Source organism: Ictidomys tridecemlineatus, chromosome 7 (genome assembly GCF_052094955.1).
Source record: "Ictidomys tridecemlineatus isolate mIctTri1 chromosome 7, mIctTri1.hap1, whole genome shotgun sequence".
Lineage (NCBI taxonomy): Eukaryota > Metazoa > Chordata > Mammalia > Rodentia > Sciuridae > Ictidomys > Ictidomys tridecemlineatus.
The window spans coordinates 146,643,661-146,862,801 of NC_135483.1; the positions used below are offsets into that span (position 1 = coordinate 146,643,661).

Below are 219,141 nucleotides of genomic sequence, written 5' to 3' on the forward strand. Positions count from 1 at the left end.
ATTATGGTACCTATTTATCATCAAATGTTTGACAATCATTGACTTCCACTGAAGGAAATTTTAATAAAGGAAAATTTTTGATATAACTACTAACTGTAAAAGGTAGTAAATAAAGTTGAATGGTAGTATAATCTTCTTACATAAAAAAGAGGAAATGCACCATATATTAATTGTAAGCTCCCCACACTGATGAACTATGCAAAGTTTTTACTTTTTGAACTTTATTACCAAAGGTACGTTTTTACAACAGGAAGTACTTAGTACTCTCATACATAAGCAGAATTGTAAAGCATAAAGGAATAAATTTTCTCCGGTTGACCACAGCCATCAGTCAAGTCATGTGATAATAGTAGAAAATGCCATTTCAGGCTTTACTGTGTTTTTAATTTGATAAAATTTACCATGTGTGGGATGTGTTTATCTTACAGAACTTGATAATTTCATAGCTATGTTTAATTTCTGAGGTCCTTAGGAATACTTCCCAAAATGCCTCTTCTGCTTTTTTCTTTGAACATGGGCACAGGGAAATTAGTTTAGAAGAAGATGCTCAGGCTGGGTGTAGCTCTGCAGTGGAGCACTTGCCTTACATGGAGGAGGTCCTGGATTCAATCCCCAGCACTGGAAAAAAAAAATCAGATAATGTCTTTGAAAAGTCCATATATCAATTTTTATAAAGAATTCCCTAGAAGCTTGCAATAGTGTGTCCTGCAGACTGGCAGCATCAGCAACACCAAGAACCTTGTTGATAATGCAGAACCTCAGGTCCCACCCCAGACTTACTGAATCAAAAACCTGCACTTTAGTAGATCAACTGGAGAGTTGATTCACAGGCACATTGAGGTTGGACATCATTAATGTAGAATACATGTTCTACATAGAGCTACAAGTGAACTATGTTGGTCCTTGGAAACCAATCTATGTTCATGTCTTAAGAACCAGAGATCTGTGTATCTATGGGCTCTAAACATTTGCTTAGGAACCAAGCAGCAATAAATGGGAACAATGGATGGGAAATATTCTAAAACTCTATTGGAAGGTCCCTAGTACACAACTTGCAACACAGTACCATTGTCAATGCTGGCTAGATTTCTAGGTCATCCTAAGAAGCTGGCTTAATCCGTAAAGTAGCTGAAGAAATCAATTGTATTTTAATAATTATTTTTTATTCTAAGAGAAGATTCTGGAAAGCCTGGTTCTGCTATTAAGAATAGGATGTCCCCATGGATGCAACTGTTTGTGTGTGTAGACAATCAGTAGAATAGTACTTCTATTCTGAGAATGTTCTAAATATAAGAACAACATGGATTAGAAAGATGGAAAAACTGAGAGTTGCTATTGACTTGTTCACATTTTCCCCCAATCTTTGTTTTAACTAATGTCTAAAGGTCAAATGTATAATAGGAAATCGAGAAATGTGCTGGACATTGTAACTAACATGAAAATAAAAATAAAAGACAGATTATTTTTATATACATATTTTGCTTGTGTTAAATTACCACACAAATGTACTTAACTTTTTATGCTAACTTAACAAAAATTCAGCAACTCAAAATTCCTCATAGCCATTCTGAAGCTACCACTTTTTATAGAATATGATGAACTTGTTATTTTAGATATAGCTAACTTTGTTCTAATATGCTTTTTCCATACCCAAATATACACACACAATTTTATGTCTTAAAAACTAACTTCTTGGACTGAGGATGTAGCTCAGGGGTAGATTACCTGCTTATCAGACATGAGGTTCTAAGTTCTATCACCAGCACAGGGCTGGGGCGGGGGTTGGATAGGAACAGAGAAAATATTTAAGCACTACTTATTGTGACAACCTACCTATTCTTGACAATGCAGGACTTGAAGAAAGCACTGAATTTCTGTGTCAAGCCTGAGGGAAGGTGGGTTTGGGGCTGTTGGAGATGGAAGGGGAAGCTTCCATCTTCTGAAATTCCAAATTATCTCACAATAAATGTTACAGTTTCTAGTCTAAGATTTTAGAAAACACTGTTAGAAAAAAATTTAGTTTTGCAAGAAATAATTTGAATAGATTCAAAAAAGCATAATTCATCAGAATGTTGCAGAGACCAGGGTGATTTAATTTTCCCTAGATATTATGAACAATCTTTATTAACAGCAACCAAACTTATTGTTTAGAGTGACAACGTATCAAGGAAATACATATCAAAATCCACTGCCATTATAGTTCTTAACATTTTATTGCATATTTACAATGTGTGGAGCATTATAAGGATTTACAGTAGAAGCCAAAATTCCCAGCCTTTACAAATCTAATAGGAAAGATCAGATAAACCATACACAAATATCTTTGAACATGGGCACTGGAAACATACATATGATTATAATTTTACAGGCTAATACAGGTAAATGCTCTATGTAATAGAACAGGCAGGAAAGATAAAACACAGTGGATAAGAAAGTCACCAGAGTATGAAATAACCACAGCTGGGTAGTACTGAATATAAACACAATATTGAAAATATGGTTTTAAAGGCTAAAATGTCCTGCAAAAGCATAGCTATCCCTTATGCAAAACTGTGAGGTAGAATTCTTCCCATCCCGTTTTCTGCTTTCCTGACTACCACTGGGTAACTTCTGTCACAGGGAGTTCCGGGGGCTCTCTCATATTGCTGGACCTGAGACTGACCGAGTAGTACACATATATTTTACTACCCACTCCACCATCACCACAAAATGGTCTTTTCTGTTCAATGATGAGAGTCATATTTTACTTACTGAAAACGGGTGGCAAAAGTTAGTAACACACACACAAAAAAACCAATGCTCTTTCTTGTAGCTAATATATCACTATTTTTGGGGTTTAACCTTTCAAAGAATGAAATTAATGCTAAAGTTTCAGGTGTAGGAACCTCTCAAGGAGTTGTTTTGGGCAGATAGGTCTTTGCTTCCTGTCAAATTTAACAATGAACAATGTCATTTCTACCCCCAAACCTACATCTCCTAATATTCAATGTGGATCATAAAAATAGTTTACCTTTCTACACACCTAAAATATAAAATCCAGAGCACAGAACAATTGCATTGGAAAAAGGTAGAGTTTCTTTTTAAACTACCCTATGATCCAGCAGTTCTATTCCTAGGTATCTACACAAGAGAAAATGAAAACCTATGTTCACATAGACATACATAAGAATGTTCATAGCAGCTTATTTATAATTGACAACCCTGGAAATAGCCCAGGTAGCCAATAGGAAACTGGATAAACCAACTGCAATATACAATGAATGGAATACTACTCAGCAACTAAAAGGAATGAACTAGAAATACCCAGACATATTGAGAAATCTCCCAAACATTATGGTGAAGAAGCCTTGTAGAAAAGAGTACATGTGTGATTTTATTTACAAAAACAGGAAATCTGGTAGAAAAAAGAACAGTGGTTGCCTTTAAGGGTCAGGTGAGGGGACAGGGATTGACTAGAAAAAGACCATCTGGGAACTTTCTAGGATGGTGATAATTCTATATCTTGATAGCACAGTATGCATTTGCCAAAACCCAGGCGATGCAAATATAAGTCTTTTGCATATCACTGTATGCTAATTTTACATCAAAAGAAAAATGGGAGCAAATACTGAATCCTAATGATATGTATGCTAAAGTATTTAGAAGTGTTCAGATGTCTGCAATTTAAAATGCATCAAAAAAATAACATGGATTGATGAACTGAGGTACGGATAATTCTGTGATAAAACAAAGAGAGTTAATGCAAATTAGCATTCGGGAGCTAAGAACACCATAAAATTATTTTAACATTTTTGTTACACAGTTGAAAATTTTTATTTAAAATGTTATGAAACATAGGGTGCAATTTTTTAAAACCAAAAGATGCTGGTGAGAACTTCATTATTGATCTCATGACAGTATGATTATATAAATTCTTCTATTAAATGTAAATTTAGAATCAAGTTCCTCCTAAGTGCTTGAGAAAGGACATCCAGAGCATGAGGTCAGTGATCGCTTCTCAAATTTACTCTGGTTCAAAATTGCCTAAGTGATATTTCGATCCTCACACACGTTCGGAAAAAACACATCTTGATGGCACACTGTGAGCAAATCTGTTGGCTGTGAAGACTGATGCCAAAAACCAAGATGAAGAAACATTCTTGTTTTTACCCTACCTTAAAAACTAAAGAATTGGGGTAACTATAATAAAAAAAAGGTGTTATGCGCCAGGCACCATCTCATTTCTGCACATGCCTGTAATCCCAACAGCTGGGAGGCTGGGGCAGGAGGATTTTAAGTTCAAAGCCAGCCCCAGCCACATAAAAGGCCCTAAGAAACTTACTGAGACACTGTCTCAAAACAAAAAACCACAAAAATGGGCCAGGGATGGGGCTCCATGTTTAAGTGCCCCTGGGTTCAATCCCCAGCATCAAATAGTGAATGGGCCACTATATTCTCAGTGGAGGGACACCTTGATCACCCTTCTATATCCAAGTGAAACACACATTTGGACACCCTGAAGACGTGGCATTCAACCTGTAAATACTTTAAAGGTATATCCTTAAGATTTACTTAGAAGTGGCTTCCAGAGTTCAAGAGCCCTTTTGTCAGAAATAGTTTTCCACATGCCTGACTTAAAATCCCTCAAATATATATGGACTTCACAACTATTTTTAGTTCTATGTTAAGAACTAAGAATTCCTATATTATGACATATAGGAATTATATGTTTCATATGGCCTCATAGAGTTCTCACAAAAATAATCTGATTCTTCAAAAAGTGCACTCACTGGCTGTCATAATATTTAGTTAAGAGTTCTGGCTTTCTTTTGATCTCAAAGTTCTTCACGTCCTAGTACAGGTTCTGCTTTTACTTGATGTATAGGACTAGTGTTTATTCTCAGACTTTCAAGTTTGCTTTAAACTACTGCTGTGATATTGAGTCATATTTGGCATCATATCCATGAATCATTTTCCATCTTAAAGCCTCCGCGGTATTTATGTATGCTAAGTCATACAACACCCTCAGTTCTAAATCTCTGGTAGAAGAACCATCTTTTTCTGTTTATCATCACAACCTGCATTTGCTGAGAAAGCTCTTCTCCAACCATAACCACCAATAACACTGGTCTCAAATTGTGTTTTCTTAACTCATTATTGTAATACTTTATAAATATCCCAACAGATTTATGTTCTACTAGTTTCTACAGGTGGGTGATTTATTAAGAGACAATCCAAGTGTGGCTTTCTTTTCCTTGGGTTTATTAATACAGTTGTGTCATGCCCTGTCAACCTCAAAATAAACAATACTCATCACTAGTCTTCCATCTTATTGTGACATCATCTTCCCCCTCAACAGTGAGTTGGTCAGTTTAAAGCCTTACCATGTACTCACCAACTTCACCGTAATATTTCACAGATACAATTCTGAATGCATATTTTCCTTGCACAATAGTGAAACAGGGATGGAGCTAAGGGGGTAAACATGAACAGCATGCTGTTGCCCCCGCCATCTCATGCTTATCATCTGAGACAGAACAAGATTAAAGGATACTCTATTTTCTCTTCTGAAGAGATAATTAAAGCAATAACAATTTCCATTTTGTGTAACTTTCACAGTTCCAAAGAAATTCACTGATTTAATACTAAGGTCACAGTACATGGCAATGCCAGGTGTTGAAGCCAACTTTTCAAACTCCAAACTCTTTCCATTATAGGCACTATAATTCTTAGTTTAGCTTTTATGATAATTCCTCTACAGTTCTTCCATTATCTTTGTTTCTTAGCTAAACCTAGATTTTTCTGGGGCACACACTAAAGCCAAGTAATATCAATTGTTAAATTTAGTCTTATTTTGTCTCATCAAGGTATTCATTGGCATCAAACAAGCAGAATATTTTCTACTCCCAACCGAGACGTGTTTATTTCTAGAACTGAAAGTTAACATTGCTAAGTTTAACAATTCGATTAACTGTTCAGTCATGTTCAGCCCATCTTTTTGATCCTAGAGAACTTTCATTTAAGGGCTTAAGTGAAGATACCATAATCATACAAATCTTGTCACTGGTTACAATATACTTATTGGTGTTTGTTTTCGCCTGTGCTGTTCTCTATAGACTAGACATGGAGGGCTTTAGCAGCCATAAGTATATTCAGTTTTTAGTAACGAGGTTACTCTTAGGCTTCTGTGCACTTTGGGTAGATGGGAGGATGGGAGAAGTGTACACCAGCAGCCAATCTCTACTGGCAGGTAACTTAGGTATAGTAGAAAACACTGAATTAGCTCTTCAGATGTACACTGCACAGTCGACAGACTCAACTCACCTCACTATCAAACCAATCATACCACTGATTATAAAGGTTTTCGATCAGAAAATGTGGTTTGCTTAGCACTGTAGTAAAAGTAACCCACTGTCAAACTCACATTAAAGGAGTGTGACCCTAGTAACAACAATGATAAACTGAATAGCACACCATACAGCAACTGACAAGGTAATGAAGCAAAAAACACACTCAGACTAAATAACATCAGATGCAATAGCCAGTATAAATCCCTTTAAGTGAGAGACCTACCCAGTCTTCTATCTGGTCATGAAGCCTAGATCTACCATTAGTTTCCCAGCTGGCAAGACTACACACGCAGTTTCACCAATACCATCAATGAGCCACCCTAGAAGAATAAGGTCACCAACAACAAGGACTAGGAACAAAGCAAAGTGGATCAGAAATGAAGGTGTCATCTTTATCTGATAACCCTGCTGGGTTAGACATGAATAAAGAATAGGTATTAAAATGTCTTTATATATTGAGTTCACGCAGCAGCAAATATACAATCAGAAAGCAAGAGAAAAAAAAATAAATCCTTCAAACCCAAAGACAAAATACATAACAAAACTAGCCCAACCAACATTATAGCAATTCCCTGAGCAGGGCTAAAGTAACATGGGAAGTTGTGGCATGTACCATGAGAAATAATTGGTTCTTTTTCGGTTACATTTGCAGGCAATGTTCATCTACAACACACAAAGGGCTTGTGATTCCAGTCTGTAGCTGCTTCCTTCACATGCGCTGTAAGTGAACTATGACCACATGAAAAAAAATCATATCTGGGCACTGTTGGGCTTTCATTTGTAACTCTATGAGTATGTACAGAAACATATATAGAAAATAGCAGCAAATTTACAAATGAAGAGCAACAGTATTTATTTTTGCTAAAAGTATATCTAGCTTATGTGAAATATTCAAATTACAAATAACATTTCCAACTTTTGTCTTACTATACTCTTTTTGTGGGCAGGAGAGTTTAAAATATATAAAAAAATGAACTCATTTGGCAATTTTGAATCCGTGAGTTGATGGTCTAAATACTAACAAGTCAGTTCTTCTTTTAAGAAAGTCTTAATAAAAAAATTCTAACAACTCTGAAATTTAGTAGAAGATGATGAACCTTCTAAATATCTGAAGTAGCTACACAACTAAATATATAAAATACCAAATGACTTCCTTATAAGGTGATGTACTCCTCAGTCTTAACGTTAGGAAATGAGTATGCTGAAAACAAACTTCAGGTTGAAATATGAAAGGGATTATTTTCAGTGATTAAAACGGAACCCATGTAGGAGTAAACAACTATTCCATGTGACTCAAACCCTGGGAACTGAACTAGTAGGACAAGACCTTTCCTTCAAAAGAGCTTATAACATAGCAGAATATTACATAGAAGTGTAGATTGTGGCTAGCACCATCAGGAAGACCAAAAGAAGAATCACAAAAGTTCATACTCATAGGAGTAAAGCCCTAAAAAGCTGAGAGGATTATCAAGTACAGAAAGAACTTCCTTGATGTTCTCAGAAGCAGGGGTAGCATAAGACAAGAGGGAATAGTTGAATTTTGCCCCAGATTATCTGGCATGTTTGACTAGGATAAAGGGCTGCACCATTAACTAACAAAATTATGCCAGGAGGACAGGGTGAGCAGTAGGAGAAATCCTTCCCCTGGGCTGAAATGTTAAGCAGGCAGTTGAAAGAACAAGTCTAGTGTTTTGGACCAGATATGTGATGCACGATGCTGTGATAAAACAGAAACCCTAAGGAGGAGATACCTAAAGAAGAGCCACAAGCATTCTGAGGACAGAATCTAAGAGCACACATGGTTAGTACACATTTTAAAGATGAATTACGTGACTGTACTCACAGTTATGGCAGAGGATAGCATCTTCGAGGGAGGAGATGCTGCCTAGGAAAGGTTGCTCAATTTTATAAATGGAAGGGTTAGAGATGCCAGCTGAGAAAAAACAACACTCAGCTCAGTAGGTGGAAAACCATTCCTGATTTTCAAAAGGAAGAGTTTCATTAGAGTGCTGTGTGAAACCAGACTGCAAGATGAAATGATGATGTAGGGCAAGGGATATGGACTTCTTCAAGAAGTCTGGCAGTGAAGAAGGCTGGAGAAACCAGCAGGTTCAGAGGGAGGTTTTTTGCATCAGAGATACATGAACTTGTTTGTGGATCATGAAAAGGAACCAGCACATAATTCTTTGCATAATGTTGTACTGATCACAAGTCTAAAAAATTATTTTTCATCTTTAAGAAATCTTCTGGCATAAAAATTAACACAAAAATTAAATTATATGCATTTTACAATTTAAACTTAATACAAATGTAAAAACACTAGCATTTTGTGATAAATTTTATTTCTAAAGGAGTCATACAGTTTTTGTTATTAGACTACTTCAGAAATGATTTTGCCTCTAGTCTGTCATGAGAAATTAAATTTTATTAACAATTACTATTTTAGTTTCAGAAAGATTACTTTGATTGATATAAAGGATTACACTGAAGTTATTATGTATGCCTTCTTCCTCAGCCCTCCTCTCCCAAAGACAAAATTTCTTCAGGATAGTTAATAATTTGGATAAAATTTTTGAAGTTGAAGAAAAGAAAACACTGAAATAGTATCCCATTATTAATAAGTTCTTAAAGATCTAAATTATTCTTCACAATTATTTTTCATGATAAAACATGCTTATTTATTATATACACATGCATACATATGAATTTTCTGGCTAAAATACATGCAACAACCTTGAAAAAACAATTATTAAACCATCCTCACAGTCCTAAGAATGCCCTTTTTGATAAGGCACTCATGTTTGAAAATAGGATATAACTACCAAATTAAATAAGATGTTTAAAGAAGCATTTTATTAAGCACAAACAACTTTTAATACATTATCAATACAAATAGGAAAAATGTTTTTAATGAATATGATATATCAAAGATCTGAACGATGTTCTTCATATTGACACAATAAAAATAATCAATCTTAAAGAATAACAAAGTAAAATGTTGAGGATGCCAAAATCTACTGATGATAGTTTAACTACAGTCTAAATTTACTACACACCTGGGGAGGAAGGGCGACCATTTTTTATAAGGAGAATTCCTAAACTCTTATTAGCACCATTCAAAGCTTATTATCAGTTGTTCATCTACAAACTGACAGGTCATGTAAAGCTTGAAAGCAAGATTTCAGTGCAATGTTTACAGTTTCCTTCTTTTAAGATACCTGGAGTCTATGATCTCAAAGCATATTAAATAATTATGCCTTGGTAGTTGCGAGGTGTTAGCATGTAGAGAGAAACGTGTTGTGGGAAGAAATGAGGCTTATCCTGCTGTGAGATGTGTCTTAATGTACTGTGGCTAATGCTGCAGAATGCCGACGACATGCGGGAATGTGAACTGTAGGTCTGTGGGACGCTGGTAGCTATTAGCTCTCTGTGGTCACCATTTCAGGATGTCTCAGCTGCTGCCTTTTGAGACTAACTAATTTCATCCTGTCTCTGATGTGCTCTGCAGCAGAAGCCATGTCACTTGGACTCCCAAAATATTGTTCGGTTCTAAAATCAAAACACACAGAAAAATCCCGGATTAATACAAATTCATTTAAAGTACAGCACATGCAACAGGAAGGGGGGGAGGCCATTAAGTAGAGTCTATATAATATGACCTCTGAGTAGAAATTATTTCATTCACAGTCCAAAATGTTTATCTCTTGAGGGTAATGCTGTAGGAAAAATACTTTTTAAACAGCAAAAAAATATGTTAAGACATGATGAGTTAAATGTTAAATATAAATAAATGTTATATCATTTATACTTATGATAGTCAATAAAACAAATGAAGCAACACTGGCAATATTCTGCCTTTCAGTTCTGGGTCCATAAGCAAACACCAACGTAAAATCTGTACTTGCATGCTAAGAGCTGCACACAGCAATTATTGAATAAAGCAGGCAAGTAAAGAATTATTTTTGATATTAAAATATGGTTTGGAGCCAGGTAAGGTCAAACAGCTCCTTCGAGTAGCGGTAATCTCTGCTACTTAAAGGAGCTAAGGCAGGTGAATTGCAAGTTCAAGGCCAGCCTGGGCAACTTAGCAAGACCCTGTCACAAAATTTTAAAAGGGCTGGAAATGTAGCTCAATGGTAAAGCACTTGTCTAGCATGCACTAGCCCTAAATTCAATCTCTAGCACACATACACTCATACAAAAAAATATAAAGACATGGTTTGGTACATTAATAGACAAAAGTAATTTCATTTTCTATTATTTGCAAAGATACTACATTCAGAGTCAGAGCTTGAAGGGTTTTTGGAAATTCCTGGTTAACCTCTGTTTTTTAGATCAAAAAATTAAGGCTTAGGGCTGGGAGTCAAGTTCAGTGATAGAATGTATGCACAGGATATGTGAGGCCCTGGGTCTCATTCCCAGCACCATCAAATGAACAAAATTTAAAAAAGGCCTAGAATGATTTAACCAAGGTCACACAATGGGGGAAAAAATAAATCAGGATTTGGGGGGCAGTGGGGGAAATTCAGAAAGACCATTAATTACTTTTATTTTACCAGGACAATTTATTTAAAAGATAAATCTGAATAATCTGTCATATAAACTTTGCATAACAAAAGCAGATTATTATTATTGTATTAGTAATTATGGAAAACACAACTGAGATCATTTGAGAGACATATTTAGTGTAACAAAATACCATATGCCAATATATAAATGCATATATAAATGTATACACATATGCTTGGATATATATGAATATAAAATGGAATAAAATAACAACCACAAGTATTAAAAGTGAGTGCTTGTGAAATTTGAATATACAGTTCTTTTCTTTTATCTTAAGAAGAAATGACATCTGGGCTACCCATGGATCACAGGAAGAGTACTTCAAGTAAAATCACCAAGGGCAGATGCTCCTAACTGACCCAAGAAGTGTGATAACTGACTGTGACAACTGGGAACACAGGAGAGGGGTGAGGGTCCCTGGCACAGAAGAGCCAGAATCACCCCTACAATACTGTTACTAGCTGAATTTTGTTCTCTTTTATTACAGATGTGTAATATGACTTCAGATAGTGCAAGTTTAGTATGACTAGAGATTAAGTATACATCATGTATAATCTTCTTTCAAGGTAATGAAATAGTATCTTTTAAATATCAATCTCCAATTATTATCAGAAGTTCATGACACAGCAATAGCTTATATGTCTCATGTCTGTTTTGAATACATTCCACACATTTAATAGCAGAGAACACCACTGCTCCTATAATGTGAAGAAGCACAATTGTCCCATCCTGTTTTCAGATGAGGGAACTGAGGCACTAAGAAGTCAAGTACCTTGCCCAAGTTGTCACTGCTGGTAAGAGGTGGAGCCCAGGATCCCTGGTACCAGAGTCTGCACTCGCCTCCAACACACTCTTAACACAAAGTAAGGACACTTGAACTTTCATTTGATGGTTTGGTTTCTGTATCATTTGAATTAAATATCCTCTGGACTACCTCTAAATCACTTTGATTGAGAAAATCTAGATCACCAGGGTGGAAGTTCCTTCTGAGTCTTTTACTGGCCCATTTATTTTGCATCAGATTATTAATTACTCTTAATTATTCTGGACCATTTGAAATGAAACATGTCAGAATCAGGATACCATCATTTTACACACAAAAAAAATTAGGATGCCATATAGAACAGTGAAAAGAGAATGGGTTTGGAGTCCCACACACCTGAGAGCATATCCTAACTCGAACACACGGAAGCCTACTTAATCTTTTCTAAATCAGGAATAATGATACAGACCTTGGCATTGTCTGTGAATGTGAAGAGTTTAACTCAAGCTCACTAAACATCAGTCCTTTTCCCATGCCTCCCCTTTCCTAAATGAAGCCCAAAGTCACACTGCTCCTGTCCTCACAGCCAAGCTAAAACCATGGGCCTCAGTCTAGTCAGCGATGGTCTTTCTACAACAAGCTGTCAAGAAGAAACACATCTGATGTCAGCAAGCACCAACTGTGAGTTCTGCTAACAGCTAAGCTTGGAATTTTTTCAGTTTAAACCAATTGAAGATGTGAACCAAACTTAATTTTCTTTACTTTTTAAAGAATAGATTTTTCCAGGCTGGGGTTATAGCTCAGTGATAGAGCACTTGTCTATCAAGTATGAGGCACTGGGTTCAATCCTCAGCACCACATAAAAATAAATAAATAAAATAAAAATATTGTGTTCACCTACAACAACAACAAAAAAGAAAAGATAAAATTATATAAAAGCATGCACCATACCCATCAGGATAAACTACAGGAACAGTTAATCTATCCAAAAGTGATTTCCCAACTGCTTCAATTTCATCAAATTGCTCCTCATCATTAATAGCTTCAGGTTCTTCCGGACAGTCTTGTAAAATCTGCAAAAAACAAAAGGGCAACCTCAATCAAGAGACAAAAAAAGGAAATCAAGTTCATGCAAATGAAGTAAGTGGAAAAGGTGGTTTTTGTTTTATTCGTAGCATCTTCATGTACATCACTGTTCAAAGCTGAATTATTACTAGTAAAAGTGGCTCAAGAAATTCTAATAAAAAATGAAATACATAATCCCTACTAATAATATATAATTAGAGTACAAAATGGTCTATGGTGATTTCCAAGAAAAAAATAAGTAGACTACTATTTGGAAAATAAGTTTGACCTGTGCTTAAGAAGTATTTTCTCACTCAATAGGCAACCATTTCTTAAAAACTTTTACTGTATGTTTATTTAGCATCTTGGTATGTGACTGAATGAAACAATCTGTCCTTAGGAAGCTCATAGACTTCAGAAATTAAATATAAATTTTTTGGAGGGGCGGGTACCAGGGATTGAACTCAGGGGCACTCAGCCACTGAGTCACATCTCCAGCCCTATTTTGTATTTTATTTAGAGACAGGGTCTCACTGAGTTGCTTAGGGTCTCACTTTTGCTGAGGCTGGCTTTGAACCCATGATCCTTCTGTCTCAGCCTCCTGAGCCACTGGGATTACAGGTGTGTGCCGCTAAATAAGAATTTGAAACAACATATACTTAGAGTACAAACATGTAATTGATGAGAAGAGATAGGCAGGCACTTTAGTAACTCATCTGCTGAATTTACTGCTTATCACTCAAATTTAGGAAGCTTTAACACCCTTGAAGACATGCTATTCTTTTTTTTCTCCTCTGAGTTACACCATTTAAATTTAATTACAAGAAAAAAAAATACGAACTTTTGGGGGAGAGAAAAGAAAACAAAGATGGCTTAACTCTTGCAACAACTGTTCTGTTCTACAGACCAGGCTGCCACTTAGGCATCACAACTTAGGTTTTTCTAGTGTGGATTAAGGAAATTTAACTTGGACATCTAAGACAAGGTAGTTAGTATATGCAGACAAATGTCAATAATGGAATTCATACAAAATTTAACAAACAGATTAATGAGATAATTACATTATTAAAATTAACACATTTTTAAACATATACAGGGTATCTTAAAATATATTTAACATCCCTATAGATAAACTTTCAATGTTAAGAAATCAGAACAAAGTTAACTATAAAGCAAAGCTCCTCTTCAGAATGGAAATGTAAGGCTGGGTACAATATGTAAGAAAAAAATTCTATTAAAAATCTGCCCATCCCAAGTAAATGTGTCCAAATGAAACTATAAATTTTACTGTTGGTTTCTGGAATTCAATGAATAATAAATTAGGGAATGAAGTATAGAGATAACATATGGAAAAGGTTTTTTTCTTCTTTTAATTCCTATTCTCATTATTTTAGTTGAACAGTCTTTACCTTAAGTTATAAAATCACAAAGTGACTTTTTAAAAATTTGTGACAATTAGCCAGATGTGGTGGTGCAGGCCTATAATCCCAGCAACTCAGAAGGTTGAGACAAGAGGCAAGAGCACTGCAGTTGGACACCAGCCTCGGCAACTTGGCAAGATCCTGTTTCAAAATAAATTTTTTTAAAAAGGCAAAAGGCTGGGGATGTAGCTTAGTGGCAAAGTGCCCTGGGCTGAATCACCAGTTTAAAAAAAAAAAAAAAAGTGACAATTAGTACTTGTTGTCAAAGCCAAGTTTCCTTTCCTGGCATAAAGAAAGAGACTGATGTAATGACACTCTAGTGAACAGAGCACCTGTGGACATCAGCTCGGAGAGGAGAGGAGCAGAGCAAAGTGAGGAGAGGAGCAGAGCAAAGTGAGGTTCTGGGATTCTCCAACCATAGTCCTCCAACATTCGAGTGGATTAAGGAAATTTAATTTGGACATATAAGACCATGTAGTTCATATAAACCAATGTTAATAATGAAACTCATACAATTTTTAACCAATAGATTAATCTGAACATTACATTATTAATACATACATTTTAAACATATACAATAAATAATACTGAGATTACATTTCAAAAGGGGCAAACCTTTTCAGCATTTGAGTGAAATGCAATGGCCATTTCCAACCTATGTACTCTCTCTTCGGACGCTATCGTAAACTGTTTCCACACCCTGTTCAATCGAGGAAGTGTGTCCCCAGAAGACCGAGAAGTGCACCGTAAAGACTGGCACAACACAACTGTGGCCTGCAGCAACTGTCTACCATAATCATAAGTACTCTAAAAAAAAAAGGAAACAGAATTATAATAAAAGAATTCTGAAGAGGAGGGGAAAGGTTTTGGGAGACTGGTTGCAATTAAGTAAGGCCACTGGAAATTAATGCTGAATGAATCTAGTGTCGCTTATTACTATAAATGATCTACATGCATAAGTAAGGAAGGGGAAGTAATATTTTTAGTTTATAAGTTTCTTCTTCTTCTTTTTTTTAAGGTTTTCCCCATCACTGCTAAATTCCACTGGCAAAATTCCACAGCTCATTAATTACCAAAACAAGTGAGTGAAACTAGTCTCATGATAGTCCACATAGGAAGCTCTACCTATTACAATTGAATGAAATCAATAGGGAAAATACATTATGATACTTTTCAGCACAAAACCAACTTTGTATTATTGTGCTAACATAAGTCAAATACAAAAAGTGGGATTTCTAATTTAGTGCTATTAATATACATTTCATATTAGCTTCTATGAATGAATAATTGGATTGTCTTAAAAATACCATAACATGTAACATATATCAGAGGGAGCATACAGAACCTGTGTTTGCGGCAATTTAAACCCTCTCAAGTTTATGCAGGCTAGTTTTGATGCACCAGCTGACATTTTCTTAATTCTGTGATATTTCTGGAATAACAAAACTAACCTTCTTGGACTTGGAGGGTTAAGTTACATTATAATCATGCAGAAAGCTAGTCAAACACTGAGCTTGTAGAAAAGGAAGATAACCAGTTCTGCACCTGTGCAACATCAACAAATTTTCTATGCTTTTCCAGTAAAACTTTCGTTTCCTGAGCATCATCACCCAATCTGATGTGGGTCTTAAGTAGAGCATCCAGAAGTTCACTTAGCCATTCAACCGCCTAAATAAAAATACAAAACAGTGAAGTTGCATTCATAATTCTTTACTTCTTACATCAAAACATCACATATATAAAAATTGCTATACTATGGTTGGTTAGTCCATTAATTATAACTAGTTGTCAATGGCTCATTTGATCCAATGCCCCTCAGATTCTTCTCCTACTCTCAAATGTTCTTAAACTCTGAAGGCAAAGCCTACTACAGAAGCACTCTTAAAATACACATCACATAATAGAATAGCATGCATTTCTGTAGAACAGACTTACTAGGATCTCATTACAGATGCATATCACTGTTAGAAATCATAAATTCTTCTACATCAAGATGAAAGAATGTTCTAATATTAACTTCACAAAAATATCAAACTGTCTAGCATTGGAAGTTCACCTATGGGTTAGAAAGCAATGTGCTACAATTGCCTTTACTCTGGAATATAACTAACAAACTACGAGTCAATAATAATGTTAATAAATAATTCCAAACTCTAACACAATAGAGGATTTCATCAAGAGGATAAGCCAAATGAAATCAGTAAGCTAGCTAGAAGAACCAAATTTTATTCTTCAACAGGATAAGCTAGATTTGATTAAGAATTTACTTTCTTAGGAACATAAGAAGTACACTTTTGTTCACAGTTAGATGAAATTGTTCTTCTAAGAAATGATAGCCATATAATGTGGCCGTCTGGTCCTTACCTGAGCAGCATCTTCTTCACATTTAAACAGCTGCACCATCTGAAGCATCTTTAACCTTCGCACATCTACCATGTCTTCACATCTAATAAATCCAAACATACATTTAGTCTATTGTTTTGGTTTCCACAATAACATCATCATCTGGCATATATGTTTTATAATATACTAAAATATTTAGTCCTACACTATGGAAACTGCATGTGTTTCTTTGTAAGAGGTTTAAGGATATCTATTCTATGTTACATCAAAACCTCAAAATACCTGAAAGACAAACCCTTTTGAGGATAGCATAGATTCTGTAAAATATTGAAGCAAAGTATAAATGCAATAGTAACTACAACCCAAACAAACTGCCACTGACAATCAGCATCAAACAAGCTTCATTGATAAAAATATGAAGTTTCTCAGGGCTGGGGTTATAGCTCATCTGTAAAGCACTTGCCTCACACATGTGAGGCCCTGAGTTCGATCCTCAGCACCACATAAAAATAAATAAAATAAACATATTATGTCCATCTTTAAAAAAATATTTTAAAAACTGTGAAGTTTCTCAACTACTAGCTTTAGGGATAATGTTCCAAGGAAAATTTTTTAAATTAATACTTTTCACTGAATTATACTAGATGGAATAATATTTAAAACTGAATTCCTTTTTAAACTCTCCATTTACATTCTTAAAGGGGGGGAAAAGAACTCCATTGATGTTTGGGTGGAAGGAACACAATTAAGAGAATTTTCTATCTCTCTGCAGTGTGCTTGGATAATATATGGCTGAAACGATAAAAGTATCTTGATCTATCTCAACTCTGACCAATTTCCTTCACTCCCATGCAATTCAGGTGCTGCAGAAGATAAGGGGGACTCCTATTGCAGTCCCAAATATCAACAAGAAGTTACCCCACAGGCACTGGGCTCTCCTACAGTTGATGTCCTTAAAGAAAGTTTAATAACAACAAAGAATGGTCCTTCCAGAGGTATCACAGGCTATTAGGGAGATAGTATCAATAAAAATCATAGCATAATATTAAGAAGCAACTTGTGTAAAGTAATTCTTTAAGGTATTAAATAGAAGTGATGATAATTATTTTTAAAATCTGAAACTTATCATCAAGAAGATAAGCCAAATGAACTTAATGTAAGACACCTTAATGATAAAAATATCAAAATATATATTCAAGAGTTGTACCAGGTTATAGGGAAAATAAAACATTTTCTCTGCTATTAAAATAGTTCCAACTTAGAAGAAGCATGGAGATTCCTCAGAAAACTTGGACTGGAACCATCATTTGACCCAGTTATCCCAGTCCTCAGCATGTACTCAAAGGACTTAAAATCAGCATACTATAGTGACATGGCAAAATCAATGTTTATAGCATCTCAATTCACAATAGCTAAACTATGGAACCAACCTAGGTGCCCTCTGACAGATGATTGGAGAAGGAAAATGTGGTATATATATATATCCATATGGAATATTTTTCAGCCATAAAGAAAAATGACATTATGGCACTTGCCATTTATGGATGAAATTGGAGACTATCATGCTAAGTGAAAGAAGCCAGTCCCAAAAATCAGAGGCTGAATGTTCTCTCTGATATGCAGAAGATACTCATAATGGGGGGCATGTGTGTGTGAAGGTCTAAATTGGACAGGGCAGAGTGAGAATAAGGGGAGGGGGGATGGGAAAGACAGTAGAATGAATCAGACATAACTTTCATATGTTCATATGTGAACACACAACCTAGTGTAACTCCATATCATGTATGACCACAAAAATGGGAAGTTATCTCCATGTATATATGATATGTTGAAAGACTTTCTACTGTTATGTATAACTAAAAAAATTTTTTTTAAATTTTTTAAAAAGATAGTTCCAATTTGGGAGATGAACTTTATACAATGTGGCAAATGATATAATGGAGTCACAAAAAAGGTTTAATTGGAGTAAGTGACTCACCTGCCTTAGAAATCCTAAGACTTCCTAAGATAAGTCTATCTGAGTCTTGGAAGATAAGTAGAAATCTGCTAGATAGAAAATGAGAAAAGTAATACTCCCAGTGATGGATGAAACAACTTGATGTTCTCAAGGAAACTGAAAACAACCATACAATTTAGTGGGAAAGTCAGAAAAGCATGAGACTCTGCAGAAGTGGATAAGAAAAAGTCTCCGGCCATTCCAGTAAGACTGTACTTCATCTGAAAAAAGAGAAAGTCCCAGAAGGAGGTTTAACACCACTCTTGTACTCCATGCAGATTACTCCTGCATACCAGACTGAAGAAGAGCCAGACCAGCGGCACTTGAGATCTAAAATCTTGAACAAAAAATCATGGGATTCAGTAACAACAGCACTTGAATATTTGACTAGGTATAAGGAATGAGGAAGATGAAGGATTTTAGGATAAATTCCAAGTTTTGTAGCTGACAGTAATTTTACCCTGAATAAGAAATTAAAAGCAAGGAGCAAGTTTTGGAGGAAAATGTTTCTCGAATTGGGTGTCAACATACTTTATATACAAACATAGATATGAAAAATTGTGTTATATTTGTGTAATAAGAATTGTAATGCAAAAAAAAACCCCAAAGTACATGTATAAAGGCATGAATTGGCATTAACATAGTCTATATACAAAGATATGAAAAACTGTACTCTATATGTAATAAGAATTGTAATGCATTCTGCTGTTCTGAATTTAAAAAATAAAATCAATAAAACTAAAAAAAATAGAAAATTGTTCTAATCTGAAGATAACAGGCTTGGAGGAGCACACAGAGTATCCCACTGCAGACATGGAGCAGGCGACCGGAACTGAGTCTGGAGCACAGGAGAGGGCTTGGAAAGAGCTACAACTATTCAACCACATCATATTTTTAAAAATCATTAAAGTAGTGAGATTTGCAGAGAGAGCAAATCAAGAAGAGAATTTGGCCTCAGAACAAGCCCTGGAAGCAGTGTTTAGTTACAAAACAAGAAATCTGAGAAGAAATTACCAAGAAACAGCGCCAGGAGGAGGACCATGGTTTCAGGAAGACACAGCTGTCAGGGAGTCTTGAAGAGAACCTATAAGTCAGCTGTGTCCAGTGCCATTCATAATCAAGCAGACCGGACTAAAACATTCTCTGGATTTTGAACAAGATCAGTGTTCATCACATATGGTCTTGTTGGTAACACCAATGAGAACAAAAGGAGTGAAGTGGAGGTCAGAAGTCAGGCTCAAGAGGATGAAAAGTAAGGTGGAGTTAGTAAGGAATGCAGTTTAGACCTGCAAACAACTTAGCTGTGAGGAAGAGCTTAATGCCATAAGACAAAGGGAAGAAAGGAAGATGGACCTCTTCATTCAGTCATACCAGGAACATACTTCATTATATTCTAACTGGAGACATTTGAGCATTTAAGTGAGGGGCAGGACTCAGAATAGAGAAAGGGAGTTAATGAAGACGGCAAATCAGAACCTAAAAGGCAGGATCCTTTCTCAGAGGATGGCTCTCCCTTTGTGGGGAGGAATCCACAGATACAGGACAGGTGCAGAAGGAATTCCAGCCTCGTGACTGTCTACTTTTGTAGGGGAGAGTTTCTGTGAGGTTCTGTTGGTGACCTCAACATTTCTAAGTGTATAAGTTTTGGTACAACCATGCTAGGTTATGTACGCTTGCCTATGTGATTCTGATCTTTCACTTTGCAATGGCTGTTGCAAATTATGTTTTCAAAGAATCCCTTGAATTCCTAGTCCTATATCAAAGTGAGCATCAACATTAGTCCACTGTGTCTAATCCCTGTACAGCAAACATGAGCACAAACAAGTGTGACATTTTATAAGAAACAGACATGAAGAATTAGATCAATACAGATGGCAGATTTAACAGCAACTCTAAACTAAAATGGAAATGTAAGTTTCTCCAAAAAGATTTTCTTATAGCAAAGCAAAGCAGAGTCCTAAGGTACAGAATGTTAAGCACTTTAGTATAACTCAAAATTTCACTATTAAGTAAAAGAGGAAAAGATACCAGGTAATTGAACAAATTGTCATTAATTTGTTAGTACAATTATATATAATAACTATTATATTCATCAAAAGCCTATTACATGCCTACTATATAACAGGTAAGAACCTTTAGTTTGTATGTAAAATATAAATTATACAATTTTTCATTTTAGTTAGTATGTTGTCTTGGTAAAATTAACATTAACAGTCAAACTTTGCCTTTGTTTCCTAAGCTGCATGTCTTCCATCACTCCTTGTATGTGGTCCACGTTTTCTTTATTTTCAATGGTTACATCCTTTCCATAGGCCCAGGACGCCTGATTGGAGATCTGATCCAGCAGACCTTGACCTTTTTCACGCAAACCTTGCAATCCCACATCTAAAATAAAAGTTATTAGATTTAATCTCTTAACTAAGGTGTTTTTCCCTCCCTCAAATAAATCCTCTCAGCAGATACTGCACTTGGAATCCAAGCATAAAATCTTTATATATTAAACCACATTGGGATGGAGTCCTCTGAACATCTCAAGGAATAAAATCCTTTTAAACGGAGAGCTCTCATACCAAATTCTCCCTAAAGGGAATGTTTAAAACACAAATCTCCATAGATAATAATTTCTTTTAAAAACTGAAAGCAGGAAGAAAGTATGTTAATTTCTATTTTTACAAATAAATTTTACTATTTTTTTTCCTGTTTCTTGTGTTCCTATTTTTAGGACAACAATGTAAATATTTTGTTTAAAAACAGTGTAAAATTTGTGAGATTTCAAGACACTCACATGGTGTATTATCAGTGTAAAGGGATGCCGAAAGCTGTAAAGTCAAGTCCAACTTACGCACCACAGGAGCAACATTAGGATATATTTACAATATTCCAAGTCAGACATGTGTAGAGAAATTCTCTCCTTTTTTTTTTTAAGGAAAAGTATGACTTAAGGAAACTACTGATATTTTAAAATAAATTTCATTTGGTGTATTGAACATATACTATGCATGTCATCTGTTAAACTAACAATTAGGCTACAAGCAAATAAAGCGTCAATACAAAAAATGTTTTTCTGAAACCAAGTCCCTGAAGCTGTTTTCCACAATTAATTAATCTGATTTGATCACATGTCACCACTTTCTACACCTGCTTCCTCTGCTCCTTCCCTCAATGGACAGTCCCTTCCCATTTTCACATCTTGGCCTAGGAAAGTTCACTGCATTTCTTACTGTGGAAACATTTAAAAGGTCCCGATGACAAAAGTAACGGAGCTTTCATTAAGAGCTAGCTTAATGAAATGGGACCACTCCCTCCTCAGAAACTAGGTAACCCTGACCATATTCCCAGGCAGAGAAACAAATGCACAGAACCAAACCAACTATTTTTTCACAAGGTTAGGATATAGCAACAACAAAAATCATTGCATAAAACACAGTTCGGGGCATACAGAGTTTACCACAGAACACTTCACAACTAATTACAGTTTATGCATGCACTACAAATAACTTCACTGTTCCTAGGATATGCAAGATATAGCACCTGTAGTAAACAAAAAGGCCAAAGGCCCAATGAAGGGAGGAGTGCCTAATCACAATGAAAAGTAAAAATTTTTAGCAAAAATTAGACTCACTCAAGGGAATAAAACCCCTTTAATACTACTTTTTCCTGTGTTCCCTGCAAATAATAATTAGTTCAGTATAAGCTGACTTAATTGTGTAACCATGATAATGATATTTTTTTTTTAAAAAAGAACTCTTATGTTTCAGCATTTTTAAAATCTGCTTACCAACACTTTTCAGCTTCTCTTCAAGCAGTTTTAAAGTTTGCTGAATCGATGCTCCATCAGCTGGTGCTACATCTACGCACAACATCCCTAATAAGCCATCCAACTGCTGAGACAACTAAAGCAGAGGGACACCAAAGAGACAACCCTGATGTAATCAGAATCTAAAGTGTTTAATGATGAATGAGGTTTATCTAATGAGGTTATCACAATTACACTTGAAAACATTATGCTGTTAAGAGACAAGAACAAATAATCAGAGTACATGTTATCTAGAAGATGGAACACACAGATGCATGCACCAGAAAGACAAAGGAGAACATCCAGGTCAGCAGAGTGCAAAAAATTATGGACACTACCATTTCCATCTATGTTAAAAAGCATACATTTTGAAGAACAGTCAAAATGAAATATATCTATTGGTTTGGAATACTTTAGTTAGACAATCAAAGGTTTAATTGCATGCAGTATGACTTAGAATCATTTGTTAAATCAGAAAATTTTATCACGTTACCCCCACCAGTAAATTACATTATTGTTCAAGGAAAATAATTAGAGCAGACATGCAAACCTGCAAAAATTATGTGTGGATTGTTCAGATTATCTGAGGAAAAGAGAAGCGATCAGAGTAGACACTTACATCTTGTGCAACACCATGGAATTCAAGAGCTGCTTGTAAGAGATTTTGCCTGAATTCCAGCTGACTGGCCTGCCGATAACAAACATCACTAAGTTGTTGCTGTAGTGACTTTAGTTCCACAAGATCTTCCTCATCCCCAGCATTCAAGAGTGCGGCAATTTGCTGATTAAGTTCCACATATACTGCAAACCATTCCTGTAACAGAGGTATCACAAAGTATGTTAAGGATCAAATTAGCTCCTGGAGGACACATTTTATCATTTCTCCAGACAAACTAAGTAACATACACGTGAACACTTTTATAAAGCAACACTGTTTAAGAGAGAATGTAAAATCCCCATCCTTCCCCACATCCTTCCATCATGATCCCTGGAGCTTGCTGCTGCCTGCCAATGGTAGTCTCCTGTATCCTCAGTCTGGCTTCTAGATGTTCCCTTCCTTCATATGCTCTAAAACTTGTTCACCCTCATAGTGCACAGTTACCTTTGCAGCCCCCTAAACTGGTTGCTATCTTTATTTCCACACCAACATACACAAGCCCAGACTCATTACTATTTCAAACCATTTTTCCCCCCTCTTGTCTGGAAAACCTGTGAAATGCAGGATGCTGGATTACGCCCTTCCAGCCTTTCCTGTGGTATCCCCTCATCCCCCTGGGGGTTCCTCTCTGCATTTCTCTCTGTGCCAGCCTTCTTGGTGATGGCCTTCATGTACCCATGCACCAACACTCTGGACTCAGCTCCTCAACTGTTTCCCTCACTTCCACTACTGCATCCTCACCCCATCTCAGCTACCTACTCCACTGGCCCCAAAAGCCTGTCATCATGTACTGCTTACTAGGCAACTCTAAACTCTCACTTTTGTGAATTCCATTCTCTCATCAGATACTGACTCCAATGCCCTTTTTTTAGCTACACCCCCAGAGGTCCACTGATCTATTCTCCTTTCATGTCTGACACTGCAGCTCTTGGCAGCCTCTCACCCTTGGTCAGAAGCTACAGCCACCTCCCGGCATACAACCCTGGCCCACCACACCTGCCCTCCTTCCTTCCATCAAATTCACCTACTGAAACCTCAAACCTGGCTTCTCTGCCTACTGTGTGTCTGTACCAGAGTGGCTGAACACAGCTAGGTAAAAACCACCACAGACATGCCCTGCATATCAACCGTCAACGATGGACCACACATGTGATGGTGGTAAGACTACACAGCCTGGAGACATCATAGTTGTCCTAGTTCCTGTAAGTGCACTCTATGATGCTCACTCAGCAACAAAATCACCTAATGATGCATTTCTTAAAGTATGCTCCAATTAAGCGATACACGACAGTCTGTGCATATTTTTTTTAAGATATAGCTAAATAATTTCAAACAGAGGTTCAGTAATCCTTGCAGGTTTCTCTAAGCAATTCACTTTCCCATTCTCGTGATTTTTTTTTTTTCACTCCTTAAGTCTCCAACTCCCTTTTACAAACTCTTTACTCTAGAAGAACTTCTTAATTCTCTGGATGCAATTAAAAGAGAACAGTCTCATCTTCCCACCAACAAATCTACAACCTTCCCTCCTATAGCCCTGTGCTCTGCCTCCCCACTCTACAGAGGCCCTGCTCCTGAGGCCAACACTCCTCCAGAGCATGATACCCTCTCTTCTGCTGCCTGTGCACAACTCTGCTCTTGCAACTATCATCTCTTTCTCTCTGATCAATTCTTCTGTTTCAACTGGATTATTTCCATCAGCACATAAGCAAACTGTAACACCTATCCTGAACAAAATACATGCTTTAGGATCTATACATTTTAAAATTCTGTATATTAAACCTCTAAAAACAAAACTTTCCTTAAAAGATAACATTCTTCGTTTCATTCCCCATTCTTTTAAAATTCATTCTAAGTCAGGATTTAGTATTTTCCACTCTTCTAAAACTAATCTTGTCAAGTTACCAAAAAATTCTCAGAGCTTGAGTCTTCCACCAGCAAGACTTGCTGGTTCAACCTTGGGAGCCTAACACTTCCTACCACTTCTGCCACCTCCATTCCAAGAGCTCCAGTCTTCCATTTGCGCTGCTTATCCCCCCTCCCTATCTCCCTATCCTCCACCCGATAGCCAGTGATCTTTTCAAAACATAAATCAATTTTTGTCTCAAAAACCTCTCCACTGATCTCATGTAACATTTAAAATAAACTTTAAGCTCCTGTTCATGGGTTAAAAAGACATAACTTATTTTGGCCCCTAACTTCCTCTCATTTTCTGTGACCCTCTGTCTTGCTCCCAGTACTCCAGCGATGTCCACCTTCTCATTGTTCTTTAGTTATATTCCTGCCTTGGGGTGCTTCCATGCTATATCCTCTATCTAGAGGGCCCTTTGTTTGGATTACTCCATACCAACTTGAGGTTTCTGATTAAATGTCATTTCCTCAGAGGAGGCTTTCTTAAATGCCATACCTATAGTGCCTCTCTACTCCCTACCTCCCCAACATGATTATAATTCCATATGGTAATCCTGGGCGATAACCTAAGAGCCTAAAACAACCTGTGGCATATCATATGTGCTCGATTAATGTGCTAAATGGATGCATTAAGCACAGAAAACACTCTTGGCATTGAATCATAGAGGAAACAGTGTATTATTCTGCCTCACATGGAATGTTTGGTTACCACAAGTAAGGAGGAGGGATGCTGCTCCATCTAACAGATAAGACTAATGTTATGGATACATGTCCTGCAATGCATGGGCCAGCCCCTACAACAATTTTTTATCTGGACTTAAGTGTTAGTGGTACAGAATTTAAGAAACATGCTCCATCCAATGGTGATAGTAACACCTGCTATACTTACTTTATTAGTTGCTGTAAGAATTTCATCAAATAATATACATAAAATACTTGTAAAACTACAGTTATCACAATGATTAAGCAGACTGACAATTTAAAAAGTATAGAATATTACCTGAGAAAATTATCATTGTCATGGTCTCATATCTCATATCTTTAGTAATTAAAACTTAACTAAATGCTCTAAATAAAGATATCCAAATCTCTGAAGTAGTGGCAATGATTCTGAGAAAAGTAGTAAACTAAAAGATCAGAATTCCAGGATGGCACTTCTCAGTGAGAACTACTTACACTAGATCACCTGGGTGTTCATCAAAATACCCAAGTTCTTCCCTCAGCCTCTGAGTCTCTGGGGGTGGGGCCCTGGAAAATGCATTTTTAACAAGCACCTCTGACAATTCTTGACCATTAACGTTTAAGAACCACCACTGTGGAGCTGATTTTTGTCCTCGTTTGAAATCTTAAAATACATGTAAGTTCTAGCAACGTGACCAGGGATGTAAATACAATATAAAGACTAATATGTCTCAATAAATTAATGCCTAGAATTGGAGTTACTGATGTTACTGATTGAGTATGTCATAAATAAATGACAAACTCTATACCTCTGTGGGACTGAGGGTCAGGGGGTCTGGCTTACATATATGTATATGTTTAAAATTAGTCAAAATGTTTCTTCCTAAAAATAGAATGTATATAACCTTAGGTAAACAGCTGCATTCAGTTTATTATGGCCATTCTTGTACTCTGTTCATACACATTTACTGTGTTGAAATTTATTAATTTATAGCAAAATAAAAACTCAACACCAAGATTTGGGGTTTGGATTAAGATGATAAGTAGGGGGCTGAGGATGTGGCTCAAGCGGTAGCGCACTCGCCTGGCATACGCGGGCGCTGGGTTCGATCCTCAGCACCAATTAAAAATAAAATAAAGATGATATGTCCACCAAAAACTAAATATTAAAAAATTCTCTCTCTCTCTCTCTCTCTCTCTCTCTCTCTCTCTCAAAAAAAAAAAAAAAAAAAAAAGATGATAAGTAGGGAAAGCATTTGAATGTTAGAACGAACAGCCAGGACTGACACTATGATTGTGGTTGAGCCAGTGTCAATACATAGTTGGTGAAATGATCATTTGCACTTTGCACTTTAAACCAAGAACAGGAATCCCAGTCTGGGAGGAAAGAAATACTGCCAACCCAGGCTATGTTATACACTTAGGGCCCTTTGGAGGCAGAAGTCAGTACTGTGGAAGGTGGGACAGTGACAGAATGCAGAGGCAGCTTCAGAAATGCATGCTTCTACACTCTCCTGCTATGCATTTTTTTTTGTGTGTGTCAGGGATTGAACTCAGGGGCACTGTGACGTATCCCCAGCCCTATTTTGTATTTTATTTAGAGACAGGTTCTCACTGAGTTGCTTAGCACCTAGCTATTGTTGAGGCTGGCTTTGAACTTGTGATCCTTCTGTCTCAGCCTCTGAGATTACAGATGTGTACCACAGCACCAGCATGTGCTCTTCCCAACACACTCCTACCCTACCCAAAGGTAAAAGTATATTTACCATTGTAGTCAAATATTTTGAGATTTATAAACAGACTCTACAATCACTTCTATTCACTTTGATATTTTTTGTTGGGTTGTATTCAAAAACCAAGCAAACTTCTAATTCACGGTCCTTCACAAATAACTACAGATCAGGAGGATTTTCATTTTTCTCTATTAGTGCTGAATATCCTAATAAATTTGAGTTGATAGCTTTATTTCTGCATTACTCTTTCATGTGGAATGGAAAACATAATACTTGACATGGTACTTCAATACAAAATGGTCTATTAAAGTTTTCCAAATTCTACCCTTGCTAACTATCAATACTAGAAATTTTCTAAGACCTGAACAATTCCAGTAAATAATTGAAGCTGTTGTTTTACTAATAGAGAAAAGAAGTATTAGAATATCTTAAACATCATATACTAACATATTCATCCAGCACCAACCAACCTAGTCTTTTTTTTTTTTTTAATTTTTTTAAATTTACATATGACAGTGGAATGCATTACAATTCTAAGGTGACAATGAATGCAGTGCCACCTACTGGCTAAAACAATGCAATTATCTTTTCTTAAACCTTTTAAAGAATGGAAAATTTTTTAATCTATTCAAAAGTGGAAAAAATAGCATAATGAAGCCCCATGTGCAATCTAGCTTCAATAATTACCCACTTGTGGTCAATCCTGTTTCAACTATATTCCCATTCAATATGTCCCGACCCTCCAATTTTCCAATATCCCAAATATCACACATGATTTAAGGAAACAAAATCCACAATAAATCAAGAGTATATTTTTTCCTCTGGGGTCCAGATCTATCAATACAGATGTCAAAATATGTGCATGGGGCTGGGGTTGTGGCTCAGTGGTAGAGTTCTCACCCAACAAATGTGAAGCCCTGGGATCAACCCTTAGCATCACATAAAAATAAACAAATAAAATAAATGTATTGTGTCCAACTACAACGAAAAAATAAATATTTAAAAAAATGTGTATGTGTGTCCTCAAATAGCAAGAGAATATACATGCATACATACATACATACATACATACATACATACATTGTATCTTAAGCATATCCATGCAATTTAGTAGCTTTCCCTAAAAGAGAGAGTGAGGGGGTCCTATCTAGATATCAGGATGTCTATGTTTTTAACCTAATCTAGCAACTTATTGATTTTTTAAAAAAGTCTGTTTCTTCATCTATAAAATATAAAGGGATATTTTAATTTATAAGGTCCTTTCCAATATAAAAGTTATGTATATCTTTTCCACATTATAAGTAAGTGTAAGCACATGAAAAGAGATGCCATATGTAATTTATTTTTTAAGCTGATTTAAAAAATTCATATAAAAGTATATATAAACAAACATTTAAACACAGGGTTCTCTATGTATGTCAATGGTAATTTCACCCACACAACATACAATATAAAATGTAATTCCAATACTTTTTGTGAATTTATACATGATATATGTAGAATCCAATTTCTAACTATAACTCTCTTGGTAGCTTTTAAAAATAAAATATATATATATATATATATATATATATATATATATATATAAACCCTATCTTTGGGCTCCTCAAGTATCGTGTTTCCTTACTAAGAGGACTTTCGGAACACTTGGTGACTAAATTCTCTTAAATAAAACCTGATATTCTATGCAAATACTGCTTTCAAAAATTTACAGGGAAACAAATTATAGAAACCATCTATACTACAGTAACATGTTCCATCCAGAATAATCAAATAAATCATAATCCATATAAAAAATTTCAACAGTGTAATGGTATTTTAAAAGCCTAAGAGAGGGCTGGGGCTATAGCTCAATGGCAGAGCACTTGCCTAGTATATGTGAGGCACCGAGTTCAATCCTCAGTACCACATAAGAATAAATAAATAAAAGTATTATGTCCATACAATAAAAAAAATATTTTTTAAAGTATAAGATAATTAAAGATCATAACTTCAGGAACAGGGTTTATAAATTAAAAATAAATTATTCTAATTTTTTACCATAAAATGAAGAACCATATTGGAACCTGTGAAATGGATAAACTATATGGGATTTTTTTTTTAGTTATAAATGGACACACAATACCTTTATTTTATTTATTTATTTTATGTGGTGCTGAGGATCAAACTCAGTGCCTCACATGGGCTAGTCAAGTGTTCTACCACTGAGTCACCACCCCAGCCCCAGGATTTCATTTTTTCAAGTCTCTCACAAGCACTAATTAGAAATGTTAGACTACCTATGTACCATCTTTATATGATTTCCAAATCTTGTGATGGCTCTTTCTACATATTATTGTCTCAGCTAGACTACAACTCCTTTAGGCTATGTTATGTAGATTATCGGCCAGTGCCACCGACAGTTAAGCCTCACTCGGGGAGGAAAAAAAAAAAAAAAACCTAATTGGAGAAAGATTACTAAAAAAAGCAATATGAGGAAAGTAAACAGAATGTATCTCCTTAAAAATAAAATGATTATTTGATATTATTAAAATATAGCTCTAATAAAGATGAGATTTACTCAAATTTATTTGCAAAGAATATTATTTATTCTTTAACCATACTTAGTTAAAATATATATTTCTTAACTGTTCAACTTTTATTACCACTTCAAGTAGAGGAATTGATGGGTAAAGAAACACACTGTGAAAATATAATGTTCCAATGACCCTTCAAACTTACCTGTTCCAGAGTTTAACACTATTACTGATGGATTTTTGAAGATGGATAGACCAAGGAGATAGAATTTAATGGATCAAATTTTATATTTCCAATTTTGTATTCAATCTATTTAAAATTACCATAAAAAGTAATATGGCTTCAGGGAGGGGGGATAAACTACCTAATCTACAAACTATATGACTACTTTCTCCACATAGAGAACCAACTATAACCAAGCATGAGCTTAATAAACATCTGTTTCTTCCACATAGCAAGTTGTTGCATTTTAAATTCTCTTGAACAATTTTATCTATAATCTGAATAAGGATTGATTTATTTCCCAATCTATACCTGTGATCTGTCTAATTATCCCCTTCACAATTACAAATGTGACCCCTAAATGCACAGAGAATGAAAGATACTCTGCCTCCTCTGTACTCCCTCTCCATCAGCTGTGTGTAATGCCGCAGTCCTGGTGGTATTCCCAGCATTTAGTTGTACAGCATGCGCCCAAAGAAGTAGGGAAAGGCCTTCCTCTAGGATTTTAAGAACAAACTTTTCTATTGGAGGGACTAGTGATGAAGGCTCTATTTTTGTACTCTTTTTTTTTTTTCCATCACTATAGCTTTTAAAATTTCATCTACACTGTATTAGAGAAGTAACAATATAATGAAACTGCATTGCAGGTAAAACCTAAACCAACCTTTGAATTAACATACACTAAGTGGTCAAAATGAAAACTTATAACCTCTAAGGATTCAATAAACTGTATTCTAGGCCCCTATACAAAGTTAACAGCAGCTTAGCACTTAGTACCACCTATGCTAATTATGCACAAGAATAACTGCACTGTAACTTGCAGAGGAAAAAGCCTCTCACACTGTGCTGGCTCTCAATCTCTTCATGCTTCTGCTGTAGGGCCTGGGAAGCCCTAATAGAGTCACCAATCCCCCACTGGGCTCTCAGTTGTTCCGATCCAGGTCCTTCCAGCCAGTTTACAACCTGTAAATGAAAGTTGAGATGAAATTTTAGAATAATCAAAGGCTTTTCAAATTTTCAGTCTAACTGGTTTTCTCTCCCCCAAATTCCTTAAGTATTTTAAACTGAAATTCTTTAAGTTCTACTACATAAGTAGTAAACATTTCTTTCGGAATTACACAGTTATAATATGACATTTCCAAAATTTACACTTTGAAAGATGTACACTGTAGCCTTAAGCTTTCAGTTATCTCATCATGTGTCTAGCTAAAAAGAAATCAGGAACGGTTCTATAAAAGAGGATTAAAAATTAACTTATGATAAGACAATCAGAAAACTACAGAATTTAGAGTTGAAAGGGAAATCAGAAATGACATTGGTCAAGGTTATCTAACACTTAAGAAAATTGAGATTCAGGGAGACTAAATGACTTCCCCAAGGTAACATAATCCATTACTAAAAAAAAAAAAAAAAAAAAAAAAGAACTAAAACCTGTGTGATCTGGACTAATGTTCTTCCCTAAGCACTGAAAAAAAAAATTGGATGAACTAACAAAAGCTAAAATACTACTTTCTCATTTTGAAAAGAAAATTTAAAAACTAACTACAGAATTATAATACCTTTTAGGTGCTTTCTTAGGATCAACTAAACATTCAGACACATAAGAAATCCCACCAGCTCCAGTCCACCCAGGATAGAGGGGAAGGCATATAGCTATAGTTGATCCTGGTTGGCACTTTAGGAGTTCCTCTTCTCCCAAGTCCCTTTTCTATCCACATGGGAGAGACACAGGAGTCACTCCAGCATGAAAAGTTCACATCCCTCAGGGCCACACCCATTATGAATGTCAACTGAATTCATGGATGTCCCCAGTTCTGCCTTCCATCAAATAGTATAGTTCTCCCAGAACTGGGGTAATTTTTACTATAAGCAATACCACCTGATAACATAGGTGACATTTCAATTTTTATCAGGTTCTCAGGAGAGCAGAGGTAGACAGTTAGGCAAAGAACAAATACTCAGCAGACAGAGTGAAAGTTTTGTTAAGTCTTCACACACAATCATCCCATGAAGGAATTTTAACCAAAGAAAACACTACTGCCGAAATTTACCTGTTGCTACATTAGAATAAGAAATTCAAAATTATATGTAATGTTTAGATTTATGCCTTAAATCTAAACTTATGATAGCTCCCAAGGAGTGAAGGCAGTTTACTATGGTCTGCATGGACAAGCTTGCCTTAGAACTGTGTCAACACAGCCAGTAGCCCCACAGTGCACTCTGTCATATCACCAGCTTTACATTGTCTCGTTTTTAAACCTAACAGTACACACATCTTTATTTTTTATAATTATATAAAAGGACATCATAAAAAACAATCATGTGTATTTTCTTCCATTAATTTTTCACATAGTTTTCATATACTACTCCAGATTGGGTTGCTACAGTCAGTTCTCAGAGTGTAAGTTCTATCCTGTATTTTTCACTTATCATTAAACTATCATACTCTAATGAGTTTCCAAGTGGCTTCAGTTATTACAATTTTCAGTGATTTCAAGAGTCTCTTTTTTAAGAATATCAACCTATTTGCTTGTCTGCCTGCCTCTCTCCCATCTAATCAACCAGCCAGCCAGCCACTCAACCAACCAATATTAGGCACTAAGAAATATGGTACCTTAAATAACCATTATATCTGCTACATTCTTATTGTTGGACATTTAAAGTGGTTCCACTCTACATCAATTCTAAGCAATGTGATTAAAAAAAATAGATAGCAATTACATATGGTATTTTCTCTAATTCTGTATCATTTTCCTATGACAGGTTTCTGATATAGAACTTCTTGCATTCAATGACAACAAAATAATAATAAGTAAAAAACCCTCAAAAACAAGAGTCAAAGGATAAAACTGTTGACTCACTGGAATAGCCCTAAGTAGTGGAACTTTCTCTTGGTTAAACTATATTTTCAGAGTGCCAAATTCATAGGCAAGCTATCCGCAGATGCTCTTTAGAATGCAAAGGTTGGCTTGTCCTTCAACATCTCCATTTTTTCTTTTTTAACCTTTCGTGTGTGCTGTCTTCAGAAGGGCATAGTACTAACATCCTGTGTCTCTCTATTAGCCTGTCATATCACTCTTTCACAAAAGAGACAGATGAACAGTTTGGTATTAGAGAGGCACTACACATGAATCTAAATGCTGAATTCTGGCTCTGCTCCCACTAGTCCAAAAACTTTTGTTCCTCACCTTATAAATGATGTTAGTGATGCCCACCTTACAGGGTTATACCAGTCATCGTATGTAAGATACTCAGCACTCAGCGCAGTAGACACTAATAGCTGCCAGCCTCTGCTTTTCCCAGGTTTTCTGTAGCCTAGCTTCTTGTTTTTCTCACGTCTGCATTTTCCAATCAGATCCCTGGGTTCTCAAGGAAGTCCCTGAACTAACTACGGTATCCAACACTTTAAAATATGGAAATAAAAAAGAGTAAGCTTTAAAAAGGAAGCTTACATCAACATTTTTAAACAATTTTCCATTTTCCTTTTGATCATAAGTTATTTCTCGTTTATCACTACATGTTTGAGCATGGATATGGACACACTGAGATAAAATGAGATGAAGTGAATTTAGGTATTTTAAATAATTATTTCACTAGAAATATCTAAATTCTAAAAGTAATGAAGGCATTTAAGATTTTTAACTCATTAGTAATAAATTATTAACACTAAACATGTAAACTTTGATTTTAGAATACTCTAGAAACTAAAAAAGCAAGTTAATATAACTTGGGAAAAAATATATTAGGGAAAAAAATGATGTTAGGGATTGAATGTGTTGGAAACTTAGTCCCCAGTGAAATGGCGTTGAGAGGCAGGAACTTGAAGGAGTGGTTAGGTCATGAAGGTTCTGTCCTTATGAATGGATTCGTGTCATTATCCCGAGAGTAGGTGTGTTACAGGGGCAAGTGTGGCTGGCTGACTCCTGCACATGTGTTCTTTTTCTTTTTCATCCCACACTCACGCTCTGCTGCCTTTATACCTCCTACAGTAGGATGACGCATCAAAAAGACCCTGCCAGAAGCAACTCTCGACCTTGGACTTTCCAGCCTTCAGAAGTGTGAGAAATAAATCTGTTCTTTATAATGATTTAGTTTCAGGTATTGTTATAGCAGCACAAAAAGGACTTAAGACAGAATGAAAGTTTGAAGAAACACAAACTTAAAAGTAAATTTTATGTATACTTAACAAAGACATCTTGGCACAAAAACCCTGTTACATAGTCAAGTACCCATATAGTTTTAATGTATGCAGAAAATAATTTCCCTTAGTATGCATCATCAGTAATGTAGACCCAGTAAATGGGTGACTATTTCTAATAAAAATAATGCACATTGAGGTGGATGCCCCAGTAAACAAGTTTATTTAAATGCATTAATGATGGTAGCTTGCCAAACAACTATTATATAAAACTTAATTTCAAACACAACATCTTGCTCAATCTGAATATTAATTTACTGTAAAAAACAGTTCTGTATCCAATCCATAACAATATGACCCCTGGAATGGTTACATTTATATGCAAAGTATAACCTTGGAGATGTGTTCTTAAAATCCACCATGACAAATATTTGCACAGGCCAAAAATTTGACTATCCACTATTCTTTCATGGCCAGACTGATTTCTAAAGAGTGCATGAGAGAATATCTGGAAGTATGTAAGGTCAAACCAGCCAAAAGGATGTGTTAAGCAAATGTTAAGGATTTGTCCCACAAAAAGGGCAAGGGGTCTGAGAATACAGCCTCTAGCTACACACTTATGCAACTCAGAGTGTATCTAATTTTGCATCTACAGTTCCTCTCTACACAGAAGAAAAGCACATGAATGATTCTAGAAATAACATTTGCAGAGCTGGTGGTAATTACTGCCATAATAAATAATGGGAATAACAATATCACATTTCAGTGAAGTGGCATTGTCTTCCAGCCAAAAGCATGTGAAATATAATTTTTAACTGCCACAGCAGCAGCAGTATGAAAAACTCTTGCATACTACATGAAGTCTGATGCTGCCACTTTGAACTGTGGGAAATAAGTGCTGGTAACTATCACGTTACTACCTAACACCTAGTTTATCAGAGTTATGGTTTCCTCTTGAATAATGTTTTTAGCGATAAGCTACTGAACAAAGAAATCTGAAGTAATTCAATTTTTACGAATTTAACATAAACAAAGATATTCAATTTAATGGTGACCTTTATATAAACAAAAAATTTTTACATTTTCCCCAAATTTGCAAGCCAGGAGATGGTATAGCTCATACCATGTGATCAGCATATCATCAATTATACAGTTAAATTTTGGGGCTGGGTATGTGGCTCAAGTGGTAGTGCGCTCGCCTGGCATGCATGCGGCCAGAGTTCGATCCTCAGCACCACATACAAACAAAGATGTTGTGTCCACCGAAAACTAAGTAATAAATATTAAAATTTTCTCTCTCTCTCTCTCTCTTTCTCTCTCTCTCAAAAAAAAAATTAAGTAACCATTTTGGCGAGGGGGGAAAAAAATCTTTCCTTAAGTTGACATCTATGAAAACAAGAATATAGGAAAACACTGCATGGTGACCACTAATGTTCCAATTGATTGACTGGTGCAGCCAGTTTGGAAAGCAGTATGGAGATTCCTTGGAAATCTGGGAATGGAACCACCACTTAACCCAACAATTCCTCTTCTGGGACTATACCCAAAGGACCTAAAAACAGCATACTACAGTGACACAGCCACATCAATGTTTATAGTGGCACAATTCACAATAGCTAAACTATGGAGCCAACCTAGATGTCCTTCAGCGGATGAATTGATTAAAAAAAATGTGGCATTTATACACAATGGAATATGACTCAGCACTATAAAAGAACAAAATCATGGCATTTGCAGGTAAATGGATGGCATTGAGAAGATTATGCTAAGTTAGCCAATCCCCAAAAAACAAATGCCGAATGTTTTCTCTGATATAAGGGGGGTGACTCAAAGTGGGGTAGGGAGGGAGAGCATAGAAGGAAGATTATTTCTAGACAGGGAAGAGGGGTGGGAGGGAAAGGGAGGGAGAAGGGGAAATAGCAAGGATGGTGGGATGTGATGGTTATCATTATACAAAATACATGTATGAAGATTTGAATTTGGTGTCAATATACCTTATATACAGAGATATGAAAAATTGTGGTATATATGTATATTAAGAATTGTAATGCAAAAATAAAGAGAGTACATGTATAATGGCATAATTTAGCGTGAAATACTTTATATACATAGTCATGAAACATTGTGCTGTATATGAGTAATAATAAGTGTAATGCATTCCACTGTTGTCATGTATTTAAAAAATAAATTTAAGAAAATAAAAAGAAATTCATTCTTTAACAGAAGTTTAATTTTTTAAAATAATAATCTTGTTACCATTATTACTATTATCATAAATATCACCATCATTATTTCCCTTCTCCAATTGCTTTATCCAATTGAGCTGGCCCATCATTTCAAAAATGTGCTTGCTAACACATTAACTCCTGTGTCCTTGACTTTCTGTCATGGCCATTTGTTCCACTTTACCAAAGCACAAATGCTGGATGAGTCCTATCACCTGTGTTCTCTGCCTATAGCAATGTCTAGAATAAATATCCAGCAGTAAACACTTTACAAAGACTATCTTTTTTTAAATCCCACAACAGTCTTATTAAATAGCTATTATAGTCAATGATGATATTATTGTTTTTCTCTGTTGACTAAAGAGAAAACTAGGGCATGGAACATTCTTCCCAAGGTGAAGGTACTTAAAAGTAGAAGAGGGTGGACCCAGGTAACATGGGTTCAAAATCTGAGTTTTATACCATTATGCTATTTCTTCTATGTAGTTTTCAAAGATAATCTCAAACGAATTAGCCAAAGTTTACTTGAATTAATAGGAACCGTTCTTTAATTTACAAATGAGAACACTGAAAAAGTTGCATAAATTAAAGTATCCCCAGAAATCAAGTTTATATGTGGTTATCCATGGCCTCAAGCCTTAATTTTTGCCTGGAATTCAACATTTTCATGATCCTTCCTTCCTTTCAAAACTGTTTTTTCCTATGACATCCTGATACTCTAGTTCAGAGGTCGGCAAACTGTAGCCTGCAGGCCAATTCTGCCCCACCACCTGTTTTTGTACATAAAGTTTTGTTGGGGAAAGGACCTGTACCTTCATTTACACAATACTATGTCTATTCTTGCACGATGATGGCAGAGCTAAGTGGCTGTAACTACAGCAAAGACTTTCTGGTCACAAAGCCTAAATCTTAGTCCCTTTACAGAAAAAATCCACTAACAACTGCAGTAAATATCGAGAGTAGAAACTAGTTCAATAGAAATAAAAACAGCTACTATTAATTGAATACTGGATTCTTCCCCAAACACTAGACTTTTAAAAGAGCTGTTATTATCCGTATTTCAATTAGTGAAAAAAGGAAGAGAAGAAGGAGGTAAAGAAAGTAGACAGATAGAGCAAGTCTAAGGTATGGGATGGAGACTACCTTTCTGACCATGCTGTATGGTGAAAAGGCCATCAATCCCCTCTGTGCCAATTGCTTCCCTTTTTCCTAGCAAGGCTTAGGATTTCAAGCAGCTGTTTACTCATGCTATTCTTCATCCTCCACAGAATGCAAATCTTTTTTTTTTAGTTGTCAATGGACCTTTATTTATTTATGTGGTGCTGAGAATCGAACCCAGTGCCTCACACATGCTAAGCAAGTGCTCTACCACTGAGCTACAGCCCAAAATGCAGTTGTTCAAAGCCATCACTGCAGAAGAAAATCTTATGTATTCTTGGAGACAAGCTTAAGTTTTGTTTTCCCCACTAACTCTTCCCAGATTGCTCAGAGCCAGAGAAATAATCCCTTCTATAAATGCCCATGGCACGGCACTTCAGCCATGTCCTGTGACATTTCACATTTTTGCCCCTTAAACATTAACAGCAAAAACCAAGTCTACCTTCATGTCCTATATAATGTCTAGCACTATCCACTCTATTTAATAAGCACTTAATAAATATTTACCTAATTAATTTAGATAAAAACTGGGACATTTCTAATTTGCATTTTAAAGTTAAATATTTAAAGATTTTCTTAATTACAAAACAGACAAAAATCCAATGTAATCAAAAGAACATAAATGTCTTTCCTTAGTATTGAGTTTGAACATTCCTGCCTACATTTCTTATACAACTCAATTTTAAAGAGAACTAAAATTTCTTAGGAAATAAATACATTTAATATTTTCTGTATAAAACAATACATTTAATATTAGAATTACTTATATTACATTTATATTTTCTAAGAATAAAAAACTCATCATAATTATCAAATTAACAAAAAAAAACTAGTAAGTTATTGGAAATCGAAAATAAATCAGGGGACTGGACCTGAGGCTGTAGCTCAATGGCATAGCACTTGCCTAGCATGTGTGAGGCACTGGGTTTGATCCTCAGTACCACATAAAAATAAACAAAATAAAGGCATTCTGTCCATCCATCTACAACTACAAAAAAAGAAAAAAAAATGGTTTTTTTTGTTTTTTTTTTTTTAAGAGAACATGAGTATACAAATACTCATTTAAAAAAGAAGAAGAAGAAGAAGAAATCAGCTGAGCATAGTTAGGGCAGGATTGCAATTGCAAAGCCAGCCTCAGTAGCTTACCAAGGCCCTAAGCAACTTAGCAAGACCCTGTCTCAAAATAAAAAAAATAAAAAATGGGTTGGGAATGTGGCTTGATGATTAAGCATCCCTGGGTTCAATCTCTGGTACATCCCCCCCCCCCAAAAAAAAGAGAATAAATCAAATATCAATAATCAGATGTTATTTATTGCAAGAATTCTGAAAGCACTCATCATGTTTCCAACTACCTATTTTTAAAACTCATTGTGTTAGAGTAAGCTGAATGCTCAATGTCATCACTGAAGAAATAATATGACTTTAAATACTATATATAAAAAGATAAAATATTTTTAGAATTCCAGTTTGAAATGTCTATATATTTCTCTATATAATATAAATAATTCTTAGTAAAAGTCACAAAATAGAAATTATCAGGAAAAAAACATTTAGAATGAAAGAGTTAGATATAATCCAATCAGATACCTACCTGCATCACCTTCTGCTGAATCTCTTCTAATTGGGTGCGCTTACTACGCTGTCTACATACTTCCTGGTAGCGGGTGTACTGCTCTCGGAGTGAATCTAATAATTTCATAACCTGTGGCTGCGCAAGCAGTTCATCATCCATAGGAGACCACGAGACCCCGCCATCAGAGCCATTAAATCGACGCTGCTGTAATTCGGATAATAATTCATGCCCTTTACAAATAAAAGATACTTGTAATTAATACCCATAAGGAAATACAATTTGTTTTTAAAAACTATCCACCTATCTATCTTCTAGGTCATAAGCAGTAAAATACAAAGAAGAAAATTATAATCACAATAAATAGAAAAATTTCATATGTGCATATAAATACATATATATATATACACAAAAAAATTAATATTAAAGTGCCTTATCATATATCACAAATACATATGCTACAGATATATGCTATGTAACAGAAAATATAGTATTGCATATATATGGTGATATATAATTTCTATCTGTTTTATCTATCACATTCTTGTTTTTGGTGGATTTATTACTTAGAACACTATGCCAATCAATCATGTTTTCTGACAGGGCAGAATTATACTCTGGGATTTCTGTATGATGATATTAATCCAAGCTATATGAGATTTCAGTATTGATCCCTATTAATATCTCATCACAACACTTAAAAGTTGACAATGAAACAGATGTATGATTAGCATAAATAAAATTTTCATTACAAATAATCTCTGTAAAATCTCCAAACATATTAACTGTGAATCATAAAACATACTAGTATGAGAACTGCATTGAATGTGATTCAATTATAGCAAGCTCATGTAGGAAATCAACTCATTTACAACTAAATCCACTTATTTACAACAAAAGCTGTAAATATATGCACAATTTGAAAAGTAAAGATTATTTTTCCAGGATAAAATGATTCTGTTATTTTGGTACCAAACAATACATGATATTTAAATTCTTTTACTTTTAATTCAGTAAAATATGACTTTTTAAATGATTTTCAATATACAGAAAGAGAGCTATTTCCAATCTCTAAATAAATAAATAAGTAAACAAAATTTCCTAAACCTCTCCACATTATACTTTGTAATCTCTATCTTAAGAGTTAATAGCACATAAAAAAGACTTAGTGGCATATAAAATTAATTTTAAAATACAAATTTTAGAAGTTTCTTAATTCACCAGGTGCAGTGGTGCACACCTATAATCCCAGCGGCTCAGGAGACTGAGGCAGGAGATCATAAGTTCAAAGCCAGCCTCAGCAATTTAGTGAGGCCCTAAGAAACTCAGCAAGACCTTGTCTCTAAATAAAATATTAAAAGGACTAGGTATCTGTTTCAGTGGTTAAGTACCCCTGGGTTCAATCCCTGATACAAAAAAAAAAAAAATAGTTTCTTAATTCAATGTCTTAAAATAAGCAGTTTTCAAAATACCAAACATATACATGGAATTAAATTTTAAACATAGAGTAGAACTGGTAGTGGTAGTCTATTTTAACATTTAAGCATAATTCAGAGGGTACAGATATTTCTTTGTTCTCTAAGGAAGTAAGATCTATGACACATTGAACATTAGGACAACAGAGTTACAACAAAGATATTCAAAATTTATTACTCCTCATCACATCTTAAAACTGGAAAAACACCTGTTTAAAACACATCTAACTCTTTGCAAAAATCTCTGTATATAAAATCAAAAAGCATAATATCAGAACACATTTATTTTTTTCTACTTTGGCAACTGTTACCCTTAATGTTGGCCTTTTAGATACCACTTCCATTAGAGAAACAGCACGACATCATTATTTCAAAGAACATATTCTGAAAGCACACTGTCTGGGTTAAGATCCCAACTCTAGCATTTACTGGGTGAATAACTTGCAAAAATTACTTAACCTTCTTGTGCTTCCATTTCCTCCTCTTAATATTGGGATGATAACAGTATAGACTTCACAGGGTTGTAGTAAAGAATTAATGAGTTAACATAAATAAAGTGCTTAGAAGAGTGCCTGTCCCACAGTCAGACTAGAATTATGAGCTATTATTGGAAAAAGTGGATAGAAATAAAATTGTGGTATTTCCAATGGGAAGAATTCCAACTTTTTCTCCTGGAATGTGTGACATAACAACTATGGATCTATGGGTAGAACACACATGGCAAGCTCCACAGAGCATTCACTGTGCAAGGTCACTGCAGACAGCTAAGGGGTTATTGCCTCTGCATTTAGACCTGTTTTTTTTCTTAAATACATGACAATAGTGGAATGCATTACACTCATTATTACTCATATACAGCACAATTTTTCATAACTCTGCATATAAAGTATGTTTATGCCAAATTATGCCATTATACATGTACTCTTTTTTTTGCATTACAATTCTCAATGCACATATATACCCCAATTTTGAGCTATGGAGAGAATTTAAGCTTATTTGATCTTGTACAAGTTTTCTGTTTGTTTGTTTGTATCTCTAAGGCTTGGCTTCATCAAGTACAAAGTAGAGAGAATAGAACTATCTTAGAAGGTTGTCAGGAGAATGAAAGATGAAAACACAGTATCTGGTACAAGGTGAATATTCAATAATTCTCACAGCCATGTAATGAAACAGAAAGTTTCACCTCTGTATTGCAAAATAGGAAATAAATCTCAACATTTTGAGAGGAAGAAAAATTATCATTATCAATTTTTTAAATATTATACAGTATGTTAACATAGTATTATTAGGTTACACCAAAAAGCAGTTTAAAAGTATGTCCCAGCAAAAACTCCCATAAATCAAAGGCATTTCTATACATCAGTAACAAATCTTCTGAAAGAGAAATTAGGAAAATGACCCCATTCACAGTAGCCTCAAAAAAAAACATAAAATACTTGGGAATCAAATTAATGAAAGAGTTTTAGACCTCTACAATGAAAACTTACAGAATGCTAAAGAAAGAAATTTAAAAAGACGAAAAGATCTCCCATGTTCTTGGATAGGCAGAATTAATATTGTCACAATGACCATACTGCACTATACAGATTTAATGCAATTCCAATAAAAAAACCAATGACATTCCTCATAGAAAAAGCAATTATGAAATTCATTTAGAAAAATAAGAGACCCAGAACAATCAAAGAAATCTTTATGATATGACATAAATCTTCTTCCTTAGCAAAAAGAGTTCAGTAGGTGGCATCACAATACCAGACTTCAATTATACTATAAAGCAACCAACAAAAATGGCATGGTATTCACACCAAAACAGACTTGTAGACCAATGGTACAGAATAGAGAACACAGAGCAAACCCACATAAATACAGTTATCTCATACTAGACAAAGGTGCATACATTGGAGAAAAGATAGCCTCTTCAACAAATGATGCTGGGAAAACTGGAAATCCATATGCAGTAAAATAAAATTAAGCCCGTATCTCTCACCATGCACAAAACTCAACTCAAAGTGGATCAAGGACCTAAGAATTAGACTAGAAGAAAAAGGTAGGCCCAAATCTTCATCATGTTGGATTAGGCCCCTACTTCCTTAACAAGACTCCTAAAGTGCAAGAAATAAAATCAAGAATCAACAAATGGGATTGATTCACACTGAAAAGCTTTTTCTCAGCAAAAGAAACAATTAGTGAGGTGAACAGACAGACTACAGAATGGGAGCAAATTTTTACCATATGTACATCAGATAGAGCACTAATCTCCAGGATTTACAAAAATAAATCAAAAAATCAAATATCCCAATAAATAAGATAAAGAATTGAACAGACACTTCTCAGAAGATATACAATCAATGAACAAATATATGAAAAAAAGTTCAACATCTCTAGCAATTAGAAAAATGCAAATTAAAACTACACTGAGATTTCATCTCACTCTAGTCAGAATGGCAAATATCAAGAACACAAATAACAATAAGAGTTGGCAAGAATGTGGGGGAAAAAAAGCACACTCTTACGTTGCTGGTGGGACTGTAAATTAATGTAACCAATCTGGAAAGCAGTATGGAGATTCCTAAGAAAACCTGAAATGGAATCACCATTTGACCCAGCTATCCCACTCCTTGGTTTACACCCAAAGAACTTAAAAACAGCATACTACAGTGATGCAGCCACAACAATTAAATTATAAATTAAATTATAGCACCACAATTTAGCTATTTTGAATTCACAATAGCTAAATTGTGGAACCAACCTAGATGCCCTTCAATACATAAATGGATAAAGAAACTGTGGTATATATACACAATGGAATATTACTCAGCACTAAAAGAGAATAAAATCACAGCATTTGCAGGTAAATGGATAGAACTGGAGGGTATCATGCCAAGTTAAGTAAGCCAACCCCCCAAATCCCAAGGCCGAATGTTTTCTCTGATAAGTGGATGCTGATCCATAATGGGGGTGGGGGGAGCATGGGAAGAATGAAGGAGCTTTAGATAGGGTAAAGGGGAGGGAGGGAAGGGAGGTGATATGGGGGAAGGAAAAATGGTGGAATGAGATTGACATCAATACCCTAGGTACATGTATAAAGACATGAATGCTGTGACTATACTTTGTGTACAACCAGAGAAATGAAAAATTGTGCTCCATTTGTGTACTATGAATTGAAATGCATTCCACTGCCATGTATAACAAACTAGAATAAAAAAGACTTTCCCATCAAATTCCTACAATATGTACCACATAGATGCTGACAATGTCTACTTAATGAATAATTGGTTTATTGAATTAGTATCAGTAATACATATGTTTTCATCTTACCTGTCTGAAGAACTGTTTCAGGATCAACTGATGGAAGAAAGTTTAAATCCACAGATCTGGAAAACACCAAAAATGCAACTTTTTAAAAGTTATAGTATTTTCATATAACTTAAGAGATCCCTTTACATGTATTATTAAAATGGGTACACAAGTATTCCAATTCCACCATGTTTATCTCTTAAACACAGGGAAATATATTAGAAAAATAAATTAAATTCTAGCAGCCAGAGAAATACCAATGTGATAAACCATAAAATTTTAAGATCATAAAATTATACAAATTGGAAAATATAGTTAATTGTGCAATACAGCCCTATTTAAAATATACCAAAAGAATACATTATCATGTTAATCCACTGAACATTAGTTTCAAAATGAAGCTTCTAATTATATAGACACCCAGAACTGTAACATAAAAAATGTATGCAGATACAACATCTTTGCTTTTCCGCCATCTTTTCGTGCCATGAGGCCCAGCCAGACCAGAGGAGGAAAGACACCAGGCGCCCAGCCAGACCGGAGGAGGAAAGACACCAGGCGCCCAGCCAGACCGGAGGAGGAAGTCCAGCCCCGCCCCAAGTGCTAGTCTAGAGGAAGCCCATCAACCCTTAAAACCCATCAAAGGGGGTGTGGCTACCAGCATGGTTATGCAGCTGATCCAGAGGGATTTTGGAGCTATACAAGAACAATACTAATATATATATAAGGGAGAAAACATTAGCACAACAGTTTCACAAAGCTAGAAAGAATCATGAGCAGTATGAAAAGACAAGGAAAGAAAGGACCACAAACAATACAAGTCAATTCAACATTAGATGAGGTAATATCTGCAGCTGATGGAATGTCAGACAAAGAGTTCAGGATATACATGCTTCAGATGATCTGGAGTCTCAAGGAAGACATTATACATCAAATTCAGACAATGAAAAAATCACTTTGACAATGAATTACATAAACAAATCCAAGAAGCAAAAGATCAACTCTATAGGGAGATAGAGGATATAAAAAACAAACAAACAGAAATCCTGGAAATGCAGGAAACAATAAACCAAATTAAAAACTCAAATAAGAGTATTACCAGCAGAGTAGAACACTTAGAAGATAGAACTTCAGACAACGAAGACAAAGTTTTTCAACTTGAAAAGAACATAGACAGCTCAGCGAGAATGTTAAGAAATCATGAGCAGAACATCCAAGAATTATGGGATAACATCAAGAAACCAAACCTAAGAGTTATTGGGATACAAGAGGGTACAGAGGTCCAAACTAAGGGAATGAGCAATCTATTCAATGAAATAATACTAGAAAACTTCCCAGACTTAAAGAATGAAAAAGAAATCCAAATACTAGAAGCCTACAGGACACTGAATGTACAAAATCATAAGAGATCCACACCAAGACACATAATAATGAAGATGCCCAACGTACAGAATAAGGAGAGAATCTTAAAAGCCACAAGAGAGAGGAAGCAGATTACATTTAGGGGTAAACCAATCAGGAGAACTACTGATCTTTCAACACAGACTCTGAAAGCTAGAAGATCCTAGAACAACATATTTCAAACGCTGAAAGAAAAAGGGTTCCAACCAAGAATCATGTATCCAGCGAAATTAAGCTTCAGGATTGAAGATGAAATAAAAATCTTCCATGATAAACAAAAGTTAAAAGAATTTGCAGCTAGAAAACCAGCTCTTCAAAACATCCTTGGCAAAACATTACAGGAAGAGGAAATGAAAAATAACAATGAAAACCAACAGCAAGAGGTAGTACAGTAAAGGAAAAACTAAGCATAGAGGAAAAACAAATCATGTTAAGTAACATACATAACCAAATATGGCTGGATATACAAACCATATCTCAATAGTAACCCTAAATGTTAATGGCTTAAATGCACCAATCAAAAGACACAGGCCAGTAGAATGGATTAAAAAAAAAGATCCAACAATATGCTGCCTACAGGAGACTCATTTGATAGGAAAAGACATACACAGACTGAAGGTGAAAGATTGGGAAAAATCATATCACTCATACGAACCCTGGAAGCAAGCAGGGGTGTCCATACTTGTATCAAGTAAAATAGACTTCAAGCCAAAGTTAATCAAAAGGGATAAACAAGGACACTACATACTGCTCAAGGGAACCATACACCAACAAGACTTGACGATCATTAATATATATGCCCCAAACAGTGGTGCAGCTACGTTCATCAAACAAACTCTTCTCAAGTTCAAGAGTCTAACAGACCACAACACAATAATCATAGGAGATTTTAACACACCTCTCTCACCACTGGACAGATCTTCCAAACAAAAGTTGAATAAAGAAACCACAGAGCTCAATAATACAATTAATAATTTAGACTTAATTGATATAAACAGAATATACCACCCAACATCAAGCGGATACACTTTCTTCTCAGCAACACATGGATCCTTCTCAAAAATAGACCATATATTATGTCACAGGGCAAATCTTAGCAATTACAAAGGAGTTGAGATACTACCATGCATTTTATCTGATCATAATGGAATGAAATTGGAAATCAATAATAAAATGAGAAAGGAAAAATCCTACATCACATGGAGATTAAACAATATGCTACTGAATGAACAAAGGGTTACAAAAGACATCAAAGAGGAAATTAAAAAATTCTTAGAGGTAAATGAAAACTCAGACACAACATATCGAAATCTTTGGGACACTATGAAAGCAGTACTAAGAGGAAAATTCATTTCATGGAGTTCATTCCTTAAAAAAAGGAAAAGCCAACAAATAAATGACCTCATACAACACCTCGAAGCCTTAGAAAAAGATCAAATCAGCAGCAAATACAGTAGAAGGCAAGAAATAATTAAAATTAGAGCTGAAATCAATGAAATCGAAACAAAAGAAACAATCGAAAAACTTGACAAAACTAAAAGTTGGTTCTTTGAAAAAATAAATAAGATTGATAGACCACTAGCTACGCTAACAAAGAGAAGAAGAGAGAGAACCCAAATTACTAGCTTACGGGATGAAAAAGGCAACATCACAACAGACAATTCAGAAATACAGAAGATAATTAGAAATTATTCTGAAACCCTATACTCTAACAAAATAGAAGAGAGTGATGGCATTGATAAATTCCTTGAGACATATGAACTACCTAGATTGAGTCAGGAAGATATAAACAACCTAAACAGACCACTATCAAGTAAGGAAATAGAAGAAGCCATCAAAAGACTACCATCCAAGAAAAGCCCAGGACTGGATGGATATACAGCAGAGTTTTACAAGAACTTTAAAGAGAACTAATACCAATACTCCATAATCTATTTCAGGAGATAGAAAAAGAGGGAGAACTTCCAAATTCATTCTATGAGGCCAATATCACCCTGATTCCCAAACCAGATAAGGACACCTCAAAGAAAGAAAACTACAGACCAATATCCCTAATGAATTTAGATGCAAAAATCCTCAATAAAATTCTAGCAAATCGTATACAAAAATATATCAAATGATATATTTGTATATATGATCAAGTAGGATTCATCCCTGGGATGCAAGGCTGGTTCAATATACGGAAATCAATAAACGTTATTCACCACATCAATAGACTTAAAGATAAGAACCATATGATCATCTCGATAGACGCAGAAAAAGCATTCGACAAAGTACAGCATCCCTTTATGTTCAAAACTCTAGAAAAACTAGGGATAACAGAAACTTACCTCAAAATTGTAAAAGCTATATATTCAAAGCCTCAGGCTAGCATCATTCTAAATGGAAAAAAACTGAAGGCATTACCTCTAAAATCTGGAACAAGACAGGGATGCCCTCTCTCACCGCTTCTATTCAATATAGTTCTCGAAATACTGGCCAGAGCAATTAGACAGACAAAAGAAATTAAAAGCATTAAGATAGGAAAAGAAGAACTTAAATTATCACTATTTGCGGATGATATGATCCTATACCTAGAAGACACAAAAGGGTCTACAAAGAAACTACTAGAGCTAATAATGAATTCAGCAAAGTGGCAGGATATAAAATCAACTTGCATAAATCTAAGGCATTCCTGTATATCAGCGACAAATCTTCTGAACTGGAAATGAGGAAAACCACCCCATTCACAATATTCTCAAAAAAAATAAAATAAAATACTTGGGAATCAACCTAACAAAAGAGGTGAAAGACTTATACAAATGAAAACTACAGAACCCTAAAGAGAGAAGTAGAAGAAGATCTTAGAAGATGGAAAAATATACCCTGTTCAAGGATAGGCAGAACTAACATCATTAAAATGGCGATATTACCAAAAGTTCTCTATAGGTTCAATGCAATGCCAATCAAAATCCCAAAGGCATTTCTTGTAGAAATAGATAAAGCAATCATGAAATTCATATGGAAAAATAAAAGACCCAGAATAGCAAAAGCAATTCTAAGTAGGAAGTGTGAATCAGGAGGCATAGCTATACCAGATTTCAAACTGTACTACAGAGCAATAGTAACAAAAACAGCATGGTACTGGTACCAAAACAGGCGGGTGGACCAATGGTATAGAATAGAGGACACAGAAACCAATCCACAAAATTACAACTATCTTATATTCGATAAAGGGGCTAAAAGCATGCAATGGAGGAAGGATAGCATCTTCAACAAATGGTGCTGGGAAAACTGGAAATCCATATGTAACAAAATGAAACTGAATCCCCTCCTCTCGCCATGCACAAAAGTCAACTCAAAATGGATCAAGGACCTTGATATCAAATCAGAGACTCTGCGTCTGATAGAAGAAAAGGTTGGCTCCGATCTACATATTGTGGGGTCGGGCTCCAAATTCCTTAATAGGACACCCATAGCGCAAGAGTTAATAACAAGAATCAACAAATGGGACTTACTTAAACTAAAAAGTTTTTTTTTCAGCAAGAGAAACAATAAGAGAGGTAAACAGGGAGCCTACATCATGGGAACAAATTTTTACTCCTCACACTTCAGATAGAGCCCTAATATCCAGAGTATACAAAGATCTCAAAAAATTCAACAATAAGAAAACAAATAACCCAATCAACAAATGGGCCAAGGACCTGAACAGACACTTCTCAGAGGAGGACATACAATCAATCAACAAGTACATGAAAAAATGCTCACCATCTCTAGCAGTCAGAGAAATGCAAATCAAAATCACCCTAAGATACCATGTCACTCTAGTAAGATTGGCAGCCATTCTGAAGTCAAACAACAATAAGTGCTGGAGAGGATGTGGGGAAAAGGGTACTCTTGTACATTGCTGGTGGGACTGCAAATTGGTGCGGCCAATATGGAAAGCAATATGGAGATTCCTGGGAAAGTTGGGAATGGAGCCACCATTTGACCCAGCTATTGCCCTTCTCAGACTATTCCCTGAAGACCTTAAAAGAGTGTACTACAGGGATACTGCCACATCGATGTTCATAGCAGCACAATTCACAATAGCTAGACTATGGAACCAACCCCAATGCCCCTCAATAGATGAATGGATAAAAAAAAATGTGGCATTTATACACAATGGAGTACTACGCAGCACTAAGAAATGACAAAATCATGGAATTTGCAGGGAAATGGATGGCATTAGAGCAGATTATGCTAAGTGAAGCTAGCCAATCCCTAAAAAAAAAATGCCAAATGTCTTCTTTGATATAATGAGAGCAACTAAGAACAGAGCAGGGAGGAAGAGCAGGAGGAAAAGATTAAAAAAAATGTATGCAGCTATCCTCCAATCAAAAGCTTTCTTATCTAAGGGCTAAAATGTAGCTCAGTGGTAGAGCACTTGCCTAGCATGCTCAAGGCGCTGGGTTCAATCCCCAGTACTGGGGAAAACAAAAAGAAGTTTACTTATCACAACTTTTCATAGCTTCAAATATTTCTGATACTGTATGTATGTGTGTGTGTCCTGCCAATTATATTCTCTTTGCTATTCCAATTATGTTTCTTATACAGCTGGACTTCTGCCTTTATTTTCTTAAACACATATGAGAAAGAGATGCTTGAGGAAAGAAAGGGATCATGTTGCTGTATGCTCTAGCTGTTCAGTCTTGAGCTAAAACCCTGCCTTCCGCCAAATGATCTAGGCCCTCCCCTCTTGTGGAGGTAGAGGCTTCCTGAAGATTAACATAAAGGAGGTTGATGAAAATTTGCAAGAGAAGGACTTTATTATCTGGGTATAAAAGAAATAGCATTAACACTTGAGTGCATTGAGGAGGGGTTGGCAAATACAAGATTTTATTTAATACTTCATGTAGACATGTAAACCAGCATTTCCAAAGCGTTTCTCAAAACACTGACCAAGATGAGGTCAAGTAAAAGGCTTCCCATCACCACATGGAAAGTTTTAAGGAAGCAATGAACAGGTTTCTCTGCTACAGTGCTTCCTCAGAGCTTAGTCTGAAAAGTTTACAGTCATTCTCAGGGAGGGAAAATTAACTGACAGCACTAACCTCCCTGACCATGGACTCATTTTCTACAGACATCCTCTTCAAACGTCTTTTCTGGGGAAAATAACTAAAACATATTAAACTTCTTCTGGCCAACTAATTAAAAAGCAAGAATACTTGGTTAATGTTTAATCAAGTACCTTGTGTGACATTTTCAATTCATAAACTATATGTGACTGTGTAATAGTTACATACACCGTCATATACTTAAATATTTATGTTTTTATATGACATCTCAGGGTAGTAACTTCCTATGATAACTTTAATTAGGTTTATATTTAAGCTATTTGTATTCACATTTTGGCTGTTTTAATTGAGATTTGGTATTGATACTAAGATTCTCTTATCTCTCTCTGCCCTTATTATTTCAGGTAATTAACTACATCTGGATTCACAGAATAACATGATAGACTTTTATTAATGTTCCACTGTATATTCAAGGTTACAAGCAAAGGAGCTATCCAAGGATCTCTGCTGATTCCTTCAAATTTCCTAATAAAATAAATTTAATTCATCATATCAACAGAATTAAAGATAAAAATCATATGATTACCTTAATAGATGCAGAAAAAGCATTTGAGAAAATAGAGCATTCATTCATGTTCAAAACACTAGAAAAATTAGGGATAGTAGGAACATACCTCAACATTTTAAAAGCTACCTATGCTAAACCCCATTTCTAAATGGAGAAAATTTGAAAGTATTCCCTTTAAAAACTGGAACAAGAAAGGGATGCCCGCTTTCACTACTTCTATTCAACATAGTCCTTGCAACTCCAGCCAGAGCAACTGAACAGACAAAAGAAATTAAAGGGAAAAGAATAAGAAGAGCTCAAATTATCCCTATTTGCTGACTACATGATCCTATATTTAGAAGATTAAAAAACTCCACTAGAAAACTTCTAGAACTCATAAATAAATTCAGCAAAGTAGCAGGATATAAAATTAACACCCATAAATTAAGTGCATTCCTATACACCAATGATGAATCAGCTAAAAGAGAAATTAAGAAAACTATCCCATCCACAATAGCATCAAAAAAAGAAAATAAAATGCTTGGGAATCAATCTAACAAAAGAGGCAAAATACCTCTACAACAATGAAAACCACAGCAGAACACTAAAGAAAGAAAATGAAGATCTTAGAAGATGGAAAGATCTCCCATGTTCTTGGATAGGCAGAATTAATACAGTCAAAATGACCATACTACCCAAAGCACTATACAGACTCGATGGAATTCCTACTAAAATTCCAATGATTTTCTTCATAGAAAGAGAAAAAAGGAGTCATGAAATTCATTTGGAAAAATAAGAGACCCAGAATAGCCAAAGCAATCCTTAGTGAGAAAAGTGAAGCAGTAGGCATCATAATATCAGAACTTAAATTATGCTACAGAAGTATAGTAACAAAAACAGCATGGTTTTGGCACCAAAACAGACATGAAGGCCAATGGTACAGAATTGAAGACACAGAGACAAACTCACATAAATATATTTATCTCATACTAGACAAAGGCCCCATAAACATGCATGGGAGAAAAGATAGCCTCTTCAATAAATGGAACTAAGAAAACAAGAAACCCATAAGTAACAGAATGAAATTTAACACCTCTCTCTCATCACGAAACTCAAAGCAGATCAAAGACCCAGACATTAGACCAGAGATCCTGCCCCTGCTAGAAGAATATAGGCCAAAATTTCCATCACGTCAGCTTAGAAAGGGACTTTCTTAACAAGACTCCTAAAGCGCAAGAAGTAAAACCAAAAATCAACATGGAATAGTATGAAAAGAAAAGGCTTATTTTCAGCAAAGGAAACAATCAGTAATGTGAAGAGGGAGCCTACAGAATGGTAAAAATATCTTTGCCTCCTGCACCTCAGAAAAAGCATTAATCTCCAGTTCTTTAAAGAACTCAAAAAAACTTAACACCAAAAAACCAAATAACCCATCAATAAATGGGCAAAGGAACTGAACAGGCATTTCAAAGAAGAAGAAAAAGAATGGTCAACAAATATATGAAAAAATGTTCAATGTCTCTAGCAATTAGAGAAATGCAAATTAAAACTACACTGAAATTTTTCTCACTCCAGTCAGAATGGCAATTATGAAGAATACAAATAATAGTAAATATTGGTAAGGATGTGGGGAAAAAGGTACACTCATACATTGCTGGTGGGACTGCAAATTGGTGCGACCAATCTGGAAAGCAGTAGGGTGATTCCTTAGAAAAACCTGGAATATAACCACCATTTGACCCAGTTATCCCACTCCTAGGTTTATACCCAAAGGACTTAAAATCAGCATACTAAATAATGTAGCCACATCAATGTTTATAGTAACTCAATTCACAATAAGCTATGGAACCTTCCTAGGTGTCCTTCAACAGATGGATAAAGAAAATGACACAAACACATACACCCCCCCACACACACACCCCACACACTGGAATATTAGTCAGCCATAAAAAAGACTTTATGGCTTTTGCTGGCAAATGGATGGAGCTGGAGACTATCATGCCCAGTAAAATAAGCCAATCTCAAACAAACAAACAAACAAAAAGGCCAAATATCTCTCTGATATCCAGATGCTAACACACAATAAGTGAGGGACAGTGGCAGAAGTTCATTGGAAGAGGGAAGGGTATAGCAGTTCACTGGATTAGACAAAGGGAAATGAAGGGAACAGAAAGGAGATGGGAATAGTAAAGACAGCAGAATGAATCAGATACGTGAATATATGAATATACGATGAGTGAAACCCCACCTCCTGTACAACCACAATGGGATCCTAATTAGAGCAGTAATACTCCATGTAAGCATAATAAGCATAATATGTCAAAATACACTCCACTGTCATGTATATATAAAAACAACAAATTTTTAAAAAAGAATAAAAGTAAAAATGATTTCCTAATGAAAAATTATTATCCCAGTGACCAGTAATAATCAAGAGACTGGAAGCAGTTATTTGCTTCCTTAAGTGCTTTTTATCTAGGGAGAGAGGAACTCACCTATCAAAAGAAAAATGAATACTGGCAAGGTTGTAAAGTTCAATGATAAATCTGTTAAACCTGTTAAAATGATAAATCTAGGTACTTACATTTAAACAACAGAACTTAATTATGACTTCAACAAGTATCATAAAATACCAAGTTCCCTATATTAAATTCATGAATATTACATATTTTATAAGGCTGGAGGAAGTTCTTAAAAGTTAGGCATTTAAGCACAAATGTATTTAAATAAAATTATAATTTTATTTCAAGCTGCAACTGTTTTCATATTCTTTACAGGGAAAGACTAGAACTAAAAAAGGAAGAAAATTATTTCAAAAATATGTTCTTGCAACTTAATATTTTCTGCAGTGTCAGAAAAAGAAGTATATTGCTATTCACAAAAAAAGAAATGGCTTTTGTAAAGAAACTTTGATTCAAATGAGTATGTTTTACGTATAAAGAAAACTCTCATAAATATGTATGTGTGTCAATTTTGACTGAATGGAAATTTGTTTATCATAGTTCTTTTAACTTGCACTAACAATACAGGTATCTTTTAACTGGCAAATCATAACTTGGCAAGAATATAATTACATACCACCAACCACTTACCTTTCTTTCTCTTGCTGGTTTGCTTTATCACTTCCATTATTAATCAAAGCAAGTTCATCCAACAATGATGTAGATTCCTTTGTAAACTTCTCAAAAACCTACAATATGAAATTTTATTAATATACTAAGAATAGTCTTAAAAATTATTATGCAATAGGATTTTCAGTTAAGAGCCGTAATATTAACCAGGATTCCCTTTCCTTCCCAGGAAGTCAATTCAGTTCAATCACAAGAAAGCACAGAACACAAAGCCGCATCCTAAACAGTGAACAGTTTCAATGCAAAAGGGGTTTTTAAAAAGGAACATTAACAAATTATTCTGATCCTTCATTCAGACAAGTTTATTTTTATCCTTGTGTTTCTTGGAGAAAATCTGTAACACCAAATTTCGTAACTATATAATGTTACTTAATCCAGTTCAAGTGCTTTTATTCTAGTTGGATATTTCTTCCTCTTATTCTATCAACAGTTCACAGTGGTTTAGAGTTTTACAGGTAAGCATGTTACATGAAAATAAATTCATTATAATTCTAACATGATTTCTTCAAATACTTCTAAAAAGGGATTTGGACAAATCTTCAAACCTATGTAATAAAGTGGATAAATATTGTCTAATATCACTATTCAAATACAGTAGAAACGATTATCCAAAGATAACCAAAAGGTCATTATTCTCCAGTAAAATTAGCACATAATGTAATTTGAAGACTATTGTCTCAATAGCTCAATAAAACAAAGTCATATGAAACACAACAACATATTTCAGAAGTTTGGATAAACAAGACACATTTCAGAAATGAAAAGTTTATTGTGTCAAACTGCTCCTCAAGCTGGCAACTCAAATTGATGTTTAAATATCCTCTGAAAATGGTACTTTGACTAGATTACTTCTGAAAATATTGTGTTACTGTTATTCTACTTAAAACATTTATAACTTTTATTGATGCTACTAATGGCAACCCTAATAGCTAATAGTGTTGTTATATCATACTGGGTGCTGTTCTAAATGCTTTAGTGTAGGTATATTCATTTTTTCTTACCCACAGTCTCACGAGGCAATTCTATTATTATCTACCACATTGAAAATGTGAAACTGAGGCATGGAGAGGGGAAATGCACTGCTGAAAATCATGTGCACAGCAACTGCCATGAGGATTCTTTCTAATCAAGTGAGCGTGATTCCAGAATATTTGTCCACAAACACTATGGAATGCAATGTATCTTTCCATTTTTGCAAAAAAAGAATACTAATCTACATATTAGTTGATTCAAGCAATGAAGTTTTCAAAAATGTTTTATTTACATGCAGTTAACATTTTATCTCATCATAATATACCAACCAGCCTCTTATTTAACCAGTCCATGTGATCATAGGTGAGACTCCCACCAAAATCTTCTGTTAATTGGCATGGTTCTATATAACGGGTCAATTTATTGGCAGATACTAAAATAACCTACAATGAAAAAAAAAAAAAAGAAACATTCAGTAAACCACTATTAAAGTCTATGAAAATAAGTAGAATTAGGTTATATGCAATCTTGTTTCAATGTGATGACATATATTTAGTTGATGCAACAGCATTTAAAATCAATCCAATAAATTATAGATGTCTGCCAAAAATCTATCAAAAAACTAGTTCGTTATTAGAGCATCACAGTTACACACAGTCATTGGATTTACCTGACAAGATCGTACAAACATGAAATTTGACTTACTCCCTTTCAGTTCCCACTCCCTTCCCTCTTCTCTCCCTCTATTCTCCTTCCTCTCCTCTATTCATCTTCCTTGCACTCACTTATTTTTGATTGGTGCTTTCTACATACAAAGGTGAAATTCCCTGTGGTATATTTATATACACACAAACTGATTTTTGTTAAATTCATTATGCATTTCCTTCCTTTCCAATACCTCCTCCCTCCCTCTTGATCTCCTCCCTCCACTCTAATCTTCCCAATGTGTTTATGATATGATCCCCTGCTCTCCACCCCTCACCTTCTTTCCCCATTTTCCACTAGCTTCCACATGACAGAAAACATTTGACCCTTGATTTTCTTTCTTTTTTGATGCTAGGGATTAAACCCAGGGCACTTACCCACTGAACAACATCCCCAGCCCTTTTTTATTTTTTATTTTGAGACAGGGCCTCACTAAATTGCTAAGGCTTGCTTTGAACTTGTGATCCTCCTGCTTCAGCCTCCCAAGCCGCTGGGATCAACCCTTGATTTTCTGAGTCTGGATTATTTCACATAGCATGATATTTTCCAGTTCCATTCATATGGTTGAGTGAGATTCCATTTACATATAGCACATTTTCTAAATCCATTCATTTATTAACAGGCATCTGGGCAGATTCCATAATTTGGCTATTATGAATTGTGCTGCTATAAGCATTGTAGTAGCTGTATTGCTCTAATATGCTGATTTTAGTTCCTGGTAAAAGTACAGCTGGGTCATATAGTGGTTCCATTCCTAGCTTTTTGAGGAATCTCCACACTCTTTTCCAAAGTAGTTGTACTAATCTGCAGTCCTGCCAACAATGTGTAAGTATATATTTTTCCCCCACATCTCATCAGCTCTATTATTATTTGTATTCTTAATCATTGCCATTCTGACTAAATGAGATGAAATCTTGTATTTCATTTAAACTAAATTCATTTAGTTTCAATTTGTATTCCCCTGTTGATAGAGATGTTGAATGTTTTTTCATATATTTGTTGGCCATTTGTGTTTCTTTTTTTGAGAAAAGTCTACTTTGTTCTTTTGCCTGTTTACTGATTGGGTTATTGGTGTGTGTTGGGGGAGAGGTGTTGTGTAACAGTTTTTACGTTCTTTGTATGTTCTGGATATTAATTCCTGTCAGAGGAGTAGCTGGCAAAGATTTTCTTCCATTCCCCAGATTCTTTCTTCATCCTCTTAAACACATCCTTTGTTGTGCAGATGCTTTTTAATTTGTTAAAATCCTACTTACTGATGTTATCAATAACATCATGGTTTTATTTCTTGAGGTTTAGGATCAAAAACCTTTGATAATACTAACATTTTAAAGAACAAAAGCTACTAGCCACTAGTTGAAATATTTTTTTAAATATTTAATCACTATTAACAATGTCTTAGTAATAAAAACTAATTCCTTAATGTAATGATGCAATCAGCAAAAAATTTTTATCTTAAAATTAGCTGGATATACTGAAATGATAATGAAATATTTTCTCATCCAATCCTATAGAAACATGTGGTATCCAAACACCATTTCTCATTAAAAGGAATTGGGGTTCCTTGGAGATGAAGAAATATACTTCATGAGCCTGGAACATATTCTCATCCAGATTATAAAAAAAAAATCAAAGACCACTACAATGGTGCCAAAAGAGTTTGAAAAGACCTTCACAGATAAATATGTGACAATCTACACATCAGTAAGGATAACAATGCCATGGATTAAAATATTAAATGTGTTTAAATCATTGACCTTATACTGATACAAAAGAAATGATACTATGGAACAAACTTACTTAAAACCAGCAAATAAACAGAAATAAACATTTACCACTGGATGAACAAATAATACAAGTATTCAAGTCAGGAAACAAAGAAGGAATAGTAGAACTAGATCACAATTTTGCAATTTTTAATAAATTAAGAGATCAAGACACTGAACATCACTACCGTTAACATTATACACCAAAAAAAAAAAAAAATCGAAAATCAACTTCTACCAATCTTGTGGCCCAGGAGCCCATCATCACCCTGTGAATGACCTTGGAAAAATAAGTCAGATCTGAGTGTAACCACTACCTAAATCCAACTTTCAATGTATGGAAATGCAGAGGTTGAAGAAAGCAGAAGAATAGGTCAGACTACACCATAGGGATGCTCATGACAATATGTACAGGATGGGAAACTACAGGACAGATCAATCTGTTCCAGAAAAGGATGAATTAAAAAGAGAGAGAGAAACCAAAGATTAAAAAGGCTTATCCAACAACAAATTCAGAATTTCACAACCAATATTAGGAGAACTATACATTCATTTCAAGCAAACATGAAGTATTTTAAAAACCTGTCTGCATATTAGTCCATAAAGAAAGCCTTGGTAAATTTCAAAGAAATTTACACATTATATCATGACAACAAAATCAGGCTAGAATTCAATAATCTAATCAGAAATCATTAAACTATTCTAAAACCATACCCACTTAGGCATCTCAACCAACCACATTGTATGGACATTGTTCAGATCATAATACAAAAAAAAATCAATCAATCTCTATGTATGTATAATTTATATAAAAATTCTAAAATAAAACTTAAAATGTATTACACATAATTAACTTACATGTGACAAATAACATCTATCAGGTAATTAGAAACTCAAAACCTGCTGCCTCTTGATATTAAGAAATTTCTTTTAAGGTTAGATAATGCTACTAGGTTATATTTTGTAGAGAGTCTTTATGTTTTAGAGACACTAAAATATTTACAGATAAATTGATATATTACAATTTTTTTCACTGTAATATGGGTTGGAGAAAGGAGATAAAGGTTAAAGATGGGGCAGGACTAACCATGGGTTGATGGTTGTTGGACCTGAATATGGAGATACTCAGTTAACTATAATATTGTTTACCTGTTTACATTTTTGTGTTCAAAATTCCTCATAATAAAAAATTAAAAGAAACTAAAAGAAATACATAAAACTCTGTTTAACAAAAGAAAAAAAACTTCCCAGTAAGAGAATTTCAGGCACAGTTTACAAGGGAGTTTAATAGAAAAAAGAACAGGTAATTTTAATCTTAAATGTTTCCAGACCCCAGCAATGCCAGGGACATTCCCAACTGGTCTTATCATTCTAGAACAATGCTGATACCCGAGGACAATATAATAAAAAACTACAAGGGATCTGTTAAACTTTAAGGCTGCCAATAATAAGTGTTAGCAAGACTATGGAGCAAGAAGAATTCCTATACACTCAGGTGGAAATATAAATTAGAATGCCTGTTTAGGAAACAATTTGGCATTATCATATAAAGCTGGACATTTCTATAACCTATATGTGGTGCTGAGAATCAAACCTGGATATTCAGGAAAAAGAAAATCTTGAACATATTTATTAGGAGACATATACAATAATGTTCATAGAAACATCATAAATAATGGCAAGGATGAAAACAACACCAATGTCCACCAATGGAGACTGAGTAAATTGTTTTCATTCCAGCAGTGAAAATTAACCTGCTACATTGGCAAAAATATGCATAAATCTTACTAAGTATATTATCTTGGAATAAACAATATTCATCAATTAATATTCACACAATTACAGATATAACCAAATACTAAGATTAGAAACCCCACATTCTTCTAAGGTTTTGTTTTTTAAAGGTAAGTCTTTTAACCTACGCACAAAGAATACAAAGATGAACAGACCTGAGTTCGAGGTTGTATCATGTGCTAAGGTAGGTGAATGGGGCCAGGAGGGCTCACTGATTTGTTTCAAGGTATAAGTATTTGGGTTCTTGGCTGGGTGGTAGGTATTGAGGAGGGCTGCTTCATTATTAAGCTTCATTTTGTATATTATATATAAAAAAACATACATTTAAAAAATATACCAAATACTACATTAGAAAAAAAGAAGAAAGAATCAATGGGCTGGGGTTGTGGCTCAGTGGTAGAGCACTTGCCTTGCATGTGTGAGGCACTAGGTTCGATTCTCAGCACCACATATAAATAAATAAAGGCCCATTAACAATTAAACATAAATTTAAAAAATAAAAGAATTAAGATGAAAGGAGAACAGCTGACAGAACAAGACAGGATGAGATCTCAACCTTAAGCCGAAGAAATGGCAACTCTTCTGAGGTAGCAGGTGAGGAGGTTGGATAAAGAGCAAAGAAAAACTGGAGAACACAGACAGGAAAGCTGAGGGGCTCGTGTGCTTTTTTTCCATTAAAAAATAAGACAAAAAAGAACACCAAATTACATTTTGGTTGGTTAAATAACGGCAAACTATATCACACCTATTTTGCACGGAAATTTAATATTCTCTCTAGTATGAGGAGTTTGCAATAACTCCAATTCACTACTTATTTATGTATTAAAGGGAACCAATTTAAAATAAACATCTTAGAATACAAATGACACTGAAAATGAATTTCACTTAGTGGAAAACTTGTCACAAAGGGCTTTATTTTATCCTCTTTTGCACTGGAGTCCAGGTAGAGTTAGCCCACAGGAACTATTCAATCTGACAAGAGACTGGGATCCACACACAGACTTTCACACCACGGAGATTGAACACAATCAAATCCCAGGAAGGAGCTTTTCCTTTCTCCAAAAGCTTCAAAAGCTTTTCTTTTCCTCCTTTCCTTTCTACTAACTAGAAATACACAAATAATGAAACCAAGAAATATGTCTATTCCGTAAGGAAAAAAACTACTTGCTAAATTTTCATTTCACATCTGAAAAGATAATCCTCCCTCCCACTCTCTCTTGAAGACAAATGAACAGAAAATGTGAAAATATAATAGATGGTTTTTATGCTCTTCTGCTTGCCTTAATTGGCACAATATTCTATTTAAATACTGACAAAAGTCTCTCTTTTTGAAAATTCCTACTATCCTGTCTCATAACTTTAAATGATGTGCAATTCATTTGTTCAATGATCATTATTTAGTGGAAGCTAAATTGATTCAACAGAAGCATTATTTTTTAGAAGCTTTTTGTCTTAGTGCTGGAAACATAAAGATGAATAAGATAAGTTTCTACCAAAGATACGAGTTCTTCATTCACTTCTCTGTAATAATCCAGAGATAGCTGTCCAATGCATTCACAAAGAGAAGTAGATGCAGGTTTTCTGGTTTGTTTCTAAAGCCTTTGTTGAAAATACACTACAGTTGTTGCTCCTCTAGTCATAACAACACATGGCTTTACTGGAAGAGCACAAATGATTGTCAAATCCTTTTCTTGGGTAAATCATCATTATTTTACAGTTGGAAATATATTGACCTAGAAGCCAATCATTCCAGGTTGGTACCTGAGCTCTGCCACAAACTCACTACTTTTACAGAAGAGACCCTAAGGGAATCTACCACTGTAGGTTTATTTCCCAGGCTGTTACAGAAGGCAACTGCAAGAAATGATCTGTGTGTCTTTCAGCTCTAAGAGGGCATAATTCTTTTTATTAAATTTTAATTTGTCATTTGACAACAGAATGCATTACAATTCATATTACACATATAGAGCACAATTTTTCATATCTCTTGTTGTACACAAAGTAGAGTCACATCCTTCGTGTCTTCCTACATGTACTTAGGGTAATGATGACCATCACATTCCACTGTCTTTCCTACCCCTATGCCCTCTCCCTCTCCCTCCCTCCCTCCCCTTTTCCTCTTTGACCTATCTAGAGATCATTTAATCTTCCCATCCCCTGCCACCACAGCATATTATGGATCAGCATCCTTAAATCAGAGAAATCATTTGGCATTTGGCTTTTGGGGACTGGCTCATTTCACTTAGCATTATACTCTCAGCTCCATCCATTTACCTGCAAATGTCATGATTTTATTCTCTTTTAATGCTGAATAATATTTCATTCTGTATCTATACCACATTTCAAGAGGGCATAATTCTAATGTGCTGTCATTATATACATTTGAGTCATTCTCTAACATATTGCCTGTCTTACCCAGGGAGAGGCACCTTTCCACCTACCCTGGTTAACCTCATCATATGTATATTTTTTTCCCTACACTTTATAGTTCCAAAATACATTTGTACCCTTGATAAGTAGGTTTCAAGTTTAATGGATCACAGGGAAAACAGACCATTAAAAGTTTATTTCCATCTGAATATTATTCTTAAAACCTCTTTTCCTAAAAATCAGTTTAAATGTAAACAGTACAGATCTACTTTCTTTTATGGCATAATACATATTTAAGACTATAATATCCTTTAATGAAAATATTTCAAAGGAAATAGTTGAATAAAATTATGGCTATTATGATATTTTACCTATGCAAAACACATCTGATTAAGTGAAGATCACAATTATGGAGAGCTAAAGTGCATCTTTTCCATATCATTAAATATTTTATAGGATCCATATTCTTATAAAATTCACAGATGGTTATTTTAAGTGAGAACAGTAGACCTGCCATGTTAATATACAGAATTGAAATCAACACCAAAAGCACCTCAAGTTAAAGAACGTATTTAGTTACATACATTCTTTAACTTGAACAATCTGAACAACAGACTCAAACTCTAGCCATTGCAGATGAACAATCTGGACAACTTCCACTGTGATGAAACACCCTAGTTTCCACAACAATAACCTCATCGTTATTTAACAGGGTGAGAGTGAGGAAAAGGGCAGAAGACGCTGGCAAAACAGTTTCTATTTTATTAGAAATATTCTTTTAGGGGGAAAAAAACAGTGAAGATTTGGCAACAGCAGGAAAGTATCTTACTCCATGCAGATGCTGTACTCCTAAGAACCACCTTTGCAAAAGAATCAGGAGGAAGAGAATCTCTCCTCCAGGGCACCACAGCAATGTACTCTGTTTACAAGGGGGAGTAACTGTCCTCTAGCCTGGGGAAATGATACCACTGGCCATCAGGCAGCCCATAAACCACATCTGATTGAATAGATCATTTATTCAACTCTACTCCACCATCACAGAGAGATGCAATTTCACAAAAAGAGCAAACTATTGAAGAAAAAAAAAAAAAAAAAAACATTGTGGGGGGAGAGACCAGTTTGTAGGCCTGAAGTAAAACCAGAATGCTCAAAGAAAACTAGGTAGAGAAGATTTCCGGAAGTTAGAAAAGCTTGTTTACTTTTAATCAAACTGTACTGGAACCCCCAGCATGTATACAAGAAAGAAGGCAGTAATATATAATTTCAGGAGAAATGATTAATTATATTTATCATCTTAAAAAATAAAAATAAATAAAGGATCATACTATGATGAAAAAAAAAAGCACAAAAACAAATTATAAAGCAAATAATCAACATGAAGAAAACACTCTTTGGGGTGGTTGTAAAAGATCAGAAATCCAACACCTAGCTGATTTTCTCTAAATTGTTTCATTACAGCTTCTTAAATTACAAAATAGTGGTAAGACTTCCTATATTCCTTTCTGTTATAGTCAATGAAAAAATCATTACTACAAAAAAACTGGTATAAGAATTTATTAGAGGGTCATTTCTATCTTATTGGTGATGTTTTATTACCTGGCAAAAGGGAATCAAAAGCAAAAGAGAAAGGGGGAAGTAAGGGGAAGGGCAGAGAGAGAAGGGGAGGGGAGGAGGTTGGAAATACAGCTCAGAGGTCAAGTACATTCATTGCATGGCTGAAGCCCAAGGTTTATCCCCAGCACTGTACACCCAAAAAGTAAAAGAACCAAAGAAACACAATCAGAGTTTTGGTTAAGCTCCAGCCTCAAAGAGCAGTTATCAATAAAATTAAAACCAAAATTAGAAAATAAACCCCCCAATCGTATTTAGGTCAATATATTATGTATAATCAATCCCTTTTCATCCAGTGATTCTAAATAGAAAAACAAATGACATAGTTGCTGAAAATTCTAAAGAAACATTTTCCATAACTATAGTGAAAGCTCTGAAAGCCTTCAAAGAAATGACTATTGAACAAGAAATAACGCTGTGAATTAGACCAAAAATTTGTTTAGTTCTTTATTATCTTCTGCAAAACTTTCAAATATTTATTAACAATATCACCTATTTTAATTAAGTGATTAATTCATAGAAACACATATCTAGCTTGAAGGCAAACCTTAAAAACAAAACAATTCCTTACCTGCTGAGAAGACGGAACCATTAACAGCATTTTTATTTCACAGGAAGTATTTTAAAGAGGAAATTTTCCAAAACTAACCAGTATTTCTTTAGACTGGTCTATGGTAACTCACTAAAGCAGTATTTCCCAAATGGTTATGAAAATCTCATGAACACACTCCTTATCATGCCACAGTATTTTTCACAAAACATAATAAAGAAGTAGTAAACAATGAACTTGTTTTAAACTTTTTTTTAAAAAGGATTTACTATATTAATTGTAAAATACTGAATATTAAAGTGAACTTCATAACTATTTAAATGACATTTCATACCAAGATAAAAACAGAACAATTTCTTTTTCCCACTTAACAATGACATTAATTTAAAAAATTGTGTAAACAGGGCACAGTGGTACGTGCCTGTAATCCCAATAGCTCAGGATGCTCAGGCAGCAGGATCTGAATTCAAAGCCAGTCTCAGTAACTTAGTGAGGCCCTAAGCAATTTAGCAAGGTCCCATCTCTAAATAAAATATTTAAAAAAGGGTTAGGGATGTTGCTCAGTGGTTAAGCGCTCCTGGGTTTAATCTCAGGTACAAAAAAAAAAAAAAAAAGTTGTGTAAGACACAGAATGATCAGTCATAGTGATTATAAAATTATCAATTGTCATGTTGGATTTTAAGACTATACATATCCAACTGCTATGTATAACTATAACTCTAAAAAATTTTAAGGACTATATGTAAATTACAATGAAAAAATGTTATTATGTCATCAAGTATGTGGGGAAAGGGGATATTTTCATAATCTAATATTTGAAATCCTAACTTCTATTCTTTAAAAAAAATCTAGATTATGTTTTATAATTGTTATATATCTTTTTAAACCACAGTATATGAGAAAATGTTTGCCACCCTGTACTGCTAGATAACTCTGTAAATATGCAAAAAGTTTTTATTCTTCATTAAAAAAAAATGTGACTGAACTACACTTTATACAATTTTTACCATAATCTTTATAGTGCTAAAGACATCATACTATGCAATATAACAATTTCTATGAAATGAATGCAATTTATACATAGAGGGATTACTGACAAGGCAATTATTAAAAAGTCTTCAAACTAATATATTTTAAATGAAAAAGCTACTCATATTTTTGAAAAGGTATTTTTGTTGAAACAATTTCTACTTTAAATCTTCTGGTTGGAAAATATCCTTGAAAAACATTTAAAAAAAAAAACCTCTTGCTCTCAGCTTAGAATACAAAATTTAAACAGAGACAACTAACATATCAAATTTCAGAAAGCAGATTCTACTATTCTGCAGTGAATGTTATTGATGTCCTCTTATAATAAAAGGTTTAATTCATGTGTAAGAAAAATGCCCTTAATTCTGGAAACAGGCAAAAGATACTAAAGCACTGGATGTTCTTTTATGAAGTGCTGGGCTTATACCTTTGACTGGCTTTCTACAGACTGATTCATAGGTATCAACCTCAGTAGGGGCAGGGGTCAACTTACAGATCTAGTTCAGAAGAAATGCCAATAATTTGGTGCAAGTGATAAACTTCTGTCCAATGGAATAAGAGATATCCTCAAAGTTTACAATTTATAGATTCATAGGATATTCATTTTGTTTCTAACTTGGTAACTTTATCCACCTATTAAAAATCTTAAATCCCTCAAATGCTTGTTGAACTATACCTTATAAATTATTGGGAACCTCATTAATTAATTAAATAATATATTTTACTTATGCTCTTTTTATGTGTGCCTGAAATTCATTTTACTTTTAGGAAAATTATATTTAATCTATGCTTTATCAATTTAGGAATATGGAAAGAATCCTATTCATATTTTCATCTGGCTGAACTCTAAATGTTATTTTCAAATAGCCATTTCCACAAATATTCTAGTATGTTAGGTACCACGAAATTTATAAAGGAAAAATTTACTCATTACATTCTAAGCAGCTATCATTTTACCAAGCAGAAATCTAAATTTCAGATCCCTTTACTCCAAGAAATTTGAAACCTAGTAACTGGCACAAAATAAAACCAGAATAAAACAGAACCAGAATAAAACAGTAGAACTACAGAAAGGAAGAAAAAAAGATCACTAACCCGCACGCACTGTTCAAACTTGTGCAAATTCCTTTCAGAGGAAATAAAAACCACAGAATTTTTTAGTAGTAAAGTCCTACACAAATATTGCCTTTTCCTATAATTTATATATATTAGAGAGGTCAAGAGAAGACAAATAAATAAACCACAATGTTTTATTAGCTAGTACATAGCATGGTTCCAGAAGTTTGAAGGGAAGGAAATTTACCATACGGTCTTTAATCAAAACATTTGAAAAGGTTTTCTTTAGTCTGGAATGTAACTTATAGAATAAGACTCAAAACTTGTTTTCCTTTACTCTCATTTTTCCATCTGCAACTAGAATAGTTATCCTTTCCTAATAAATCATTCATCCTTTCCTAATAAACCATTCCCAAAAAACTAACACTGAAATGTTCACTATGCAGGGACTCAGATGTTTTTTCTTTTACTTGTGTTAAAAATGTGTGTGCAAGGTCCAAAAAGAAAATGTGTCTTTGTAGGTTTCTGTGGACTTAGAAGAAATTCACTTGTGTACATGCTTCATACACATACTATTTTGATGTGTACCTCTGCTTGGAATCGTCTCTTAGAGAATATTTTTCTCACTATTAGGAAAATAAGTCTCTGCAAAAACTAGCAAGAAATCAAATTTGTGAAGCCACGGGTATTCTTGACAGAAGAAAAAGCAAGTATCCATTGGTCCTGGATCCTACCATTTATTAGGCCTAAAAAAAAAATTAAAAGGATCAGATGCAGAAATAAGAAGAGATAAGAGAAAAAAACAATTTAGATCGGTGGCTGGTTATCATGACTAATAAATAGCACTTTTACTGTCATGACAAAAAAAAAGGAAGGTAGAGATCGTTTTGCTTATAAGAATGAGATTATTATCAATTCTACCTCAATTTTATCTTATAAATAGATAGACTATACATGCTGTCATCTAACCAGTAAAATCTGCCAAAGTCATCAGGTACAATGCTGCAGAAGGACAGAAAGAACTCATATATTATAGGAGTTACTATAGGAAATTGAACAGGTAAGTAAATATTTCAGAGATAAGAAGGATAGCAATGAGAGATGACTACCTATGGTCAATGGAAAACACTAGAGAAGGGATGGAAGAGAGGTCACCTGGAAGAAAAAAATACAATGATGGGCAAAAAAGGTTTCAATATAATGATGGCTAGGTGTTTATGACCATTACAACTGGTAATAAATCTTTGTTATCCTTAATTCTAAAGGGTAAAACATACCAACACTCAAAACAAAGTTACACTTTCCAAAATATATAAATCATACATACAAACATAGGCTGAACTACAATAGCCTAAATTATTCAAATCAACACCAAGCAAAATAATTTTTAATAAAACAAACATCTGTATTAAATTTGGGCTTTGTTGTTGCTGGTTTTTTCTCAGTGTACCACAGACTTCAAATTTCTTTAGAATTACTTTGGAGCAACGTTTTTTCCAGCTTTCTATTTTCTAAGTAGGAGCCAGATCCACCCTCTATGTATCATTTAATGGGTAGTGCTGAATTGGCATGTTTGATGGCAAATTAACCAGCTTTTGAAATCACCGTCATCTCTTTAGGACATCATGCTTTTAATTAGTGCTTAGTACTTATTTACTTGGAAAGATATCCTAGCTGAATCTCTTCAATGTCTAAGTGAAAACATTGAGATACAAGAAGCTTTAAGACTTCTGTTTTAAAATGAAATCTATGATATCAGACAAAGGCAGATAGATAGAAACTGTTTTATTTATCCTCCAAGATACAGATATTTAGCCACTCTTAATTCATATACCATAAGATCAAACTAGACACAGCATTTCTGAGCGGATGCTTTAGACAGGATGAGAAAGGATCCCTTACTCTGGGCTCACAGCTTTAGTTTCTTAACTACTCTGCATCTTCTCTAGAGTACTTCCAACATGTGCCTAGCCACAAAGTGCAGACCTCACTGCCTGTGTGGAATACTCACTCTCCATGGAGCTGACTCTTAAAACAAAATTCAGGCCGCTGGGTTCAGCTTTTGCTTTCTCCCCTCACTACATACCTCTGTCTCTTTTCTTTGGGATGTAGTTTCCCACTCAAATATCAGGGGAATATCCTTTTCTACTATAATCCAGCAGCGCAGGCCATCTTCCCTCAAACTACTGGCACACATTCTTTCCTAAGTTATAATAGTCAAGCAGGGAGTTTTGGGTGGGGAGGCAGGGGGATCTGGCTCCTACTTAGAAAATAGAAAGCTGGAAAGAATAGTGCTCCAAAGTAATCCTAGAGAAATCTGAAGTCTGTGGTACACTGAGGAAAAAACAGCAACAACAAAGCCCAAAGCCAACTCAACTCTTTGCTAGAATAACTCAACATTTTCCCTGTACTGCTTGGCAAAAGACAAGATGGGCACATGTGCAGATACAAATACTAATTACCTGAGTCTTCACTGTCTTAGACAAGATGTCTAATATTCAATGAAAAATAAGAAAAAAAAAAGCCCACTGTCAATAACCAAAGTAAATTACATAACCAGAATAAAAATACCCAGATATTAGAAGTATCAAGTAGAGAATTTAAGATAACTGTGATATAAAGTGTAAGATAACATTCAAGAACAGATGAGAAATTTCAACAAAGAGATAGAAACTAGATCAGTCCCTTGGTATCTAGATTGGTTTCTGGAAACCTCCCTACAGATAATGAAATTCACAGATGCTCTAGTCTTTTAAAACAATGGCAGTCCATTTCCATATAACCTATTTATATCTCTGTGTACTTCAAATCAACTCTCCATTACTCATGATAAATGATAAAATGTAAATGCTATGTAAATAGCTGTTAATACTGTATTATTTAGGGAACTAATGACATAGAAAAATCTATGATCAGTACAGAAGCAATTTTTAAAAATATTTTCAATCAGTGTGTGGTTGAATCTATGAATGCAAACTCCTGTATATGGAGGCCTGGCTGTAAAAGAAGAGTCAAACAGAAATGCTACAAACCAAAAACATGGTAACAGAGATGAAGAAACTTGACATCAACAAACTCAACACAATCAAGGCAATAGTGAACTTGAATATGAATCCACAGAAATACCCAAATTCAATACAAAGAGAAAAACATGGGAATAATATAGAAAGACAATATAAAATGCTGAGGAAATTTTCAGTAGTCTACTGAAATTTCAGAAGAAACAAAAAAAGAGCATGGGATAAAGAAAATATTTTGAAAAGAAAGTAACTGATAATTTTCCAAAATGGCAGACATCAAAGCCAGAGATTCAAGAAGTACAGAGAATACCAAATAGAATGAATACCAAATAAAACACATTTAGACATAATAAAATAAACTGCTAAAAATTAAAATCAAATCAAAATCCTGAGGGTAGCCAAAGAGAGAAAAAGAGGATCAAATGAACACAGAGGATCAAAGCTACACACAATGGAAGGCTTCTTGTCTGAAACAATGAACACAAGAAGGCAAAGACAGTGAGAAAGCACTTTTAAGTATATCTAAAGTGCTGGAAGGGGCTGGGGACCCTATGAGACAAAATGCTACTACCCCCACTGAAAATAGCTTTCAAAACGGAAATACACTACCCAGGAGGCTGAGGCAGGGGGTTCTGAGCTTGAAGCAGGAGGATGCGGGGCAATTTAATGAGACCCTATCTCAACAACAACAAAACTGAAATACAAATAAACCTTTTTCTTTGGGCAAACAAAAGCTAAGAAAATTCAGCCCCAACCAACTTGCATTGCAAGATATGTTACAAACACTACAGGCAGAAGGAATGTGACAACAGACAAAGAGGTAAATTTCCAAAAAGAAATAAAGCATACCAGAAATAGGATAAAGATTAATACGAAACATTCTTAAAGATTTCAATGCTGCAAAACGATTAAACACTGTCTATATCAAGAATCACAATGTATTGTGTTTATACCACAGTAAAAGTAAACTGTAGGATGACCCTGGAGGGAAGATACACTGAAGATGTTTCCACTATGTGGTAAGTTAACAATGGTTAATTAAAGAGACAGATTGTAAACCCTAAGATATATTTATTACATTTTAGTATATATAAAGATGGATATTGTGAACCATTAAAAAAATTAAGAGTCGTTATTAAGGAAATAAGATATAACCATAAAAAAACATTCAATTCAAAGGCTATAAAAACAAAAAAAAAATCACATTTAAGAAAATTATATAAAATTTAGCAACACAGACTATCCATATCAAAAACTATATAAATAATCATATGTAAATAATCATACACACCAATGAAAAGAGAGAGACTGTCAAACTGAATATAAAAGCAAAGCCAAACTATATGGCATCTACAAGAAATTAACTTTAAATATAAAGAAACAGGTAAGACAAAATGATCCTGAATCTTTATGTGCTGAACAATAAAGTTTCGAAATATGCAAAGTAAAATGTAACAGACATGAAAGGAGAAATAAATCCACAATTATAATTGGAGACTGCAACATTCCTATTTCAATAATTGAAAGAACAGATGGGTGGAAAATTACCAAGGATACAGAAGACCTGAATGATACCATGGGTCACCTTGACAGCACACTCCACCCAACAGCATCAGAATACATACTCTTGAAAACACACAGAAACTCACCAGGACGGACCATACAGTGGGTGAAAAAACAAACCTGAACAAATTTAAAATGACTGAAATCATAACACAGATTCTCTGGTCATAGCTCACATAAACACTGACTGAAAATGGCTCACAGATCTAAATTTAAATTCTAAACTAAACAAGAGCTAGGAGAAAAACATAAGAGAAAAATCTTTGTGACCTTGAGTTAGGCAAAGATTTCTCAGCGGTAACACCAAAATCAGATATGATTCATAAAACAAAAACTGGGCAAATAGACTATTTACAGAATAAACAGACTAACAATAGACTGGGATGTAATATTTGTACAGCATGTATCTGATAAATTATTTCAACCCAAATTACATCAAGATCTCTCAAAATTCAAAAACAAAAAAACAAAGTGCTTTATTGGGGAGTAGGGGGCAAAACATTTGAAAGACATCATATGATATTGTGATATAAAAAATATTTATTTGCTTTTCATCCTGGTTCAGTTCTTGGCACAGAGCTCCTGGAACCTTTGCAATTTCCCAAGTGATAGGAGAATCTTTTGTTATATTTCGTCTTAATCCTCAGTTCCTGACATTTGTTATCTGATTACATCTTATCTCCGTTACTAGCTTATCTCTTAAATTTTTTTAATGGTTGTACTAGAGTTTACAATATACATCTGTAATTAATCAGTCTTTAGTATGTTACTGTATATTATACAGTGTAGAGAAAGAACCTTAAAACAGTGTATCTCCATTTCTCACACTTCTAAGAGCTTCTAAGACCCTTGGCATCTCTAGAATGATTGTTCTTTTATATGCAAATGAGATGATGGGTGGCTGGAGGGGAGGCCTGCCAGGTACTCAGTTCTCTAGACTAAAAGGCTCAGGGGTTACTCCAGTTGAACTGGGCTGACTGGGCTGCACAAAATAACCACACAAGAGACACAAATACCTTTTTCTTTGGGGTTGCTGTGACGGCTCCTCTGACCTTAAGGGTCCGCAGGAAGAGAGAGCGAGAGCACGTGCGGACCCCTTTTATTGAGGAAAAGCTATTCAAATGAGGCAAGGGGTCAGGTTTCAGGGGGCTGAGTCTATCTTCATGATGTCCACTGTCAGCAGGTTGACTGAAGCCTGGGTAGGCCACACCCAAGGGCACAGTAAGGGAAGGGGACACACACAAGGCACTTCCATGGAAGATTCTATCCTAAACAGGGCAAGGGGTTATATTACAAAGGAACAGGTGAGCATAGCTTCCCCCAGGGGGCTGTAGCAAGACACATCCATGCACGAGACACCGACCCTCAAACCCAAGAAGAGTGGGTAACTGAGCGCCTCAGCACGCAGCCGGGGAGTGTGACCCCTTCACGTGCAAGGTTGGTCTCCCACAGGGGCCTCTTCAAGGCTTCAAGATGAGGGCAAGTGACCAAAAAGATAAATGTGACTAGAGAGTTTGAACTTTCAGTCCCATCCTCCTACCTCCCAGGAAGGGAGAGAGGCTAGAGATTGACTACACACTGGTGGCCAAGAATATCATCAATCATGTCTTCTTAATGAAGCCTCCAGAAAAAGTCCTAAAATTCAGGGTTCAGAGAGCTAGGTTGCTCAGCACATCCATATTCTGAGGGGCTGGGACACTCCAACCCTTTTAGGGACTATGGCTCCTGTGCTCAGGATACTTCTAGGTCTCACTCCATGATATCCTTTCTAACAAAATACAAAATTTAAGTAAAGTGCTTCCTTCTGAGAAGTGTCTGTGAGACCTTATGGCAAATTACTGAGCCTTAAAGGAATTGTGTGAACCCCTAATTTGCAGTCAAATCGAACAAAATGTCGGGTACCCTGGGTGTTCAAAACTTGGAACCGGCAACTGAAATGGGGGCAGTTTAGGAACTGAGGCCTTCACTTTTGGGTCTTGCTAGCTGAGGTTGTATCAAAACTGAAAATAAACAACAGGACACCAGTTGATGCCCAGAGAGAGAGAATTGGCTGGTGTGGAAAATAAATAAATGAACAAATAGCCACACATCTGTTGTCAGAAGTGTTATGAGTAAAGACAGCTTTTCTTTATCACCAAAGAAGGAACATGGATGGCAAATAAGCACTTGAAAAGATCCTAACACCATTAGTCATTAGAAAAATGTAATTAAGGCCACAAAAGAGAAATATCTACACGTGCATTTAAATAGCTATAATTTAAACAAAGGGGGAAAAAAACAATCCTCTGATAATACCCAACACTGACAAGGATACAACTGGAACTTTCACACTTTGCTGGTGGCAGTGAAAAATCATATAGCAACTTACACTGCTATTGGCAATTTCTTATAAACAGATACTTAATATATGACCCCATAATCCTACTTCTGGGTATTTTATCCCTCAAAATAAAAATCTACGTTCACCAAAAAATAACAACAACAACAAAAAAAAAAACCTACAAATGAATGTTCATAATGACTTTATTTGTAATCAAGAAAAACTGAAAATAGCCCCAAGTGTCTCTCAGCTGGGAACCAATCAACAAGCTGACATATCTATGTCATGCAACACTGGTCAGCAATAAGAGAAACACATGAAACAATAGGAGTGAATCTTAAATGCTATGTGAAAGAAGCCATATTTAAAATGCTACCTGCTGTATTATTCCTCTTATATGACCTTCTGGAAAATGCAGGACTGTTGGGACATAAAGCATATCAATGGCTGATGGGGGCTGTAGATGGAGAAGCTGACTACAGAACACAGGGACTTCTGGGAATGCTGAGACATTTCCTGATTTCTTGATTGTGGCAGTAGTTTTGAAACTATTATATTTTCTGTTTGTTCAGAATGCTCAGACTTATACCCTCAAATGAATATACTGCATTGCATATTAACTATAGCTGCATTTTTTTAAGTGAAAGGGAAAAAAATCAACATTTTCAAGACTCTTCTAGCTATCTCATTTAAGAATAAACTAGGCTTTCTTAAATCTTTCTAATATACATTGGCCACCTTTCCTCTCTACCAAAAATATGCTGATATTGATTTCCATGAAAATAAAAATGACTATTATATTACAGCAAAGTCCAACATGAAACTTTACTATCAAATTCTTATAAGCATTCCCAGTGTCTATATTCTACAGAATTTGGGTTAGACATTGTTTTTTCAGAGATAGACTTTGGTATCTATCAACTCTTTACTAAAAAACTGGAAATTCAACAGGCTGTAAAAGAAAAACATGACAAAATTGTCTAAATTTATAATCCATTTTAGGGCTTCTTTCTTATTTTTAGTAAGATGTATTTTCATAAAAGAAAAATGAGAGAGAAAGAGAATAGCATCAATAAGACAAGATGGATACTGTGTTCATCTATCAAAACAAATTAAGAGTTGGGCACAGAGGTGCACACTTGGAATCCCTACTACACAAGAGGCTGAAGCAGGAGGATCACAAGTTCAAGGACAGCCTCAGCAACTAAGAAACTTAGGGGAGACCATGTCTCAAAATAAAACATAAAAAGGGCTAAATTGCCCTGGGTTCAATTGCCAGTATCCAAAAAGAAAAAGAAAAAATCCAACAAACTAAGCAAGATATTAAAAAATAATTAGATATATCATAGAAAGTACACTTTAATTTCAACTCCAAATGCGTAGAATTTTCTCATAGTTATTTACTCTGGGTAATGCAATGAAAATTTTTTAAATAAAAAGGTTCTACTTTTTCAAAGAAGTTAATATAAATAAAAATAAAAAGGCTTTTGCAAAAGTTTTTGACAATGAATCATAATTCATTTAACAACTATACACTAATTGTAGTATTACTTAGGTACTATTTGAGCATTGCTTAGTAACCAACGGGAACAAACTAAAACTAAGAGATATAATACACTTTTTTTTTTAAGTATATTTACCTCAAAGCCAAGTCTATCCTTTTCTTTCCAAAAACAAAAATGTGTCACTTTCTTATCCCAAAATTCATCTGGCTTCACAACACAAACAAGGGATACCTCAGCTGGAACAACATTCTGTAAAATACAGAAAAATAAATGTAAATTACACATGTAAAATGAGTAAATTACTAAACTTTCAAATTACTAGATAATCATGAATATGCTAAGAGACTTTGAAAAAGAATTAAAATAATAAAGTACAAGTAATACTCCAAACTTTAAAACATCAATGGCAATGCAAACAGGAAAGACAAGTTAGCCAGAAAAGATTTCAAACAATATTAAACAGATAGTAAATTTTTGTGTGTGTGTGTCTTCTTCAATCTCTCTACTAGGAATATGCTTAAACTGCAAGACTTAATTTTTAGCTGAGAAATTCTTTAAATTGGTTTTTCTGTTATACGAAAAAAGCATTTCTAATACTACCATCCTGAAGAATTTCTTAAGATATAAATGAATTTTCTCACAAAATAAATTTCTTATCAGCCAATACAGAGAAAAGGTTGAGATTCTACATGATTATTACTTGAAGAGGACGACAAAGAGCTAACTAAGCTTTGATGGAATTCAATTTCATATTCACTAGATAGGGTTATTCTTTATTACCTCAAGAATGGAAATTAACATTTATTGACCTAAATATTACACACTTATTTTATCAGGAAGTCCTGTATAACCTAACTTTAAAATACATCTTAAACCATTCCTACCAACTGTAATGCCAATATCCCCAAACCAGCCGGTTTTCTGAAATATCCTATTAACAGACCTTACTTCTTGACATTCTGTGATTCTCAAAATAGAAATTCAAATCCCTTTCCAGGGCCACTGAGGCCCTCCCAACTTAGTCTCTGCTGATTTCTGGGTTACTCCTCTATAACAGCCGTACCTTCTCCTTGAATATAGGCCTGTCCCCACCTTAGGACTTTTTCTGAGACTTTAGATCATGCTGCTGGTAAATAATCCTTGGCAAGCATAAAGCCAAGGGCTGGTGCTCAGGCTGCACCAATTTCTAGTTTTAAGTTATTTACAATTCTTGGACCTCAACTGACCTTTGAAAATAAAGAACCTGCTCTGCAACATTGTGAAGCTAAAATTAAATGAGATAATTTATACAGAAGCTAAACACAGCACCTGAACCAAATTAAGCATTGAAACTGTTAACTAAAAACTAAAAATATCACTTTGTTCCCACCCCTCAAATACCTTTTTCCCAATTATCCTAAATACATTGAGACTCTTTCTACTTGGTTATCACTTAAACTTTTAAATTATATTTCTTTCACAAAACCTTAAAGCAACTACCAATTATTTCTCCAATTCACTTAGAATTCTTGATTTTTCTTTCAATATCACTGGTGTTCACCTAACTGAATGTTCACTCTCCCAGGTTACTGGCAAATTATATTTCCCCCAAACTGGCCTGGTTATCAACTCCCTTCATTGAATTTGCTTCATTTTTTGAGCTATCACTAAGTCACAATCCCTTCCAGAAATCATTTTCCATTTGCTCTCATTTAAATTAGGTAATATCTGTTATTTAACTCAAAGTTTACCATCTCCAGAGCCCTTTTAAGGAAGGCCAGGTCCCTGAGAACAATTTACCTTCTTCCATCGCGCAGATGTTTTATTTTTCCATTTCATATTACCATATTTTCAATCTACTATAGTAAGATACCTACTACATGCCAGAGTTAGCAGAAATATTCTGTGAGGAACACAGTTAATATAAAACACAAGACTACGGTCAATTCTCAAGCAATTCATAACTTCAAGTGTTACTGAATGTCAATTTTGACCTGTTGAAGTCCCTGAGGACACAGCTGTTAAGTAAATGTCTTCTGGGCTATGAGTGACTACTAAGATCATCATGAATCCTGAAGGCTTTGGAGGAAAAGGGGGGCCAGAATGGAAATACATACCAGAGTCACTGAGAGACCTCTTCAGGCTAAACTTACCCAGGCAGGCTTCCAACTGTGGCACAAGCCGGGAGCACAGGGGCATGATGAGATCAGCAGCCTACCTGCCAGCTCCCTGGGAATCTCATGGTGCTCACCTGCACACCCGAGAGCCACGACTGCCTTGTTTAAATGACTAGAACGTGACATATTATCTTCACGTATTTACAGATGTGTACTATGGGGCTGAGATTTACTTTACTCATAAATTCAAACATATAAAAATTGAATTCCAACAATCCAATAGTGACATACACATTTTCAGAGTTTGGTCACTGCCGAGAAGTCTGAGCATGGTCCAATAAATGGAATAAATTTGTCATTTTCATCATGATTTGTTGCGTATAAAATAAAAAGATTTTTCTGGTAAACAAAAAAATGACTCACCTGAAGCATTAAGACGACTGTTTTCACCACATTCCACTGTGATTTTCTTCCATCCACTATCACAGTAAATCCTCTAGCCTTACATTTTTCACTGAAATGAAACAAAATTATAACATATTAAAATGAGCTCTGGATTTTATTCTTCATAATTCTAAATAAAGAAGGTAAAAATTTTAATAATATAGGGGATTTAATTTACCTTACTTGATTTGGCCTTCATTATCAATAAATAAAATTCTTCACAATTTTCAGAAGCAATTTTTTTTTTAATTCCAGGAAAGTTAATTTACAAGTTAATGTTGAAAGAAAATTACTCTAAAATCCTGGAAAGTTAATGTCTTAAAAAGTGATGAAATCAAAGCAACATTCAAGCAGTCTCACTAGCTCTCAATTTTTTCATTTGTACAATGGGATCCTGGCAAAGTAGGCAACTACTGATTGTCAAGTGCTTATGTAGTTCTTGTCTCTCCTTCCTAATGAAATGCAAGATTTGCAAAGTAATAGTTTAAAACAGGAAGAAAATAAGAATGTCATTAAACCTTGGAACCTGGCTTGTTGGTACTCTTTTGGGGAAATTTAATATGATGAAATAGAATTTGCTATACAAAATAATTCAAAGCTTGAATACACCAAATCTGGTCCATCTCTGCTCTCACTTTCTCATTCAGCTACCTGACAAATAAAATACTTAAGTGTGGATAAATAGGTTGAACATGTGCCTCCTCTCTCTCTCTCTCTTCCTTTTTTTGTACCAGGGATTGAACCCAGGGCATTCTACCACTGAGACACATTCCCAGCCCTTTTTATTTTGAGACAGGGTTTCACTGGGTTGCTTAGAGCCTCACTAATTTGCTAAGGCTGGCCTCAAACATACAATCCTTCTCTGCCTCAACCTCCCAAGTTGCTGGAATCACAGACATGCCACCGCTCCCGGCATGCTACTGCTATATATTATATCCAATTATTCAAATATGTAGTCTACCCTCATATAGCACAACTTCTGTATGGAAAAACTCCATCCAAAAGGCAAAATTACATAACCACTACTACTACTACTTTACTTATCAACTTTATGCAAGCATCAATTGCCCTTACTCCAGTACAGAGAAAGAACCTACAACCTTGCTTAGCAGGGAAGAACTGGAGAGTGAAAGTTGTCCCCACCAAAAGTTCTCTCAATCCCCTATACTGTAGAAAAGGTAAACAGCAGACCTTTTCCTAGAATTTAAATCCAACAGTCTGAGAGAGTTCACTGGTCCTCCCCGTTCCTTCTAAGCATTTACGTGAGTCCCAAGAGGGTCCTTGGAGAAACAAGTCCAGCTGTACTGAGAAACAGTAAGACCTCAAAAATGCTGCTAAAAACTGGGAGGGAGAATAGGCTCTTCTGTAGGTAGAGAGAAAAGCCAAGCTTCCAAAGTAGAGAGGACTGCTCGAGGAGGCAAAATGAAGCCTTCACATAAAAATTTGCACATAAATGCTCAGAGTAGCATAATTTATGATAGTCAAAACAATCCAAATGTCTACTAACTGATAAATAATCCAAATGTCTACTAACTGATAAACAGGAGGAATACAATAAAATTGTATTCATTCATAAGAAAGAAGGACTGATATGACTATCTATCTACAGCATAGATATACCTTGAAAACATGCCAAGTAAAAGAAGCCAGATGAAAAAGGCCACATGTTGTGAGATTCCACTTAAATGAAATGTGTACAACAGGCAAATCCACAGAGATAGAAGGTAGATTAGTGACTGACAGAAGCCAAAGTGGAGAGTGATTGCAAATGTGTAAAAAATTCTCCGGACAGAGGAAAATAAACTGGAATTAGTGTGATGGTTGCACAATCCTGTGATTATACTAAAATCCACTGAATTGTATATTTTATGAAAAGGGTGATTTTCATATATGAATTAAATCTCAACTTAAAGAAAATTTAAGTACTCAATTTTTGAACTGGCATTACAAAATAAAGGATCTACCAGGTGTTCTTGGAGACAAAAAAAAAGGTGACACAACACTCTGATTAGTGGATTAGCAACAGCATATAATGACTTGAGGAGGGAAGCGAACCCCACACCAAATTACTATGTTCAGGCTCAGGCAAGGAGGAAATTCCTGGCGTTCCCCAACAACTAGGTATCTAGAAAGACCACCATGCCTGGGCTGAGATACAAGCCCCAGAATGCTCATCCTAGACAGGGCGGCTGTCTGCTGAGTTGTCTCTGGAGAGGCAGCAACAACTCAGGGCCTCCCCCAACGCACTACCACAGAGCTGGCCAGCACAGGGCCTTTCCACCAAAAATGTGCCAGTCCCAGAATTTGATAGTTTCTTGTCATCAGCCTCTACATCTCTGAGAAGCAAGTTACACAACCATTTTGTTAAATGTTTTACAAAACATTTTAAGCCTGAAAGCAAACTACAAATTAATCTGTACATTAAGACTAAGTAATGAAGCTTGCAAATACCATCTGTAGTGATCTTGAATAAAACACATGAATTTATCTTTTCACATACTATAAATACCTTTAATCATAATTTTCTCACACTTTACTAAGTTAACAGATAATGAAAATACACAAAATCCAAAGATATTATTTCAAAATTGCAAGATGAAGTCGTCTTTCAAATTTTTGAAAGGAAATTGTTTGTTGCTGACTTCATTCCTTCAAGGGGAGTGATGGTTTAAACGTTTAACAACATATTTAATTTAGAAGCATGTTATGCCTTTAAAAAAGGCATGTTGCAGAACCTTAATAAATTACTACGTTACTACTAGCGTGTTTATAACTTTTACAGTAGTAAAAAAAAAACACCTAGGACCCTGCCTCCTCATTCCTACTCCAGTGGAGCCTCTCAAAGGTGACACGGCCAAGTTTAAAACAGCTCTGTAAAAGAAGTGAGGCTCCTTAATAAGCTCACTCACTTCTGACGAAGAAAGGGATGGTTGAGAGACTCCCTGGGCTCAGTAGCCTACTGCACTCCACTAATTTCTTCAGCTACAAACGAGAGCACCTTCTCCTACATTCACAGAATTCCGCTTCTGCCCACATAACAGCACTAACTTCACTTATGCTTTTATTATAATTACTTGCTTTCAACTCATCTTCATTAGGTAACATGCTTCCAGAGAAAAGAATAATGTCTTAGTGATACTTGAGCAGCTTCTAACATGGTGCTTTAACTTTAGAGAGCCTTTGAATTTTTTCAGATGATGTGTGTTACACAACTTCTGAGTCCGACCACTTCCTTCTCATTCAGAGCTGAAGCTCTGACTGTGGCCCACATGATCCTCCATGACTGACTCCAGCCTCTCCTTCAGACCACAGGCCAGCATTCTGCTTCTCTCTCATACTACTCCAGCCACATTCGCCTCCGAGCTGTTTCCACAACATACTAGACTTCCTCCTGCCTCAGAGCCTTTGCATACCCTGCTCCCTCTGTTTTGTTGTGTTTGGGTACTAGGGATTAAACCCAGGAGCACTTTACCACTGGGCTACACCCCCAGTGGTAAAGTTCTTTTTTTATTTTTTGAGACAGGATCTTGCTAAGTTGCTGAAGTCCTCAACAAATTGCTGAGGCTGCCCTCAAACTTGGGATCCTCCTGCCTCAGTCTCCTGAGTCACTGGAATTACAGGTGTATGCCACCACCCCTAGCCTTCTCCCTCAGTCTTAAATGGTCTTTCATCAGATACATGTAGAGCCCCTCACTTCAATCAGCTCTAGTAAAATGTTATCTTTGTAAACTATCACCACATACCCCCTGTACTCCATCAGTCTCCCGATCATGTTTTGCTTTCATAACTCAGGAGTGTCAAACACTCTGTGCCTGTGTGTATGATGTCTGTCTGACCTACAGGATGTGCTGACTATGGGGTCTGCTTTGTTCACCCACTACCTCAGCACCTAGAACGAGGAAAAGCTCCCGGTAGGCTCTCATGTATTTACTGAGTGACAAGATTTATGTCCTTAATGTCTCTGTGATTTTCTGCACATCATTAAACCTCTTTATTGTGATGTTTCTTTTTTAATTTATTTATTCTAATTTGTGATATACAACAGCAGAATGTAATTTAATTCATAGAACACATATAGAGCACAATTTTTCATGTCTCTGGTTATAAACACCATTTATGTCTTCATAAATGTACCTAGGGTAATGATATCCATCTCATTCTACTGTCTTTCTTACCCCTTTACCCCTCCTTTCCACTCCCTCTCCTTTGCCCTATCTAAAGTTCTTCCATTCCTCGCATGCCCCCACCCCATCCCCACTATGTATTAGTATCCTCATATAAGAGAAAATATTGGGCATTTGTATTTTGGGGATTAGCTTACTTCACTGAGCATGATATTCTCTAATTCCATCCATTTACCTGTAAATGCCATGATTTTATTCTCTTTTAATGCTGAGTAATATTCCATTGTGTATATATACCACAGTTTCTTTATCCATTCATCCATTGAAGGGCATCTAGGTTGGTTCCACAGTTTAGCTATTGTGAATTGTGCTGCTATAAGCATTGATGTGGCTATGTCACTATAGAATGCTGTTTTTAAGTCCTTTGGGAATAAACCGAGGAGTGGGATAGCTGGGTCAAACGGTGGTTCCATTCCAAGTTTTCCAAGGAATCACCTACTACTTTCCTGATTGGCTGCATCAATTTGCAGTTCCACCAGCAATGTATGAGTGTGCCTTTCTCCCCACATCCTCGACAACATTTAATGTCATTTGTATTCTTAATAGCTACCATTCTGACTGGCATGAGATGATTCTTAGAGTAGTTTTAATTTGCATTTCTCTAATTGCTAGAGATGTTAAACTTTTTTTCATACACTTGTTGACTGATTGTATATCATCTTCTGAGAAGTGTCTGTTCAGTTCCTCATGCCATTTATTGATTTGGTTATTTGATTTTTTGGTGTTAAGATTTTGGAGCTCTTTATATATCCTAGAGATTAATGCTCTATCTGATGTGTGAGGGATAAAAATTTGCTCCCATTCTGTAGGCTCTCTATTCACTTCATTGATTGTTTCTTTTGCTGAGAAGAAGCTTTTCAGTTTGAATCCATCCCATTTATTGATTCTTGATTTTACTTCTTGCACTATGGGTTTCTTATTAAGAAAGGTGGGGCCTAATCTGACATGATGAAGATTTGGGCCTACTTTTTCTTCTATTAGGCACAGGGGCTCTGTTTAATTCCTAGGTCCTAGATCCACTTTGAGTTGAGTTTTGTGCATGGTGAGAGATAGGGGTTTAATTTCATTTTGTTGCATATGGATTTCCAGTTTTCCCAGCACCATTTGTTGAAGAGGCTATCTTTTCTCCAATATAGGTTTTTGGCGCCTTTGTCTAATATGAGATATTATTATTTGTATTTCTGTGGGTTTGTCTCTATGTCCTCTACTCTGAACCATCAATACCCATAAATCAAAGGCATTTCTGTACATCAGTGACAAATAAAGTTTATCAGTGAAAGATAAACTAGGAAAATTATTCCCACTTATAATAGGCTCAAAAAATAAAATAAAATACTTGGGAATCAACTTAATGAAAGAGGTAAAAGACCTCTACAATGACAATTACAGAATGCTAAAGAAAGAAATTAAAGAAGACCTTAGAAGATAGAAAGATCTCCCTTGTTCTTGGATAGGCAGAATTAATATTGTCAAATGACCTTACTACCAAAAGCACTATTCAGATTTAATGGAATTCCAATCAAAATCCCAATGACATTCCTCATAGAAATAGAAAAAGCAGCCATGAGATTCATCTGATGTTTCTTTTATAACAATTTTTTCTATAATTAGTTTAAAAAAAGGATTTAAAATCAAAACTTGAGAAAAATAGGTAGCTTTAACAGATGGTGAATTTCTATCAAAAATACCCTAGGCAAGAACTTGGGAACATTTCTATAGAGAGGATTTACATGGTTAGACTACATGATTATAAGCATTTTCTAACCCTGATATTCCACAATTCTCTAATTAGAAGGTCAAGAAATGCCCTTTGAGCTAAAAGACACTATGATTTTAAATATTACTGAATATACTATACTGTTGAAATAAAAAGTTAAAGTGAATTAAAAAGATGTTCAATATAACTTTCATAATGCTATATTCAGAGTTATTTTCATATGTCAATTAGAGTCATCACAGATCCAGGTTTTACATGAAAACATACCAGAAGTTAGCCACAGATATGCAGTGGAATCCTAGCATGGTATTGAGAAGCACAGCCATGGAGCTGGACTGCTGGGTTCAGACTCCATCACTGGCCCAGTGGGCCACATGCTTGTGGTGGAGCCACCTAAACTGCTTGTCCCTCTGGGCTTCAATTCCCTCGAATGTGGCATGGGAATGAGGATGATAGTGTTTGTCTCACAGGGAGTTATAAGAATTAAATGAGGAAATACTACCCATTACACTTCCTTAATTGTGGGACAATTTTTCTGTATCTGGCCTCCAATCATCATCCATTCAGGGGCCTATTCTGAATTTAGTTCTAAAAAAATTTGGTAAGACAAACTCAAACAAATACTCAACTCAAACTTGTATGTGTTTGTTTGGTTATCCCAACAAACATGAATTGCTCAGTGTTAGGGTTTGGATATGAAGAACCCCCCACCCAAAGGCTCAAGGGTTTACTTGTAATCCCAGTGGCTTGGGAGGCTGAGACAGGAGGATCATGAGTTCAAAGCCAGCCTCAGCAAAAGTGAGCTGCTGAGCAACTCAGTGAAACGCTGTCTGTAAATAAAGTACAAAACAGAACTGGGGGTGTGGCTCAGTGGTTGAGTATCCCTGAGTTCAATTCCTGGTAGCCAAAAAGACCAAAAAAAAAAAAAAAAAAAAGACTCAAGGGTTAAGGCTTGATTACCAATGCAGCAATATTCAAAGGTGGGGCTTTTGGCATGAGGACTCTGACCTCATGGGTTGATGACAACTGAATGACCACCTGGAGGAAGAGGGAGCAGGTGCCTGAGCATGTGCCTCCTGGCTATTATGGGCTGAGCAGCACCCCAACACCATATCCTATCAACCTGTCATCACAAGTCACCTGTTGTCTTCTAAATCTCAGCCTCAATGCTGGAGGAAAACCCAGCAAGTATGTCCAAACAAGTACGCAGGTCTCTAATCCTTCCTCAGGCATTTTTCAAAAGTAATCTAAACTATAAATAGTTTTTGCTTTTCATCTGAATTTCCAAACCAGACTTCATGTAAGAGGCATTTATACTGTATAATAAACATCTGAAGTACAAAGAGGTTTTGGATTAGTGTCAGGAATCATAGATTCTAGACCCAGCTCTACTACTAACTGGCTGTGTGATCCTGGACAAGTAACCCTGACCTCTAAGTTTCAGTCCCCTGAACCATAAAATAAGGAAGGTGGTTCTGATGTTCTCCAAATTCCCTGAAACAGTTAACCTTCTACAAACCCACCTATGAGTACTTTTACCATAATCTGTGAGCTGTAACTCCAGCAAATCTCAGTTACCTAAAAAAAGAAATTTGTTACCTAATGGTGAACAATATAAATCAAACATCAGCAGTTCAAAGGACTATAAGGTTATTCAATATGAACACACAACTTTGGGGCCTGATAATTTCCTCTCCAGAAAGTGAAAAAAAAATTAAATTTTTAATTTAAGTCTTCTCCAGTACAGAAAAAATTAATCAGCAATATAATCACTAAACTATCCAAATTTTTTTCCAAATATAGTTTTAACCTGTACTCTTGAAGGTGGTTTTAAATAAAATAAGTTATTATGTCAATAAAATGCAAATACAGGAAAAGAAAAAAGAGAATTGTCTACTGTGACTAAAACATTTTAAATTCACCATCTAGAGCTTAAGGGCATATATATAGATTGGTTTCTTTTTCTGCCTCTAGATTTTACTCACACAAACCTGTGCTCACTATCATGCTTTACTGCTGAGTCTTGCAAATCTAGCTGCATATTAGAATTATATGGGAAGCTTAAAGGATTAAAGAAAAATTCTACTGAGCGTACCTTCCAATAGCAATTGGGTCAGAATCTCTGGAAGTGGATCTGAGGCATCAAATTTAAAAAAAAAAAAAATCCCCAAATGATTCTATCATGTGGTCAACACTTTAGTCCCCCAAATATCAACTGTCAGAGAGGAAGTTGGGAAGGTTTGTTTTTGTTTTTGCTGTTGAAGTGATGGGTATACTCAAGCAAATAGGAAGGTGTAAGTTTTGTCTTCACTGAAGAATTGACATTTAAAAGTTCAAAGACCTATGGATTCATACATGAACTTTTTTGAACATTATTTTCTAAAAACAAAAATATTTTGAAAATTCCTAGTAGCCTTCACTCAATATATTATAATCCTATTGTTGCATTTATATCCATATAGTAAAACAGTGACCTAAATAAAAGATGACATCCACTAAATTAACTTCTTCAATTCTGCTAATGTTCCAAGGTGCATAATGACTCTTAATTGTTTAAACACTGGTAGTACATACATTTTAGAAATCTGTATATAGTAAGTGCATGAAAAGCATAAAGTAAGTATTTAATTGCTGTGTGGTCATAACTTACTGATTCTACTATTTTAATGTAATTTCATTGCTAATTAAAGCAAATGAGATAGCAAATTATACTTCAACAATAGCAGGAACCAATTGTAAATGAATAAAAACATGTTGAGATATAAGAAAAGACACCTTTACAGTCACCTTGGAATGCTGAGCAGGTAGTCCAAAGTGACACTCAGCTCATCCATATTTGTTTGTTCAAGGCATAATGGAATTGTCAGAATGAGGCCACTTCGACGGTCCTTTCCTCCTATAAAGAAAAAAAAAAGAATACAAATGTAACATATAATAAGCCAGGTGCAGTGGCACACCCCTATAATCCCAGGGACTTGAGAGGCTGAGGTAGGAGGATTCCAAGTTTGAGGCCAGTCTCAGCAACTTAAATGAGGCCTAAGTAACTTAGTGACATGGTGTCTCAAAAAATAAAAAGGGCTGGGGATGAGCTCAGTGAAAAAGCACTCCTGAGTTCAATCTCTAGTACCAAAAAAGAATAAATTTAAGACACGACAGGTATTAAGGCATCTAATAAATAATACATAATACATATCTAAATCCAATGTTATCAAAACAATTACAAGGTTAAGATATAATTTTAAAAATATCTAACAACTATTTGTAGTTTATAAGTGTTTATACTAATCTGGCAAGATTATAGAAATTTAGAAAAAAATAAGAGAAAAAATTTACTCATGAACTCTTCATCCAAACATAGTAGTTATCATCTTAATTTTCTTCCATTTAGTCTGTTTCTTAATGTAATCAATCATCCAACACCTACTGTGTGCCTAGCACAATAAGCATTTACAAGTAAAATAAAATAAATTTGCACCTAGGAAGAAAAGTTTTATGTCCTAAGAAATAACTGGATGAAATATGACCATTTATTTGGTAGGGTATGTTATACAAAATACATTAAAATATTATAAAAAGGGATTTAGAAAATGATAAAAGCTGTGATATATGTGAAAAGTTTCACAAAAATGCTAAGACTTTTTTAAAAGGAGTTGAATTTATAAATTCAGTCAAGAGAGCGTTCTGTGATAAGGAATGATCTCAGTTGGTTCACCAAGGTCATAGAGGCCTATGTTGTTGATAAGACCATGAAGAGGAAGCCCCATCGAGCAGAGGAGGAGGTTGGGACCTGGGCTCCTGAGGCCTGGGGGCCAAGGCATGAGGCACACACACTCCTTGCATGTCCAAGATCCCTTTAGTGTGCCCTATGCATTAAAATGTAACTTTTAAACCTTTTTATTCACACAGCTTTTCTGAAAGTTCCCCACAGGCTTGACTTTCATACTGGAACCTGTCTCCCCACCCACTGACAATTATAGCGGAGTTAAAAGCTTAAAAACCAGCGAATCCTGAGGAGTATAATTCTATATCAGCCTTAGAAATCTATCACCAAGAACTGAGTAAAGTAAAAAAAAAAAAAAAGTTTGCATCAGAGACATGACATGCTACTGTAAGTGGTCTTCTGTCCTTCATTAGGTTGACGGTACGAATTATTAATAGTGAACCAATTGCTTGTTTTTATTTAAAATACAGATTTCAGGGCTGGGGATGTGGCTCAAGTGGTAGCACACTCGCCTGGCATGCTCGGGGCGCTGGGTTGGATCCTCAGAACCACATAAAAATAAAATAAAGATGTTGTTCTCTCTCTCTCTTTAAAAAAAAATAAGGAGACAATAATACTAATAGACTTCAATTTCTTATTTCATCTTTCGTCATTCATACTAGGTAAACATGCCAATTTATAAGATATTTTGAGAAAAAAGACATTAGTATTATCAAGATATTATAACAGGACCTAGTGAGATTAAGAAGGGAAAAGTAGATAATGTCATCCAAATGACCCCAAATAGGGTCCATGGTGCCCATTCTATTTGTGTGGCAGGTTGGGGAGATGGAGGTTGGGGGTCACTGGAGACGGAACCCAGGAGCATTCTGTCTCTTGTCTCTCTACTGCAGCCCTTTGCCTCTGCCTCCCCAGGCTGGGATTATTGTACCTGGCCACAGTACCTGTTCTGAAGTAGGAACGATTTACTCAATGATCCAAATTCCAGAAAATCAACACTCTACACACCACACCGCTGCTCTCAGGCTACCAAAATATCTCACAGCTTCTCCTTTACTTGTTTTAGCTGATCCAGATTAGTGTTAATAAGCTAAAATAAAGTTAAGCCAGTACAACCCAATTCCAAACAGTTAAAAGTGAAAGCAGAGCCATGCATGGTGGCCCATGCCTGTAATCCCAGCGGCTCAGGAAGCTGAGGCAGGAGGACCTCAAGTTCAAAGGCAGCCTTAGCAATAGTGAAGTGCTTAGCAACTCAGTGAGACCTTGTCTCTAAATAAAATACAAAATAGGGCTGGGGATGTGTGGCTCAGTGGTCAAGTTCAATCCACAGTACCAAAAAGAGAGAGAGAGAGAGAGAGAGAGAGAGAGAGAGAGAGAGAGAGAGAGAGAGAGAGAGAGAGAGAGAGAAAGCAGCGCAACTGATAATTCTATAACGGCTCTAGTGTAACACAACATTCTCACACATGGAGACAAAAGCCAAGAAACAGGATTTCACAAGGACTAACTACTCTAGATTTCAGAAACAATTATTTATATGCCACCTATTCAATTATTAATTATTAGATTTTTATTTAAGAAGTAAGAAATTTGGCATCTACCTTGTAGAGGTCATTTTAATCAAATTACAGAAGAGAATAAAAATTGTCCCGCCAGGAACCAGCCCTGACAGTCCACTCACATAGCTCTTCACTCTCATTAAGAAATATGTATTTATGATGGTTTATCCCAGGACTTCTGAGAACTACCAATAATTTGAAGCAGATAAGTTTGACAGAAGTCATTTTGAAATCTTTCACAGAAAAACAAAATGACTTCTGTCAAACTTATCAAAGAAAGGAAGTTTATGTAAACTTACATATCAAACATTTCCAATTTTAAGAAAACATACCTGAAAGGAAGGCTAGTTTTTTCTTCAGAATGGGTAATATTACTGAGGCCTCCATTTCACTCCGGGAAATGTCCTCACTTCTGAAAACACAAAAAGTCAAATGTCAACCACAAAATAACAACCATTCTATGAAATATTTATTTATGACAGTTTATCCCAGGACTTCTGAGAACGACCAATATTTTGAAGCAGATAAGCTCCCAAGCACTGTAGATTGATCAGTTAGCAGCACCCAGGGTGTCTACCCAGTAAATACCAAGAACACTGCCCAGCTGTAACAGTCAAGATATCTCTAGACTTGGCCACATGTCCTCCGGTGGGTAAAATCTCAGCTGGGTGAGAATAACCAACTGACTAACTGATTTTTCAGAGCAGTACATCTGGGCTAACATAGTCCCCAATACACAGAGGTAACTCAGTAAATTATTTGTTGAATAATTTATTGAATAATGTGTTGAATGAATGAATGAATCAATCAGGCAGGCAGTCAATCTTCTATTGCATTCTTTATTAATTATACAGTTTAATTCAAATATCTGATTCCTTCTCCTCCAATATTAAATAGCATTTCTGATTTCTTGAATTTTGTCTACCCTATAACACAGACAATGCATTTTAATTTCACATCCATCTCAAGATACTTCCTAATACACTACTTTAGTTTTTGTCGCCACTACTGCCTCCATATTTCTATGGTTTCCAGTTTAAAATTCTCCAGAGGGGGGAAAATAACTAACAAAATCACTGTTTTGTGCCAAATCCCAATGGACTGTTCTACCTCTGGTTTTCTGGAGTCTACTTAGTCACAGGCAGAAGTTATGCTAAGGACAAAAAAGGAGTACCCATACGGCAAGGGCCGCAGCCAGTGAGTGCTCCTTAAATGGGACCTTTGGCATGGCAGGCATTCAGAGGTCTGGCCAGCCCCACACACTCCTAAAACAGAATTGGAGGAGAGCAGGATCTTTAAAAAAAAGAAAGAAAGAAAGAAAGAAAGAAAGAAAGAAAGAAAGAAAGAAAGAAAGAAAGAAAGAAAGAAAGAAAGAAAGAAAGAAAGAAAAGAAAAACAAGAAAATCAGAGGCTCAATTACATCGTCCTTCTCCACGTAGCCTCATGCCTGAGAGCTCTCTGCAGCACATTTTCCATCCCTCCCTCCCACAGCATCTCACTCCCACCAGCCATCACACCACAGGGCAGTTCCTTGGAGTGCTCCATGAAATTTTATTGCATTTAGTAAAAGTATACTCTCTTGAAAACAATTTTCCAGTGGAGTGGAAAATGACTCTTTATATAAAAGAATGTTATTTATTCAGCAAACACCTGCTAGGAACCCCATCCCATTCCAGGCACTGTGCTACCTACCAGATGGAGCTAAATGCTCAAGTCCCAGCCCTGCCCTACAAAAAAAAAAAAAGTATAGGTAGGTTTGTTTTTTTTTCAATCCTGCATAGTAAAAGAAAAACAAAAAAGGATCTCATCTAAACAACGGTCAGATACAGGCCAATTAAAACTAATTAAGCCAGTATATTATTCTACAACTTTTGTATATTTAATAATAAAAAAACCACTTTTTGCACTTGTCTACACAGAGAACATGCTGTCAAACTAAATGATATGTTCTTTTAAAGTTTTCTTCCTTAAATATTTGTTTGCAATTTTTGTTCATTCATTTCTGTTCCACATTGGCCCAGTTAATAGACAAGCAGTAGAAAATAGGAAGAAAAGCTCACAATTCACATCTTCATCCAAACCCAGTAAGCACTTCATATTTCTGGATCAGTGTTATAACTCAATGAGTTATTGAGCTATACAAGAATCCAGAAAGTTTGAATTAATCTCTTGGTTCCCTTCCCCTGTGACCAGCCTGTTGGGGACCTGATTTGAAGTCTGCTAATGATAATAATGATTGTGATACTTAACATTTTCCAAATGTGTACTATAGATTATGCACTGATCTAAATGATTACTTTGTATTAACTTATTTAATGTTCACAATATTTCTGAGGTAAATATTATTATTATTGCCATTTTACAAAAGAGTCAACAGGGGCTCAGACAAGTTAAATGTTGCCCCAATTTCACATGGTTAATAAATGAGAATGTTGGGATTCACATCCAGGCAATCTGGTTCCAGTAAAATAGCTTTCATATCACACTGTCAGCTTCCCAATAAAACAGCTCTGAAAATATCCACTGACATCTGGCCAATTAAGCAAGATGAGGCTCTAGACTATGTGCAGAATAAATATACCTAGAGCATATGTGGCATAATAAAAAATATCCCTGGCTCCTAGCACAGGACCCCTAAAACCCTTGGAATTTCCTGAGTGATAAGTGACTTTTGTCATTTCTAATGAGCCCTTCCTCTCACACCTGAGTTCGTACTAATAAAGTGACAGGCTGGGTCCTCTACAACCTTAGGATGAGGCTGGTTGCTAAAATACAAACTTTGATTGAAAGCTTAGAACTTTCAAACCTACTAACCCCAAGGAGAGAGGAGCTGGAGACTGAGTCAATCATCAGTGATTTAATCAACCATACCTACATGATGAAATCTTCATAAAAACGCCTAAGCCAGGGGTTCAGAGAGCTTCCAGGTGGGCGCACACAGGGAGGTGATGGAGGGTAGCACACAGGAGCGGGCAGAGGAGCTCTATGCCTTCCTCCAAAACCTTGCCCAACAGATCTCTACTATTTGGCTGTTCACGTATGGAAACTTTTACAATGATAAATACACAGTTTTCCTAAGGTCTATGAGCACTTTAGTGAATTAGCAAACCTGGAGAGAAAGGGTATCGTGAAAACTCCTGATCTACAGCCGAGTCAGACAGAAGTGTGGCAACCTGGGAACCCGATATTTGGGACTAGCATCTGAAGTAAGGGCAATCTTATGAGATTAAGCCTTTACAACAGCACTGGTGCTTAGTGCCAGAACTGAACTGAATTATAAGACACCCAGTGGGTACCCAGATAGTTGGAAAATTGGCTGATCTGAGTGAAAACCCCATATATTTGCTGTCAGAAATTTGTCAGTAAAAACAGTTACATACACACACACACACACACACACACACACACACACACACAGCCATGTCACTGCCTCCAGTCATGCTAAGGTTCCAACACTTTTGCTCACCAGTGCTTTTATACCATCAGTGCAAAAGTCAACACTGTAAAAAAGACAAATAATAACCTAAGAATTATCATGAAAAACAGTTTTGACCTCATGGACTCCCTGAAAGCTAGAAACAAGAAAACTGCCAAGCCAGCTGTCAAGAGGCAGCTTAAATTCCCACAGTGAATTTAAGCCTAGGGAAGTACCGTACATAGCCAGCAGCAAACTGGCTTCCTAACTGGATGTGTCTATCTGGCTCTGAGCACAAATTCTCAACCACCTTTAAATCCCAGCTATTTTTTGAGCCTATTTCTCTATCCTTCTCATCAGGTCTATAAATTGTACAACACCCTTGCAGCAAATCTTTTCTGCATAAGTTAGCTAGAGTAGGTTTCTCTTTTTTACTCTTCAAGTCAATGGAGAAATCTGGAATAGAAAGCAAAACTACAATCTGGAGCTTAGAACACCATGTCTCAGTTCACTTCATGCTTCTTTTGGAAAATCCAATGCCATTCATTTTCAATGAAAAGATACATCAATACATGGAGGTTTTAACCCTTGCCACCATAAAACTCGATTAAATAGCACCCAAGAGATTAAAACACTGGGAATCCCTAATACTCCACAAGGTATAAGAAACAATAGCTGCAGGTGATCTTGGAGTAAAAATCTTGATATTAAGAGTTTGCAAGTCAAGTTATTGATTATATGCCAAGAAATGCCAAGGTTTAATTCCCAGCATTGAATTCTTCCTATACTCATATTGGAAAAGAGAGATGACTTCAGCCTCTCAGTCCGAATTCACTTTAGAAACTGACATCCTCAAGCTACCCCATTTTTCCATCACTGTCTCCTAAGAGACAGGTAATTGTGAATTCTCCTTTAAAGGACCACCTCAACATGGTAAAATACTCTGCTATAGTTATTAATACAAAAGCTTTATTGTTTCTTTTAGAACATATTGAAAGTGATGAAGAAGTAATGAGAAATAAAGGTTTGGAGATGTATTGATCAAAATCAAAAGAATAAATGGAAAAAAATGTGAAGCACTCAAGAGAAAGAGACAGATACAGCTACTCTTTGTACTCTCCTCCTTTCTAGAGTCTTCTTTCTATCAATCTCTTTCAATGTTGTCACTAAAGAGATGGTAATGAAAAATAATGACTACTATATCATTCAAATTAAATTTAGTTTTTCAAGTTATTTGTTTTAAATTTTCAAGTCTTCATCACAATCATTAAAAAAAAGAATTTGCTTTTCTCTGGTTATGTTAATAACTTGTAAAATAGCTAAAATTGACACAACACAAAAATAAAGGAAAAATCCTGCAAAATACAACCAGGTACCACCATCTCTACAATACCATGCTAAATAACATATAAGTACCAGTTCATGTTCTTCTCCTATGGGAAAGATACAGATTATTATTTTTCACAAGAAAAGCCTTATTCACACTAACAGATTATATCTGAGTGGATTATGCTCTCAAACTGGAAGAAAGCCAGTAAGAGGCATTTTTCTGGTATAAAATAAAGAAAAGTGGCTAGGAAAGAGCAGCTTTTAAAAAAAAAATGCCAAGAAAAGCAGACTAAGCAATGGAAGAATGAAGGAAATCACAACATTGCTTAACAAAGAAAACACAAGATGTGGTACATGCCTATGATTCTGGCTACTCAGGGGGCTGAGGCAGGAGGATTGCAAGCTTAAGGCCAATCCAGGCAACTTAGTGAGACCCTGTCTCAAAATAAAAAGGGATGGGGATACACCTCTGTAGTTAAGAATTCCTGAATTTTATCCCCAGTACCAAAAAAGAATGAAAGAACATATAAGAAATACACTGCATTTTGCATATTTCATATATGGTCATTTAAAACAAGTTGAAATCACAATTTATTAAATACAAAAAAGGCAAAGAGTGTATTATAGCAGGTGAAGTGTCCTGGAGACTGTGAATATAAAGGAAAATGCAGCCATGGCTGCATGTTTATTTAATAAAAATCTAGAAACACCTTAATTTGGTTCTTAATATCTTAATTAATTTAATTAATTAATTTCAGTATCATTCCTAGATGCAAAATAAATCCTGCCAAAACCAGAGCCCTTATAAAATTAGATGACATATTCTGAGAACTATAAATAAAGGGAGATTAGGTTTCCACTAACATTTGCAACAATTTTCTAGTATAATCATCTTTCCCAATATCTTCATTAAAAAAGGAAAATAAAGACAACCAAGTCTCTCCAAGAGCAAAGTCTTATTTACCTTTACATTTATTCACTCATTCAACAAATCTATATTAAGAACCTAACAGACTGAGGCAAGGCTAGGTACTAAACATACCTGGCATTCAAAAACATCTGATGAATTAAGGGATAGATAAATGAGCAAGCACGTGAAGAACAATAAGGCAAAACATTTATTCTAGGGATCTTCTCATTATCATAACTACCCGAATGCCAACACCTTGTGCCTGGTTTTTCTGAAAGTCACTCCCTGAAGCTCTCTCTCTACAGAATAGCCTCCCCCAGGCCCAGCAGTCAAAGAACTTGCTGAATGCTGGAGAGAGGCAGACTGTGGATGGTGGTCAGATGGACATCAATGGTGCTACTGATGGGCAGCCATTAGAGGGCAGCAGAGGATGTGCTGAGCAGCAGGAAAAGACAATTACAAGGCTTTTAATCAAGACTGAGCAAATTATACTTTAAAAGAGACTGTAATTCATGATATGAATCGGTGCACTGGAACTCCTCTCCCGTGAAGTATAAATCAACCAGTTTGTCTAGAAAATTCAGTTAGATTCTTCGAAGAGCATTTCTTAACCACCAGTGAAAACCCATTAGGATTGCCTAAGGCTAACTAAATCATCTCTAATAAGTCTGTATCATGGAGACACCTAATGGCAACAAGCAAAAGCAGAATGCAGCCTCCCTAGCCCTGTATTGCCAGGAGAAATATGAAAGTACAGCTATCCGTAAACTTAGATTAGAAAATACCTCAACTGTTGTTACAGAGAAAAGGCAATCTTAGAGATCAAAACAAACACACCCATAAGTACACACAGTACTCACTATCTTAAGGGTTCATCATTCAACAGAACCATACATAAAGTTATGCAGAAACAAATAAGCATCACTCCACTTTAGGATAATGTATCAGTAAAGCAGTATAACAATGGAAAATTTATGTAACTTTTCTGTTATTGCAGGTGCCAGGGTATGATGATTTATCTGATTTTATAACAATACTGACAAACCTAAATGAACGAACAGCAATCCTGTGGACAGAATTTAAATGGAAATGATAAAATGGCTAACTTTCACAATACATATCTACCCAAAAGTATAACACCTTTCCTAACTTTCAAAGCTAAAGTTATCACCTATACTAGCATTTTTACCTCACGGATCCAGACCTAGTTTATCCTGTGATGGAGGACAAAGGAAGAAAACAAGGAGAAAGGAAAGGGGGCAGATTTTTATAGTTTTCTGGGAAAATAAAAAAATTCTACCTTGAGACAAGAAGTCTACATTTAGGAGTCCAGTAGTACATTAAAAGTTCTATATTATTCTTAAACTTCAAAAATTAAAAAAGTCTTTTTCTAGTGACATTCCACCACTTAGAAACCCTTTTCCAAAATTACAAATAAGCAAACTACCCCCAATCCACCATCCTCCGTGTGTCTCTTCTCCAGAGCCGTGGCCACTGAACCTAAGAATCCAGAAGCAGAGGGAAGTCTACCTGAGGGAGCCTAGCAATTACTAAACCCTGAGTAGCTGCAATCCTCCATTTTTGAATGTCCAGAGTCAGAAATTCCTTAACTAAATGATTTTTTTTTAATCTTTGGCTCTTCTTGTCTATGTTAACTTACTAAAAAATCCTCCCGAGTTTGGCTGCTTATTTAATAAAATTGGAGCAGAAACAGAAAAAGGAATATTGTTATAGAACGGCAAATCACGCTGGTGGAGTACCATGTGGGTAAAGATACCCTTGGCATACCCAGCTATGGAGAACCCTATGGCTAAACTTCCTTACCTGCTGCCAGAGCTCTCAAAAGAGCTCTCCACCTGGATGGCTTCTGCATCTGAGCCTTGCTCTGAGTTTCAGAAGCCTGGACCACTTTCTATGCATGGCATGCATGTTTCTACAGAGTCCACCTGGGTGGGTGGGTGGGTCTCCCTCCAATACCAGAGAACAAAGCAGGTCCAGTCCCAATAACTATAAATCCCATCATTTCATTTCTATGTCCTAACCCCTCTTCTTCTGCAATAGGTATCTCCTGTCCTTGTCAATTCAGAATTCATCTGGGACATCACCAAACTCTTCTCTATTGATCTTCCTTCTGGAGAGAACTGTTCCCCTCTCTCCTCAGCAAAGCCACACCTGCCTTCTACTGAGCTGAAATCAGACTAAAATCAATATCTCAGATAATTAAGGTGCATTTCAACAAAGTTGCAGATGTACTACAAGGTCTCTAATTCCAAATAACTGGCACACAAATTTTGGTGTCCAATTGCTTATACATTGTATATGAGAAATAAACAAAAGAGTGCTTTTGTTAAAATAATATACCTATGACATGAATTGAAATTTTGGCACTAAATTTTTTGTTTGTATAAGGTAAATATTTGGTGTGTACCAAATACCACATTGGAAAAAGAAATATAAATAGTCTAAAAAAAAGTTGTAACTAAAAATACTGGCCCCCAAATGGAAGATATTATAGTATTACCTAGGCAGAAAGAAGCCAGTAAGATACCTGAATTCCTTTCTGTCAGACAAAAAAATCTCATTTTAAAAGTCAATGTACATATTGTAATGTATTTTTTGTGGTAAACCTACCCAAACATTATTGAACATACTGTCAACACTTTAACTTCTTCAATAACTGAAATGCCATTATTTGTTTACCTGGAACAAGTAAGACACATATGGAAAATGAAGCATTTATAAAATGATCACTTCCTTTGTCCCTCCAAAGAACTGCTGGCAATACTGGCTACCTTCCCCACGGAAGGCCTCTCTGCCGGGGGATTTGGTTCCCAGGAGCTGTTCTCTCTGAAAGGCATTTTGTGCAGTGGTAAGGTCACAACTTGGGAGCCAGGGTGACTCACCTCCAGCCACTGACTAGCCAAGTGGTTATGGCAATTCCTTTAATGTCTTTTGTGGACATAATTACTAAACTTAGCTCATAACACTGAGGTTTGTTAAGTAAGCTAATGTGTTTATACAGTGTCTGATACATTCTAGGACAGTAAACACTCAATAAGTGCCATCTATTATTAGTAGCTAAATTTTCCCTTCTCCACCAATTACTGGTTTACTAATTTACTAGTTTACTGCCACTGACTCTCCATTGAGGCCACAGTCAAAACATTCCCATTAAGGCCTTCTCAGTCCAGTAAGACTAAAACAGTCCCACCCTAATTATAAATAACATCTCCTAATCCTTTTTTTGGGGGGGAGGGGGGAATAGTTGTACTGGAGATTGAATCCAGGAGTGCTTTACTACTGGCTACATCCCCAGCCTTTTTTTCAATATATATATTTTTTTCTTTTGAGACAGGTCTTCCCTAAATTGCTTAGGGCCTCACTAAATTTATGCTGGCCTTGAACTTGCAAACCTCCTGTCTGAGACTCTTGAGTTGCTGGGATTACACATGTGAGACACCTCACCCAATTCTTCTAATACTTTTTTGTTACAAGAATATCATTCCATCCTCATAGTTCTACCAATATTTATAAATAATTTTATTACTATGCCATTTTGTCTGATGAGAAAATGGAGGCACCAGGAAATAATTTGCCCAAGGTCATATGGAAGTTAACAGATTTATAAATAACAGAGTTGGAACCATAGACCATCTACTCTAACCTTTTCATCATTTCACTGATTATATAATTAAAATGGGTGAATTTATGGTATATAAATATTACCTCAATAAAGCTGTCATAAAAATTTTAAATAAACAACAGAATTGCCCATTTTGAAAATCAGAAAAATCTGGATGAAACGATGTGCATTTTAAGTATTAAAAAAATAAAAACTAAAAATATGTAAGCAATATGCTCCAGAAAATCTGCAAAATGAATTGCATATGCTTAGCAATTTATCCCCGACTTCCACTATAATTAGAACATACTGCTATGTAAGAAATTCAGCTGCGAAGACAAATTTCTTTCAACATTGTACATTCTAGATGATATTAAGGTTATGTTTTTTAAAAAGAGTCCTTTATCTTTTAGTGACATACACTTTAATGGGTGTCCTAGTTTGCTCATGCTGCTACAACAAAATACCTCAGACTGGTTGATTTATAAGTAATAGAAAAATATTTCTCACAGTTCTGGTGCTGGAGAGTCTAAGATCAAGGCACCAGGCAATTCAGTGTCTGATAAAGGTTGGTTTCTCATAGATGGTGCTCTCTAGGTGTCCTTGTCAGCAGAGGTGACAAGAGGGCACAAGGGAGAAGTACATCCTCATGGATGTACCACATCCTGCTCTTGGAGAGCACACCCTTCAACTGCCAGCCTTTAATGGAGGGCGCTAATCCCAATGATGAGGGCAGACCCCCAAAACTCAATCACCCCCAAAGCTGCACTTCCTTATTCCACCATGAAAGCAATTAAGTCTCCACATGTGAATTCTGGTGAACACTTAAGACCACAGCATGGGATTTGGGAAAGGAAGATATACTTGGAACGGGACCCACCATTTGTCAATTATTGTTGAAAGTGCATTATGAGGAAGCATTGGCTCCTTTTTACCATTCCCTATATTTCTATACACTTTAAAATGTCCATGATAAAACTTAAAAAGACTAAATCTTTAAATATATGGAGACTGTATAAGAGGAAGTCATAATTCTTTTAGAAAATTTTGCATTTAGCAATATTTTCTTGATTTCATATACTCCTAAAATATTCTCATAGTCACCATCATATTCTAAAGGTCTTGTAAAAGAAAAATCTGAGTCTTTGGACCCTGGCTGACACTGATAAATGTAGTAGCCACAGGATAAAAAGAAACAGGCAGGGGCAGACAGGCGCAAAACCCCGGCCACTGCCAACTATAGGCACTGGAGACTTTCAGTTCCTGCCTCTTTGTGCCTTTCTCACTTTGTGACTGAAGTCATTTTCTCAGCAGCCTCCCTATCTCTATCACCATCTATCACCATCATACATTTTTGTTAAGTGATTAAATTGCCAAGAAAAGCAAAAATGTTCATCCATACAAGCAATCACTAGTGGTTGACCAGACGCATAAGCAGGGTTCTTAGGTGAAGAATCAGTAAATATTTTAAATATCATATAGCTTGATCCAGAAAAGAAATAGATTTCAAAGATTTTTTGCATGACACACCTTAATACTGGAGAGACTGTTCCAAACTCGGTGACAATCTGTTTTACCCTATGTAGTTCAGAAGGCCAAAAAAGTTATTTCTGAAATCCAGAATAGGTGTTGGCTCTGTCACTTGAATGTATTTGTTTGCCTCGGACAATGCCTGGCACATGACCAATGTACAATCAATATTTGTTGAATAAGCTCCCTCCTTGTGATTCTATGCCTTTCTCATTTAGATGCTATTTAACAGAAAAATTAGGGAGCAAAATAAAAATTCTGGAAAAAACAAGCTAACTTTAAACTTCTCAAATTGCTATGACAGATAATATATTTACAGAATATTAAATTTGAATAGAATATTAGATTACATAGTTCAGGGACATTTACTGAAAACCTTGGTTCCTGGCCCCTGGGAAAGAAGAGAGGCCCTTTATAAAGCCTTCTTTATGGGGAGCTGACTCCAACCTTAGGCTTTTGGAAATGGCTTCTTTGACTTCACTAATCTTGCAACCAAAGAGAGTTTTCATAATCAGTACTTCAACACTTGGGAAAAAAAAAAAAGAATCATATTTAGCTTTCATCTTTTTCCATTTTCTTAAATGACTTTTTTTTTTTTTTAGTACCAGGGATTGAACATAGGGGTCATTAACCACTGAGCCACATCCCCAGCCTTTTTTATATTTTATTTAGAGACAGGTCTCTCCAAGTTACTTAGGGCCTTGCTAAGTTGCTGGAGCTGACTTTGAACTTGAATCCTCCTTAACCACTGGGATTACAGGCATGCACCACCAGGCCTGGCAAAAGGGCTTTCTAAAAGTAGTCACTGCTTCTGATACAAAAGAGGCACTAGAGCAGTACTTCTGTGTGTGGTGACTTCTGCACCACCTAGTGTGCCCCTAGCAGTACATTCTGTTCCCTGAAAAGGAGCAGGGCAGCCTGGTATCATGATTGACTAGAGCCAGGCTGACCTGAGGTAAATCCTAACTCTGTCCCTTATTAGCTGTATAACCTAAAGCAAGTTGCTTTACTTCTCACCCCAGTTTAAGTACCTTCGCAAAACAGGGTGCCACTCACAGTAGGGAAACATGCTAGAATTTTTCTATTAAGTCTTCCTTTTAGCTCACTTGCATTGCCTTTACTGCTCAAAAAAAAAAAAAATCAAAGGAACAGAACTAAGATAATCACTCTTGCTGAAGCCCCTCCCCTTAGCATTCCTCTCCTCACAGGAATTCATTATGGCATAGATCAACCACTGAGGCAGCAACCTACCCACAGTCCCTAGGCCCTCATAATTGAGAAGTGTGGGGTCACCTCATACGTTGACAGAGAGCCTCTGTGATACAAGAGACATCAGGCATGCTGCTATGTGTGTTTCTGCATGACAGTGTACATAGGGAAATGTCTCAACACTATTTTTGGCCTAAACATCATATTTTTTAACTCAATTACACATTTTATACATTGGCGGCATTGGGGGTGCCATATTGTCTTTTTAACAAGGCTATCCTTGTGTGTAATTGTGTATTGGGTCGGGAGAATTTCCATTTGGAGGTCTGTGACTACAGTGGCAGAAAAACAGATGTTGCAATGATTCTGCCTGAAGATATAGGAATGTGTTGGAAATAAAGCCTGCCCTTCCTGAAGGAGAACACTGTAGTCCCAGGGGCCCCATTTACACCAGAAAAGCACAGAGGCTTCATCTCAAATGCTAACTCAGCCAACTGGAAGTATGCACTGGAAGAGTTATGAACCAAGATGCCCACTCTGTTCACGGTATGGGGGTTTTGCCATTGAAATGAAGTTTCATAACTTCATCTAGATATTGTGACCATATAAATCCAAATCTCCAAGGTATCTCTCAAAAATTAAACAGACTAACAAGAAGAACAAATAAAACCACAAACCACACAAATCCCATACCTTCAACACAACTGTAAAACAAACTACTAACTTTAAAGTAGAAAATATAAACATCCTTCTAGTGAAGATATTTCTAAAGTTCTTCCCTTAACACCTTACAGAGAGCAAAGGCAGATCTAGAGGAAGAAAAAATGCACAGAAGGAAGGAGAGGGGAGTACAAATTCTACAGCTAACCTAAAGTCACTCACAGAAAGAGAAAGCCACCCCTATGAGAACATCCTGAAGAGGAGTACTGACAGATGAGAGAAAACTCCCAAGAAGGGATTTTAAGTTCACACAGGACTTAAGGAGACTGTCTTGGAAGTGCAATGCTTCAAAGGTATACAAGTAAATTTTATATGTCAACCTGATTATGCCATAGAATGCCCAGATAGCTGGTTAAACATTATTTCTGTCCAAGATATGTGGACAAGATAGCATGTTCAGAATAAATTAGCACTGAATTGGCAGTCTAGTTAATTAGACTGCCCTCCCCTCCTTGCATGAGCCTCATCTGATCTGTTGAGAGCCCAACTAGAATCAAAGTGGAGAGGAAGGAATTCTCTCCACTGGACAGGCTTGAGCAGAGACACTGGTCCTCTTCTGCCTTTGTACTAGAACATATACTGCTAAGACTTCTGCTTCTCAAATCTCTGTACTTGGAATGGATCTTAAAGCATAGATTTTCCTGAATCTCCAGTTGTAGGTAGCATACAAAAGAGCTAAATCTCCATAATCATGTAAGCCAATTTCTTATTATAATTCTCATTCTAGGGCTAGAGATGTAGCTCAGTGATAGAGCACTTGCCAAGCACGTGCAACACCCTGAGTTCAATCCCTAGTATTGGGGAAAACTATTAAATTTCATCCTAGACATAAAGAGACAAAAAGGTGGCTAAGTAGACAGCCTCCATCTTATTGGTTCTACTCTGGAGAACTGGGACAAATACAAAGGCAAAAGAAGGAAAAAGGAACGGGAGGTGTATTGATTGGAAATTACTGGGTGATGGGAAAAGACACTAAAAAGGAAATTTGAGATTCTGTAAGAACAACATGAATAAGAAAAATGAGATCATGAAATAAAAATAAAGAGAAAGCTGTTGAAATGGAAAATAGAAAAGAGGTACAATTATGCATAAGTAGAATCCCTGAAGAAAAAAAAATGAAACACTGGAACAGAACAAACATTTAAGTATAATCCAAGAAAACTTTTTTAGAAACAAATACCTGACCCTACATTTAAAAGAAGATAGTAAGGAAAATTGACCTGATTATAATTATCTCTAAAACACAGCCTAGTAAAACTATTAGACTTTAAAAATAAATGGGGAAGTCAGGCATAATGGCTTACAGCTGTAATCCCAGATGGCTGAGACAGGAGATCAGGAGTTCAAAGTCAGTCTCAGCCACTTAGCAAGGCCCTAAGCAGCTTAGCAAGAGCCTGTCTCAAAATTTAATTTTTTTAAAAATAAGGCTGGGAACGTGGCTCAGTGTTTAAGCAGTGAGTTCGATCCCCAGTACAAACAATAATGATGATGATGATGATGATGGGCGGGGGGTGGGGGAGTGGGGGGGGGAATCTCCCAGGAATTCCAAGCAAAAGAATCAAATAATTTGTAAAGGGCAGAAAATTTGGGCTGGTATCAAATTTCTCAAAACCAACAAGCAAGGCCACATTGTAAACAAGAAAAGGATCTTATTTCCAACCTATCTATACTATAAGTATTAAAACTCTGGAAAAACAACCAAGAATTCAAGGAAGAGTGTCCCCAGGAACTCCTCTTAAGAAATTCTTAAGAGAAGCCCCCTTTGAAATTGAAAGCAACTTCCTGATAACTGCTTTCCTGCATCTGTACTTCCTCATGCTGAGAGTAAAAACTTCCTTGTGCAGAGGCCAAGAAGTTAAGAATGACATTCTCTGGCTAAGTACAGCCTAGTGAAATCTACATATGTATAACACCTGGCTTTTCTTTCTATAAATTGTAACCCCTCCTATAGGACCCAAAGAGAAGCAAAGAGAAGCTCCTCAGTTTAATCAAACTGCATAAAATTAATTTTTCCTCTTTACATTGTCTGCTTACTTCTTATGAGGGAAGGTAGCCTGGTTCAGCCAGCCCTGAAATCAGGCAGGTTCTCTGGCCTGTCTGCCAATAACAATCCCACTAAAATATTAGGATGCACCTAACAGAAACTTCATCAGACTAATGGTAAGGATTCAATATATTTAACCGTAAACTTCAGAGCAAAAAGAAGTTACAGTTAAGGACTTAAGACAAAACAGAATGCAACTGAAAAAGTAGGAAAAGAGAAAAAAAATAAACTCATTGATCATAAAATAGCAACAGGTAAGAATCATGACTCCATCAAAACCAAACATGACAGATAATATAATGTTAAGTAAGAAAACAGGAAGCCAAGGACATATCAAAAAGGCATAAACACAGGTAACTGCTATAATAACAAACAATAATAACAGCAAAGCCTAAAATATACTATGAAATGTTAGAAATGAAGGGCAAAGAAAGCACATTGCAATGCCAAGAAATAAAGAAAAATATAACATTGAAAACATAAATAATGGGGCTGGGGTATTCTAGTAAAACTAAACCTTACTAGTAAAATCAAGAACAAAAAGAGCATTTTACCTCAAAATTTTAAATCTACTATTAAACAAATCAAGTAAAACAGAAAACTAAAAACTCAAAATCATATATGTTCTAAAAAAATGATGTGAAAATTACACATTTAATAAATTTTAAAAAAGGAGTATCTGGAGACTTTAATATCTATATCAATAGTATATATAAGTCTCTAAATCAAAAAGAACAAAGTAAACCAAGGAAAAACAGAAAAATAAAAATAATACAGATAAAGGAAATTAGTGAGGGCAAAAATTTAATAACTCATTATATTTAAATAAAAATCATGGACTTTTTTTTTTCAAATGGACCAGATTAATCTAGAAAAGACAAAAGGAGAAAGCACAAATATCAAAATAAGAAGCAACAAGGGGGAAGAGTATAAAAATACACATTACACAAGACTATGTCACAGCATGATTTGAAACTGGAAGACACACCTGGAAATAACCTAACTGTCCATAGACAAGAGAGTCGTTGAATAAAGGAGTAAATCCACACAGTGGAGTACATGCAGCTCGAAAATAAATAAAGATCTCTTCACCAGGAAACACTATGGATACCCACAACACACTGCTCAGTGGGAAAAGGTGAATACAGGACTATTCCGTATATGCAGTATGCTGCTTTTTGTGTAGTACAGAAGAAATATGACTTACAATTATCTGTTCATTCTATGCAAAGAGAAACAAAGGAATTAGATAAATGAGAAACTAATCAGAGTAAATGCCTCCTGGAGAGCCAGGGAGAATAGGTAGAAAAGACAGTGGGGATGGAAAGGCAGTAAAGACACGGGAAGGATGACTAACACTTCTTTGAGTGTAGATTTCAGAATAGTTCTAGTTGAGAACCATATTGTTTCACATACTCAGAAGGGAAAAAAAAAAAAAAGAGACCAATGAGGATGGGAGTTGGGGTTCCTAAAGCAGATATCCAACAGAAACAAACATCTCTAATCCTACTTCAATTGACTACCACAACTACACTAAATGGGGAAGGAGAGAACTAAACACAATAACTTTTAAGCAGTTTTTTGTCTGTCATGGTACTGTGGATGAACCCATGCTTCACACGCAAGGCAGGCACTGTTCCTCCAAGCTACACCCCAGCCTCAAGCATGGTATTTTTACTACATATGCTCATGCTGGAAACAAGAGAACTGTAAATAAACACTAAATTCCAATATATGGGTTTGGTTTCCCTAGTGTTAAGCAATTCTGAATTGCCTTTGGTGTATTCTAGGATTGAGCAAATAAGTAGACTGAATAACAAGAGCTAGGTGCCTGGCTGTCAAAGGAAGCTTCAAATATGGTAAAGGGGAAGGAAAGCTAGGAGGAGCCCCATAATAATGGCAGGAATAGAAAAAATTAATACATACTCATAGTTTTTAACACAAAGGGTCCTGATGATTAAATTTGCATGCCAACTTGACTAGGCCACTAGTCCAGACACTTAAGCATTATCTAGATCTCTGCAAGGGTATTTTGGGGTGATGCTAACATTTTAATTTGTAGGGTAAAGAAAAATGCCCTCTGTAATGTAAGTGGGCCTCTTTCAATCAACTGACGTCCTGAATGAAGACCAATCCAGAGAGAGAGTTTTCTCCAGGCCACTGCCTTCACACTTTGAAACTGGTCTTTGAACTAGAACACTGGTTGGCCCACACCACCATACCATGTTTGCCAGCCTCCCACCCAAATGACGGAATATGTAAAAAATTATTTACTTCTTCCTGGTGCCTGGATCTTGATTTCTAAATGCCATCCCAAATAAAAAGAATGAGTATTCCTTGAAAAACATGGCAGATGTCAAGGCTGGGTAAGGATAATACAAACAACTCTGGAATACTTGTTGCCAGAATTCTAAGGAAGCACTCAAGGATTTACAGAAGGCAGAATGGTTCAGGTTGTACTGGTAACTGTGCATTAAAACTAGTGAGTACACATATAAACAAAAAGAACCAATTTTTTAAAAAAACAAACTAGTGAGTACAAATTTTATGAGAATAGGAAATCAGATAGTCTCAAAAGTATCACCCCACAGGGTGATTATTAATTATGAAGGGAAAAAATAGTAATATTACAGTGGGGAAACCTGGCAGGTGCCACCATAACCAAGTGCTAAGTGCCAGGAGTCGACCTTGCAGTAATGAAACAAAACCCTAGCAGGGACTCCTGATGGGCACACTGGTCACTGCTGGAGAAATGCAGCCAAAGATGCGAGTCTGAGTCTTATCATGAGGAAACATCACCCAAATTGTGGAATGCTTCTAAAAAACAACTGGCCTGTGTTGTTTAAAAATGTCCTATTATGAAGCAAAAAGGAAGGCTGAGGGAGGGACCTACAATAGAGGACAATGAGAGCCCTGACAACTGAAAGGAACTCATAATCCTGAACAGGATCCTGCACCAGGGAAAAAAATAAAGTTTCTCTTACTTAAAAGGAAATTAGGGATTTTAGCAAAATGTGAACAGGTGCCTTTACAGTATTATATTTACAATATTATATCGATATTAATTTTCTGATGTTGACAATTATACTGTGATCATATAAGAAAAGGTTCTAGGCTGGGGGGGGGGCCCTGGTGGTTCAATAAAGAGCTTGCCCAGCATATGTGATGCTCTGGGATCAATCCAAGCACAGCAAAAGAAAGGAACAGAGAAAGAGAGAGATAATGTCCTTACTTTTTGGTAAATACACAGAAGTATCTAGGGGTAAAGGACACAATATCTATAAATTACTTTCAAATGGCTTTATGATAAGATAAATGTAGGAAAAAGTTAACATTAGAATATGTGGATGGAACGCTATATGGGAATTCTTTGAATACTTTTTGTAACCTTTCTGTAAATCTAAAATTATTGCAAGATAAAACCAATTTAAGTAAAATTAGTCATGTAACAAGCTTTTTCATGTTTTTTTTTCCCCAGCACACCTGCACACTCCGCAGACACATAATAAAAACCTATTCTTTTTCCATACCTTCTCCATAAAAATGGCCACAAAACATGTTGTCTTCACCCTCTTCTCCTCAACAGCACTACTGCCTCAATTTCCTGAAAGACTTGACCTGCTTCCAGACTCTCCCTTTTCAGTTCTCCCTTCACATATGTGCAAAATTCACCTCCTGGAAGTTTTGTTTGTTTGTTTGTTTGTTTGTTTGTTTTGAGAGAGAGAGAGACAGAGAGAGAAAGAGAGAAAATTTGTTTTTAATACTTATTTTTTAGTTATCCGCGACACAACATCTTTGGTGCTGAGGATCGAACCCAGGCCGCACGCATGCCAGGTGAGCGTGCTACCACTTGAGCCACATCCCCAGCCTCTCTTGGAAGTCTTGAATGGTGAAAATCTCCACAGTCAACTCTTTGAAGTCCGTCTCCTCTAGATGGGGGCCTGCCTCTCTCTCCATCCACCATGTGCTCATCACAAGAGGCCAAGTGCAGGCCTTTGAATTTGCTATGCTGTTTTTGCCATTTGTGCCCCGGACCATGCTGCCAACTCTGCTGAAATAGTCTCTTCTACAGCCCCTGTCTAAGAAATCACAACCTGAAACCTTCTCTTAGCTTGCCTTCTTTGTGTGTCCTAGCCTGATACAACTTCAGTGTGAGGATGAGTAACCAGTCTATCTCCTTCTCTAATGTGAGTTCACTGACACAGGATTACATCATAGTCACTGGTCAAACTACTTAGAATACAATAGTTCCTCAAAGAGTGCTCCTTAATATGAACGATCACACTTACACAGACACATACACTATCTGAGCATACTGTAAAGGGCAGAAAACAGTAAGAAAGTCTCAATCTTTATGTTAAAAATAAAAGCTAGAAAATGAAAAGAAATTAATTCTAATTTCTACACATTTTCACAGAGGAGATGGCACAATCTTTTGCTTATTATTTAATGCAAGTTAGAACAAGTCCTAGCCTTAGTTTTTTGGCACTCGTCTTTAGAAAACAAATAACCTAATGTGGTTTAATTTTTATTTTCTCTAGTTTTATGCTTAGAAACACATAGTTGTTCATAGGCCTTGAACTGAAACCAAAATTAATTTTATGAGTAAACTAATAATATAAAACCAAAAGCAGTTTTACTTTATATTTATAAAGAATCATCTTTTTAGTCAAAGTGCTTTAAAAGCAGTAATATCAGATTTCAACTCAATTCTAAGAAAAATCCAATCAGTGTAAATCTTAGTTTCTTGATCTAAAACTAAGCTGATTATATAATCAGAAAAAAAGTTTAAAGAAAAACATTATAAATGTTATACTTGTCTTCCTTCCCATTACATCACAACATAGGGGAAAATCAAATTATTTTCAATCATAAAATAAATATCCTTGTATTTTTTTTAAATTTATTTATTTGTTCTGATTTGTTATACATGACAGCAGAAGGCATTTTAGTTCATAATACACAAATATGTCATGACACGCGAATGAATCAGGTTCACTCCGTGTGAATTGGGCTAGCAACTAATAACCACACAAACACAGAAAATACCTTTTGGGGGGGTGCACTGATGGCTCCTCAGCCTCAGCTCCCAAAAAGGGAGGCAAGAGAGGCAGGCAAGAGATCGAGCATGCCGCAACCCTGGTTTTTATCAGGGAAAGCTGTTCCATGGAACATTCCATCCAAATAAGGCAAAGGGATAATATTACAAGAGAACAAGGGGTCGGGTTTCAAAGGGTGGAGTCTTGCTTGGTGATGTCTTGGTGAGCAGTTTGCTGACATCTTGGAGAGTCACACCCATCTCAGGTGCTGTGTGGGATCATAGGCAGAGTGAGAGAAAAGGCACACATGGGTCGCCCAGCTCAATCAGAGCAGCAATGTCAGTCCTCCCTTCATGTGCTCAAATGTGCATAGCTCACATGCACCACCCACAGATGGCTTGCAACACAAATGGAGTACAATTTTTCATTTCTATGGTTGTACACAAAGTAGAATCACACCATTCATGACTTCATACGTGTACCTAGGGTAATGATGTCCATCTCATTCCACCATCTTTCCTACCCCCTTTTCCTCTTCCACCCCTTTGCCCTATCCAAAGTTCCTCCATTCCTCCCATGCTCCCTACCACCCCCATTATGGATTAGCATCCACTTATCAGAGAAAACATTCAGCCTTTGGTTTTGGGGAACTGGCTTATTTCACTTAGCATGGTATTCTCTAAGTCCATCCATTTACCTGCATAACAATCCATGTGAGTCCTTCTGTGAAAAAGATATTATACATACAATATGCAAAGTCATAACTGGAAATCAGCTCAGGCATGGAAGTCTCTGATACCTCTCTCCTGGTTTTTCTGATGAACACTTTGTCTTAGATTTTTTAAGAGAATATCATGATTTAGTCCTTGCTTCCTAAATATTTCTATAATAGCCTATATTTCTATGCATAAAATTTATCATCTACTCAAAGTACATCCTATGGAGGTCAGAGATTGCCAGTTTTATTTACCATTGTATGCCTGCCCCTTTCCCATAAATCCCAAGTACAGTGTCTAGAACACAGAAGGAACTCAATGAATGTAAGAAAAACAGTTGAATTGATGTGGAGATTTTTTAAGGGCAATTTTTATAAGGATTTAATTTACTTTCTTTAGGAATAAGAAAAGTAATTATCTTCCAACATAAGCACTGGTAATTAGACATGTATGCTAAACAAGCAACAGGTCTACTTTCAATAATGTAAAGGTTAGGTTCAAAAATCTCCTCTCCACGTCAGAGTACAGAGACTCCTTTGCCCCACTTAACAAGAAACAAGAGTCCATGAGCCAGTGTCTCAAGTCACAAGGACAGACTGAACCATGACACCCAAATTTTGAATTGATATTACATGTTATACTAATAAACCCACAGTAACAAAGTGGCATAACAAAGATGAATGCCTTCTGATCTTCACTGAGAAATCCTATTATGATCAATTAAATGCCTCCACAAAATCCTTAGAATCAACAAATTCTTCAAGCAAAACATTACACTTAATCCATAACTTTCTTACCATAATTCCTTTGCAGTAGTGGCTCAGTCATGCCTCTCTAAGAAACAACTTAGTAAAGTACTAATTATAGAAAGAAAAGTCAATGTCATCTTATAATCCTTTCCGTGTTTTGCTTATTCTAGAGGTCATACTATGAACTGGACTGAGTATGTATCCCCAAAATAAACAAGAAACTAGAGCACCTAATTTCTTCTTCCTCAGAGGAAAGGCTTTTTTTTCACCAGTTAATTGAATTTGTATCTCTGATCCTATTTTCTTCTCTATGTTCTCTATTCAGTGACCTCTTTCCTCCTTTCTTTTTTCCTCCCCCTGCCTTGCCCTTCTTTTCTTAGCCCCAACTGCTTTTATAATTAGCAACCAAAAGTCCTGTCAGTCTTTCAAGTTGAGCACACGCCTGCACCAGCTTTATTTAAGACCTTCCAGAGGGTACTGACCTGGCACCAATGTCTGATTTCCTTACCCCTGCTGCAAGTTCTGTGTTTAAAACTAGATGGAATTCCTTACCAGCTATGTAACTTAGAGTTTCGTGGGGGGGGGGGGAATACATACTCAAAATCAGATTAAGACTTGAATAAATAATTCTGTAGTTTAAATGAACTGCAGGGGTTGCTACATTCTGTGCACCATCCCCACCTTTTTAAAACTTAATAGAGAATTAAAACATGTCTTCGAGAGAATAAATCTTGGATTTTATCATTTTAGGTCACCTAAAAATAACCTCTTTTCACAAAATGTTGTCCTCTCTTTGCAAACCAGATCATATTTCATATAATGCTTTATACCGTAATCAAATGGGTGAGTCATTTGCAGGATGCATAACAGGGTTTTTAAAATTTTGCCAAGGTAGAAACTTTAAAAGACAAAGTTCAGAGGTGCACAGATGGAAGCGCTCAAGGATAGAACTTTAAAAGTGACTGAAACCACTGGTGTTCGCTTATATTTTAACCCAGCATCACACCACAGTCACTTGAGGAGCTTTTCAAAGATGCCAACGCCAAGATTGCATTCCAAAGAGACTGAATCAGAATCCCTGGGCTTGGGCCTGAAATTATTGGGCATAAAATTTATTCCAAAGCTTCCCAGTTGGCTTTAACATGCAGCTAGGATTCAAAACATTGGCCTGGTCTTTGTACTTATTAACATACACTTTTTTGTTGTTTTTTTGAGACAGGGTCTCACTAAGTTGCTGAGACTGGCTTTGAACTAACAATCCTCCTGCCTTAGCCTCCCAAACTGCTGGGATTACAGTTTGTATGCCACCACACCCAGGTTTTAGCATACACTCAAATATTAAGGTATCAGCACTAATATTACTTTATTCTTAGAGAACTGTCATTCAACTAAATGTAAACCTTTAAATTATCTAGTATTCCAATATTTAAGTCCAATACTCAACAACTGATCCCCCATAATCACATGCAGATGATACAGATATTTTAACAATCAAAATTACAATGATTACCTTTCTTTAGAAAAAGTATGAAATTATTAATAATGCAGAACATATTACTGTGAGATTTCTATAATAATTCCAGCTTCAAATCCTCCCAAACAATTGATAATGCAAACACCTAACAGCTTGCAAGGTACAAGAGGATACGGTGTACCTCAGATGGAAGACCAGGAATTTCAGGCAGAATAAATCAATCAAGGCCATGACATAGACAGTAAAAGTGCAGATTCTCATAGAATGGAGGAGAGAATTCAGTATGATAGTGTGATAGAGACAAACAGGAGAAGTTGGAAGAGGGGAGACAGCTAAGATTGTCTGTAGGTTGAAAAGGTCTCAATGACAGGTAAAGAAACTTAGGTATTAGTATAAAAGCAATGGAGAGTTGTTTGTTTTTTTTTTTTTTTTTAAATCTGGTGCCAGTGCAGTGGCACACACCTGTAATCCCAGCAGCTCTGGAGGCTGATCAGGAGGATCCCAAGTTCAAAGCCAGACTCAGCAACAGCAAGCTCTTAGCAACTCAGTGAGACCCTGTCTCTAAATAAAATACAAATAGGGCTGGGGATGTGGCTCAGTGGTTGGGTGTCCCTGAGTTCAATCTCTGGCACAAAAATAAATAAATAAATAATATGGTCTTTTACTTCCAAGATGGTATAGATGTATTTTCTCCTATTCCCCTCGCTGTGCAACTAAAAGCTCTAGATATCACACTCAAAATAAGCATTAACAAGTCTGTGAAAGATGGCGAGAGGAAGGCTGACTAGTTAGGAACCTCAGAACCAGAGGAACAACTCGGCGAGTAGTCTGGGTTTTCTATTTGCCGCACATATCTCAGACTTACTGTGAAAACCTAGCAACCTGGAAGCACCACCAAAAGACAAAGAAAAAACAACAAAAGCCACAAGACCAGGAAGGAGCAGTCCCGTAAGACAATTTGACAATAACAGGGCTACTCTAGCCAAACAAAACACTGCAGCCCAGAAAGGGGAGAGCAGGGTGCCCAGACCTCTGTATCAAGGTGCCCAAGACCCCCAAAAATGATTATCATAGAAGGCCAAGTAAAGATCAGGCTTTCATCTGGTAATGAGCCCCTGCTCCCATCCCCCATCCTATTGGGTAAGTACAGCCCATATGAGGGGCCCTGTTACAATTATCTGGCAAAGATCTTAAAGCAGCACAACAAAAATGTTCAACAAGCATTATGAACATGCTTGAAGCAAATGAAAAAACAAAACACCTCACCAAAGAAACAGAAGATAAAAAGAAGAACTGAATGGAAATGTTAGAATTGAAAAATATAACAGCCAAATAAAAAAGTTCAGCAAATGAGCTCAACAGCATAAAAGTAGGTCAAATGAAAGAATTCAGTGAAGTAAGGACTGGGGTTGTGGCTCAGTGGCAGAGTGCTTGCCTAGCATGTGCGGGGCCCTGGGTTCTATCCTCAGCAACACATAAAATAAATAAATAAAGATATTGTCTTCAACTACAACTAAAAAATAAATATTAAAAAAAAGAAATCATTGAAGTAGAAGATAACAGTTACACCAGTGACACTTTTTTTTTCTTTTTTTTAGTTTTTAGTTTTAAGTGGACACAATATCCTTATTTTACATTTATGTGGTGCTGAGGATCGAACTCAGTGCCTCAAGCATTCTGGGCAAGCATTCTACCACTGAGCCATATCCCAACCCCAACAGTGACACCATCTTAACAATGAAAGAAAACAGAAAAACAGGTGAACAGATCCTCATTGAACTATGAAACTACAACGAAAGATCTCACATTTGTGTCATAAAGTCCCCGAAGAGAAGAAAGTAACATGAGTGAAAAAGAATTTGGAGACATAATGACTTAAACACCCCCAATTTGGCAAGATACAGAAGATAAAAAGAACTGAATAGAAATGTTAGAAGTGAAAAATATAACAGCCAAGTAAAAAAGTTCAGCAAATGAGCTCAATAGCATAAAAGTAGGTCAAATGAAATAATTCACACACACACACACACACACACACACACACTTACTCTCTCTCTCTCACTCTCAAGAAGTTGAACCATGGCTGGTGTAATACCACTTGTTTGGCAAGTATGAAGTCCTGGGTTCAATTCCCAGTACCAACGAAAAATAAAAAGTTGAAGGAAGCCAAAATACGTTAGAATCCAAACCACCTGTCCTAAGATGCATCATAATTAATTTCCAAAAAACTAGGACATCTAGGCACAGTGGTACATGCCTGTAATCCCTGTTACTCTGGAGGCTGAGGCAGGAGGACTACAAATTTAAGGCCAGCTTCTGCAACTCAGCAAGGCCCTAAGCAACTTAACAAGTCCTGTCTCAAAATAAAAAATAAAAAGGGGAAAAAGATGGTGGAATGAGATGGATATCATTACCCTAAGTACGTGTATGAAGATGTGAATGGTGTGAATATACTTTATATACAATCAGAGATATGAAAAATTGTGCTCTATATGTGTAATATGAATTGTAATGCATAGAATTGAAAAAAAAGAAAAAGAAATAAAATAAACATAAAAGGGGCTGGGAATATAGCATAGTGGTAAAATACTCCTAGATTCAAGTCCCAATACCAAAAAATAAAAATAAATAAAACCAAAGACAAAGAAAACATTTAGAAAAAAGTATGAAATCTTACCCAATAGGAGAAAGAACAATTCACATACAGGCTTCTCATCAGAAACCATCGAGGTCAGAAGGAAGCAGCACAATACAAATACAGAAAGAACAGACTGTCAACCAAGAAAATCCTATGCTCAACAAAAATATTTTTTTGAAGCCAGCAGGATGTAACATGCCTATAATTCCAGCCACTCTGGAGGCTGAGACAGAAAAATCACAAGTTCCAGGCCAGTCTCAGCAATTTAATGAGACCCCATCTCAAAAATTTTAAAAAGGGGGTGCTGGGAAATTATCTCAGAATTAAGAGTGCACCTGGGTTCAATCTGTAATACTGCAAAATAAATAAATAATATGAAATGAATAGATATCTTTTGGGCTTAAGGAAGAAAATCAAGACATTCTGAGATGAAAAAAAATCTAAGCAACCCAGGCGCCAAGGAGTATGCCTAATCCCAGCATTAGTGGATGCTGAGGCAGGAAGATTCCAAGTTCAAGGCCAGCTGCAACAATTTAGGGAGAACCTGTCCCAAAATAAAAAGGACTGGGGATATGGCTCAGTGGTAGAGTATTCCTGGGTTCATTCTCCAATACCAAAAACATAAAAAAAAGAAAAGAAAAGAAAGAGAGAAAGGAGGGAGAGAAGAGAAAAAATAAAAACTAAGCAAATTCATCACCAACAGACATATAGCTAAAAGTAATTCTCTAAATAGAAAAATAATGATAAAAGAGAGAACTGCACACTATTGGAAGAAAAAAGAACAAAGTAATGAAAAATATGCTGAATATAATAGGTTTTTCTTGTCCTTGTGTTTTCTAAAGTAAGTTCGACAGTTAAAGCAAAGTGGTTCTAATACCTAAAGCAACCATCACTCTTTTTGCAAGGATATGCAATGAGGTATACTCAAAAACAACAGATAAATTAAAATGAAATTTTAAATTATGATCAAGTCACCCACTGGAAAGTAGGAAAAAAGACAACAGAGAGGGAGGGAGGGAGGGAGGGAGAGGGGGAGAGGGGGAGAGAGAGAGAGAGAGAGAGAGAGAGAGAGAAGCAGAAAACAAAAAATAGAATGGCAGACTTAAGTCCTCACATAACAACTACGTTAAGCATAAATAGTCTAAATACATTGAGATATAAGCAGAATGGATCAAAAAAACATGACCCAACTATATACTGCCTATAAGAAACTCACTTTAAATATAACCATAAAGACAGGCTGAGATTAAAAGGATGGGAAAAAAGGATACATCGTGTAAATATTAACCAAAAAAAAATGCAGGAGTGGCTACAATAATATTTAAAATATTTCTTCAGAGGAAGGAAAATTATCACAGAGAAACATGACATGATACAAAATTCAATCCATCAAGACAAAACAATCCCAAATGTGTATGCACCAAATGACAAAGATGGAAAAAATAAGCTAAAACAATCATCCACAATTATCTTATCATTGCAGACTTCAAAATCTCCCTCTCAACTACTAATAGAACAACTAGAACAGAAAATCAACAAGGATACAGAACTCAACTATTGATTAATCAAGTTTCTAGTCTTCTGGAAACTTAGTCTTCTCTGACTATTATAGTATCAAACTAGAAATCAGTAAATAAATAAATAAATAAAAATAAAAGATAAAAGGAAAGTCTTCAATTGCTTAGAAACCAAGTAACACATTTGCAAATAACCTATGGGAAGGGCAAAGCATAAAGCTAATGGTAAATCTCACTGAAAAAAATCTATTAGGCAGTCCACTTAAATCCAACTTTGAAGAACATATGAAACAGGAAATAGTCTCCCATTATCAAATTCCACTTGCATGTATATTCTTTTATTAGCTACCTAGGTATTGTTTATAACCAGAATACAGTCAGGCACATATTTTCTAAAAGATTAATTCCGGGTATGTGGGTGTGGCGCAGTGTTACATGTGGGTTCAATCCCTGCCACGGAAAATAATAATAATTAATTCCAACTTTGTATAAATTATATGAAACCATTTTCCCCAGTAAAAGTCGAAGTTCATTATACTTAGGAAAGTCTAGAAAACTCAGCTTTAGAAAATAAAAGCTACCCAAATATATTTAGAAAAGTAAATAACTGGGAATGACTTAAATTTATAAATACAGATATATAGATAAAGTAAACTGAAAATTTTGCATAATCCATGAGCTTCCAAACAAGAAGCTTCGAGTGAAATCAAAAAATACAATGAACTGGCCAGGTGCCATGTCAGTGGCAGACCTGTAATCCCAGCCTCTCAGGAGGCAGAGGCAGGAGGATCCAATTTCAAGGCCAGCCTGGGCAATTCAGAAATACACCATCCCAGACTGGATAGCTCAGTTGGTAGAGAGCTTGCCTCACATGCACAAGGCCCTGGGTTCAACCCACAAAAAAAAAAAAAAAAAAAAAAAAAAAAAAATTAAATTAAAAAATTTTAAAAAAGAAAGAAAAAGAAATATACTGTCCCTATATTAAAAAGAGAGAGAGAGAGATGAAGATATAGGTAGAGCACCTGGGTTTAATTCCCAGTACCACCCCTTCCCCAACCCCCCCACCAGAAAAAAAAAAAAGACACTGAATTGAATGAAAATAAAAATACATTATATCAAAAAGTATGAAACACAGCTAAAACAATGCTAAAGTAAAATTTATAGCACACAAATATAGCCAACTGCATCTGGATATGGCCAACTGCATCTGGGCAAAGATACAAAGATGATTCTATGAAAAAAGACTGTCTTTCCAACAAAAGGTATAGGAACAATTGCATATGCCCAAGCAAAACTGAATCTTGAACTAACTCTCACAACTTATAAAGAATTAACTTGGGCTGGGGATATAGCTCAGTTGGTAGAAAGCTTGCCTTGCATGCACAAGCCCTGGTTTCAATCCCCACCACCACAAAAAAAAAAAAAAAAAAAAAAAAAAAAAAAAATTACCTTAAAAAAGATCATGGACTTATATGTAAAATGAAAAACTGAAAAACTTTAAAAGTAAACTTTCAAGATCTAGATTTCTAGATTTAAGCTAGAGTTTACAGCAAAAGCATAATCCAAAAACAAAGAAAATTGATAAATTGAATTTAAAACTCTTTTCTAAATGACCATATTAAGAGAATGAAGATGCAAGTGAAAGAGTAGGAAAAAACATTTGTGAGCCATATATCTAACAAAGAAACAGTGTTTAACACTAAAGAAAGAAAATAAAATCCAAACAGAAAATGAGCAAAAGATATTTTCCAAAGAAGATAGACAGATAACAAATAAGCACATGAAGCGATGGTTAACATATTAGCTACCAGCAAAATACAACTTAAAACAGTGAGATATCACTACATATCTATCAGAATTGCTGACGTTAAAAACAGTCAAGCTGGTTACCACTGAGCTAAACGCCAGTGCTTGAGCATTATCTTCTAACTGGACTAATTGTTATGTCCTCACATGGTCTTTCCTCTGTGTACACACATCATAGGTCTCTCTCATGTGTCCAAATTTCTTCTTTTTATGAGGACATCAGTCAAATAGATTAAGGGCAACCCTACAAACTTTAATCACCTCTTATAAGGTCTATCTCCAAGCAGTCACATTCTGAGATACAGCCGCTAGGGTTTCAACATATGTATTTGGGAGGTCATGACTCAGTCCATAACATTCAAACATTTCTAAAGAGAATTTAAAATCTTACAGCCACTCTGAAAGACACTCTGACAATTTCCTTAAAAACCTAAACATGTAACTACTACACAACCCAGAAATTGCACTTTTGAAGAAGCAGCACTTCCAAACTCATTCTATGAGGCCAATATCACTCTGATTCCAAAACCAGGCAAAGACATCAAAAAAAAGAAAACTTCAGACCAATTCTCTAATGAACACAGATGCAAAAATTCTCGATAAAATTCTGCCAAATCAATTACAAAAACATATCAAAAAGATAATGCACCAGGATCAAGTGGGATTCATCCCAGAGATGCAAGGTTGGTTCAACATATGGAAATCAATAAATGTAATTCATCACATCAATAGACTTAAAGATAAGAATCATATGATCATCTCAATAGATGCAAAAAAAAAGCATTTGACAAAATATAGCACCCCTTCATGTTCCAAACACTAGAAAAATTAGGGAAAACAGGAACATATCTCAACATCATAAAGCCCCAGGCCAACATCATTCTAAATGGAGAGAAATTAAAGGCATTCCCTCTAAAATCTGGAACAAGAGAGGGATGCCCTCTTTTACCACTTCTATTTAACATAATTCTTGAAACACTGGCCAGAGCAATTAGACAGACAAAAAAAATTAAAGAGATAGATACACATAGGAAAAGAAGAACTCAAATTGGCACTATTTGCTGATGATATGATTCTACACCTACAAGACCCAAAAAGTTCTACCAGAAAACTTCTAGAATTAGTAAAAATGAATTCAGCGATGTAACAGGATATAAAATCAACACCCATAAATCAAATGCATGTCTGTGTATCAGTGACAAATCTTCAGAAAGGGAAACAAGGAAAACTACCCCATTTACAATAGCCTCAAAAAAAAATACTTTGGAATCAACCTAATGAAAGAGGTGAAAGATCTATAAAATGAAAACTACAGAACCCTAAAGAAAGAAATCAAGAAGATGGAAAGATCTATCTTGCTCTTGGATAGGTAGAATTAATATTATCAAAATGACCATACCACCAAAAGCACTATATAGATTTAACGCAATTCCGCTCAAATTCCCAATGACACTCCTCATAGAAATAGAAAAATCAGTCATAAAATTCATCTGAAAAAACAAAAGACCCAGATTAGCTAAAGCAACTCTTAGCAGGAAAGTGAAGCAGGTGGCATCACTATACCAGACCTTAAACTATACATCAGAGCAATAGTAACAAAAACAGCATGGCATTGGCACCAAAATAGACTGGTAGACCAATGGTACAGAACAGAGGACACAGAGACTAACCCATAAAATCACAATTATATTAGACAAAGGCACCAAAAACATGCATTGGAGAAAAGATAGCCTCTTTAACAAATGGTGCTGGGAAGACTGGAATTCCATATGCAACAAAATGAAATTAAACCCCTCTCTCACCATGCACAAAACTCAACTCAAAATAGATCAAGGACCTAGGAATTAAACCAGAGACCCTGTGTCTAATAGAAGAAAAAGTAGGCCCTAATCTCCATCATGTGGTATTAGGCCCCAACTTCCTTAATAAGACTCCTTTGGCGCAAGAATTAAAATCAAGAATCAATAAGTGGCATGGATTCAAACTAAAAAGTTTCTTCACAGCAATAAGAAACAATCTATGAGGTAAATAAAGTGCCTACATCTTAGGAGCAAATTTTTACCCCTCACACATCTGATAGAGCACTAATCTCTAGAGTATAAAGTATATAAAGAACTCAAAAAGCTAAACACCAAAAAAGCAAATAACCCAATCAGTAAATGGGCCAAGGAACTGAACAGATCCATCTCAGAAGATGATATACAATCAATCAACAAATATATGAAAAAATGTTCATCCTCACTAGCAATTTGAGAAATGCAAATCAAAACTACTCTAAGATTTCATCTCATTCCAGTCAGAATGGCAGCTATTGTGAAGACAAACAACAATTAGTATTGACGAGGATGTGGGAGAAAAAAGGTACATTCATATACTGCTGGTGGGACTGCAAATTGGTGCAGCCAATATGGAAAGCAGTATGGAGATTTCTTGGAAAATTGGGAATGGAACCACCATTTGACCCAGCTATCCCTCTCCTCGGTATATACCCAAAGGGCTTAAATACAGCATACTACAGGGACACAGCCACATCAATGTTTATAGCAGCACAATTCACAATACCTAAACTGTGAAGCCAACCTAGATGCCCTTTAGTAGATGAATGAATTTTTAAAAAGGTGGTATATTTACACAATGGAATATTACTCAGCAAAAAAAAGAGAATAAGATCATGGCATTTGCAGGTAAATAGATGGAGTTAGAGAAGATAAGTGAAGTTAGCCAATCCCAAAAAACCAAATGCTAAATTTTTTCTCTGATATAAGGAGGCCGGACTCATAGTGGGGTAGGGAGGGGGAGCTTTGTGCTTCCCCAAATTCATGAGAGAAATAGACAAACTCTAGATAGGAGAGAAGAGTGGAAGGGAAAGGGAGGGGGCACAGGGTTAGAAATGATGGTGGAATGTGATGGACATCATTATCCAAAGTACATGTATGAAGCCACAAATTGGTGTGAATATACTTTGTGTACAACCAGAGATATGAAAACTTTGTGCTCAATATGTGTAATATGATTTGCAATGCATTCCGCTGTCATATATAAATTTTAAAAATTAATTAAAAAAAGAAATTTCATTTTGAACCTTTATCCCAGGAAAATGAAGATTCAAAAGTTCATGAAAAACATGTGGCTGGGCAAAGTGGCACACATCTGTAAACCCAGCAACTTAGGATGCTAAGGCAGGAGTACTGCAAATATTAGGCCAGTCTCAGCAAGTTACTAAGATCCTGTCTCAAAATAAAAATAGGAAGGGCTGGTGATGTAGCTTAGTGGTCCTTTTCTGCACTATCTAATATTTGAATAATGTGTTCTAAAATAAAGTACTAGAATAATTGTGATGGTATAGGGTTGGATAGAGAAATATAAGTTACCATATGTGGAAGGATTAATGATTAAGGCTGGCCAGATTCTGTGCTAAGCCAAAACCATTGTGGCTCCAACACTAATGGTTCTCTTCACCAGTCTGTACCCAATGCTTAAGTGTCACCCAAAGCAACTACTGCAGTGCCTCGCATGAGCTTCACAAGAGATGTGCTACAGACTAAAGGTGCTTCCCAAAATCATGTTGAAATCTTAACCTCCAATGTGAGGGAATTAGAGAATGAAGCCTTTGAAAGGTGACTGGGTTATGGGCACAGAGACCTCATGAATGGGATTAACACCATTATGAAAGAGATCTCCGACAGCTCTGTCACTCCTCCATGTGAGGACACTGCAAGAAGATGACCATCTATGAACCAAGAACCTGTGCTACCAGACGCAGAATTTATCAGAGCCTTGAGCCTGGACTTCCCAGCCTTCAGAAATGTAAGAAATAAATGTTTGTTGTTTATAAGCCACCCAGAAATATGGTATTCTGTTACAGCAGCCTGCACAGACAAGACCAGATATAAATTATAAAAATAATTTCTATCAACATTCTTATTTCCATAATATCTGATCTTAGCAAACTATTAAAAAGAAAAGCATTTATCTACTTTACTTAAACGATTCACACTAAGGTATAAATAAGTGATAGGCTTAAATATTCTCACAAGATATACAAGCAGTCAGGTCAAATGACATCTTAACAGAAATTTTATATTCAGGACTTAATTCAAGTGTCGTTATCTGCTTAATCCAGATGACCTAAAGCTTCCACTCACCTTTTTTCTGATTCTGGAGTTCCCAGGTATTCTGTACGAACAGGAGATACAAATTCTAAACTACAAAGTAGTAATAGCAGCTTTCATTCCCATAACAATTCATGATCTGTGTGTGGTCTGCTCCCTGTCATACAGGGAGGGAATATCTGGAGCTTCTGTATCTGACTGATGCTAATCCACACCCTAAAGAACCATGGCTCCCCTTCCTCCTGTCCTCTAGTGCTCTAGGGTGGTATCCCTCCTATCTCCCGCCACAGGAGTCCACAGTCTCCAGTCTCCCCTATCAGAATAGAAAAAGCCCTCAACAAGAAGTGAACTGTCTTGTAACAACTTAAATGCACATAAGGCAACTAGGAGAAACTTTAACCATTGGGTTTGACTTGGCCCAACAGAAGGAGTGGAGGCATTATATTTTATTTTGCCAAATTAACTTGGAAAATGGCTCTAGTACTGACACTGCACTGGAAAAACTCAGTTGAAAAGGTTAGCAGGTTCCCTGGGCTCTGCTCTGCCCTCGACCCTCTTTTAACTTTAATTATTCAGTAACCAAGAGTCTCAAATTCCAAGGATACAGATTCCATTTTAAAGTGTTTACTTCCTTGTCCAGGTTGATATCCTTTCCCTCTTTTCAGCACGGTCACTTTTTTTTTTTTTAAATCTCCCTCTCTACCTCTCTAATCACAAATAATCTGTGTTTATATCCCAGAGTTCTTATAGCCTCCACCTTGTGAGGAGTAAATCAGAGGCAAATAATATACAGTGGCTACACTGACCTCATAAACACCCCAACATGGAACTCAGATTTAAGGAAGAGAGCAAAGGACCACCACCACCATCCCATTCAGCTGTGTGGCGAGCTGGCTTCCTACCACTATAACAACAAATGACCTGAGATCAGCTTATCAAGAGAAAAGGTTTATATTTTGCTCATGATTTGGAGGTTCCAATCCATAATCAGTTAGCCCTGTTGCTTTTAGGCCTGTGACAAGGCAGAAGCTCACCTTATGGCAAGAAAGCAAAAGGGAGAAAGAAGAAAGAACCCAGGTCCCACAATCCCCTTCGAGGTCACACCTTCGAAGACCCCAAAATCTCTCACTAGGTCCCATCTCTTAAAGTCTCTACCAACTGCCAAGAGCACCAAGCTGAGAACCAAGCCTCTAACAGAAAGATATTTGGGGGCATTTAAGATACAAACTATAGCAAGCTGATAAAAAAATATGAAATATGATTCAGTGTTTTTTTTTAATGGAGGAAGAGATAGAAGGGTAGGGAGAGTGGTTTGGGGGAGAATGCAACTTAATAATAACCACCAATAAATAGTTCACGATATCAGAAAAAAACTGGCAATGATTAGGCATGCTGAGGAAGAAAATGGGAAAGAAAAGCTTCTAAAATTGGATATTAATATTAATTATAATCATATGTGCAAAAAGCTTTTACTTTCTGCCAAATTATTATGCAAAACAATAAAAATGCATATCATAAAAGATGTCAACTAATTTTGTTTCACTTAATGTTGACTACAAACTTTCCTTCCGACTCCTGCCTCTGAGTCTCATTCATTGTCATGTGCAAATTTTAGCAGTAATTCCTTTTAAAACTTAAAAACATTTCCAAGATACCACATTATCATACTAAAAGAAAAATTAGCAAGTTAATACTCCCAGCTCTCTGATTACCCATCCTGCAATTACAGTTATTTCTGCTAGTTTTTTCCAGGTTCAAACTATTTCACACCTAGTTTCTATAATAATTTCCCCAAAACATTTTATCACTTCCCATTGATGAAGCACAAATGAGTTCACAACATGCAGCACCAAAATCAAAACTCTCAAGGCAAGGTGGTGCATGCCTGTAATCCCAGCCATTCCAGAGACTAAAGCAGGTGGATTCCAAGTTCAAAACCAGTCTCAGCAAGTTTTCAAAGCCCTAAGCAACTTAGTGAGACCCATCTCACAATAAAAAGGGTTAGGTATGGAGCTCAGTGGTAAAACAACCCTGGCTCAATCCCCAGTACCCCATTTAAAAAAAAAAAATCTAAACTTTTAAGTGAGTCAGTGAGAAGGTGCTCAAATTAATTCACAACAAAAGAAATGGACCTATAGATCAAAGGTCAAACAATTTGATGACACAAGGGACACAGAAACACAGATCTTCTCATACATTCCTGGCAAAATAGTGCATCTACGAAGGTAAATGTGGTAATATCTATCAAAATTATAAAAGCAAGTACCTTTGATCCAAAATCCTACTGCTAGGAATTATCTAAGTCTGCCTCACCACTGTGTGTGAAATAACATACACCAAATTATCACTTGCTGTATTATTATAACTGGAAAAAACTGAACAGTAAAATTGTAATAATAGCAAATGCTATCCAACACTTAGTTTCATGCCAGACACATTTCTTCATTTAATCCTCCCACCGACCCTATAAAGTGGGGCTAATAATATCCCCATTTTACAGATGGGAAAAAAGAGGCCAAGTTAAAATAATATGAAGTCAAAATGCTAGTGTGGAGCCAGAAATTGAACCCAAGTAGTCAAATTCCAAAGTCTTTTCCCCTTTGCAATTTACTGAAACACCTAAATATACATCAATAAGGCAGTGATTTCTTAACATAAATGGTATATCCAGCAGAACGCAGTAAGTAGCACACACCTATAAAACCAGCTACTTAGAAAGGTGAAGCAAGGATCACAAGTTCAAAGCCAACCTGGTCAATTTAGGGAGAACCTGTCTCAAACATAAATAAATAAATAAATAAATAAATAAATAAATAAATAAATAGGGCTGGAGATGTTGCTCAGCGATAAAAGAGTGCTCCTGATGCAATCCCCAGTACTGCAAAAAGAAGAAAAAATATCATTTGTGTAAAAAAGATGGGGAAGCACATTTCTACATGGGGTATTTCTGAAGAACACATATTAAACCTGATGACACAAGTCAACTTCATGGAGGAGAAAACCAAATAGCTAAGGAACAGGAATAAAAGGAAGCTCTTTAGGTCTAGTGGGGCATGGTGGCTCAAGTCTATAGAACCAGCTACTCAGGAGGTGAAGGCAGAATAATCACATATTGAAGACCAGCCTGGCCAACTTTAGAAGATCCTGTCTCAAGAAAAACCAAAAAGGGCTGGGGATGTAGCTCAAGGGTAGCACACCCTTAGGTTCAATCCCCAGTAATACCCACCTCCCCCCAAAAAAGGAAAGCCATTCTAATGTGTCACCTTGTACCTTTAAACTTTGAAACATATGAATCTGTTACCTATACAAAAACAACCAGCTTTTAAAATGGAAAGGACAGTGAGGACCTGAAATAAGACAAAGACAGTAGAAACACTATAAGAAATTAGTTAGTAAAACAAAGATTTTTTTTAAAAAATCCAATTTCCTGCATCTATCCTTTAAAGCTGACCACTCTTCCTCACTCTCTGCACCAACTTCTCTTTAACGCAATATAGACATTTTATTCTAGCTGAAGCAATCTGCCTGCCAATCCCAACAAATCAGCTTTTTCCTCAAATCCACATTTCTTTCTGCAAAATCTAGCTCTAAACTTAAAAGCCACCCACCTATTGTGCTAGTTAGCATCTTGTATGTTTATCTATACCAGGGATAGCAAACACTAGCACTCATGCAATCGTGACTCCTACCCCTGACAATAAGCACTGCTCAGTGATCACAGTACCCTTTTTCCACTAAATCCAGATGCTGCCTCTAACTCTCCTCAGTGCAGTGTTCCAGGAAGCCACTATTACAGACACAGCTGGCCCATGAATAAAACCTTTGACCAAATTGTCTTGATAGATTTCATGCATATTTATTTATATATATTCCATTTTGTTCTGAAAAGAATTGAAGATATAGCAATACATGAATGTAAGATAAATTAATAAATTATAAGAATAAAGTGAAAAATCAAAGAGTGCTAAGGAAAAGGCTAACACATGCACAGCACGAAACCTATCTACTCATTCAGGAGTGGGGAGCAAATCTAGTTTTGGCAGCTAGAAGCCTTCACAAAAGGAAAGCCCAGTCCACAGACCAAGTGATAAACAGAAGAAAACTCACAAGGAGAGTTATTATTCTTGGTGCTTAGACCATACAGCAATTTTTATAAAGCAGAGAGAGCTCTATAGAATGACCAAGACATAAAGACACATAGCCAAAGGCTACGCTGTTTCTGATAGCATCCCTCAGGAGAGCCCTTTGGCACATTACCAAAGCTCAATTCAACAAAATTGATTTTACAAAGAACAGGCACAAGCTTTCACAGTCCTCTGTGCTTTTACTTGGTTTCCTCCTTCATTGCCTCCCTAATTAGATTACAAACACTTTGAAGACAAGAATCATCTCTTCTAATTCTTACATATAGTTCCAAGGTGTTTTGCATTCTACAAAACAAGCATCTGGTGTCAGCAAGAATTTGCATAGTGCAATTCCAACCTACTCCAATAATCTAAACATGGTGATTCCCACATTCCTACTAAATAAGTAGGCTAAAATGAAGCCTTGATGGGTAGACTTCTAAACCTTCTTTGTGATTACCAAATAAAAATCTCATTTGTAATATCCTAACTGCATTTTTAGTTTTGCATATACCAAACACGAAGCTTGCAGAAGTACCAAATCAATATCACTGAATCTGATCCAATAAACTGAAGCTCATAAGCAAAAGCTTTAGCAAGCCCTATTAAAGGAGAGACAATATTACTATCTTTCAAGAATATAATCAATAACTCTTTTACAAACCAGCTGACAAAGGCATGTTCGTTGGTTCATTTTCTACATAACTCTGCAAGAACTCTAGAAGACAATGAATTATAATGCAGATTTTCTCTACTTCTTTCCAAGAATCTGCAGTTTCTGCAAACATCAAACTGCCAGAGAAAGGTACTTCCCAGCTCTACACACACACACACACACACACACACACACACACACACACACACACACACACCCCACTATCAGAGAAGCTTATATTTCCTTGAATGACTATCACCTACCCCCTCTTCTTTACCTTGTCATACTGGAAATGCAATGAGGACTAAGTAATAAATTATTGAGGTAAAGGGATATGAGCAACATAAGTATAAAAACTTAAAAATTACCACTCTTAACCACAGGCATTAAGGCACATTAACAATCCTGTATTTAATATTCATGGAAACCATTAATAAATAAGCAGTTTCGCCTTACAGTGGCTTGGCTGAATATGCACTTAGTATTTCAGTTTACAGTACACTCCTCATTTGGTATTCCCAGTACACAGGAACAGGCCCTTTCATCCCCAGGAAGGGACAGTAGTAATGAATGAAAGAACTTGGCCAAGCCTGCAAAGAGTTAGTTCTCTTACCCTTTTGTTACAAATAAGGAAAGAGGGATTTGAGCAGTTAGGTGATTCATCCAAGCTCCGTGGCTCATAAGTACAGTACAGACCCAGGATTTAACCTAATGTTCTAGCAGCCTTATAACAGCAGACCACAGCGGCTCATGTTTGACCCGTTTGGGAACTCACCACATGAAACCAATGTTTGATTGTTTGAAAACCTATTAAATACCAAACACTATACTAATCTCTTTTCCTCATAACTACCCTATAAAGTAGGTGTTGTTATCCCATTTTACGGAGAAATTAACCTGTTCAAAGTCACAAGGCTAGCAAATTATAATGTAAAATAATCCCAAAGAGCGCAAGAGATCTAGGGAGGTGGTCCAGTGGTAGAGCATGAGGCCCTAGGTTCAATCCCCAGCACCACAAAAACAAAACAAAATTAAAAGACATCCAGTATTTGGAAATCACTGTCTACCAAAAGATTAAATCTAATATAGTGGGAATTTTTATAGGTCCTGCCTATTTGCTGGCACATTCCTAGCTCCACCATTTAATTTCCTTAAATTTGTTCCTATTAGGCCAAAATGTAAATGTAAAACCACAGTAACTTGCATTCATATAGCATGATATAGTTTATGCTAGACTTTTTTCATTTTTAGAAGATGTAAATACTGAGCGTTTTCATACATTACCTCATATCTCATCTAATACTTTGAAGACTCTTGTGAGGTAGGAACTAATGCTTTGCAGGTGAGAAAACAGAACTTTGCAGGATAAAGTAACCTGCTTAAGGTTATACAACTAGTAAAAAGATGCATTGGACTTTATCCTGGTCTAAGTGAAAAGCCCATATACTGTTACTACACTGAGTCATTTAATCATTTACCTCCGTCAACTGACTCAAAATGAAACAGAAAAACAAGTGCCTGCTGAAACCTAATAGAACAATAAAAACTGGAAATATTAGAAAGGTCATCTTAGATAGTTTCCCTCCCCCACAGTTGTCAGGTGATTTCTAATAAACATTGACAGGGCAGACATTTCAACTATTCCATAAGACAGAAAAAAGCAGAAAGTGTAAATGGGAAAAGGAACTGAACAGATACTTCACAGAAGAAAAAATACAAATGGTCAACAAATACATGAAAAAATGTTCAATATCACTAGCAATCAGAGAAATGCAAATTTAAACTACACTGAGATTTCCCTCCAGTCAGAATGGCAATCAACAAGAATACAAATACAGGCAGGAGGTTAGCAAGGATGGTGGAATGTGATGAACATCATTTACCATGTATGAAGACACGAATTGGTGTGAACATACTTTATATACAACCAGAGATATGAAAAATTGTGCTGTATATGTGTAATAAGAATTGTAATGCATTCTGCTGTCATTTATTTTTAAAAAATCAATTTAAATTTTTTTTAAAAAAAGAATACAAATACAAGTAACAACCGGGTGTAGCACACACCTGTAATCCCAGATGCTCAGGAGGCTGAAGAAGGAGAATCTCAAGTTCAAAGCCAGCAACAGCAGAGGCGCTAAGCAACTCAGTGACACCCTGTCTCTACTGAGTGCCCCTGAGTTCAATCCCTGGAACCCCTGCTCCCCCACCCCCTGCCCTGCCAACCGCAACAACAACAACAAAAATACAAGAACAAGAAATGTTGGTGAGGATGGAGGGGGAAAGGTACACTCATAAATGCTGGGAGGGACTGCAAATTGGTGTAATCACTCTGGAAAGCAGTATAGAGATTCCCTGGCAAACTTAGAATGGAATCACCAATTGACCCAGTTATCCTACTCCGTTGCAAATACCCAAAGGACTTAAAATGAGCATACTATAGTTATATGGCCACATCAATGTTCATAGCAGTTCAATTCACAAATGCTAAGCTACGGAACCAACCTTCAACAGATGAATGGACAAAGAAAATGTGGTACATATACATAAAAGACTGATACTCAGGCATAAAGAAGAATTAAATTATGGCATTTAACAGTGAATGGATGGAACTGGAGGTTTTCAAGTAATATGCAGATGCCGACTCACAATGGGTGGTGAGAGGTTTCCGGATTGATTAAACAAGGGGAAATGGGGGGAAGGGAGGGAGAATGGTAAAGAATAGAATTAATTGGACATACCTTTCCTATATTCCTATATGAATACACAACCAGCATAACTCCATATTATGTACAATCATAAAAATGGAAAGTTATACTCCATATATGTATGATATGTCATCATACATTCTACTGTCATGTATAACTAAAAAGTCGAAATGAAAAAAAATGAACTGATTAAAAAAGGGGGGGGGAGTACCCCATTCATCCATAAGGGCTGGCTTATTCTTGACACTAAAACCAGGCAAGGATAACCAACTTAATAGCAAACATAAATGTGTTTATTCTGTGTAAATACAGGTGCAAAAGTATCAACACACTGTAGTCAAAAATGAAGGGCTACATATGGCATAATCCCATGTGTAAAAGAAAAACCATTCTGAATACACAAATTGCAGGATATAAAATGTGCATTTGCATGTACATATGACCTTGATATGAAATGCGTACTTGTACATAATCATGCACATGCACAAAGTCAAAAATACAGGTTTGGAAATATAAATCACTAACTGTAGAAATAGTTGTTATTTAAGACAAAGTGGTCTTAGTGGTGAAGAAAAGAAACAGGAAGCAAAGGGAGATTTCCAGTTTTTATGTACCCATACATTACTTGAATTTTTGTATATAACATGTATTGTTTCACAATTAAAATTATATAAATTAAAAGCAAATTCTAAATATACTTTTCCTTTATCTCCTTAACTTATGATAGCAAAAACTAATTATTTTACTATCTGCTTATTCATTCCTTAAACACTTAAGGTACAACTTCTGTGCAAGGGTACTGAGCTAGGTATCTGGAAAACAAAAGTGTGACAGTTATTAGGTAATTAGAATCTCTCATAACAATTACTTCCTTCCGTAAGATATAACATTGAGTTTTAACTCAAATTCTACTTTTTATCACTTTAATCTTTTAGATCATTCCATCTCTAGAATTCTAGATTTTCCGAAATTTATAATGCTTTTCTTCTAAAAAAAAATTTTTTAAGTAGTAGATAATTTTTCCATTTTTTTAATTAAAAAAATGAATTTGTAGTAATTCAATTCAATTCAATGCTGGACAATGGTATGCCAAGATGAATAACTAACAGATGGCCCTACCTAGTTTCTAAGGAGCTAAGAATTTTGCATACATCTCTGATGTAGAGTTGTATATAAAAACTGAAATAAGTACCTATCAGCCTGTACTTCAGAGTCAAACTGGCAAATCGCCTCTTCAAAAATAAAAGTTAATTTCAGTTTATCCCCTCAAAATCTTAATGTTTATACAAAAGGTAATGCCTACTTTACCATTAGAGGAAATCAATTAATGGGAAAATAAAGACCATGGAAGTTGCAGAGGAATGGAGTTTCAGTGAAAAGGAAGGGGTTCTATTCTCAGCTACATCACTAGAAAGCTCTTACCAAGTTAGTCACTTTGGATCTGTTTCCACCCTATGGCATTCACATCGACCTTATTAGGACAGAAGAAAACAAATATTTGAAAAAAAGCATAACAAAAATCTGGTGAATATGGGGCAGTGTGGCCATAGCACCTACTTCTTTTTCATTTGATTTAATTTTTTTATTTATTTTTTCCCCCATTCTGTCACTGATTAGCCAACGATTTCACAAACACAATGTAACTTCTGTATGCCTTATCAAGTGAAAAGAATGCAGGAAGTAGAGTGAGAAGTTTATAGTCGGACCCTCTTACTAGTTATAAGCTTAAAAAACAAGCTAACTACTGAATTTCTTTGCACTTTCTTTTCTTAGCAGCAGATCAGATAATACCTTATAGGGTTATCGATAAGATTAAATGAGAAAATACATGTGTAAAACATAAACTTAGAAACCATTACACAAACATTTCCCCCAAAGAAAATGTACAACAAAACATGAAAAGATGCAATACAAAAGAAAAACCACAATGAGACACCACTTAACAGCCACTGGGATGGCAGCCATCAAAAAGTCGAACACTAACAAGTATTGGCAAAAAGTGGAGAAAACAGAACCCTCCTACACTGGTGGTGAGAATGTAAGATGTATGGCAGCTATGGAAAACAGTTTAGCAGTCTCAAAAAGTTAAATAGAATCAACATCTAAAACTCAGCAGTTCCTCAGTGAGATACATAGACATGAAAACATGTCTACACAACAACATTTATAAATAAGAGTTCACAGAAGCATTCTTCGTAATAGCCCAAAAGTGGGAATAATATAAATGTCGGTTAACTGATGAACCGATAAACAAAATATGGCACTGTCACAAAATGGAATATAATTCTCCATTAAAATCAATAATATGGGTGAAAACTGAAAACATGTCAAGTGAAAGACACAATGGGCCACACATTGCGTGATTCCATTTATATGAAATTCCAGAATTGGCAAATCCACAAAGACAAAAAGCACATAAATGTTTGCCAGGTTCGAGAGAGGGCTGAGAAATGGCAGTGACATGTCCAGGATAAGGGTTTCCTTTTAGGATGATAAAGGTTTCCTTTTTTTAAATACCTTTGTTTTATTTATTTATTTTATGTGGTACTGAGGATCGAACCCAGTGCTCATGCATGCAAGGCAAGCGCTCAACCACTGAGCCACAACCCCAGCCCCAAATGTTCTTGAATTAGTGTGATGTTTATATGATCTTGTGAACACAATAAAAGTACTGAAATATACAATGAATTCTATGGGGCTAGGGTTGTGGCTCAGTGGTAGAGCGCTTGCCCCAATGCCACATGTAAAATAAATTAATAAAATAAAAGTCCACCAACAACTTTAAAAAAAAATTTAAAAATGAATTCTATGACATATAAAATATATTTCAAAAAACTACTGTAGAAATTCAAGTTTCTGCTACTTTTTATTAGTTTAAGTATCCCGCTTTTCTCAAGAGGTTGCTCCTGTTGCTTCTAATTTGAAGTTACATATCAAGCAAATGAATGGTATTTTTCATAAATTACAACTATTATGCCAATAAAACTTTCTACAAATCAGATTAATATGAAATCATTTCACTTATTCCCCCCAAAATGTCTTTATTAATACTGAGTTGTGTTTAGGGAGTAGAAATAGTTCAAGGAGTCCTAACGGAATACATCTAAAAGATAAAAATTGTGACACTTTGTTTTTTTCATTAGGGTCTATTTAGTTTCCTGATATATCCTTAATAAAATTATCTGTTCAAAATGTCATTAAATGCCCATCAATCAGCTCAACTCCCAGTAGATGAAACTTTTCAACATCTATTTACCATTTTCTATGCTCTTCATTCTGCTGCCAGAATTCCAGTCCATTATTAGATCCCCTATCTCTTCTATCAATTACTCCTCCAATCATTACTCACAGGTGTTAGAATGCTTGTTTTAAATGTAATACATTCTCTTTTTTTCCCCTTAATGTTAGGAAACTTATTAGAATAGGCCCAATTTTTTAAGGTTAAATTTAGCCCAGAAGGTTTGAATAAATATTCAGCAAAATAACTTCCTAGAATTTGGGATATAAAAACAATCAATAGAGTTGTGTAATGCTTTCTAGCTCCTTTGGGAATTTTTTTCTTGTATTTAGTCATGGGGTAAAGACAGTCACCAACTTCTGTCTTCAAAAAGTATTATGCATAAAAAGCTTCCTGGTTCTAGAACAAAGAAGTATTTTATTGCTCAAAGCAAAAGGAAGAGATTTTCCTTCTATTTAGTATTGTTGCACCAAAATAGCATACCAATGAAAGGAGCTAGGTATTGGACTGCCCCAAGGTATGTCAATAAAGATAAATTGTTCTTTATTATGTATTGGGAGGGTGGGGGGGAGTCTCAACACTAAGAACATAAATTTATTGCCAGGTGAGGTGGTTTAACCTGCACCAGTAATACCAGCGACTCTGGAGGCTGAGGCAGGAGGATCACAAGTTGAGGAGACCCTGTATCAAACTATAAAATTAAAAGGGCTGGGATGTAGCCCAGTGGTACAGCACTCTGGTTCAATTCCCAGTACCACTAATAATAACACTAACAACATTTATCAAACCATAGAAAACAGTATGGGTTAAGATTTCCAACATGGAGCATACTTTAAGTGGCAATTTTAATTTGAGGAATTGCCAAACTATTCTGGGATGCATGGTAGGTACGCTTGATACAGGAAAAAAACGTGAAGAAAGGGATGACTTATCAAACAACTGCTATCCAGTTGCTCCCTCAACAGCACTCCCAACTTCTCTGGGTGATGATGTCTGTGTATGACAGAAAGATGCCAAAGCACCAAGGGAACCACAGGGGCTGTCACAGCAGCAGCAAGTCCAAGCCGGGCATCCCAGGGTGAAATCTGGCCAGTACCCCCAAAGAGCTGGTCAGAATGCGGCTCTTTTCTCAATATGCGTCTGCCTAAATTATAAAAAATAAAGACAGAACCACGCATTCCGACCAGCTCGCCCTCTCCCTCCCCTTTGTGAGCCCACCACAGGCTGGAGGGACGTTAACCTCCCGCAGGCCCTGGGAAGCCAAGCCCCACGCCGCGCGGGAGGCGTCCAGGGTCCTCCGGCCGTGTCCCCCACCCACCGGTCAGGGCTGGTCACCGGTCACACAAAGGAGCCAGCCAGCGTAGGCGCTGGACACCGGGGCGAGCCCCGCAGCCGGGCGACCCCTGTGCCCCCTGCACCCCGGGAGGGCGAGACCCGCCGGAAAATACGGGTTAACGCCCGAACCTGTTGCACGATGCGGGTCCCTTTCACCCAGAAATGAACAAGGGCGCTCCGGGGGGGAGGAGCGCGCGGCCCCGGTTCCGCTGGCCGCGACCGCACCCGGCAGGCGGCGCGGAGGTAGGGGCGGCCCGCGGGGCTCCCACCTCAGGCGCTTTGTCTGCGGCGGCGGCGGGGACAGCAGGGGAGGTGGGGGCCGCGGGGGCGGGGAAGCCGGGGGCGCGGGCCGCGCGGTGGAAGAAAGCTCGGCCGCCACCGCCGCCGCCCGCCACCGCCACCCGCCCGCGCTCGCCGCCGGCCGCGGGGCCTGCGCGCTCCTGCCGCCTGGCCTCGCGGCGGCCACACTCACCTGGCTGGCGCTGGCGCTGGCAGCCGGCGGCTCCGGAGCGTTGGGGAGGACACCGGGACGCTAGCGAGGCGCGGGCGGAGGCAGAGGGCGAGGCGGGAGGAAGGCGGGCTGGGGGCGGAGCGGGCCCAGGCGGCGGCGGCGGCGGCAGCGGCAGCAGCAGCAGCTCCAGTCACTCGCGGCAAATCGCGTCCCGGCCCCTCCGTGCGTCATGCGGGGGGCGGCGGCGCGGGTGGCCTGGCCACCTCCCGGCACCCGCGGGCCGACCCGCGTCCGCGCGACCTGGCGTGCGCCCGGGTGGCCGCGGCGCAGCTACCCCGCCCGGCAAGGGAAGAGGGCGAGACCCGGAGTCCCAAGGGGGCTTGGGGGCTGGGGGCTGGGGCCTGGGCGAGGAGGAGTCTCTGATGCACCCTACAGTCCCCACCCTCCAGAGCTCCAGCTCCCCAGCCCTGGGCAGTGTGGGTTAGTGGAAAGAGCCGTGGACCTGGGGTCAGAAGTGTGGGCTTAGGAAGGGCCACTGCTTGACAGCTTGGCAAGTCATTTATTGCCTGTGGCCTCATCCTAAAGTATAGATGACCAAAGTCTATCAAAAGTCTAACTTGCTAGCTAGTACCCTCTAATGGGAGACGCCAGAAAGGGGCTGTGTGGTATGGCTGAAGGATTCTGGCAGCTGGGGGAAAAGGGTTGCGGTGAGGCAGGGCTCTATTCAATATGGTTGTTTTGCCATGAGAATCTTTCTATTGGACACTCCAAAATTAATCCACAAATGGGGCTTTCTGATGATAATTACTTCCCTGTCTTTACCAACCCTACTTATTTTTCTCCAAATGTACTGACTTCAAAGTACTCTTTTCATTTTATTGCACAAATCATTTTTATGTCATTTCCTGATTTCAGTTGAGTCATCAGCTAATCCCTACAAAACCACAGTGGCCATGTGGTCCCAATCCCAGGCCTTCACAGAACTCACACTTGAGTATCACCTACTTCTAATAAAGTCTTGCCATTCCAACAACTAGCACCACATTTCTCTCCTTTAAAATTCTCTGTTTGAAAATTCCACGCATCAGCTGGGAGCAGTGGCGCATGCCTGTAATCCCAGCAACTAGGCAGGCAGAAGCAGGAGAATCACAAGTTGAGTCCAGCCTATGCAACTTCGGGAATCCTTGTCTCAAAATCTAAAATTAAAAAAGGGTTGGGACTGTAGCTCAGTGGTAGAATGCCTCTGGTTTTCAATCACCAGTACCAAAAAAAAATTAAATAAATAAATCTCACAGATGAACCCTTCCACATAATTGTGTGACTGACAATCTGTTTCTACTACTTTAACCTCTTTGCCATTGTTTGCACCAAGCCTTTCTAATTTCACTTCTGCTTCACTTCCATGTAACTACCGAAGAATAGTCCCAAGACACTGAGCCAAGCTTGATACTTCTCTAAAATCCTCAGAAGCTCTCCATCTCGGAGGCTGACTCAGGGTCAAGCCCGTGACCATGGCAGACAAGACATTTATAATCTGATTTCCTTGAACCCTTCAGCTCAAGCTCTACCTCCCACCATATCCACTTTTCACAGGTGAATAGACTTTTTCTTCATCAATTCTCCCATCTGAAACCCATTCCTCTTTTAACTGTTCTTAAAGATAATGAAAACAGTGCATCACTCTTTGGAATCTTCCCTGACATCCCACCCTTTCACCATGCCCACATCTTCTGCCCACACACTCAATTAAATATTCTTTCCTCTCTGCTCTTATGAAGCCTTTTACCTATTCTCAGTGATAATCCTTAGCACTTTCTTTCCCACCCCACACCCATGCTTTCTTTGGTGGTCTTTTCTTCCTACACTGTGTGTTCCCCAAAAGATAGGGATTTTTGTCAAGTTCATTTTTGGCTCCTCAGAACATAGCACAGTGCCCATCACAAAGAAGGTTCTCTGTTTAAGTGTTGAAGCTTTATCCATTTCAACAAGGATATTAAGCAACTACTCAACAAGAAATGCAATGAAATCCATAACAGTTGTGTTCTGTAACTTTCCCTGTGTTCTGGTCTTCATTTCTCTACTATGTGGTATTCTCTGCTTATCATTTTAAACATTGTCCACTACGACTCACATTCTTTGCTTATCCTAAAAAAGCAAGAGCTTGCCAAACAATCCATTTTAGTAATTCACAAAACATCCCTGCCCTTCCTTTTTCCATTCCCTCTGGTTCCATATCTCATCACCCAGTTATCAGATGAGGGCCAACTGCTAAAACAACCACCACTATCACAATAACAAAAACATTGACTGTAAATTCAAAGAAAATGAAGTTTGAGTGCTAAATCTCCTGATAACTTCTGAAACAAATTCAGCTCAATCACTTAAATTCATTAAGCCTCACTTTAGGCATCTCTTTGGCTCTATGATCAGCATGTATTTTTAACATTTTGCCATGTCACCTAAACATGAATCCTATACCCCAAGTATGAGGAGAGGAGTAGAGGAATACAATTTTCTACTCCTAATGATAATATTTCAAATTCTCAACTTGATATCACATTAATATTTTTCTACCACCCCATTCTGTTGTTCATAAATACCAAGTTATCACCAAACATAAACAAAATAAAACAAACATAAACAAAAATAAACCCAAATCTTTTAAAGTCTTTAATATATATATAACTATGAAACTATATCTCAGCCAGGTGCAGTGGTGCATGCCTGTAATCCTAGAAGCTTGGGAGGCTGAGGCAGGAGAATCCTGAGTTCAAAGCCAGCCTCAGCAATGGGGAGACACTAAGCAATTCAGTGAGACCCTGTCTCTAAATAAAATACAAAATGAGGCTGGAGATGTGTCTCAGTAGTCAAGTCTCCTGAGTTCACTCCAGGGTACCAAAAAAAGAAAAGAAAAGAAGAGAAAAGAAAAAATTATATCTCCTCCAATTTGCATTTGTTTTTAATAATTGAGGGCAGATCTTTACATTTATTTCTCTTAAGTATCCCTTTGGATGTTACACACTATAAGTCCCTGCCAACTAGAAATCACTGTGAGATCACAATAAAATTTTTAAATATTCTAGGCTGGGGACAAAAGGCACTTCAAGCAATAAGTTTCTAAATTCCTAATTTCTTGCCTACAATTTCCCTTGAACTTTTTTTAAACCACATTTACATGCCATTTAAATTTATAACTTCTCACATTCATCTGATTTTATTTTTATAATACATTAATATTGAAAACACTTTTTGTGATCGTGTTCTATACATTGTTCTCTTGAGACTTCACCAAGGTAAGACAGACAGGTCTTACTAATGCTATGTTCCTGAAGCTTAGCAGGTTTAGGTAGCTGCTGAGCATCTACACAGCACCAAAGTCAGCTTCTTGGAGAAACTAATGGCCCTACAGCCCTTCCTGCAAGAGTGGCCCCAGGCTATACTCTTTTGGGCTGTGTGCGCTAATCCCTGAATCACTCTCAGTTGCTGCGGGGTGGGTACTGACCTTTATGCAGACAAGTCATATCCATTCAAAAAATAATCTGAGAAGATGAGTGCGGGAGTGTATACTTGTAATACCAGCTCCTTGGGAGGCTGAGACTGAAGGATCACAAGTTCAAGTGCAGCCTCAGCCCCTGTTCTAAACATAAAAATAAAAAGGGTTGGTTGTAGCTCAGTGGTAGAGGGCTTACCTACCATGTGCAAGGGCCTGGATGTGATCCTCAGCACTGCAAAAAAGGAAAGCAAATTGTCAAAGTATTATTTTAAAATACAAAGATACACCATTAATTTTAATAATCCATGGTTAATACAATATTAAACTTTTAAAAATATTGAATACTTTTATTAAAAATTACTGAGTACCCAATTTATCAGTTTTTACATTTGACATCTTAATTTCCAGCTGCAAATGTATTTCACTGAGGTAGGTATAATGACCTGGCTTTGTTTTTAAATGTACTTTCATGATTCTGAAATTATATAAATTATATATAAAAATATATATTTTTTAGTGTGGGGGTCTTTGTTCTTTTGCTTTGGTCATATACAGTTCATCACTGAAACAAAAGTCTTTAGACAGCAATACTTTACCAAAGGTCAACATAGTTTACATTCACTCCTGTCGGATAGTTTTATTTTCTCCCATCACATTCACAAATCTGTTGGGTAGGGCTGGGGCTGTAGCTCAGTTGGTAGAGCTCTTGCCTAGCATATGTGAGGCACTGGGTTTGATCCTCAGCACCACATAAAAATAAAACAAAGGTATTGTGTCTGTCTACTATAAAGAATATTTTTAAAAAAATATTTTGGGTAAACAGGTAAAAAGCAAAAAGCTGTGTTTGAAAATCAACAAAGCTGCCAGGTGTAGTGGTATACACCTGTAATCCCAGCTACTTGTTAGGCTGAGATAGGAGGATCACAAATTTGAGACCAGTCTGCCCAATTTATTGAAAGGTTATCTCAAAAAATAAAAATAAAAAAGGGCTGGGTATATAGCTTAATGGTAGAGCTCTTGGCTAGCATACACAAGACCTTGGGTTCAATCCTCTGGTCTTTATATCTGCCTCAGTGAAAGAAATTTTCAGCTGAGGATTGAAAGAAAGAAAGAAGGAAAGAAAAAAATAAAGAATCAAAGTCTTTTTCTAACAAACCTAACTTCTTTATCCAGTTGTAAAATCAAAGAACTTTAAAGCTGGAAGACACTCCATCTATTCCAAAACCCTCTTTTTCCAGGGATTCAGATAAATTAGTTAAGTAACAAACTCAACTCTAGAGTTAATAAACAAAATATGCAAGACTAGAATCCAGGCCTCTTGGCTACTGGTTGATATGAACAAAAAAGTATGTGAATATTTGTAGTATCAACTGAATGTATATAAATAGATATAGTATATAACTTAGGCATAATACAAGCATATCTCTTTCACATCAATGTGCTTTTAAATTATTGAAAGTAATAGAAAATGAAGTAAAATTCTAGACTAGAGTAAATTTCCTAATTTCAATGATCAATTCACTGTCACTTTTAATTAGCATAAGCTTTTTACTTGATATTAACAAAGGAGGCCGAGTGAAAAGCAAAACATTTAGGCCAATTGTTTTATAAATGCTTCTGGCAATACATAATTCATTACATAATAGAATACAGTAAACTGGTTATGCCAATTTTCTATCGTTGTCACCAATAAAACTTCTGCCGGTGCTATCAAATGTCAATACAATGTGTTCAAATGAGTGTTCCTGATTCAGAGCTCTTCTTTTATAAGTGCCAATGCCAATCCAAACTGGGGTGGAGGAATGATGTATTTCTGGAACAATAGTGAGGTAGCTCAGAGCACTAAAGGAAGGATTACATTTCTTCCAGAACCAAGGACCCAAGCAAAATCAGCATGTTTCTTATTGCTTCTTCTGTCAAATCTGTTCCTCTCAGATTTGTTTTCAATCTAACAGCAAATCAGTCTGTTTCAGATTATAAGGAGCAGAGCACCAGATAGCAAAGGCTGTAAATCCTCCAATTTATAGATAGTTCATGCAGAAATAATATTGAGTAGCTGGTATTTTGGATCACAGGAAAGTCCACAAATTGTGGCCAGTAGAACAAGACTGGTTGGGGTATAGAGGGATGGGCAGCTTAATGGGTACCTCCAGTTGTACAAAGAAATTTACTCCTAAGGAGATAAGGGCATTGCCACAAGAAGGAGAGAAAAGTGTACACCAGGCACATAAAACAGCTAATATAGGGTTTACTGCAAGATGTGTGCTTCTCTAAGTTTCACACTAGAAGGGTGATTTTTGTGAAATAATTTATTACCCACTCATAAACTAAAATTATAATGTGAATCACTCCTAACTTATTCTTTGTTTTATTCTTTTATATTAAAAATCTATACCCAAATATTTTTTCTGGCTTGTTGATGCTCCTTTAAAACTAGCCTAGAAAAATTCTTCATTACATTCATAACAGCGGTAGAAAAATACAATTTTGCTTGATCAGACCATTTTTACTTATTACATGAATTCCAGGTCTAAAAAATTTAAATCTAAACATATTTTATTCAATGCTGAAAAAAGGTAAAATACTTGATCATCAAATTCAATCTGCATAGTGAAATATTCAGGTCTTGTTGAAAAGGTATTAGTTACAAAGAGTTCTTCGGTTTCTGTTACATGGTATTTCAATATGGGGCTAGATCCTAGATATTAGTAAGACAGAAAAGAATGTTAAAAACAAGCTGGGCCCAAGTCATAAGGTTCCCTTTTGTTTTTCTAATGTGTTCCAGTCATCAGCCTGCATACAAAGGTCAAGAATATTTACTCCAGCAATCAAGCAACACTTTCTGCATTGAGCTCTTAAAACCTGAGTCCAGGGACTAACATGACCCTTCTAACTTCAGTTCTCTGGTGGTCAGAAGGGATCTCTTGTTTGTCTACATTTAAAAAAAAAAAAAATTCTGTTCTTGAACAAAATAGGGACAAATCACATTTAAAAATAATCTCCACCCATCAGCCAGGCTTCCTCCCCAGCGTCACTCCTTCCAGCTGCACTGGAGAGGTGTGTGAAACTCTGAGACCAGCAGCTGAATGGCAGTTCGTGAGAAGTCCAGAGGAATAAAGTCGTAGGAGGCACTAGCAACACAGAAGCAAAGAATTGATTTGTTTGTGGGATAAAGTGGAAAATGGAAAGAATTGCCTTTTGTATCAATCCAACTTTTCCTCTCCTTCTGAATAAAACATTATTATGTAACAAAGGGCCTTTAAATAATTTCTTTCTTTTTTAAATTGGCAATATGACAAATACAGATTGTGTCATCCTGGGTTAGAGCCACTTCTTAGGGTGTGGAGTTACTTGATTCCAGCACTGTGGATCAGTGTACTCAAAACATGTGACATGAGCTAGGTTCATGCCTTGTTGATATTATGTTAGATTTAGAAAAGAAAAGAGTGAAAAGTGTCTTTCTCTTTGGGAATTTGAATAAAGAGAGCCACTGAGTAGGCCCTACTTGACCATTTTATTCTGAATCTTAACTTTTTACATTAAAAAATTTGCAAATAAACCAATAATATATACTATCTTTCCTAATGATGAAAAAAAAAATCAGCTAAACATCTTCATGTAAAGTACAGCAGCAAATTTGCAGTAAGAGGTGTTGGTGCTGCAGTAAACGATCCTGGGTGTTTTATCCAAAGAAAATTGTGCCTAGAGCCTGCAGAGGAAGAAGATCCTACTTTAAAAGTGTTTGGAGGGTCTGGGTTGTGGCTCAGAGGTAGAGTGCTCACCTACCATGCATGAGGCACTGGGTTTGATTCTGAGCACCACATAAAAATATAAATCAAGATATTGTTATAACTAAAAATAAATACTTTTTTAAAAAAATAAGTGTTTGGAGAGTCCCTCTTCAGGCATCAGCTTGGGTATATCCAGGAAGATGGGCTGTACTAATGTCACATGACCAACTTAAAAAAATACTATTTGAGGAAAAGATGGGAGTGAGAAGATTAGGAAAAGGTCATTCAAAGATTTCTTTGTTCATGCAACCAAAAATAGAGTACCAAGACTGCCTCAGAGACCTGGAAACAAAGATGAGGATGTCAGGAGTTTGCTCTTGGTCTAATTAGGAGACAGGAACCTACACAAACACTGAATACAACGTGATACATACTAGAGTTGTAATCAAACTCCACCCAAAATGTTACCCTGGACCCAGAGGTAAGTTACTGCTGAGTGCCTAGTGGAGGGTTTACAGAAGATTTGATTCTTGATTTGAGTATAGAAGAAAGAGCCAGAATTATCTAGGCTAACCAAGGGAGAAAAAGCAAAAGAATGAGTGGCTGAGAGGTACTGAAGTAAGTGCTGTTTGGAGGAGAATTTCGAGTATTCTTGCTATGCCTGCAAAAATAGAGTATCTTCAAGAGAAGGATCAGAATGAGAAAAGTATGGGGCAGGAATGAGAAAAGCAACAGCCTGCCGAGGCCAAGCACAAAATGTAAATGATTGAGGTCCAGAAGGTTTAGGGGAAAATTGCATTTGCTGTGAGCCAGAGCTGCTCTCTGGAGGATTTACAATCTCTCAAATTACTACACAAATTATATTCCTCCCCCCACCATCATAGTCTGAGAAATTGTCTCTTTCCTCACATTCATTCAAATAATGGGTATTCTTTTTTTTTTTTTCATTCAACAAGTATTTATTTAGTGCCTGCTCTTGGGTAAAGTATGTCCTGGGAATTGAGACTATCACAGTAAATAAAACAAAAATTCCTACCTCATGGAACTTACAACTCAGTGAAGGGAAGACAGAAAAATGCATAAAAAGATCAAATGTGCAGTTGTCAGAGAGGTGCTATGGAGAACAATATAGAAGGCTGAACAAATAGAGCACAGGAAGTAGGTTGGACTTTGTGTGATCTTAAAGGTTTCATCAAGAAGGTAACTACAAAAGGAGGACCAGAGATATGGAGGGAGGGAGTGATGGGGTAGTTTCCCTGGGGGAAGAGGTTTCTAGCAGAGGAAACTACCAATGAAAGACCAGAAGGTGAGCTCATACCTGCAGGGGCAGGAGGTAACTGGAATGGGGTGAGGGGAAAGAGGCTGTGGAGTCTCTTAGGGAATTGTTAAGACTGAGGCTTCAGCTCTTTCCAAGTTAAAAACTGAACAGTTGCGGGTACAGGAGTGGTAGGTAGGGTCTGTATTTTTAAAGACTCACCCTCTCTGGCTGTTGTTGACAGCTGAAATAAATGCCTTGGGGGAAGGATAGAAGCACAGAAACCAGCCCAGAGATGAGAGCTACCACTAAGGACAGACAGGATGGTGATTAGGCAAGGAGGGTGGCAGGAAGTGGTTAGCTTCCAGTTATATGTTAAAGAGAGAGCACCAGGATTTCTTGACAGATTGGATGTGGGATGTCACTAAAAAGGAAATCCAGGGATAACTGAGGTTTTGTGCCTAAGTAATTAGAATGATAACATCCTATTTACTAGGAAGAAGACGGTGAGGGGAAGAAGTCTGGGGAGAGAGGGACTGCAATAACTTTGTTTCAGAAACGTGAACTTAGAGATACTCACCAGACAACAAGCATTATGTTAGCAGGGCATGTGAGTTAGGGAAGATATTTGGACTGGAAATGTACACTGGGACTTGGTGTATATATAAATATTAAAACCATGGGACTCAGTGAGATTAACAAGAGCAAGTGTTGAGAGAGGTCTAAGGACATGGTTCTGGGAAATGCCAACACTTAGTGGGAAGATGAGGAGGGATCAGCAAGGGAGACTGAGAAAGAACAGCCAATGAGGTTGGACAAAACCCAGAGGGTGTGTCGTCCTGGAAACCAAGAAGAGAAATTTGTCCAGGAGAAGGCAGTGCTTGGCTTGGCTCAGAAATGCCAGTAATGAGGCAAGTGATTAGTCAAGGTTCTCTTTTTGGTTTGTGGTGCTGGAGATTGAACCCAGGACCTCAGCACCGAGTTACATTCTCAGCTTTTTTTTTTTTTTTTTTTTAATGACAGGGTCTTGCTAAATTGCCCAATCTGGACTTCAACCGGAATTACCGGCCCATACTACCACGATCAGATAGTCAGAGTTCCCTAGAGAAAAAGAAGCAACAGGACATATGTATTTCCAGAAGGAGATTGATTTGTAGGACTGGTGCATGTGTTGTGGAGGCTGGCAAGTCCGGGATCTGCAGTGTGAGCCAGCAGTTATTCAGGCCTTCAGTTGATTGGTCAAGGCCAATCCACATTATAGAGGGCAATCTGCTTTACTCAGAGTATACCCTCATATCCTCACAGAAACATCTAGAATAATATTTTCACCTTTTTTTTTCTTTTTTCAGCCCTGAGGATTGAACCTCAGAGCCTCATAGATGCTAAGCATGTTCTCAACCCTGAGCTACACTCCCAGTCTCCTATTTTTATCCTTTTGTGCCACTGGGGATTGAACCCAGGGATGCTTACCCTTGGAACCACATTCCCAGCATCACACACACACCCCCCCCCCGTTTTTTTCCCCAGACCTTTTTAGTTTTTTATTTTGAGACAGGGTCTCACTAAGTTGCTAAAGGCCTCACTAAATTGCTGATGCTGGCCTTTAACTTGAGATCCTCCTGCCTCAGCCTCCCAAGTCACTGAGATTACAGGCATGCACTATTTTTACCTTTTTCTTTTATTTATTTTTTTCTTGCAGTCCTGGGGATTGAACCTCAGAGTATTTTACTACTGAACTATATCCCCAGATTTTTATTTTTATTTTTTTGATATAGAATCTCACTAAGTTGCTGAGGCTGGCCTTGAACTTGTGATAATCTTGCCTCAGCCTCTCAAGAAACTGTAGGTGTGTGCCATTATGTTGGTATTTGACCAGATATCTGGCCACCATGGCCCAGTCAAGTTGGCATATAAAATTAACCATCACAGGGGATGGACTTGTGGCTCGTGGTAGAGAGCTCACCTAGCATACTTTAGGCACTGGGTTTGATCCTCAGTACCACATAAAAATAAAAAAATAAACGTATTATGTCCACCTACAACTAAATATATATTTAAAAAGTTAACCACCACTGTAAGTAATTTGAAGCTGACCAGTGGCATTGCATTTAACAAAATAGAGGTTATTAATGACTTAGGAAATAGTGTCAATAAAATGGTCAGAGGAGAACATTTGACTGGAAGGGACTCATGAGAAAATAGGAGAAAGATCTTTTCTGCTACAAAATACCATATACTTCTAGACTCATAGGACTTGGGGTAGGGAATGAAGCTGTGGGCTATAAATCCTCAGGGCACATTGACCTGATTCCAGTTGCACAGAGAAAGGGAGCCTGGGGCCAGGCTGAGGGGCTAAGGGAGACCAACTATCTCATGAAGTCCAAGACCTAGAAAGGGGTCACAGTGGTCCCAGGTCCATAGAGGGCACGTGGCTCCACACTGAAGTTTTGGAGAAACACATCCTCAATTTAGGTCACTAGGATTCCTGTAGATTAATAATAACTATAAATATGAGTTCATAATTAATGGCCATAAAATATGTAAGCAAGCAAGTTCATGAGCATACCAGAAAAAACAAACACCAGGTTTAATCCCCCAAGAGTTTCAAATATTAGAGTAATCAAAGGATATGAAACAACTATGAAAAAATGTTTAAAGAAATAAAAGATGGAAATACACACAAAAAAGCAAGCAATAAGAGACTCTTCTCCAGAAATTTGAAAATCATCCAGATAAAGCTCTTAGAAATAAAAAAAAAAAAACAGAATTATTCAAGTAAGATTTTTTTAATTGGTTGGTGAGAAACTCATTAGGCACAGCTAAATAAAAATATTAGTGAATCAGAGGAGAAAGATGAAGTGATTATACCAAATGCAGCATAGAAGATAAGCAGATAGAAAATGTGTACGATGAAGAGAAATAAAAATACTTATATCCCATTACTAGGATGAGAAAAAGAAAGGCCATTTGCCACATGCCTAGCACCAAAAAGGTAAGCAGAAGATAAAATCCCTGATGCTCAAGTGGACTGAACCTGATTGGGTACCATCAAATCTTAGATTGATCTGATTAGTCTTTCCTTCTATGAGAGATGTTGAGGAGGGGCTGGGAAAATGGCAGACCCAGCTTAAGTTCCCCATCCTAGTTATCAATTGTTGAGGGCCACAGCCAAGTCGGGATGGCACATGGCATTTTTGCCAGAAGTAGTGGTTGAGAGGTGACGCCAGCGACCCATTAAGATGATGACCTTTGAGTTCTCTCAGAGTTCCCGTTGAGCTTCAGTGGCTCCTGATTTGTGCCCAGCCAGACTGCGGCAATCAATAATGCATATAATACATAAGCCATGGAACTCTTTTTATTTTTTTTAAATATTTATTTTTTAGTTGAAGTTGGACACAATATCTTTATTTTTATTTATTTATTTTTATGTGGTGCTGAAGATCCAACGCAGGCCCTTGCACATATGAGGAGAGTGCTCTACTGCTGAGCCACAACCCCAACCCCAAGTCATGGAACTCTTACAATGTGCATATTTTAAGATGAGACTGACACCTTCCTCTACAGCTAATCTTACCATGTGACATCAGAATTGTCCAGTGGATAGTTTTCTTTTATGTCTGTACAAACATTTCATTTTCTTTCATTTATAAAAACCAAAATTCAAAGAATTCTTTCAAGCTTTATCTGCTTTCCTCCTTCCATTCAATAACTAATTTCTCTGTGGGGAGGGAACTTGAAATGATTATTCATTCACTATTCATTCCCTACTTGCTGTTTCTCGACTAAATCACTTGAAATATTTCTTTCAAAGTTAACAATGCCTGCTTAATTGTCAAATGCAATGAATTTGTTTCCTCTTTCCCTTTTTACAGTATTTCATACTGTTAACCACTCATTTCTTTTTTCCTTTAATCAACAAACATTTATTAGGATTTTACTCTTCTCTAAAGCAGGCCCTGTAGTAAGAGAAGATATGTTTGCTGAAGTCAAGTGGTTTGCCTCCTATTTATCAAAGGAGACATGTACACAATTAAGTGAAATAAAGAACTGAAGGAAAAAGTAAAACCAGAAACGAAGGAGTCATGACTTGGGCAAAACCCTTATGGTAGAGATTTCTGGAAAGAGATTATACGTTGACCAGATGGATGGGAGACTGGCTATGGTATTATTGAGGCAGAGGAAGCACATGGGCAAAGGCACAAAGACATAAATCATCCAGATACACAAAAAGTACCACAAACCATTCAATAAGCCTGAAATGGATGAACCAAGAAAGGCATTAAAACTAGAATAAAGGACAATGAAATATGGTGGGAGGCTTGTGATGCATTCAAAGGAGTTTACACTTTCCCTCATAGGCACTAAACATGGTGCTAAATTGTTCTTCTCCTTTTGCTCCTTCTTCTAAATGCATTTGTCACTTAGAAATAATACTTCTGCAGGAAGATGGAGGCTGAACTGAGAGGCTATAACACTGGAGGTAGGAGAGCATTTAGGGAACTCTCGGTTTTCAGTGAGATAGGGTCAGGATCTGAACTAAGAAAAGGGTATCCGGGTCTGAGAGATGCTGAACTGAGTGAATGGCAGTCCCATTAGGAGACAGAGGGGATATAGGGCAGAGGAGCAGTCTTGGATGATGCTCTCAGAGGAGCATGGGCTGAGGATATTCAAAAGATGTCTCCTCCAACTGATGACCAGGCATGCATTCCTTTTAGTCCACTTTTTTTGTTTTTTTTTTTAAATAATATTTATCAATTTACTCATTATAAAACATATCTTTTCATTGCAGATGATTTGAAACATCTTAAAAATATAAAGAAAAGAAAAAACATCAGGGATCTCATAATGCAGATTTTTACTTATTTTATTTTTTCTGGTGCTAGGAATTGAATCGAGGGGTTCTCCACCCCTAAGATATACCTCTAGCCCAGTTTTTTTTTTTTAATTTTTTTAAGTAGTTGATCTTTCTATCTTTCTCTCTCTCTCTCTCTCTCTCTCTCTCTCTCTCTCTCTCTCTCTCTCTCTCTTTCTTTCTTTCTTAGAATCAAACCCAGGGCCTCACACATGCCAGGCAAGTGGTCTACCACTGAGCCCCAGCCCCAGCTACCACCACCCCACCCCCCACCCCCACTTTAATTGTTTATTTTAAGACAGGGTCTTGTTAAGTTCCTGAGGTTGCCCCAAACTTACAATCCTTCTGCCCCAGATATTTTAAAGTATTTAAAAAATGTGAACAATGCATATAGGCCCAGTTTTAGAAAATTGTTTCATATCCTAAATAGAATATTATATCCTGATTGTAACATATTTGTACCATGAGCACTATTTCACATATTTTAATTATAGTGTTTTATCCTGTGAATAAACTCCATATTTTCCTATTGATGAACATTGAAACTGGCTTAAGCTTTGCTATCAGATATAATGCTATAATGAACATCCTTATAATATAATATTAAACAGTACCAGTTATTTTCTTGTTAGATATTGTTGAAAGTGAAATTACAGTGTTAAATTTAGGAACAATTATAAAGTTTTTTGATGCATACTAATGAACTGCTTTCCAAATTTTCTGTTCTGATTGATATTCCCATTAACACCAAGAATTGCATTTAAAAACCTTTAATAAATATATAGGCATATCCTGAATTACAAGTTAATATATTTATTGGCAATTTGGATTGGGGTTTTCTTGTTTCTTAAATTGTTCCTTTTTTAGTTCATTGATAGTTTTTTTTTTTAATGGAAAGCTGTTTTCCCTGATTTGTATTAGTTTGTTATATATAAAAAATACTGAAATCCAGGCACACTGGTATGCACCCATAATCCCAGCACTTGGGAGGCAGAGGTAAGAGAATCATTTAAGCTCATAAATTTGAGATCAGCCTGGGCAATATTGTGAGACCTCATCTCAAAAATATAAGCAAAAACATGGGCTAGGGTTGTAGTTCAGTGGAAGTGCCGAGTGAGGCACTGGGTTCAATTCTCAGCACCACATAAATAAACAAAATAAAGGTCCTTATAACAACTAAAAAAAATATAAGCAAAAACAAAACCAAAATTGATTTCTTTTGTCTGTCATACATACTCTTTCACAGATATTGATAGATAAAATGTATTTATCTCTGGTTTTGAAACATTTGACTTCCTTCTCAAAACTTATTTCTTTCAATGTCTATGACACTGTTTTATCCTGTTTCCTGATTCTTAGTCCAAATAATCTGTCCTGGTATCTACCTCAAACTTCTTCCTTCAAATAGAGATATTATCAAAGCCTTTGACCCTTTTTGTCAGTGACTCACACCCAGAGATATAATCTGTCCCAAATGCTTCATTGTCTTTAAATATTGATGCTTTTAATCTGAAAATATTTTTTTCTGTAACATATATACATTTACAGTGACTTCAGATAAGATCTTTAATTTTTTTGTGTCTTGTGTTGCAATCTGTATAACAAGAATAGTAATCATATTTATCTAATAGGATTTTTATGAGCATTAAAAAATGAATATAAAGGTCTGTAATATCATATGTTATGTTAATTGACAGCTATGATTATGTCAAACAAATATAATTTAATGTTTTATTTCCTAAAGAACATACAATGAAATGGAAAAACATTGATTGAAGTAGAATCCTTATAATCTATATAAGGTACCTGTCTGATGGTGGCTACGTATAAGAGGAAAGTGTTAAATTTTGAAGGCCATGGTAGAAATCTGTCTGGTTTTGGATAGGTAAGAGGACAATTTGATCTCAGAAAGAGAAGGAAAATGACAAATTCTTCAATTGGGCATTTATTTGTATTGCCAAAGTAATTAATATGAAACTTTAATATTTAGTAGTTCTTGTGATTCTTTTTCAAAGAATTACATTTCTAATTGGGGTGGTGGGTATTGGGGGTTGAGCTCAGGGTCACTCAACCACTGAGCCACATCCCCAATCATATTTTGTATTTTATTTAGAGACAGGGTCTCATCGAGTTGCTTAGCACCTTGCCGTTGCGTTGCTGAGGCTGGCTTTGAACTCAAAATCCTCCTGTCTCAGCCTCCCAAACTGCTGGGATTACAGGTCTGTGCCATCGTGCCTAGATACATTTCCAATTTAAATGCTATCTGATACATGTAGTTGACATCACTGGATGAGTCCAAATTTCTATTTGTAAAGCTACAGATTATGAAATTTAACTATAAGTACAGAAATTAAAATCTATTCAATATTGGTGGGCATTATTGGCTTTAATATGTTTTTTAAAAAAACTTAGAAGATTTGATTTCACTAGAAGTTAAACTTCTGTTGCCTTTAGCTTCACTCATTCATTCAATGAAAATTGAGCATCCAAAATGTGCTGCACTCTGCATATTACAGGACTCTATTAGCTGATATTTATGGGTGTGTGTGTATTCCCTTTTGAATTTATTTAAATATAAAATGTTTTCTAAAGAGCAAAAGCACTTCACATACATATTGTATTAGCTCATTTCAAAACCATGCTCTTATTGTGGAGAGATAATATGTGATTTATTTCTATTTAAAAATAAATGAAAAATAATAGTAACTGTTCTTCTATCTAATTCTCAAGACCTGCTCTTGTCTATTAAAGCATGTATGTAATCAGTTCTCTGAGACAGACAGCATAGGTATCAATCCCATCTAATAAACAAAGATTCCAAGGCTCTGCAGATTAATGTATGTATTGGAGACTGTGAACTGTTTAGTAAGCTCAGGTGTTGGGTCCACACCACTGTCCATTTTTTGAATAAAAGAAACATGCAAAACCTACTTCTCTTTTAGAACCTCATCATGTTATAAGCATGACTTCTACTTTCCATTTCTAACAGACAATAAAACAACTGACCTAGTGTCTAGACATTTTTAACCACATAAAATTTCAGTCAGGTACGGTGGTGCACGCTTATAATCTCAGTGACTCTGAAGGCTGAGGCAAAAGGATTGCAAGTTCAGAACCAGCATCGGCAATTTATCAAGGCCCTAAGCAACTTAGCAAGACTCTGTCTCAGAATGAAAAATAAAAAGGCTGAGGATGTGGCTCAATGATTAAGTGAGTTCAATCCCTGATATTTAAAAAAATTAAAAAATTATATACAGGAAAAAAAAACAACAACAAAATCTCATGTTAGGATAACTTTGATGCTAAAAGAGTTTGTTCATTTTATGGTACTAAGATTGAATCCAGGGCACTCCAGCACTCCACCTCTGAGCAACATCCCCCATCTCTTTGTTGTTTTTTTTTTTTTTTTTTTTTTAATTTTGAGACAGTCTTGCTAAGTTTCTCAGACCTACTGCAAACTTGGAATCCTCATGCCTCAGCCTCCAAGTTGAAAGAGTTTGTTCAAAGCAACATTTTGAAGTAAGGAATGAAGGGTGTCTTCTTGCACATAAGAGTGGGTAGAGCTGCCACCTACTTAATATTTTCCTATTCATTGTTTTCCTAAGTAATATGAATGTAGAGTCTACCATCTGTCTGGAAACTTTTCAGTGATGCTTGAGGCATGAAAATGTTGGACATATTAAATGTAGTTAATGTGTATTTCTGGGCAGCTGGACATTGAAGTTGGTGTGTGACTAGAAAGAAGGAGACAGTTATTTTCCCATTAGATGTTTCCTCACCCCACTTACCATTGCCCACAAATGCTGGTTCCACAGGAAATGAAGATTCTGAGGTATGCTGAAGTAAGCCCTTTAATATTGAACATTTTCAATAAAATGGCTCAGAGAAGAATAGAATGAAATCCTTGAAGGCAAGAACTTCTCTTTGCTTGTTGGTTTTTTAATGTACCTACTTTATTTAAAACTGGAGTTCCAGTAACACAAAGGAATTTGCTGTATGATGTAACCCATCTAGGAACACAGCAACTTTCTTGTGTCAGCTGGAGAGTTGATCTACCTGCCCACATTTACAGACACAGGGGGAAATGCCAACTATTCAGCAGACCTAATATTTCCAGCTGGGTTAGAGCCTAGTTCTCCCATCCAGTGCCATGTTGCAATGGAGCTCAGAAGAAGAATCTGAAATAGGCAATTATAAGATTCCTGTATTTTTCTGAGAGAAACTGTTTGAGGATTTAGTTGCTTCAGAATTCTCCAGACTTCATGTGCCTTTCAAAATCTCTGGTGAGTCCTGTCTTAGCTCAGTTCCCTAGACATAGCTACCCAAGATGGAGGGTTGCAACTTGGGTTGGAGAGGGCACTCAGGAAATACACCTGTGGAGAAGTGAGGCAGAGGAAAAAGCTGAATTGCAGATGGTTACAAATGAAGCCTCAGCCAGTTGTAAGGGAAGCTGTATGTTAGAGGTGCAGCAAACCAAGGAAGGAGGAAAGGCTGCTGTCTTTCCACATTAGCAATTTTTAGTCCTGGGCCATTTCCATCAATGGATGCTGCCTTGGAGGTGACAGTTCCTGAAGCCAAGTGCAAGTGCTATTGAAAGACACTTTGTGGCAGCAGCTAGGAATGGCTGTGTCAGCTTTGACAAGATCTGGGTGGAGTTCCATTGCAACCACTACAGGGTCTGCATGATGTGACACCCTCTTCATATGTCTGACCTCATCTGCTCTCTAGCTTCACTGGCATCCTTAATAGTTCCCAAAACTGCTAAGGCATGCTCCCAATCCACGGCCTTTGTTCTTTCTGTTTCCTCTATCTGGAACACTCCTACGGTGACCATCTGTCCTGGTTTGTCAGAGCTGTAACGTTTGGCATTAAAAACTCTGGTTTTGGCAATAAAAGTCTTTCACCCTGTGAAACCCCTACAGTAGCCCAGAAAAACCAAGATGGTAGGTCACCTAAATCTGCAGATGCCCATGTTTTACTCCCTCACCTCCTTCAAGTCTCTGTTTAGCTGACTGTCTAAACACGGACTGTCCCTTTTAAAATTGTACTCCCTTGAAGCAAATCAAAACCATGAGGAGATTTCATCTCAACCAAATCACAGTAGCTGTCATCAAAAATACAAAGAAACAATTAATGCTGGCCAGGATTGTGGGAGAGGAACCCTTGTACCTGATGGATGGGAATGTGAATTAGTACAATCCCTATTGCAATTAATGTGGAGGTTCCTCAAAAAAACTAAAAATAGAACTACCATCGGGCTGAGATGCAACTTAGTAGTAGAGTACCTTCCTGGTATGTGTGAAGCCCTGTGTTCAGACCCTAGTAGAGAGAGAGAGAGAGAGAGAGAGAGAGAGAGAGAGAGAGAGAGAGAGAGAGAGAAAGAAAGAAAGAGAGAAAGAGAGAAAGAGAGAAAGAAAGAAAGAAAGAAAGAAAGAAGGAAGGAAGGAAGGAAGGAGAGAAAGAAAGAGAGAAAGAAAGAGAGAAAGAAAGAAGGAAGGAAGGAAGGAAGGAAGAAAGAAAGAAAGAAAGAAAGAAAGAAAGAAAGAAAGAAAGAAAGGAAGGAAGGAAGGAAGAAAGAAAGAGGGGGGGAGGGAGGGAGGGAGGGAGGGAGGGAAAGAGAGAGAGAGAAAGAGAGAGAGAGAGAGAGAGAGAGAGAGAGAGAAAGAAAGAAAGAAAGAAAGAAAGAAAGAAAGAAAGAAAGAAAGAAGAAAGAAACTACCATATGATCCAGCTATACCACTACTCCTGGGTACATACTAAAAGGAATTAAAGTCAGCATCCTATAGAGATACCTGCACACTATATTTACTGCAGCTCAATTCACAATAGCCAACTTAGGGAATTAGCCTAGAAGCCTATGAATAGATAAATGGATAAATAAATTGTATATACACAGTGGGATATTATTTGGCCATAAGGAAGAATTAAGTCATTTGGCTCAGATAAGAGTAGAATGAAAGAGATCATCATGTTAAACAAATAAGCTAGACTCAAAAGACAAACATCACGTTTTCTCCTATATGTGGAATCTAGGGGGAAAAAGAGACAACATGAAAGTTGAAGAAAGGGAGGAGGAGGAGAGGGCATGGATGAATGAATATATCACAGTGAAATTCATTGTTCTGAATAATGAGCTAATAAAAAAAAGTTCACCCTCTTACCGTTACACATCTACCTACGACTCCCTTTCTCGCCTTTTATTTTTCTCTATAGAATGTAAAATGCCTTCTTTTTTTTTTTTTTCCAGTACTGGGGAGTGAACTCAATGGCATTTTATCACTGAGATATATCTCCAGCCCATTTTTGTTTTTATTTTGAGACAGGGTTTTGCTAAGTTTCCCAGGCTGGCCTCAAACTTGCCATCCTACTGACTCAGCCTCCAAGTCACTGGGATCACAGGAGTGAGCCACTGGCAACTGATATTTTTTTAAATATTAGGGATTGAACTCACTTCTAAAATACCATGACACATATTTGCTTTATTTCATTTAGGAGTAAAAATTCCTTGATGACTGTTCTTGGTACATAGTAAACACTTGATAAGTATGTGTTAGTGGATGAAATAAATAAATACATCTAATATTTTATATAAAATACATACTTGCTAATTAATACAAAATGTATGATATCCTTTAAAGATTAGTTTAAAATATTTCAGATTATACTCATTTGTCAGTGTTAATTATTTGGCAATTATGCTTATAAAAAGGTCAAATTGATCATAGAACTGTTTCTTCAGTAAGCAAATAAAGGATTTAAATTTAAATATTCTACTGGGTGGTTGATGGTAATGACATGCTATTTTTAAATTCTGTGAAATAATTTAAACAGATTACTTATTTAGAATTTGTGGCTGGAAAAAATGGGGCCATCCTGTTGACTGACCTCATTGCTCACTGTAAACTTAATACACTATAGCAGTCATATTCTAAACACACCCTTCCAAGCAAATGCGTAAATAGGAGCACTGGGAAACTAAGAGACTGAAATTCCCGAAGCTATAAAGTCAAAGCACTAGACTTTGCTTAATCTTCAGTGATCCATATTTTCTTCAATAAGAAGGGTAGAGGAAAAGGAATAAGGATTATTGGAGAAATAAATATTTAATTGCACATGAAAGAAAAGTTTTTAGAAAATATATTAGATACTCAAACACACATTTTCATTTCTAGAAGATGGAATAGTTGCTTTGATTCCTATTCCTAAGAAGTTTTCCCAAACTGAATTTCCCCCTCCTCTACAAAGAATGAAATTTGATAAGTATGAAATGGTCTCACAGTATCTTCAGAGAGCTTTTTGCTTTGTGTTTTAGTAGAGAAATTAATATCTCTCCAAAGTTAAAGTTTAATATGCACACATAATTATTCTTAAGCCATGGAGGATTTTTTAAAACCTAAACTGTAGAAAAAAAATTTATTTAATTTTATTTCTAAAATATTTTATCTTAAAAAAGAAAAAAAAAAAGATAAGTGGAACTGGCTATATGTGTGTGAAGGAGACTCTGGGTTTAATCTCCAGCACCAAAAAGGGAAAAAAAGGAAAGAAGAAAGGAAGGAAGGAAGGAAGGAAGGAAGGAAGGAAGGAAGGAAGGAAGGAAGGAAGGAAGGAAGGAAAGAAGGAAGGGAGGGAGGGAGGAAGAATGAAATACATCTGAACACATTGCACCATAACAGGGATTATGCATCAGCTTTCCATGATTTATACATAGATTTGTACACAATATGGTTGAATTAAAATACAAACTGCATCTTTGTTCTATTTATAGAACAATAGCAGGTGCTAATCCACCAAAGTACTTCACCTGAAAAAGCCTATAGTTGTGACAAATGGCCCAAAGGGTCACTGTGTCAATCATACCTTTGTTCCCTGTTATTTAAAAGGCAGTGTTCAAATAACGGTTATTGCATCTTTGTTGCAATTTTACTAAAGATCATTTTTCTTTTATGCTCATAAGTGAATTTGTATTCTTTTCAAAATTGTAAATTAAACTCCAACATGGGCTCAAGGAACATATGCAGACTTTTTAAAAAATAAAATACTGTGTGCAGTGGCACACACCTGTAATTCTAGCTAGTTAGCAGGCTGAGGCAGGATGATGGCAAGTTTACCAGCTGAGATTGTGTTTCAAATTTTAAGAAAAAAAAACAAGAAAGGGGTGGGAATATAGCTCAGTGGTAAATCACCCCTGGGTTCAATCCCCAGTGCTAGGGAAAAAAGAAAAAAAAAAGGAAATTGATTATGTTATGGGCTGAACTCTCTCCATCCCCCACCCTCCTATGATTCATATATTGAAGTCCTAACCCTCACTACTTCAGAATCAGAATGTGACTGTGTATTCAAGATAGTCTTTAAAGAGGCGATTAAGTTAAAATGAGGTCATTTGAGATCATTGGAGGGCCCCAGTCCAATCTGAGTGGGAAGACTCTGGGGACACAGCAAGCAGGTGGCCATTGGCAAGCCAAGGAGAGAGACCTCAGGAGAAACCAACTGTGCAATACCTGACCTCTGATTTCCCAGCCTCCAGAACTGAGAGAAATTAAATTGTTCAAACCTCTGTCTGCGGTACTTTGTTAGGCCGCCCAAGCAGACTAATGCAAGTACTTTGAAACGTGGTGGTTATTAACCCTAATTATAACAAATGAGCCACTTTCCTTTTAGTCCCTTATGATTATAATGCAGGTCAGGGTTTTTTTTTGTTGTTGTTTCGTGTCTGTTTTGTGGATCTTGTCTGGGGGCTGGATGAATTTCGCCTGCTACTTCCCTCGACAAACATTCCCTGTTTCCTTCTCCCTTCTCCCTTCTCCCCCTTCTATCTTCCTCCCCCCACCCTTTTCTTCTCCTTTTTTTTTTTTTTTAATGTCAGGTCTTTTCTCTCCAATGCTTTTGAAGCACTCCACATTCTGCGAGCAGATGTCTTAGATGTCTGAAGCAGGCAAAAAAAAAATGTGAAGTTTTATTTTAAATGGAAAAAGTAGACAAAGTAGACTAGCTGAGAGATAAGAGGAAATGGGTGGTGCCAGAATTTCCTGAAAAGAATTAGGATGGCATTTTTTCCTTGCACTGGTTACAAATTTCTTAACATTCAAACAGACTTCCTGTTAAAGTATCCTTTTTTCCTAGCCACTGAATGAGTTTACGTTTCACAACTTTTATACACATCCTTGTCTTAATTTTTTCTCTTTAAAAGAAAAAAAAAACATTATCTTATTTCTCTCTTTTTTAATCTCTCTCATTTTTTGCTACAACTTTTTTCTATACATATTTCTAACCATTTCCCCTTCTTAGAAATCATAACTCAGCAAGTAATAGGCACTCAATAAATTCTTGATTAATGAATATACAAACACTAGACTGCATATTGACATTTTCCCTTGTTCTCCATCCCCACTGCTGTGGTTCTGGTCTGAACCTCATGATTCCTTTGCTGGATTTTGGGGGAGGCTCCTTACTGGTCTCCCTATTCCCCTTGCTCCTGACAGTCCATTCCCAACATAGAAGTCAGAGACTCTTTTGAAACATAAAACAAATGTGTGACTACTAACTTCCCAAAAACCTGAGCATGATTCTCCCATTTCATTTAATAACACACCAAGTTCTTACAGTGGCCTATAAGGCCCTACGGAATCTGCCCTCCCTCCCATTCTCACCCACTCCAATCAAGCCTGTCCCTGCTCTTCCTCAAATACCTCTAGTAATTCCCATTTTAAAGCCTTTGTTCTAGCTCTTTCCTTTGCACAGAATGTCCCCATGTGGGTTGCATGGTTCTGCTTGACATAATGCTGCCATCTTGAGACATAACCAGTATGATTGCCTCATAGTAACCTGGTCTCTTTTTTCTGAATAGTTCCCCATTCTACTACAAACATACAAAACCATTAGAGTGGTATGTAGAGCTTTATAACTAGACCCTGTGTCTGCCTCTTTGATATTAGCTTAAGATAAACCAGGTACATCCTGGCTAGGATGAAGTTGCTTGACCAATATATACTCCCTTCCTTCTGACTCAAACTGTGGGGGATCCACTTGGATTTGCTGCCACCAAGACTAGTAAGTCCCTTGATAAACTGCTCTCTGAGCAATCCTATATCTGTCTGCCTTTTTCTTTAGTCTTATGGCACCTTGGGACCATTTCACATACACTGGAACCAGGTTGTAGAACAGGCAGGAATTATATTCCCTTCAAATTCCCATGTTGAAGACCTAACCCCAGTACCCAGGAATGTGACTACTGGGAGACAAAGCCTTGAAAGAAGTGACTGAGTTAAAATGAACTCATTAGGATAGGTCCCAATCCAATAAGATTGCATCCTATTAGGAGGAGGAAATTTGGACACAGACATTCACAGAGGAATGATCATATGAAGACATAGAAGGAAGATGGCCATCTACAAGCAAAAGAGAGAGGCCTCTGGAAACTCCAACTCTGTACATCTGACCTCCATAATTGTGAGGAAATATCCTTCTGTTGTTTAATCCATCCAGTCTGTGGGACATGGGGCAGCTCTACAATCCCCAAGTTACACTCCCTCACCTCTTTCAAGTATTTTTAAAAATGTTAGCTTCTCCATAAGACCAACCCTGATCACTCTACTTAAAATTACAACCTCCTTTAATTCTCAAATATTATTGTTTGTTTGTTTGTTACCCAGGATTGAACTCAGGGGCACTCGGCCACTGAGCCACATCCCCAGCTATATTTTGTATTTATTTAGAGACAGGGTCTCACTGAGTTGCTTAAGTGCCTCACTGAGTTGCTGAGGCTGGCTTTGAACTCGGGATCCTCCTGTCTCATCCTCCCGAGCCACTGGGATTACAGGCATGCACCACTGCACTTGGCTGTTTGTGTGATCTCTGATGTATCTTCTGTGCCAAATACCAGGAATAGTGTTTGGTTTAGGGTAGTTGTTCAACAAATATTTGTTGAATATTGAATGGGTGAATGAAACAGGATACTTGCATTTTGTGCATAGCTAACAGTGTATTTTCTTTGATAAACACATGTATTTTCTCTAATTTAGTCTGTTTCAAAGTACATCTCTTTTCACAAAAGTATTTCTGTATTGCTGAGTGTTGCTGAATCTAGATATTGGGGTACAGGGGAATCAAAGATCCATGCTAGCATTTATCGAGTTCTTCAAAGGGTCATTTTTATGAATTGCCTCATTTAATTCTCATAGTAGCCCAATGCTATTAAATGCTATTAAAATGATTCCCATTCTTCTAATTAGAAAGCAGAATGATAAAGAGCTTAAATAACTTGTTCACAGTTCTTGTGCCCCAATGATAGAACAGAATTTGAACCCAGGCAATCTGGCCACAAAGTCTGTGTGCTTCTAATCACTGTACTATACACTGTCTGCTAGGATGAGATCACTCATTTGCAGTGATCTTTTATGCTGCTTACAACCAATCTTAACTTTTAATATTCTCAAAGTAGGGAATATAATTATATATACTTATGTATGCATATATAATTCCTTTAAATAAATAATAAGACATAGATTCTGATTTTGACAGGAATATAATTAAATGTCTTATTTGAAAATTCCTTTTATTTGGCCTCAACTTTCCCCTCCAAAGTTGAGTTTCTCACTCTGAATTACATTTTTCCCCCTAGAAATAAAGCCAGGCATGCTTAATAACATTGTCACATTTGATAATTTTTTTTTTGTTTTGCAATTTTAGCTAAAAAGAGAACAAACGGAAAATATCAGAAAAGAAAATTTAGATTTATGGTACTCAATAAAAAAGGTAAAAACATCAATTATTTAATCCAATAAAGTCACAAAGCAGTGAATTGTGTTATCATTAGACTAGGATCCTTGGGTGATTTTGATAGTTAGGTTCACAGGATTAGGGTGATTGACTTCCTATTTTCCACCTGGGCTGCAATCCAGGTGTCGGCACCAGGAGAATGGTGGTGTTTTGAGTTATGGTTGTTTGATCAAGCCATCATTTGAGGTTTAACTGAGGTATTCATAACCAATGAAGCAGAAGATGTTATGGGCTGAATGCATCCTACAAACTCACATGTTGATATCTAAACCCTAGGGGCTGGGGTTGTGGCTCAGCGGTAGTGCTCACCTAGCACATGCAAGGCCCTGGGTTTGATCCTCAGCACTACATAAAAGAAAAATAATAAATAAATAAGTAAATAAATAAAGGTATTGTGTCCAACTACAACTAAAAAATAAATATTAAAAAAAAAGAAAAAAGAAATCTAAACCCCAGCGTGACAGTATATGGAGGTGGGGACTCTTAATTAGGTCATCACAGTGGAGTCCTCATGAAAGAGATCAGTGTCTTCCTAAGAACAGGTCAGAGTATACCTCTTTTTCTTTCTGTCAAATGAAGATACAATGAGATACAATGTATACTGCTAAATGAAGTATAGCATACATCTTAGAAGAGGATCATCACCAGGATCCAACCACACTGGCACTCTAATCTAAGAACTGCAACCTCCAGAGTTGTGAGAAATAAATCTTTTTTTCATAATCCCCCAGTTTATGTATTGTGTTATGACAGTAGATTATCCCAGAAGCTGATCAGTTCTCTATAAAAATTAGTTCTTTATTTACATCAAGTCTGCCTTAAAGCACTTACAGACTAGTGTCTCCTTAGCATCTTGGAGTCCAGTTTAGATGTTTTTCACTCTCTGAATCTGCTGTTGACGGTTCCCTCACACATTCCTCATATTTATACATATTCTTAATCTTGTCAAACATTTTGCAGTACACTATCTTCCTATTTGTCTCAGAAGACAATCCTGCTCCTATTTTATGGAGAGAAGAGGGACTTTTCAGGGAAAAGAAGTCCTCAATTTCCTGCCCCTCCATGTCAAATTTATCTGCAAGTCTACCCACCTCTAACTTTCCCAATTTCCCTGTCATTTTGTGTGTGTGTGTGTGTGTGTGTGTGTGTGTGTGTGTGTGATGCTGGGGATTGCTCATTTTTCTTTGTCTCCTATTCATTCCTCAACCCAAGTTCCTAGTTAATAAATAGAATAGACATATCAGCTCTTATTTCAATTAATTCCCATTTCTTGGACTATGCTTGGGTCTCTTTGGTTGGCTTCTTCTTCTTTTCCTGCTCTCCACATCCTGTGTCTTGAGCCTTCTTCTTCTTTTTTTTTTCCTGTGCATGCTTCCCAGAAGGAATCCCATTCAATCCACCCCAAGACTTTAAACACAGGATCTGTTATATGCTGAGAAAATAAAATTAATATCTTCATCCCAAACCTCCCCTCTGCACTCAACACTTGTATACATAATTGTCAATTTAATATTCTCTTGAATGCCATGTTTATGTTTTCTATTTATTTTATTTCTCTCCTAGCTCTGTAATTCATAACAAGACACATCATATGCCCAGCTATTGAAGCCTGGAAGGCTTAAATCTGGAAGTCATTCTCAATTCCTTCCTCGCCCTGTCTACAACATCATCTAGTCTAATAGCAATTCCTATGATACTGACTCCAAAATATATTTCAAACCAATCCATTCTCCACCCTCACTTTCATCTCCTAATTCTAGGTCACAGTTATTTCCCTTCTGAGGAGAGCTTCCTGTCTCCATTCTGGCTCCTTGTGAGCTCTGGGGTCCATAGCCCCTCTTTGCATTTCCCATCTATCTCATCCTTTTTCCCTTGGAGCACTATCATAGTCTCCTATCTGATTTCATTCTAATCCTGTCTCCATATTGTTGTCATATTTTTAACCCATGAGATTCAGAATCTTTAGCATGGAGTGCACGGTCTTTTCTGATTTGATATCTCTTAAATCTCCAAACCTACTTCCCTGCTTTGTTATCAATGTCCACATAACACTACAAACTTTCCCTGAGTCTATGATTTTGCTTGCTGCTCTCATGAACTCAATCCATTATTTATCTACCTTATTCCCTTTTTGCCCTTTAAGAAACTAAGTTAAGGTTTTGTCCCTTCTAGAAAATTTCCCATTACTTCTCACAATTCAAGAAATGTGGCCCTTGGGTTCCTTATTCGAAATGTGTCACTTATCAGAGACTATGCTATCTCTCCCACAAGACTGAGCAATTTGAGAACAGAGACTCAGACTGTTAATGATTGGCATCATAGTCACTGCTTACTGAATATTTATTTGGTAAACTTGTAGATGAATGATACAGTTTTAAATAAAACTATAGAAATACAAACATTGGAAACAAAATTTTAAAAAACAACATAAAACTGTTAACTCTGGAGAGGATTGTGAATGAAGCAGACTAAGTAAAGGAAAAACCTTCAACTTTCTCTGTATGTGCTTAATTTAAAAAAAAATAATAGAGATAGGCAGGATGGTACATGCCTATAATCCTAGGATTTGAAAGGCTGAAGAAGGAGGATCCTGCATTCAAGGCCAGCCCCAGCAATTTAGCAAGACCCTCAGCAACTTAAGGAGACCCTGTATCAAAATAAAAAATAGAACGAAGGCTGGGGATATAGCTCAGTTGATAGAGTGCTTGCCTCTTGTGCACAAGGCCCTGGGTTCAGTCCCAGCACCACAGGGGGCAAAAAAAAGGACTGAGAATGTAGCTCAGTGATAAAGCACTGCTGGATTCAATTCTCAGTACCAGAAAACAAACAAACAAAAACTGGCCTGTTTTTGGGGAATTATAAAAGCTTGATAGGAGTTATCAGAACTGGGTCTTGTCCCATGTTAGACTGCTAATAAATGGAATAACCCTGACAAACCATTTAACCGATCTGGAATTTCTCCATCTGTAAAATCAGAAAATTGGCTCAAGTTCATGTTCTTTAAGATCTTTTCCAGGTTTAAAATTCTACTATTTTACAAATGGAACAAATTAGCAATTTTATATGGGAACTATGAGTTCCCTTTTTCTGTTTCAAGACTTAATTTTTTTTTTTTTTTTTTACTATTCTTAAGTTAAAAGCTATTTCATGATTCCCTACAACCAGTTTAATACCTAAGGGAAGTGCCATCACAGAGGTCTAAACTTCTTGCCTATAGTATTCATTTGCTCTCTTTGTGCAGCTGATTTTATTATAAAAATTCTGAACAACTTTATGTTTCCTTTGAGAGATGTTCTCTAAGCTGGTGTTCTAGGAGATATGGAAATAGATTGTCCTATTAGAAATTTCTCAAAGTAAGTAACTTTGAGAAATTGTGTCCTCTAAGACTTCTTCTTCTTGGAAATGCATACTTTATTTTAGCTTACTAAAAGCTCAGATAAGTCCTGCAGTATGAAAGTATGCTTGGCCTAGCATTTCCCTAACCAGTAGGAGCATTTTACCAGGGCCTCCAGGTGTTAGGTGAGCACTCTACCATTTAGTCCCCCCACACAGCCCTGGGACACACATATGGCATATGTATTCACATTTTTTTTTTTTTTTTATGGAAATAGGTTCTGGCACCAACTTGGAAACTCTTATTTAGAGTAACCTTTCTACTGTTTGCTTTAGGGTTTTGTTTCATGAAATTTCTTCTATAAGCAGCTTGACTTAAGCTAGGATTTTCATGGTTGAATAAATACTCCCAATGATTCCTTTCCAATCCAATCATTGTCTCGAATTCAGTTTTTTAACATTGCTTCAATGTAAAGGTTAATTTTTATTTGTTAGTTTTGGGTACTGTGGATTGAACCCAAGGGTGCTTTTCCACTGAGGCACATCCTGAGCCCTTTTTATTTTTTATTTTGAGAAAGTTGCTTACTATATTGCTTAGAGTTTTGCTAAGTTACTGAGGCTGGCTTTGAACTTGCAATCCTCCTGCCTCAGCCTCCTGAATCACTGGGATTACAGGCATGTGCCATTATACCTGGGAACTTCAAGGTTAATTTCTATGGAATTTATGAAGTGTCCTTTTGCTACCTTAGTAGACTTGCATTTCACTTTCTTGCTAGTGACCAAAGTGGTGATGACTTTCTTTTTATTACATCTTAAAACACATCTGTATAGATATAGAGTTATAGAAAATTTATAGCTGATCTACTTGGCACTTAAACTTTTCTAAAAAATACATTATCTTAGAGATTGCTTGAGTTTTTGTCCTTTCACATTTGAACCACATCTTACTGGTAGTTAAAGTACTTAAGTATAGAAGAATACCTTCTTTCCATATCCCTTTGCACAAAATATCGGCTATTCTGAGAAGTCAGTTGAACTCTGAGAATGGTCTATCATCCTATGGTCGGCAGTGAAAAAATGGAAATTTGTAAAATGTCTTGCTTGTGTTTTATTATTCAAACAACAGCTTCCCACCTCTTTTCTAAGCAGATGTACTAATGCTTCATCAACTTAGATCAGAGTTGAGGCCCCCAGCTGAAAAATTATAAAGCTTCAATCACTTATTCTACTTTGGAGGAATTTATTTTAAAAGCAGGCTCAGAGGTGGTTTTCCTATGGTCTTTGCTGCTGGACCTCAGTACTCAGCAGCACTGCAGACAGCTGCAACCAAAGTTAGCAAGAGGCTAACGGGCTCTGACCCGACTGCAGAACTCCATCAATAATCTGAGGCATAATGCTGGGAGCTATGGCCAAAGGAGTTGACAGCTGTCTTCTTAGGAGCATTTCAGAAAAATTTCAGTGAGTCTGATTGTAACCTTTTTAAAAAATCCTCTGGTTTTGAATTTTTGGAGAATGAGTAGTTGAATGCAGCTAATCTGAATAATGTCATAATAATGCCATTCAGGACTCAGATGGAACAATACATTTGATGGAGCTGTGAAATAAATTCTGTTTAGAAAGAAAGTAAGGTATCATTATTATTGCCATTGTTTTTGAAAAACAGATTCTTTCTAAAATCCAAGTTAAAAAATAGAATTATAGGCATTTTAACATATTTGTAATTAGATAATTTTATAGGTAGGAAAAATATATTGAGTACTGGCATAAGAACAGAAAGATTAATGGAATACAATATAAACAATCAGAAATTAACTGTATAACAATTTAAAACCAGATGAAGGCAATAGCCCAAACTGAAAAGGGATCAAAAGGTTATTGAATAGTATCATCATAACTGGATAGACACAAAAATGGTAATCCTGAACTAGTTTTCCTGTTAGAGGTTAAGTATATGAAAACTGGGGACCTTTAAGAACTAACTAAATAAGTATTTAAATATTATATAAAAGGGAATTTCTTACATAAATAGTGGCATATTTATGAGATGAAGTTGTAAACAACCATTAAAATTATGGTTACAGAGATTATTTGGTAATAAAAAGTTATTATATAGAGTTAAAAAGGCGGAATACAGCAAAATTTATGTACTTATATTACCTAAGATTAAGTTCAAATACATAAATATATGTGAACGAAGTTCTAATAACTGTGGGTTAATCTAGATAGAAACTTATTTCTCTGTAAATAAAACTCCACGTGGTAGCCCAGGGCTGGGATGGAGATAGAGTACACATGTTAATCTTGCTGGTCCATCATGGGTGGGCTCAACTGCACACTGAAGATGGGAGCCTTTCTGTATTTCAGGCATCCTGATGAAGACAGGGATAAAGGAAAGAAGACACAGGGCACATGTACTGTCTCTGAAGGATGAGGCCCATAAGTTGACATGTGACCCTTTGGTCTAAAGCCTTTAGATCCCACTGGACTGAATTTAGTCAAGTGGCCACTCTTAGCTGCAAGGAAAGCTGCAAAAGATCACCTCCATCCATATGGCCACTGTGTGGCCAAAAGGCAAGGATTCTATTACCAGAAGGCAGAAAAGACTTCAGGGAACGGCCCAAAGTATCTGTTGTAATATTGTTTTACAACTAGGTAAAAAAGCAAAGAAAAAAGATGGAAAGGAAATAAACTAATCGTTACACCTGGAGGAGCTCCTTTTCCCTGTCCTCATGTTCTCTAGGTCCTGTCTTCTGAGTTTCCCTTCTGAAATATCCAAATTCTATGTGCCTTGTTGTCTGCCTGTTTTAGTGGTCTATGTATATGTAAGTGTTCAGAAGACCTACAGGGTCACAGCAGCATCCATCTTCATGAGGCAAGTATATTTTGTTACTTCTGCTTACTTGTCTTATTTTCTCCAAAAGAAAGCTGTAGCAAGTCACCAGATAATATTACACCAATTAATCCGGATGCCTCTCTTGCCCATAAACTCTCCTTGGGGAAAGCTGTTCTACTCCTACCCTAGAATGGAGGGAACAGCCTATAGGTCTTTGGTACCCATGTCCTCCAGGTGACATCTGGTTGGAGTAGAGATAAGCACCTGGTCCAGAATGGCCAGGAGAGAATAGTACAGTGTAAGGAGGTTGAAATAGAGGTGAGCTGGACGAATTAAAGAACATATTCTGAAGGCAAGTAGAACTTTCATTATTATATGGCCTGGTAAAAGTGCATCAGTAGAAAAAAAGGGAATAAATCATAGTATTTCCATGTGGAAATTTATTCCCAGCCTTGCTCAGGAAATTGATGTCTTTCAGAATGCTGAAACCCCAGAAAAATCATCTGAGAAACTGAGAAAACAAGGAAAAGTATTATAATTCTCCTGTGAAAATGAAAATTTATCAGCTTAGAGACATTGTTGTATTTATGGAAACCAGTAATGTCAATTTTAAAGCAAGAGTAGGAAATAGTGACACATGGAGTCAAGTATTAATGTCATCATTTCTGGAAACTGGATAGAAGCATGTGGAAGAGTGATGGTCACAATCTAGTCACTCTTGCTTTTAGCTGTGGCCGTGTTACAAGTGTGTTTTGGTGGCCTCAGCTCTTGTTCATGGTATGTTTACAAATGAAAAATTTAATGTTTATATGTATAACACTCTTTATACAAATCTTATGAGTGGTGATTTAAGAAATAAGTTTTGGAAGCAAAATAAGGCCTTAAAATGGCAATTTGTTGAAGTACTATAAGCCTTGCTGATAGCTCTGAATGTTAAATTACTTGAATATTATCCAATAATGTTAAATGTTATTTTCAGTGTTTGAGTATTCACTATAGGATATGGATCTTTAGAAGTCCTGTAATAGAATAATGCAGAGAGAAAAAGATACGAAGTTTGCTACATAAAATCAGAAAAAATCCAAAATCTGAATTATCAAAGGAATATTGATTTTAATAGCGAAACCTAAATCAGAGCAAATAGAAAAAATATTTTCATTATAAAACAAAGAAATGAACTTAACATGAAGCTACTTATATGAAGTTGGGTCATATGAGTCACATGATCCAAAATGCTCAACTTGAGGATGCTTTGGAAACACTGAACAATTTGACAAATATCAATGCAAAATGAAAGAAATTTTTCTATATCAAATAGGATGATTACTTTTAGGTATATTTTAAAGTTTCAATTTAAGAATGTTAATTAAAGTATTAATTATTTATGGCATTTTTGTTTAATTTTTATTTTATTTATTTGTAAGTTTGTTTATTTATTTTTTAGTCCTGGGATTGAACTCGGGGGTGCTTTGCTACATACCTAGTCCTTTTTTATTTTTTACTTTGAGGCAGGGTCTCACTAAGCTGCTTTGGATTTACTAAGTTGCTATGACAGGCCTTGAATTTGGAATCCTCTGGCCTCAACCTCCTAGGTTGCTGGAATTATCAGTGTATGCCACTGCACCAGGTTGAATTTTAAAGTTATTTCTATTTGATATGATTTTTGTCTTATTCTTACTTTCTTTTAGAGTTTATTTTAAAAATTATCAGATGGTATGGGTGTCCTATTGAGGAATTTGGAGCCCGACCCCACAGTATGTAGATCGTAGCCAACTTTTTCTTCTATCAGACGCCGTGTCTCTGATTTGATATCAAGCTCCTTGATCCATTTTGAGTTAACTTTTGTGCATGGCGAGAGAAAGGGATTCAGTTTCATTTTGATGCATATGGATTTCCAGTTTTCCCAGCACCATTTGTTGAAGATGCTATCCTTCCTCCATTGCATGCTTTTAGCCCCTTTATCAAATATAAGATAGCTGTAGTTTTGTGGATTGGTTTCTGTGTCCTCTATTCTGTACCATTGGTCCACTTGCCTGTTTTGGTACCAGTACCATGCTGTTTTTGTTACTATTGCTCAAGAGCATGCTACAGGGAAACTGCTACATCGATGTTCATAGCAGCACAATTCACAATAGCAAGACTGTGGAACCAACACAGATGCCCTTCAATAGATGAATGGATAAAAAAAATGTGGCATTTATACACAATGGAGTATTACTCTACATTAAAAAATGACAAAATCATAGAATTTGGAGGGAAATGGATGGCATTAGAGCAGATTATGCTAAGTGAAGCCAGCCAATCCCTAAAAAACAAATGTCAAATGTCTTCTTTGATATAAGGAGAGTAACTAAGAACAGAGTAGGGAAGAAGAGCATGAGAAATAAAGGCATGTGTTGTGTCCATCTCCACCTAAAAAATAAACATTTAGAAATAATGGCAATATGTAAATCAATGGAAGTGTAACTGATGTGATTCTGCAATCTGTATACGGGGTAAAAATGGGAGTCCATAACCCACTTGAACCAAAGTGTGAAATATGATATGTCAAGAACTATGTAATGTTTTGAACAACCAACAATAAAAAAAATTATCAGATGGCAATTATTTTTGGATGTTATTGAGATAATATATAATAATACATTAGGGTCATAATGATGAACAACCAAAACTTATTATTATATCAGTTTTACAGAAAACCCCTGAATTTTTTAGTATAATATCAGAGAAGAATTATTCACTGCTTGTTATTATAACTTACTACTTAACAACACGTGAATTACTTTGAAAGGTATAGATAACTTATGATTTGGAGAATTTCTGAGAATTTTTAGGAATTGTGATTTCTTGTTTCTGAATCCTGAAGACCATATCTGTTGAGAGTTTAGCAGGTCATAGTGAAAGTCAGAGAAACAATGATGGAGATTAACTGCCACCCATGTGGGAGGTGGAGTCAGTCCTGCAGGGGAGAAGGAATCCTGCCCTATGCTAGGAGTTACTGAGGGCCTTCCAGTTCCTGAGTCTCTTTACAGAGTCCTTAAGGCCCATCAGTGATGCAGTTCTTATTTTATCCAGGAGCATCCTATTCTCTTTATTGCCATATAATACCACATTGTAAATTATTGGAGATAATCTGCGTGTGTCAAAAGACCCTAACATGCAAAGAAATTTAGAACTAAATCACAGTGTGATTGAAAAACATTAGCATTCATTTTCAAGTAGGTATAAATGATGAACAAAAAGATTTTATTTCCTCTCCTGATTGGATAGCTTTATTTATTTTGGGGGTGGGGTAGAACCAGGGATTTAACTCAAGGGGCACAGGACAACTGAGCCACATCCCCAGCCCTATTTTGTATTTTATTTAGAGACAGGGTCTCACTGAGTTTCTAAGTGCCTCACCATTGCTGAGTCTGGCTTTGAACTCTCCATCCTCCTGTCTCATCCTTCCAGACTGCTGGGATTACAGGCGTATGTCCCTGAGCCCGGCTTGAATAGCTTTATTAACAATAAAGTATGGTATAGTCCTAGGCTCTACCATCTCACAAGCTTGTATGTTTTAGTCAGCCTTTTTGCTGTTATGACTAAAGGATCTGACAACAATAATTAATTGTAGGAGGAAAAAGTTTGTTTTGAGGCACATGGTTTTAGAGGTCTCAGTCCATAGATGGCTGGCTCCATTCATCAGGACCCAAGACAAAGCAGAATATTATGGCAGAAGGGTGTGGTGTAGAAAAGTAGCTGAGAACATGGAACCAGGAAGAAGAGAGAAAGCTCTGCTGAACAAGGACAAAATTATACCCCGAGGCATGCCCCCAGAGACCCACCTCCTGCTGCTTTACCCTGCCTGCCTACAGTCACCACCCAGTGAATCCCTATCAGGGGATTAATACACTCACAACACAAGTATTCCACCTCTAAACCCTCTTGCATTATCTCACACATGAGCTTTTGGGGGACATATTTATAAACCACAATACTATACCACCTCAGAAGCCGGGAGCTGGCCTCAGCCTATTGTCAGTCAGAACTATTATGTTACAACAGTCTAATGAATCATGCCGATACCCCAGGTAGCCCTGTAAAATGCCTGCTACCCTATTTGCTAGTACAATGCATAATTATTTCTGTAGTCTATAGTCATTATCAGAAAGAATGGCAGCAGTTCCAAAATAGGACCAACCACTGAAAATTGTGCAGATGTATGGAATTTAGGAATAGTCGAACAACTTCAACACACATGCTTCTTCTATTATAACTCATACAATTGTGTTACTAATTATATTATCATTTATCTCTCATAATATGCATCCAGTTATTTCTTTATTCATCTTTTTCTGTCCCTTGATTTTTTGAAGTTTAGCCAAAAAATTTTGGGGTCCTTGACCAAAATGCCCACAAATGAAAATGATGTGTAGATTAATTTCCACACCTATTTTTTATTTTCTTGTCTTTTACTAAAAGGACACTGAAACTTTAATTTAAAAATCAGCTGTGTATTTGCTATTGAATGACTAACTTTTCATTTGGAATATTAGGTCTTATATGTTCACATAATTTATACATCATTTCAATCTTAGATGACTTTATGATATTTTGCTATTTCATTTACATCAAACATGGACATGTTTTTCATTGCTAGGCTATTTATTGCTGGGATGCACATCACTATATATATAAGGTATCAGTATATGTTTTAAATTTTGTGATACCAATAGTTAATTTATTTTATTTTATTTTTTCAGTACCAAAGATTGAATGTAAATTTTCTTGTGAACTAGGGAAGTACTGTATCACTGAGCCACATCCCCAGCCCTTCCTATTTTTTTAGTTTGAGACAGTGTCTCACTAAGTTGTTGAGGAAGATTTCAAACTTGCAGTCCTCCTGTCTCAGCCTCCAGAGTCACCTGGGCTACCATGCCCAGCTAGTTTCTGTCAAAACTTTTCAAGTTGGCCTTTGTAATGTGAAAGTAACCACAGACCACATGAATGAAAGTGGCTATCTTCTAATAAAACATTATTAATAGACATCAAAATTTAAATTCTGTGTACATTTTTATGTATAGCAAAATGATATTTCTCCTTTGAACATTTTTAACCATTTGAAAATGTGAAAACTGCATTCATGGTCCATACAAAAACAAATGGTAGCCTATATTTGACCCAATGACCATAGACTATCAATCAGTACTATGCTAGAGTCATACTTACTATAAATCATTTCAACACAATACTTCCATCCACTTTTACAGTAAAGAAGGAACATTCCAGTATTACTAGTAGTGAGAAGTCCAGTTTCATAATTAAACTTCCAACAGTTTTGAATTTGCCTCTTTTTATATTCCAGTACTGTGTATCAGACAAATAGGGAGATAATAACTAGCTTTCATTTGAGTCAAAGTGGGTTTAGTTAATCATATATAGAAATAAAATTGGATTAATAATGCTTCCCTCTCATCCTCAAAGGAGAATTGAAAGAAGTAATTAGTGATTTTACATCATATAAAAAGCAAAATTGTTATATAAATGTGAAGCTTAATAAGGCATGTGGACTTGGCTTTAATCAAACCCAATGAGAAATGGCTAGATTCATACAAAGGAGACCGAGAGGGGTGATTGCTAACTTTACCAGACAATAAACGCTTGTCTCCCTTTATTCAGCAAGCTCAATGAGCACATTTAAAATATAATTCGGTTTGCACACAGCTTTCCCACAATATATCTATCACGAAAAGTGAAGAACTGTAAAGTGATACAAGAATATCTATACAAATTCCACCCACCTGCTCTCCACCATGCACACTGAAAAGCACAAATTAAAGTCTAAAAGTGTGTGTCATCTGGTTCTTATTTCAAAATGCTCAGCAAAGCCCTGGAAGGCCTTTTGCTTTCACCCTGGGAAGACTTTTCTCCACACCTCACAGAAGCCATTGTATAATTGTATGTTGACATACAAATGTTCACATGAAGCAGAGTGTATTTGTAATGTTGACGTTTTACATTTGAAAAATCCCTAAATACTCCAAAATAATCCTTTCTGCTTGCTAATTCTGCCTTCTTTTTTTTAAAATAGTCCTCCATTTTTATTTTTTTATTTCTAAATGTTTATTTTTTAGGTGGAGATGGACACAACACATGCCTTTATTTGTATGTGGTGTTGAGGATCGAACCCTGGTCCTGCCCGTGCTAGGGGAGCGCTCTACCGCTGAGCCACAATCCCAGCCCCTAATACTGCCTTCTTGACTACCAGCCTTTTCTACTCACTGCACTCTGTGGCAGCTGTTGTTGAATTCAAACTTTGTTGAGTAAGGCTCAAAGGACAAACCAGGGACTAAACTTCTGGCCAGGGATGATCTGCTTGCCTTGCCTTTGGAACCAAGGTTTGGAGCAGCCTCTTGATACCACATGTGGAACTTGCTGGAACTAGGTACTTTCTCACTGGTGGTAAACTTTGTGCTCCTTCTTTATGGTTTTAACATGAACCATAATGTGGGAACTCCTGTGTCCACCAAGTGTGAGCATAAAAGAGCTTTGGCCTGAGTTCACTTGTTCCTACACGATAGAGGAGCCAGTAGGTGTGATGTGGTGGTTTTTGCAGTCAAACTCTGCCACATATCTTAAGGGTTTTATTATTCTGATGGAAAAAATCTTGAGCTTCATAAATTTCCATACTCATATTGGAAACATTTCCAATGAGATATTTTGTATTTTCTCTTTTGAGTCTGGCCCTTTTAATTATGTTCGTTTCTGGCTTAGCGATAACTAGATTATGCCAACACTGACCAGGTCTCAAGTGCAATATTAGCTTTCTATAGGAAAATTAAATCTTAAATTCCAGATTCCATCATTTCCCACCAAGAATTTTATCTGACAGTTAGTCTTACCCTTGTTAAAGACCTTACTGACAAACCATTTTATAGATGGGAACAGTACCATAGGCAAACAAAGTGACTTTTCCACAAGTTGTCAGGGAATCCTGCATTACTTGAACTTGAATGTTTTATCATATTTAGTTACTTTAGATTTTTAAAACCACCTTAAGCTATTTTTAAGTTAATTGGAATTTTCTTCATATTGAGTCAAATCTCTTTAAACAGTGCAGAACATTAGGAAAAAAAAACACTTAGAAATGGCATATTTTTTCCTCTTGAAACATTTTTTTTAATCTTAGAACATAAAATAGCTTCTTAAGTATAGTTTCTCTAATTGGAATATGAATTTTTTTGCTTATCTTCTATTTAAAATTACATTGCAGATAGGTTTTGGAGAGGTTCACCATTACATCAAGTATTTAACAGGACTCATTTTTCATTTTTAAGATGAAGTCACTTCTACAGAGTTTCAGAAATAGATTTTTTTTTAAAATTAGTTTTTTTATATTTAAGGCTTAGCCCATTAAACCATACAGTCTTTGTAAAGCAATGGGCATAGTAATAGTTCCTTTATGGAAAAAAATTTGTATACTTGTATTCTTACTAAAATAAAAACTCGTTTGACCACATATTTGCCTGCCTCAACTCCATTTGCTTCAGAGTCATGGAAAATTTACTGTAAAGAGGTGTCTTTCCTTGCTGGCTCTAGATCTTTTTGCTGTTGGGTGTCTGACATTGTATTCCACCAAAATGGTCGTTTTTTAATTAGTATTCCCCACATTGCCTAATGCAGGAATTATGTCTGTGTCCCCCATTTCTCTTAGCAAGAACCCAGCTCTTCTGATTTCTAACTGCCTCTACCTGCCTTCTACTGAAGCTTTGCAGTTTTGTCTCTAGTTCTGCCTCATCTGCTTGTTCTTTAAATATTGCAGTGTGTTAGAATGTAGTCTTCTCTATTTACACTATTCTCTGTCCCTAGATGATCTTATTTGCCCCATGGCCTTAAAACCATCTGTCTGTTGCTGAATTCCAAAAATATATCTCCAGGCCTTCTCTCCCTCAAGTTCTAGATTTGTAGTGTTCACTGTACACCAGTTATTTTCCCTTGGGTATGAACAGGTGTATTCAACTCAACATGTCTGAAGAAAATGCTGGAGACTAACCTCTCCCACCAACTCTAGGAGCGTTGTTCTCTCTTGGGATTCCCCATCTCAGAAACCCCTTAAAAGAGCTGAATGAAAAACTTTCTAGAAAAGTGAAAAACAGATGAACTGGTCACTTAATATAGCTACATAGCAAGTTGATGGTGGAACCAGTGCTTATGACCAGGTCATTTGATTCTCAGTTCAAACTTTAAAATATACTCTACACCACTTTGATATTTTTGAGTGGGATATCAGATGTGATTCTGGCAATCATTGGTTTCTCTTTTTTTTTAAGATTTTTAGATGTCGATGGACCTTTATTTTACTCACTTATTTGTATGCAGTGCTGAGAATCGAACCAGTGCCTCACACATGCTAGGCAAGCACTCTACCACTGAGCCACAACCCCAGCCCTATCACTGGCTTCTGATACATCTTTTGAAGTCATTGTATTACAAATAAGGATGGATTTATTCTATTCTTTCCGTTCTACTTTTACCACCCTGGGTCAGAGGAACTTGTATAATGATATAAGTCAGCATCCCTACAATTTGTATTTTCTGCTCTTGCCTTTTATGTATCTCTTTATTTTGTGGTACTGAGCATGGAATCTGGGAACTTGTGCATGCTAAGCAAGGGCTAGCTCTACCCCTGAACTACATCCCCAATCCCTCACTCAGGTTCTTATAGCTATTCCAAAAACAATTTTTTTTTTTGCCTTTCTTTTCTGTTTGGCACAGCAGCCATCTCAACCTTTCATATTCCAACCATTTATATTTATTAAATGAATTTACCTTTAGCTTCTTATAAAAACAAATGATTTGGTAAACAGTCCCTCAATTTCTCACAATCCTGTTGCTAAACTTCCTTTCATTTTCATGATGTTTCCTTCCCCTATATTCTCAAATTGCATTTTTTTAAAATCAAGAGCAAACAAACAAACAAAAAAACAACAAAGCTTTGATAAGTAGGCCTCTCTTTCCTTGGAACTCAAAGTTCTGTTTTCTGTTGCATTCTCTATTACATTGCCTCCCCATTTCTTCTTAATTCTCTCAGATTCCTTCACTGAGCTAATCTATCCCTTAAAAGCTTAAAAGTGTTCTTACTCTGGGCCTCATCCTTAGGCTTTTTTTAGGTTCAACCCTCTTTCCTTGGGAAACCTCATCCATTCCATACCTCTGCCTATCATCTACAGGTATGGTCATATTTCCAAAAGGGATATGAAGCTGTATCTTTAAATTCCATTTTTTGTTCATATTTATATTTCTCACTAGGCATGGTTAAAAGAAAAATCACCACATAGTGATGGGTGCCCAGTGCACTATCCTGATAGCAGTTCTCATCAAGATCTCTCTGAAGATACCAGTTTTCAATCATTGCCATCAAACAAATTAACAGATACCTATTAAGAATTAAACTCTAGGCTGGGAGCGGTGATGCACACCTGCAATCCCAGTGGTTTGGGAGGCTGAGGCAGGAGGATCTCCAGTTCAAAGCAAGCCTCAGCAATTTAGTGAAGCCCTAAGCAACTCAGTGAGACCTGGTCTCTAAATAAAATATATAAAAAAGGGGCCGGGGATGTTGCTCTGTGGTTAAGCACCCTTTGATTCAATCCCCAGTACCAAAAGAGAGAGAGAGAGAGAGAGAGAGAGAGAGAGAGAGAGAGAGAGAGAATTGAGCACTAGGTGGGCATGGTGGCACATACCAGTAACCAAAAGCTTCTGGGAAGGTTGAGGCAGGAGGATTATGAGTTCAAGGCCAACCTTGGCAACTTAGTGAGACTCTGTCTCAAAAAGAAAAAAAAAGTGGAGCTGGGTATATAGCTCAGTGGTAGTAGATCACTTACCTAGCATGTGTGAAACCATGAGTCCAATCCCCAGTATTGGGGGAAAAAAAAAAAAACCTGTCAAGGTATTATCCCAAGCCCTTTATTTTCTTCTCCCAACAACCCCAGCAAGGTCTTCTTGACTTTACCTAAACTAATAAAACTATTTAGAGCTTTGGTGAAATTGAACTAAAGAAAAATTGCATAGAGGGATATTATTCCTAATTAAATGTTGGCAATATTTCTCCTTTTCCCCCTAAGAATTTATTAATGCATGAAAATTGATGTGTTCTACATTGTTACTGAGCCAACTCTGAAGAAGTTTCCACATTCCAACCTGAGGCAAATGAACACATTATAAACAATATCCAAGGAACAACACTGTGCTCTTGTAAGAATCCAAAGTTTCCATTTTGCCTCTAGAAGCTGATCACTTCTGACTGGCCGAGTCTATTTTAACCAACATAGAAGAAAAAGCATGTATTCTGGACATCAAAGATAACAAATACTTCATTTCTGATTTCGTTGGTTTGAAAATGTTCCAGGAATGCATAGGGCAGGTGCACACAAGAGATACAGAAATCGAACATCACATGTTCATCTTGTGGTTCTAATTCCCTCAGAAAGCTCCTAGATTGAATCTTTGCCTATTTCAGTTAGATAGGGGTAAAATAAACCTCAAGACTAGGAATCTTGTTGGGAGGGCTTTTTCCTCCACAAAGCGATGCTTCTTGCTGCTGTGAATGAATATCATTTTGTAATTCAAGAGGAAAATATCTTAAAAGTAGGAGGACATCCAATTCTGTCCAAAAGGAACCCTGGAAAAATTTAATTAATAATACAATACTTACAATAATTCAAGAACATGAAAGGGATAGATTAATCTCTCATTCAGACTGGCAAAACGGTTTTATCTTGAGATTTCAGAAGTAGGGGTTGTCTGTATGTGGCACTGAGGAAGATTTTAAGTGCAAGCTAAACAGGAAAGATCAATGAGTGCTTTTGCCCTGGTGTGGGATGGGGGATTTTTTTTTTTTTTTTTTTTTTTAGTTATACATGACAGTAGAATGTATTTTTGGCAGAATATGCATACAAAAAGTACAACTTATTCTATTAGATTCCCTCTCTTGTGTTCGTATATAATGAAGAGTTACCCTGGTGGTGTACACAATACAAGACTAGAAAAATTATGACCAACTAATTCTACTGTCCTTCCTATTCCCCTCCTCACTCTCCTCCCTCTGTCACTCCCTGTCCAGTCCAATCTATTTCTATTATTCCTCTGCACAAACTCCCTATTTTTGATTAGCATTCACAAGTCAGAGAGAAAATTTGGCTTTTGGTTTTTTTGGAATTGGCTTATTTCATTGACTATGATATCCTCCGGTTCACGATGGGGGACTGATACAAACAGCATATTTGTCTACCTGAGTCTAACAGTATTACTATAATGTCCCCAAAGTCTAGAGAGTAAGATTTAAATACAATTTCTGAAAATAAAAGGAAAATTCAGTCTTAAAACCCCTATAAGGCTGGGGTTGTGGTTCAGTGGTAGAGCACTTGCCTAGTATGGGGCACTGGGTTCGATTATCAGCACCACATAAAAATAAATGAATAAAATAAAGGTCCATTGACAACTAAATATATATATTTTAAAAACCCTACAAAATATGAAGAACACTGATTAGGTAAAAAATAAGTTCTGTTATGGAAAGAGATAACTAATAACTTTTGAAATAAGTTCACACCTTATTAATATTTGAAGTTTATGAACTTGATATAGTTGAAATAGAACAGTACAAGAAATAGATAACAAATAATGGGAAATATACAAATCCAAACAGAAACTACACATTCTTATTGTACAAAGGTGTGCCACCCAAATAACTCTGATTGGCTCCATTAAATCTGAGATTCAAAGTCTCAAATGAAAAACAATATAAAACCAAAGTGTAAACTAACAACTAATGTTTGTTTTCTTTCCCACTTTAGCTTTTGTTTTCATGATAATACCAAGTAGCAGAAAGGTACTTGGTACTATAGAGAAATATCAGGATGATATCAGATATTTTTGAGAAATATCAGGATAAACAAATGACAGACTTTGTCACTGAAGAAGTTCAGGCTAGTGGGGACTTCAACACTTTTATAAATTTGTGTCTCCCTAAAAAATGTGATAGGGTAAACAAAATATTACCTGAGAAATGAGATCAGAGAATTATCTTGCTCAAGACAGTACATCTTGAGCAAGTGACAGTGATAGGCTTTGATTCCAGGTTTCTCTTTTTTTATTCATTTTTGTTTTTATTTCAAAGGCACCTCTTCACAATTTGGAAAATATTCACTAGCTAGAAATGTACTGGAAAGAGAATAGTAGGAAGATGGAATTTGTATGTGTAGGGATAAAACAATAGAATACCCAGCTACATTATTTCCTTGGAATAACAGAGTGCAGTTCCAATTTAAATGCAAGAGAGCTGGGTGTAGTGCCACAAGCCTATAATCCCAGCTGCTTGGGAGGCTGAGGCAGGAGGATCACAAGTTCAAAGCCAGCCTCAGCAAAAGTGAGGCCCTAAGCAACTCAGTGAGACCCTGTCTCTCAATAAAATACAAAATAGGGCTGGGGATGTTACTTGGCTAAACTTAACCCTAACCCTAACTTACTCAGCAGTCAAGTGCCCCTGAGTTCAATTCCTGGCACCCTAAATAAATAAATAAATAAATGTAAGAAAATGGTACTGGGTTATATACATACATTTTTTTTAATTTTAAGGTTCATATTTTTCCTTATTTTAGTATTTCTAAATTCAAGCTTCATCTTACAATTAACATTTACATTGAGAATTCATTTCCAAGAGCCACCTCCTAAAATGTAGATATGTAAAGCTATTATTAAATTGATGTGGCTTCTTATAATCAATGATATATTAAATGGAGAAATCTTGGTTTTGCTACCTACTATATGGCCAGGGCTCTCCTGAATCTCCAATTAGCTTCCATATCTACAAACAGGAATGATGATACCTTATGAGTAGATGAAGATTAAGTGAGTGATGTAAGCAAATCGCTGAGTAGCGTGTATCACACAATAGGTCCACAGCTAAATGTAGTTATAGTTGCTTCCTTTTTGTTGATGTTTACTAGCTCATAGGCTGATCAGAGTTCCTAACTTTACTTTCTTTCAGAATTTTATCATCACAAAAGCATGACCATAATCCAGACACGAACCAACTTCTCAAAGGGAAGGAGTTATAATGGTGGTTAGAAAGGCAAATCAGAAAGGGAGGTTGCCAAGTGTTGGAAATGTGGGAAGTGTAACCTCTGAGGGAGAAACTACTCCTCTGAAGGCATGCAGATGCATCACGAGAGCACATCAATTTTCTGTTCTGTCGAGGATGAGCAAATTGTGGCTTCTCATCACTGAATTCAATGGTGACAGTTATCCGATAACAATGGAAGCCACAAATGGGGAGAGAGAATTCAGAAGCAAAACAATTATAATTAGAGCACAAGAAGGAAGCCAGAAAAATACAGAAAATAGAGGGCTACGTACAATATTGCCAAGGTTACCTAGCAACAGGGTAGCATTTCTTTTTGTTAGAAAATGGCAAAATGGAATAGTAAGAATAGGATATAACACTGGGCTCAGGAAGGCTGAAATGCATGACTATTATCAGTGAGGTTATAATTTATATTCATAATAATGCTAATACATCATGGTGTTCTGTTGCACATATTTAAGGCATTGGTTACATAAATAGGTGTGTGTGTGTGTGTGTGTGTGTGTGTTATACTTTTGTAATTAAGTTTATAGGAATGATGAATAATCCAAATATAAGAAATTTAGAGAGGATGGAACTGGAACACGCAGGACAAAGAATTAAATTCAAGGAGACATTCTATATAAACCAGATGTGAGTTGGCTAAATATATGACTTTTCCTAGTAATATTTACATTTTAGGAGGCGGCTCCTGGAAATGAATTCTTCAAAGCTGTAAGGTATAGGGCCAGGGATTTCAGCACCTGCAAGGCAGATATTTTTGAAGTACAGAATCTTCAGAATAATTGAGGCGAGTTTACAGCACAGACAATCTGTTCTGATCCTGTCCAAGGTCAATGTGCTCAGATGAAAAACTGCCCTTCTTTACAAAGGGCCAATCCAGTCTGCAGCAGCAGCCACAGAACAGCATACACTATCTGTCAATCTAAGCCAATATGGTGGAAATTATTCAGATCAATCAATTAGAAACAAACCCACATAAATAATGCATTGCCACCCAACTTTGTTCTGTTTTTCATTCTCATAATCAAGGGAGTTAACATTCTTTAAAATGCAAATATTCGTGTTTTTCATCTTTAAAGACCTTGCTAAGTAGACAATAAATAAAGTTCTACCAGGTGTAGTTCAGGAAAGCTCTTAGAAGGGAAGCATTTGCCAAATTTCACTGTAAGTCAAGAGAAGATCAAAAAGGGGAAATGACTCAGGTATCTTCCTAGTAGTACTGCAGACTTAAAAGTGCCATACAAATATTCATCAGCGAGTTCCCAACCCCCACCCTCCATGCTGGCAGGGTGAAAGCTAGCAAAAGGCCAAATCGCTCAGGAAGAGAGTTACCCTAACCCAGCCTGTGGCTATGCCTCAGGGTCTCCAGGTTCCTAAAACCTTCACCTTCTTTGTTCAGTTCCTTCTTCATTGGGTTAAAACAAATACAACAGAATTCTTCCATTCATGTCAAGGGCACTGGCCAGCCACACACTCTCTTCAGCCAGCAGGAATTGACCTCTAACCTGTTCTCCCCAAACAGATCTCTCAGCAAACTGAGTCTGTACATCTGGAAAATATTGTTTGCTGCTTCAAGTATCACTCCGACTGTGCGCTGCTGGCAGGAATTCCCTACTCAGACTTTTGGTATTTATGAGGAGAGCCTGCATACTGGAGCAAGGATGCCCAGAGGGAGTCCTGGAAAATCCTTTTGAGCTTCACAGCTGGGCTCCCATTCCAGGTTGCCCAGCTGGCAGTGTATTTGGGCTTCTGGTTGTGGGGGTGGAGAAACCAACCCCTCTGTTGTCTTAAGACCTCCAAGTGCCTCCAGTATCCAGCTTCTGCTGTCACGAGAATTCCTGATTGAAACGGCAAAGCATTCAAATAGTAATCAAGGCACTAATGCCCACTGTTAGGTATGGTAATTTTCACTAAAAAAAAAAAAAAAAAATACTGTAGATTAATGGATATTGTTTCATTCTGAGAAAATGACCTTGTATATTTTAAATAATTGTATTAGGTAACAGCTATGGAAAGAGAATTAAAAGTGTTTTTTTTTCCTTGAGTAGCTAACTGAAATTTTAGTGGATATTATACTAGTTCCTAAGACTCTTCCTGACGTCAAAGTTCAGAGAAGCAGATAGGTTTTTACAGGACATCAAAGTTGTCTTCCAAACAATCTTCCTTCCTCAGCATGCTCGGCCCCATTTTCATGTCCAGGCCCTTGCACTGACATGTCTAACCAGTCCACTAGTCCAGGCCCTTTGCACCTCCAGTGGTCTAACACCTCAGGCTAGTAGCCAGCCCTTGGGATTGTCCTTATTAAGTGACTGGAAGAGGCCAGCTCTTTTCTCCTTTGGATGCAAATGAGGAGCAGGTGGCCTCAGGTGATGCCTCAGACAGCCTGACCTCAGAGCTGAGAGAAAGCAAACTCAAAGAATTGTTCCTCAAGTGTCTGCCACCCTGATGAAATCTCACCTCAACTCCCACAAAATCTCTTGACTTTGAGTCTTTTGAGCCCCCAATTCCCATATATTGTTTAATCCAGTGTATGTTGCTTTTTGTTACTTGACTCTAAAAGAATCTCAACAGACATAAATTAGGGTGAAATCCAAGTATCTACCAATTTCCCCAGCCTTCTGTAGCAACTCTTTCTTTTTCTACCATAATTCAGGCCCTCATCCCAGGACAGCTGGAAGTACCACATGCTTCCCAAGTGTTCAGAGGATCGCCAAGAACTGCTTATTCTCTTGTTTTCTTGGCACCTTTTTTTCTTTTGGCTGGGGCCCTTTGTACAGATACAAATTGTCTTTCTCTTTCCTTCCTTAGTTCTAGGATGACAATTCAGCTGTTTCTGGAATAATTACAACTCCAACCAGGAAGTTCCAAATAAGTTATAACAATCTCATCTGGGAGGATGGCCTTTCATGGTGGGTGGTCTAGTAGCTCAGTCCTTAGACAATCACCTCTCCCATCTGCCATCTAAACACCAGCTTGATTTTGGGCCCTATCTCGCCTAACCAGTAATCTATGAAAATTTTTCCATTTTTCCACACAGAAATGGAAATTTTTCCCCAAAGAAGTTGCAATCATCCCCATGAAAGCAGAAGACAGTTGCAGTTTTCTATGCTACTAGCGGTACATATGTCAGTACTAGATTAGAAACATGATTGTGGCTAAATTTTTCTAATGGATAAAATTGCCTTGTGCATTTCAAATAATAATGAATAGAATTTGCAAAAACTAGTAGAGGGTATGAAGGTGTTGATTAACACTTATAGTTTGCAGTGCAATAATATTTGGGAATTTAAGAAATATATTTAATGTTCAGGTATTGAGTCAGTAAAATAAATATTGTATTGAGGTCCCTTTCTGGGAATGATTTAGAAGATACAGTTCTTTCCATATTTTCTATTACATTATTTTTTCATTAAGAGAGGCTTTGGTTAAATCTCCCTACTCATCAAAAATGTCTTTATGTGATTTATTTTTGCACTTCATCAGTGAAGGTCTGGGTAAGTAAACATCATTGGGGAAAGTATTGAGTCTGGAAGATAGCACTGTGATTAATAGTATGCTTTAATTAAGTTACATTGACATTCATAATAGATCTCAATCTGGCTAATAAGAACTAATATTTTCTTGGATAAAGAGCAATGCAAATTACAGACAGTGATCAACTACTAGTGCTTGGTTTTAGCACTTCAGATGAAATAGATTATATTCTATGGGGAAATTATGGAACTAATTATGAAGAGTGATGATGCTCTGAAAAAATTAGATTTTCAACAGAAGGTAATTATAACGGTTACTGATGGCTCTAAAATTTTTAATATCTATGACTTTCCATGAGTGGGTTCGATTTCTACATTGTAGAAATTCAAGAGCCACCATGATCGAGCAGCACAAAATAACTCAATGAATGTGCAAACACGCATCTTAAAGGGGTAAGATCAGACACCATTTCTGTTCATAGTAAAGATCACTCAAACAAGTACATTTCCAAGCATCAATACAACTCCCAAGTCAAACCCAGCTCCAACATGCATTACAATTTTCTTTCCCCAAAGCCATTAATTAACCCCAAGTAGTATGTATAGGTGGCATCAGAGCAGAGCTTGGGTCCTCTGAGCTCTTTACATTGTGCTCTTACATTGTCTCAACCTACCTACATCTTGCACCAGAAATATTTACATGCACGGAATCTTTGCCAACATATTTTTATACATACAGCTTTCTACCTTGATCAATTTGATACAGGCGCACAGATTCATTCTGCTCCTCAGACATGCCAAATTCAGTCTTGCCTTGGGGCTTTTTTCTTGGCTGTTCTCTGATTAGAAGTTTCTTCCTTCCAGGCTTGGAGCAAATGTGACATCCTCAGGTCTTGGAGCAAATGTCAAGTTCTCAGAGAGCCTTTGCCTGGCACCTTGCTCTAAGGTTCTTCACTTTCCACATCCACAAACATATTGATTTGCTTTTTCTTTGTCTATAACTACCTGAAATAATCTTTGGCCACTATTTGTCTTTTTTCTTTCCTACATTCTAGAAGTCACTTCCCATTGTTTGTCCTTCTATATTTCTAGCATCCAGAAGATGCTCAAAATATTGAATAAATGAAGAGGAAAGTGATTGAGTGGAGGGAAAAATGAAATTAAGATGAGGAAGTCACAAAAAGGATAACTTTAGAAAGGAGGAAGGGGCTTTGCACTGTCTAAACCTGAGTAATGGGGAAAGCTTGCACTGGTTTTGTGACTGAGTAATAAGAACCTCCTTTTGCCCTCCAGTGTCTACTTCTACAGTCACTGACCAGTTACCTTGTAATGTTTCAAGGTGGACACTGGAAGACTCACCTCAGCCTGAATAACCCCATCAATTAGACTTCTCTTTCCCCTCCATATATTCTGGCACCTGAACTAATGGAGAAACCACTCAACCGTAAATCAATTTGAAGTGGTGATTATGGGGCTATACACAAAGCTTAGAAAGACAGGAGACCTCGCATTTTAGACTTTTTAGAGTATTCCAGGGCTTTTTCAATCTCATGCTCTTATACCTGTTAAAAGGGAAAGTACTAGTATGTTCTTTTGGGTGTTAACTTCCACTCTTTGAAGTATACAAGTCATTTTTAATATTTGGCTAGAATAACGATTGATTTTTAGGCCAAGAAACACAAGTATGTTTTGTTCTTTTACTTCGATTTCCATGAGTCCTAGGTGTTCTGAAGCCAGTGAAATTCTTAGGATATAAAATCTTTCTTGATCAGACTATTTATATCTACTTTACAGACTTTGCACACCAAGGGTCTTATATTAGCAGAAGCTGACACCAAAATATGGGGAACAGTCCTTAGGAAGTTCACCGAATATTACAGGAATATTCTCATATGTCTATGTGTGAGAATATATTTATGTTTTATTTTATTCCAAAAAAATTTAAAGTAGTTGATACTCAAAAGGCACAGTTAAACCCTTCCCCTTTATCAGACAAGACTGGGTGCATTCAGGGTGGTATGGCCACACACCCCTTACCTTTTATCAAGCCAACAAAATAAAGGATGGCAGAAACAGAAACACTGAGTCAGGAAATGTGATTTTTGTGTGTGTGTGTGTGTGTGCCTGAATAGTTGATTCACTTATCCAACGATTTATTAAAAATCTGTGTATCCAAAGCAATATTCTAAGTGATGGAAATTCAGTTATTTGCCCAAGTCATCCTATTAAAGGAAGAACCTATGCAGCATGACCATAGAATTCATGGGCAAATCTACTTCTTAAAAATTATAAACATGTCAGCCCTATTCCCAACTCTTCCCAGGAATAGTTGCCAAAGAGAGCTCCAAAACTTTGAGCCTGTTATTGCTTCTTAAATTTTAAGGTATATAAGAATTAATTAGGGGGCTTTGTTAGAATGCAGGTTGTAGTTCAGTGGGACTGGTGTGGGGCCAGAGACTCTGCCTTTCTTATCTGCTCCCAGGAGATGCTGATACTGCTGTCTGAGGACCACACTCTGAGGAACAGGGCCCAAGACCTCATGGGGCTTCACGTGGTTTTTATAGTTACTAACATGGTGCCCTCTTGTGGCTTCTGGAATAATTGCCCTCTGCATTAGCATTTTCTTCATTCTTGAGTTGGACATTTGCAATCATTGTCTATCCCAGGTGAATGCTCTTCAAATCTTAGTCCTCTCATAAGTGCTTTTAGGCTTTCACCATAAGCACATATTGCTACATAGTACAATAATCATTTTTAACATATCCAGTATAATCTCATCTCCAAATTTATGATTTTAATTGGCTTTGTTTTCCTTAGATTATTTGCAGAGGGGATTTTTGTATCACTGCCTCAAATGGAAAGACAAATATGGCTTACCTCAAATATAGCATAACTGTAAAAATAATTGAAAGGAAAACAAAACGACGTTTAAAAGTCCAGGTAGATGCCGTTTACATCTCCAAGCAAAAGACTTCGTTAAATGGTGATTAACATGTATTAGAGAGTCTTAAAGACTCAAAGCAGTATGCTGGCTTTTACTTCTATAGTATCAGGAGGATCAAAAGGCACTGAGTAGAGATTAACTCCTCTGTAATTCAGTATTATTTAATGCAGTGAATAGGCACCTCTTAAACCATCCCTGAGGAACCTGCTGTAGAGGATGTGTTAAGGACCTCATTTTCCTTCTGTACATGAGAAGTCTACCAGGACCTCAGTAATTAGTGTCACACAGGATTGGTCAAAGTCAAAAGAAGTTGTGTATGAGTGGGGTTCTCTATCTCTCCTTTCTGTATAACCAGAATGTGTGGCCTTATGGGTTCTGAAATCAGGTAGACTTGGTTTATTTCTGTGCTGACTTATTGTCTATTTTCAGAATACCCACTAGACTTTCTACCTATAGTCATAAAAAAGCATTTCTCATTTGTTCATCCATTCAAGAGTAGAAATTTAGCTTTAAGGTATAAAGGTTTGAGGTTGGTAGTGGATGAGTTCTTTTTCCCTTCAGGTGATTAATCTAATTACTTCTAAAAATCTAGCTCCCTTTACCAGTGAATGGTTTGGGCAGGTAAACTAAGTCAGTGTGGACCAATGAGAGGCAAAGAGAGACTGACCAGCTGTGTGGGAAATAAATTTTCCAGTCCTTGGTGCCACAGGGAGGCAGCCTTCCTCTCTCCCAGACAGGAATGAAGTGTGATCCAATGGTTACTATAGGTTCTCACAACCCTCCTTCTCCAGGGAGGGTAGTTAGGCTTAGGGTAAAGCAAGTTTCTTGATGGGGGAGCAGAGAGCAATGAATCGAGGTCCCTAATGTCATTATTCATTGATGAATCCAGGACCCCACATGCCTGCCTTGACCATCTTCCTAGGTGAGGCAATTGATTTCCTTCCTGTTTAACTGGCTGTAAGACTGTTTTCCAGAACTGTAATCAATAGCATTCTAACGGACACAAAGAGAATATGAAAGAAGTATGAACTATGGGATTTTGAATCTAACTGGAGGAACCATAACACATTTAAAAAAGTAAATGTCAGTAGTTCTTGGTATAAAGAATGGTATGGTCAAGTTTTGATAATCAATAAGCAACTAGCATAAGCCAGGCACCGTTCGTAGGTTTCACATGCGTGATCTCATGTATGTTCTAACAGTAGATACCATAGGGTATCTGGGAACAGGAAGTTGTATGAAAGTCAGTGTAGCATATTGCTGAACAGCATAAGTAGAGTGTCTTTTTCTTTGTTTGCAATGCTCGGGATTGGACTCAGAGCCTTGTATATGCTAGGCAAGTACTCTACCACCCAGCTGCACCCTCAGCCCGGTAGAGTAGCTTTGTGTTCAGATAGACCAGTAATCTGCTTATTATGGGACTATAATTTTACATAAATTATCTAATTTCTCTGAGTCTTGGTTTTCTTATTTGAAATATGGGTTTGTTGCATCTACCTTATATGGTTCTTGTAAGGATAAAAAGGATGATATATTTATAATGAGGAAATATTATTTGAATGATAACTTGAATGATCATTGGGACACAGGAAGGACTTGAGGAAGGTACTGCTGTAATGCTACAATGACACTATTTGATGGAAAGCCTCTCTGGGTTTGGGTAGGTCCAATAATACCCCTTTTCAATCTTTTTTATTTTTCAATATTATTGATTCGCAACATGTGGCCACCAAGACCCTTTTTTGGTGGGAGGCGGTACTGGGGATTGAACTCAGGGACACTGGACCACTGATTTACATCCCCAGCCCTATTTTGTATTTTATTTATTTTTAATTTTTTTTAAAAGAGAGAGGGAGAGAGGGAGAGAGAGAGAGACTTTTTAAAATATTTATTATTTTTTTTAGTATTTGGCAGACACAACATCTTTGTTTGTATGTGGTGCTGAGGATTGAACCCAGGCCGCAGCATGCCAGGCGAGCGCGCTACTGCTTAAGCCACATCCCCAGCCCTATTTTGTATTTTATTTAGAGACAGGGTCTTACTGAGTTGCTTATTGCCTCACTTTTGCTGAGGTTTTGAACTCGTAATCTTCCTGCCTCAGCCTTCTGAGCCACTGGGATTACAGGCTTGCACCACCACACCCAGCCAGGATCCATTTTTAAAGGCAGCATCAAGCTTTTTCTGTATTATACTATGCCTTATTCTTTTACTTTAAAAGTTGACTTTTAGTTGAACCACCTTTAGGAAATACATAATGGAAAGTTCAAATACATCCAGAATTTGGGTTTGAAGCAGCAGATATCTAAAGATCAATAACTAATTCAAAGAATCCAAAAGCTGAGAACTTCACACACTTGTCCTCTCAGTACCCTTCTATTCCAGGAGGAGTGAGAGTCAACTTTCCATTTAACTGGTGGAAAACCTGAAGGTGGAGCCAGGACAAGAACTCAAGAGAACTCTCTACAATGCCTGCTAAATAAAGGAATTTTCCATGCACACCATTCTCATTTATGAAATAAGAACTTCCTCAAACTCTGTGAGATGGACTTTGTGCCTTTTACCCTGCATGAACTTCTTGCCCACTTTCCTGATCCTCCTGAATTTACTCACTCTTGAAAGTAACCTTTCAAGTCCTGGAAAAGGATTCTGTTTTCTCAGTTGTTTGTTGCTGCCCACAGAATGTCTGTAGCTCCCCTCAGTGACTCAGCATCTTGTAGAGAAAATTGTTCTGGAGGCAATGTTAGGACAAGGCACATTGCTGTTTGGGTATGTATGTGTATAGAGGGGTGGAGACCAAACATTTGGGCAAAGTTGGGATACCAAAATTTAATAATGAATGGAAAAAACAGCAGATGATGGAAATCCAATGAGGACAAGGAAATGGGAAAGGTACTACAGGTACAAATAGGGCAGGTTCTGAACAGCTGTGTATAAATTTCTCAGTGCCCACCAACTAAGTGGTCCCAGTCACATATCTCCCTGTTGGTGGTTGGCAGAGCCCATTCTTTGTTCTGATTTTTATCTTTGTCTTCACTTTTCTGAAATTAAGAGTCTGTAAATGAAGTATGTGCAAAGATGCAATGGAGAATGTGAACTTATAAAACCGCAAAACAACACAGAAAAAAAAAAGTCACTCTTTCCTGCCTCTCTGACTTGTCTATTTGGACTTAATGCAGCTGGCCTATTCCCTAAGAAAATAGTCCATTTTAGGAGGTGGCTTCTGTCACAGAGGAACTTGTTGGAGCTGTAGGCATACCTGGGACTTGGACTCTATTAATTCTTCTTGAAACCAAGTAGTGAGGGAAAATTTTCCATTTGTTATTTTCTGTATATCAGTTCGTTTTGAATTACTGTAGATTGTTTTAAAAAAATGGAGCAAGAAAACTCTCCTCCATCCCGTATTAGTGAAATCAGCCATAAATTCATACCACAGACTTTCTCTTCTTTCATCCCTTCTTTCTCGCTTTCTTCATGCTTTCATTTCCCCTTCCCCTCCCTGGCCTAGAAGACTTGAAAGAACATATAGAAATAAAGCAAGCAAGCAAGCAGGTAAGAAAGGAAGGGGGGAGAGAGAGAGAGAGTGAGTGAGTGTGTGTTAGAGTTGAGGATGTAGCTCAGTAATAGAGCACTTGCCTAGCAAGTTAGCATGTGTGAGGCCCTGAGTTCAAGGCTCAGTAGAGGGGAGTAGGGTAGGGAGGACAGGAAGGAAATCAGGACCAAAAGAAAATCAAGGACCAGCAAACCACAAACACACCTGGTCATTTACTAGAGGAACACTGCATGTTTGGCCCAGAGCAGAGTTGAAGATTATGTTCTCTGGAGAGAAACTGGAGTGTAGATAATCTTTGATGCCAATGAAGGACATATGGATCAGAGTCTATTAAGCAGGTGGTAGAACTGATGTTTTCTTTTGCAAACTAAGGATTCTAGTCCAGACAAGTCCAGGGATGAAAGGCCAGCTCACCTCTGGAAAGAGGTAGCTATGACTAACACAGAAGAAAACCAAAACAAAACAGATTCATTTCTGTTTCTAATGCTAGAAATTAGGGGAGATTCACTTTGGGAATTATTGTAATTTGCTCTTCCTTAATTTTTGGATATCAAAAATCTGAAATAATTGGAAAGAGAAACATAAAGAATAAAATTAAGACAACTTTTTCTCTACTCATTAGAGATAATCAGTATTAACATACTCTTTTCTAATTATATTAGGGTTCTCTAGAGGACAAAATCAACAGGAAGTATAATTATAAAAAGGGGATGTATTAGGTTGGCCTACATGGTTCACAAAGGCCATCGGCAGGCTGGAGAGCTGGAAGAACTAGTACCTGTGTGGTCCAAGAGGCTGAAGAAGTGCTACCCTAGTCTGAGACTGAAGGCTTTTGGAGAATCACTGGCAGAGTTCGCTTTGGAAAAGTGGAGAAGTGAGAGTCTGATATCCTCAGGTAATCACAGCAGCAATCAAGAACCCATTCAAGAAGAATTGAACTTGCATCTGCTACTGCTTCCTTGTTCTTCCAGTTTTTATTCCATCCAAGCCAACATCTTCTTGGCCAATGCTGTCCAGGAAGGGTCTCCATTTCAGTTGGCCATCCCACATGCCAATCATTCCTAGACACATCCTCATTGACACACCCATAACCATCACCATCTCTTAATCTAATCAAGTTGACAATTTAAATTAACCATTACACTAATTTTTATTTACATTTTTTTTTATTATGCTGACAGCTACTATATACTATGATTTTAGTTAACATTATATCAAAATATTGGCAGGGCTGATTCTGGGGGGCTCTACAGGGAAGAAAAAGTCCAGGCCTCTCTCCTTGGCTCATAGATGACTGGTTTTTTTTTTTCTCTTTGTTTCTTTACATATTCCCTTTATGTGTGTCTCTGTGTTCAAATTTCTCCTTTCATGAGGACACTGGCCATACTGGATGAAGATACATCCCAATGACTTCATTTTTTACTTGATTATCTTGGTAGGGATTCTATCTCCTAATAAGGTCACATTCTGAGGAACTGGTGATGAGGACTTCAACATATGAATTTGGGGGTGGCATGAGGATGACACAATTCAACTCCTAACAGTTTATTTTACACATTAGAGTAAAATCACGCCATCAAGAAAGAGCTACACCTGTTCTAACATTTTTTATAGCCCATAATAGCATAAAAAAATGTGTGCACAAGGTAAGCTCTCTGAGAGCTATGGGAGATGGTGAAAGGGGTGGATATAGAGTGGGGGAGAGAACTAGATACCATAAGAAAGGAGCCTGTGGGGCCAAAGTGTCTGTAAATCTCTTCTCATTTTTTTTAAATGAGTCCTGAAATGTTCATTACATACTTGAGCAAACTATGTGAACATTTTAAAAGACATGCAAAATACGGTGGTATAAAACCTGACACGATATGAGAAGGTGAATCTCACTACCTTGGTAAAAATGAGAGAACAAAATTGAACTTTCAATGTGACCTAACAATGGCTTGAAAAGACAGGAGAAAAGAGGGAAATCACAGACAAAATGATTTCTTTTTCTGCTTATTGAAATTAAAATGTTTGGGCTGGGGTTGTGGTTCAGTGGTACAACACTTGGCTAGCACATGTAGGGCACTGGGTTTGACCCTCAACACTGCATGAAAATAAATAAACAAAATAAAGTCATTGTGTCCATCTATAATTAAAATAAGAAATCAAAACATTTAATAAGCAAATTATAGCTGTAGGTTTAATTGGCTGAAGGAAATAAGAATTCTAGGAATAGAATATATAAAGGACTCAAATATTGCAGATATATGTTGGCCTGGGATTCAGGGCACTGGGAACCCCATTGGTCAGTAGTAACTGAGAACAAGAATCCTTGAGAGGGGGAATGGACTGGCCTATTCATAGCCATTCATCTCAAGTACCATGTTTCAAGTATAGAGTCATGATTCAAATTACCAAATCATCCATGGATTTACAGAAAGGCAGAACTTGAAGAGTCATTAAATGTGGAAGTAGCAAGCAAAGAACTAATGACAAAATTATAATTCAGAGCTGAGTTCTTAGTGCCTTTAGAGATTATTCTAAATTTTGTAACTGATACAAGATAGGGACTCAAGCTCTAATCTTTTCTTATTGGTGCATTATAATTATGCATAAGAGTGTGATTCATTATGCCATAGCATACATGCACATAATATAATTTGATCAATCTCATTTCCTCCACCTTGCCTTTCCCTCTTTTCCTCCTTCCCCTGATCCATCAAGCTCTAATCTTCTTGCTTTCGTTCCTAAAGTCTCAGAACTGAGCTTATAGAGTCTAGGAGCATGACAGATCCAAAGGCTCCTCCTGCACCTTGGATTTCTGACTTTCCTTGAAGCAACTGTTCATCACAGGGTGGAGTCTAGGATCTCCCTGGCCTTGTGCACAAGTGTGACATGAAACATTATTTAGGGAACCAATTATCCTGGAACTCTGGTTAACATTCAAAGCAGGGGTGAGAATTGAAGCAGCTGTAGAAGGGAGAGGAAACTGAAAGTGGAGCAGTGCAAGAAAGCACGTTTGACCCAGTGGCTTTGGGTGTTTTGTCAGAAGTGGAAATTTCCAGTTTGAGGAGTTTGGATATTTCCTAACCTTTCTAGTTGAAATATGGTTTCCTCCCTTCTAAACATCAAAGGATGATGTCACCACCCTTCCAAGTCATTTAGGAGAAAAGCAGAGAAGTAGATTTTTGGGAATGTTTTCATCTAGCATTAGAGGGGACTCAGGCAGCAGCAAACCACAGTTCTTCCTAAGAAATATTTGCTCTTGTATTTTACATCCAAATTGTCATTTATTCTGATGCGTGCAAACATTAAGGCTATTGGGTAATCTTGCTGCCTCTGAGACAACCTTCTTCTCAGTTTAGTAACAAGCTGAATGCGTAAACATCACTTCTTTGCCTTTGAAATGATGATATTTATAAATATATCGTGATTTATTTCAGAAGCCCTCAATTTAGTGGTTGGGTAATTTAGATCACTTCACCAGAAGACTCAAAAGCAGAGACAGTCACCAGAGTTTTAGTTTTATATTTGAGATAGAAATACACAGAGGGGTCTATAAATAAAGGGGCATGAGTAACTCCAGGCCATAAATATTTTATTCTCAAGTTTATATTTCTCTCTCTATCACACAGACCCATAATACGTGGCTGAAATATGTATCTGTGACAAACCCTTCTAGCAGATACACACTACGAGTAGTGAAAAATGTCTTAGCAACTGAGTTTAATTTAGGTGGGGTTTTTATTGGGTGGGCTAAGGTGGTGGGGGGTAAGGTGGGTAAGGACATGCTCTCCCATCCTAAAAAATTGGTCAAATGCATTCTTAATATATTTAAATATAAGAAAGAGCTAGATATTGCCTCCTTTTTGAAAGTCAAAATTAGGATGTCTTTCACCAGGGATTTCTACCATGCTATAAATAGTATTTGCTAATAATTTTAACAAGAAACTGACCTACTTCCTCTTTTTAACCAAGAGATAAAAGGTAACTGACTTTCCAATTACTGAGTACTGCTCATGCTATCAACTTGTCTCATTTCATAAATATATTAAAATAATTTAAATTTCAAACTTAAGGGAGGAAAAACCTGGTAGAATTAGAATTCCCTGGTTTTCATATCAGGACAAGCAAAAAATTATGCTTAACATCATGTCTGGCTCTCTGCCATTATAGCTGCAGAGGAAATATTTGGATATTTCAAATAAAACCCGACAAAAGATAAAATACGGTATGAATGGCAGGGAAAACCAAATGCTGATTTTATTAGAAAGCACCCAATAGGGAGACACATTACAACCAGAAACTGATGGCAACAAATGGTTCTAGGAGACAGAAAATGGGTCTGTTGCCACTGAGAAAATGTTTTACAACAATTATAAAATGAGCCCCTCAAGTACAGACAATGCAATTAGATATCTCAGTTCTTCAGATGGACATACTGACCATACACATCACACTGGGCTTGGTATCTGGGCTGCCAGCACAGGACTGTGGGTGCCCTAAGGGCAGAGATTGTGTCTGTCTCACTTTTGATGTTCCAGTGGAAAGTGAGATATTCTTATCATAAAAATTCAAAAATCACTGAAAATACACAATGAAGAAAATGAAAACATATATTATCCACTCCCTTAAGTTACTGTTGACAGCTAAGTCAATCAACTCCTAGCTCTTGTGTGTGTGTGTGTGTGTGTGTGTGTGTGTGTGCATGCGCGTGTGCGTGTGCAGGGGGATGGGTTCTATATTTCTATCATTTTTCTATTTGTATTTATATTAGACAACCCGAAAATTTGTCATGGAAGATGACTAGGTTTTGTTTGGAAAAGAAACTTAAAAGATGAAGGAGTTAAAAGGTTAAACCTTAAAGGTGCTGACCAAGGTGTTGGTTGATGCCTGAACTTCAGAGAATAAAACAGAATGGTTCTGCATGAACAAGGAGAGGAGTTCTTCCTTTTTTTCTTCCACAAAAGGGCAGAGGATAAAGAATAAATAATCAAGGAGAAATAAAGAAGGGGAGAGAGAAGAGGTAAAGAGGCTATGAGACTGGGCATTGCATGGAGGGGAGGAGAGAAGAGTTCATGCTACTGGGGTGCCCAAGAAGGGTTTGGAGTCCAGCACTCTCATGGAAGACATGATGGCATTTGTTATGCAGTGGATGGTGCCCCAGCCCCCAAGTCTCCAGTGATTTAGTGAAGACCATTCTTATGGTTTGGATGTGAGGTATATTTCAAAAGCTCCTGTGTGAGACAATACAGGAATGATCAGAAGTGAAATGATTAAACCAGAGAGCTGTAACCTCATCAGTTGATTAATTCATGTGATGGGTTAATAATATGGCAGGACTACTGTCCTCCGTGATAACTGTAATCAGCGTTTGGCTGGAGGACATAGGTCACTGGGGGCATGGCTTTGGGGCTAATATTTTGTCCCTGGTACCTGGATTCTCTGCCTGCTTCCTGGCTGCCATGAGGCAGAGCAGTAGCGTCCCTCACCCACCCTCTTCTGTCATGACGTTGGGCCTCACCTCAGGCCTAGAGCTACAGAGCCAGCTGACCAGGGACTAAAACCCTGAATCCAAATAAACTTTCCCCTGTAAGTTGTTCTTGTCAAGTATTTTGGTCACAGAGAAGAAAAGCTAAGACAGCTATTATATTCACAGCATACTTGTCAGAAGTGAGCTTTTCTTGCGGGAACTGTGGGAGGGGCTGAGTGTCCAGACTGTACTGAGGCAGTGTGAAGAAAGACCGGAAGTAGGAAAGCCCCTGAGGTGCTGAGAGGCAGAGGAGGCCAGGAATGTGAATCCCTCCCTAGGCGGTTGACTAATCCCTCAGAATTCACAGAGCACTTGGGAAGATTTTAGAGTCAACAGAACATGGACTTGTGGGGTAGATGTTGAGTCAGTTGTGATTTTAAGGGCTAGAAAGACTCTAGATAATATTTAGGTTACAATTACTCTAATCCAAACCATGATGGTGAGACCTTTCCCCATTCTTCTTTATTAAGATGAAATCTCTTGCAAAATACACCTCAGGTATTTCTAATGGTTTTGGTACCCACCATGTGCTAAACAGCACAACCCCTAGCCAGGTGGGGGTGGTGCACACCTATACTCCCAGACACTAGGGAGACTGAGGCAGGAGGATCACAAGTTTGAGGTCAGTCTTAGCAACTTGGCAAGACTCTAAGCAACTTAGAGAGACCCTGTTTCAAAATAAAAAATAAAAAGGGCTGGGGGATGTTGCTTAATGATAAAGCATCCCTGAGTTCAAAAATGCCTTCTTAGCATCATTCACAGTGGAAAATATCTCTCTCTTTCTGGGAAACCCACCTCCTACATAAAAGAGTGAGAACTGGCTCTCTATGTCCACAAGAAGAAAATCACACAGGTGATACATTTTCATCATCTTGATTTACCCTTTTTAGCATGATATAATTTTTGCAAATTTATAAAATAATACAATTTCTCTTTTACTTGAATATGTGTGTGAGTGTATGTGTATGTACATAAATTTATTAATTTTTGCAGTATTGGGGATTGAACCTAGGAGTACACTGCCACTGAGCTACATCCACAGCCCTCATGTTTTATTTTGAGATGGGGTTTTGCTAAATTGCTGAGGCTAGCCTTGAATTTATGATCCTTCTACCTCAGCCTCCTGAGTACCTGGGATTATAGGCATGTAGTTGGTTATCCATAAATTGGCAGTTTTTGCCTTCTGACCGTAACTATGGAAGACTTTTATAAGTAATTTCAAAACTTAAATCTGTATAGTGTTACATCTATAGATAGTTTTCTTTATGGCCTCTGGATTTTATATTATGCTCATAAATGATTTTCCCATTTCCCAACATTCATTAAAATACTCATTTGTTTTTATTATTTTGTTATGTTTTAAATTTAATTTATGAATCTATCTGGAATAGATTTTGATATGAAGAGAGAAGTAGGATGTTGTATTTTTTCTTTGAATTGTTAATTAGTTGTTCCAATTCCCTTTTCCTCACCAGTTTAAAATGTCAATATTAGTTTTTACTAAAATATCACATGTTCCTATTTTTTTTCCCTGTTCCATTGGAACACCTCTCTGAAGTGGTAATATACTATTCTATTTATTGTGGCTTCATGTCACTTTTAAACATATTAAATCTAGTCCTTCCCTTTATGACCCTTATTAAAATTTTTGTTGTTCATGGCTATTCTTACAGATTCTTTCAGATAAACTTTAGAAACATTTGTGAAAGTTTATTAAAATTCTATTATAATGCTATTGAATTTACAGATTAATTTGTGGAAATGGACATCTTAAAATACTGAGTCTTGGTATTCAGGTATTTTATCTATTTATCAAAGTCATTTTAATGAATGGTTATCTCTTGATTACACTCAATTGAAGACAAGTCTTAATTTCAAATTTTTGTTGAGAACCACCTGTTCTGCTTGATTATCTCTTTTGTTTTTCTTAACTGTTTTTATTTTCCTCTTCTATCTTCAAACTATACCTCATTAGAATTTGGAAGCAAGAACTTTAGAATAAAAATGTCTAAATTTCTACCTTAGAAGAAAGGAGACAGAGAGATAGCCTTAGCCCTTCCAATGTATGAGCTTTCTCTTGGCTTAAAGATCTGCCCTGGCCCATTTGGGGTGGGGAAAAATGGAGAGTAGAGAAGGCAGAGAAAAACAGGGAGGAAAAGTGGGATGCCAGACTTGGAGCTTCTATATTTTATTTCAAATGTTGTGAATTCTTAGAAAATGAGATGGATTCATAGCTAAATGTGAATGGAAGAAATATAAACGATTATTTGGGAGGTGTAGAATGCTATCCATACTCCCATCATGTGAAAACTGATTGTTGACAATATTTTAAAATGGAAGGGAGAAGAATTAGAACATTTTAAAAGACAGAATAAAATATGAGTTAATAAAGTATGAGGAAAACAAGACAATTTCCCAAGAAACTATTTTAATGCATTAAAAAATTTTTTTAAAAATAAGTTTTAGTTGTAGATGGATACAATACCTTTATTTATCTTTATATGGTGTTGAGGATTGAACCCAGGGCCTCACACATGCCAGGTGAGCGCTCTACCACTGAGCCATAACCCCCAGCCCTATTTTAATGCATTTATAGACACTATGACAAAGCAATACAAATTCTTTTATACTGTGTACTAAATTTACAATAAAAGGCCAAAGAATGAAATAAATATGATTTTAAAAAGAATGTCACAATTGCCACTAGAGGGTACAATAAGCAACCCTTTTTTCCCCTCAGATATTTGGGCAGAAAAATATTACAGAGAAATAAAAGGCAATATAGAATCACAGCACTTGAAATACCTTCAATAGGTCATCCGGAAGAGAAATGGCTTTTAGAAATGGCCATTGGATTTGACCTCTAACCATAGTGAAATGTATCAAGTGATTTTCAAGGGAAATATGTGTCTTGGTAGGAGTAAGTGAACTTATCAGAGACAGAAACGTTTCTAAAGTAATTAAACAGGAAAAAAGAAAAAAAAAAAGAGGCCTTTTATAGGTATGTAGAATTGTACAAACATCTCCTTCCTTAAGCCTGTGGTTTAAAGCTGCTCCAAGAATGACTTGACTCCACAAAGACAAACTCCTTGAGGTCTTGGAAAGTGGAACAATGTCATAGGTTTTCAAAACCTCAGTTAGGACCCAACTTGGCAGCAAAGGAAACCACACTTGTAAGCCAGCAGCCGGATGGTGTGAGTCAGATCCAAGGGCATGGATTCCTCACTCCAGATATTTCACCAAGCTAATGGAGTCCACATCATGAAAAATAAACACATTCCTCATTAGAATTCTAAGAAGAACACTGTTTTGTTTGTTTGTTTAAGTTGGATAACCTCATCCAATGCACTGCCTAATCTGTGATGTATGTTTGTGGCAGGGGAGACTTTCTTTAATACAGAATTTCTCCCACATCCCATTACAAATATGCTTTGAACCTTCAAACTTTAAATACTATTCTATATTCCAGAATAACTGTGCTTCTTAAAGAGAAAAATACCAGTGGCTGGGGTTATAGCTCAGTTAGAGTGCTTGCCTCACATGCATAAGGCCCTGGGTTCAATCCCCAGCACCACCACAAAAAAAAAAAAGAAAAAAGAAAGAAAGAAAAACGAGAGAGAGAGAGAGAGAGAGAGAGAGAGAGAGAGAGAGAGAGAGAGAGAGAGAGAGAGAAACATTCCAAACTTTGCATTGTAGCTGCAATCTCAAATAGAGGAGAAGCATATTTCATCATAATGAAGAAATTCAGAGTCAGGCATAGTGATGCATGCCTGTGATCCTATTTACACTTGAGGCTGAGGCAGGAGGATTGCAAGTTCAAGGCCAGCAAAAAAAGAAAACTTCATTTATTTATTAACTATTTTTCTAAACACAAGATCACTTAGCAGGTATATAGTACTCTGTAATGTACCTTTATGATAATTTTTCTATCTAGTTAGGTGGGGTTTTAATTCACATTTTGAGGCTTGGAATGGTGCAAGAGCCAAATCTTGTTAGCAGAGAGCAGAGCAGGAAGGAGGAAACTTCAGACTCCTTCCTAATTGAGTCCTACTACTGCTAGACCTTGGCTGGTACACAAACAAGACAATTCAGTGCCAGAAATCGTCCTCATGGCACATTTACATCTCCCTGAAAGAACCGCAGACTTAACATGAGAGGATTTTTCTATTTGTTCCTGTATTTATGTCCAGAGTGTCTAGTCACGTATAGTTTTGATTTCTTGGTCATTTTAGTATCCCAGATTCATTTCATTATGTGGGTACGACACTCAGGTAGTACATTATAAAAGCATCATCATATTTCTCCAGAGGTTGAAGTCCCTTGGCCTTTGTTAAAACATTATCCTGTTTTGTTTTATTGACTACCTGGAAAATTTTCTCTAAATGTACAAAGTTGCTGATTGTATGCCTAAATCGTTTCCACCTTTGTTAAAGCATTAGAATAGTTTACATTGTTTATCTATATTGTTAGGCAGCAATTATAATGCCCACACATTGGCTGTAGTTAAACATATATCACATTTTTATATTTTAATATCTAAATTATCAATAATAAGATTAAAGGAAAAATGTCTTCTGCACACTAATAATTTCAACATAACTTGAAATAGAATGCTAAAGATGTATTTTTACCTAAAAAAAATTTGCTTTACCTCCAACTTTTGAACCTAATATGACAACTGTGTCACTTTTGAACAAATTTTCAAGGATGTTAATAATTTCATGTGAACTTTGTATGACAAAGTTTTCTCAAACGAAAATAATTTCTGTTCAAGATTTTTACCATATCTATTTGCTTTATGTACTATTATTTACTCTACACATGTGTTTTCATAAATCAAATCTGATTTTATTTTTCCAACATGAAAAATTATTTTTCCAATGTACGATGTTTAAACATTCAAGATGGTTTTTTTTCATAATCTATTTAAAATAGTCTTGGGAACTCTAATTGATATGTGTACAATATTATAACAAATACTGGTCTAGTAGAAAGAGTTCTGAACTAGGAAGTAGATGCCTGAGTTATGGTGTAAGAATTACCATTTTGTAACTGTGATTATTGAAAAAGTTAATTGACCTCTCTAAGCCTGAATCTTGTAAAGTTGTGAAGATTAAAGGGCTAATAACGGTAAAATCTTTGCACATGCAGTATTTAATAAATATTTGTCTTTATCCCTCGGAAAGAATTCAACTGATTAAAGATCATGTTTGCTTAAGTCAAGACTGTATGAATTGAATCCAAATTCCATCTTCTCTGTGTAATTCTTATCCATATGCTATGCAAAAAAAAAAAAAATGCTCATAAAAGACATGGAAGCTGTTTCAGCAGAGCCAGGCTTTTGATGAAACCAAGTGAGGAAGGCCACAGATTGTCACCTTCAATATTTGGTGTGGAAGTTCACAGAATTCTGTTGAATTCTGAAACTCTTTTGTTCAGAAACTCTGTTGTTCCTTCCCAGGCTTCAAGAACAGAGGCTCTCTAAAACACATTGAAATCAAAGGGGAGGTGGGCTCTTGTAGGTACTTAGAGGTCTTACGCTAAAGAAACCTAATGGTATTCAGGTAGGTCTCACATCAACTAGACTGGAAAATCAACCTCAATCTTTTGGAGGCTTTGTGATCTCTTCTTTGTTGTTTTTGCTCACCTGATAATTTCTTATCATCATTTTCTCTGCTCACTCATCTTGTTCATAAGCACAAAGTGGTAGTAACAGGAATCTGGTCCAACTTCTATTTTTCCATGAAGTCAGAGGTGTCTGTCTATCCAATGGATTGACTCCTCTGCTAACCCACTGCAGGAACTCTGAGCAGCAGCTAGCCTGGAACAGTGATGGAGGGCTGGTATACTTCATATGCTCAGTGATGAATATAAAAATCCCTTCCCTTACCCAACCCCTCCTTCCAAAATATCGGTAACACTTTGATAGGGGTAGAAGGACATAGGGAAGTTTGCATGATTTTAAGAGTGACTTTTTATATAATATGTAATATGATTGAAACATATTGCATGGTTATAACATCATACTTCACTCTTTTTAATGCTAATTGTTATCTCAGGTTGTTTTGGCTCTTAAGTTAAATCAACTTTACTTCTCTGGACTAGGGGACTTTAAAATTTAAGAAATGCCTTTTTTTTTTTCTCCCATCTGTAAAGTCAGGCTCAAAGAAGACATAATCCCACCAAACCTTTCTAATGTGGAAACTGAGGAAACAGTTCCTGTTTTAATACTTGCCATGATGGCTTACTGACTTTGAAAAATGTCATGATGAAATATTTCATTACTTATGCAAGGAATCGGAAGTTATTTTCCCACCCTCCAAGTATTGGTATCCCATTACTCAGACATAAACTAAAATCACTCATTACCTTAAAGCCATTAAAATTCATATTTTCAGCACTAATGTATATACCAAGTAAATTCAATACAGAATGAGTAATTTTATTATACAAAAGTCTGCTGGAGTCTTAATAGCATAGTTGTTAATTTCAGCATGCCTAAGAGTCAGACCAAAGATTCGTATCCAGTAAGTGTGAGAGGACACAAGGAAACCACCTCTTTAGTTAAACATCCCAGATTAGGTTGAGGTAAGTGATATGAGAATTACATTTTGAGAAACATTTTTGAGAAAACTGCTAGGCACAGATGGAATCAATCTGCTTTTCACACTGGAATCATCATATCATACACTTTATATTTGGGTCACTCACATACTAGTAATACTAGCATAAAACCACTTGTCTAGGGGTTAGGGGTGTAGCTCAGTGGTAGAGTGCTTGCCTAGCACATGTGAGGCACTGGGTTCTGTCCTCAGAACCGCATAAAAATAAATAAATAAAGTAAGGTGTTGTGTCCATCTACAACTAACACACACACACACACAAAACAAACAAACAACCCCCCAAAACAAACAAACAAACAAACAAAATTCCACTTGTCTAATTTGAATTAATTACTTAACTGAGTTTTTGAGAACAGACTTACTTGATGTCTAGGGGGAAAGCCTGGACTCTCCATGGTTATGCACAACCAGGCCAACCTGGTGCAGGGAAAATCTGCATTGGTTTAGTGCTAATTCACAACACTTTGTTCACATGCATTGACTGAGTGGTTTTCTGTGCTTTCAGAGTGTTCTGTGAAGTAAGAAGCTTTATGAAGCTTTGCTCCACTTTGAAACAGGTGTTTTGCCAAGGGAAATGTGTCTTTTTGTAATCAGGTACAAAACTTGGATGTTAAAATACATGATTGTGTCAAATGATTATAGAAATGCTATGATATTCTTTGGGGGCTATTTTAAAATGTCATACCATATGGTTTTTGAATCATAAAAGCTTACAAGTGATACCAGTTCAAATTGAATATTGTATAACTCAGGTATTTAAGATATTCTGAAACCCACAGGGGATTTTTTGGTGTTTCTATAGGGAAAAATGTAAGAAAATTGAAGGCATGAGAGACTGTAGGTTGTTTATTGTAAAAATCTCTTGGGTTGTAAATGAAATTTCAAACAATGATTGTTCAAACATGAAAAGGATTTCAGAAGTCAGTAAAGATAAAACTTATTTTCCAAAGTTTAACCTGTGTTTTTACATCTAATGCTTTCTTCATGTTGGTGATAAAGTCCATTTATTCTTTATCCCTATGTTGAATGTTGACCTCAGGTATTTTTTTTTTAATTTTTTTTAGTTGTAGATAGATGCAATACCTTTATTTTATTTATTTATTTTTATGTAGTGCTGAGGCTCAAACCCAGAGCCTTACACATTCTAGGTGAACGCTCCATCATTGAGCCACAAACCTAGCCCTTCATCTCAGATTCTTGAAAAGTTTTATCTTCTTTAAGACTTTTCTTAGTTATGGTTAAACTTGGTTTTGTATATTTTATATTTTAAATTTTTGAATTATGAAGAGATTTAGAGTCTGATTTTTAAAAACTTTCCTGATTTTTTTTCCTTTGGAGATTTAAATGATCAACTGTAGTACTTTTTCCGACCAAATGTTCAGAAGCCTCTAATGATTCTAGTTCTGATTTAACTCCTAATTGCTCTGAATACCATTAAGGGAAAGCTCAATTAATTTTCTCAAACCCATAGATTTGTCTACCAGCGGTGCTTCTTTTTCATGGTGTCCCTGCTACCAAGACTGTTCTTCTCTAGCCCCCATCTGAAATATATCTGCTTATCTATTACAGTCTCAATTCACTGCTTCTGTCTTTTTAAGTCTTTCCTGAAAATTTCAGACCTTTTTTGGTATTATTTTGTCTTTGTTTTCCAGTCTCTAGCACTGCCATTAATCCATAGTAATGTGATTGTTGGTATGTCTATCTCTACATTAGATAGTAGCTCATAGAAGTCAGAGATTATTTTGAAATCCATAATGCCAAGGCATTGTCTATGGCAAATAAAATACCAAATAAATACTTAAAGAAATATAGCCTTACAAATTATATTTAAATACACATGTTCCAATGCATGAAGTCTACATGTGCTTGTCCATTTTATTGTGGACAAGAATATATGAACAACAAAAGATTCTTTTCAGATGTAAGAAGTTGTGACTTTGCCTGAGAAGGTTTCTAACCTCATTATTCTAATATGGGTGTCTCTGATACTGTAGAATAGGGTATCTCAACTTTGGCTCTATTGATAATTTGGATGGGATAATTCTTTGTCGTGGGAGGCTGCTCTGTACATCATAAGATGCTCAGATAGTACTCCAAGTTAGGGTACAAATGTGGGAATATTGCACGGATTGATTCTAGACTGCTGATCTTGTCTATAGTATCCTTTAGAAGAGAGAGGAAAAGTATAAACTTGGATTTTTCTCGTCTATTTGATTTCTATCTTTCTTGAAAGGTATCAGTCCATAGTTTGGATCTGGAATGTTCTTCAAAGGCCCATGTGTAAGGCAAGTCTGGTCCCCAGTTTGGGACTAATGGGAAGTGGTGGAAACCATTAAGAGGTGGGCCAAAATGGGAGATTTTAGGTAATTGGTGGCATGCCCTTGAAGGGAATTGTAGGACAATGGTCTCTCCTCTCTCTTCATTTCCTGGCTGTCAGGAAGGTATGAAGCCTCCTCTGCCATTTTCTCCTGCCAAGATGTACTGTGCTGTCACAATCCCAAAACAGCAAGATCAACCATGGGCTAAAGCCTATGAAGCCATGAGCAAAAATTTCCTTTAAGGTACTTATGTTAGATATATGTTTTCATGTTGACAAAAGCTAATACATTACAGTAATGTAAAGGTAACTACCATAACTAGTATGTCTTGCTGTTGGGCTATAGGTTGATAGTAATCACTGATTTTATCTCCAATCATCTTCTATGTAGCAGCTTTCTCAAAGACTTCTTTTCTTATTTTTGTGGATTTTTAGACTGCCATGGTAAAGCTCTAACATTTCAAGTCTGAAGATAATCCTTAGGCCCAGATGTTGGCCTTTGAGAACCACAACATTAGGGATGATCAAAATTCTGGTAACTGGATTTTATGTTTGGCTCCCCTATATTTAGAGAAAGGAAAGTATTGTCCAGATAGGTGCTATTAGCTAATTCACATATGGTTCACAGGGCTCAGTCTCTTAGTAAGTTTTAGTTCATGTCTTAGCAGTGATTGCATGTCTAAGGAATTATAAAAAAATACTATTTAAGTAATACTAATTACCAATATATAATTTATACTTGAACCTAGGCTGTACCTACTTCCTTGATAATGTTAGGTTACTATCCTTCTTACTTCCCAACAGTGATATTAGTTGCAAGTCTTGAGTTCCAAGCAAAGAAATGGACTTTGGCTAAAAGCAGAAGGTGAATCTACTGGGAGGATAAACAACTTGGAAAATATCAGAAATGTATCTCCTCCAGGAATCTGGATACCACTACATACACATCAGTCTTCTCAGGATACTGTCCAACCATTCTCTTTCCACTTAAAGTTCTAAGTCCTGGGAGAGCAAGAGTGTGTCTAAAAGGCCAGCTTTGGTCCCTGGTTACACTTTGGTTAGAGAAGGTTACACTGGGAAAATGGAGATTGGGGTAGCACAAAGTAACATCTATCTCCTATAGTTCCCAGTGAAAACATCCTTTTTTTTTTTTTTTTTTTTTTTTTTTTTTTTTTTTTTAACAGTTCTAGGGATTGAACCAAGGGCTTCCTTATGCATGCTAGACAAGTGCTATATCACTGAGCCACCAAGCCAGTTTTCTTTCCTGAATAGTTCAGGAAAGAGAATCCACTTACACTAAGTGTAGACTGAGATGATGTTTGCAAATTTGGTTTTAAAAAGGCTTGCCAGAGCTGGTATGGTGGTGCAGGCCTATAATTTCAATGACTCAGGAGGCTGAGGCAGGAAGATTGCAAATTCCAGGCCAGCCTCAACAATTTAGCAAGACCCTCAGCAATTTAGCAAGCTCTTGTCTCAAAATTTAAAAATGAAAAGGTTAAGCCAGGCAGGGTGGTGCATGCTTATAATCCCAGTGATTTGGGAAGCTGAGGCCAGATTGCAAGTTCAAAACCAGCCTCAGCAATTTAGCAAGATCCTGTCTCAAAATTAACAAAATGAAAAGGGATAGGGTTGTGGCTCAATGGTCAAGCACCTTGGGTTTCAGTCCCCCGTAACCACCCTCTCATATAATATTAATAAAATGGTCTGGGGATATAGTTCAGTTGTAAAGCTGGTTCAATCCCCAGTATCCCAAAGGGGAGGGGGACAAGGAAATTTTGCCATCCAGGGATAATAATCAATCCTAGGAGAATAAATTTGTTTCTGTGCATAAATGGGAACTTCTTTAGCAGAGTATAATTTTCCTTATAGAAAGGATGAGGTATAAATTCTTCTCAGAAATTGTACTCTTGACATAACATCATGCTATATGGATTAGAAAAAAATTAAGAATGATAACTAAGATTGATTTCTGATTACTATAAACTGAAATTATTATTATTGCATTCTCCTGCCCTCCACCAAATTCATGTGTTGAAGCCCTAACCCCAGGACCTTATCATATGAATGTATTTGATCTAGTGCTTTTAAACAGGTAAGGTGAAATGAGGTCATTGAGGTGCCTCTATTCCAATATGAGTGTTGTTCTTATAAGAACAGGCAATTAGCACACAGGGACATGCACAGGGAAAAACCATGTGAAGACACAAGAAAAGAGAGTCATCTATAAGCCAAAGAGAAAGAGAGGCCTCAGAAGAAATAACACTGCCTTCACCTTTTTCTTGGACAACTAACCTGCAGAACTGTGAGAAAAGAATTTTTTTTTCCTTTTAGACACCTGGTCCCCTATAAACTGCTATAACAGGTTCACAAATTGTACTCAGAATTGTACCCTGCAGAAATAAACAACAGTCTCTATATTTTTCAATGATTGATTTGTTTTTTACCACAAATTCTACCTTACTAGATAATAGAAATAAAAAAGACAATGAAATTTTAGTCATGTTCTCTAATGACAGTCTTATTTAAGAATTTAAATCATGTCTTTAGATTATTTATTTTCCATTTAACAATTGATCACGTAAATGCAGATATTTGCACCCTTTTCTGCCTATCTTTCAGGGGTGGAGTGAGGATGGGAAAAGCATCGAATCTTATATAGCCATAGGAAATTGTGTGGAATGGCATTTGGAACTGTACAGTATCTCCTGCATCATTTTAGAGTGATCCTTTTGGGCACCTCTTCTGCTGAATCAGGCAATTGTTGGGATTCCACAGATTTCACATTTGTTAGTCTTGGTACTTCCCTCCCAATGGCATCTATAGTCTCTGCCATTTGCTCTATACCGGAAGTCCCAAGCAGGAAGCTCTCTATTGATTCAGTGGAGCACTCATTGCCTCTCCACTCCTTCACCAGGACATGGAGGATCTTCTGGATTTCCAATATGGGGAGTCAAGGTCCCATATCTACCTGCTTTCTGCTTCCTCCTCCATTATACTGCTCCTTTCTATAGAGAAAGTGGTTGAATTAAGGCCTCTCCCTAGGCTTGTAGTGAGGGGTGCATGCCAATAGCTTCAAGGTATTTTGCACATCAAAAGCCAATTATCAGCACTATTTTTCCTCTTTGTGTTCCTGCTTTAACAAATCTAAATCTCCCCTCTCAAATTTATTGGCAGGATATAAAATAGAAAATATCATTAACAAAATTTAACATAATACTTTCTTTTTTCCCCAGTACTGGGGAGTAAACCCAGGGCCTCAAGCCTGCTAGAAAATGTCTTCTAAAGAGTTCCATCCATAGCTCCCTCATTAACAATATTTTGAAGTCCATGTTATTTTCAGCTCTGAAGAACTACTATGGAGTGAATTCTATCTCCACTCCTAGATATAATTATATTTAACATAAATTCAGTCCATTGTGGTAAGTTTGGTAGCATCCCCTTTGCTCAGAATGGTTCTTTGAGGTAGTTCTACGTCTCTGAAAGGCTCGGTGCCCTCCATGAGAGATAAAGGAGCTGAACCAGTGGCAACCCACTGAAAAGTGCAGCATTCCTGCTTTTTCCAACCATAGCTGAGAGCCGAATCTCCCTCACATTAATGCATAGCCAGTTGCCCTAAACAGGGCTTCAATTCACTGAAAAGCAACCAACAGGGAGTCAGAGTCTGGCAATGTGGTCAAGTACATTTTGTTTCTATTTTGAGAAATGTATCACTTAAGATTTTTACCAGGATTTGTTGGATTAATTTTCCCCATTTATATACGGTGTTTAAATAGAAATCACATCATCTGGGGGTAAAAACCTCTTTATGGACTCCAAGGGACATTGCTCTAATGAACCCAAAGCAAATTTACTGATTTTTCATAGGCCAGGGATAGGGAAGGTCAATAAGTGTTTTATCCAGAACACTGGATCACAGTCTCCCTTTTCCTTTTAGATGCCTATTGAAAGACATTTGAGTATTTGTTATCATTCTCAATTTATCTCAATTCAAAATATTGATCATCTACTAGGCAATTAGCTTGGAGCTGAGCGTTATGTGGAATGTTAAGTAAGTACCTGAAGCTTATAACCTTGTTGAGTCAACTTGACACTTTAATAGAAAACAACACAAGGCAAGATAAAGTTAGAGATAAAATATACAGTAAATGGAAATAAATTAAAGCATATATCCATACAAATACTTGTATTCTAATGTTCATAACAACTTTATTTGTAATAACCACAAACCTGGAATAATACTTTTTTCTATTAACCTTTTTTTCTATTAACCTTGTATGTGGGTGGGTGGGGGGGGGGTACAAGAGATTGAATCCAGGGTCTTGTGCATGTTAGGCAAGCACCCTGCCACTGAGCTACATCTCTGCCTTTTTATTTTTTGAGACAAGGCCTTCCTAATTGCCCAAGGTGATTTTGAATTTGGGATCCCCTGCCTTAGCCTTCTGAGTAGCTGGGATTACAGGTGAGTCACCATACCTGGCCAAATCACAATTTAGTAACTTAAAACAATAAACATTTTTAAATACACATTTCTGTGGATCAGGAATTTGTGAGCAGCTTAGCTGAGTGGGTCTGGTTCTGGATGTCTCTTGAGGTTGCAATTAAACTGTTGAGAGGCTGTACAGTTTACTATGCATCAATCATATCTCAATAAAGCTTGAAATTTATGATAAAAATGTTTTCAGTTCTGATGCCAATTATATCTTCCAGAACTTTAGTTTGAGGTCTGTTTTACTGGTCACCAAATATGTGACTAGTCAAGAACTTCTATCTCTTGTGGGATAGTGTTCAATATGAAAAGATTTTTTTAAAAAAATATTTTTACTTGGGACTAGAGTTGTGGCTCAGTGGTAGAGTGCTTGCCTAGCACATGTGAAGCACTGGGTTTGATCCCTCAGCACTGCATAAAAATAAACAAATAAAATAAAGGTATTTAAAAATGTTTTTAGTTGTAGATGGACATAATCCCTTTATTTGGTTTATTTATTTTTATGCGGTGCTGGGGATCATAACCAGTGCCTCACATGTGCTAGGCGAGTGCTCTACTACTGAGCCACACCCCAGCACCACGAAAAGAATTTAGTAACTTCTTCTAACATAAGGTATTAGTTTTAGGACCCTGAGTTCTTACTAGGTTTATCATACCACTTCAGGTTATTGTCCTTTTAAAAATACTTCTTGAAAAATTCTAAATATGTAATTCTAATGATGTCTATTTTGTTTTGTGGATTCATTAAAGATTAAACTATTGTCTTCCTCCATAACTACACTCCCTTATCTTTGTTTATTAAATCACCATTAACCCAGCACCTCAATCTGGAAACATTTACTGCTTCTCCTTCATTGACATCTTCCTCTCCAAACCCAATCTTCACAATTTACTCATGAATTCAACAAATATGCATTGATCAACTGCCTCACATCAGACTGTACTTGTAAGATGTATAATAATAATGCTCACAGTGGCATACATCTGTAATCCCAGTGATTTAGGAGGCTGAGGCATGAGGATACCAAGTGTGAGGCCAGCCTGGACAATTCAGTGAAACCCTGTCTCAATATAAAAAATAAGATGGGCCGAGGATGTAGCTCAAGTGGTACAATTCCCTTGAGTTCAATTCCCAGTACTGGAAAACAATCAAAACAAAACAAAACCCCAGGCATAGAGTGGTGAACAAAGTCCCCTGACCCCTGCCCTTATGCAGCTTACATTTTACTGAAGAATATAATCTCCAAGTCTGGTCAATTATATACCAGAAATACCTTTTATCCTACTGTACTCAATTCCCAATGCTAATGATTCAGTTTAAACACTCATCATCTCTTGTTCAAAGTAATTTTCTAACTCATCTCTATTCTTGTTATATCCTCAAACTAGCTTGTTCTCCATATTACCTCCAAAGTCTGCTTTCTAAAACATAGATTTGATTGTAATTTTCTGATCATTTTTGATAGATTCATATTACCAGCTGAATGAAGTCCAAATTCCTTCATGACTTGATCATGGCCTGCTGACTCAGCCTCAATCTTTCCATCTCCCCTGCCCTTCTTCATTCCTGTAGTACTGTACTATTTAAAGTTCCCTATCTTCCGGTGTGTACATGAATACTTGGTTTTGGCTTGGAAATGAACTTTGACTTCTCCTTTGCCTAGTAAATTCCTATGTATACTTCAAGACAACTATTCATATGTAGAATTTATCAGGCTCTCAACCTTGTACACAGCAATCTAGAAATTATCAAGGTAGTGTATAAATCAGTCTCATCATGCATGTGTGTGTGGGGGGTGAGGTTGGGGATTGAACTCAGTGATGCTTTACCATTGAGCTACTTCCCCAGTCCTTTTTAGTTTTTATTTTGACACAGGGTCTCACTAAGTTGTTCAGGCTGACCTCAAACTTGCAACCCTCCTGCCTTAGCCTCCAAAGCAGGTGGGATTACAGGTTTGCACCAATGCAACCTGCAGTAACTTGAGGAAGAAAAAGAAGGCTAGCATAACAAAATATTTTCACAGAATACTAAGATCACATGAAGTTACCCTGTAGATAATCAACTTCATGAATCTAAATAAGACTTTCCACATTCATGTCTGAGCACAGACTAAAACACTATGCTAACCCCAAAAGTGGCTACACAATTCCTTTTCCCAGTTATTGGAACTGGCTGCTATCTTGCAAATTACAGATTTAACCTCATCCTGCTTTTTCTTTTTCCTAGATAAAAATTATTAAGATATCCAATCATAGAATGGTTCCTATGTTCTTAAAGCACCTGATCCCAGAAAAACCTGCTTCCTTGAGCCTTCCTCAAAATGTCTAATACAAGTTCAAACTCAGCTTAACAAATCCTTTCTTACTACCTCTGAGACTCTGCTTAGTTCCTTGGGGCCTGAGGTCTCCCTTGATGTAGCAAATAATAAACCCAGATTTATTTGAATACAGGTATATATTTGGTGGTATTTGGCTGGTGGGCATTGAAGTATTTACATATTTGATTTTTCTACCAGACTGTGAAGATTGAGATCTTGTTTCTGGCATTCCCTATACTAAGCATAGTGCCTGACTAGATAATGAGCACATTAATGGGAAACATTAATAAATTTATATTTTATGATTAAAGAAACACAATTTTAAAATGGAAGAAGTTGCTTGAGTGAAGCATGTTATTTCACATCAAATTCTCTGCTAGTTGGCTACTGACTGAGTTTGTTTTGCATGTGAGTGTGTTCCTGTGGCTTTGATGCTATTGCTCTTGGCCAGTTCCTACCATCAACACAGCTCATGTCTTCATTTTAAAGTGATGATGGCTTGCATTGTACCACCTAAGGACCTCACAGTCCCACATTCCCAGCATGCATCACCACACAGCCCACCAGGTGTGAGGATGCTGTTATTTGTACTATACATTACTGAAAATAAGTCACAGTAGGAAGGCAGATTAGGATAGTTTAAAGAGTGGGGAAGGAGAAGTTATGAAAAGCCAGAAAGAAAATTGATTTCTAACTACAGTTGAACTTCATACTTATTTTGACTTTGTGGATCATTCAAGGTATAGTGTAGTATGATTGTTCTCTTTCAATTTATATCTATCTGGAGATTTCCAGAGCACTTCAACATTAACATTAAAGTTCTTTAAGTCTTGCACATTAGTAACATACTATTCAAAGTGCAATTAAAAAGCACTAGTTCTATTCAAGGAATTCACCTTATTTAAGCTCAGTACTGCAGACTGTCAAGAATTTAGGTTTTTTTTTTTTTTTTTGAGTCAGAGGGACATGAATTGGATCCCAGATTCATAGCTTCCTGAAAATGTGATTTTTATGTCATCTTTTCAGAGGTTCCATTTTTTAGCTATAAAATAAGGATATCAATAGTAAACACCCTACAGAACTGTGGTAATAAGAACTGTGGTAATAAGGAAATGAGATAGCACATAAAAACCTTTCTTCACATTCAAAGCCAGCCTCAGCAACAGCTAGGCACTAAGCAACTCAGTGGCACCCTGTCTGTCTCTAAATAAAATACAAAATAGGGCTGGGGTGTGTCTCAGTGGTTGAATGCCCCAAGTTCAGTCCCTAGTACCAAAACAAAACAAAATGAACAACAACAAAAAACACCCTTTCTTGACAACTCAAAATACTAAAAAAAATTATCTGTTATTAATATTCTGCAAGGCAAAATACTATGCAATATTATGTTATATATTATGCTTATTTTACATACTATTATAGTATATAATATGCTATGCATATTATAGATTATGAACTAAAATGTAAAAGTTTATAATGTGTGATTTAGTCAAACTCATTAGCTTGGTAATAAAAACTTTATGGGCCGGGCTTGTGTATATTATGTCTTTGTCTGAAACAAACCTCTAATCTAGAAAAATAAAATAAGTTCTTCATAATACATTTACAGATGGAGTTTTAGTGTTTGAACTAGAGGACTTTCAAGTTTCCCTGTTGTCAGAAAGAGAACAGTGCATTTGATAAACAGCAGGACTAAACCAAACAGTAAAAGAGGTGGAAACAACACCAGCCTTTGGGAGGGATGGGCATTACTATCACAGTCAGCTCAAGACGATGAAAGGAACTTTAATCAAATTGCAAGCTCTGACAAGAAGGTGACGAGTGATTGGCTATTCTAAGAGGCAATTAGCAGCCTGGAAATCAAGAGTGAGTCAGAACACAGAACCCCACAGAGCAAGTGGATGACATGTGTAAATAAGAGATATTGCTATTATTATTAGCTAACATCAGTGAGTTCTTTTTATGTACCAAGTACTGTTATGAGGATTCCTTCCCTCCCTCCCTCCCTCCCTCCCTCCCTCCTTCCTTCCTTCCTTCCTTCCTTCCTTCCTTCCTTCCTTCCTTCCTTCCTTCCTTCCTTCCTTCCTTCCTTTGCCAGGGATTGAATTCAGGAGCCTTGAACCACTGAGCTACATCCCTGGCCTCCAAAACTATTCTGAGTTGTGTCAGTTCATTTAATCCTTGTAACTCCCCAATATGAATGGTACTATTAACTCCATTTTACAAATGAAGTGGAGCTGGAGTGGATCACCTGGAACTACAGTGGAAACTGATTCCAAAGGCATCTTTTGTCAGGTCCCCTTGGTTTTTGCAGTTTCTCTGAGGGTCTTTTAATCTCTGACATTGAATCACTCATATCTGGACAAGCAATTTGGATCATTTTCATGTCTTTCCTTATCACGCTTATGTTTTCCTCGACATTTTTGAGCATATGGAATGAGTTATAATAATTACTTTAATGTTTATGTTTACTAGTTCTGTCATCTGTTTCTATTTTGATTGACTTTTCTAGTTATTAAGGATCTCATGTGCCTGTTTGTTTGAATGCCTGTTAATTTTTTATTACATGTGAGACATTGAGAATTTTCCTTTGTTAGCTACTGGCTATTCATAATTCTTAAAAAACTGTTTTCAAGTTTTGTTCTAGGACATAGTTAAATTACTTTTAACAGTTTTTTTTTTCTTTTTGAGATTTCTTTTGGGTTTATGTTTTCCTGTTTGTAGTGTGTGGCTAACCTTCTGCTCTCTCCAACAAGGTTCTACCCTCGTCCCTGATACTTGTTTAAAGGTTTTATCAGTCAGGACAAGGTTAACCTTCAGCCTAGGGCTAATTCTGCCCACTAGGCAGTCCATACGCTTATAAATATTCCACTCAATGCCCCGTGCTTTATGTTTCCACTCTGACTGAAGGAACAGCAACTATTCCTGTCTTGTGTGAGCTCCAGTGATTGGTCTGCCTGTCCCTTTCTGGGGGTTCTTTTCCATTCTATATGTGCAGTGCCAGGACTTAGGTGAAGGGGAAGGTGGGGAGGATCTCTAAGGATCTTTACAGCCTCCTTTTGAGGCTCTCATCTTTCTCATTCTTCGCACAAACTCTAGTTTCTTTGGCCTGAGCAAAATTTCCAGTCTGTCTTCCCAACTAAGGACCATTCTGCCTCTCTACATTGAACCCTGGAAACTTTGTCTAGGCAGTAGGCTTCGGCACTCTTGGGGCTTAGCACTTTGATTTTTCTCTTCCAGGAATACTGTTCTGTCATGCCTGCTGTTCAATGCCTGAAAACCACTGTTTTATAATTTTCCCTATTTTTCATTTGTTTGTGGCAGGAGGGCAATTGTAGTCTCTCTTCTTCCATCTTGGTCACATGCAGAAATTCCTGAGTATGATTTTATGAAGATGATAAAACTGTGGCCTGGTTAAGCCATGATTTGTATCCCTAAATTCAACACACACAGTTTGATCCACTATTTCATGACCACATAACATTCCACCTGGACTTAGCCTGATCCTCATTTTAAGGTCTGTAACTTGCCATCCTTGATTTTCATGTACAGATTTATGTGCCAGCCATGGCTCTTCCAGTTGAAAGTCTAGAAATTCTACTCAAAGTAACCAAAGGAAAATGTCCTATTAGCTCACCTAGCTAAAAGTGAGTTTTAGACCTGTATAAAATGGGATGGAGTTTCCAATGATATTATGAAAGTTCTGGATTTTTAATTCTGAGAAATATTTTCTATAATAGCTCTCAAATGGCAAACAAGATTGGAACTATAGGAGTTATATCCAGAAAGTTTTCTTTTCTTTTTTTTTTCCAGAAAGTTTTCTACTTCAAGATATAAATATCATGAGTTTAAACACTATCACTACCATGAAAGAAAGAGATACATTTTTGTATAGATGTAATTAATGGTTAATTTGAATCATCAACTTGATTGAATTAAGAGATGCCAAGGACTGACAAGGGCTTATAGGTGTGTCCATGAAGGATGTCTGTCTAGGAATGATTGGCACGTGTGATAGCCAACTGAAATAGAGACCCTCCCTCAGCATGGGCAGCACTGTCCAATAGGATGATGGCTTAGATGGAATAAAATTTGGAAGAAGGAAGCAGCAGCAGATGCAAGCATGATTCTTCTTGAACAGGTTCTTGATTGCTGCTGTGATCCTCTGAAGATATTGGACTCTTGCTTTTTCACTCTTTCAAAGTGGGCTTTGCCAGTAATTCCTCAGAAGCCTTCAGTTTTGGATTAGGGTAGCACTGTAGATCCCTCCTGTTCTGGGATTTCAGCCTCTTGGACTGTGCATTTTCTAGTTCTTCCAGCTCTCCAGCCTGCAGACTACCATTATGAATTATTCAGCTTCTGGTCACTAAGCCAACCTAATAAGTCCCCTTTTTATAATTTTACTTCCTGTTGATTCTGTTCTACTAGAAAACCCTGTCTAAAACAATAGCCCTTGTGGAAGAGTCCTCCATGTCAGATTGGCCAGACTTGGTTTACAAGGCCTTTTAGACCCATTCACTCTGGCTTGGGGTGAGAAGCTCTTCCATGGCCCAACAGTGGCCATATGTTCAACCTGAGTCCTATGGAATGCGTTATCCATAGGAAAGTGGGTGCTATTATCAGGAGGAGGAGATGAGTCCCTAGGCAGGACAGGGCTATTCATATTATACTTGAGGTACAAGGCAGAAGCTTAGTTTCAGGAATAACACAGAAATCCAGTACCATATTTGATACCCAAAATAAAGGATTTACTTCAAGGTCAAAGTGTCTGCTGATCCACTAAATGAAGGCCTAAATCTTCGAAAAGGACACACTGGTCAAAGAATATCGATAATATCAGAGCTAATACATTTGCACCTGTAGTAGTGAGATTTTACAATTCTATTGCAATATAATACAGAAATAGTGCTTTTATTAGTTTAACACTCCTGATGCCTAAACGCCTGGTACAAAAACATAGGTGAAATGTTGCTATTGATTGTAAATTGGAGAAAAATATCACTCCTATATTATTTCAATAAAAGTTTATCAATGAATTGTATGGATTATTAAAAATAATTTTTACTATTGAAATGAGAGAGAAATCTTGTTATTTTTTGGAAAGATAGCAGTGAGATTACTAAGGGTATACCATGTTGTTCATGTTATTCAACAGTGGGATTTTTGTTCAAATCCAGTTTGTGGCTTTAAAAGTTCTAAGCAATTGGTAGTAGCTGCCTGATTTATTGTTATTCAGGTTTGTATTTGGACTGAGCTGGAAAGAGTGACTGTATTCCAGGTTAGCTCTTATGAGCATTTGTAAGACTTATGATCTAAACAGCTGGCTCTGGTTTCATGGCCATGGGTAAATTGTTTAGAGTCACCTGAGTTTTTATTTTTACAAAGGAAAAATGCTTTTTTTTTTTTTTTTATACTGGGGATTGAACTCGGGGACACTTGACCACTGAGACACACCCCTAGCCATAATTTGCATTTTATGTAGACAGGTCTTACTGAGTTGCTTAGTGCCTCACTGTTGCTGAGGCTGGCTTTGAACTTGTCATCCTCTTGCCTCAGCCTCCCAAGCTTTTGGGATTGCAGGAGTGTGCCACCACGCCCAGCTGGAGAAATGCTTTTTTAACACTCACATAAGCTACAAAGATTGACCAGTGATGAAACAATATATTGTTTAGGGATATGTAATATTATAAATTCTTTAGTTAAAAAATCATGGAATTTAGGATATTGGTTACTTTTAGGCACAGATTAAGTGAGGAGAATGATGGAAGAGAGGACCCCAGATTAGATGTAGTAATACTAAAACTCATATAGTTTTTAAGTGAGGTACAATGTTCATAAGTGTTCATAATATAGTGTATAAATTTGGAATGCATTAAATATTACAGAATAAAATATTAAATAATAATGAAATACATTCCTTTAAAAATATTCTAGTACCTTGAATAAAGGACATTCAGAAAAGCAAGTGATTCAACTGTATTCCTAAACCCAATAAATCTGTATCTGAATTAGATTCTTCTCTAGTTTCACACACGTTGAAGAGGTTGCACAGGGTATCATGGGAGAGATATTGGTTAACACATTCTCACTCTTTCTTGTGAACATAATTTAAAATGTACATATGCCCATATCTGCATGTGTAGGAATATAGGAACTAGAAGCAAAAGATTTCTACACTTAATATTTCTAGTTTCTCATCATCCTGAAATTCTGTCTTCTTGGACTTGATTCCTTACTATTACTACTGAGTAGTTCATATCAAAATCACAAATTACTTCCATCTTGCCAAGTCCAGTGGTTAGTTTTTTAAAATCTCCATGGGGGCTAGGGGTATAGCACAAGGTTCAATTTATATATATATATATATATACCTTATTCTTTTCTCCTTGTATTTGACCTCTCAGCAGCCTCCCTTACCCAGCTTCTTTTTTCCCTCACTGTGGTACTGGGGATTGAATCCAGGACCTTTCTAGGTGCTAGGCAAGCACTTTACAATTGAGCTACATCCCCAACCCTTTTAAAATTTTATTTTGAGACAGTTTCTCACTATGTTGCCCATGTTGGTCTCAAACTTGGGATCCTGAGTTACTGTGATTGCAGGCCTTCATCACTATGTCTGGCTTTCAGCAGCTTTTATCCTAGATAAACACATCTTTCTGGAAACACACAGTTTTCAAAAATGTCTTCTATTTCTTTCATTTTTTTGCAGTGCTGGGATTGAACCTGGGTCCTTGTAAATGCTAGGCAAGTGCTCTATCACTGAGCCACATTTCCAACCCTCTTTTAACTATTTCTGAGTATCTTTTGCTGGTCCAGACTCTTCTCTTCTTGGTTTCTTAAGGTGAATGACAAAATCCTGTCTACAGTTCTCTTCCCTTTTTATAATCTCTCACTAGGTGATCTCATAATGTATTGCTTAGTCATAAATCTCTATCACCAGATTTGTGTCTCTGACTGCCACACTGTGGCATCAGACAACTTTGAAGTTTTCTCATCTACTAGATTTTCTGCTCTTAGAAAATGCTATATCAACCATGCCAACATCTCAGGCTACAAACATCTTTGATTCCTTGCATTCCCTGAAACCCCATAATCCATCCTTTATCAGGTACTGCCAGATCAATCTTCCAATATGTTCCAAACATAATCACTTCTCATTAATTCCACTACTATCATTCTGTTCAAAACATCTATCATATCTCACTTCGATACTCCCTCACCCTATACAGCAGCTAGTGTTGTCTTTTTAAAACATAAATTTGATTATTAAATTTAATAGCAAAAACTCTTTGCTTGCTTCCTATTAAAATGATAATAAATTCTAATTGTCTTGCTACGGTCACTAAGGCCTACATGGCCAGGTTCCTCCTAGCTCTCAGACTTGATCCTGTATCACTCTTCTCTCTATGGTTACCAGCTGCACTCACCTTTTCTCCACACCTAGTTACACAGAGCTCTATCCCTTCTCAAGGTTTTGCATTTGCTAGTCTTTTTGCTTGAAATGTGTCTCCTCTCTCTTGTATGCCAAGCTGTCATACTATTTCTTTTTTTGCTTTATTTGAGTCTTAATTTAAACACCAATTCTTCAAAGAGAATTTCCTCTCTGATGTTATGTTAAGTAACATTTGACATGTTAGTCATAACTATTATATAATAATGATGATAAAAATTGTGAGATGTTGTTAAGATACTATAAGTTAGCAGAAGTCTCTCTCTGTGTGTATGGAGATTATTTTTTCCTGGAACCATTCAAGAGTAAGATGCTTATGTCATGGTCCTTTACCTTCACATATGTCAGAGTGTACTTCTTGAGAATAAAGGTATTATTTTATATAACTTTAGAATTTTTACCAATATCAATAAATTATACTCATACAAATTTTCAGCACTTATTATATATCATTCACTGTGTATTATACAAGACTTCAATGAGAAAGGTTCTCTCTCTGTAGTTTTTTTTTAGAGCTAAGAATTTAAACTTTAAATATTTATTTATTTATTTATGTGGTACTGGGGATTGAACCACCTTATCTTGATTTAATTGTATCATTGGTCTCACAGAGTTGATGAAAAATGGATTAGGGGTCTGGGGATGTGGCTCAAGCGGTAGCTTGTTCGCCTGGCAGGCACAGGGCGCTGGGTTCAATCCTCAGTACCACATAAAAATAAAATAAAGGTGTTGTGTCCACCGAAAACTAAAAAAAAAAAAAAAAATTTAAAAATGGATTTAGGATGTAGGAAAAACCATATCCAAGTGAAACATGATGGGAGACATAAATTGGGTTGACTTTGGTTCCTAGTTCCCATAGTGGATGGGCTTGGTCTGTGTGCCATCTTATTTAGCTCTATTATTTTTGCTGGAACTTGAAATGTGAACATGGTTGAAAAGCTAGTAGTCATAAACCATCTTGGGATTGGACTCTGGAGAGAGTGGGATAGAACTCTGGAGAGAAGATCTATAAACTCCTGCTGCAGATGGACCTGGAGCTGTCCTAGTTTCAGTCTTCCCTAAGGCTGAGTTGTTCAGCTCTTCCTCAGATTTATGGAAGGCATCCAGGATTCTTCTATCAACCCTTTATTTCCATTCCTTAACTAAAATTCATATCTGTCCTTTGCTTCCCATGAAATGTACCAGGTATTGGTAGAGGTTTCAAAACAAAGGCAGCAATCAAGCTGAGATTTGAAGGATAAACGTGAGTTTTCCAGATAGATAACTAGGCAGAATATAGCATATAGATTTCTCATTTGTATGTTGATTATTTTTGAGAACCTGGGTTAGTTCCCCCCTAAGAGAGTAACTTAAAATTTGACTGGTCAGGGTGAAAAATAGGAAAAAAATATTATTGAGAGTAAACATTTGAAGGATCTGAGAGAGTTTGCATTAAAAATGTGCCTTTCCTTCAACAATCCATCTACTCCAAATTTTGAGTGAATACAATGTGGACAAGTCTGTTTTCAGTGCTGTCAATTTTTAATAGCAGTTATTTTATACCAAGTTTATATACAAAGGTACAGAATTTTAAAAACTTTCTTCTGCGTTTCTGAAAATGGGGAAATTCAAATCTCAAAATACTCAAAACTAATAATTTATTTGCAAACATGACCTGGAAAGTCAGTGGAATGCAGTAATCCTTTCAATATAGCCATTACAGGAAATTTAAGCCCAAACTTAGACTCTGGTAAAGCTTATTAAATGGATGATTAAATTAAAATTAAATAAAAGTCTGGTTTACTTATTGCAGGGATTAGGCAAGCAAGCAACCAAATCAACCAGTTGATTCAGTTGCCTTAATCAAATAAGGAGTCAATTAAATTGAATGAAAAATACATACTCATGTATGTGTGTATGTGTACGTGTGTGTGTGTGTGTAGTGGTCATACACACACACACACACACACACACACACACACACTAAGGTAAAATCCATTCTGGATGAAAGAAAAGTTTCTTTTTGAGAACAACTGTGTTGGGCTACTTAGAAAATGCCAAAGAGTTGGGGTAAAACAATGAAAAGTTTGGGTTTCAAAACTTTGATTTTTCTGATTTCAAAATGTTTGCTCAAATCCTTTTGGTCTGGTCATTCTATCCAGGAGATAGATGGTTTCAGAGGCTTCTGTGGCTCAGGAGGTTGAAGGGGACAGTAGCAGAAGGAATCATTGATTTTTGTGTTCCCAGTGTCATAGTGCAGCCCCTGCAGACATGCTCCCTCTGTGTTATGGTTCAGATATGAGGTGTCTCCATAAGACTCCTGGGTGAGATAATGCAAGAAAATTTACAGGTGAAATGGTTGGGTTATAAGAGCCTTATTCTAGTTAGTGCATTAATCCACTTGAATGAATTAGCTGAGTGGTAACCATAGGCAGTAAGACTGGCTGGAGGAGGTGGGTAGATTGTGTCCTTGGTGATTGGAGCTCTTTATCTCCATTTCTTGATTGCCCCATCCTGAGCAGCTCTCTTCCTCCACGCCCTTCCTCCATGGGCCTCACCTTCTATACCCTTCCATCATGGGCTTCCCCTTGGGCCCAGAGTAATGGAGCTGGCTGTATATGGACTAAGACCTCTGAAATCATGAGCATCAAATAAACTTTTTCTCTTCTAAAATTGTTCTCGACGGGTCTTTTGGTCAAAATGGCAAAAACAAAAACAAAAACAAAACTGACTAAAACATTCCAGAAGTGCAGCATCATGGCATAACTTTGCCAAGCTAATTTAATTCTGCC

The 219,141-nt window shown here is 36.6% G+C and overlaps 1 protein-coding gene across 2 annotated transcripts; it reads right to left on the reverse strand.

The window, feature by feature from the left end:
- Nucleotides 1–2,194: 2,194 nt before the first annotated feature.
- Sestd1 (SEC14 and spectrin domain containing 1) lies at nucleotides 2,195–133,462 on the reverse strand. Of its 2 annotated transcripts, none has more exons than XM_078017676.1 (18): nucleotides 133,318–133,462; nucleotides 88,288–88,367; nucleotides 85,466–85,574; nucleotides 76,757–76,847; nucleotides 74,373–74,486; nucleotides 55,281–55,394; nucleotides 53,941–54,038; nucleotides 43,886–43,941; nucleotides 39,114–39,325; nucleotides 30,842–30,964; nucleotides 22,902–23,096; nucleotides 22,265–22,379; nucleotides 20,712–20,871; nucleotides 16,512–16,593; nucleotides 15,693–15,815; nucleotides 14,763–14,954; nucleotides 12,613–12,734; nucleotides 2,195–9,878 (listed from the first exon to the last, which is right to left on the reverse strand). In XM_078017676.1, the coding sequence occupies exons 2-18, from the start codon at nucleotides 88,340–88,342 to the stop codon at nucleotides 9,749–9,751; spliced, it is 2,091 nt and encodes a 696-aa protein (XP_077873802.1). In that variant the 5' UTR covers nucleotides 88,343–88,367; nucleotides 133,318–133,462; the 3' UTR covers nucleotides 2,195–9,748. The 2 variants fall into 2 exon arrangements, with proteins under 2 accessions (XP_077873802.1, XP_077873803.1); XM_078017677.1 differs by lacking the exon at nucleotides 133,318–133,462 and adding an exon at nucleotides 132,975–133,124.
- Nucleotides 133,463–219,141: the final 85,679 nt, after the last annotated feature.

What these genes read in the sequence shown, in the direction of transcription:
- Sestd1 (XM_078017676.1), bottom strand. Translation starts at nt 88,342, where the DNA reads ATGGAGGCCTCAGTAATATTACCCATTCTGAAGAAAAAACTAGCCTTC. An exon ending in TCCATGGTGTTGCACAAGAT is followed by an intron (nt 22,380 to 22,901) that starts GTAAGTGTCTAC and finishes CCTCTGCTTTAG; the next exon opens with TTGTCTCAGCAGTTGGATGG. An exon ending in CCTGTAGTTTATCCTGATGG is followed by an intron (nt 9,879 to 12,612) that starts GTATGGTGCATG and finishes TTTTGATTTTAG; the next exon opens with AACCGAACAATATTTTGGGA.